Source organism: Bombina bombina, chromosome 2, assembly GCF_027579735.1.
Source record: "Bombina bombina isolate aBomBom1 chromosome 2, aBomBom1.pri, whole genome shotgun sequence".
Lineage (NCBI taxonomy): Eukaryota > Metazoa > Chordata > Amphibia > Anura > Bombinatoridae > Bombina > Bombina bombina.
This window is the reverse complement of record NC_069500.1, coordinates 794,662,164-794,950,521: the sequence shown is the minus strand read 5'-3', so window position 1 is coordinate 794,950,521 and position 288,358 is coordinate 794,662,164. Positions and strand designations below refer to the sequence as shown.

Genomic DNA, 288,358 nt, shown 5'->3' with positions numbered 1-288,358 from the left:
CAACTCTCAATACCAGCGGTGCTTACGGACGCGGCCAGCTTCAAAAACGTGCTCGTGCACGATTCCCCCATAGGAAACAATGGGGCAGTTTGAGCTGAAAAAAAACCTAACACCTGCAAAAAAGCAGCGTTCAGCTCCTAACGCAGCCCCATTGTTTCCTATGGGGAAACAGTTTCTAAGTCTGCACCTAACACCCTAACATGTACCCCGAGTCTAAACACCCCTAACCTTACACTTATTAACCCCTAATCTGCCGCCGCCGCTAACGCTGACCCCTGCATTTTATTATTAACCCCTAATCTGCCGCTCCGTACACCGCTGCAACCTACGTTATCCCTATGTAGCCCTAATCTGCTGCCCCTAACACCGCCGACCCCTATATTATATTTATTAACCCCTAATCTGCCCCCCACAACGTCGCCGCCAGCTACCTACAATAATTAACCCCTAATCTGCCGACCGCACCTCACCGCTACTATAATAAAGTTATTAACCCCTAATCCGCCTCACTCCCGCCTCAATAACCCTATAAGAAATAGTATTAACCCCTAATCTGCCCTCCCTAACATCGCCGACACCTAACTTCAATTATTAACCCCTAATCTGCCGACCGGAGCTCACCGCTACTCTAATAAATGGATTAACCCCTAAAGCTAAGTCTAACCCTAACACTAACACCCCCCTAAGTGAAATATAATTTAAATCTAACGAAATAAATTAACTCTTATTAAATAAATTATTCCTATTTAAAGCTAAATACTTACCTGTAAAATAAACCCTAATATAGCTACAATATAACTAATAATTATATTATAGCTATTTTAGGATTAATATTTATTTTACAGGCAACTTTGTATTTATTTCTCCAACATTGGTGTGTCCGGTCCACGGCGTCATCCTTACTTGTGGGATATCTCTTCCCCAACAGGAAATGGCAAAGAGTCCCAGCAAAGCTGGCCATATAGTCCCTCCTAGGCTCCGCCCACCCCAGTCATTCTCTTTGCCGTTGCACAGGCAACATCTCCACGGAGATGGTTAAGAGTTTTTTTGGTGTTGAAATGTAGTTTTTATTCTTCTATCAAGTGTTTGTTATTTTAAAATAGTGCTGGTATGTACTATTTACTCTGAAACAGAAAAGGATGAAGATTTCTGTTTGTGAGAGGAAGATGATTTTAGCAGACAGTAACTAAAATCGATTGCTGTTTCCACATAGGACTGTTGAGATGAAGTAACTTCAGTTGGGGGAAACAGTTAGCAGACTTTTCTGCTTAAGGTATGACTAGCCATATTTCTAACAAGACCATGTAATGCTGGAAGGCTGTCATTTCCCCTCATGGGGACCGGTAAGCCATTTTCTTAGTCAAACAAACAGAATAAAGGGCTTAATATGGGCTAAAAAACTGGTAGACATTTTTATGGGCTAAATCGATTGCTTTATTTGGGCATTTTATTCATATTTATGCTGACAATTCGCATTTATAAACTTGGGGAACGTTTATTAAAGGCAGGCACTATGTTAGACACCTTTTCCAGTCAGGGGGCCTTCCTAGTTGTAGACTGAGCCTCATTTTCGCGCCATTACTGCGCAGTTGTTTTTTGAGAGCAGGGCATGCAGATGCATGTGTGAGGATCTGAAATTTGCTGGAAAAGCTTCTAGAAGGCGTCAATTGGTATCGTATTCCCCTCTGGGCTTGGTTGGGTCTCAGCAAAGGCTATAGCTGGGACTGTATAGGGGTTAAATTTGTAAACGGCTCCGGTTCCGTTATTTTAAGGGTTAAAGCTCTGAAATTTGGTGTGCAATACTCTTAATGCTTTAAGACACTGTGGTGAAATTTTGGTAATTGTTGAACAATTCCTTCATACTTTTTCACATATTCAGTAATAAAGTGTTTTCTGTTTAAAATTTAAAGAGACAGTAACGGTTTTGTTTTAAAACGTTTTTTGTGCTTTGTTGACAAGTTTAAGCCTGTTTAACATGTCTGTGCCTTCAGATAAGCTATGTTCTATATGTATGAAAGCCAATGTGTCTCCCCATTTAAATTTATGTGATAATTGTGCCATAGCGTCCAAACAAAGTAAGGACAGTACTGCCACAGATAATGAAATTGCCCAAGATGATTCCTCAGATGAGGGGAGTAAACATGATACTACATCATCTCCTACTGTGTCTACACCAGTTTTGCCCACACAGGAGGCCCCTAGTACATCTAGTGCGCCAATGCTTATTACCATGCAACAATTAACGGCTGTAATGGATAACTCCATAGCAAATATTTGATCCAAAATGCCTACTTATCAGAGAAAGCGCGATTGCTCTGTTTTAAACACTGAAGAGCAGGAGGGCGCTGATGATAATTGTTCTGTCATACCCTCACACCAATCTGAAGGGGCCATGAGGGAGGTTTTGTCAGATGGAGAAATTTCAGATTCAGGAAAAATTTCTCAACAAGTTGAACCTGATGTTGTGACATTTAAATTTAAATTAGAACATCTCCGCGCACTGCTTAAGGAGGTGTTATCTACTCTGGATGATTGTGACAACTTGGTCATTCCAGAGAAATTATGCAAGATGGACAAGTTCCTAGAGGTTCCGGTGCACCCCGACGCTTTTCCTATACCCAAGCGGGTGGCGGACATAGTAAATAAGGAGTGGGAAAAGCCCGGCATACCTTTTGTTCCCCCCCCTATATTTAAGAAATTATTTCCTATGGTCGACCCCAGAAAGGACTTATGGCAGACAGTCTCTAAGGTCGAGGGGGCAGTTTCTACTCAACAAACAAACGCACTACTATTCCTATCGAAGATAGTTGTGCTTTCAAAGATCCTATGGATAAAAAATTGGAAGGTCTGCTTAAAAAGATTTTTGTACAGCAAGGTTACCTTCTACAACCCATTTCGTGCATTGTTCCTGTCACTACAGCAGCGTGGTTCTGGTTCGAGGAACTAGAAAAGTCGCTCAGTAGAGAGACTCCATATGAGGAGGTTATGGACAGAGTTCACGCACTTAAATTGGCTAACTCTTTTATTTTAGATGCCGCTTTGCAATTAGGTAGATTAGCGGCGAAAAATTCAGGGTTTGCTATCGTGGCGCGCAGAGCGATTTGGCTAAAGTCTTGGTCATCGGATGTGTCATCCAAGACAAAATTGCTTAACATCCCTTTCAAAGGTAAAACTCTATTTGGACTTTGTATTTATTTCTCCAACATTGGTGTGTCCGGTCCACGGCGTCATCCTTACTTGTGGGATATCTCTTCCCCAACAGGAAATGGCAAAGAGTCCCAGCAAAGCTGGCCATATAGTCCCTCCTAGGCTCCGCCCACCCCAGTCATTCTCTTTGCCGTTGCACAGGCAACATCTCCACGGAGATGGTTAAGAGTTTTTTTGGTGTTGAAATGTAGTTTTTATTCTTCTATCAAGTGTTTGTTATTTTAAAATAGTGCTGGTATGTACTATTTACTCTGAAACAGAAAAGGATGAAGATTTCTGTTTGTGAGAGGAAGATGATTTTAGCAGACAGTAACTAAAATCGATTGCTGTTTCCACATAGGACTGTTGAGATGAAGTAACTTCAGTTGGGGGAAACAGTTAGCAGACTTTTCTGCTTAAGGTATGACTAGCCATATTTCTAACAAGACCATGTAATGCTGGAAGGCTGTCATTTCCCCTCATGGGGACCGGTAAGCCATTTTCTTAGTCAAACAAACAGAATAAAGGGCTTAATATGGGCTAAAAAACTGGTAGACATTTTTATGGGCTAAATCGATTGCTTTATTTGGGCATTTTATTCATATTTATGCTGACAATTCGCATTTATAAACTTGGGGAACGTTTATTAAAGGCAGGCACTATGTTAGACACCTTTTCCAGTCAGGGGGCCTTCCTAGTTGTAGACTGAGCCTCATTTTCGCGCCATTACTGCGCAGTTGTTTTTTGAGAGCAGGGCATGCAGATGCATGTGTGAGGATCTGAAATTTGCTGGAAAAGCTTCTAGAAGGCGTCAATTGGTATCGTATTCCCCTCTGGGCTTGGTTGGGTCTCAGCAAAGGCTATAGCTGGGACTGTATAGGGGTTAAATTTGTAAACGGCTCCGGTTCCGTTATTTTAAGGGTTAAAGCTCTGAAATTTGGTGTGCAATACTCTTAATGCTTTAAGACACTGTGGTGAAATTTTGGTAATTGTTGAACAATTCCTTCATACTTTTTCACATATTCAGTAATAAAGTGTTTTCTGTTTAAAATTTAAAGAGACAGTAACGGTTTTGTTTTAAAACGTTTTTTGTGCTTTGTTGACAAGTTTAAGCCTGTTTAACATGTCTGTGCCTTCAGATAAGCTATGTTCTATATGTATGAAAGCCAATGTGTCTCCCCATTTAAATTTATGTGATAATTGTGCCATAGCGTCCAAACAAAGTAAGGACAGTACTGCCACAGATAATGAAATTGCCCAAGATGATTCCTCAGATGAGGGGAGTAAACATGATACTACATCATCTCCTACTGTGTCTACACCAGTTTTGCCCACACAGGAGGCCCCTAGTACATCTAGTGCGCCAATGCTTATTACCATGCAACAATTAACGGCTGTAATGGATAACTCCATAGCAAATATTTGATCCAAAATGCCTACTTATCAGAGAAAGCGCGATTGCTCTGTTTTAAACACTGAAGAGCAGGAGGGCGCTGATGATAATTGTTCTGTCATACCCTCACACCAATCTGAAGGGGCCATGAGGGAGGTTTTGTCAGATGGAGAAATTTCAGATTCAGGAAAAATTTCTCAACAAGCTGAACCTGATGTTGTGACATTTAAATTTAAATTAGAACATCTCCGCGCACTGCTTAAGGAGGTGTTATCTACTCTGGATGATTGTGACAACTTGGTCATTCCAGAGAAATTATGCAAGATGGACAAGTTCCTAGAGGTTCCGGTGCACCCCGACGCTTTTCCTATACCCAAGCGGGTGGCGGACATAGTAAATAAGGAGTGGGAAAAGCCCGGCATACCTTTTGTTCCCCCCCCTATATTTAAGAAATTATTTCCTATGGTCGACCCCAGAAAGGACTTATGGCAGACAGTCTCTAAGGTCGAGGGGGCAGTTTCTACTCAACAAACAAACGCACTACTATTCCTATCGAAGATAGTTGTGCTTTCAAAGATCCTATGGATAAAAAATTGGAAGGTCTGCTTAAAAAGATTTTTGTACAGCAAGGTTACCTTCTACAACCCATTTTGTGCATTGTTCCTGTCACTACAGCAGCGTGGTTCTGGTTCGAGGAACTAGAAAAGTCGCTCAGTAGAGAGACTCCATATGAGGAGGTTATGGACAGAGTTCACGCACTTAAATTGGCTAACTCTTTTATTTTAGATGCCGCTTTGCAATTAGGTAGATTAGCGGCGAAAAATTCAGGGTTTGCTATCGTGGCGCGCAGAGCGATTTGGCTAAAGTCTTGGTCATCGGATGTGTCATCCAAGACAAAATTGCTTAACATCCCTTTCAAAGGTAAAACTCTATTTGGACCAGAATTGAAAGAGATTATTTCAGACATCACTGGGGGAAAGGGCCACGCCCTTCCACAAGATAGGCCTTTCAAGGCCAAAAATAAGTCTAATTTTCGTTCCTTTCGCAATTTCAGGAACGGACCGGCCTCTAATTCTGCATCCTCTAAGCAAGAGGGTAATGCCTCACAACCCAAACCAGCCTGGAAACCGATGCAAGGCTGGAACAAGGGTAAGCAGGCCAAGAAGCCTGCCGCTGCTAACAAAACAGCATGAAGGAGTAGCCCCCGATCCGGGACCGGATCTAGTGGGGGGCAGACTCTCTCTCTTTGCTCAGGCTTGGGCAAGAGATGTTCAGGATCCCTGGGCGCTAGAAATATTTTCTCAAGGTTATCTCCTGGAATTCAGGGAACTACCCCCAAGGGGAAGGTTCCACATGTCTCACTTATCCTCAAACCAAATAAAGAGACAGACGTTCTTACATTGTGTAGAAGACCTGTTAAAGATGGGAGTGATACACCCAGTTCCAATAAAGGAACAAGGAATGGGATTTTATTCCAATCTGTTCGTAGTTCCCAAAAAAGAGGGAACTTTTAGACCAATTTTGGATTTGAAGATCCTAAACAAATTTCTCAGGGTACCATCGTTCAAGATGGAAACCATTCGAACGATTCTACCCACTATCCAGGAAAGTCAATTTATGACTACCGTGGATCTAAAGGATGCGTACCTACATATTCCTATCCACAAAGAACATCATCAGTTCCTAAGGTTCGCTTTTCTGGACAAGCATTACCAGTTTGTGGCCCTCCCATTCGGGTTAGCCACTGCTCCAAGGATTTTCACAAAGGTACTAGGGTCCCTTCTAGCGGTTCTAAGACAGAGGGGCATTGCAGTAGTACCTTACTTGGACGACATTCTAATACAAGCGTCGTCCCTGTCAAAAGCAAAGGCTCATACAGACATCGTTCTGGCCTTTCGCAGATCACACGGATGGAAGGTGAACATAGAAAAAAGTTCTCTGTCTCCGTCGACAAGAGTTCCCTTCTTGGGAACAATAATAGATTCCTTAGAAATGAGGATTTTTCTGACAGAGGTCAGAAAATCAAAACTTCTAAGCTCTTGTCAAGTTCTTCATTCTGTTCCTTGTCCTTCCATAGCGCAGTGCATGGAAGTAGTAGGGTTGATGGTTGCAGCAATAGACATAGTTCCTTTTGCACGAATTCATCTAAGACCATTACAACTGTGCATGCTCAAACAGTGGAATGGGGACTATACAGACTTGTCTCCAATGATTCAAGTAGATCAGAAGACCAGAGATTCACTCCGTTGGTGGCTGACCCTGGACCATCTGTCCCAGGGAATGAGCTTCCGCAGACCAGAGTGGGTCATTGTCACGACCGACGCCAGTCTAGTGGGCTGGGGCGCGGTCTGGGAATCCCTGAAAGCTCAGGGTCTATGGTCTCGGGAAGAGTCTCTTCTCCCGATAAACATTCTGGAACTGAGAGCGATATTCAATGCTCTCAGGGCTTGGCCTCAACTAGCAAAGGCCAGATTCATAAGGTTCCAATCAGACAACATGACGACCGTTGCATATATCAATCATCAGGGGGGAACAAGGAGTTCCCTGGCGATGAAAGAAGTGACCAAAATAATTCAATGGGCAGAGGATCACTGCTGCCACCTGTCTGCGATCCACATCCCAGGTGTGGAAAACTGGGAGGCGGATTTTCTGAGTCGTCAGACATTCCATCCGGGGGAGTGGGAACTCCATCCGGAGATCTTTGCCCAAATAACTCAATTATGGGGCATTCCAGACATGGATCTGATGGCGTCTCGTCAGAACTTCAAGGTTCCTTGCTACGGGTCCAGATCCAGGGATCCCAAGGCGACTCTAGTAGATGCACTAGTAGCACCTTGGACCTTCAACCTAGCTTATGTATTTCCACCGTTTCCTCTCATTCCCAAGGCTGGTAGCCAGGATCAATCAGGAGAGGGCCTCGGTGATCTTGATAGCTCCTGCGTGGCCATGCAGGACTTGGTATGCAGACCTGGTGAATATGTCATCGATTCCACCATGGAAGCTACCTTTGAGACAGGACCTTCTTGTTCAGGGTCCATTCGAACATCCAAATCTGGTCTCCCTCCAGCTGACAGCTTGGAGATTGAACGCTTGATTCTATCGAAGCGTGGGTTTACAGATTCTGTGATAGATACTCTGGTTCAGGCCAGAAAACCGGTAACTAGAAAGATTTTCCATAAAATATGGAAAAGATATATCTGTTGGTGTGAATCCAAAGGATTCCCATGGAATAAGATAAAAATTCCTAAGATTCTCTCCTTTCTACAAGAAGGTTTGGAGAAAGGATTATCTGCAAGTTCTCTAAAGGGACAGATCTCTGCTTTATCTGTCTTACTACACAAAAGACTGGCAGCTGTGCCAGATGTTCAAGCATTTGTTCAGGCTCTGGTTAGGATCAAGCCTGTTTACAGACCTTTGACTCCTCCCTGGAGTCTAAATCTAGTTCTTTCAGTTCTTCAAGGGGTTCCGTTTGAACCTTTACATTCCATAGATATTAAGTTACTATCTTGGAAAGTTTTGTTTTTGGTTGCAATCTCTTCTGCTAGAAGAGTTTCAGAGTTATCTGCTCTGCAGTGTTCTCCGCCCTATCTGGTGTTCCATGCAGATAAGGTGGTTTTGCGTACTAAGCCTGGTTTTCTTCCTAAGGTTGTTTCTAACAAAAATATTAACCAGGAGATAGTTGTACCTTCTTTATGTCCGAATCCAGTTTCAAAGAAGGAACGTTTGTTACACAATTTGGACGTAGTCCATGCTCTAAAATTCTATTTAGAGGCTACAAAAGATTTCAGACAAACATCTTCCTTGTTTGTTGTTTATTCTGGTAAAAGGAGAGGTCAAAAAGCGACTTCTACCTCTCTTTCCTTTTGGCTTAAAAGCATCATCCGATTGGCTTATGAGACTGCCGGACGGCAGCCTCCTGAAAGAATCACAGCTCACTCCACTAGGGCTGTGGCTTCCACATGGGCCTTCAAGAACGAGGCTTCTGTTGACCAGATATGTAAGGCAGCGGCTTGGTCTTCACTGCACACTTTTGCCAAATTTTACAAATTTGATACTTTTGCTTCTTCGGAGGCTATTTTTGGGAGAAAGGTTTTGCAAGCTGTGGTGCCTTCCGTTTAGGTGACCTGATTTGCTCCCTCCCTTCATCCGTGTCCTAAAGCTTTGGTATTGGTTCCCACAAGTAAGGATGACGCCGTGGACCGGACACACCAATGTTGGAGAAAACAGAATTTATGCTTACCTGATAAATTACTTTCTCCAACGGTGTGTCCGGTCCACGGCCCGCCCTGGTTTTTTTTTTTTTTTTTTTTTATTGAGGTTATTAGCAAGTACAGTAGTATATTCATGTACAACAAATAAACAAATATAAGGAGTGATACATCACAGCTTATGATACTATTATAAGTATCTAAGTAATAAGGATACAGAGCAACGTTACAGTGATAGTACATATTGGAATTGGAACCTCTTTTTAACAAATCTAAGTTCCTCCCATGCCACAAGGGGACACTCATGGACCCTGATAAGTTTGAGCACTATAAAGGAGGAATACTAATGGTATAGGTGGTCACTCATGGACCATTGATATGATAACATTGCCACTTTTGGGCTTCAACAGTTGGCAATGAATAAAACAGTATAAGGGGGACAGAAGAATAAAGTCACGGATAAATACGAAGCCACTTTCAAACTTCGACACGTGGTAATATGCAAAACAATATAAGAACAACAAAGGTATAAGGCTATAAATATAAACAACTATATAACCTGTGGAGGAAATTTGTCACCAGAGAAGATGTCAAATATGAAGAAGCGCCTCGTATCCGTAATGGGTGATCTAAAGTTCTCTGAGAGAGGGAGAGAGGATTGTGACCTAAACTGGGAAATAATAACTAAGATGAGCCTCTTAACCATCCCATCAACCATATTCATTAAGGTTCTCCTAGAGGGAGATTTTATTTATGTGAGATATCTAATTGGGTACATTTTCAGAAGAACTAAGCTGAGATAGAATGATATAGTAGAGGGGCACACATCCACTTATTAATTATCGTAGGGCCCAATACATAAAGACACAGTGACAAGTAATGAAGAAGGTGGCCTGCTCTTATTTTATATCTAGTTGGACAGCCCTGAAGTAGTTTATACATGTGGTAGGTTGGTTGAGGCTTAGGCATTGAGTACATTATGGAGAACTAAAACAGCCACTCTGGTAATTCCCCCACAGTACAGATGATGAAACATACAATCCAGCTTATCTAGAGAATATTCTAATATATACATATATGTACAGCACCTGCCAAGTGTTACTATGAAAATACATAAATTAAGGACAATTAAATGTGAACCTATTAAGGCTGATAAGGTTTTTACTGGTATTATGAGAGGATAACCAGCCGGGCAGAATGGGGTGAGAGTTAGCTGACACAATAGAATGTAGGAGACTATGAAGCATATTATGTGAGTGCCGGGTTGGTTGTTTATATCTAGTGACTCCATAGTATGCTGTTAGATGACAAGGCATCTGTCTGGCTAGTGTGGGAGAGTTATAATCTGAGCATACCTAGTAAGTCATAGGTTAGGATATTGTCAACTCCTGTAAGGCTTTAGCGAAACCATTGATCTACAAAAATATGTGATGTTCCTATGGTGAGCCTCTGAAAGTACATCATAATTAGACATAGCAATAGGAGCTGCAAAATTTATGAGGTACAAACCTAGAACACTGGAGCCAAAACAGTATAGACAGAAGGTTAAAAAAGAAATATTGAACGGCTGAGGGCCCATTTAAAAAAGACTTATAATGTTAAGTGCTGTGGCCCAATAGATAACTGTAAGAATAGGTATTAGCGTACTCTATATCGGTAGAGAGCATATACATGGTATTTCTTCCCCTTACATGCTTAATAAAAACTCAGTAGTACTTAATATCTTGGATATATGGTCCAGTACATGCCTAAATGTCAGGGAGGTATGAGTAATGAGATATCTACAACTATTGAGGATCATATGGGCTGCTCCTTGAGTTGAAAATAGAGGTTACTGCCCTGGCCACAAGCAGATATACCTCAGAGGTTCTCATAGGATGAATAGGCTACAAAAGGAGCTACTCATGTCTGATCATTCAATATATGAACCTGATATAAACATACCTTATGGTATTGGAATATGTATTTAACTTTGATACCCTAACAACTTTGTATGTCACAGTGATTGCATAATAATGATCCCCATGACATGGAACATTACAATCAAATACCCTAGTTTTAGACAGTAAGGTATACACAATCTAACACTCTAATACAGTCTCTTAATGAAATCCTTAATATAACAAGTGTCCAGCTATCTACAACAACAGATCAAGATAGTTTGCAAATTAGTATCTCGATATGTACAGTTACCACTGGTTAACAGTTCCATTTTATGTAGGCAAAATGACAACTTAGGAGATGTCCCATTTGAGGATCGAGTAGAAGAAAAAAACAATTAGACATACGTTGTAGCCGCAAAGTAGGACCTCTGGTATCAGGCTTTCTGGCCGTCATCAACAAGAGGAGAGGTTCTACAGATATTCAGATTATTTGGGCCCCTTTTAAACTTGAGCCACTATGAGCTAGGGTGGAAATAAAATTAAAAATGTGGCCCATATTCATCTGATGTACGCTGTCACAAAGATGTCACATAAAGAATGCATAAAAGGGTAGAGGGTTAACCGTGTCCTAGATCAACCTACTCCCACCTTCAGTCCTTTTGGTAGATAGATGTTGATACTGGCGGTAAAGCAGAAATGGATCTCCACCAACTGTGCTTCCAAGGTAAAAGAGGTCATATATAATGAGTTAACAGTGCTAGGCGGTATCCGCAAGACAGAGTCCACGGCTGCTGCTTGAATCTGTGAGCTAAGTCCATTAAGGGCTTTTACAGGCGGGTCAAAACAAAGTTTACCCTGTCGGCTCTCTGGAATGGTGACTTTGATCTGAAGAGGCCTTTCCTCACCCTCTGAACCAGTGACAACCACTTTATCCTCTCTCTCTGCGGCAGCTTGCTCCACCGTAATACACTCTAGCTCAGTCCCATTAATGAAGACATTCTGGTCGTTTCCGGGGACATCTGAAATGTCCATGTGCTGATGAGGGCCGCTAGCATTAACTTGATCGAAGGGGTGCATCGTCGCACGCCCTCGTTCAGGAGGCGGGTCACATACAGTTGAGGGTATAGCCGATGGTTGTATTCTCCGGGCAATCAGGTTACAATCTGCTCTCAAAGCGCTCCATTTCTCTTGAAATACTGTAGTAAGTTGATCTTCCACTTCCTGCAATCTTAGCTTAACTGCTGGCTCCATTTTAGCTAGGTCTGTGCGTAGTTGCTATGTGACGGTTTTTCTTTTGTCTTTACCTTTGGCCACAAGTGGGTCCGCAAAGCAATCACAGTGTTCTGTCCCCACAGTTCCAGTTATTGCAGTTACCAGAACTGCTTCACCCGGATAACCGGGGGGGGGGGGGGTGTCAGAGAGAGTGTAGTATGGCCGCCACCTTCCCTCTAACGGTCCAGACTTGGGCTTCAAGTGAGGCAAATCTGACCAAAATAATATCATTCGATAAAGCAATGTGTTATAGGTCATTGATTGTATCCCAATAAAGCTGATGGGTCAAACAGCCCCTGATAATCGGCGGATTATTATGATGTTAGACAGAGCTCCAAGTATTGCAGCCGTTCATGGCTGCCGCCCGGACACGCCCCCCCCCCCGCCCTGGTTTTTTAATCAGGTCTGATGAATTATTTTCTCTAACTACAGTCACCACGGTACCATATGGTTTCTCCTATATATATTTCCTCCTGTCCGTAGGTCGAATGACTGGGGTGGGCGGAGCCTAGGAGGGACTATATGGCCAGCTTTGCTGGGACTCTTTGCCATTTCCTGTTGGGGAAGAGATATCCCACAAGTAAGGATGACGCCGTGGACCGGACACACCGTTGGAGAAAGTAATTTATCAGGTAAGCATAAATTCTGTTTTTAACCAGGTACAATAGCTATTAAATAGTTAAGAACTATTTAATAGCTAAAATAGTTAAAATAATTGCAAAATTACCTGTAAAATAAATCCTAACCTAAGTTACAATTAAACCTAACACTACACTATCAATAAATTAATTAAATACAATACCTACAAATAACTACAATTAAATAAACTAACTAAAGTACAAAAAATAAAAAAGAACTAAGTTACAAAAAATAAAAAAATATTTACAAACATTAGAAAAATATTACAACAATTTTAAACTAATTACACCTACTCTAAGCCCCCTAATAAAATAACAAAGACCCCCAAAATAAAAAAAATGCCCTACCCTATTCTAAATTAAAAAAGTTCAAAGCTCTTTTACCTTACCAGCCCTGAAAAGGGCCATTTGCGGGGCATGCCCCAAATAATTCAGCTCTTTTGCCTGTAAAAAAAAACATACAATACCCCCCCCAACATTACAACCCACTACCCACATACCCCTAATCTAACCCAAACCCCCCTTAAATAAACCTAACACTAAGCCCCTGAAGATCTTCCTACCTTATCTTCACCATGCCAGGTTCACCGATCCGTCCTCCGAAGTCTTGATCCAAGCCTCCAAAGTCTTCATCCAAGCCCAAGCGGGGGCTGGCGATCCATAATCCGGCTGAAGTCTTCTATTAAGCGGCGGCTGAAGAGGTCCAGAAGAGGCTCCAAAGTCTTCATCCTATCCGGGAAGAAGAGGAGATCCGGACCGGCAACCATCTTGATCCAAGCGGCATCTTCTATCTTCATCCGATGACAAACGGCTCCATCTTGAAGACCTCCGGCGCGGATCCATCCTCTTCTTCCGACGTCCAACTGAAGAATGAAGGTTCCTTTAAGGGACGTCATCCAAGATGGCGTCCCTCGAATTCCGATTGGCTGATAGGATTCTATCAGCCAATCGGAATTAAGGTTCAATCCGATTGGCTGATTGGATCAGCCAATCAGATTGAGCTCGCATTCTATTGGCTGTTCCGATCAGCCAATAGAATGCGAGCTCAATCTGATTGGCTGATCCAATCAGCCAATCGGATTGAACTTGAATCTGATTGGCTGATTCCATCAGCCAATCAGAATTTTCCTACCTTAATTCCGATTGGCTGATAGAATCCTATCAGCCAATCGGAATTCGAGGGACGCCATCTTGGATGACGTCCCTTAAAGGAACCTTCATTCTTCAGTTGGACGTCGGAAGAAGATGATGGATCCGCGCCGGAGGTCTTCAAGATGGAGCCGTTCGTCATCGGATGAAGATAGAAGATGCCGCTTGGATCAAGATGGTTGCCGGTCCGGATCTCCTCTTCTTCCCGGATAGGATGAAGACTTTGGAGCCTCTTCTGGACCTCTTCAGCCGCCGCTTGATAGAAGACTTCAGCCGGATTATGGATCGCCAGCCCCCCGCTTGGGCTTGGATGAAGACTTTGGAGGCTTGGATCAAGACTTCGGAGGACGGATCGGTGAACCTGGCATGGTGAAGATAAGGTAGGAAGATCTTCAGGGGCTTAGTGTTAGGTTTATTTAAGGGGGGTTTGGGTTAGATTAGGGGAGGGCACAGAAATAGAGGCCCAACGCTTTGTAAAGAGCTTAAATAACAACGATATGGGCATTAGTTTTACTGCTAAAATGGACCCTATAAGTATAGAATTTCTAGATTTAGTATTAGAATGGGACAAAGAAGGCAAAATAACAACTAAAACTTTCTTTAAATCAGTTGATGCCAACAGTTATCTTAATTATAGGAGTAACCACCACAAGCCCTGGAAAGAAAACATTCCCTACAATCAGTTTTGCAGGATAAGAAGAAACTGCACAAATTTAGGTATATTTGACAGTCAAGCCGAAATTCTCAAAAATAGATTTTTGGATAAAAAATACCCAAATACCCTAGTAGAAGAAAGCTATTTGAAAGCCAGACACAAATGCAGAGAAGATTTTTTTGTGAAATATACAAACAAAAAAATTACCCCAGAGGCTGTACAAACAGGAGTTGAATTAACTAATAAAAGTAAAAGACCATTGAAGGAAGTACGTTTCATTACACAATATAATAATAATCACCATAAAATTAGAAATATTCTTAGCAAATACTGGCACATTTTAATAGGGGATCCTTTATTAAAAGAGAATATAGGTATTTCTCCCAACTGCACATTTAGAAGAGCGCCGACCCTCAAGAGTAAACTTGCACCCAGCAAAATTGTAATGAAGAAATTTTGCCCAAAAGAGACCAGTAAGAACACCATTAGAAATACAATTAGAAGTTATCCGATAGGGAAACCAGGTTTTTTTAAGTGTAGTCGCCACAATTGTGGACTTTGTGCATTCACAAATGATAAGAGAACTGAATACACATCCTTTGTAACTAAAGAAATGTTCAACATTACAAACCATTTTACTTGTGATTCCTCTTTTGTGGTATACATGTTGGAATGCAGCTGTGGGGTCCAATATGTGGGTAGGACCTCCAGACCCCTCAAAAAAAGATGGGGGGAACATAAGAGAAATATCGATAATGATATTAAAAACCATAGTGTCCCAAGACACGTTGCGGAATGCCATAGAGGAGATTCCAATACCTTCAGTATTTTTCCCTTAGAACTTATAGTCCCCAAGTGGGGTAGAAATAGATTTTTGCATTTGAGACAGAGGGAGACCTTTTGGATATGGAAACTCAAGACCCTGTATCCCGGTGGCTTAAATGCAAATATCGATATGGCTGCATTCAACTGATAACAACATTTAGTTCATAGCTAAGGGTAGAGTCGAGTTTAATATTACTATCCATTAGGTTATAATTATAGGTCATTAACTTCACACCCTTTATAATTACCTGTTAGGCTCACATTACAATATAATCAACCCACCTAGAGTCGAGTTTAATATTACTATCTATTAGGCTATAATTATAGGTCATTAAATTAGAACTTCACACCCTTCATAATTACCTGTTAGGTTCACATTACAATACAATCAACCCACCTTCCAACCCACAGGTTATAGACATGGTGTGTGATCCTGGTACGGGGAGATATATGTATGTATGTTTATATATGTATATGCATGGGTGGGTTTTGTATCCACGGATGTGTATGTATGTATGTTTATATATATATATATATATATATATGTATTTCGATTTAAGTTTGTAATTTACAAGCTCCTCTTTTTATATAATTCTTTTTATTATATGTACATGTTTTATATAATTCCTTCATTTTTATTGTTGTGTATCTCCATATATATATATATATATATATATATATATATATATATTTTATATATTGTGATCACAATGCTGGACATATTGTCAGAAATAGTGGGTACCTAGAGTTTACAGTTGCTCTAAGTGCAACACTTGCGAGGTCCACAAGGACTCTATACTTTTAGATTTATGTATCCTCGATTTGAATGTACACTGTGCAAACAGTAAGGTACTATTTGTAACTGATTGTTATATTTTATCCATGTCCCAATGATTTTATTCATCATGTAATGTTTTGTTTTTAATCGCAAATTTTAAGGATGTATCTAGTTAGCTGTATCTGAGTATGTATAATATATTATACTGATAACATCGAGCCCGTTTTTGTGGGCTATATATGCAGTGTGCATAATATGCATTATATGTGAATGTGAGTCCGGACTTATATTCAATGCCCAATTTTAAATTCCATTTCTTATTAGGGCTGGCTGCGTGTCATAAGTCCCGTTTATTTTTGTTTGTTTATTTTTGGGCATGCCAGTGGCATATTGGAATCACTGATTCGCCATAGTAAGTACACACCCTTACTTACCCGCACATTTGATTCGCCAAAATAACCAAACACCACATCGGTTTACCCAATGAGAAAAAATAGGTCCGGACACACCTCCACACATGCGCACTGAGTAGCAGAAGACGCCGACAACTCGGCAATAAAAGTTCGTGGTTTCACTGTTGTTACTATACACCTGATGAAACGGTCACCTAAGACCGAGAAACGTTGTGTTTTATTACTGAATAAAGTAATTTTTTTAATACGTTGGATCCACGAACTTTATCTTATTTAGCTGCAGCATTTTTATATACCTTTTGAAGTTTGCTGTTCACAGTACAATACGGGTCAAACTTCATATTAGAGCCGACCGGGTTTGGCTACACTTTCAGAAAGACTGCATCCTGTACGAGCAGTTTGCTACCGGCAGAGTAAGCTATCTGACATCCACCTGAACACCCCAGAGAACGGGCAATCAAGGACGGAGGTGTGAGTTAGCTGGACGACTCCTAATAGTTCCAGAAGGCGATTGTGACACTTCTCAAGTGTCTAGGAGCTTGTAAGTATCAGTTGTTCTTGTGCAGCTGTAGCCTGGTTGTATCCACTGACCGTACACTATGGTGGCGCCTTCTTTTCCTTTCCATATTTCTATAGATTAGGGGTATGTGGGTGGTGGGTTGTAATGTTGGGGGGGGGGGGGTATTGTATGTTTTTTTTTACAGGCAAAAGAGCTGAATTATTTGGGGCATGCCCCGCAAAGGGCCCTTTTCAGGGCTGGTAAGGTAAAAGAGCTTTGAACTTTTTTAATTTAGAATAGGGTAGGGCATTTTTTTATTTTGGGGGTCTTTGTTATTTTATTAGGGGGCTTAGAGTAGGTGTAATTAGTTTAAAATTGTTGTAATATCTTTCTAATGTTTGTAAATATTTTTTTATTTTTTGTAACTTAGTTCTTTTTTATTTTTTGTACTTTAGTTAGTTTATTTAATTGTAGTTATTTGTAGGTATTGTATTTAATTAATTTATTGATAGTGTAGTGTTAGGTTTAATTGTAACTTAGGTTAGGATTTATTTTACAGGTAATTTTGTAATTATTTTAACTTTTTTAGCTATTAAATAGTTCTTAACTATTTAATAGCTATTGTACCTGGTTAAAATAAATACAAAGTTGCCTGTAAAATAAATATTAATCCTAAAATAGCTACAATATAATTATTCGTTATATTGTAGTTATATTAGGGTTTATTTTACAGGTAAGTATTTAGCTTTAAATAGGAATAATTTATTTAATAAGAGTTAATTTATTTTGTTAGATTTAAATTATTTTTAAGTTAGGGGGTGTTAGTGTTAGGGTTAGACTTAGCTTTAGGGGTTAATACATTTATTATAGTAGCGGTGTGGTCCGGTCGGCAGATTAGGGGTTAATTATTGTAGGTAGGTGGAGGCGACGTTGGGGGCGGCATATTAGGGGTTAATAAATATAATATAGGGGTCGGCTGTGTTAGGGGCAGCAGATTAGGGGTACATAGGTATAATGTAGGTTGCGGCGGTGTACGGAGCGGCAGATTAGGGGTTGAAAAAATATGCAGGTGTCAGCGATAGCGGGGGCGGCAGATTAGGGGTTAATAAATATTATGTAGGTGTCGGCGGTATTAGGGGCAGCAGATTAGGGGTACATAGGGATAACGTAGGTTGCGGCCGTGTGCGGTCGGCAGATTAGGGGTTAAAAATTTTTAATAGAGTGGCGGCGATGTGGGGGGGGCCTCGGTTTAGGGGTACATAGGTAGTTTATGGGTGTTAGTGTACTTTAGAGCACAGTAGTTAAGAGCTTTATAAATCGGCGTTAGCCCAGAAAGCTCTTAACTACTGACTTTTTTTTGCGGCTGGAGTTTTGTCGTTAGATTTCTAACGCTCACTTCAGCCAAGACTCTAAATACCGGCGTTAGAAAGATCCCATTGAAAAGATAGGATACGCAATTGACGTAAGGGGATCTGCGTTATGGAAAAGTCGCGGCTGCAAAGTGAGCATTAGACCCTTTCCTGACTGACTCTAAATACCAGCAGTAGCCCAAAACCAGCGTTAGGAGCCTCTAACACTGGTTTTGACGGCTAAAGCCAAACTCTAAATCTAGCCGTCTATCTTCAAACACAGGGTACCGCAATGGGTACGGCATGTGCTCCCACCTATGCCAACCTATTTCTAGGCTGGTGGGAGCAAACCATTGTATTCACAGACGTCAATAATCAATATATCAAGAATATCCCTTTATGGATTAGATATATTGACGACATTATGTTTCTATGGGAAGGTACCTTAACAGAACTGGATACGTTTCTTGAGATACTCAATCAAAATAATCTGAACATCAGATTAATTTATGAAAAAAGCTTAACCCAAGTTGCCTTCTTAGATCTATCAATTATCAAAGAAAGTGATGGATCTGTAAGCACAGACCTTTTTAGGAAAAAAACTGCTACCAACAATGTACAATTCGCTACTAGCGCTCATGCTTCAAACACTACAAAGTCCCTCCCAGTAGGAGAATTCCTAAGGATAAGACATAATTGCTCAAATGAAAAAACGTTTAAAATCAGAGCACAGGAATTGGAAAATAGACTACTGTTCAGAGGATATAGTAAAAGATCGATAAAAAAAGCCAGAAGAAGATCCTATCAAACCCCACGAGCAGACTTATTGAAAGTTAAAAATAAGATCTCAGATAACAAAACAAGACTGATTCTAACTCATAATGATCAATCCAATGAAATTGCTGATATAATCCAAAGGCACTGGTATATACTTCAAGCAGATCAACAATTAAAGAACTACATTGGAGATAGAGCTGACATAGGGTATAGAAGAACAAGAAATCTCAAATAAATACTTAGCCCTAGTCATTACGTCAAACAAAGCCACCAACGTAAAGTCACAGAAACAGGGTCATTTCCATGTGGGAGTTGCTCTACCTGTAGTTACATGATCAAAAATAAAAAGGTCATTATTGATAGATTTGGTAACCAACATCCCATTAGATTTTACATAAGCTGCAACACGATGGGAGTCATTTATGCTCTTCAATGTACCTGTCCTCTAACCTACATAGGTATGACGACCAGAAAACTCCACACAAGAATTATGGAACATCTCCGTAATATTCGAAACGCACCCAACGATGTGATCAAAGAAAGAAAAAATACTTCTGTAGCCTCACATTTTCTGAAACATCACCAATCGAAAACCTCTGAGCTACAATGTTTTGGCATACAAAAACTATCACTAGGCCTAAGAGGGGGTGATTTGGAGAATTCATTATTAAAGATAGAAACCAGATGGATCTATCTGATGAATTGCATACACCCCAAAGGCTTAAATGAGCAGAATAATTATTCCATGTTCATTTAAACAGCCCTTACATTATTATTTCTAGGCTAAAAATTATAAAACATCTAAATTATTATTAGGTCCCAATTCAGAAGGAGAATCGGAGCATTTAATACCAATGGATTGAAATAACACAGATATAAGTGACCAAAAAAATAACATAGCAATCATCTTTATCTCTATGTTCATCTGAAGAGCCCTTACTTTATTATGTTTATTACGTATTGAAATAACACAGATATATGCGACCAAAAAACAATATTGTAATCATCTTTATTTTCAGCCAAACAAATGACATTAGAGCATTTAGGTTAACAATACAATGAAGAACAACATACACAATTTGATATAACCATAATTTTGAGTTATATCAGATATTAGATAAACATTTAATTATAGCATCATATCATTTTTTCTTTACAATTCCAATTCATTCATACTTTTGCACTTTCAGGTTTCCACTTACCCTATGTCAGATGATTCACTCAACATCTTTCACTTTCTTTCACTCCCCTTTTTTCCCATCAGCATCCTTTCCATTATTCAATTTTATTTAATATTTATCATTTGGTTCATTATTATTATTCATCCAATTTTCTTTAACCATCATTTTTGTTACTGTTATTCATAATCATATTCAATACACACATTGTATATATTCTCACTCCCCACTTTCCCCTCTTCACCAATTTTTTGCTTCTCACTCATAACATCCTGGCTCTATTGAAGCCTCATCCTATACTTTTCATTACCCTGTTTTCATACATTTGCATAACACGCAATCCTATCCCCATTTGTTTAGTATCCTCACATAAAAAATCTTTATTATATAATTTTTTTTTTTTTATTTTTTTTTTTTATTAAATATTTTTTTATTATATGCATAGGTTATCACAACTCTTTCAAACGTTACAAATATGAAGTAAACACAGAAATCACAAGAATGGTATCTCGCATTACATTGAAATGACATAGATATTGCATAATATAACCAGGTTTTCACCTCCATTCCTAACAGATCTAAAGGTCAAACTATACCTGAGTGGGAGGTGAAATGAGGAGTGAGTAGGAGCGTTTACAGGTTAGGAGAGTCGTTGTCAGTTGGTAGGTTAAGGTTTTGGCGTTTTTTCCGCCTTTTGATCTGCTTTATAAAAGCGGAATTACGCTAGTAGTCGGTTGTTATGTGGGTATTGCCTGTATAAGCAGTTGAGCGGATGCGAGGGGCCAACACGGGCCACCGCTCCAAAGGAGTGAAATCAAGATTCAGTCATCCTTGCGCTATCGTGGGCTAAAGTACCCCCTTTGAGGGGGGAGAGGATATTAGATGAGGGGGGGGGGAGGGGGGGGGAGGGGCTCATTGAGTGGAGGGGGGGGGTGGAGGGGGGGGGGGAAGGGTGGACAGACCGCCCTGGACCCGTATCAGGGGCCAGTGACACTAAGGGGCAGGGAATCCTAAGATTTAGCTCTGAGGCTCTGTAGGTAAGCTTCCCAGGGTTCCCAGACAAGACAGAAAGTTTCCGACTTGCGCCGGACTCTGTAGACAAAGTCTTCCATGGACTTGACATAATTCAGGTATTCCAATACACTCTGCCATTTTGGAGGGTGCACTTTTTTCCAGTTCCTGGCAATTGCCATTTTAACTGAGGTGAGTATGTATATAAGAAGGGTTCTCTGGTGCGGAGGCACTTTCTCTAAACCCAAGTGTAGAAGAGCCAGTCCGGGGTCCTTTATCTCTGGAAGACCCATCAAGCAACAGATCTTACTGGTCTTACCCCAGAGTGCCTTTAGGTTGGGACAAGTCCACCAGGTGTGTAGTGGGGTGCCAATGCCACCACAGTTTCTCCAACAGGAGGGGGGGGGTGATTAGGATAGAGGGTCTGCAGTCTGGTTGGGACCAGATGCCACCTAGTGAGCATTTTAAAGTAGAGCTCGTACATCGTGGTGCAATGTAAGGCAGCCTTGGTCTTGGCGATGGCCAATGTCCATTTCTTAGGGGAGTATACCGTTTGTAGCTCTGCCTCCCAGGAGAGCATGTGTCTCGTCTTAGGAATTGTGGGGGGAACCAGTAGGCATCGATAGTGTGCCGTGAGGGGTTTATAGGTCTGGAGGCCCGTTTTCCATCGAGCTTCCCAAGCCGTAAGAGGCCGTGGGGCATCTCTCAGGAACCCCCAGGCTTTTAGTAGAGATCTTAATCTTAGAAGTTCAAATTCCAATTGCCGCGGGACCTCAAAGTTTGCCACCATCTCGTCTTGCGTTAGAAGCCGATCTTCTACATAAAAGTCACCTACTGTCAAAATTCCGATCTGCCGCCACCAGTTCAGTCTCATATTGGGGAGGGTCTGAAGTATGGGGAGTACAGGTTGGATAGGAGAAGGATGGGGGGCGATCTGAGTGTGGTGTCGTAATTTATACCATAGCATTTGGCATCCTCTAACAATTGAGTTAGAGATGGTGTGTACGGTAGCAAGATGCGGGGGGAACCACAGCAAATCAGATAGATCTATATAGGCAGGCAATGATGCCTGTTCCAGGTCCCTCCATCTCGTGGGAGGGAGGTCTCGTCCCCAAGCTGAGACATGAGAGATCATTGCCGCCTCATAGTACATCTTCACGCTTGGCAATCCCAGCCCTCCCTGATCTAGGGGGGACTGTAAGATTGAGGCCGCGACTCTGGGTTTCTTGTTGTTCCAGACATATCTATTAAAAAGGGTCTGAAAATTTTTCAGAAGTTTATCTGGGACTGGGAGGGGAATACATCGCATAATGTACGTTAGCTTGGGTAGCAGCATCATTTTCAGGGCTGCAATTCTACCCATCCAGGAGAGTTCGTCATATTTCTTTGCTCTCAGGTGTTTGTCAACTGCCTTCAACAAGGTGTGGTAGTTCTCATGGAGGACCGTCTCCTTGTCATGAGACAAGAAGACCCCAAGGTGCCGGATACCTCTGGTAGACCATTTGAAGGAGTATTGCTGTCGCAAAGTTCTCTGTTCTTGATAGTCCAGATGAATCGGGAACGCCTCCGTCTTGGCTACATTTATTTTGTAGTTAGAGAGTACACCGAATCTTTCAATAAGAGCCATCAGCGGTGGGAGCGATAAGGTCGGCTCTGCAATGAAAAGTGTAAGATCATCAGCGAATAATGCCACCTTTTGTACTGAATCATGCAGTAACAGACCCTGGACCACCGCTGTGGGAAGGGTATATAGGGCCTCAACTGCCCTACAGAATGAGAGCGGGATCCCAAATGTTCTCAGAGTCTCAAACATATATTCCCATCTCACCCTGTCGAAGGCCTTTTCGGCATCTAATGACAGGGTGAGAAGGGGCAAGCCCATATCGTGTGATTCAGCGAAGATGTTCAGCAGTCTACGGGTATTGTCAGAGCCCTGTCTGCCTTGAACAAATCCGACTTGGTCTAGATGGATTATAGAAGGGAGGTGTTTCCCTTTATTATATAATTTTATTTCCAAACTCACTCATACTCATTCACTTTAGTATTCCAAGAACACACTTTCATTTCATATTTCTTTATATAATGCACTGACGTTAGATATTTTTTATCTAAAACACAGTATTTGTCACTCTCACACTCCCAGCCCGCACATATCGTCGTTATTTAATGTGAATAATCTTCTTCCATTTTTATCTTCATGTCATTTATTTTATTGTTCATTCACCTTTTCACTTATATTTCACTTCTTTTAAGCATTGTCCCATTCACTCATTGTTTGTTCTGTTTCCCGTACATTTCATACAATTTACTTTTTTGTACAGCATGGTCTGTTTTTAACAACAATAGAAATCAGCACAATCAGTACATTCGAAGTCTATCAGTAACTATACAGAATATATGTGATTAATGTAGTTGATTCACACTACATACATTTTCTATCTTCTTGATCTGTGTCAGTCTACCAATATTCTCCACTCACGCACCCCCTTCTACAGCACATTAGAATTTGCGGACCCAATACAGCCTAGATAGTAGGATGGCTCTGATTGGCAGTCGATTGAATCTGGAGGCGGAGCTAAGGTGTTAAACACCCGTGAATGCGGGCGCGCGTCACCTTCGAAAAAGCCGCTACTAGGATGGCGAAACATGTCAGGGGAGGGTGTTGAACTCCTTTCAACCCTCATTTAATTTTAAATCCAGTTTAAGAGTTTAATAACCGTTTAATCTAAGTATCATGTATAAACTTTGAAAATAACAGAACAATATAATTATGGATATTTTCAACTAAGAACCTATCGGTTCTATTGATCTTTACAATCCTAAACACTGGGTTCAGTGGTTTATAATCATAGTGAGCGGAGAACCTTTCTCACAACTTAATTATGTAAACTAGGTTTATCTCAAAGCATAATACGTCTCTAGAGGCAACCATAGACAATTCATTATTTGTGTAGTCGCTACTTTAGAATGGTGGATAGTTTAATCAATTTACTTAACACAGGTGTACAAACACTGATCTTTAACTGTGGGGCCCACACTTTGATCTATAAAAGCGTAACTGCAGCAAGTTCTATATAGCATGAACAGTGGTTCACAAAGTTTCAATCACCTGTGCAATTTAATCCAAGTGATATTTATAAGTTGCAAACACAAGTGCAACTTAGTAATAGCAATAGAACTATAGTTGAACATATTATGTCCAAGTAATTACAACCAACACTTTTTTGTAATATATTATTTGAATTCAGTTCAGTATTAATCAATATATTAACTGAATACAATATATTCAACCCTTCATATTAATATACTTTTGTTTATCAGTGCAAAACCCATAGTATTGTGGGAATCTTTTACACACTGAAATTAGTGTTTTAATAAATATATATTGCAGATACACCCGTTAACATTTGTCTGCAAATTATCGATCCACTGGATAACAATATAAAAAAAATCTTTTTATGCAAGATTGTCTAGGGAACTTGTAATTTTTTGGTCACATAACTAACATAAAGGTGCATTTTAACACACCAATATTAGAATCTTACAATGCAATACTAATCCATGAATATCTAATGCATTGCATAATAAATGGTTAGTATATGCTATAAAGCAAGATAATATGGTATTTATGAGCCACTGACAAGTGACCTCCTTAGATTTGCAAAATAATATATTCTCTCTAAAAAAAGAGCCACTGACAAGTGACTACCTCATAATTTCAAGAGATCTAAATCATGGATACATCTAAATGATATCATTATTGAGAGTGTGTAACCCATAGTATGGTGGGAGACATTCTAAAACACCAATCACTAACATATCTAGTTTATGACTCTTGATATAACTTTTAATATCTTTATAAGAGTGTATAACCCACAGTATTGTGGGATTTGTTTAAAACACAAGTCATTACCATGTCAATTGATATAACTTTTACAAGTGTTGAAAAAACGAGAATACCATCTAGACTTTACAATTAAAATAAGCGCTTGTGGTATAAATTAAAAAGATATAAGATCTATGAGTCACTGACAAAGGATTGTTCCATATCTAAAAAATAACACTTCTCTCTAATAATGAGCCACTGACAAGTGATCTCTTTTTAATTCCTTGACATTTGAAATCAGTGAAATTTCAAAACAAAATTTCAGATATCCTAAAATGAGCCACTGACTAGTGACCATTTCAATATTTCTAGACAATAAAATCGATAAAAAGACAAAAGAGTGTGTTCCAAGTCTATTATTAACAACCTACAACATCTGGTGATTATATAATTCTCTTGGTATTTGAACTATCCTAACCACATATAATCACTTATATATCTAGTGATTTACAGATTGTTTCACCATCCCCAATATATCTATTAATTGAGTGTTGTCACACACTTACAATACAGAGTATCGTATATATGCAATATCTTAACCCTTTGAGGTTCAGATTGTAATACCAGACAAGCATCCACATAACCAACCACCATATAAGAGCATCACTATAATCTGTACTTATCTAGGTGTTTGCCTAACTCTAGAGAAAGAAACTCTTCTCCACAATCCACTTCTACCCACCTGAGGATATTACCTTATATATTGTTCTTTAGGTTCTAAACTCTTTTGTAATTTTAATTGTGTGTTGTTTTTTATGTGTGTTCTACAATTTTAATCAAACCAATAAAGGTTATATTTTAAATATATCACCTTAAGTACACCTCCAGATTTTGATGTCACATTGATCTATATACAGGGAGAGTCAAGTGCTATATAAATGCTTTCTTTTCCTTTCAACCTCTGTGTTGACCAACCCTCTAAGTTATGAAGCAACTGTCTTTAGACTGCTGCTTCATAACTGCTGTTTCCGGCGAGTCTTAAGGCTCACGCGAAAACAGGGGCATCAAGCTCCATTCGGAGCTTGATAATTTGGCCCCTCTGTCTCTTTGCTGCAGCTATTCTACTATTGCTGACCTTGCTACTATTACTTATATTGATCATTGAGGCATGTGCACAGTACCTATATTCTGCCAGCTTTGCTTTGTGCTGAACTGTTTACATTAACCCTAGCGTGGCCATGCTTATTTCATGTGCGCACTTCTTGCTTTTTGCATGTTTTTGCCTACCTAATGTTTGTCTCTAGCTATTTGTAAGTAGATGCACTCTGACAACTTAGATCCCTGTTCATTACCCTGCCCAGGATATACCTGCCTGTTCTCTCTGGGTAGGTCTGTGTGCAGTTATGATGTAATTGGTCGGAGTATCATCATACTTGCCTTGCTGTCTTTTTTTTAATTTTTTTTAAACAATCGTAATCTCTTTGTTCCATATTTTTTTATTTTTTTATTTTATTTATCTTATTTATTAAAGGGACACTCAAGTCAAAATTAAACTTCAAGATTCTCATACAGCATGCAATTTTAAACAACTTTCCAATTTACTTCAATTAACAAAATGTGCATAGTCTTTTTTTTATTTATACTTTTTAAGTCACCAACTCATACTGAGCATGTGCAAGAATTCACAGCATATACGTATATGCATTTGTGATTGGCTGATGGCTGTCACATGATACAGGGGGAGTGGAAATAGATATAACTTTGCAATTTATTTAACAAAAATCTAATACTCATTTAAAGTTCAGACTAAGAGGCCTACTTATCAAGCCGTCAACTGTGCTGCATTCACCGGCACCAATACACTCACCTGACATCGCCTAACATCGCTGCCACGGACCTGAATACGTTCTCCATAGTTAACAAAAAAGCTGTCAAAAAAGCTGCGCACCAAGTACGGGGCGATGAGCAGCGGACTCTTGTTAACTGACAGTCATCGATCTCGCTGCTATTCGGCTTTTTCACAGCTTTATTTTGATACTGTCACTAAGCACCGCCACTATACTAAACTGTTTAACCCCTATCCTGCCGCTCCCGGACCCCGCCACAACTAAATAAAGTTATTAAACCCTAAACCGCCGCTCCCGGAGCCCACCGCCACTCTAATAAAGTTATTAACCCCTATTCCTCCGCTCCCAGAGCCCACCGCCACCTACATTATATTATTACTATCTAACCTGCCACCCCCTACACCGCCGCCACCTACATTATAGTTATTAACCCCTAATCTGCCACCCCCTATACCGCCGCCACCTACATTATGTTATTAACCCCTAATCTGCCACCCCCTATACCGCCGCCACCTACATTATGTTATTAACCCCTAATCTGCCACCCCCTATACCGCGGCCACCTACATTATGGTATTAACCCCTAATCTGCCACCCCCTATACCGCCACCACCTACATTATGTTATTAACCCCTAATCTGCCACCCCCTATACCACCGCCACCTACATTATGTTATTAACCCCTAATCTGCCACCCCCTATACCGCCGCCACCTACATTATGTTATTAAACCCTAAACCGCCAGCCCCCCACATCGCCATAAACTAAATTAACCCTAAACCTAACAACCCGCTAACTTTATATTAAATTATTAACTTATCCCTATCTTATAATCAATTTAAACTTACCTTTAAAATTACATTAAACTATATTAGATTAATAATTAATCTAACCTAACTTTTATACTAAAATGACAGTAAACTATATTAAACTATTAATTAACCTACCCTAACTTTTATAATAAAATTACATTAAACTATATTAAATTAATAATTAATCTAACCTAACTTTTATAATAAAATTACATTAAACTACAAATTAAATTAACTATATTACATATTTAGAAACCTAACCCTACTCAAATAATTTAAATCTACACTAAAAAATGACTAAGTTACAAAAAATAACAAACATTAAGTTACAAAAAAAAATAAACACTAAGTTACAAAAAATAAAAAAGAAATTATCAAAGATTTAAACTAATTACACCTAATCTAAGGGCCCTATGAAAATAAAAAAGCCAAAATAAAACCCCCCCTAACCTACAATAAACTACAAATAGCCCTTAAAAGGGCCTTTTGCGGGGCATTGCCCCAAAGAAATCAGCTCTTTTACCTGTAAATAAAAAATACAAACAACCCCCCAACAGTAAAACCCACCACCCACACAACCAACCCCCCAAATAAAAGCCTAACTTAAAAAACCTAAGCTCTCCATTGCCCTGAAAAAGGTAGTTGGATGGGCATTGCCCTTAAAAGGGCATTTAGCTCTATTGCACCCAAACCCTAATCTAAAAATAAAACCCACCCAATAAACTCTTAAAAAATCCTAACACTAACCCCTGAAGATCGACTTACAGTTTTGAAGATCCGACATCCATCCTCCAAGAATCCGGCAGAAGTCTTCATCCAAACGGCCGAAATCTTCTTCCAAGCCCGCAGAAGTCTTCACCCAGACGGCATCTTCTATCTTCATCCATCCGGCACGGAGAAGCTCCATCTTCCAGACATCCGACGCAGAGCATCCTCTTCCATCGACGTCTTCTTCGGAATGAATGTTCCTTTAAATGACGTCATCCAAGATGGCGTACCTTAGATTCCGTTTGGCTGATAGAATTCTATCAGCCAATCAGAATAAAGGTTGAAAAAATCCTATTGGCTGTTGCAATCAGCCAATAGGATTGAGATTTCATCCTATTGGCTGATCCAATCAGCCAATAGGATTGAGCTCGCATTCTATTGGCTGATTGGATCAGCCAATAGGATGAAAGCTCAATCCTATTGGCTGATTGCAACAGCCAATAGGATTTTTTCAACCTTAATTCCGATTGGCTGATAGAATTCTATCAGCCAATCGGAATCTAAGGGACGCCATCTTGGATGACGTCATTTAAAGGAACCTTCATTCGGGAAGAAGACGTTGTAATAAGAGGATGCTCCGCGTCGGATGTCTTGAAGATGGAGCCGCTCCGCGCCGGATGAATGAAGATAGAAGATGCCGTCTGGGTGAAGACTTCTGCGGGCTTGGATGAAGACTTAGGCCGCTTGGATGAAGACTTCTGCTGGCTTCTTGGAGGATGGATGTTGGATCTTCAAATCTGTAAGTCGATCTTCAGGGGTTAGTGCTAGGATTTTTTAAGGGTTTATTGGGTGGGTTTTATTTTTAGATTAGGGTTTGGGTGCAATAGAGCTAAATGCCCTTTTAAGGGCAATGGGGAGCTTAGGTTTTTTTTAGTTAGGCTTTTATTTGGGGGTTGGTTGTGTGGGTGGTGGGTTTTACTGTTAGTGGGATTGTTTGTATTTTTTATTTACAGGTAAAAGAGCTGATTTCTTTGGGGCAATGCCCAGCAAAAGGCCCTTTTAAGGGCCATTGGTAGTTTATTGTAAGTTAGGGGTTTTTTTTATTTTGGGGGGGGCTGTTTTATTTTCATAGGACCCTTAGATTAGGTGTAATTAGTTTAAATCTTTGATAATTTCTTTTTTATTTTTTGTAACTTAGTGTTTATTTTTTTTTGTAACTTAGTTGTTAGTTTTTTATAACTTAGTAATTTTTTAGTGTAGATTTAAATTATTTGAGTAGGGTTAGGTTTCTAAATATATAATATAGTTAATTAAATTTGTAGTTTGATGTAATTTTATTATAAAAGTTAGGTTAGATTAATTATTAATTTAATATAGTTTAATGTAATTTTATTATACTAGGTTAGATTATTTATTAATTTAATATAGTTTAATGTAATTTTATTATAATAGGTTAGATTAATTATTAATTTAATATAGTTTAATGTAATTTTATTATAATAGGTTAGATTAATTATTAATTTAACATAGTTTAATGTAATTTTATTAATATAGTTAGGGTAGGTTAATTATTAGTTTAATATAGTTTAATTTAATTTTAAAGGTAAGTTTAAATTGATTATAAGATAGGGATGAGTTAATATTTAATATAAAGTTAGCGGGTTGTTAGGTTTAGGGGTTAATAACTTTATTTAGTTGCGGTGGGCTCCGGGAGCAGCGGGATAGGGGTTAATAACTTTATGTAGGTGGCGGCGGTGTAGGGGGCGGCAGATTAGGGGTTAATAAGTATAATGTAGGTTGTGGCGGTGTCGGGAGCGGCAGATTAGGGGTTAATTACTTTTCTTTAGGTGGCGGCGGTGTCGGGACGGCAGAATAGGGGTTAATAAGTATAATGTAGGTGGCAGCGGTGTAGGGGGTGGCAGATTAGGGGTGTTTAGACTCGGCATACATGTTAGGGTGTTAGGCGTAAACGTTACTTTTATTATACCATAGAAATCAATGGGATATCGGGCAGCAGCGAACATAAGCTTTCGCTGCTTTTCAGACTCCCATTGACTCCTATGGCATCCGCCGCCTCCAGGGCGGCGGATTGAAAACCAGGTACGCTGGGCCGGAATAGTGGCGAGTGTACCTGGTAGATTTTGGTTAACTTCCAAAAGTAGTCAGATAGTGCTGAATTTGCATTTGGAACATCTGTGGTGACGTAAGTATCGATCTGTGTCGGACTGAGACCGGCGGATCGTATGTTACGTCACAAAATTCTACTTTTGCCAGTCTGTAGGGTTTGATAAATAAGGTGAATCAAGCTCGCCACAATTACGCTACGGAATTCCAGCATATTTGCGGTTGACGGCTTGATAAATAGGCCTCTAAGTGCTATTGCATTGTCTTCTTATCATGCATTTGTTGATTATGCAAATCTACTGTATTGACTGGTCCTTTAAGTTGTTTGTCAAAGTTTACAGCAACTTATGTAACAGCCATTATAATCCAACTTCATAACTTGACAGGTATCAAGAACATGAGATCATTAGGGATAAAAAAGTATGGATAAAAAAGGTGCATACAAAATTACATCAATCAATACAATGCCATTGATACCAATGTAACATATGCTTCAGTGGCATTGAGAGGTTCAATAGTTCATGCACTACTGCTTCTGAAGGTTTTGAAGATGATGCAATTTGAAGGTTCTAACAAACAATATAAATGCTGCAATAAAGAGCGAAAGAAAGAAGAACAAAAAAATGTGAGGAGAGGAAAATAAGAAATGAGAACAAAAAGGGGGAAACCGGTCAATATAGAAAAGGAGGATGGGAGGGTGGTAGGGAGGGGGATAAGGTTTATTGTGTATATGTTTATGCTTTTGCTGTCTGTTATATATAATGCACTTTTTCTGTACATGCATATGAACCAGTGTGCAGTGTTAGTATATGACTGGTCTCAGGGGTCAATTTATCATCGGTCTGTCTGACATGATCCGCTCAGCAGATCATGTCTTACAGACAACGATTGTCAGTATATGGCCGGGTTATGATACAATATATTTAATAATTATTCTTTAAAATAAACTCCCAATAAAAATGCATATACAAAACAATAACAATTAATGTAAATTCCTAAATTCTTTATATAGTTAAAATTTATAGACACATTGAATTATATTTATAGAGAACCAGATATGAATCAAAACTATACAAGTTTAAACTGTTATAATATGCTATGCAAAGATCATAAAAATTTACCTTATTCACAATAATTTCCCAAATCAGAGTTGCATTTAAATATCACAATGAGATACCAGGGTAGGGTTCACTAACTTTAACAGTGCTTAGTTAAACAATAGAACAATATCCTTTAACAGTCAATTTCTATGCCAAGTTATCTGAGATGAAATAAATTCATATTAGCTACAATTAAGGCAATTTCTAATATATATATATGTTTGCAAAGATAAATTACACACCAGAGAGATTTACTTACAATAATAGGTCTGATTTAGCAATATGCAATACAAATTACCTTTGTTTGGCAAATAAATTATTTAGCAATAGTGACTAGTTAAGACTACACAGGACTGTGAAACACAAGTTTAAAATACAAATTGTCCTTTCAAAATTACTAACTGCAATTTGACTTTAGTCTTAGAATACCTTTGTCTAAAATATTACAGATAAATAACAGTCATACATCACCAACTTGAGCCAATTGTATTTTCAGATCACCTCATATGAAGAAAAAGTTATTGCATAGATCAAGAAGTTAGTCTCAGCTTTTTGCTTAAAGTGATTGTGTCCCCAAGTATGGCAGCCTGTTATCAATCACCAGTTTCAGCAGACAAAAAACCTTTCTCCCCTTGCATTCAGCTTTTCTTATATTGTAATCATTGGTGATCTGTTTTTGGTTACGCCCATGGTGCTTGTCCTGGATTGGCCCTAACGGAGTATGTCCCTGGTCCGCCCTTAGAGTTGCAAAATTTGATTGGCTATTTGGATTTGCATGTGTTTTAATAGACAATTCATTTGGCTGTTATACCAGTCTTAATCCCCTAGGGGGCAGCAGACAACCGCAAATGCAGTCTCATCATCAAATATTTCTAACAGTCCAATTATTCAACCTTAAAATGTTTATCCAACATATTATAATCTTTTGTATTAATAAATCATATGTTTCATATGTGGTCCGCACAGTGTCATCTTCTCTGATCATTTTAAGACCAAACGTGAATATATTCCACTTATAATATATTAAAATGCGTTTAAAATCATATTTTTTATGAAACGATTTAAAAAGATTGTAATATCTTCATCATGGGTTTAATTACTTTTTTAGTCATCATCTCAATATGACACACATACCTTGAGATCAGCAAATATATGTCATATTCACACAACTATGTCTACATTGGACTACTATCCCATACAGATCAATATTTCACATCTGTATATTTCTTTTTGAGTGTATAAAACACATAGGATATTGTTTAAAATACAAATTACAGTATATGTGTACTTATTAGGTGCCTACATATGAAGGAATAGGTTATTAAAATTGGACATTTTGATTCCTTAAGATATTCTATGCTTTCAGGGGACACGTTTTTAAAACCCATGATTTACATTTCTAATTTGTCTGGAAAGTGGGATACTTTGTGTATTCAGTCAGCAGAAGATATTAAACTCTTGCATACCATTAGGCTTCAAAGGAATTCCAGTCCCTCATGGTGTTAAATTATCACATGTCTGTTGGCATATGTTGGCATATGTTGGCATATGCTTCTCTCAGATCAGAAAGTATATTGAGAATTAATTTCAAAGGGTTTCTGAGCATATTTTCCACCAAAACACAGACAATTGGCTCCATCACCACAGGGTTTCCTGTGGTCTAGGCAATGAGACAGATGTTCTCTTTGAAATAACTTACCTTTTCTGTAATTGAAACAGAGAGAGGCGGTTTGTTTACACACAGTTTCACAAATAAAATGATTTCTTGGTCTTATCATAAATCTATGTGTAGATAAATATACATACATATATATATTATTTAATAATACTCAGATATCCTGACACGATGAATGTCGACAGCATGCTCTGTCTGCATTTATCATTGCACAAGCAGTTCTTGTAAACTGCTTGTGCAATGCCGCCCCCTGCAGATTCGCGGCCAGCAGGGGGTGTCAATCAGAGCAGGCTTACCAGTTATGGAGCAGTGGTCTTAAGACTGCTGCTTCATAAATGCTGTTTCCGGCGAGCCTGAAGGCTCACGCAGAAACAGGGGCTTTAATCTCCATTCGGAGCTTGATAATTCGGCCCCATAGTCTTTTATATGTGTGTATGCTTTGTATGTGTCTTTGTGTTTGCAATGCAAGTTTCTTTGCCATTCTTTTAATACTGTGTTTTTTTTGGATATATTCCTTTTTTATACTTAATTAATATATATTTGCCTTTTGGATTTCATATATGAGTAGGGTTGCCAGGTATCCAGTATTCAACCGGACAGTTCAGTATTGCAGGCTGTCCAGTAAAATCTGTACAAAATACTGGACACTTAAAGGGACATAAACCCCAATTTTTTTTCTTTCCTGATATAGAAAGATCATGAAATTTTAAACAACTTTCTAATTTACTTCTATTGTCTAATTTGCTTCATTCGCGTGATATCCTTTGCTGAAATGCATATCTAGATAGGCTCATTAGATGCTGATTAGTAGCTGCACATAGATGCCTCTTGTGATTGGCTCACCCATGTGCATTGCTATTTCTTCAACAAAGGATATTTAAAGAATGAAGAAAATTAGATAATAGAAGTAAATTGGGATGTTGTTCAAAATTGTATTCTCTATCTGAATCATGAAAGAAATTATTCAAATAAAAAATGTGGGTTTCATGTCTCTTTAAGAGAGGGAGGGGCTTCTGTACAGCAGTAAGGCCCACATAAGAGCCCGGCCCATCGGGCATTTTCCCTGTATGCCCTATGGCAAGTCTGGGCCTGTATGTAGATAGACACATGCATGTATAGACACAAAAAAGAAACAAACATACATGCATAGACACACATATAGACACACACACATACAGACATGCACGGACAACCCCTGCTTTATACAATGAGGCCCATTTATCAAGCTCTGGATGGAGCTTGAGGGCCCATGTTTCTGGCGAGTCTTCAGACTCGCCAGAAACAGCCGTTATGAAGCAGTGGTCTAAAGACCGCTGCTGCATAATGCTGTCCATCTGCTCTGAGCACCCCCAGGGCCGGTGCTAGGTTTTTTGGCCACACAGGCGAAGATACATTTTGCCTCCCCCCACCCAATTACATTACATAGCATTCCATTGTTAGTATTTGGCAAACTGTTACAGAGTTGTTCTAACAGACCTACAGATAAATATTTTGTCTATCATTATAGAGAAAACAATTCCCCGTTTGGGTGTTTATATAAGTGGGTGCATGTGTGTGTGTCAGTGTGTGAGTAGTGTATGTATGTATGTGTGTGTGTGCATGCATGCTTGTATGTGTGTGTATGTGGCTATGTGCGTATGTCTATCTTTACATGTGTGAATGTATGAGTGTATGGGTGGGTACATGTGTAAGGGTGCATGTGTGTGAATAGTGTATGAATATGCGTGAGTGTATGCGTGTATGTTTGTAGTGTGTGAATGTTCATGTGTGTGTATGTATGTGTGTGTGGGTGCATGTGTGTTTATCAGTGTGTGAGTAGTGAATGTAGTCCATCAACCAATCGAGCTGATCCTATGACCAACACTCTGACACTCCCCCTGTAACCAAACATAAACATATGAGAAGTTCAGTATCTAATCGAGTTGATCAATCTCGTTCTTTTATAATAACGATAGAAGTGAGCTGTTGATAAATTTTGTAAGGGCTATTCTGTACTCCGGTACAGGTTGTTACGCCACCATATGTGTTAATCTTTTGATTTGGGAATGAAAAAGGCTGACAATGAACCGGCATACAGTAGACGCTTGGCGCAACTTCTTTGACAGTATACAGTGGGGATGCATTGAATTTATCTGCCTATGATATGCGATCTTGCTCGGCAGTAACTGTTCTATGCCATCTATTGATATGCCAGATGCCCGGCTCAGTATAACTATGGAACATATGTTCAAGACAATCATCCAATGAGGGCTACATTAGCGATGTAAATGTAAACAAACACGCCCACTTCAGACATCACACTGACGTCAGGGAACACTATCCCCCACTCTACCCTATCCCTAGTCACTTTTGTGATTGACATATTCAGAAGCCAATAATAAACTGACTATTGGCAATCAGGCATATCCACTCAATACCTGAGGAGGGTCTTAAAGACTCATAAATATGCCATTTTGCAGCGGCTCCACACCCCTCTGAGGAAGCGTTTTTTGTGAAACGTACGTCAGGGGTCCTCTGGGATAAGCTTTGTCTTTCCCTTTTTTAATTTGCTCACCTTCGTTGGTCTGGTAAATTGCAGCTTTATAAAAAACTTGGTAAAACTTAAACTTAAACTAGCCCTCGGATTGTAAGGGCTTAGCCTATATTTATAATTTTGCTGCAAGATACCTTTGATACTGATTTCAGATTAATTTAATTGAATAATCATAGCTCAACTTAGGTGCAGTGTTTTTAATTTTTAGCTCTTGCTAAATGTATGTGTGGTTAAATATATTTTCCTAATAAACTTTAGTGTATGAATGGATAAGAAAAACATTTTTTCTAATTAAAACATATCTAGCTTTGACTCTGAAAGGGCTCAGTTGGTGGAATTTTTCTCACAGATTTAAGTTACCTATTCCTATTTGTAAGTCTATTTACAATTACTTGTTAGTGAATGTATCTGTCTGTGCATATGTGTCTGTATATCTGTACATTGTACATGTGTCTGTGTAAATGTATGTGTGTGTGCGCATGTTTGTAGTCTGAATGTGTGTGTGTGTGTGTGTATGTGTTTAAGTAGTGTATGTATGTGTGTGTGCATATAGTAGCAATAACTACTATTTTTTTTTTTTCAAATGTGGTAATGAATACATAACTTATAAAACAACTTAGTCTGTATGGTGAAAGCCAATACAAGGTGTTAACTTCAAATTACAGGCTGCAGGCATTGTAACCAGACTATAGTGATAAAATAAAGCAGACCATAGGGTAGTGGTTAAGATATATTCAGAGATAATTTATTGAATTGTTTCTATGCTACATCTTCCACTTATAATGATATAAATTTAAGATCCACATGAGACAAGGATGGTTGTAGACCACATAATTTGGGGTTTCAATAAATTGACCACATTTAGCTATTTAGGGTACAGGTTATACTGTTAGGATATCTTAATATTTTACAAAGTTGATTTCAACAATGTAATGAAATAGCAATTATTTGTATGTATAACATTACTGTTCTTCCTCTATGCCTCTATGGAACTGGGATCAATCAGTTTAGACAGTATAAATATAACCATAAATCATGCAGCTAATATGATATGCAATGGGAAATTCTAGTCATTGATGAGCTTTATCAAGTCAGTGTTAAGGTGGTATTTAACCAGCAGTGTACTGTATTCTGTAGTAGTTAGTTCCACAAGGCAGTTCACTCCAGTCAGTCATTGAAGTATCTGCCTGCAATAAATTACTAATGGTCAAAGACAGTCTGACTCAAAGCGTTTAACTACATAAGTGATGACTCAAACGATATGGACCGGCTGCAAATGATGAGTTCCTGAATATACTTATAGATTTAGAAAAGATTAGTAGAATATGTCAAAAATCAGAGTCCAACAAGCCTTCCCACTCCTCACGTTTTAAACACTGTTACTATCTAATTAAAGAATGGCTGCCCATTTGCCCCGCCCCTGTCTCAGTTGTCAGTCACTAAGCCCGCCCGGCTGCTGCTGCCCTCAGACCCCGGCCTGCCATCCTACCTCACTGCTGTCTCAGGCTGTCTTCACTCAGTACAGGACCCGGTCTGGGTGGGCGTCAGTCACTCACATGGCCCAAGGCATCCCCGCACCGGCACAGCATGAATCAGAGACCATACCTGCAAGCCAGGACTGCAAATGCTCCATAGTGCTGTGTAGCAGTGCCGGGATGTAAGAGGGAGACTGGTGGGTAACAGAGCACCACGTGCGCATTAGATTGGGGGAGGAGGAGCGTATACCGGCGGCACTGACTGAGTTAGTTTGTATTTGTATGTAAAGGCACCTTAGAGGGAAGAAAGAAACGGTGCTGCTAGACCCTGGCAAGTGGCAGATCTCCAGGGCCCGGTAGCCACAAATGGTTTAATGTGACCTTTGGGACCCTGGAAGTTCCTTTCCGCCACTGAAAAAAAAATCACTGCTCTCCAATTTTGCGCCCCACTGCTTTGGCGCCCTAAGGCGGTTGCCTATATTGCCTATATGCAAGCGCTGGCCCTGGACACCCCCTGCTGGCGGCCGATTGGCCGTGAGTCTGCAGGGGGCGGGGTTGCACCAGCAGCTCACAAGAGCTGCTGGTGCAATGCTGAATACGGAGAGCATATTGCTCTCCGCATTCAGCGAGGTCTGTCGGACCTGATCCGCACTGTCGGATCAGGTCGAACAGACCTTTGATAAATATCCCCCATAGTGTTAACCTATAATGGATTGACTTTATCAAGGAGGTTGCATAGACTTACATATAAACATACACATTCACATCATGCATAGACACACACACATGCATAAACACGCATATGGACACACACATGCATAAACACACATATGGACATACACACACACATGCATAAACACATATATGGACATACACACACATGCATAAACACACATATGGACATACACATGCATAAACACACATATGGACATACACACACACATGCATAAACACACATATGGACATACACACACATGCATAAACACACATATGGACATACACATGCATAAACACACATATGGACATACACACACACACACATGCATAAACACACATATGGACATACACACACATGCATAAACACACATATGGACATACACATGCATAGACACACATATAGACACACACACATAGACATGCATAGACACACATATAGACACATACACATACAGACATGCATAGACACACACTGTGTGCACACACACAGAATATGAATAAATGCTAATCTAATAGAGCCATAAGTGCTAACTTTGCTGGGAGAGGCTCAGGAACATCCTATTGACCTCAGTAATCATTGAAATAAAGGGTGCCTATGCCTAAAGAGCATGCATGCTTCACTTGAGGGTGAGGTGCCCTGTACCAATTTTATTAGCTGAAACTGAGCCCTGAACCGATGCATATATCTGGCTGATGCATTGCTCATTTCAGGGTTGTTGATCTCTTTAGTACTATTTCTAAAATCTAAACTCTGCTCCCGCAAGTTAAAGTTTAAACAAATCTTCCAGTGTGGCCCTCATATAAAAAAGTTGGACAACCCCTGCTTTATACAATGGCGCCTATTTATCATTGTAAGAGAGGACCTGATACAATGTAGCATATCGTGTCTGCTGCACATCGATAAATGCAGACAGCATACGCTCACTGCATTTATCTCTGTACCAGCAGTTCTGGTGAATTGCTGGTGGAATGTCGCCCCCTACAGGCTGCTAGCAGGGAGTGTCAATCAACTCGATTGTATTTGATCGGGTTGATTTCTGTCCGCCGCCTCAGAGCAGGGGGACAGGTTATGGAGCAGCAGTCTTTAGACCGCTACTTCATAACTTCTGTTTCCGGTGAGCCTGAAGGCATATGGAGCTTGATAAATATGCCCCAATGTGTTAACCTATATTGGATTGACTTTATCAAGGAGGTTGCGGAACCTTAGGTCTATAAAATGCTGCTAGATCCCTTAATAAATTATACATTACCATATTAAATAAATAAAAAAAACTAAACACAAGTCATGTTGTAAAAAGAAAAATTGGTTTTATTATTGTAATTAGAAACCTTGTGACGGTGGATGGCACCTCCCTCAGGCAGAAGGATGAGTTAACTTCCTTCTTTTTGCTGGTATGTAGAATAGCCCTACGGAGCCCTGAGAGTGATCTCTGGGCCGTTTGTGCCCTCGATGGTTTCGCTGTTGGTGGACAAGTTGTGAGCAGCCCTTTTGTGGCATATAAGAGCGACTTGTAGCCTTACAACTTACACATAGTTGGGAATCATTTCTTAGTTTTTTGCTGTTTGGTTGATCTGCAACTGATGTTGATACATTATAATGTTCCCTCTGTGAACAGAAAATAGATAGATAAATACACATACATTTTTTATAATTAGCCATGCATATAAATAATAATAGTCCAATTTGTTTCTGCCCTGTGGGTTCTGCCCACTTTCAACTTTTGTTTGATGCCAGCAGACGCAGAGTGACTGAAATATTACAACCATGATGCTGTAATACCCTAAATACTTTTCATGCACCTCCCTCTTATTATGGTTGCTACCATTTTGGAACCTAGTTTAAACTGCTGGTATCTGAAGGAGAATTGCTGTACATGTGCAAACATTTCAGCACTTGAATGCAGTGATAGCTAAATTCCAGCATGGCAGCACCCATGACTAAAAGGTAGATAGGGACCAGCCTCAATTAATGTCCCTTTAAAACTATGCATTTTCAATGGAGACATGTTGCAGCTTGTTAAAGCAAATTCTTAAACTGTGGCTTCCAGAGAGAGCTCTATTAATGCAATACTTCACTATACGTTGCTGCAACCTCCTTCAGCTGAGTTACCATCACCGTTTAAGGCATAGTTGCCAACTGTCCCGTTTTTGCCGGGACAGTCCCGGAATTTGGGACCCAATCCCAGTGTTCTGTCAAGAACTCCAATTCCTCAAAAACTCCAATCTGACGTCACTTCCGGTGACTCTTCTATTTTCACTATCTGTTTTTGCCTGTCTTGGGGGGCGCACCGCACCGCTGATCCTCTAGCATCCACCTCAAGTAAACCTTGGGGAGTGAGGTTTACAAGGGGGGGGCGTCACCCCTTGAAACCCCCCAGGCAGAGGCAACATAGAGAGTGAAGATAGGCGATTACAGTGCCCATCTGATTGGTTGTGAATCCTGTCACTCACTGAGACACGGACCAGTCAGATACATGGAATCACCGGAAGTGACGTCAGATTAGAGTTTTCGATGTATTGGAGTTCTCAATAGAACACCGGCCATTTAAATGTCCTGAACTGTCCCTGCACCCTGGTGCCTGCAAAATATTTGTTTCTCCTGTTATTTAAAAAAAAAAAAAAAAAAACTGGTTTGCTGCAATTCCGAGTTCCACCAGCAGGTGTCACTGTCAATAAAGTGAAGCATAGCAGGAAACTGAATGGTAGCTGCTTGTTTACAGAGGTTCTTGCTGTGGGTATTAAAGGGCCACTAAAACCAAAATGTTTTTTTCATGATTCAGATAGAAAATACAAATTTAAACAACATTACAATTTACTTCTATTATTTATTTTGCTTCATTTTTTAGATATCCTTAGTTGAAGAAAAAGCAATACACATGGGTGAGCCAATCACACGAGGCTTCTATGTGCAGCAACCAATCAGCAGCTACTGAGCATATCTAGATATGCTTTTCAGCAAAGAATATCAAGAGAATAAAACAAATGAGATAATAGAAGTACATTCAAAAGATGTTTAAAATTGCATTCTCTTTCTAAATCATGAAAGTAAAAATGTGGGTTTCATGTCCCTTTAAGGCTTCTGATTCGGCTCTAACATGCTTCACACAGATTATCTTGTGGTAAGCCTGATTGAGAATGAATCAATTACTATGGATCATGTATCAATCACCATGGAAACATTGTGAGTGAATAACTCACAGCTGAGTGCTGCAAGCTGTGTGACATTTCAGTAGTTAGCTCTGTGAAAGCAGATCTGCTTAGGTTAGTCAAGTAGTTTTGTATTCATGACTTTCCTTCCTGTTTCCTTTTATTCATCTAAATTGCACAAGGTTCACAGTTTAATCAGCCAAATCTTTTATTTCAATGTCATTTATAAATGTGATATAGGGGCCCAAATATCAAGCTCTGAATGGAGATTGATGCCCCTTGTTTCCGGCGAGTTCCATAACTTGTCCGCCTGCTCTGAGGCGGCGGACAGAAATCAACCAGATACAATCGGGTTGAGTGACAGGGGGCGGTATTGCACAAGCAGTTCATCAGAACTGCTTGTGCAATGATAAATGCCGACAGTGTATGCTGTCGGCATGTACAGCAGACGTAATACGCTACATTGTATCATATCGGCTCGCACTTTGATAATTATGCCCCTTAGTGTGAATATTTCTGCAGCGCTGTCTACCTTTCTACTTAAAGCATGTCCAGTTTAAACTAAGTTTGCACTGTATTTATACTTTTATATTGTTTTGGGTTAATTTTTAAGCAAAATAAGATATATACAGATCTATTGAAATCTTAGAACTTAAAAATTCCTTTTGCAAAATAATAAATCAGGTGTAAAGAAAATGGTCAAAATCTAAACTACTTTCTGTTAATAGAGAAATTAATCATTTTATCAGCAACAACTATAATAGTGATCTACTAACTACTAACACTAAAAATATAGAAACAAACATGCCTGGCGCAGGTCTCCTACTAGCTATAGTGCATATTACCTCATTCTTTCTATACCTTTTACTTTCATATTTTAATATACATATATATATATATATATATATATATATATATATATATATATATATATATATATATATATATATATAAATATTTATATAATCTGCACCATAATAAATAGGTGGGACTCAATTATGCTAATTATGAGGGTTTGGCAAAATGGGCGGAACTTTAGGGCAGGGGGTGTGGTAAAAATTTTCATGCAGGTAATTGATAGCTGGAAAGTGTCCCTTGAATTTTTTTTTAAAAGTTGGCAACTATGTTAAGGTCTCAAAACTGGTTAACTAACAGCAATAGGTCATAAAAGTAGTTTAGTAACAAATGTATTCACCCTAATGATTTCAGATTCAATTTGCCAAATATATGCACAATTGTTCAGAAAAAAAAGTACTGTATTTGCAAGAACAAAAAATATATATAGAAGAATTCAGAAGCTTAGTACAAGATGGACAACAGAAACCTTAATTGATAAAAGTTCTTTGTATATCCGTACTATATTTTAATACCCAAATACACACACACAAACTGTGACACTTTTATTCTCAGGCATCCTACAGGTTGACAAGTATATAATAGATAAGCCCAACAGTTTGTGTTATGTGAGCAGCTGTTAAAATCGAATTTGTTAAAGTTCTATAAGGATAAATTTGTACAAGACACTTAAAGGGACAGCCAACTCAAAAAATGTTATTGTTTAAAAAGATAGATAATCCCTTTATTACCCATTCCCCAGTTTTGCACAGAAAACATGGCTATATTAATATACTTTTTACCTCTGTGATTATCTTGTATTTAGGCCTCTTCTGACAGCCGTTCACAGATAAGAAAAAGCCCAGCACTAACTGCAAACTTGTACACGCTACAGGGGTTCTGCATATACGCCAAACGTCAGCTTCAAAAGTTCAATGAAGTAGCAGCACCACCTGGTTCAATATCCAAAAATATTCATTGGGACATCACATAAACATTCAGCACAACGTTTTGGTCCCAACATGATTAAGGTCAGTTGGGACCGAAACGCTGTGCTGAATGTTTATGTGATGTCCCAATAAATATTTTTGGATATTGAACTAAGTGGTGCTGCTACTTCATTGGACTTTTGAATCTTCTGACAGCCCCCTGATCACATGAATTTTAATTTATTATCTATTGACTTGCATTTAAGCCAATTAGTGCTATGCTGTGCACAACCCACGGGCCTGAGCACAATGTTATCTATATGGCTCACATGAACTAGCACTCTCCTGTTGTGAAAACTAATAAAAAAGCATGTGATCAGGGGGCTGTCTTTAGTGGCTTAGAAACAGACAGATATTTAGAGGTTTAAAGGTTATACAGTTTATTAATATAATCATGTTGATAGTGCAAATCTAGGCAATGGGTAGTAAAGGCATTATCTATCTTTTTAAACAATAACAATTTTTGTGTTGACTGTCCCTTTAAAGGACCACTCAATACAGTAGAATTGCATCATTAACACGTGTGTAATAAAAAGACAATGCAACATTACTTACTCTGAATTTCAACTAAGCAGTAGATTTTTTTCTGACAAATTTATTTTTCCCCCATTTGCCGGCCCCCTTTATCATGTGAAAGCTATCAGCCAATCACAGACTAATATACGTAAAACATATGAACTTGTGCACATGCTCAATAGGAGCTGGTGCCTCAAAAGGTGTGTCGTTAAAAAGAATGTGCAAAATTTAATAGAAGTAAATTGTAAATTCTCTTAAAACTGCATGCTCTTTCTGAATCATGAAAGTTTCATTTTGACTTTAGTGTCCCTTTAAATAAAACTAACCTTACGTGATGGTGGTAGATCCTTAACCAAGATATGAGCTTTTCCAGCAACAGAGTTGTTTTTGGAAGTGCCAGAGCTCAGATTAACCTTTTTGCTAATATTTTGCTGGTGAGAATCCATAGATGTTATATTCTGCTTTGTCTCACCACAGCAATAATCATGGTGGTCTTGTACATCATAATTCTCTTCCCATTTGCTGTATTGCTCACTTTCATCTTTATTAAATGAGTCTTTAAGACTCTGCATACAAAACTGGAAATATTTGGTATTAGTATATTTCCTTTTCATTTCCATGAGTGTAATATATGGATGTGTGATGGCTGTCAGAGGACTTATCCTCTCCTGGGAGTCCCAGGTCAGCATCACCTTTATCAAATGAACCATGTGGTTCAGGTCTTCACATTCAGCCAGGGCCTCATTGTTGGTGTAAGGAGCCTTTGGAGCATTCAACAATGCCATCTGGTCCAAGGATTGCAGGATAAAGTTTCTCTTTTTCAGAGGTGTTCCTTTGGTTTCCATTTGGTATTGATCCATTGATTTAAGTTGCCATATGATGTCCATGTTGTTATTTCTTTCCCTAGTGAAAAAGTTTGTTGCTTTGCAACCCTTGGTCAACAAGTTGCTGTTCGGCATTCCCTGGGTATCACAGATATAAGATATTTGTTCATGCTCATTCCGACCAGGGTAAAGAGGACGTCCAAGATGTAGTTCGGACATAATGCACCCAAGGGACCACATATCCACCTTTTCAGAGAAGGGCAATCCCAGAATGACTTCAGGGGCTCTGTAGTAACGTGTTTGGATGTAAGAACCCTTGATATTCTGGACTTTATTATGTTTACTTGCAGACCCAAAATCAATTACTTTGACCCTGAATGGGAATATTCCCTGGTCAACCAACATGATATTTGTTGGCTTTAAATCTGTATGAATGATAGACAGCTCTTTTAACTTGTATAAAGCTTTTAAGACCTGAATGCTAATTGTCCTTATATGTCTTATTGGTAATGGAGAAAAACTGTTCTTTTTCTGAAATTCAAATAAGCTTTGTTCCATGTATTCAAAAGCCAAGCAGCATTTGTTGAAGACATAGAAATATTCATAAAAACGAACAATGTGGCACCTCTCTGAATCCACCTCTGTCAATGCTGTCAGCATCCTAAGTTCATTCTCAACTTCCCATCTGCGGACATTTTTCTTATGAGTTTTTATTGCCACAAGTTCACCGCTGCTCCTCTTTATGCATTTTAGCACTGTTCCAAAATTCCCTTCCCCCTGAAAGCCCAAAATGTCATAGGAATCGGTTTTTGAAGATAGACGCTGCATATCTCTGCTTTAAACTGCACAAGACAAAACGCAGAACCTCTACTAACCTCTGATACAACTGTCACTTTTAACCAACTGAGCTCTTATATTGTGATGCAACACTTGCCCATCCGTGGAATACACCTCATAACTGGTGAAGTTCCATCGTTACCAACCAGTCAGGGCTCTATTGTAGCAACAGATCTACATTAGGCACCATCTTAAAGGGACTTAAAATGAATTTTTAAATATACATATTAAATATTTACAATTAAACACTCCATTGCCAAATACTTTTATACAAAATCACATTTGAGTTTTGCAAATCAAGAGCAGTCTAGAAATACACTAAATTAAACCTTTCTGAGCATGTTTTCTTATCTACTTTGATTTTAAACAATTAGTGGCAGAGTTATATGATTTCCTGCACTCATCTAAAAAAAAAAGTAAATGGGTAATATGTAGGGTCAGGCAACCTATAGCATATGTAAGTAAAGTATCAAAGTTCCAGACACTCTAGGAAGCGTGAAAGCACAGAGATATAGCAAAAACAGGCAAAATAAAGTAAGCAAGTATATTACAGTTTTATGTTTCCTTAATTAAGGGCTAGATTACAAGTGGAGCGGTATTTTGCGCTTTCGCTATAGCACTGGTATTACCAGTTGAAAGTAAACTGTTTTTTCTCCAGCGTTAACCCAAATCACGCTTAGTCGAAATTTGAACAAATCTCAATCGTGTTTTCACATTCCCCCATAGAAGTCAATGGAGCAAAAAAACTTTATTTATCTAACGAACGGAATATGTTGTAATTATTTATAAATAAATATTTCTACGTATATATCTGATGGTTTTTAAAACATATATATATATATATATATATATATATAAAATTATATATAGGTATAGATATATACAAATATATATAGGAATATCTATTTAGAAATACATAGGACATATTCTGCAATGTACATTGGAATGTGAAATATTTACAGTAAATACAAAGGGCCGTATTTAACAAGCAGCAGATGCTGCTGTGTCCGCCCGAGGTTTCAGGTCCACCTGAAACCTAAGTTAAGTAGCAGCAGTCGTAGGTTGCGGACTGCAATCATCCCAATCCGATACGGTGGGATGATTGACACCCGCTGCAGGCGTCATTGTACAAGCATTTTGCAAGAAATGCTTGTGCAATTATAAATGCTGATAGCATATGGTGTCGGCATGTAGCGATTCCGGGCAGACATGATTCGCTGCAGCATTTTATAAATTTACCCCATAGTATCAAAAATGTATTCAAAATAAACGTTGCATAAATATGATTTTACCTGTTTTCCTCTATTTAATGGAAAAAGGCTCTAATGCACACACACACACACACACACACATATATATATATATATATACATATATATGTGTACATATTATATATATATATATATATATATATATATATATATATGTACATATATATTTATGTGTTTATATGTGTATATATAAACACATAATATATGTGTATATACAGGCTTCAAAATTTCCACTCGCCCACTAGCCATAGGCGAGTGAAAATTTAACGGTGGCGAGTGAAAGTTAGTGAGTAAATGTTGAATCAGCAATCGTTTGCTCGCCCCTTGTAATCTAGCCCTAAATATTTAATGAGGGGCGGCAGTCATTTTGAGTTTAAAGCCCATTTGAAGGCCCAGACCCCATGCAGGAAGAACACATACATTTTAATGTTTGGCTCTGTTCACTTTATTATGTTATGAAATCTTAGCGCAAAAATAAATGTATTTGTCATTGTCCGTTGATGCTTAATGCAAACACACTAGTTCTTACAACCAAGATATAGTCTTTGAATATTTCTATTTCAAAAGCAGAGTTATTTTTTGTCCTGTCTATAAGGATAAAAACTGTACTTGGTAAAATAAAAAGTAAATTTACTTTTATCACCAAATTTGCTTTGTTCTTTTGGTATTCTTTGTGGAATGCTAAACCTAGGTAGGCTCATATGCAAATGTCAAAGCCGTTTAACTGCCTCTTATTTCAGTGCATTTTGACAGTTTTTCACAGTTAGACAGTGCAATTTCATGTGTCATATAGATAACATTGTGCTCACTCCTGTGGAGTTATTTATGGGTCAGCACTGATTGGCTAAAATGCAAGAAATGAGACAAGGGGCAGTCTGCAGAAACATAGATACAAGGTAATAACAGTATATTAATATAACAGCGTTGGTTATGCAAAACAGGAATGAGTAATAAAGGGATTATCTATCTTTTTAACCCCTTAATGACCGCAGCACTTTTCCATTTTCTGTCCGTTTGGGACCAAGGCTATTTTTAAATTTTTGCGGTGTTTGTGTTTAGCTGTAATTTTCCTCTTACACATTTACTGTACCCACACATATTATATACCGTTTTTCTCGCCATTAAATGGACTTTCTAAAGATACCATTATTTTCATCATATCTTATAATTTACTATAAGAAAAATTATAAAATATGAGGAAAAAATTGAAAACAACACACTTTTTCTAACTTTGACCCCCAAAATCTGTTACACATCTACAACCACCAAAAAACACCCGTGCTAAATAGTTTCTAAATTTTGTCCTGAGTTTAGAAATACCCAATGTTTACATCTTCTTTGCTTTTTTTGTAAGTTATAGGGCCATAAATACAAGTAGCACTTTGCTATTTCCAAACCATTATTTTTCAAAATTAGCGCTAGTTACATTAGAACACTAATATCTTTCAGGAATCTCTGAATATCCATTGACATGTATATATTTTTTTTTAGTAGACATCCCAAAGTATTGATCTAGGCCCATTTTGGTATATTTCATGCCACCATTTCACCGCCAAATGCGATTAAATACAAAAAATCGTTCACTTTTTTACAAATTTTTTCACAAACTTTTGGTTTCTCACTGAAATTATTTACAAACAGCTTGTGCAATTATGGCTTAAATGGTTGTAAATTCTTCTCTGGGATCCCCTTTGTTCAGAAATAGCAGACATATATGGCTTTGGCGTTGCTTTTTAGTAATTAGAAGGCTGCTAAATGCCACTGCGCACTACACGTGTATTATCCCCAGCAGTGAAGGGGTTAATTATGGAGCATGTAGGGAGCTTCTAGGGTTAATTTTAGCTTTAGTGTAGTGTAGTAGACAACCCCAAGTATTGATCTAGGCCCATTTTGGTATATTTCATGCCACCATTTCACCGCCAAATGCGATCAAATTAAAAAAAACGTTAAATTTTTCACAATTTTAGGTTTCTCACTGAAATCATTTACAAACAGCTTGTGTAATTATGGCACAAATGGTTGTAAATGCTTCTCTGGGATCCCCTTTGTTCAGAAATAGCAGACATATATGGCTTTGGCGTTGCTTTTTGGTAATTAGAAGGCCGCCAAATGCCGCTGCATTTCACACGTGTATTATGGCTAGCAGTGAAGGGGTTAATTATGTAGCTTGTAGGGAGCTTGCAGGGTTAATTTTAGCTTTAGTGTAGAGCTCAGCCTCCCACCTGAAACATGAGACCCCCTGATCCCTCCCAAACAGCTCTCTTCCCTCCCCCACCCCCCAATTGTCCCCGCCATCTTAAGTACTGGCAGAAACTCTGCCAGTACTAAAATAAAAGCTATATTTGGGCTTTTTTTGTGTGTTTTTTTAGCATATTTACATATGCTGCTGTGTAGGATCCCCCCTTAGCCCCCAGCCTTACTGATCCCCCACCAAAGAGCTCTCTAACCCTCCCCCTCTGCCTTAATGGGCGCCATCTTGGGTACTGGCAGCTGTCTGCCAGTACCCAGTTTAGTGAAAAAATTTGCCTTTTTTTAAAAAAAAAAACCCTTTTCTGCAGTGTAGCTTCCCCCCCCCCCCAAGATCAACCCCCCACCCCTTCCACATCGCTTAGCTGTTTATTTACAGCTTTCAAAAAGTAATTTGTTTGTACTTTTTAAACTTTAATTTTCTGTAGTGTAGCGGTTCCCTCCCGCTCCCGCCCCGTGCACGCGCCCACCCTCCGCCCCCCCGTGCACGTGCGCGCTCCCGTGCGCGCTCCCGCCCCTCCCGCCCCCGATCCCGCCCCCCTCCACTCCACTGGGCACATCGATGGCCGCCCACCCGCCTCCCAGCCTTGCTCCCACCCACCAACGATACCGGCCACCGATGTCCGGTGCAGAGAGGGCCACAGAGTGGCTCTCTCTGCATCGGATGGCTAAGGGGGGTTATTGCAGGATGCCTCCATATCGAGGCATCACTGCAATAACCGGAAAGCAGCTGGAAGCGAGCAGGATCGCTTCCAGCTGCTTTCCAGACCAAGGACGTACGCCACACGTCCTCGGTCATTAAGTGTATTTTTTTTGAGGACGTGTGGCGTACGTCCTTGGTCCTTAAGGGGTTAAACAATAACAATCCTGGTGTAGACTGTCCCTTCAAGGATAACCTATAGGGGTAGCTGCAGGGCCGGATTTACATCTCAGGTGCCTGTAGGCACAAAAACCTGAAGCGCCCCCCCCACCCCCCCCACCCCCCCTAGAAAAAAGTGGAAAAAATGAGGACTTTTTTTTATTATTATTTAGGACAACTAAAAATAAATATTAGATGTAAAATTACATTTTCCCTTTTATGGAGATACACAAATACACACACCAATTGCAATATTTGTTGTAATGGAAGCTACACCAAAAATCAATATTCACTTGACTCAAATGGCCATACAATTTCTATTATGTATAACAAAAACAAATCATGTTAAACTTTTAATGCAAAATATTCTAAAGAAAACCCTATTTAAAGGGACATCAAATGTGACAGTTTGCTGGGCATTTTATTATTGCACTAGTGCTTGCAGAGAAGTGTGTTAGCCTCTTGCAAAAGAGTTAAACACATAGTCAATGTCAGTTCTGAGACAGCAATACACATCTGTGCAGACCCAGATGGGCTCATAGGACATGTTTATTGACAAGCCATTAGTGTATTGCTTTTCTGGAGATGACTTTGACTATGTGCTTAACATTTTGTTGGAGTCAAACACAGTTTTGTGTAAACAATAGCAATATTAAAACTAGCAGCATGCAAGCTCATCACCATCAACAACCTGTGCAGCCAGTGGAAGAAAATATAAAATGTAGGGAAAAAAATCTTGTAAACTCTGATATTTTTGGTACAAACACACACAGATGTTACATTTATTTTGTTCTGAAATATAAATATCATATGATGTTGCTCTCAAAGGAAAACATGGAATGTTGTAGATTATATGTAATCCAGGGGTCAACAAATGTGTTTAAAATTAGAATTTAGAAATTCAATGGGAGGGGTTTAGTTTTAATCTTTGCCCCTCTCTCCTTCATGGCTCCCTCAACTGCTGTAACATATTCCCAATGAAACACTCGACTTTGTAGGCACCTGGCAGCATAATTCTTACTAAAATAAATGCCCTCATAAAAAAAAAAAAAAAAAAAAAAAAAAATTTTTTTTTTTTTTTTTTTTTTTTTTATTATTGACAGGCAGGCGCCCCTCACTGCAAGGCGCCTGTAGGCACATGCCTACTGTGCCTAATGGGAAATCCGGCCCTGGGTAGCTGCCAGCTTTGGCTGATTTCTGAATGTATCTGACAGCATTGATTGTAAACCTTGCAGATGAATTGAATATAAAGTGAAACTTTTGTCTATGATTTTAGAACCAAATAAAAATATTAAAAAGTCTGGTTCAGAAACTATTACCCAATTTAGACCAATGATTTCACCAGATCAGTTTATACACAATTTTTTTTTTATCAAATCAATAAACCCTGATTGTTTAGTTGGGTTAATGACTGCCCCATGCATCTCTTGCCTTCTGTAGTGATAGTTTTATTTATTTATATATATATATATATATATATATATATATATATATATATATATATATATATATATATATATATATATATATATATATATACACACACACACACTGTATAATATGCAACTATTGAGAGTGGGGGCTCGTCACAGCAGATTTCAGATTGCTTAGGAGGGCAATACAAAAACTATATACACATCTACTATTGTTTATGATAAAAAAAAAAAACATAAGACTCTGCTTACATAAAAATGCAATTCAATAAAGTTGTTTCAAAGTACTAGGACTCAACCTGCAAATATATGAAACAAAAAAATATATACAGTGAAAACAATATTTTCTAAAGACTATAAATAGTAATATTTATAGGTGCATGATAGCTTTGTAAAAGCAAGGGAGGTATAACAGCAAACTAGAAATTCCCTTAAAGGGACACTAAACCACAATTTTTTTTCATGATTCAGATAGAGCATGCAATTTTAACCAACTTTCTAATTTACTCCTACTATCAATTTTTCTTCGTTCTCTTGCTATCTTTATTAAAAAAGCAGGAATTTAATGCTTAGGAGCCCGCCCATTGTAGGTTCAGCACCGTGGATTTTGCTTGCTTATTGGTGGCTACATTTAGCAAACCAATAAGCAAGTATAAACATTCCTGCTATTTAAATAAAGATAGCAAGAGAACAAAGAAAAATTGATAATATGAGTAGATTAGAAAGTTGTTTAAAATGACATGCTCTATCTGAATGAATAATTAAAGAAAGAATTGGGTTTAGTGTCCCTTTAAATACATTTTGTTGACTGGATAGCCATCACACGTGACGTTGGTAGAGGTATGATTAGTGCTGACTTCAAAGAGAACTGTATTAAAACCACTTTCAGGTGGTACTTGACCCCGACTAAAACTTCTCACTATTCGCGTGGTTCCACCAACCATTGTTATAGAGGGTGTCGAGAAGTAGGTACATACATTCATATGTGGTGGGAATGCCCTAAAGTGCGGCTGATATGGTCTGAGCTATCGTCTCTACTGAGTACTTTGCTATCAGAAAATATCAATCTCTCGATGGCGCAGGCCTTACTGAATGAACACATCCCAAGATTTAACTCTGCCATAAACACTTTTATAAGAACACTATGCACAGCCACAAGGATATGTGTAGCAAAGTATTGGAAGATGGGGGTACCAACTTGGACTGAGATAATGGAAAAGTTTAAAGTTACATACTCCATGTCGGAGCAAGCTTCCTTGATTCAAGGTTCGACAGAGAGTTTTCAGAAAATTTGGTTTTACTGGATTATGGGAGACAGAGGAGTGAGAGGAGGTATAGAGGAAACTGAACCTACTTAGAAATTAAGACAGGAGGGGTGAGGAGGGGACTGACGGGGAGAAGGGATCTAGCCTTCCCCGGCTCTGCTGAACTCTAATAATGTTGAGATATTGTTGCTGACTTTACCTTTTTTCCTTCTTGTTCACATGCTATAAGTATTATGTCAAAGATAGGCAAAATGTATAGGCTAAGACATATGCATTGGTTACAGGTTTCTGTTATGTTGATTTTTATTGTTGGATTCTCAAGTTTAAATATCTACTTTGGTGGTCATATATACTAGATAGCAAAGAGTAACTGGACCACAGAAGACAACAACTTATTGAGATTGGGCTTCCAGAGCCCCAGGAATTGCTGGACTTAATTACCGAACATGCCCTAGTGCTCCATCAGTTATATGGCAGGACAAGAGTGTATAGGAGCCAATTCAGCCAGATATTTTGTAAGCTATATTTTACTTATCAATGTTGTTGTACATTTTATGATGTTAATTATTTGAAAACTAATAAAAATTATTTCAACCTAAATACATTTTGTTTATTTATACAATGACTGCCAGGATACCAGCTCAAGCTGTGTGACTGATATCTGATATTTCCTGATACTTAAAAATGTATACCCCATTGTGCCCCAATAGGTCTTCAATTTAAAGTGGCCTTTGTTTTTTCCCCCTTCTTTCTCTCAGCCCATCTGATGCACCCTCTGAGGTAACTAAGATGATTCTACCTGAGAGAATCTTTATGTGGGTTGTCCTTGTATTTCATGGAGTAATTAAAAAATAAGTTCTTACCTCTTGAGCTGTTCTAAACCAAAACGCATAGTTTAAGTACAAAATATGCTGTTAAGCATGCAGTATTGACATTTTTTTTCTTTCTTTTTTTTTCATGTATCCATTTGGTTCTGAAGATCAAACACCAAAGTATTTTTCCTTTTTGGATAATCCATATTGGGCTAGATTACAAGTGGAGTGCTTATTTATCACTTGTTTGTGGACGTGCGATAAATAACCAGCCATTACAAGTGGCTTGTTATCAGGGCTGGCTCAAGACATTGTGCTGCCTGGGTCCGAGAATGAAATGACGCCACCTTCCCCCGACTTCTACCTATTTAAAGGGATACTAAACCCAAACTTTCATGATTCAGATAGAGCATGTAATTTTAAGCAACTTTGTATTCTACTCCTATTATCAATTTGTATTCATTCTCTTGCTATCTTTATTTTAAAGAGCAGGAATCTAAGCTAAGGAGCAGGCCTATTTTTGGTTCAGTACCCTGTATAGCGCTTGCTGATTGGTGGCTACATTTAGCCACCAATCGGCAAACTATACCCAGGTGCTGAACCAAAAATGGGCTGGCTCTTAAGCTTACATTCATGCTTTTAAAATAAAGATAGCAAGAGAACGAATAAAAATTTATATTAGAAATTAGAAAGTTGCTTAAAATTGCATGCTCTGTCTGAATCATGAAAGAAAAAAAAATGGGTTTAGTATCCTTTTAACTCTGAACACTTACACACACAGTTTTATTCTCTCTCTTTCTCACTCTCTCATATATATTTACAATCATACAAACATACTTTCTCTCTCACACAGACACAGACAGTTATATACACTCTCACTCATGGACACACAGATTTAAACTCACACATACAGACATATATTCTCCATCCCTCACATGCACACACCAAAAGACACAGTTTATACACTATCAAACACAGATATACACTTTTCCTACACACATACTGCTCGATTACGAGTTATGCGAGCTATAGGGAAATTAATGAACGCAACAAAACTTCTGTTATTTAACCCTCTATAGCGCAGCCATTATAAGTTTTCAAACAGCCGGCTTGTGCGTGCGATATGATGGTTTTAAGCTCCATACCGCACACAATCCAAGCGCTGTTTTGACGTGCTAGTGCATGCTTTCCCCATAGACATCAATGGGGAGAGCGGGTTAGAAAAAAAACTAACACCTGCGATCGCGGAATGAAAAGCTCCTTAACGCAGTCCCATTGATGTCTATGGGGAAAAATAAAGTTATGTTTAAACCTAAAACCCTAACATAAACCCAGAGTCTAAACGCCCCTAATCTGCTGCACCCGACATCGCCGACACCTACATAATGTTATTAACCCCTAATCTGCCGCTCCCGATATCGCCGCCACCTAAATAAAGCTTTTAACCCCTATTCCCCTGCACCCCAACTATAATAAATCTAATAACCCCTATTCCGCCGCTCCTCGACATCGCCGCAACTAAATAAAATTATTAACCCCTAAACCTCTGGCCTCCCACATCACTACCACTAAATAAATCTATTAATCCCTAAACCGCCAGCCCCCCACATCGCAACTACCTAAATTAAACTATATATTAGCCCCTAAACCTAACCCTAACGTAAAGCTAACCCTAAACCTAACGCCTTACACCCCCTAACTTTAACATAATTAAAATAGAGCTAAATTAAAGTTACAATTATTAACTAAATAATACCTAGTTAAAATAACTACAAACTTACCTGTGAAATAAAACCTAAGCTGCCTTACACTAAAACCTACCATTACAGAAAATAACAAACAAAATTATCCAAAATAATAAAAATGATTCCTATTCTAATACCCTTTAAAAAAAAAAAAACACCCCAAAATAAAAAAGCCTAATCTAGTATAAACTACCTTAAAAGGGCCTTTTGTAGGGCATTGCCCTAAAGTTAACAGCTCTTTTGCTACAAAACAAAACAAACACCCCCTAACACTATACAAACCCCCACCCCCCAAACCCACAAAATAAAAATAAAGTAAAACCTAGTCTACCCATTGCCCTTAAAAGGGCATTTGTATGGACATTGCCCTTAAAAGGGCATTTAGGGGGGCGGAGCCTACAGTTGTAGAGACAAGACGTGTCTTGTGGGAGCTCCTGGTTCTACTACAGAGTTTCAAGCAATATTTTATTGTTTTCCTTTACAAAATTTCTCATCCTGTGGTTAGGGGCCTGAAGATCGCTACAAGATTCAAGAAATTGGCAATCCTGGAGGAAACTCTCTGTCTGAGTTCTTCAGCTAGGCCTCAAGGCTGTTGCATTCACAAAGAGTCTGGCAGTTTCTGGAGCCGGGTCTTTTGCATATTCCCCCCCCTGGGAGACTGGGGTTACGAGTAGTACTATTTACTACACATCATCAATACAACTTTCTGGTAATATGAGGGCACAGAAAATGCCATTACTAGGCAAGACATGCAACGTATTCTTCATGAACATGGTTTGAGCCTTACTAAGATTATTAATGAAGCCTGGAACATCACGGCTGTACATCAGGTGTCAGACACAGCTTTCCCTGACAGGGGTGTGATAGCGGCGAATGCTGCAGAGAGCACTATAAGGAACGAACCGGAAAAGGCTGAGACTACTGTGGCATATACAGCACCTGAGCGCCCGCAGGAGTCTAAGTGGACAGCTGCAACGCCGGAGTTAACTGACTGCTTCCCTACCAAAGTACCCTTATTTACCAATATGGAGTTGAGTAAGGAACCCTACCTGAATACAGTGTGCTCACTAACTCCTGATCTGTTGAATTTCCTGTCTCCATCCCTATATGTCAGGCCGGAACAACCAGTACATGGAGCGGTAGCACCCGCTGTGCATTGGCCCTCAACAGCTCCTTCCGTAACTGTCTCTAGCGCAACTTACCTCCTCAATGTGACTGATCCGATCCTACCCCTGGAGAGAGTGCGGAGGAGGGCGTCCAACTTCCTTGCCTTTAGGCTGGACTTGTGGTGGGCTGGAGATCCATACAGTGCGACACGCGAGAAGAATTCAAGTCAGGATGGGACAATTGGATATGCACCTTAGTCTCACTGTAAATCTTCTCACAAGGACTGGAGTGGGCTAACTTTATTATCAAGCAGATGGACACCTGTCCAATATGAAAAGCAGGTACACAGTATCTTGGTCTGCCTAATATGACCAGTACAAAAAGAATTAGGTGTGATGAAACAACACACCTGAAGTAGCGCTGATCTCTATTAAAAACTAAAAAGCTAAAAGTGAACTATATCAAAAATTCATATTATTAGTTAATACAAAGATCAACTCAATAAATAATAACAATACAAATTAATAAACCATATCAATTCATAAAAACATACACTGTGTGCAGAATTATTAGGCAAATGAGTATTTTGACCACATCATCCTCTTTATGCATGTTGTCTTACTCCAAGCTGTATAGGCTCGAAAGCCTACTACCAATTAAGCATATTAGGTGATGTGCATCTCTGTAATGAGAAGGGGTGTGGTCTAATGACATCAACACCCTATATCAGGTGTGCATAATTATTTGGCAACTTCCTTTCCTTTGGCAAAATGGGTCAAAAGAAGGACTTGACAGGCTCAGAAAAGTCAAAAATAGTGAGATATCTTTCAGAGGGATGCAGCACTCTTAAAATTGCAAAGCTTCTGAAGCGTGATCTTCGAACAATCAAGCGTTTCATTCAAAATAGTCAACAGGGTCGCAAGAAGCGTGTGGAAAAACCAAGGCGCAAAATAACTGCCCATGAACTGAGAAAAGTCAAGCGTGCAGCTGCCAAGATGCCACTTGCCACCAGTTTGGCCATATTTCAGAGCTTATGTTAATTATCTTCCTGCGCTAAAGACCAGTATCAGTGGTTCTAAAGCTAAAACTGTTGAGGTGAAACGGAAATGTAAATGATCACTCTAGAAAGTAAGTTTTATATATAAACAGATATTCTTTTATTTGATATAGTAAAAAAATGATTAAAAATTGATTAAAAATACTCTTTGGCTCTTAAAATGGATTTATATTAAAAGCAGATGTTATAAAATTTTATCTTATTTTCAGCAAAAAATAACAAAGGCAAAAAGATAAACAGCAGATATAGTTAGTATACACAACAGATATAGTTAGTATACACAGCAGATATAGTTAGTATACACAGCAGATATAGTTAATATACACAACAGATATAGTTAGTATACACAGCAGATATAGTTAGTATACACAGTGGATTAGAGAAACATAAAATGTTAGTAGACGAAAATATGGGGCTAATAGATGATGATATGGGGTTAAAATGTGTAAGCTAGATAGAGATTGAAAAGGATATGAGCAAGGAAACACCTTATTGCATAAGATAGGCAGTTTTCTGCACTTGTACAAAGAAGCAAACTGAAATAGGCTTTAGAGAATGTTAGCAAGCCTTAGTATATGAAAATAACCATATATGAATATATGAAAATAACCATATATGAGTCAGAGCATGATTAAATTGAACTGAAAATAGAACAAAGTATATAAAAAGTTCTTTTCTGTGCACAGGTAAAGATTTTGGCATATGAAAATGTTTTGCAGATGAAAATTTTAGTGCCGTCTCTTTATAGTGGGGGTACCTTGTATGATCAGATTATAGTTCGTTAAGTTATCCAATCTTGATTTGAAATTAGGAATTTTTCCGGTGTTTTCCAGATGTAATGGTAAAACCAGGTTACCTTTAAAATGCTGATGCCGAAGAAAGCATCTGATGGTTTGTAGATGTAATGTCTTATCTGTTTCTTTTACTTAATGATAAATCCAGGTTACCATTAAGTTGTTTAAACAGCATACAGGCCTGATATAACGTAGATGTGACGCTTTATCTCGCGTCTGGAGGCAGGGTAATTCCCGTCCGGTCTTTTCCTCACTAGTCGGCTGATGGTGGTAGTCTGACGTCACAGACTACGGTGGCTCAATGTTGCCACCGTAGTCTGTGACGTCAGACTACCACCATCAGCCGACTAGTGAGGAAAAGACCGGACGGGAATTACCCTGCCTCCAGACGCGAGATAAAGCGTCACATCTACGTTATATCAGGCCTGTATGCTGTTCAAACAACTTAATGGTAACCTGGATTTATCATTAAGTAAAAGAAACAGATAAGACATTACATCTACAAACCATCAGATGCTTTCTTCGGCATCAGCATTTTAAAGGTAACCTGGTTTTACCATTACATCCGGAAAACACCGGAAAAATTCCTAATTTCAAATCAAGATTGGATAACTTAACGAACTATAATCTGATCATACAAGGTACCCCCACTATAAAGAGACGGCACTAAAATTTTCATCTGCAAAACATTTTCATATGCCAAAATCTTTACCTGTGCACAGAAAAGAACTTTTTATATACTTTGTTCTATTTTCAGTTCAATTTAATCATGCTCTGACTCATATATGGTTATTTTCATATTTTCATATATGGTTATTTTCATATACTAAGGCTTGCTAACATTCTCTAAAGCCTATTTCAGTTTGCTTCTTTGTACAAGTGCAGAAAACTGCCTATCTTATGCAATAAGGTGTTTCCTTGCTCATATCCTTTTCAATCTCTATCTAGCTTACACATTTTAACCCCATATCATCATCTATTAGCCCCATATTTTCGTCTACTAACATTTTATGTTTCTCTAATCCACTGTGTATACTAACTATATCTGCTGTGTATACTAACTATATCTGCTGTGTATACTAACTATATCTGTTGTGTATATTAACTATATCTGCTGTGTATACTAACTATATCTGTTGTGTATACTAACTATATCTGCTGTTTATCTTTTTGCCTTTGTTATTTTTTGCTGAAAATAAGATAAAATTTTATAACATCTGCTTTTAATATAAATCCATTTTAAGAGCCAAAGAGTATTTTTAATCAATTTTTAATCATTTTTTTACTATATCAAATAAAAGAATATCTGTTTATATATAAAACTTACTTTCTAGAGTGATCATTTACATTTCCGTTTCACCTCAACAGTTTTAGCTTTAGAACCACTGATACTGGTCTTTAGCGCAGGAAGATAATTAACATAGACTTTCACTTATCAATATCATCTGGGGATTTTTGATATCAACCTGTGTACTCTGAGGTGATCTTTTCAGCGCTCTCTCTCTCTCTACATATTTCAGAGCTGCAACATCACTGGAGTGCCCAAAAGCACAAGGTGTGCAATACTCAGAGACATGGCCAAGGTAAGAAAGGCTGAAAGACGACCACCACTGAACAAGACACACAAGCTGAAACGTCAAGACTGGGCCAAGAAATATCTCAAGACTGATTTTTCTAAGGTTTTATGGACTGATGAAATGAGAGTGAGTCTTGATGGGCCAGATGGATGGGCCCGTGGCTGGATTGGTAAAGGGCAGAGAGCTCCAGTCCGACTCAGACGCCAGCAAGGTGGAGGTGGAGTACTGGTTTGGGCTGGTATCATCAAAGATGAGATTGTGGGGCCTTTTCGGGTTGAGGATGGAGTCAAGCTCAACTCCCAGTCCTACTGCCAGTTTCTGGAAGACACCTTCTTCAAGCAGTGGTACAGGAAGAAGTCTGCATCCTTCAAGAAAAACATGATTTTCATGCAGGACAATGCTCCATCACACGCGTCCAAGTACTCCACAGCGTGGCTGGCAAGAAAGGGTATAAAAGAAGAAAATCTAATGACATGGCCTCCTTGTTCACCTGATCTGAACCCCATTGAGAACCTGTGGTCCATCATCAAATGTGAGATTTACAAGGAGGGAAAACAGTACACCTCTCTGAACAGTGTCTGGGAGGCTGTGGTTGCTGCTGTACGCAATGTTGATGGTGAACAGATCAAAACACTGACAGAATCCATGGATGGCAGGCTTTTGAGTGTCCTTGCAAAGAAAGGTGGCTATATTGGTCACTGATTTGTTTTTGTTTTGTTTTTGAATGTCAGAAATGTATATTTGTGAATGTTGAAATGTTATATTGGTTTCACTGGTAAAAATAAATAATTGAAATGGGTATATATTTGTATTTTGTTAAGTTGCCTAATAATTATGCACAGTAATAGTCATCTGCACACACAGATATCCCCCTAAAATAGCTATAACTAAAAACAAACTAAAAACTACTTCCAAAAATATTCAGCTTTGATATTAATGAGTTTTTTGGGTTCATTGAGAACATGGTTGTTGTTCAATAATAAAATTAATCCTCAAAAATACAACTTGCCTAATAATTCTGCACTCCCTGTAGATGATATTCAAGTCCATATATGTGGCTGATGTAAACACAAAAGAATCCGGTTGCTCCTCTAAAACAGGTGAATCCACAGACCTTGATTGAAAGCAAGTAATCTAAAAAAATAGAGGAGAGGAGCGCAGACTCAAATGTAGGGTATAAGAAAATTTAATAGCATTCACAAAGACAAGTGGCAACTCACAAAGTGCAAAGTTTAAAAAGGCATGTAGTGTATAAATAACACTTAGCAACTTATCCCCTCTTCAAGTGTGTCCAAAAGGAGTTCCAGGAAAGGACAGACGTATATCCAAATTCGCTCCAGGGAGGAAGCAAAGTGACAGCTGGATACGTTCCCAAAAATGCCAGAAACCAGGCTGGCAACAGGTACAAAGTCTGTTTATATAGTAACAAGGGTAAAAATATAATGTCTTATCAAGCAGACATAAGTGATCCTAGTGGGTTGATGATTCTGGAGAGCTGAGGTGGGGCAGTACAACAATCCACACTTCACAGAGCTGGCGTTAACTGTTTCTAACAGAACTTTACTTTAACTTTCAGAGACATATTCATATTTTTTTGGAGTGTGTATGAACGCTTAACCTGTACAGTATTTCAACATTTTTATTCTCTAGTGTGGCAGTTTACATTCTGAGGCAGACATTAATTATTCCAGACTTAGTTAGATGGATGATTTCATATATTAGTTTTCATTTGTTTTCTACTTGACTTCTAAATGACTATATATATGTACTATGGTTGTTATTTGTTTTGGAGTCTACTCTGGGTTTATATTGCAGACCTGTGTGACACTGTGTTTGAATTGTAATACCTATACCTATGTATGTTCATTGTTGCTGCAGATTGTGTGAAAAATATATTTTGTGATTACACACAGATACCAGGTTTCACCACTAGAGGGGAATAAAGTTTTACCTATAACTCTAAATGTGTACCACTACCATCTCAGCTTTATCCATTCTAGAGACACGGAGTAACCTTAACAAATACTCTATATATACCCCTTGTTTCTCTAGTATGCAATTTGTAGCAATCTTTATTAAAGGGACATGAAACCCAAATTTTTTATTTCATGATTTAGAAAGAGCATACAATTATAAACAACTTTCTAATTTACTTCTATTATCTATTTTGCTTCATTCTCTTGATATTCTTTGCTGAAAAGCATATCTAGATATGCTTAGTAGCTGCTGATTGGTAGCTGCACATAGATGCCTCCTGTGATTGGTTCACTGTGTGCATTGCTATTTCTTCATTAAAGTATATCTAAAGAATAAAGCAAATTAAGTAATAGAAGTAAATTGGAATGTTGTTTAAAATTATATTCTCTACCTTAATCATGAAAGAAAATGTTTGGGTATAGTGTCCCTTTAAGTCTGTAATGTCCTAGTCCTGTTTACCACATTATTGTTGTCCCTATCACACTCTGTTCTGCATCACCCTCTAAAATACCTTAGACCTAAGAGTGGCCTGATTTTTTATTTTATTTTCTCCCCAAAGTCCCCCAGTATCTCATCACTCTGGTTCAGGAGACCCAAATGTGGCCCCCTTATGTTTTCTGGGGGGGAAACTACTGTACCATTTTCTTTCTTTTTTTAAAAAAAACTTTATTTCTCACTTAAAGGTTGCCATGAACAAGTTAGCAGGTATTACAGATAATTCTCAGAGAATACATTCACATGAGTTTAGTATTGTTACAGGTTGGTCTTGCGTACAATGCATTATATGTAGTACAACTTTGATTTACTAGAAATACCTGACTGCAGATAGTACCTCAAATTTAAACTCCTTCAGGCAATACCTTATTTTTCAATTTATCTCTTTCTACCTCCTCTCTCTCTCCATCTCTCTCTTTTAACCACTAACTGTTATATCTCCTCTCTCTCTCCATCTCTCTCTTTTAACCACTAACTGTTATACCTCCTCTCTCTCTCCCCCAGCAGCAACCAAATTCCAAGTGTATAAATGTGAACCTTAATCTGTGTCTGCATGCGTTCTTACTTCCCTCTCAGCATATAAGAAGCTCCATTTACCCCTGAGTCTCTCTTCTAGCAAAAATTACGCATTTTTGAGGGGGGACAGTATCTGTCTTTGTGTGGGGACACTTAGTGTTTGTATATATGTTTCCCATTTCTTCATAAAGGGCCTCGTTCTACGCTGCACATCTCCCAGAGCGTCTGCTGCCTCACCCAGCAATTGTTTACTAATACACGCTTTGAGTTGCGGTATCGTGGGGGCTCTGGCATCTAACCACCCTCTAAAAATAAGTTTCCTAGCTTGGAGTATTATATTAATAGTCCATTTCCTGATACAGTCTGAAGGCAGTGTCGGGGATTCTAAAAACACTATTAGCTCTGGAGAGATCTCTAGAGTTGTATGAAAGGTGTTTTTTATCCAATAAGATACCATTCTCCAGAATCTATTTATTTTTGGGCAGTTCCACAGCATATGCATTAGGTCTGCGTCTGGTGTCCTGCATTTCTGACACTGCCCTTCTGAGTCTGGTCTCCATTTTTTATAGATTCTAGGAGGTATGTAGGCGTTCTGTAGCAATCTAGCATGTGATTCTCGGTTAGTTGTTGATAAGGTCGCCCTCCTTACCTGTTCTATACTACGTTTTACTATGTCTGGCGTGATTGCTACCTTTAGGGTGGTTGTCCACATGTCACTGATGTGTTTAGTGGATTCATTATCTGTTTGTTGAATATACAGTTTATAGGTATGGGAAATGGATGTCTCTCCCTGTTCTCTCCTGTGTAGTAGTCTGTTTACTCCTAGGGTCTGGTTCGTAAACTCCTCTTGTCTGATCAGCTCATTAACATAGTGTCTCACTTGCAAGTACGCGAAGTGGTGTTTATGTGGTAAGTTGTGCTGTGTCTGTAAGTCTCTGAACGACTTGATTGTCATATCTAAACTGTTCACTATCTGAGACACTGTAGTCAATCCCCTACTCCTCCATACAGTGTACACCCCTGTGTCTATGCCCGCCGGGAACTCTGGATTACCTCTCAATGGGAGGTACTTCGTATAATTGTGATTGAACTGGAGCCTTCTGCACATTTTCCACCAAGCCCTAAGAGGCTGAAGCATCATTGGATAGTCATTCAGTAGTCTATTAATATGGGAGGGCGGCATGTGGGGTAATGCTTGAAGTGCCCATGGGGCCACTATTTGTTCTTCTAGTGTCGGCAATGTAAAGTCTTGTTTCCCCGTCAACCAGTCTAGTACATACTTGATTTGGGCCACCCCACTATACGCTTCAAAGTGTGGGATCGCAAAACCTCCAGAGCCAACCCCCGCCATCATCCTTGTATCTTGTGTTTTTTCCCTGCCCACATAAATGAAAGACAGATTTTGTTAAGTAGACTAAGGTCTGATTTATGTATGTTTTCTGGTATCATCTGAAACAAATATAAGAGTTTTGGGAACACTATCATTTTGATGAGAGCAATTTTACCGGACAAAGAAATAGGTAATTTGTCCCATCTAGACAGCATATCTTGAATGTCTCGAAACATGGGGCGATAATTAAGATGATACCATTCCCTTGGGTTAGTTGAGAGTTTAATTCCCAAATATGTGAACGAGTGAGTGACACGCTTAAAATTGAACGGTATGTCTGAGTGTGGTGATGTCTTTTTAAGCCAGAGCAACTCGGTTTTATCCGTGTTAGCTTTATAGCCTGAGATTAAGCCAAATTGGGAAATTATTTGCATGACTTGTGGGATATTTTCTTTGGGGTTTTGTACATAGAGTATCATGTCATCTGTGAAGAGGGACAAATGACATTGAACCCTCCCTATCCTCAGTCCCTCTGTTTCTGCTCTTATTTTGATGGCTAGAGGCTCGATCGATAGATCAAAGAGCAGGGGTGACAGCGGACACCCCTGTCTAGTGCCCCGTTCCAGCTGGAAGGGGGGTCACGGAGTCCCATTAATTAGTACGGATGCTTTGGGGTTAGCATAAAGTGACTCAATCGTGTGTGCGAAGAGGCCCGTGATACCAAATTTTTCCAGTGTATGGGAGGGATGGGTCAAAGGCCTTCTCCGCGTCCACAAGCAAGGCACAGGCATCTGGAGTTTCTCCCCCTCCCTCCTTGGTCTTGTTCCAGTAGTGTGTTAAAACAAATTGGAGTTTCCTAATATTTAAAACCGAGGACTGTCCCTTCACAAAACCTGTTTGGTGTTGATGAATTAGGGTGGGCAGGGCCATCGCCAATCTATCTGCTAATATTTTTGTCAGTAATTTGTAGTCTTGATTTAACAGAGAGATGGGCCGGTATGATTGAGGGAGGAGTGGGTCTTTATTTGCCTTGGGGATTACACTGATGTTAGCCTCTGTGAAGCAATCATTTAGAGACACCTCGTCCTTCATAACTTTATTAAAAAGGGAGGTGAGCACTGGTGTTACATGTTCCCCTATTAACTTGTAAAATTCCCCGGGGAGCCCATCTGGGACCGGTGTCTTCTCAAGTGCAAGTGATGATATTGCTTTCAGTGTCTCTGTTTCTGTGATTGTGGCGTTTAATAAGTCTAGATGTTCCTCAGATATGACTGGTGTGTGTATGGATTCCCAAAACTGGTCCTGTCGGGATTTGTCCACTGCATGTCCTCTGTACAGCGCCTGGTAATATTTCGTAAAGACTGTTTGTATGTCGGGTGTTGCCGTATGTATAGTGTTCCCTTCTTTGATGGCATTTATGTGTCTGTTAGGTCTGGTAAGTTTAGTAAGTCTGGCTAAGAACTTTCCAGTCTTGTCTCCGTATCGATAAAATTTGGCCTGTGTCATTGTCTGACCCCTTACTGTGTCTTGTTCTAACGCTGTGTCCCTCATGGCTTTCGCCTCTACAAAGCACTTTTGTGTCATGGGGTTGGGGTTGCGTAAGTATTTATTCCTCGCATTCAACAGTCTTCTCAACAAAATTTCTGATCTTAACTTCCTTTGTTTCAGTTTACCTGCAGAATATGATGTTATGATCCCTCTCAACACTGCCTTGCCTGCTTCCCAGTATAGAAGAGTGTTGCTTTTATGTGCTTCATTTAGGGTCTCATATGCCCTCCATTCCCCCTCCAGTAGGTGTTTGAAATTTACATCTCCGTAAAGGTATGTTGGGAAGAACCATCTACGTGGCCCCTCTCTCTTATGTGTGAGAGAAATCTTTAGGCTAATGGGTGCGTGGTCAGAGATTGTTGAAATATCAATCTTTGTGTCGGTTATAATTGGTCCTAGGGTGTTGGATGTAAGGAACAAATCAATCCTAGAGAGCGTATGTTTAGCTGGAGTGGAACATGTGTAGCATTTGTCTTCTGGGTGTTTATCTCTCCAAATATCTGTTAAAGCCAAAGAGTGCTTAAATTTTGACACACTGAGTGAGTCTCTTTTAGTGTTGCGTTGGGTCGAGATCTGTCTGATGTCTGAGGTGGGGTCTCTAAATCTGTCAGCTGGGAATTGAGGCACTATATTATAGTCTCCACCCAGTATTATAGGAGTGTCTGCAAACCGCAGTATCTTTGTGCTAAAATCACTCCAAAATTCCTTCTTATTGGTATGGGGGCCATATACTCCTCCAAGAGTGAAGATTTTGTTTGCGGAATTCAGTCGAAGAAGGACATATCTTCCCTCTTCATCTATTTGTTGCTTGTCTATGGTGTATTCTAGGTTCTTTCTAAATAAGATTGCTACACCCCTGGCCCTTTTTTCTTGGTAGGTAGTATGGATTACTTCTCCCACCCAACCCTGCTTCAACTTTTGGTGTTCTATGTTTGATAAGTGGGTTTCTTCTAGAATCGCAATGTCTGCATGTTGGTTTTTTAAATATTTAAGTATAGCCTTTCTCTTTATGGGGGAAGTTATACCCCCCACATTCCATGATATTATTTTCTTGATGGTCATTGCTATGTAAGAAACTAGCTATTCCCCAAAGCGAATTTGTGCTATGTGTGTTTGGTCACCTGAGGTTACTTACTTTTATCTGGGTGAGAGAGAGAGTACAATCTTACCCCAATTCCTGAGATCTACTTATGATCCCCTTTCTTGACTCTGAAATGAAAAGCAACAGGTGAATACAAAATAGGTCACCGTCTTTGAAATATGTTGAGCATTCAACATAAACCTGAAAACATAAAAAACAATTTTTTTTCAATGCAGTAAATAGTTCAACAATGCAACAATAAATCTAGCAACTAAACAGTAACAAACCCAACAGCCCCCCCCCCCCATTACTTAGTAAGAGCAGGAAAGCCGTAGTGTATACCACGAAGAGTCTTGACCGACCCTCCTAATGGTCAGTATCGGCTAGGAAGCCTAAAGTGTGAGTCTTGTCAGTGTCAACAACTATTGTTTTAATTCAGGTTTCATTCTCTCTTCTTCTTCTGTCTTCTTGCACAATCCCTTGGGGTTTCTCGGTTTGATCCAGAAATGCTTGCAGATGCTTGGGCGTCTCAAACAACTTTGGGCCTTGTGTCGTTTGCAATCTCAGTTTAGCTAGGTAAAGGAGCGCCACAGATTTGCCTTGAGCAATCAGATCTCTGCAATATGGAGAAAACTCCCTCCTTCGTTTTGCTACATCTGCTGAGTAGTCCTGGAAAATGTATATTCTTTTTCCTACATAGGTAATGGAAGGCATTTGCCGGTAGGCTCTGATCAAAAGCATTTTGTCCTTAAAGTTTAAGTACCTTATCATAATCTGCCTTGGGGGTCGGTCCTGGATGTCACCTTGTTGTGGGGCCCCAATTCTATGGGCTCTTTCAACTATACACGGTACATTGTTGGAGGGGAGCTTAAGTAGTTTTGGGAGTACTGTCTCTGCAAAGTCTATGAGATCTCTTGATGGGATAACTTCTGGCACACCAAATACACGGATATTGTTCCTCCTTGATCTGTTCTCCAAATCTTCTAAATTTGGTTTGTAGCATCTTATTTTGCCTTTGGAGGTTGGTGATTGCAGAGGAGGTCTCTCTGAGTCTTTCTTCCCCTTCCACTACTTTTTGCTCTACATTAGTTAGGCGTGACGAAAAGGCTTTAAAGTCAGTGGACAATGTATCCATGCCTGTCTGCAATTGTTCAATCTTAGGCAGGAAGAGAGCTGAAAGTTGTGCCACAATTGGGTGTGTGTCTTGTTCATTTAGATCTGGAGTTTCTGGTCTCAAATGATCGGTGTCTTGAATCTCTGCCTGACTTTTATGTTGCCTATCCAGTTGTTTTTGCCTCCCCGACATTTTGTCTGTCTTTTTTTGGTATGGGAGAAAGTATTTTTACAAGAAATATATAAATTGGTGAGAGTGCGCTAGCAGCAGCAGGGGATGTGTCACTGGTATAGGCAAATATATAAAATCAATAAAGCAAATAAGTGATAAAATACAAACACATTTATATCAATAAACAGATAGGTAAAATCCTGAATTGGTTCAATTGTGCTAAACAGCAGCAGGGAATGTGTCACTGATATAGGCAAATGTTGTTTGTATATATTATGAAATCAATAAAGCAAATTTGTTATAAAATACAAACACATTTTTTCAATAAACACATAGGTAAAATCCTAATTTTATAAACACATAGGTAAAATCCTGAATTGGTTCGATTGTGCTAAACAGCAGCAGGGAATGTGTCACTGATATAGGCAAATGTTGTTTGAATATATTATGAAATCAATAAAGAAATTTGTTATAAAATACAAACACATTTATTTCAATAAATAAACACATAGGTAAAATCCTGAATTGGTTCGATTGTGCTAAACAGCAGCAGGGAATGTGTCAATGATATAGGCAAATGTTGTTTGAATATATTATGAAATCAATAAAGCAAATTTGTTATAAAATACAAACACATTTATTTCAATAAACACATAGGTAAAATCCTAATTTTATGACCGGTCTTAAATATTTAAGAACTTAAAGAGTAAAGGCAAGTATTTCAATAATTTAAAAATGCTATTGCAATTGGGGATTTACATATACAACTTGTTTGCAAGTCTAGAAATATAGTGGTGCACCACTCTTTATGTTATATGAATAGCTGATGTATCACCAATCCACCTTATTATTTTGGTACAAAAGGTTTGACTGTTTGCACACAAAACAAAGTAAAGTCACACTTTGAGAAGAAAAGTAAAACATATGTGTATATATATATGAATTGTTTCAATAAACGACTAGTCCCAATTGTATTTTCCTTTAAATATACGTTCCTTGTGCCTGTATAATTTCTTAGTTCTGTAGTTTATAAAGTGCCCAGTTTCATTTTGATGTAATAGTTTGTAGTTGGATCGTGTGTATAATTGGCAATATCGGCTTCTTTACCTCTGCATGCCTTTCGGTCTCTTCGTGGGTATGTCTCCTCCACTCACCTTCTGGCATAGGTAACGCTGCAGCCTCGCTGATAGTCGTTTGATGTCACACACCAATTTTTTCTCCTGAAAGTAGATCCGGCTTCCACTCTGCGCAGAGAGTATCTGTAGTTTTGGATGAAGAAAAATAGTGCCAATGCAATCCTTTGCAATCCTTGGTCACTATGTATTCCTTTTGTTGGGCAAAGTTAGATTCCTGTAGGCAGTAGGACCATCAACGCGTTTCACCACTTGCTGTGGCTTTCTCAAGATCGAGAAAGTATTTTTGCATGGAAATGGTTCTTTATTGACGTGTTATCTTGTAATCTAAGAAGAAATTGTGTTTGTTGTGTGACTAACAGTGAGCTAATAGAAGTCGCTTCGTGGAGGGTCGTTAATAGAAGGGGGGGGATTTATAGGCCTCTTTTCAGTGTGCCATGGTATTTAATGCGGGTCAGAAAAAGTCATTAGGTTGCTCCTGGTGTAGGTGATATTTTCAGAGAGATGTGTAAATTGCTTGCTCTGTGTTCTTCCCTGCGTTTCTTAGATCTCAGGGTATCAGTAACCAGGCCGCTGCCCTTAAGAAATAAGCTCAGGCCCCATGCGTGGTAACCAGGTTTCTAGTGTTCCTTCTCTCCTCTATTAATCAAGCAAGTGTAAAAGAGTCTCCTCTGCTTGCTAAGATTTTTGGCTCTGAGCCGTTATCTGGAGGTACTAAGGGCTAGTGGCCTGTACCGTGATCCGGTAGCAGCTAGTGTAGGCCTTATTGAAAATGGCGCCTAATCTCGCGCCCAAAATCGAGACTCCTAGTGCGGGTAAAGTTATTTGCCTCCCCCTCCTTCTTAACTTTAGTGCCCCTCTTCTACTCGCAATCTCGGCTTTTGTTTTGCCGCTGCTGCTCTAAGACAGGGTGCTGACACGATCCGCCGTCCGGCTCTGGAATCGATAGACCTCCGGTGTGGAGCTCGATGTCGGCTCCCAACTTTATTACTTCCGACAGCAACTAGTATCTGATGCCGCCTAGGATATGCGTTGTGGGGTGTTATAAAAGGGTATTTTAATCCTTATTTTTCGCTGCCAGCACGGAGCTCCTCTCAAGTGCGTCCTGCTGGTGCGCCCGCCCACCGGAAGTCTCACCATTTTATTTCTTATGATATTTTAAGGGGATACATTATAATGGGAGTGCTTAACTTCTCATACGCTATAATACGAATTTCTATTATTATTTGTTTTGATAACTTACTGTATGTTCAGTTGTTTTATGATTTCCTTTCTTTTTCTTTATGCTTTTTGAACATTGTTATTTCTTATTCTAAATAAAGCTTTTTGAAAACTTAAAAAAAAATATATATATATAATTTTTTTAATTTTTTTTTATAATGTTTTTTTATTGATGTTATGCAAATAATATAACAAAGAACAATCAAATACATACAAGGCATGTCATTATTACAATATTCTTCAGTTTTTTGTTTTTGATGAAGTAACATAACAGATTGTTTGTAAACAAGAAAAACCTCAAAAAATATTTTTACGTAGATATACATTGTGATCCAACACTAAGCACATAAAGACAATGACCATTAATATTTGGAGGGCTTTCTAGGTGTGATCATATTGATGTGAGAGGCTATATTTATGGTGTGCGAATCAGATATTGATAAATAATAATGTTTAAGTATGTACATGAAAACTTGAGTTCTAATAAGTAGGATATATAATTACTCTATCATATTGTATAGGGGGGGACCCCGAACACTAGTGAGGAGAGAGAAAAAAAAAAAAAAAAAGGGTGGTGGGTCAAGAGGACAGCGGGAGAGAGTCAGAGGGGTGGGAGATAAGGCTGAGAGGGTAAGAGGAACAGATGATCTATTTGACTCATTGATACTATTTAAGTGGGAGGGGACTTAATTCTCCTCCAGAGTTCCCATGTTTGACAATATATATATAATTAAAAAAAAAAAAAAAAAAAAAAAAAAAGGGCATTTAGCTCTTTTTTCTGCCCTTAAAGGGGCATTCACAAAATAACAAACAAATTATCAAAAATAATAAAAATTATTCCTATTCTAATACCCATTTAAAAAAAAAACCACCCCAAAATAAAAAACCTAATCTAGAATAAACTACCAATAGCCCTTAAAAGGGCCTTTTACAGGGTATTGCCCTAAGTTAAACAGCTCTTTTACCTGAAAAAAACCCCATAATTTATGTAAGAACTTACCTGATAAATTAATTTCTTTCATATTGGCAAGAGTCCATGAGCTAGTGACGTATGGGATATACAATCCTACCAGGAGGGGCAAAGTTTCCCAAACCTCAAAATGCCTATAAATACAACCCCTCACCACACCCACAATTCAGTTTAACGAATAGCCAAGTAGTGGGGTGATAAAATAAGGAGTAAAAAAGCATACAAAAAGAGGAACTGGAAAAAAAATTGTGCTTTTTATATAAAAATCATAACCACCATAAAAAAGGGTGGGCCTCATGGACTCTTGCCAATATGAAAGAAATGAATTTATCAGGTAAGTTCTTACATAAATTATGTTTTCTTTTTATGTAATTGGCAAGAGTCCATGAGCTAGTGATGTATGGGATAGAAATACCCAAGATGTGGGAGACGACAGAAGAGTCACTAGAGAGGGAGGGATAAAATAAAAACAGATATTTCCTCTGAAAAAATTAAATCCACAAAAAAATGTCTTTCTTAAAAAAAATTCACATAAATTTCAAGAAAAAACTTAAATCATAAGCAAAAGAATCAAACTGAAACAGCTGCCTGAAGAACTTTTCTACCAAAGACTGCTTCAAAAGAAAAATGGTAACAGTTAGTAAATGTATGCAAAGAAGACCAAGTTGCTGCTTTGCAAATCTGATCAACTGAAGCTTCATTCTTAAAAGCCCAAGAAGTGGCGACTGATCTAGTAGAATGAGCTGTAATTCTCTGAGGCGGAGACTGTCCCGCCTCTACATAAGCCTTGTGAATCAAAAGCTTTAACCAAGATGCCAAAGAAATGGCAGAGGCTTTCTGACCTTTCCTAGGACCAGAAAAAACAACAAATAGACTAGGTCTTCCTGAAATCTTTAGTAGCTTTGACATAATATTTCAAAGCTCTTACAACATCCAAAGAATGTAGAGATCTTTCAAGAGTATTCTTGGGATTAGGACACAAGGAAGGAACAACAATTTCCCTACTAATGTTGTTAGAATTGGTTATCAGTAGACCTAGTGCAAGTGGGTACACCTACAGCTCCCTTCAGTGGGTCTCTTAGTAGATCTAATGTAGGACAATGGATTGAGTAAATGAAGTGAGCGCCAAAAATGCAATAAAATGAATGCAATAAAATAAATAAAGGTTTAAAAGTCATGGATCCATAAGTGGCATATGGTGAAATATATATGTAAATAACATATACTTAGAATTCTGTTAAATCTGTTAAACAATATATACTTGGAATTCTATTAAATCTTGGTATATATAAAAATACATAAAAACATCAATATTCACATATAAACAGAGACAAAAAATGGCTTGTGCAAATGTGGATAGTGTAGGTATGTTGGAGTTAAAAATGTCCCAATAAAGATGTCCAATAAAACTTGTCCAATAAAACTTGTGAGAAAAGAAAGTGTCTATGTGAAAAGTTTTTGATGTCCCTGTGTGTGTTAGCAGGTAACATTTGTTGGTTGTATCCAGATATCCAAATAATGTTAAAACGATTAAACGTGACAAAAAAATTGCAGAAAAGTATTAAAAAAATGCAAATGTACAAAAATACAAAAATTGGAAAAATACGAAAATGGACCAAACTTGACAAGTGCAAAAACAATTAAAAATGGGAGTGAAAAAGGCAAATGGCCAAAGTGTTACAGTGAACTTCTATTGTCTCCTGTTAGTGGAATCCCATCTGTGGATGTTAGAAAATCCTGAGTGCTCCTGTGAAAAAAGGACAATACTGCAAAACATATACAACACATTATTAGGGTATCAGAAATTTGCTTACCAGTTGTACATCGACGCGTTTCGGCCTGATAATAGGCCTTTCACAAGACTATAAAACGGAGTAAGCAATCATAACTTATATAGGCTAAGTGATACAATCAGTAATGAGCGTTTGGGCACCAAAATTGATTTTTTATGGACCGCCCACTTCCTGTGTAGTGTATTGTGGGTATGGGCAAAGAATAAACTTCATTATATAAATGCATTGGGTCAATAGTAGTTTTGTCTTGTATAACAGCAGTATTGTACAACATTAGTATCATATATAAATGTAGGTGAGTCCCATTTACTATTTATAAGATTCCAGTATGCTTGCCGTTTTGTTTATCTATAGCCTTAACGGCCAGTTACTCATGATGTCATATCCGGTTTCGGATCTGTGACATCATTTCCGGAATGTAATTTCCGGTTTCGGTTTACCCGGATATTTTGATGTAAATAGTAGATCGGACTGAAAGTAATTTAACTGCTTACTGGAACTTGGCTATATACGGATGGTCCTGGATTAGCATCTTGACATTACTTGCGAATCAGATCAATAGTGTTTGAAAAAATGTCAAACATATAAAACCGTTATAACAATAAGGGATATAAAATAGAAAATAGAAAAAAAAGTGAGCATTCAAAAGTGGGCATTAAAATAGTATAAGCAATTTAAAATAGTGTGTGCCATATGAAGTAGGAATCTCACATAATTATTACATGAATATAGTGTAAAGTTAGATCTCACAAGAATATCTAACACAATAGGATGCACATATTACACAACATAGTCTAGTGCAAGTTAAGCAGCATTAGAATAAAAATTCAAAATAAAACTTGGTATAGATAAATCAAATAAATTAAATAAATAAATAAATATATCTAGCACATAAAATGACATCAATGCAAGGTGGAGGCAGTGTAGAACCTCTAAAGATTAATAGAGCATAGGGGGCAATTATTTAATTTGAATGTATTAAGACCTAGGAAATCGTACACTTATGTAAGTGGTACATGATAAGAGCAGTGTAAGACAGACTTAGAGACATGTCTATAGAGGAGATGTGAATAACGCATGAAACAAGAATGTTGCTCTATCTTCAGACTTTCTATAATAAGTGCACATAGCAGCACGTAGCAAATGTGTTGGACACAGAATTCTTTAGTATACAATGGTGGATATATAAAGTGGTATTGGTACAGGATGTACCCTTGAATAACAAAGAGGATTATGTAGATGGTACCATATAAGTGGTGATGCGTCCTCCAGAATATTCTTAGAGAATGGGAGCCTTTTATCCTAAATTCCACAAAAATTATGTGGACCTCCTCTTTCCTACTGGCCAAAGAAAGGCATCATGTAGGGCAAACTAAAATGAGGTTTGCTGTTAGGATGGGTCGTGATCTTGAATAGGAGTAATAATAGAGTTTTTGAATGGGAGTAGTAGTAAAATTTTATTTTATTTTATTTGGGAGTAGTAGTAGAATTTTATTTTGTCTTAGTAGCATCTATAGGCTGTTTAAATGAGCTAATAATGGGTAATAATAGTCTCCTCTATCTTGGTCCATAATGTATATGGTTAACTTGCCCTATATTGCAGGCTAGACTGTTAGGTGTCTTCTGAATTTTGATAGTCTTATATGATACAGTCCTTAATTTATCCTGGAGTCTAACTTAGATTGTGATCTCAGTAGTATTTATGATAAGGACTGCAGCTTGTTGGTGTGTAATGTTTACAATGTTTTAGAGGACCATCACAGTGCTAGCTGTATTTTATCTAGCGTCTGTGCACTGGATCCTGTGAAAGTTGGTATGTTTACATCTAGCTTGTTAGGGTCTGTCCCATTGGGACAACATGAGGGCTAGTATGAGAATACATGTGATCATATTGAAATCCCAATATGGGTATTGTGGTGGAAAGGTTTAATGCTTTTTTTTAAATACAAAAGATGTGATAAGTCCTCTTTATTGTTTAATCCTTTCAGGTACAAGCAATCTAATGTAAATATCCATTTTGATTCATTGAAGAGTAGTCTATGTTCATAATTGCCTCCTCTCCAATTTTTGTTGACTTTCTTAATTCCAAAGAATTTGAAGTCTTTGATATTCCCACCATGTATTGTTGTGAAGTGCTTATATAATGGGGTGTCGATGTTCTTCTTTTCGATGCATAATATGTGCTCCCTGATTCTATCTTTTAGGATTCTTGATGTCTGTCCCACATACTGCAAACCACACGGGAATTGAATTAGGTAGATGACACCTCTGTTGTGACACCTTATAAGGTTACAGATATTGTGTTTTTCTTTCTTATGGTGAGAAAAGAAGTGGTTAGTCTTATAACCATGTTTACAAGCCTTACAGCTTGGACAGGGGCAGAATCCTTTAATTTCTTTACCTTGAAAATTGATCATATTCGGTCTCTTCTGTTTTCCTCAGGTTATTAGTTTTCCTTTTTATAAACTTAGGGTGGGAATTAGTTTTTCTCTGATTACGTCATCTTCTTTAAGTAGTAACCAATGTTTCTTGAATATCTTTTCTATGATATGTTTATTTGCGCAATATTCAGTTATCATTGAGACGTCAATGATGTCTTCTTCAGACCGTCTAGCCAGCTTATTCTTGTATTTAATAAGCTCCTTGCGGTCAACTTTTATGACTTCTTCGATCTTTCCATCCAGGAATTCCTCTTTATATCCTCTTTCTAAGAATCAGTTTCAGAATAATGGCTTGCTCTTCCCATTTTATAGGGTTAGAACAGTTTTTCCTCACACTCAGCAGTTGGCCTTTTGGGATATTGGCTTTCCAAGTTGCTTGATGGCTGTGAATTTTGTTATTACAATCGACCTCCTTGAAGAAGGTTGATGTTTCTATTTGCCCATCTACAATTTCTATTTTCAAATCCAGAAAATTGATCTTATCAAGGCTATATTCGTAAGTGAATTCTAGATTCATCGTATTTGTGTTCAATACATCGATGTTATGTTTGAGGTCTTCAAGTGTGCCTCTCCAAATTAGAAAGATGTCGTCAATATACCTTAAATATAGGACCAGGTCTGCGCTAGCTGGGCAGGAGTCCCAAAATATTTGCTCTCATTTTCCCATATAAAGATTTGCATAGCTAGGCGAGAACCTGGTCCCCATTGCCGTCCCACATAGTTGTTGGTAAAACTTGTTATCATTACAAAAATAGTTGTGGGTTAGGATGTAATTTATGCTGTCGAGGATAAAGGTGCGTTGTGTTTCAGGTATAGATGTATCTTTCTTGAGGAAGAAGTTTACCGCTTCGATACCTCCTTCGTGTGGGATGCTAGTGTATAGCGATGTTACGTCGCATGTTGCCATTATAAATTTGTCATCCCACCCCATCTTGTCTAGGATGGTTAGAACTTGCGTAGAATCTCTTAGGTATGACGGAAGGTTAGTGACGTATTTTTGGAGGTTTTTATATACATATACAGACAGATTGCTGGATATGGATCCTATGCCCGATATGATGGGTCTTCCAGTTGGGTTACATAGAGATTTGTGTATTTTTGGAAGTTGGTAAAACACTGGGGTGATGGGGTGTGTTACTACAATGTAATTAAACTCTCTGTCATTGAGTATCCCCAGTGTCTTTGCTTTCGTTACTAAATCTTCCAATTTTCTTTTGTATTTGACCACCGGATTATTAAGTAATCTCTGATAAGTTTTAGTGTCACTTAGGATCCTTCTACATTCTCCGTCATAGTCACTCCTATTCAGGACAACTATGCCGCCTCCTTTGTTGGCTGGTTTAATAGTCAAATTGTGATTATTTTCAAGTTTTTTGATAGTTTCAAATTGGGACTTAGATAATTATGTTTCACATGTTTGAGTTTACCATAACTCAAGTTCCTAATGTCATGACATACATTAGTTTCAAAAGTTTCAATTGCACAGCCTTTACTGTTGACCAGATAGAAAGAGGATCTTGGTCTCAGATCCGTGTGTGAAAATTCATTGTCCACAGGTTGTCTGGGCTGTATATAGTTCTGTTTCTAGTAGGAATTTATCCAGGCATTTGGTGGGTGCAAAGCTCAGACCGTTATGTTAATACGGATTCTTCTTTTGCAGACAATTCAGTTGAACTAAGGTTATATATACCTTTCATGTTTTTCGTGGTGGTTACTTGATCAAGGTTTATTTCTTGTAAAGCTGGGTTTAGGGTGACGGTATGAGTATGTTGTTTTCGTCTCTTTAGTTTGATGACCCCCTCTTTTCCCTCTGTGGGTCTTCTTTTTAGAATAGGACTGCCCGGATCTTTTGAATCTGTGTTCTGCCTTTTCAGTGTGGTTCTTTCTTTTTCTTTCTCCTTGGGGGTTAGGGGGTTTAGCCCTTAAAAATGTGGTCAGCGGTGGAGGCTAGGGTCAGATCTTGGACTTTAGTAGGGTTTGTTTTATTTTTGTGTGTTTGTGATGTTGAGCCAGGGTGGTGTTGCCCCCTCTCAAGTATACATTGCTGATTGTTTTCATGTGAAATGTGGGAGAACATGTTAAGGTTGTTATGGTATTGTTCTCTCCAGTTGGATCTCTGATTTTGATTCTTATGGTGATAGTGCGTATAGTAGTTGTGTTGATGATGTTGATTCCTGTAGTCAAAGTTTCTTTTCCCATATCCTGGTGTGTCATCTATACGATCAGAGAATGAGATCCTCCTTTTTTGAATCTTTCTTATTGGGCATGTTCTTGGCTGATCACGATAACTTTGGGAGTTTTTAGAATTGTGATGGTATGGCCTGTTATAATTTCTATATGGCCTGCCTTCATAGTAGGGATAATGCGGTCTGTCATCATAATTAGAATAATTATTTTCATTATGGGCCCTCTGACCATATAGTTTATATCAAAAAGAAAGAGTACTGGATGCTCCGATAAAAATAAAACAAATTTGTTTATTGATACTTCTTTAAAATAACAGAATCATGGAGAACAAAGAGACACGTTTGCAGGCGCAGCACCAGGGCTTACGCGTTTCGGCTGTGAAGCCTTAATCATAGCATACAGGTGCTGTGCCTGACAGGTGAACTTAACACCTTAGGTTGATTCTCATTGGTTAAAAGAAAATTTAAAAGCAAAAGAAAAACAACCCGCCCGCTTGGAAGTGTCAAGAACTAAATATAGTATAAGTGAAGCAAATACACCATCTCTACTGGTATAGTCCAATAAACAATGAATGGTATAAAGATCCATATGTATACAAACATCGATACAATTATCATTATTTAGAACATAGAAACAAATAGGATGGTTAAAGGACAAAAGGACTAAATATATGTCAAAATGAGGGACAAAAGTATTAGACAACGGAACTATATATGCCAGGAGAAGATGTAATATATAAATCAACTTAAAAATAGTGTGAGATAAAGTGCAATGCCTAAACCATATGCTAAATAAATGTCAATAGAAAAATAATAATAATTATCAGAAAAATTAGGCCTGCTGGTGCAAAAATGCACGAAAGGTACATAGAAATATACGGTATAGTGTAAATGAATATATTAACGCAACTATATAGTACAGAAAAAAGTTCATAACATTAGCTATATGTGAACTAGGAGTATCATATGTATCTAGCCTTATAAAAGTTGCGATGATATGATCAGAAAAGAAAAATATTTAAGAAATAAAATATGAGGAGTAAAAAAGAGAAAAAGCAAAATGACAAGCACAAAATGCTAAATCAAAGTAGGCATTACACCTAGGGGAGATAACAAAGAACTGGAGTTATTCCCAGTAATTTATTAAATCATACCTAGAGTTAAGTCCTTTGGGTATTCTGGTGTCGAGTTTAAACATCCAGAATGCTTCTCGTTTGGCTAATAGTTTACTAAGGTTACCACCTCTGCTAGGCAGGACCACTTTTTCGATGATACACCATTTTAGTGATGTGAGGTTATTGCCATGTTTGCCATAAAAATGGAGTACCAATGGAGTAGTGGCTTTTCCTATATTGAAAGATGACAAGTGTTCCCTGAATCTGGAGTTCATATCCCTGGAGGTGAGTCCTACATACTGCAGATGACATTCGGTACAGGAAATGAGGTATATGACATTGCTAGCTGTGCAATTGAGACAGGTTTTGATGTCAAATGTCTGGCCGGTAATGTAAGACGTGAAATTATTGGTGACCTGGACAAAGTCACAAGGTTTGCAACGTCTGCTGCCACATTTGAACATCCCTGCGTGTCTCAACCACGAACTTTGATTAGTCTCGATTTTTTTGAGTTCTGTAGGTGCTAGGATACCCCCTAGTGTGTTACTTTTTCTATAGGAACATTTTAGCCCCTTCTCCACTGTAGTAACTAATTTGTCGTCAGCAGCCAGTAAGGCAAAATGTTTTTTGACTATACTGCATACTTTATTGTACTCTGTGCTAAACTGTGTAACAAAGTACACTCCTTGGGACGATTTTGATCTATCATTTTTCGGTTTGTCTTGTAAGAGTGTCTTCCTATCTATATGTTCAAGGGACTTTTTGGCCCTTGTGACATCGTGTGAAGGATACCCTCTTTCCCGAAGTCTGGCTGACAGAGAATCAGCTTCTTTGTCATAGATAACTCTGTCAGAACAATTTCTCTTCAATCTGGTAAATTGTCCCTTGGCAACAGCGTATCTCATTTGTATGGGATGGCTGCTGTTGCCATGCAACAGGGTATTGCCAGATATGGGTTTACGATACACGCTCATGGAGACACCACCATCTTGAGCGCCCGTAAGAGTGAGATCCAAAAAATTTATATGCGTCTTATGTACCTCATGAGTGAATTTTAGGTTCAAATCGTTTGTATTCAGAAATTCCAAGAAAAGTGGCACATCTGACTGTCTGCCTGACCAGACCAAGAGGAGGTCATCGATATATCTCCTGTAAAATTTGATATTTTGTTTGAAGGGATTCCCATCTCCAAAGATGTGGCACAGCTCCCACCAACCCAGGTAAAGGTTGGCGTACGAGGGAGCAAACTTAGCTCCCATGGCTGTGCCACATCTCTGGAGATAGAAATCTCCTTCAAACCTGAAAAAATTGTGTGTGAGTAGGAACTCAATTACAATGATAATAAAATTTTGAAACTCTTGGGATAGGTCACTGTAGTTTTGGAGAAAGGAGGAAATTGCTTGCAGGCCTTGTGTATGAGGTATAGACGAATACAGGGCTACTGCATCTATGGTTAACCAAGCATATTCATGGCTCCATTGAAACGTCTCCAGGATGTTAATTATATGTTTTGTATCGCGAACATATGATACTAAAGAAAGTACCATAGGTTGCAAGATCGAATCTACCCATTGTGAGAGGTGCTCCAAAAGGGAGTCAATCCCACTCACAATGGGTCTGCCTTGTACTTGTGTAATGCTTTTGTGCACTTTTGGAAAGTGATGGAAACAGGGGATCCTTGGAAATTGTACATCAAGATATTTAACAGTCTTATCATCCAGGAAACCCTGTTCCCTACCATCATCCAGAATGTGTTTCAATTGTGATTTAAAGATATTGGTGGGATCCCTGTGAAGTTTTTCATAATCGTCTGTATTATGAAGCTGACGTTTGGCCTCAGCAATATAATCACTCCTATTCATTACAACTACTGCCCCGCCTTTGTCGGCGGGGCGTATGACTATCTGATTATTGCCCTTGAGTTCAGCTAGGGCATTTTTCTGTTTAAGAGTAAGGTTTTGTCTAACTTTCTTGGTTTCTTTATGAAGCTTGATTAGATCCATCTCAACTCTCTGTTGGTAAGTTTCTAAGATTTGACCTCTACTCATGATAGGATAGAAGCTAGATTTCTCCATAAGTGTGGTACTTCTGTTGGTGAGATCTGTCTCTGTGCTAGATTCAGTTGCTAGAGTTTGAAGAGCAACTATATCACACATTTCTGCAAAATCACTGATGTTATTAGTCATAGGTGGTGTAAGTGTGGCTCGTTCAGCTGACGCAGTGTTTGTACTGAAAAAATGTTTTTTCAGGGTCAAGTTTCTTATAAGGCGATTTACATCTATAAGTGTCTGAAAAAGATTGAAACTGCTCGTGGGTGAAAAGCCTAAACCTAAAGCTAAAACAGAATGTTGTTGTGGTGTTAAATTCACAGATGAAAGGTTAATGACATTTGTAATCATTTGTATTTGCTCAGTGGTTTGTTCCCCCTCCGAGGATATCTGGCTTGACCGACTTTGGTCGGTCCTCCATTGTGTGTTTGATCTGGGGCCTGTGGAAAAACCTGTTCCAGATCATTGGAGGCTATACCGGTGTTTGGTATAACTAAAGTGGGGGGAGCATTAGGCATATTAGTTGTTATATAACGATTGTTGGTATGTTCTTGTGAGTATTGCTCTTTATGTCTCACTATGGGTGCATTGTCTAGAGCTGGTGTGTATGTCTGTTTATTTTTGAGTATGCCTATAGGGAAGGATGGCATATTTTGAGCAATGGGGATGTCGCTAGTTGTAGGAGGGGCAGCAGAAGGCGTAGCGAGTTTGTTACCCTCATCAGAGGAGCCATCATTGTCGCTACTTGAGAAAGAGACATTTCTAGAGTTAGATCTATGTCTTCTACGTCCTCTGTTGCCCCTCCGTGTACCTGAGGGAAATTGATTGCGTCTGTATTCTCCCCTTTGCTTACGATTCCAAATATATACAGAGTCACTCTGGTAATCAGAGCGATCTCTTAAAAATTTGGAATGCTTGTTTTCCATTATTAGGCTTTTGCCTCTTGCTACCATGCCCCTAAGAATAGAATCAAATTTAACAAATTGAGGGTCTGAAATACGTTTGTCCATTTCGACTTGTAAGTCCATAATCTCTTTTTTGATAGTGTCCAGTTGTTTGGATTTGTAGCTTCTTAACATCAACATCAGTCGGGAAGAGCATTCAGAAAGGACCTCGTTCCAATTTTTTACGAATTCTTTGTCGTTGGTATCCACATCAAAGGAAGGAAATTTGAAAACTCTCAATCCTCTCGGTATCATGCCTTCTTGTATATATTTATCGAAGGCCCATACGTCCCATTGCACTTTGCACTCTTTTAGGAGTAACGACTCCATTAATTCAAAAAGAGAACTGAGTGAGAGAACCTCCTTGCTGTCTGAAAAGATCTGTTCGTAATCAGACTGATGATTACTCCTGGCTGTTGCAGGCATTAATGAAAAGAAGTCTCTGTTGGTATTTGCTTGACTAGTATTAGACAGTTGGTTCTCCATGTTAATAAAGTGGTAGAGATCTCAAACAGTCCCAAGTGTGAAAAAGCTCTGCACCTGCTGTATCCTAAAGGTACCTCCAGTAGTACCTGAGAGAACACAATATATGCAAGAAGAGATAACAGACAGGTGGGTCACACTAGCTGTGTAAATATAGCAATGTTCGTTGCACAATGTAACTGCCCTCGAAACCCCATGCAGCAAATAGATACAGTCACTAATAAACACACTCTCAAATAAGCAGGTATCAGCGTTGATGAATGTATAATATCATAGGAGACAAAGGGAACGCTGGCGTGTCATATGCCAGACTCACCTCAAACTGGTGGTTCCTCAGCTCACAAGGACGAAAAGCTTTCGGCTGACTCGTGCTGAGCAGTGTGTACGTAGGTCGCTCTGTGGTTGAAGCTGGCTCCAAATTCGTGCAGACCTCCAAGGGGTAACAGCATCCAAATCGGCATTCGCCTTTATATCCACCTCCGTGTAAATATATAGGAGGGATAAGAAATCCAATGGTGTCCAGCACAGCAGGTAGATCCGCAGGTAAATCTGCAGCCGCAGATCTGCAGCCGCGGCAACTTTGAGGAAAGGTGGGGGGAGGGCAGTTGCAGGAGGAACTGTAGAGACTCCGATTCGGCAGCAAACCAGTGGGTCTGGAGCAATGAACATCAAAAAGAAAGAGTACTGGATGCTCCGATAAAAATAAAACAAATTTGTTTATTGATACTTCTTTAAAATAACAGAATCATGGAGAACAAAGAGACACGTTTGCAGGCGCAGCACCAGGGCTTACGCGTTTCGGCTGTGAAGCCTTAATCATAGCATACAGGTGCTGTGCCTGACAGGTGAACTTAACACCTTAGGTTGATTCTCATTGGTTAAAAGAAAATTTAAAAGCAAAAGAAAAACAACCCGCCCGCTTGGAAGTGTCAAGAACTAAATATAGTATAAGTGAAGCAAATACACCATCTCTACTGGTATAGTCCAATAAACAATGAATGGTATAAAGATCCATATGTATACAAACATCGATACAATTATCATTATTTAGAACATAGAAACAAATAGGATGGTTAAAGGACAAAAGGACTAAATATATGTCAAATGAGATACGCTGTTGCCAAGGGACAATTTACCAGATTGAAGAGAAATTGTTCTGACAGAGTTATCTATGACAAAGAAGCTGATTCTCTGTCAGCCAGACTTCGGGAAAGAGGGTATCCTTCACACGATGTCACAAGGGCCAAAAAGTCCCTTGAACATATAGATAGGAAGACACTCTTACAAGACAAACCGAAAAATGATAGATCAAAATCGTCCCAAGGAGTGTACTTTGTTACACAGTTTAGCACAGAGTACAATAAAGTATGCAGTATAGTCAAAAAACATTTTGCCTTACTGGCTGCTGACGACAAATTAGTTACTACAGTGGAGAAGGGGCTAAAATGTTCCTATAGAAAAAGCAACACACTAGGGGGTATCCTAGCACCTACAGAACTCAAAAAATCGAGACTAATCAAAGTTCGTGGTTGAGACACGCAGGGATGTTCAAATGTGGCAGCAGACGTTGCAAACCTTGTGACTTTGTCCAGGTCACCAATAATTTCACGTCTTACATTACCGGCCAGACATTTGACATCAAAACCTGTCTCAATTGCACAGCTAGCAATGTCATATACCTCATTTCCTGTACCGAATGTCATCTGCAGTATGTAGGACTCACCTCCAGGGATATGAACTCCAGATTCAGGGAACACTTGTCATCTTTCAATATAGGAAAAGCCACTACTCCATTGGTACTCCATTTTTATGGCAAACATGGCAATAACCTCACATCACTAAAATGGTGTATCATCGAAAAAGTGGTCCTGCCTAGCAGAGGTGGTAACCTTAGTAAACTATTAGCCAAACGAGAAGCATTCTGGATGTTTAAACTCGACACCAGAATACCCAAAGGACTTAACTCTAGGTATGATTTAATAAATTACTGGGAATAACTCCAGTTCTTTGTTATCTCCCCTAGGTGTAATGCCTACTTTGATTTAGCATTTTGTGCTTGTCATTTTGCTTTTTCTCTTTTTTACTCCTCATATTTTATTTCTTAAATATTTTTCTTTTCTGATCATATCATCGCAACTTTTATAAGGCTAGATACATATGATACTCCTAGTTCACATATAGCTAATGTTATGAACTTTTTTCTGTACTATATAGTTGCGTTAATATATTCATTTACACTATACCGTATATTTCTATGTACCTTTCGTGCATTTTTGCACCAGCAGGCCTAATTTTTCTGATAATTATTATTATTTTTCTATTGACATTTATTTAGCATATGGTTTAGGCATTGCACTTTATCTCACACTATTTTTAAGTTGATTTATATATTACATCTTCTCCTGGCATATATAGTTCCGTTGTCTAATACTTTTGTCCCTCATTTTGACATATATTTAGTCCTTTTGTCCTTTAACCATCCTATTTGTTTCTATGTTCTAAATAATGATAATTGTATCAATGTTTGTATACATATGGATCTTTATACCATTCATTGTTTATTGGACTATACCAGTAGAGATGGTGTATTTGCTTCACTTATACTATATTTAGTTCTTGACACTTCCAAGCGGGCGGGTTGTTTTTCTTTTGCTTTTAAATTTTCTTTTAACCAATGAGAATCAACCTAAGGTGTTAAGTTCACCTGTCAGGCACAGCACCTGTATGCTATGATTAAGGCTTCACAGCCGAAACGCGTAAGCCCTGGTGCTGCGCCTGCAAACGTGTCTCTTTGTTCTCCATGATTCTGTTATTTTAAAGAAGTATCAATAAACAAATTTGTTTTATTTTTATCTGAGCATCCAGTACTCTTTCTTTTTGATGTTCATTGCTCCAGACCCACTGGTTTGCTGCCGAATCGGAGTCTCTACAGTTCCTCCTGCAACTGCCCTCCCCCCACCTTTCCTCAAAGTTGCCGCGGCTGCAGATCTGCGGCTGCAGATTTACCTGCGGATCTACCTGCTGTGCTGGACACCATTGGATTTCTTATCCCTCCTATATATTTACACGGAGGTGGATATAAAGGCGAATGCCGATTTGGATGCTGTTACCCCTTGGAGGTCTGCACGAATTTGGAGCCAGCTTCAACCACAGAGCGACCTACGTACACACTGCTCAGCACGAGTCAGCCGAAAGCTTTTCGTCCTTGTGAGCTGAGGAACCACCAGTTTGAGGTGAGTCTGGCATATGACACGCCAGCGTTCCCTTTGTCTCCTATGATATTATACATTCATCAACGCTGATACCTGCTTATTTGAGAGTGTGTTTATTAGTGACTGTATCTATTTGCTGCATGGGGTTTCGAGGGCAGTTACATTGTGCAACGAACATTGCTATATTTACACAGCTAGTGTGACCCACCTGTCTGTTATCTCTTCTTGCATATATTGTGTTCTCTCAGGTACTACTGGAGGTACCTTTAGGATACAGCAGGTGCAGAGCTTTTTCACACTTGGGACTGTTTGAGATCTCTACCACTTTATTAACATGGAGAACCAACTGTCTAATACTAGTCAAGCAAATACCAACAGAGACTTCTTTTCATTAATGCCTGCAACAGCCAGGAGTAATCATCAGTCTGATTACGAACAGATCTTTTCAGACAGCAAGGAGGTTCTCTCACTCAGTTCTCTTTTTGAATTAATGGAGTCGTTACTCCTAAAAGAGTGCAAAGTGCAATGGGACGTATGGGCCTTCGATAAATATATACAAGAAGGCATGATACCGAGAGGATTGAGAGTTTTCAAATTTCCTTCCTTTGATGTGGATACCAACGACAAAGAATTCGTAAAAAATTGGAACGAGGTCCTTTCTGAATGCTCTTCCCGACTGATGTTGATGTTAAGAAGCTACAAATCCAAACAACTGGACACTATCAAAAAAGAGATTATGGACTTACAAGTCGAAATGGACAAACGTATTTCAGACCCTCAATTTGTTAAATTTGATTCTATTCTTAGGGGCATGGTAGCAAGAGGCAAAAGCCTAATAATGGAAAACAAGCATTCCAAATTTTTAAGAGATCGCTCTGATTACCAGAGTGACTCTGTATATATTTGGAATCGTAAGCAAAGGGGAGAATACAGACGCAATCAATTTCCCTCAGGTACACGGAGGGGCAACAGAGGACGTAGAAGACATAGATCTAACTCTAGAAATGTCTCTTTCTCAAGTAGCGACAATGATGGCTCCTCTGATGAGGGTAACAAACTCGCTACGCCTTCTGCTGCCCCTCCTACAACTAGCGACATCCCCATTGCTCAAAATATGCCATCCTTCCCTATAGGCATACTCAAAAATAAACAGACATACACACCAGCTCTAGACAATGCACCCATAGTGAGACATAAAGAGCAATACTCACAAGAACATACCAACAATCGTTATATAACAACTAATATGCCTAATGCTCCCCCCACTTTAGTTATACCAAACACCGGTATAGCCTCCAATGATCTGGAACAGGTTTTTCCACAGGCCCCAGATCAAACACACAATGGAGGACCGACCAAAGTCGGTCAAGCCAGATATCCTCGGAGGGGGAACAAACCACTGAGCAAATACAAATGATTACAAATGTCATTAACCTTTCATCTGTGAATTTAACACCACAACAACATTCTGTTTTAGCTTTAGGTTTAGGCTTTTCACCCACGAGCAGTTTCAATCTTTTTCAGACACTTATAGATGTAAATCGCCTTATAAGAAACTTGACCCTGAAAAAACATTTTTTCAGTACAAACACTGCGTCAGCTGAACGAGCCACACTTACACCACCTATGACTAATAACATCAGTGATTTTGCAGAAATGTGTGATATAGTTGCTCTTCAAACTCTAGCAACTGAATCTAGCACAGAGACAGATCTCACCAACAGAAGTACCACACTTATGGAGAAATCTAGCTTCTATCCTATCATGAGTAGAGGTCAAATCTTAGAAACTTACCAACAGAGAGTTGAGATGGATCTAATCAAGCTTCATAAAGAAACCAAGAAAGTTAGACAAAACCTTACTCTTAAACAGAAAAATGCCCTAGCTGAACTCAAGGGCAATAATCAGATAGTCATACGCCCCGCCGACAAAGGCGGGGCAGTAGTTGTAATGAATAGGAGTGATTATATTGCTGAGGCCAAACGTCAGCTTCATAATACAGACGATTATGAAAAACTTCACAGGGATCCCACCAATATCTTTAAATCACAATTGAAACACATTCTGGATGATGGTAGGGAACAGGGTTTCCTGGATGATAAGACTGTTAAATATCTTGATGTACAATTTCCAAGGATCCCCTGTTTCCATCACTTTCCAAAAGTGCACAAAAGCATTACACAAGTACAAGGCAGACCCATTGTGAGTGGGATTGACTCCCTTTTGGAGCACCTCTCACAATGGGTAGATTCGATCTTGCAACCTATGGTACTTTCTTTAGTATCATATGTTCGCGATACAAAACATATAATTAACATCCTGGAGACGTTTCAATGGAGCCATGAATATGCTTGGTTAACCATAGATGCAGTAGCCCTGTATTCGTCTATACCTCATACACAAGGCCTGCAAGCAATTTCCTCCTTTCTCCAAAACTACAGTGACCTATCCCAAGAGTTTCAAAATTTTATTATCATTGTAATTGAGTTCCTACTCACACACAATTTTTTCAGGTTTGAAGGAGATTTCTATCTCCAGAGATGTGCACAGCCATGGGAGCTAAGTTTGCTCCCTCGTACGCCAACCTTTACCTGGGTTGGTGGGAGCTGTGCCACATCTTTGGAGATGGGAATCCCTTCAAACAAAATATCAAATTTTACAGGAGATATATCGATGACCTCCTCTTGGTCTGGTCAGGCAGACAGTCAGATGTGCCACTTTTCTTGGAATTTCTGAATACAAACGATTTGAACCTAAAATTCACTCATGAGGTACATAAGACGCATATAAATTTTTTGGATCTCACTCTTACGGGCGCTCAAGATGGTGGTGTCTCCATGAGCGTGTATCGTAAACCCATATCTGGCAATACCCTGTTGCATGGCAACAGCAGCCATCCCATACAAATGAGATACGCTGTTGCCAAGGGACAATTTACCAGATTGAAGAGAAATTGTTCTGACAGAGTTATCTATGACAAAGAAGCTGATTCTCTGTCAGCCAGACTTCGGGAAAGAGGGTATCCTTCACACGATGTCACAAGGGCCAAAAAGTCCCTTGAACATATAGATAGGAAGACACTCTTACAAGACAAACCGAAAAATGATAGATCAAAATCGTCCCAAGGAGTGTACTTTGTTACACAGTTTAGCACAGAGTACAATAAAGTATGCAGTATAGTCAAAAAACATTTTGCCTTACTGGCTGCTGACGACAAATTAGTTACTACAGTGGAGAAGGGGCTAAAATGTTCCTATAGAAAAAGTAACACACTAGGGGGTATCCTAGCACCTACAGAACTCAAAAAAATCGAGACTAATCAAAGTTCGTGGTTGAGACACGCAGGGATGTTCAAATGTGGCAGCAGACGTTGCAAACCTTGTGACTTTGTCCAGGTCACCAATAATTTCACGTCTTACATTACCGGCCAGACATTTGACATCAAAACCTGTCTCAATTGCACAGCTAGCAATGTCATATACCTCATTTCCTGTACCGAATGTCATCTGCAGTATGTAGGACTCACCTCCAGGGATATGAACTCCAGATTCAGGGAACACTTGTCATCTTTCAATATAGGAAAAGCCACTACTCCATTGGTACTCCATTTTTATGGCAAACATGGCAATAACCTCACATCACTAAAATGGTGTATCATCGAAAAAGTGGTCCTGCCTAGCAGAGGTGGTAACCTTAGTAAACTATTAGCCAAACGAGAAGCATTCTGGATGTTTAAACTCGACACCAGAATACCCAAAGGACTTAACTCTAGGTATGATTTAATAAATTACTGGGAATAACTCCAGTTCTTTGTTATCTCCCCTAGGTGTAATGCCTACTTTGATTTAGCATTTTGTGCTTGTCATTTTGCTTTTTCTCTTTTTTACTCCTCATATTTTATTTCTTAAATATTTTTCTTTTCTGATCATATCATCGCAACTTTTATAAGGCTAGATACATATGATACTCCTAGTTCACATATAGCTAATGTTATGAACTTTTTTCTGTACTATATAGTTGCGTTAATATATTCATTTACACTATACCGTATATTTCTATGTACCTTTCGTGCATTTTTGCACCAGCAGGCCTAATTTTTCTGATAATTATTATTATTTTTCTATTGACATTTATTTAGCATATGGTTTAGGCATTGCACTTTATCTCACACTATTTTTAAGTTGATTTATATATTACATCTTCTCCTGGCATATATAGTTCCGTTGTCTAATACTTTTGTCCCTCATTTTGACATATATTTAGTCCTTTTGTCCTTTAACCATCCTATTTGTTTCTATGTTCTAAATAATGATAATTGTATCGATGTTTGTATACATATGGATCTTTATACCATTCATTGTTTATTGGACTATACCAGTAGAGATGGTGTATTTGCTTCACTTATACTATATTTAGTTCTTGACACTTCCAAGCGGGCAGGGTTGTTTTTCTTTTGCTTTTAAATTTTCTTTTAACCAATGAGAATCAACCTAAGGTGTTAAGTTCACCTGTCAGGCACAGCACCTGTATGCTATGATTAAGGCTTCACAGCCGAAACGCGTAAGCCCTGGTGCTGCGCCTGCAAACGTGTCTCTTTGTTCTCCATGATTCTGTTATTTTAAAGAAGTATCAATAAACAAATTTGTTTTATTTTTATCGGAGCATCCAGTACTCTTTCTTTTTGATGTTCATTGCTCCAGACCCACTGGTTTGCTGCCGAATCGGAGTCTCTACAGTTCCTCCTGCAACTGCCCTCCCCCCACCTTTCCTCAAAGTTGCCGCGGCTGCAGATCTGCGGCTGCAGATTTACCTGCGGATCTACCTGCTGTGCTGGACACCATTGGATTTCTTATCCCTCCTATATATTTACACGGAGGTGGATATAAAGGCGAATGCCGATTTGGATGCTGTTACCCCTTGGAGGTCTGCACGAATTTGGAGCCAGCTTCAACCACAGAGCGACCTACGTACACACTGCTCAGCACGAGTCAGCCGAAAGCTTTTCGTCCTTGTGAGCTGAGGAACCACCAGTTTGAGGTGAGTCTGGCATATGACACGCCAGCGTTCCCTTTGTCTCCTATGATATTATACATTCATCAACGCTGATACCTGCTTATTTGAGAGTGTGTTTATTAGTGACTGTATCTATTTGCTGCATGGGGTTTCGAGGGCAGTTACATTGTGCAACGAACATTGCTATATTTACACAGCTAGTGTGACCCACCTGTCTGTTATCTCTTCTTGCATATATTGTGTCATATAGTTTATAGCCATACTCTCTGTAATGTCGTGGGGCTCTCTCATGGGTATTATCCCAATCCCTATTGTAGTTAGAGGTATTATCTCTTTATGGGCCCTGATTTATTGATGTTCTCCTTTGAGGTGGATAGTAGCTATTATGCCTCCTATAATGGTTCTTGTATGTTTCATTATAATGATTGGGTTGTCTCCTATTGTGACGTACCTTTGTCCAGGCGTCAGGTTCTCCTGCTAGTGAATCTGAGTGATAAATATTAATCGATTCTTCTGCTGCTGGGGCTACAATCTAGGTTATGTAAATGTGTAGATAAATGGTTATCAGTAGACCTAGCGCAAGTGGGTACACCTATAAACAAAATGGCGAGGATACTGGAATCTTATAAATAGTAATTGGGACTCACCTACATTTATATATGATACTAATATTGTACACTACTGCTGTTACACAAGGCAAAACTACTATTGACCCACTGTTTTTTTATAATGAAGTTTATTCTTTGCCCATACCCACAATACACTACACAGGAAGTGGGCGGTCCATACAAAATCAATTTTGGCACCCAAACGCTCATTACTGATTGTATCACTTAGCTTACTCAGTTTTATAGTTTTGAGAAAGGCCTGTCATCAGGCCGAAACGCGTAGACGTACAACTGGTAAGCAAATTTGTGATACCCTAATAAGGTGTTGTATATGTTTTGCAGTATTGTCCTTTTTATCACAGGAGCACTCAGGAGTTTCTCATATCCACAGATGGGATTCAACTAACAGGAGACATTAGACGTTCACTATAACACTTTGACCATTTGCCTTTTTCACTCTCATTTTTAATTGTTTTTGCACTTGTCAAGTTTGGTTTTAAAATTTTTGTACTTTTGCATTTTTTAATACTTTTCTGCAATTTTTTGTCACGTTTCATCTTTTTATTTTTTTTTGGATATCTGGATACAACCAACAAATGTTACCTGCTAACACACACAGGGACATCAAAAACTTTTCACATAGACACTTTCTCTTCTCGAAAGTTTTATTGGACAAGTTTTATTGGACATCTTCATTTGGGACATTTTTAATCCAACATACCTACACCATCCACATTTGCACAAGCCATTTTTTTCTCTGTTTATATGTGATTATTGATGTTTTTATGTATTTTTATATATACCAAGATTTAACAGAATTCCAAATATATATTGTTTAACAGATTTAACAGAATTCTAAGTATATGTTATTTACGTATGTATTTCACCATATGCCACTCATGGATCCATGACTTTTAAACCTTTATTTATTTTATTGCATTCATTTTATTGCATTTTTTTCATTGTGTATAATAAAATACTTCTTCTATTTCACACATTCACCTCAGCCTTTGAGGCGCTCACTTCATTTACTCAATCTAATGTTGTTAGAATTCACAACCTTAGGAAAAAATTAAAACGAAGTCCGCAAAACAACCTTATGCTGATGTAAAATCAGAAAAGGAGACTCACAAGAGAGAGCAGACAATTCAGAAACTCTTATAGCTGAAGAGATAGCCAAAAGGAACAACACTTTCCAAGAAAGTAGTTTAATATCCAAAGAATGCATAGGCTCAAAAGGAGGAACCTGCAAAGCCTTCAAAACCAAATTAATACTCCAAGGAGGAGAGATTGATTTACCCTTCAAAGTACTTGCAGACAAACCTTTATCCAAACCATCCAAAAAAAACTGTAAAATTCTAGGAAATTTATGAGAAAAACACCATGAAATATAGGTTTTCCAAACCCGATAATAAATCATTCTTGAAACAGACTTACGAGCCTGTAGCATAGTTTTAATCACTGAGTCAGAGAAACCTCTATGACTAAGCAGTAAGCGTTCAATGTCCATACCTTCAAATTTAGCGATTTGAGATCCTGATGGAAAAACGGCCCTTGAGACAGAAGGTCTGGCCGTAAAGGAAGTGGCCAAGGTTGGCAACTGGACATCCGGACAAGGTCCGCATTCCAAAACCTGTGAGGCCACGCTGGTGCCATCAGAAACACATATGATTGTTCCAATATGATCTTGGAGATCACCCTTGGAAGGAGAACTAGAGGCGGAAAAATGTAAGCAGGTTGGTAAAACATAAGGAACTGCTAACGCATCCACCATCTCTGCCTGAGGATCCCTGGACCTGGAAAAGTACCTGGGAAGCTTCTTGTTTAGATGATAAGCCATCAGCGATATTTCGGGGAGACCCCACATCTGTACAATCTGACAAAATACATCTGGATGGAGAGACCACTCCCCAGGATGTAAAGACTGACAACTGAGATAATCCGCTTCCCAATTGTCTACACCTGGAATATGTATGGCAGAAATTAGACAGGAGTTGGATTCCGGCCAAAAAAGTACCCGAGATACTTCTTTCATCGCTAAAGGACTGCGAGTCCCCCCTTGATGATTGACATATGCCACAGTTGTGATATTGTCTGTCTGAAAACGAATGAATAATTCTCTATTTAACATTGGCCAAGCCTGAAAAGCCCTGAAAATAGCACGGAGTTCTAAAAACAAAATTTATGCTTACCTGATAAATTTCTTTCTTTCTTGACACGATGAGTCCACGGATCATCATTAATTACTGTTGGAAATATCACTCCTGCCCAGCAGGAGGCGGCAAAGAGCACCACAGCAAAGCTGTTAAATATCACCTCCCTTCTATCCCACCCCAATCATTCGACCGAAGTAAAGGAGAGAAAGAAAGCAACAATGTGCAGAGGTGTCTGAAGTTTATAAATTACTAACAACCTGTCTAAATAACAGGGCAGGCCGTGGACTCATCGTGTCAAGAAATAAATAAATTTATCAGGTAAGCATAAATTTTGTTTTCTTTCTAATGACATGATGAGTCCACGGATCATCATTAATTACTGTTGGGAATCAATACCCAAGCTAGAGTACACAGATGATAAGGGAGGGACAAGACAGGAAGCCTAAATGGAAGGCACCACTAGTTGAAGAACCTTTCTCCCAAAAGCGACCTCAGCCGAGGCTAAAAAGTCAAATTTATAGAAGTTTGAAAAAGAGTGAAGAGAGGACTAAGTTGCAGCCTTGCAAAACTGTTCCATAAAGGCTTCATTTTGAGTGCTCAGGAAGAGGAAACAACCCTCGTAGAAAGAGCTTTTACTCCCTCAGGAGGCTGCTGTCCAGCAGTTTCATAGGCAAAGCAAATGGTACTCTTCAGCCACAAAGAAAGAGAAGTAGCCATAGCTTTCTGTCCCTTACATTAAACAGAAGACTGAAGAAAATCCTTAGTCGCCTGTAAATAGAATTTTAGTGCACGTACCACGTCCAGATTGTGTAGAAGCCATTCCTCCTGAGAAGAAGGATTAGGACACAAGGAAGGAACAACAATCTCCTGATTAATGTTCCAGTCTGAAAATACTTTAGGGAGAAACCCTAATTTAGTACGTAAAACCACCCTATCCGATTAAAAAATAAGGTAAGGAGACTCATACTGTAATACAGAGAGCTCTGAAACTCTACGAGCAGATGAAATAGCGTCAAGAAACAAAACTTTCCAAGATAACAACTTAATATCTAAGGAATGCATCGGCTCAAACGGAGCCCCTTGAAGAACTTTAAGAACTAAATTAAGACTCCAAGGAAGAGTAACTGGTTTAAATACAGGCCTGATCCTGACTAAGGCCTGACAAAGCGATTGTACGTCTGGGAAGTCCGCCAGACGTTTATGTAACAAAATAGACAAGGCAGCTATTTGACCCTTTAGGGAACATGCCGATAATCCCTTCTCCAAACCTTCTTGGAGAAAGGACAGAATTCAAGGAATCCGAACAGTAGCCCTTGGATTAACACCAGTATAGATATTTACGCCATATCTTATGGTAAATCTTCCTAGTCACAGGTTTACGAGCCTGAATCATGGTCTCAGTGACCGATTCCGAAAATCCATGCTTGGATAAAATTAAGCGTTCAATCTTCAAGCAGTCAGCTTCAGAGAAACTAGATTTGGATGAAAGAAGGGTCCTTGAAGTAGAAGGTCCTTCCTCAAAGGAAGTCTCCAAGGTGGAAGAGATGACATGTCCACTAGGTCTGCATACCAAATCCTGCGAGGCCCCGCCGGTGTAAGGAGGATCACCGACGCCCTCTCCTGCTTGATTCAAACAATGACTCGAGGTAGAAGAGAAAACTGAGGAAATAGGTATGCAAGACTGAAGTTCCAAGGTACCGTCAGAGCATCTATCAGTACAGCCTGAGGGTTCCTTGACCTCGACCCATACCACGGAAGCTTGGCATTCTGCCAAGAAGCCATGAGATCCAATTCCGACTGACCCCATTTAATAATTAGGCTGGAAAACACTTCCGGATGGAGTTCCCACTCCCCCAGGAATGTGGATCGCCAGCAGACAGCAATTGTGGGTCTCCGCCCATTGAATGATCTTGGCTACCTCTGTCATGGCCAAGGAACTCCAAGTTCCTCCCTGAAGGGTGATGTAAGCCACTGAGGTTATATTATGCGACTGGAACCTGATGAACCGGGCCGAAGGTAACTGAGGCCAGGCCAGGAGAGCATTGAAGATTGCTCTCAATTCCAGAATGTTTATGGGTAGAACAGACTCCGACCGAGTCCATGTTCCCTGAGCTTTTAGAGAGCCCCAAACTGCTCCCCATCCCAGAAGGCTGGCATCTGTTGTCACAATCACCCAGGAAGATCTGCAAAATCAGGTTCCCTGGGAGAGATGATCCTGAGACAACCACCAAAGTAGAAATCCCTTGTCTCCTGCTCCAGCTGTAATCTCCGTTCCACTGCCTGAGCATGATTAGCTGCAGAAGTCTGAGGTGGAAACGGGCGAACGGGATGATGTCCCAAAAATCTTTGATTTCCTGACTTCTGTAAAAAAAAAAATCATTGATGAGGAGTCTATTAGGGTTCTCAAGAAAACTACCCTTATAGTTGGAATCCATCCGTGAGACCGCAGGAAAAATAACATTTCCGTGTTTGATCTTGCTTGTTGAAAGTAAGGCGTCTGAACTAGAATATCATCCAGATAAGGTGCCACTGCAATGCCCCGCAATCGGAGCACCACCAGCAGGGATCCCAGAACCTTTGAGAAAATTATGGGAGCTGTGGCAAGACCGAATGGAAGAGTCACGAACTGGAAGTGTTTGTCTAGAAATGCAAACCTTAGAAACTTGTGAAGGACCCTGTGGATGGGAACATGCAGGTATGCGTCCTTTAAATTCACTGTAGTTATAAATTGACCCTCTTGGACCAGAGGAAGAATGGAACGAATAGTTTCCATCTTGAAGGACGGCACTCTGAGAAACTTGTTTTGATTTTTGAGATCTAAAATTGGTCTGAAGGTTCCCTCCTTCTTGGGAACCATGAACAGATTGGAATAGAATCCCAGACCTCGTTCCTGCATTGGAACAGGAACAATCACTCCCAGGTCGGAGAAGTCCTGTATACAGTGTAAGAACGCCTCTCTTTTTGTCTGGTCTACAGATAATCTTGAAAGCAGAAACCTGCCCCTGGGAGGAAAGATCTTGAACTATAGTTTGTATCCCTGGGACACATGTTCACCGCCCAGGGATCTTGAAAATCTCAAACCCAAGTCTGAGTGAACAAGGAAAACCTGTCCCACACAAGATCCGGTCCGGGATCGGGGGCAGGCCCTTCATGCTGTCTTTGGCCTAACAGCAGGCTTCTTGGATTGCTTTCCTAGACTGATTGGGTCTCCAGGAAGACTTGGACTGCTCCTGCTTGGAGGAGGGAGTGGAAGGATTTCCCTTGAAATTCTGAAAGGAACGAAAATTACTCTGACGTCCTTTTTGTTTATTTTTGTCTTATCCTGAGGGAGGAAATGTCCCTTATTTCTGTAATATCAGAAATTATCTCTGTCAAACCAGGCCTAAACAAGGTCCTTCCCTTGTAAGGAATCGCCAAAAGTTTAGACTTAGATGACACATCCGCAGACCAAGATTTTAACCATAAAGCTCTGTGAGCCAATATGGCAAAGCCTGAAATCTTAGCTCCCAGCTTAATAACCTGAAGGGAATCATCTGTAATAAAGGAGTTGGCCAACTTAAAGGCCGTTTTCCTATCCTGGATTTCTTCGAGGGGAGTGTCTGTCCGAATAGAATCAGACAACACATCAAACCAGTATGCTGTCGCAGTAGTGACAGTAGCAATACAAATCGCAGGAAGCCATTGTAAACCCTGAGCAACCCCTCTAACTTCTTATCAATAGGATCCTTAAAGGAACAACTATCCTCTATGGGAATAGTAGCTTTCTTGGCTAGCGTGGAAATTACCCCTTCCACCTTGGGTACCGTCTGCCAAGACTCCTTGATAGAGTCTGCTATAGGAAACATCTTTTAAATATAGGAGATGGAGAAAAAAGGTCTCTTCCCATTCCTTAGCAATAATCTCTGTAGCCCTATCTGGTACAGGAAATACTTCCAACATGCATGGCACGTCAAAATACTTGTTTAGGATTGACTACGACAGTAGTATCGGAATTGTCCAGGGTAGCTAAAACCTCCTTAAGTAGTAAATGGAGGTGCTCTAACTTAAATATGAAGGAAACAACTTCAGCATCAGAGGAAGGAATTACACTGCCTGAATCTGAGATCTTACCCTCAGGTGATACCGAAATATCCTCTTCTTCAAACTTATGAGAGGGAAAGTTCAGAATAGATACAGTCGTGACAGAAACCATACACACTGATTTTTTACATTTCCTCTTGCGCTTTCCCTGTAGCAAGGGAATTGGGAGGAAAAGCATGGCACTGTATTATTAATAAAAAAAATTGGGACACCTGAGGAGAAAAACTGCGGCATATTTTAAATATTGTCAAAAGACTCCTAAACTATATTGGCTCAAAAAGCTAAAATGTTGTGTTCTCTCAACACATGAGAAACAGAAAAAGGACTGGTGGACTATATAATCATTTAAACAAAAAGGATATCTGTAATCTATAACAGAGTCTTGATTCCTCTTAACAGAAATAAAATAAAAACATATAAAATTTTACTAAAATTTTATACAGAAAAAAATGTTGCTGTCTCTTTAAGTTTTAAACAGTATATGTTTTATTTTTGATGAACTGCAAAAAAACGTAACTGTTTTATTTTTTAACTGAAAAAACATAATTGTTTTATTTTTTACTGCAAAATAAAGATTCAACACACTTCAAAACAGCTTCTACACTTCAGCTTAGCTCTGCTGAGTTGTCAACCTTGTTGGATTACTGGAGATAATGTACTGTATATGAAAACCGGAACCAAAACAGAGCAATTGTAAATAATGTTAAACTATCTTTAATCTGTTTTAACTAAAAACGGCAAGTAGCCAGATTTCTCTCATTCATATATTGTAATTGAGAGAAAATATGTGCGCAACAGATAATTCTACCGCCACACAAGCCATGCCCATCATGGGTGTGTCAAAATTAACGTGTCAGTTGACATTTTATGTGAAGCTCCATAATAAATAACTAACAGAGTATCACCAACATTGAGCCTATCTCCTCAAGTCCCCAGTGCCTGCAAATACTGTCGTATATAATCCCCTTAAATACATTAGGATTACTGTATCATTCCATTCCAGGAAAATAATAAAATGCCATATTTTTTCTCTAATGAATAAAGTGCCCAAACTTTTTCTGAGTCCTTTTTCTTTACTAGTCCCAGAAAAAATAAAGTCAGCACTTACCTCATAAATCTGCCAGGCAGCAAGGCAGATCACTAGATTTGAGACGTCCTCTCCCTCACATGGATCTGTGAAAAAAGAGATAAAGACTGAGTAATCTTACTCAGGCTTTCAGGATTAGGGCAGCATAAATATATGGGAGGCACAGTGAGAATTATGTCCCACAAGATCCCATTGCTCTAAAGCCACCACTGCTCTACTGAAGAGACTGACATGGACTACGGCTACACCCCAAAACAAAGCAGCACAATCTTGTACTACTTAAAAAATAATAAACTCTTGATTGAAGAATCTTTTACTAACACCTAACTTTACCACTTCCTTGCTCTAACGTAGGCAAAGAGAATGACTGGGGTGGGATAGAAGGGAGGTTATATTTAACAGCTTTGCTGTGGTGCTCTTTGCTGCCTCCTGCTGGGCAGGAGTGATATTCCCAACAGTAATTAATGATGATCCGTGGACTCATTGTGTCATTAGAAAGAAATATTGATTGGTAACTTCGCCTCTTGAGGATTCCAAACTCCTTGTGCTGTCAGAGACCCCAAGACAGCTCCCAAACCTGAGAGACTGTTGAAATCACAGTCCAGGCAGGACAAACAAAAGAGGCCCCTTGAATAATCTGATGATGGACTAACCACCAGGACAGAGAGAGTTGAATATTGGGATTTAAGTATATCAACTGTGATATCCAAGTATAATCCCTGCACCATTGATTCAGCATGCAAAGCTGCAGAGGTCTCATATGAAAACGAGCAAATGGGATCGTGTCCGATGCTGCAGTCATGAGACCTAAAACTTCCATGCACATAGCCACTGAAGGGAATGATCGAGACTGAAGGTTTCGACAGGCAGAAACCAATATCATTCATCTTTTGTCTGTTAAAGACAAAGTCATGGACACTGAATCTATCTGGAAACCTAAAAAGGTGACCCTTGTCTGAGGAATCAAGGAACTCTTTGGTAAATTGATCCTCCAACCATGTCTTCAAAGAAACAACACAAGTTAATTTGTGTAAGATTCTGCTAAATGAAAAGATTGAGCCAGTACCAAGATATCGTCCAAATAAGGAAACACTGCAATACCCTGCTCTCCGATTACAGATAGTAGAGCACTGAGAACCTTTGAAAAGATTCTTGGAGCTGTTGCTATCCCAAATGGAAGAGCAACAAACTGGTCTATTGAGGACATGTAATGACCTTGCTGAACAAAAGGCAGAATAGTCCTTATAGTCACCATCTTGAAAGTTGTGACTCTTACAAAATGAGCCTGAGCTTTCACAGCATTTGTTGGAACGTGAGAGAGAAAAAATCTTCTTACAGGAGGTCTTATTCTGAAACCTATTCGATACCCCTGGGAGACAATATTCTGAATCCAATCATTCTGAATGGAACCTGCCCAAACGTCTTGAAATAATTTCAATCTGCCCCCCACCAGTAAAACTGGATTATGAGCTGCACCTTTATGCAGTCTTGGGGGCTGGCTTTGGTTTCTTGTAAGGCTTGGATTTATTCCAACTCGAGGAAGGCTTCCAATTGGAGCTAGAGTCCTTAGGGGAAGGAGTGGTTTTCTGTTCTCTATTCTGATGAAAGGAACAAAACCAATTAGAAGCTCTAGATTTGCCTTTAGACTTTTTATCTTGAGGCAAAAAAACTCCCTTCCCCCCCAGTAATAGTGGAAATAATTGAATCCAACTAAGAACCAAACAAATCATTACCCTGGATTGAAAGAGATAGTAACCTAAATTTAGATACTATGACAGCATTCCATGATTTGAGCCATAAAGCTCGTCTAGCTAAAATAGCTAAAGACATAGATTTAACATTTATCTTGATTATATCAAAAATAGCATCACAGATAAAATAATTAGCATGTTGAAGCAAAAGAACAATGCTATGCAAATCAGAGTATTTTCCGGTTGTGCTAAGCTATCCAACAAAAATGTTGATGCAGCCGCAATATCAGCAATATAAATGGCCGGTCTGAGCATATAGCCAGAATGCAAATAAGCCTTCCTTAGATAAGATTCAATTTTCCTATCTAAAGGATCCTTAAAAGAGGTACTATCTTCCATAGGAATAGTAGTACGTTTAGCAAGAGTAGAAATAGCCCCATCAACCTTAGGACTTTTTCTCAAAACTCAAATCTAGCCACTGGCAAAGGATACAACTTTTTAAACATTGAAGAAGGAACAAAAGAAGTACCAGGCTTAGACCATTCCTTAGCAATCACATCAGAAATAGCATCAGGAACAGGAAAAACCTCAGGAGTAGTCACAGGAGGTTTATAGACAGAATTTAAACGTTTACTGGAGTTAATATCAAGAGGACCAGACTCCTCAATATCCAAAGTTATTAACACTTCTTTTAACAAAGAACGAATATACTCAATCTTAAAAAGATAAGATGATTTATCAGTGTCAATGTCTGAAATAGAATCCTCTGAACCAGAGATCCTCATCAGAGGAGGATATATCAGTATGTTGTCGGTCATTACAAATTTCATCAATATAATGAGAAGTTTTAAAAGACCTTTTACGTTTATTTGAATGCGGTATAGCAGCCATAGCCTTCTGTATCGAATCAGCAATATAATTTTTCATATCAACAGGGATATCCTGTACTTTAGATGTTGAAGGAACAACAGATACTGTACTAGCACTAATAGAAACCTTTTCTGCATTCAAAAGCTTATCATGACAACTTTTACATACTACAGCTGGAGATATAATCTCCACTAGCTTGCAACAGATACACTTAGCTTTGGTAGAACTGTGTTCAGGCAGCATGGTTCCTACAGCAGCTTCTGAGACAGGATCAGATTGAGACATCTTGTAAAATGTAAAAAAAGAAAAATAACATTAAACAGGAATATCTTATTTCCACATATAGCAGTTTCAGGAATGGGAAAAATGTGGCAAAAAAGCATAGCCCTCTGGGCATAAAGAAGGCAAGGAGCATATAGGAAGTGAGGTAAAATAAAACTAAATTTTTTGGCGCCAACAAACATCCGGAAATGAAGCAACTTGCATCATAACACAAATTCACGCTAAATAACCTAGCATAAACTAAGCACAGGAAATGACAAACTTGCGTCATGACGCAGGAAATGACGAACTTGCGTCATGACTGACGCACATTCGCGCCCCCCAAAAATTTCTCGTGCCAAGAATGACGCAATAAATAACAGCATTTTGCACCCTTGCGAGCTTAATTTGCTCACAAGTTTTCGAAGAAAAAACAAGTCAAATTGAAAAAAGACTATACCCCAGGTAAGACAATCTTCCTAAACATGATTCCCATAATGCAACTGCTGGACTGCAAAGGGAAATACACATAGACCTGACTCATGGCAAATATAAGTAAAATACATATATTTAAAACTTTAAATTAATACATAAAGCGCCAAACCATAGCTGAGAGTGTCTTAAAATAATGATACATACTTACCGAAAGACACCCATCCACATAAAGCAGATAACCAAACCAGTACTGAAAGCTATCAGCAGAGGTAATGGTATATAAGAGTACATCGTCGATCTGAAAAGGGAGGTAGGAGATGAATCCCTACGACCGAAAACAGAGAACCCTTGAAAGGATTTCCCGCGAGGAAAACCATGAAATCAAACAGGCGATACTCTCTTCACATCCCTCTGACAAACACTGTACTCTGAGAGGAATTGGGGTTCAGAATGCTTAGAAGCGATTATCATAGAAAAAATCATAAAAATCAAGCACAAACTTACTTCACCCCCTCCATAGGAGGCAAAGTTTGTAAAACTTAATTGTGGTTGTGGTGAGGGGTATTTATAGGCATTTTGAGGTTTGGGAAACTTTGCCCCTCCTGGTAGGACTGTATATCCCATACTTCACTAGCTCATGGACTCTTGCCAATTACATGAAAGAAAATATAAACACCCACTAACATTACGAGACAAGCCCACAAACCACACAGACATGCCCACAACCCACACAGACATACCCACAAACCGCACAGACATGCCCACAATCTCATCCACCCGCAGTCCCATTCTCTGCCAACATGGCCCCACCCACAAAACAGACGGGCCCCCTAAACTTTCTGAGTTCCTAATAACCAGCCACAAATGTGGAGGCGCTCAGCTCTCTGCAAATAAAGTTACTTTCAGCATGAAGTTTTTCATAGTTCATGACTGAAAGTCCCTTTTATTTATTGCAGTGGTAAGTCCTAGGCCTAGATTTAGAGTTGGGCGGTAGCCGTGAAAACCAGCGTTAGAGGCTCCTAACGCTGGTTTTTACCGCCCGCTGGTATTTGGAGTCAGTCAGGAAAGGGTCTAACGCTCACTTTCCAGCCGCGACTTTTCCATACTGCAGACCCCCTACGCCATTTGCGTATCCTATCTTTTCAATGGGATCTTTCTAACGCCGGTATTTAGAGTCTTGGCTGAAGTGAGCGTTAGAAATCTAACGACAAAACTCCAGCCGCAGAAAAAAGTCAGTAGTTAAGAGCTTTCTGGGCTAACGCCGGTTTATAAAGCTCTTAACTACTGTGCTCTAAAGTACACTAACAGCCATAAACTACCTATGTACCCCTAAACCGTGGTCCCCCCACATCGACGCCACTCTATTAAAATTTTTTAACCCCTAATCTGCCGCTCCGTACACCGCCGCCAGCTACGTTATCCCTATGTACCCCTAATCTGCTGCCCCTAACATCGCCGACCACTATGTTATATTTATTAACCCCTAATCTGCCCCCAACAACGTCGCCGCCAGCTACCTACAATAAATAACCCCTAATCTGCCGACCGCATCTCACCGCTACTATAATAAAGTTATTAACCCCTAATCCGCCTCACTCCCGCCTCAATAACCCTATAAGAAATAGTATTAACCCCTAATCTGCCCTCCCTAACATCGCCGACACCTAACTTCAATTATTAACCCCTAATCTGCTGACCGGAGCTCGCCGCTACTATAATAAATGTATTAACCCCTAAAGCTAAGTCTAAACCTAACACTAACACCCCCATAAGTTAAATATAATTTAAATCTAACGAAATAAAATAATTCTTATTAAATAAATTATTCCTATTTAAAGCTAAATACTTACCTGTAAAATAAACCCTAATATAGCTACAATATAAATTATAATTATATTGTAGCTATTTTAGGATTAATATTTATTTTACAGGCAACTTTGTAATTATATTAACCAGGTACAATAGCTATTAAATAGTTAATAACTATTTAATAGTTACCTAGTTAAAATAATTACAAAATTACCTGTAAAATAAATCCTAACCTAAGTTACAATTAAACTTAACACTACACTATCAATAAATTAATTAAATACAATACCTACAAATAAATACAATGAAATAAACTAACTAAAGTACAAAAAATAAAAAAGAACTAAGTTACAAAAAATAAAAAAATATTTAAAAACATTAGAAAAATATTACAACAATTTTAAACTAATTACACCTACTCTAAGCCCCCTAATAAAATAACAAAGCCCCCCAAAATAAAAAAATGCCCTACCCTATTCTAAATTAAAAAAGTTCAAAGCTCTTTTACCTTACCATCCCTGAAAAGGGCCCTTTGCGGGGCATGCCCCAAAGAATTCAGCTCTTTTGCCTGTAAAAAAAACCATACAACACCCCCCCAACATTACAACCCACCACCCACATACCCCTAATCTAACCCAAACCCCCTTAAATAAACCTAACACTAAGCCCCTGAAGATCTTCCTACCTTATCTTCACCATACCAGGTTCACCGATCGATCCAGAAGAGCTCCTCCAATGTCTTGATCTAAGCCCAAGCGGGGGGCTGAAGATGTCCATAATCCGACTGAAGTCTTCATCCAAGCGGGAGCTGAAGAGGTCCATGATCCGGCTGAAGTCTTCTATCAAGCGGCATCTTCAATCTTCTTTCTTCCGGATCCATGTTCATCCCGCCGACGCGGAACATCCATCTTCACCGACGACTTCCCGACGAATGACGGTTCCTTTAAGGGACGTCATCCAAGATGGCGTCCCTCGAATTCTGATTGGCTGATAGGATTCTATCAGCCAATCGGAATTAAGGTAGGAAAATTCTGATTGGCTGATGGAATCAGCCAATCAGAATCAAGTTCAATCCGATTGGCTGATCCGATCAGCCAATCAGATTGAGCTTGCATTCTATTGGCTGATCGGAACAGCCAATAGAATGCGAGCTCAATCTGATTGGCTGATCGGATCAGCCAATCGGATTGAACTTGATTCTGATTGGCTGATTCCATCAGCCAATCAGAATTTTCCTACCTTAATTCCGATTCGCTGATAGAATCCTATCAGCCAATCGGAATTCGAGGGACGCCATCTTGGATGACGTTCCTTAAAGGAACCGTCATTCGTCGGGAAGTCGTCGGTGAAGATGGATGTTCCGCGTCGGTGGGATGAACATGGATCCGGAAGAAAGAAGATTGAAGATGCCGCTTGATAGAAGACTTCAGCCGGATCATGGACCTCTTCAGCTCCCGCTTGGATGAAGACTTCAGTCGGATCATGGACATCTTCAGCCCCCTGCTTGGGCTTGGATCAAGACATCGGAGGAGCTCTTCTGGATCGATCGGTGAACCCGGCGTGGTGAAGATAAGGTAGGAAGATCTTCAGGGGCTTAGTGTTAGGTTTATTTAAGGGTTTTTTTTGTTAGATTAGGGGTATGTGGGTGGTGGGTTGTAATGTTGGGGGGGTATTGTATGTTTTTTTTTTACAGGCAAAAGAGCTGAATTCTTTGGGGCATGCCCCGCAAAGGGCCCTTTTCAGGGCTGGTAAGGTAAAAGAGCTTTGAACTTTTTTAATTTAGAATAGGGTAGGACATTTTTTTATTTTGGGGGGCTTTGTTATTTTATTAGGGGGCTTAGAGTAGGTGTAATTAGTTTAAAATTGTTGTAATATTTTTCTAATGTTTGTAAATATTTTTTTATTTTTTGTAACAGTTCTTTTTTATTTTTTGTACTTTAGTTAGTTTATTTCATTCTATTTATTTGTAGGTATTGTATTTAATTAATTTATTGATAGTGTAGTGTTAGGTTTAATTGTAACTTAGGTTAGGATTTATTTTACAGGTAATTTTGTAATTATTTTAACTAGGTAACTATTAAATAGTTATTAACTATTTAATAGCTATTGTACCTGGTTAATATAATTACAAAGTTTTTAACACACAAAGATAACAAGGGCACTATGAAGGCAATCTCCTCACTAGTTTTAATTCCTTGAGATACTATATTTGTTTTAGTATCAATGTATTGTATTTGTTATGAGGAGTGGTGCTAGCATCTGGTACTGAACTTGCAGAACAAATGGGATAGACTCCCTGGAAAGAAATGCTATGTAGCACTCTCTGCCCAGACTGAGGTAGAGACCGTTGGTCTGTTTAAAATTTAACTTTTATTTATTACTTTAAAAAGATGGGTGGACATAGACATTTAAAATCACTCTATCTCTAGTTGCTACTGGTAACACTCTATAGTCGCTGTTAGGCAATATGTGAGACCGATTATTTCTTATATTATCCTTTGTTATATATATATATATGGGAATTCATCGGTACTCACATTTGAATCACCTTTGAATAAAATAGGGATAATGGAACCCTGTAATAGGTATCTGTAAGTGTGTTATTTCCTCATTATTTGTTGAGGCTTTATTCAAAGAAATTTGTGAAATGGCAATTTTATGATTTGGTCATACCTAATACCAAAATCTTTGGCTGGTACAGTGCAGTCGAGGTATGTTATTTTTTGGCCCCACTTCTTATAATGGCTTATAATTGCGTGTGGTCTATTAGATTCCATGACACCTTATGTTTTGTTTTTATTTTGTTTAGTTATGTCAACACTGTTATTACGGGTGTCATCTTTCACATTCCTAACTCAATGGTCATTTGCTTATTGATAGCGTCTGTGTATGCGAGTTTCTTATCCTAGTAATATTATTACGGGTTTCACCTTGTGTAATGTTATTTTTACAATTCCTTGGTTAGTGGATACTTGATTATGTTACATGTATCTCACAGTATACCTTTATAATAATTATGAATTGGTATTGCAAACACACATTCATGTAGCATTCACAGTCTATTTGGCTTCTGCAGATCTTAAGATCCGTTACAAATGTATCAGCAGCGTTAGCGTTCAAGCTGCACTCGATAATACTCGGATATTGCCTCTGTTTACACTGTTAATGTTACTTGTTATTATTACAATTCCTTTGGTTAGTGGATACTTGATTACGTTACATGTATCTCACAGCATACCTTTATGATAATTATGAATTGGTATTGTAAACACACATTCATGCAGCATCCACAGTCTATTTGGCTTCTGTAGATCTTAAGATCTGTTACAAGTATATTTGCAGCGTTAGCGTTACATGTATCTCACAGCATACCTTTATGATAATTATGAATTGGTATTGTAAACACACATTCATGCAGCATTCACAGTCTATTTGGCTTCTGTAGATCTTAAGATCTGTTACAAGTATATTTGCAGCGTTAACGTTCAAGCTGCACTCGATAATACTCGAATATTGCCTCTGTTTATACTTACTTACTAGTAAGGGAAGCAAGGCCCACATTACGATATATACTAGACATAATCAGCAACGCATATAAGTATAGCCAACTTGGCATCAGTGCAAATAGAGATAAAAAACAAGTACTATCGAGTGTTGCTTGAATTCCAATGTAGATGCTGGGGATATATCTATAACGGGTTCATAGTCAGCAGCGCACACAAGTATAGCCAAACTTGATAACAGTATAAACAGAGGCAATATTCGAGTATTATCGAGTGCAGCTTGAACGTTAACGCTGCAAATATACTTGTAACAGATCTTAAGATCTACAGAAGCCAAATAGACTGTGAATGCTGCATGAATGTGTGTTTACAATACCAATTCATAATTATCATAAAGGTATGCTGTGAGATACATGTAACGCTAACGCTGCAAATATACTTGTAACAGATCTTAAGATCTACAGAAGCCAAATAGACTGTGGATGCTGCATGAATGTGTGTTTACAATACCAATTCATAATTATCATAAAGGTATGCTGTGAGATACATGTAACGTAATCAAGTATCCACTAACCAAAGGAATTGTAATAATAACAAGTAACATTAACAGTGTAAACAGAGGCAATATCTGAGTATTATCGAGTGCAGCTTGAACGCTAACGCTGCTGATACATTTGTAACGGATCTTAAGATCTGCAGAAGCCAAATAGACTGTGAATGCTACATGAATGTGTGTTTACAATACCAATTCATAATTATTATAAAGGTATACTGTGAGATACATGTAACGTAATCAAGTATCCACTAACCAAGGAATTGTAAAAATAACATTACACAAGGTGAAACCCGTAATAATATTACTAGGATAAGAAACTCGCATACACAGAAGCTATCAATAAGCAAATGACCATTGAGTTAGGAATGTGAAAGATGACACCCGTAATAACAGTGTTGACATAACTAAACAAAATAAAAACAAAACATAAGGTGTCATTGAATCTAATAGACCACACGCAATTATAAGCCATTATAAGAAGTGGGGCCAAAAAATAACATACCTCGACTGCACTGTACCAGCCAAAGATTTTGGTATTAGGTATGACCAAATCATAAAATTGCCATTTCACAAATTTCTTTGAATAAAGCCTCAACAAATAATGAGGAAATAACACACTTACAGATACCTATTACAGGGTTCCATTATCCCTATTTTATTCAAAGGTGATTCAAATGTGAGTACCGATGAATTCCCATATATATATATAACAAAGGATAATATAAGAAATAATCGGTCTCACATATTGCCTAACAGCGACTATAGAGTGTTACCAGTAGCAACTAGAGATAGAGTGATTTTAAATGTCTATGTCCACCCATCTTTTTAAAGTAATAAATAAAAGTTAAATTTTAAACAGACCAACGGTCTCTACCTCAGTCTGGGCAGAGAGTGCTACATAGCATTTCTTTCCAGGGAGTCTATCCCATTTGTTCTGCAAGATAATTACAAAGTTGCCTGTAAAATAAATATTAATCCTAAAATAGCTACAATATAATTATAATTTATATTGTAGCTATATTAGGGTTTATTTTACAGATAAGTATTTAGCTTTAAATAGGAATAATTTATTTAATAAGAGTTAATTTATTTCGTTAAATTTAAATTATATTTAACTTAGGGGGGTGTTAGGGTTAGGTTTAGACTTAGCTTTAGGGGTTAATACATTTATTATAGTAGCGGCGAGCTCCGGACGGCAGATTAGGGGTTAATAATTGAAGTTAGGTGTCGGCGATGTTAGGGAGGGCAGATTAGGGGTTAATACTATTTCTTATAGGGTTATTGAGACGGGAGTGAGGCGGATTAGGGGTTAATAACTTTATTATAGTAGCGGTGAGATGCGGTCGGCAGATTAGGGGTTAATTATTGTAGGTAGCTGGCGGCGACGTTGTGGGGGGCAGATTAGGGGTTAATAAATATAATATAGGGGTCGGCGGTGTTAGGGGCAGCAGATTAGGGGTACATAGGGATAATGTAGGTTGCGGCGGTATACGGAGTGGCAGATTAGGGGTTAATAATAAAATGCAGGGGTCAGCGATAGGGGGGCAGCAGATTAGGGGTTAATAAGTGTAAGGTTAGGGGTGTTTAGACTCGGGGTACATGTTAGGGTGTTAGGTGCAGACTTAGGAAGTGTTTCCCCATAGGAAACAATGGGGCTGCGTTAGGAGCTGAACGCTGCTTTTTTGCAGGTGTTAGGTTTTTTTTCAGCTCAAACTACCCCATTGTTTCCTATGGGGGAATCGTGCACGAGCACGTTTTTGAAGCTGGCCGCGTCCGTAAGCACCGCTGGTATCGAGAGTTGAAGTTGCGGTAAATATGCTATACGCTCCGTTTTTGGAGCCTAACGCAGCCCTTCTGTGAACTCTAAATACCAGCGGTATTTAAAAGGTGCGGCCAGAAAAAAGCATGGGTAGCTAACGCACCCCTTTGGCCGCAAAACTCTAAATCTAGGCGCTAGTGTTTTAAAAATGCTAGGATTTACCATCACTTTAAGTGCGCTCCCATAGCGTGCAGACTGAAAAGATTTGGGGTGGGCAGGCAGCCAGGGTACTTTTTTAATTTCAATGCTATTTATAGAGGTAGTTTAGATTATTGACACCTGGGGGTAGATTTAATAAGCAGCGGATGCTACTTTCTACGCTCGCTGCTTCTTAACTTATCCGCCACTACTGCAATCATCCCGTTCCAATCCGATCAGGATTATTGACACCCCCTGCTAGCAGCGAATGTGCAGGGGGCGGCATTGCACAACCATTTCACTAGAAATGCTTGTGCAATGTTAAATGCAGACAGCGTATGCTGTCGGCATTTAGCAATGTCGGGCGGACATGATTCTCTACAGCGAATCATGTCATCCTGGCATATGATGAATTGATCCCTAAAGATTTGATTTATACAAACATTTCTCCTAATGTTATCCCTTCAATAAATCATTACTTCCCAAATGTATCATTACATTTATAGTTGATAAAATAAATTATGCTGTATTTGCAATTACGCTCTACTCAGAAATCTGTAGTGTTAATTTTTTGTTTTAATAGTGTCATTTTTATTTAATATTTTTTTAATAAAATTGTTTTTTGTCAGTGACATAAAAAAGGAAGAATACAGGTAAAGCAGCAGATTAATTTAATGTAAAACTAGAGTCCTACTCAGCAGTGCTTACAATTTATAGTAAAAAAAGAAAACATTCTGCAGATTATTACACTTATAATGTAACTTGTACAATTTCACACTGATGAACTGGAGGAGGCTGAAGAATTTCCTTTGTCAAGCTCAGCAGCTAAAAAAAAGAAATACAATATACTTTAATTAACAAACTTTAGCAAAAAAAGAATAAAACCTAAATAAAACATATATATGGACATATACTACAGACCTGAGTAGAGTTAACTAGAGAGAATGAGGTGATGTATAAGATTAAAATAAAAACTATTCTTCAAAATAATATTTGTGTTTTATGAACTATGAACACAGAACTCCTTTCTATATTTGTTATATAACATAGACATATTATAAAAAGGATTACAAACAGTAAACACCTTGTAATTTCATAATTTTTCTGCAATCTTCCAACAGATTAACATATCAGCAGACTATGAACATTATTAGAATAGATTAACACCTTGTTTGTTGCAATTGTTTTTCAATGGTCAAACTCCGTCCTCCCACCACTTTCCTTATTTGGAGAAACCGATCCAGACTTGAGTATAGAGATGTCAGGGCTTACCACTGTCATTAAATTAACCAATTCTCAATTATTTGGTTTCAAGATAAGTTAAAGTGAATGTAAATTTGGATGCTGAAGTGCCTGGTTTTTAAAAATCCGATTAAAAACAGGGGCACTTTAATTCATCAAAATTTACATTTCACTTGTGTTGTGAAAATACTTACCTTTTAATCTTGACAGCCACTCCAGTGATTCCCCCGGTCGTCTCAAGCCTCTTCATACATAAGAAATGACGGACCGGTCATCCTCCAATCACGGCTTCCCCCCCCCCGGGGGAATCAGTGTCTGATTCAACGCTGTGATTGGAGGAAGCCTGATTCCTCATTTTAGACCAGGGAAGAGACTTTGCGACGGGCGGGGGAAGCGATGAAGCGATGCAGTGGCTGCAGGGGCGAAACTACAGGGGGTGCAGAGGTCGCAATTTTTTTACAATAAAAAAAAGTTGACCTGCCACTGCCTGCACTGATATCATGTGAGTGTGAAATTATGCTTCACTAGTGTCTCTGTTTTACCCATTGGTGTTTATGTGTGTGTTTGTGTGTGTGTATGTGTGTATGTATGTGATTGTGTGTGTGTTTATGCATGTATGTGTGTGTGTGTGTGTGTGTATGTTTGTAGAACCAGCAAATTACAGACCTTGTTACTACAGCATGGGGGGGGGGGGGGGTAAACAGTGTCAGTCTATACAGTACCACTATATACAGTACGGGGGGGCTGGACCATGTCACAGACTACTGTGGTCACTTTATAAAGTACTGGGGCGGGTCAGGCCAGCCATCTCACCGACAGATTACAGACTATGTCACTGACTCACTATATACAGTACTGGTGGGTTAAACAGTGTCACTATATACAGTAATAGGGGGTCAGACCATCTCACAGACTGTGGGCACAGGGTACCTCCTTTTGTAGACATGTAAACTGATTCACATTTTTTTACTGTGTTAAATGTAAAAAAAAGAAAAAAAAGATATGTATCAAATTCACTTTTTTTTGGGGTGGGTGGGGGGTAGATTCTTGCACCTGTGCCCTGTGGTTTCTAGTTATGCCTCTGAGCGGCTGTCAAGATTAAAAGGTAAGTGTTTTCACAACATGAGTGAAATGTAAATTTTGATGAATTAAAGTGCCCCTGTTTTTAATCAGATTTTTAAAAACCGGGCACTTTATCATCTAAATTTAAATTCACTTTAAAGGGATATAAAACCTTTTTTTTTTTTTGCTTTCATGATTCAGAGAGAGCATGCAATTTTAAATGACTTTCCAATTTATTTCTGTTATCTAATTAGTTTTGTACTCTTTGTATCCTTTGTTGAAAAGCATACCTAGGTAGACTCAGAAGATACTGATTGGTAGATGCACATTTTTGCCTCTTGTCATTGGCTATCAGCTAGCAAACAGTAGTGCAGTACTCCTCATTTAACAAAGAATACCAAGTGAATAAAGCAGATTAGATAATAGAAGTTAATTGGAAAGTTGTTTAAAAATGAATGATCAATCTGAATCATAGAAAAAAAAAAAATGTATTTGGCTTTCATGTTCCTTTAACACACTGTAAGTTAGGGAGATTTATGTGACACTGTTATGCTTAGAAAGCCTGACGTGCTCTTTTAGTTTTCAGGGCTGACAAATCCACAATTATTAAACTTAAAGGGCCATGATACCCAAATGTTGAAACACTTGAAAGTGATACAGCATAGCTGTAAAAAACGGACTAGAAAATATCACCTGAACATCTCTATGTAAAAAAAGAAAGATATTTTTACCTCAAAATGTCCTAAGTATTCACACTCCCATTATAAAGGACTTTAAGCACAAATCAGTATCCCTGTCCCGGACCAGGCAAGGGAGTGAGCCTCATGCACACTCGTATTAATTTCCCTATTCAGTTTAAGGAAGTTTACTATGAAATCTCATGAGATCACAGTAAATGAGTTCATGACCTCAGCACTGTTGATGCTGATGTGGCTGATTTTAGCATAACTGATTATTATGTCCATTTGAAAATCTGGAAAAGGGAGCAAAATAAAAAATGAAAGTATATTTAAAAATGGTTTTACTGTGCATAAATAAGCATTTTATATTACAATCTCTAAGGGGTAGTACATTTATTGACCAAGCATGAAGAGTTGCAAGACAAATATTGAACTTACTAGCTGTAAGTAAAAGAGTAGGCAAATATAAAACAAGTCCCTGTGCGTTCCCTCGATTCGAAACAGCATCAGAAGTGATGGTGATAAGGATAAACAGCTTCCGTTGTGTGTACAGTCCCAATGGGCTGCAAGAGACTTCTCCTGTTGCGTGTGCAAGAGGATACTCCTCTTGACAAAGTCTGACGAAACAACGAAACCTTGAGGTCATCAGGTCACGTGCTCGGATCCATCACGTACGCACACACAACAGAACATCTCTTGCAGTCCGTTGGACTGTACACACCACGTAGCTGTTTATCCTTATCACCATCACGCCTGATGCAGTTTCGGATCGGGGGAACACACAGGGACTTTTTATATTTGCCTACTCTTTACTTACAGATAGTAAGTTCAATACTTGTCTTGCGCTTTCTTGCTTGTCAATAAATTTACTACCCTTGAAAATAAATTTACTACCTTAGATCAGGATGCACTGTGTTTCTTTTCTTTTAGCCCATCTCCTTTGAGGAATTGCCAGCGTAAGTTTCCTACAACATTCAGCTGCTCCCCAGTGTTCTTCTCGCTATACTCCAAGCACGGCAAAGATAGCATCAACTTTACTTGTGCCAAACTTCAAGCATGGCAAGAAGTATCAACTTTATCTATGCCATATTCCAAAGACGGCATGAAGTGTCTTGCCTTTTTACATTAAATCATCAAAAGATTCTTTATACTTCTGAGTATTGACAGACTACACGGGGTGGTAACTTTTTACTAATTCTTCATTGACTTTGCTTATGTTCATTTTGACATATGTATATATTTGACAACAGTGTGGTACGTGACTCGACTGGGTCTGTTCTTTTTGGGACACCTTTGTGTGCCCTTTTATGCTTATTATTTATTTTTATGTTACTGTTTTATCTATCTATCTATCTAGATAGAGAGCACTGGGTATTATGTTGTGGTTATATTACAATCTCTGAGTATTTATTTTTCCTTTAACCCTGGTCACATTTACTACACAGTTGCACTACCTATCGGCTAGATTACGAGTTTTGCTGTATGAGTGAAAAAGCAGTGTTAAGGCTCATAACGCTGCTTTTTCACTACCGCTGGTATTACGAGTCTTGCAGGTTTAGAGGCACAGCACACTTTTTTGGCCTTAACTCAAATTTGTGTAAAGTTTTTTTTCAATGGGACTTCCATAGCGCCGATATTACAAGCTTTTTCTGAAAGGCCAAAAAGTGAGTGGTAAGCAGCCTATCCCGCAAGATTCGTAATGCAATCTAAAGTCAGTAGTTATGAGTTTTACACTACAAAGCTGTAGCATAAAACTCATAACTAAAATGTTAAAAAGTACGCTAACACCCATAAACTACCTATTAACCCCTAAACTGAGCCCCTGCCGCATCGCAAACACTAAAATAAAATTATTAACCCCTAATTTGCCGCTCCCGACATCGCCGCCACTATAATAAACATAGTAACCCCTAAACCGCCGCACTCCCGCATCACAAACATTAGTTAAATATTATTAACCCCTAATCTGCTGCCCCTAACATCACCACCACCTACCTACATTATTAACCCCTAATCTGCCGCCCCAACATCGCCGCCACTATACTAAATGTATTAACCCCTAAACCTAAGTCTAACCCTAACACCCCGTAACTTAAATAAAATTAAAATAAATCTAAATAAAACCTACTATTAATAACTAAATAATAACTAATTACACCTAATCTAATAGCCCTATCAAAATAAAAAAAAGCCCCCCCAAAATAAAAAAAAAAACCCTAGCCTAAACTAAACTACCATAGTTTAGTTTAGAAAGAAAGAAATAAGCTCTTTTACCCCCCCAACAGTAAAACCCACCACTCACACAACCAAACACCCCCAAAAAAATCCTAACTAAAAAAAACCTAAGCTCCCCATTGCCCTGAAAGGGGCATTTGGATGGGCATTGCCCTTAAATGGGCATTTAGCTCTTTTTCAATTGCCCAAACCCTAATCTAAAAAATAAAACCCACCCAATAAACACTTAAAAAAACCTAACACTAACCCCCGAAAAACCACTTACAGTTTTTGAAGACCAGACGTCCAACCTAAACGAAGCCTGGAGAACTCATCATCCAAGCGGCAAGAAGTCCTCAATGAAGCCGGGAGAAGTCTTCATCCTAGCTGGCAGAAGTGGTCCTCCAGACGGGCAGAAGTCTTCATCCAGACGGCATCTTCTATCTTCATCCATCCAGCGCGGAGCGGATCCATCTTCAAGACATCCGGCGCGAAGCATCCTCTTCAATCGAAGTCTTCTTCCCGAATGAAGGTTCCTTTAAGTGACGTCATCCAAGATGGCGTCCCTTGAATTCTGATTGCGAGCTCAATCCCATTGGCAGATTGGCTCAGCCAATAGGATTGAAGCTCAATCCTATTGACTGATTGCATCAGCCAATAGGATTTTTTCACCTTTAATTACAATTGGCTGATAGAATTCTATCAGCCAATCAGAATCTAAGGGACGCCATCTTGGATGACATCACTTAAAGGAACCTTCATTCGGGAAGAAGACTTCGATTAAAGAGGATGCTCCACGCCGGATGTCTTGAAGATGGACCCGCGCCGGATGGATGAAGATAGAAGATGCCGTCTGGATGAAGACTTCTGCCTGTCTGGAGGACCACTTCTGCCGGCTTGGATGAAGACTTCTCTCGGCTTCGTTTAGGATGGATGTCTGGTCTTCAAAACTGTAAGTGGATCTTCGGGGTTAGTGTTAGGTTTTTTTAAGGGTTTATTGGGTGGGTTTTATTTTTAGATTAGGGTTTGGGCAATTCAAAAAGAGCTAAATGCCCTTTTAAGGGCAATGCCCATCCAAATGCCCTTTTCAGGGCAATGGGGAACTTAGGTTTTTTTTTAGTTAGGATTTTTTATGGGTGTTTGGTTGTGTGGGTGGTGGGTTTTACTGTTGGGGGGGTGTTTGTATTATTTTTTACAGGTAAAAGAACTGATTTCTTTGGGGCAATGCCCTGCAAAATGCCATTTTAAGGGCTATTGGTAGTTTAGTTTAGGCTAGGGTTTTTTTTACTTTGGGGGGGGCTTTTTTTTATTTTGATAGGGCTATTAGATTAGGTGTAATTAGTTTAAATATCTGATAATTTCTTTTTTTTATTTGTGTAATTTAGTGTTTGTTTGTTTTTGTAATTTAGGTAATTGTATTTAATTTAGGTAATTTATTAATTGTAGTGTAAGGTTAGGTGTTAGTGTAAGACAGGTTAAGTTTTAATTTACAGGTAATTTGTATTTATTTTAGCTAGGTAGTTAGTAAATAGTTAATAACTATTTAGTAACTATTCTACCTAGTTAAAATAAATACAAACTTGCCTGTGAAATAAAAATAAACCCTAAGCTAGATACAATGTAAACTATTAGTTATATTGTAGCTAGCTTAGGGTTTATTTTATAGGTAAGTATTTAGTTTTAAATAGGAATAATGTAGGTAATGATAGTATGTTTTATTTAGATTTATTTTAATTATATTTAAGTTAGGGGGTGTTAGGGTTAGACTTAGGTTTAGGGGTTAATTCATTAGTATAGTGGCGGCGACGTTGGGGGGCGGCAGATTAGGGGTTAATAATATTTAACTAGTGTTTGTGATGCAGGAGTGCGGGCGGTTTAGGGGTTAATAGTTTATTATAGTGGCAGCGATGTCCGTAGCGGCAGATTAGGGGTTAATAAGTATAATGTAGGTGTCTGCGATGTCAGGGGCGGCAGATTAGGGGTTAATAAGTGTAAGATTAGGGGTGTTAACTCGGGTTCCATGTTAGGGTGTTAGGTGTAAACATAAATTTTGTTTCCCATAGGAATCAATGGGGCTGCGTTACCGGGCTTTACTCGGCTTTTTTGCAGGTGTTAGACTTTTTTTCAGCAGACTCTCCCCATTGATGTCTATGGGGAAATTGTCACGAGCACGTAAAACCAGCTCACCGCAGCTTTCAGCAGCGCTGGTATTGGAGTGCGGTATGGAGCACAATTTTGCTCTATGCTCACTTCTTGCCTGCTAACGCCGGGTTTTTGTAAACCTGTAATTACCAGCGCTGTAGGGAAGTGAGTGGTGACAATAACGTGCAAGTTAGCACCGCACCCCTCATAACGCAAAACACCGGAATCTAGCCGTATGTGAATAGGACCCAATTTCTCTTATCATATTGAGATAAAAACAAAATATGTAATTTCTAGACATGGGCAAAATTTTGGAATCTGCACGGCAGCTATTTTTTCACCATCACTGCATTAAAAGATACTGCACAAATTTGAAAAAAAAGTCATATTATTTTGGTAAATATTTGAACAAAAGAAAGTTAAAAAGGGATTTACAAATATGCTTATTACAAGTGGTGCGTACAATTTTGTTACATTGGTGAGTTTATTCTCTTTCCATCTTGGATTTATTGAGGATAAAGGCATTGTCAGATGCAATGTTAACAATGCTGAATAAAATAGCCATTTGGTTACTGTTTTTCTGTTGCATATACAGCAAGAATATCTACTCATTTCTTCCAGATATCTTGAATAGGAACACGTTTCAGAATGCATCCTCCCTGCTCTGGTAGATTTATTAAAACAGGTCACTTAGAAAATATTTCTGCCAGCCTCTTTATAGCATAAACTCTTTGTTGGTTCCCCAAAAGTTGTGTAAACTCCAGCTAACAGCAAGTTCTCTATGTCTTTCCAGTTTTGACCAGAAACTCTTAAGGCTAAATTTATTAAAGGGATACTAAACCCAAATTTGATGATTCAGATAGAGCATAACATTTAAAGCAACCTTCTAATTGACTTCTTTAATAAATTTGTCTTCGTTCTCTTGCTATCTTTATTTAAAAAGCAAAAATGTAAAGTTAAGGAGCCTGCCCATTTTAGGTTCTGTACCCTGGAAAGTGCTTGGTTATTGGTGGCTACATTTAGCCACCAATAAGCAAGCGTGACCCAGGTTCTGAACCAAACCTAAGCTTTACATTCTTGCTTTTTAAATAAAGTTAACAAGAGAAAGAAGAAAAATCAATAGTAGGAGTAAATTAGAAAGTTGCTTAAAATTGCCTGCTCTATCTGAATCATGAAAGAAGAAAAAAAAAATGGGTTTAGCATCTTTTTTCTCTCTCACTACTTGCAAACCTGTCCACCTGGAGGGATAGTAAATTTTGTCCTAAGACTTTCAATAGTTACTATTTTTTATCATTTTTAATTGTAGAATATGATATATGTTTGATTGTACTTTTTTTTATAACTGTTATTCTTGCACAACTTTACTTTTAAAGGCATGACATGAAACCCAAAATGTTTCTTTTATGATTCAGACAGAGCATACAATTATATAGTGTCATATAGTGCTGTAGTCCCCTTGCACACTCCTGAACTTATCTTCCTGTTTTTAAACAAAGGATACCAAGAAAACAAATAACATTTGATAAAATTGGAAAGTTGATTAAAATTACATGCTCTGAATCATGAAAGACTTTTTTTAGGTTTTATGTCTCTATAAACAGTATGGGATTGTAATGTAAAATGTATTTGTGTAGTTAAAATAATTAAATATATTTTCAATATTTATTTTGCCCCCTTTTCCAGTAATTTAACTCTGAAAATTGTTGGTTTTGTAAATTCCACAGAGTTTCTATAAAGTAATATTTTTAAGCACTTTAAAGTGATGCAGCATAGCTGTAAAAAGATGACTAGAAAATGTCACTTGGAAATCTATATGTATATGTATAAAAAGAAAAATAAATCCTCAGTAGCCAAATCATCACATTGTAAAGAAACTTTAAGCAGCCAATCACGACTAGTTCAAACATGGTGGCACCCAACTAAAGTGCTTTATAGAAACTAAACCTTTACAATAAAATTTTCAATATTTAAACAACTAATATAATTGTAAAAATACGTTATTTTAAGGCTAATCTTTGCTTTAATTACATTATCATGCCACGTATGTATTTAATAATCAATATAAATTGTTATCATAAAGTGTATAAAAAATATATACACATATATATACTATATATATATATATATATATATATATATATATATATATAGTATATATATATATATATATATATATATATATATATATATATATATATATATATATATATATATATATATATATATATATATATAAAAATATGTGAAAAAATATTTAGAAAGAGGATACACTGTCCTGATTCTTTTAGATTTTCCTTATTCTTTCAAACTTTCTCCACCATCCCTCCTCATGAAAAATAAGAGAGAGATACACAATAGTACTACAATCCTGTTAGGCTTCTTAATTGGTTGTGGCAACTTTACAAGTTGTTACTCATGTGGTTTAGAGCTTTGTGTATAAAGCTCACACATATACAGCACTGTTATGTTTGGCGCATAACCTGCCTTCCACTCGGCATCCGCTAAAAACTTTTATTATAAAAACACAAAATAGAACTCACAGTTTTTAGCACATTAATAGACATCTATGGGACATAATAGTGAATAAACCTTACTAAAGGTCATATAACCCTTTTAGTAATACTGGTCCAAAACACCTCAATGTTCAATGTCCTAGTGCAAAGATTGTGGTTGAGTTCAAATTAGTTAACCCAACACGTGTTTTGCCTCCTGCTTTGTCAAGGATGTATTTAATGTTTAACATCCATTTACATTTTCCGTAGAAAGGTGGCATTGTTGAGATAGATCTAACATCCATGGTATTTTATAACGCTTTTGAAAGGGAGCAGAATATATGTATATGTTTATGTTACCTAAGTCTATATCAGCAGAAAGTTGTATGCACGATAAAAGATATCACCAAACCATTGATAATGTTTAAAGGAACAGTCTAGTCAAATATAAAATTTCATGATTCAGATAGGGCATGTAATGTAAACAACTTTACAAATTACTTTTATCATCAAATTTGCTTTGTACTCCTGTATTTTTGTTGAAAGCCAAATCTAGGTAGTCTCATGCTAATTTCTAAGACCTTGAAGGCCGTCTCTTATCTCAGTGCATTTTAACAGTTTTTTACAGCTACACAGCACTAGTTTATGTGGTGTGCCATATAGATAACATTGTGCTCACTCCCAAAGAGGTATTTATGAGTCAGCACTGATTGGCTGAAATGCAAGTCTGTTAAAAGAGCTGAAATAAAAGGGGCAGTCTGCAGAGGCTTAAACACAAGGTAATGCCAGAGGTAAAAAGTATATTAATATAACCGTGTTGGCTATGAAATGGGGGAATAGGTAATAAAGGGATTATCTATCTTTTTAAACAATAACATTTCTGGAGTAGACTGTCCCTTTAAAAAAGCATTGTCACAAAAGTAAACATTTTGCACAGGTACTTCTATTCTATTCAAACTGGATTTGTTGTTGTACATTCAAATTAGCCTTATTTGTTTGTTCAATTTACAACATTTGTCTAATTTTTGATATGTGGTATCTGGAGACACACATCATTAAAGAGGATAGCGATTAATAAATATACCTCAGTTTATGGTTTCTGTAAACTAGTTTATCCTCTTCTACTGCCTGTTTCTGCATTTATCTCCTAAAATTCCCTTTCCATTTCATGTACATCTCTCCTTATCCTGGGGTAAAGCACTAGGTCTGGAAAAATGGTTTGCCTTGCAAATTCAAAGCAGGTGGGGATATCTGAATAGCTGATCTGAGGTGTAATATTTAGTGTTGTAGTATCTGATCTGAGGTCATATTTTTTGGTCATTCTAAATAATTTGACTGTATTGCAGAATTATAAAAAGCAAATAAAAAAGGCTAACCAAGACTATTAAATTAAAGACAATCAGCAAAATTACAAGTTGTGCGGTACGGCTATACCACTGAAAAATTGGCCATTGCGTGCGGAATATGCAGGTCTCTCGTATTACAAGTCGCAGCGGTACAGCTATACTGATCGCATTTTAGCCTTTACACAACTTTCCATTCCGCACTCAAAAAATGGCTTTTGAGTGCAGAATTTTCATTGCACCTGTATTACAGGTTGTGCGGTCTGGCTATAACGCTAGCGTTATAGCTTATACCTCTGCGATCCATTCCGCTATCTGAGACCAAATGTTACAAAGTACACTAACACCCATAAACTACCTATTAACCCTTAAATGGCCACCCCTGCATTGCAAATAATATATTAAACCTATTAACCCCTAACCTGCCAACCCCCCACATAACCAACACTAAATAAACCTAGCAACCCATAAACCGCCGACCCCCCACATCGCCAACACTAAATAAACCCATCAACCCTTAAACCTCCCCCCACATCGCTACTACTAAAATAAACCTATTAACCCCTAAACCGCCAGCCCCCCACATCGCTACTACTAAACTAAAACTATTGACCCCTAAACCACCATCCCCCACAACACAATAAACCTAATTAAACTGTTAACCTCTAAACCGCCATCCCCCACAACGCAAATAACAAATTTAATCACTAAGCCCCCTAACCTAACACCCCTTAAATTAAACCTAATTACATAAAATAAAAAAATACTAAGTTAAAATTAAAACGATTACTCCGAGAGAGGAGAGATCCCTCACGCACTCTAGAAAGGCGTCTCTCTTCTCTGGTCTTGATGATAGGTTTGACAGGAGGAATCTGCCCCATGGCGCATGAGTCTTGAACCCTATCCTGTAACCCTGGGCGATAACCTCCAGAACCCAAGGGTCCTAAACGTCTCTTATCCAAGAAAAAAGATAGTCTGCCCCCTACGCAATCCAGAGACGGATCAGGGGCCGCCCCTTCATGCCGATTTTGTCTTGGCGAGCTTTTTGCTCTGCTTGGCTTTGTTCCAAGATTGAGCTGGATTCCAAGATCCCTTGGACTCCTCGGTTTTTGCGGCAGGCTGCTGGCATTGGGACTTTTCCGAACAAAAGGGATGAAAAGTAGACCCCTTAGGCTTATTCTTCTTATCCTGCGGTAGGAAAGCACCCTTGCCTCCCGTGACCGTGTATATGATAGAGTCTAGGCATGGACCAAAAAGAACTTTCCCCTGAAATGGGAGGGAAAGCAATCTAGACTTAGAAGTCATGTCAGCAGACCACGACTTTAACCACAGAGCCCTACGGGCTAGAACAGAAAAACCTGATGTCTTGGCATTCAGGCGAATAATATGCATATTTGCATCACTGATGAATGAATAAGTTACCCTTAAGGCCTTAATCCGTTCCTGTATCTCCTCGAGGGGAGTCTCCACCTCGACCATAGCTGACAGAGCATCACACCAGTGGGTAGAAGCTCAAGCCACTGCGCTGACCACCGCTGCCGGTTGAAAAACTAACCCCGTGAGTTGAAACATCTTTCTCAACATAAATTCCAATTTTTGTACCCATGGGGCTCCTTGAACAAATAGCTATCTTTGAGCGGAATAGTAGTGCGCTTAGCGAGCGTGGATATAGTACCATCCACCTTAGGGATGGCCCCCCACAGCTCAAGCTGCGAGTCCGGAACGGGGAACAGTTTTTTTAAAAGAAGTAGAGGGGGAAAAGGACGAGCTTAGTTTCTCCCATTCATTCTTGATAATATTAGCCATCTTAACGGCGACAGGGAAGGTGTGAGGCACGACCCTGTCCTCGTAAACCCTATCTAGTTTAGGGATCGAAGGTTCCTCCGGCAGTTTCGGTTCCAGAACCTCTAATGTAGTAAGCACCTCTTTCAGCAGAAAGCGCAAATGCTCCATCTTAAACTTAAAGTCTGGCTCCTCTGCAACCGGAGGTCTAGATGTCACCAATTCCGACCCAGAAAGAGCGTCCTCCGAAGAGTCAGAGTTATCCTCATCTGCGGATAATCTGTCAGAGATATCCAACGGAGCAGATGACCCCTGGGACGGATAGCTATGTTTAACCTTTCGCTTGCGCTTAGCAATGCGTGACAAGGCATTGAAGGCCGCAGAAACCACTGTCTGTTACTGATTAGCGAAGCCTGCGGCTAAAGGGACCCTCCCGCGGGAGGTTTAGTAGTGCCCTGGGAAGCTGCATGTGTAATCGGAGATGAATGCAGGGAACGCACATCGCGGGACGGAGAACCCTCAGAGGTGGACGGCTCAGTTGTACTAAATATCTTATTCTTTTTAGATATTGCAATCTTATCAAAGCATGTGTAACATAGTTGTGCAGGCAGATCAACCGGAACCTCCTCACAATAAACACAGTTATTAGATTTGGATAAAGAGGGAGTACCCTCCAACATATCAGAGTCCTCCATAGCTTTCGCCTTTATTACAGACTAGATAGAATTAATTGGCACCTTTATGCACCAAAGGCCGGGGCACTCACCACCTCCTATGACCCGGACCACAGAGAAACCACGTTGTCTCCTGCAACCGCTGGTCAAGAAAGAGGAAGTTAAAGAGGCCACACCCGGTCACATGGAGTGCCATGCGGGACCGCCCCTGCGCTGAAGAGAAAAAAAACGCGCCAAAGAATTTTACTTATAAATGCTTACAACTCCCCTCTTAAACTCCCATACTACATATATATATATAGGAAACCCTACTTCATACTGTATTTATATAGGAAAATCCTAATATATTCACACTCGCATAGGTCTGGCCAAGCTTTCTACGCCACATCCTGGAGTAAATGTATTCACACAATATTTCTATATTATCCCTATAGTCCCCCCCCCCCAAAGACTTTAGTTGAGTTTTTATTTTATTTTTATTTTTTATTTTTTTTATTTTTAAGTCAGTGTATTTCTAAGGGAAAAAATCCCAATAATGTTGTACATACAAATCATTGCTGGTAAATTTCACAACATGTGGAAGATCCTTATAATCAACGTTTTAATGCAGCCATTGTATTAACATGTATTCAACAGTATATGTTGCATGTAATCCCAAATAGTTTTAGTGTTTGGTTTTTGTTTTGCTTAGTTTTGTTAATATTACAAAAATTTAGAGGCATGGGTGCAGCACAAGAAGACAATTGAGCAGGCTTTATGTATATCTCAATGCATAATTTTCCTTTAACTTTTTCAAAAATATGTTAATATATTGATGCTTAGAATGTAGCACTCAATTTGGAACTCTGATTGTAACTTATTCTTTGTGACTTTACCTTGTATGCATGTATGTGTATTGTCGTGTACCTGTGTCTCTTCAATAAAAAGAATTTGAAAAAAAATGCGCCAAAGAAGACCGCGTCGATATCTTCCTAAGGAAACTGACTGTTCATACTTTGACAGAGCCCCATCTCACACATGTCGCAGCAATAAACATAATAAAGAATATTATGCATAATCCCCTCCCTGTTCAATAACCCTTGTTCCGAGGATATTAACCCTTGATTTTATACAGATAAAGGAGACACACTGTGACCCTGTCTTCTTACGTTATCATATGTGTATAAAATGATCTCACCAGAATTTACGCCGTGGAACAGGAACACGGCCTTTCAAGTGTGACAGGGTAGTAGCATCGCTCCTGACATGGACTTGAGAGCAGAATGCATGCAGCGAAACTCAACGCTGATTGCTTATGGAGCTGTTAATCTGAGTCAGGATAGTTACGTAGAAAGACTCTCCCTGTATCTTTCATCCATGCTCTCACTGAGAGGCTGACAGGACTACTTAAAACTCCAGTCCCATTCCGAAGACTACTACCCTCCATAAGAGACTACTCCGAATCTTCAGACACTTCTCTGCCAACCTCCTGTGACGAAAGGCAAAGAATGACTGGGGGATGAGGGGAGTGGGGGAGGTATTTAAGCCTTTGGCTGGGGTGTCTTTGCCTCCTCCTGGTGGCCAGGTTCTTAATTCCCACAAATAATGAATGAAGCCGTGGACTCTCCTCCCATTAAGATGGAAAAGGTTTCACGCTGCGTGATAGTACAATTTTAAGGTGTAACAAGGATACAAGTAAATTATACAAATTGATTGATATTGTCCATAATTAAGTATCCAGGAATATCCAATGCAAAAGTTTCTTAAGGAGATAGTTGAAAGACACAACATGCATTTGCCAAATTGTGTTACCGATGCAAAGGCAGTTACAATGAGTACCTTTTACATTGAGTGCTTCATAGTATAATCTGTTACAGTGAGTGGTATAGGGTCGAGTGTGTGATGGGGGTAGGGATAGGCTTAAAATGTGGATGCGTGTAGAGTGGGCCTGACAGTTTGTCTGTCTTATTCTCTTCTGTTTTGGGAATTGACTATGTGTTGGTCACACATTATCCTTTTTAATTCATGAGTGTCTATAGTGCCTGATTGGGGATAATGGTACCTCTCCAGGTGCAGTAGATTTTCTACTTGATCTATCCATTCCTTCTCTATTGGGATAGTGTTCGATTTCCAATATTTTGGTATCAAAGTTTTGCACTGTTTATCATTAATATCAGCAGTGACTTGGCCATGCTGTCGAGTTTCGGTAATGACAGGTACAGGAGGATCTGCAGGTTTGGAAACATTTGGAAGTTGTTTCCCTATGACTACTGACATGTGTTTGACTATGCTTGTCTAGAATGTGTCTAATTTATTACAATGTCGGATTCCCTATTTCTCTGCATCCCCTCCAACACTTATCGCTGGCTGTTTTATAGATTGTATGTAGTCTGCTAGGAGTGAGGTACCATCTTGAGAGGTATTTATAGTTTGTCTTTAAGACTCTTGTGGAAATTGAGGATTTTTTGATGATCGTGAAGACAGTTTTCCAGTCTTTCAGTGTAATGTTGTTGCCCAATATCTTATTATTATTTTTTTTTAAAGTAATGTTAGGATTTTTTATTTTAATTTTAACTTAGTATTTTTTTATTTTATGTAATTGGGGTTCATTTAGGAGGTGTTAGGTTAGGGGCCTTAGTGATTAAATTTGTTATTTGCGTTGTGGGGGAATGGCGGTTTAGGGGTTAATAGTGTAATTAGGTTTATTGCGTTGTGGGGGGTGGTGGTTTAGGGGTTAATATGTATATTTTATTAGTAGCGATGTGGGGGGCGGTGGTTAAGGGGTTAATAGGTTTATTATAGTAGTAGCGATGTGGGGGGGCTGCGGTTTAGGGGTTAATAGGTTTATTATAATAGTAGTGATGTGGGGGGCTGGCGGTTTAGGGGTTAATAACTATAGGTGTTAGCAATGTGGGGGGGGCAGCTGTTTAGGGGTTAATTAGTTTATTTGGTGTTGGCAATATTGGGGGGCCGGTGAATTAGGGGTATTTAGACTAGGGGTTTATGTTAGGGTATTAGGTTTTTACATAACTTTCATTTCCCCATAGACATCAATTGGAATTGCGTTACGGCGATCGCCATTCCACGATCGCAGGTGTTAGTTTTTTTTCTAACACTTTATCGCCATTGATATCTATGGGGGACGTCAAGTCAGGCCTTGGGTTTTGTGCGGTATGGAGCTTAACGCACCATACCGCACAACAAAAGGAGGTTTTTCAGTAACTTGTAATGGCAGCGCTATGGAGCGTGCGATACCGCTAATTTTTTTTGCGTTATTTACGCAGTTAGTTAGTTAGTATTATATGACACTAGAAATAGACAGGAAAGTGACTTCTATATCACAATAAGGTGCCATGGGCCATACTACTTAGCTCCTTAGGCTTCTCTAATTGGACTTAATTCTGCTTCCTCAGATACAACTTGTCCTTCTGCATATACTGATCTTGCTCAGCTTTGTGGACAAGAGCACGTCACCTTGTGCATGTACTTGGTTGTCTATTTGATCCTGCATTCAACATTTATTTAGAATATTTAAGTAGACTGACATTTGTGATTTTTTTTACAAAGGTTTTTGTACTCATTGCCATTCTTACTGGCATGAGGAGCTATGAGGCATGTTTCAGAAAGTTTCTCTCATCCACAAAAAGCCCACACATTTTACTTCAGTATTTAGTAGAGAAAAATTGACGCATTTATAAAACAAAATGTCTTGATATAGGATTTCTGGATTCACTACCTGCTAATGTTCTAGCACCCTAACAGGAATGTAAGGAATTAAACTGAAAGGATTTGTATTTCATGAGTTACTAAATGAAAGCTTGTTTTGTCTTCTTATATACACAATAATTACCCAGTGGCTAAACGTTGCACTACAAGTTTGACTCAACTGAATTTCTTCCTTAATTTCTACCTTGATTCATTCATAGGGGAAAAAAATACTGTGTTGAATTTCACTTACTTGATGTGGGAGTATAGTTTGCTTCCTTTGCCCCTGAAAAGCAACAAAAAAAGAGATTCATAATGATGTGCAGATACAAATGTACTAATTGATATATCTATATCTACATTGCATGAACTCAAGACATATGTGAACCCCTTAAAGACCATCGCTAGTCTTTCTTTTGCGGGGGTGATTATTAATAGTGCGGAAAGACAGCGCTATTTTAACAAACCTGCAGGAGGGAGAGAGCGTCTAATAACGCGGTGCTATAGCAACCAGGCAAACCCTTAAAGGTAGACTTAACCAAATTTTTTTTGTTCATGATTCAGAAAGAGCATGCAATTTTAAGCAACTTTCTATTTTACTCCTTCAATTTTTCTTCATTCTCTTGCTATCTTTATTTAAAAAGCAGGAATGTGATGCATAGGAGCCAGCCCATTTTTGGTTGAGAACCTGGGTTATGCTTGCTTATTGGTGGGTAAATGTAAGCCTCCAATAAGCAAGCGCTATCTATGGTGCTGAACCTAAAATGGGCTGGCTGCTAAGATTTACATTCATGATTTTAAAATAAAGATAGCAAGAGAACGAAGAAAAATTGATAATAGGAGTAAATTAGAAAGTTGCTTAAAATAAATAAAAGAAAAAAATTTGGGTTGAGTGTCCCTTTAACAACTGCCGATGTACAGTGTACATGGCCGTCGTTAAGGGGTTAAATAATACAATAAAAGGAAATCTGATTGCAACTCTCTTTATGAAACTTTAAGAAAAATAGATATAAATATAGTGAAAAGTTCAAGGTTATTATTTTGTCAGATGTGCATGAAAACCTATAAAACACATTTTTTTCCAAATTATTAACAAATACAGGCACCCATTTCAATCTATTAGAAAAACTGAGCTAAAACACTGCAGCCCGGATTACAAGTGGAGCATAAAAATATCTCAACATTGCTCAAATGCAATCAATAGCACTTTGATTTTTCCACTATTATCACAAGTTGAAAGTAATATTTTATTGTTCAAGTGAAAGTCGGTGGCGCAATATAATCTGCATATCGGAAGGCGCAGCTGCACACAATAGACTTCTTCCCTGAAAAAACAATGACTGCTATAGTGTGGGCATTAAAGGGACATGAAATGATTCAGATAGAACATACAATTTTAAGCAACTTTCCAGTTTACTTCTGTTATTACATTTGCTTAAAGGGATAGGCTAGTCAAAATGAAACTTTTCATGATTCAGATAGAGCATTCAATTTTAAGCAACTTTTTTTGAAAAAGCAAGAATATAAGCTTAGCAGCCAGTCCCTTTTTGGTTCAGCACCCTGGGTAGAACTTGCTGATGTTGATGTTGATGCTAGTGGCTACATTAAGACACTAATCAGCAAGCGGTACCCAGGTTCTGAACCAAAAATGACCCGTCTCCTAAGCTTACATTCTTGCTTTTTCAAATAAAGATACCAAGAGACTGAAGAATAAATTATAATAGAAGTAAATTAGAAAGTTACTTAAAATTGAATGCTCTATCTGAATCATGAAAAGTTTCACTTTGACTAGACTATCCCTTTAATTCTCTTGATATCCTTTGTTATGCACTACTGGGAGCTAGCTGAACACATCTGGTGAACCAATGAAAAGCTAGATTACAAAACATTATTGAAATTTTAAATATTACATATTTTAAAAAAATAATTAAACATACTGATATATTATATGGATTATTTAGAATATTTTATAGTATGTTTAATATTTTGTAATATTTTTTATAAATTTTAAAACATATTTGATATTTAATATTTCAATAATTCCCCTTAATATTACTAAGTTTTCAACTGCGCTAACCCGCCCACGTTAAATCTAAATCGTAAGACCCAATGCACAAAACGCATATTTTACATTCCTATGTTCTTCACATAGAAAATATTTTTTATTATTAAATATATATTTCCATATATATCTGATACTGTTCATGTCAAATACATATCTCTACATATATATCTATATATCACTGCTGAGATGGCAGAGTTTAAGAAGCAGCTGTCTAACATGCAAACCTGCCCTGCAAGGGCTCCGGAGCAGCTTACGCTGGTTCGTACATGGAGCCCTTAATGTACCATTGTGCTTTCCTGTCACCTTCCATGCTTAGACAAGGTATAGATATATAATTTATAGAAGTCTGGATGGTCAAAAATATATTTTCATTATAGATTAATGTATTTTATTCTTACCATAAATCTTTCTGCACCTTCTGAACACCAGTATCAAAATACTTAGTAGAGCCAGTCCGGCAATTCCACCTATTATAATTTTGTAATATATCGCTGCTTGCTCGGGATCTAAGCAAAGGGAAACAAAGAAAAGAAGACTTGATTAGAAAATGGCTATAATGGGGTCAAGTCCAGTGGGAACGCATGGGAACGGAGTTTCTGCACTATTTTTGCAGGTGGAACTAAGTTCCCCCTGGACAGAGAACAGAAAGGGAAATACATGTGTACACACAAAGGACAATAGTCCTTGCATGTAAAAGTGTTTGTGAAACACCTTGTAGTAGGATAAGCCCAATTATTTTATTTTATACACTAATAGCATGTCTGTTTATCTATGTTGGTGTCTGTATGTTTATCAATTTATGGTCAGTAGACCAGGTTCTCTACAGAATGTTTACCTGGGCAAGATAATGTATTTGCTGTAGTTTCAACCTTACCAGTTTCATCTCAAAGTGCAAGGTGACCTGTTTTGCTTTCAATGGTACTGTGCTCTCATGCCTCCTGTTTCTCTGCCAGTGTTACTTGCTTCACATTAACTTGGTATACATGTTAATGGTAAAAGAAAATGATACTCAGATGCCCTGTGACCAAAATTTTACTTTAAATCACATAATCATTGTTTCTTAATGATATCACCCCTGCCATATAAAAATGTAACTATGGGTGTCCATCCTCAGGCCCAAAGGCAACCATTCAGCTCTTCATTGGTTTTAATTTGCTTTAATTAACCAGAGTGTATAGATTATATACATATAAATACAGTGTGTGTGTGTATAAAACAATATTAATTTTGAGGGGAGTGGAAGTTGTGGTGAGTTCCCACACTTTTTTTTGTATGACTTGACTCCTTTATAATAAACTAATTTAAATGCATCAAAAAGATACAGCAAATATGTTGACTGATAAGAGTCAAACTTTTTAAGTGACATAAGAGGTTGAAAACATCTGTCAAATAGGGCACAGCATAAAAAGGAAACACAAAGACAATGGTATAGTATATTATATACATGTCACAATGCTGTATACACTCACACATTCCAAGGTTTCTGTGTTTTTCAATCTCCACTAATGTTATAATTTTGTCAAAGATTTTTATCTGATGCTTCTGAAATAATTGAAGTAATCCTGAAGAAGGAGTTACATAGTAGCTTAGGATGAAAGAGGACAGAAGTCCATCGAGTTCAACCTATACAGATCCTACCTGATTTTCAATAAAGAAGCTCCAATATAACTTACATTAAAGGGACAGTAAACCTTAAAAATAATGTTATATAATTCTGCACATAGTGCAGAATTATATAACATTATTTAGGTGCTATAGCTGTAAATGCCTTTTTTACCTTTTAATTTGTTAAAAATATGGCGCTTTTACAGACCCGCTCTCTGCTCTCTGCTGAGCGGGTCTGTTATATTTATTCAGCGCATCGGGCCAGCTGTATAGTCACAGCCCGGCCCGACCGCACCATAAGACTAAGTGCAGCTCGCTCCTGTCCTGAGACTATACAGCTGGCCCGATGCGCTGACTAAATATAACAGACCCGCTCAGCAGAGAGCGGGTCTGTAAAAGCGCCATATTTTTAACAAATTAAAAGGTAAAAAAGGCATTTACAGCTATAGCACCTAAATAATGTTATATAATTCTGCACTATGTGCAGAATTATATAACATTATTTTTAAGGTTTACTGTCCCTTTAATACAATTAGAAAATTGACCCATATAACACAAGCTATCATATCCCTGAATTCTGTTTTTAGCCTGAAATGTATCTAAGACATTTCTTACATTTATCTAAAGTCACTACCTTTAATTGCTCTTACAGTGAAAAAAAAAACATTTAAGTTGCTGGAGATTAAATCTCCTTTCCTCTAGTTTTAAAGTGTGACCTCTTATCACAAGCAACTGCCTTGGAATAAACAGCTTCTGAAAATTCTGTATATAGTCCTCAAATATATTAAAAGTAATCATATCACATAAATGTGTTTTTTCAAGAGTAAACAGGCCCAATTTGGCTAACCTCTCCTCATAGTCTAAACACTCCATTCCCCTTATTAGTTTTGTGGCTCTTCTCTGAATTATTTTCAATTCTGCAATGTCTGCATTGTCAAACTAAAACTCATAGAAATGTTATATGAAGCTTTGTATACATCTCCAAAAATTCCTGAAGGTTTTTTTGTGGGGACAGGGAGGTGAGGATGATGTGTGGTCAGTAGCCCATTAGTGTTTGGTAAGTAGAATAATTAAAGGACAGGATGGGTCTTAAGTGTGTCCTCTGGAAATCGGGACATTTGACAAAACGGGAGAAGCAGCAGGAGAGATAGTAGGAAAAAAGATATGAGCTTTCTATCTCTGTGTTTATTAATAAATCTGTGAACCATATTATAATAGAAAATTACTGTGTGGCTATTTAAAAAAAAATACTTAAATAATATATTTGATCATTTGCAGTGTTACATGTTTCTTCTATCGATGGTTGGCTTTTTACCTGGATACTATTATTCTGGAGGATTCATAACCCCAGCTGAGATTGATTATTGATTAATTGGTCCCTGCAACTAATAAAGGAAGGTTTATAAAAAAATTCTCATGAGATAAAAAAAGAATCACAAACTGTACCTAATATACATCTCCCTGACAAGCACTGTACCGGGCCTCAACATAGACTGAAAACCCTTCCTCCGAAGATTCAAATGCGCATCTTCATTCTTCCACCACCTCCAGCTGAGGCAAAGTAAAGACTGAGGTATGTGGGAGGTGGGAGGGGTTTTATAGGGCTCTTGGGGTTGGGAAGCTTTGCCTCCTCCTAGTGGTAGAGAAGAGTAACTCCCAGGAGTAATGGCTTGTGGACTCTCACCACCTGTATGAATTAAATCTTTGAGTCTGTGAGTGCATATATCACTGTGACATGTTGTTACTCTGATACACTATAGCTCTGGCGTTGTATTTGTGCTGCATTTTTATGTTATGCCACAGCCATTTTGAGTTTTTTTGAGATTTGGCAACTTGGAGAGGTATTTTGGAAGCTGCAGCAGATGCAGCAGATTTCTAGCTGATTCTCTGTATTCTCATTATTATATGTCCCGTTATGTGTGCACAAAACACATATTTTGTGTGTGAGATAGATTACCTTGTATACCATATTATTTTCATTGTTATCACTATTTCATAGTTATATTTTTATATGAAAATATTATATAATAGGAATGCAGAAAAAAAGGAAAATTATGTCATGATTCAGATAGAGAAAATGTAAACAACTTTTCAATTGACCACTATCTAATTTACTTTGTTCCTTTGGTATTCTTTGTTAAAAAGCATACTTAGGCTCAGGAGCAGTAATGTACTAATGGGAGCTAGTTGCTGATTGGTGGCTGCATATATATATATGCCTTTTGTCATTGACTCACATGATGTGTTCAGCTAGCTCCCAGTAGTGCATTACTTCTTCTTCAACAAAGAATACCAAGAGAATGAAGCAAATGTGCTAATACAAGTACATTGAATCCTGAAAGAAACAAATTGGATTTTAACTGTGTGTGCTATCTAAATCATGAAAGTTTTATGTTGACTTCAATTTCCCTTTAATATTCAAATACAAGTTAAACCAAAATGTACAAGAGATGGATTTTCATCATAATGATGATGTAGTTAAATTGACACAATGAAGATACTTACTCCATGGGACCTTGATTTCTTCTGACAGGCTGCTATGATCCACATGGCAAGTATATATCTGATTTTCTACAGGAATCACTTCCACAGTGAGTCTGACCTGGTATGTTCCTTCTGGATCAGGTAGGACCTGTTTAGCTTCTTCTATTGGAATATCCTGGTCATTAAGTGTCCACTTAACATCTATTGGTTTAGGGTAGAATCCATAAGCAAGGCAGTGAAGCCTAACAACACCTTCTGACGTCACACCCCAAACCTTCACTTTGGGCTTTACTAAGAGACAATAGAGAGCAAATATCAGTACATTTCCATATGTTGGTTTCATTGAACAACTAGTACTAATATATAGAACCATTAAAGGGACATGAAACACAAAATGTTTCTTTCATGATTCAGAATTTGTTTCATTTTCTTGGTTGTTGTTGAAAAGAACAACCAAGAAGTAGGCTCAGGAGCTGGGAGCTTGCTGCAGATTGGTAGATGCTCATATATACCTGTTGCCATTGGCTTCCAGATGTGTTCAGCTAGCTCAATGCTGCTCATAAAAAAAGGATACCAATAGAATGAAGCAAAATTGATAAAAGAATTAAATTGGAAAGTTGTTTAAAAGTACATGCTGTATTGGAATCTTGAAAGAAAGAAATTGGGTTTCATGTCTTTAACCCCTTTGCTACTGGGGATTTCAGAGAACTTGCTCACAATACCAGAGAATTTTTAGCATTTTTGCTATCACTCCATTTAAACAGAAATATTGCCTTGTTTTTTTATTTTGTATTTACCTGTCAAAACTATATACTGTATATATATTCACGGCCAGCCTTTGGGGTGTGCAACCTGTGTGGGCTAAGGCAGGGATTTTCAGGTATCGGCAGAAGGATTAAATGTGTCCAGAGGTTCAATCTCCCCTTTGGTCCAAAGAAGTTACTTAATTGGGTCCCTTACCTCGGCCCCTCCCATTCCATGCGATCCGGTCTAGTGCCCACAATCTCCCCACACACCATGCAATCCTCCTAACAGACAGCTAAGAGTTCTTGCTGGAGTAACCCGCATAGGGTGCCTGAACACCTAAGGCCGGCCCTGTATATATATTTTTTTTAAGTAGACAACATGGTATTGATCGAGGCCAGTAATGGCAAACATTGGCACTTCAGGTGTTTCAGAACTACATATCCCACGACCCTTAAGCACTCAGAAGTCCAGTAAAGCATCATGGGGGATTCCCCATCATTGATTTAGGCCCATTTTGGTATATTTAATGCCACCATTTCACCGCCAAATGTGATCATATAAAAAAACATTAACTTTTTCCCAAACTTTTGGTTTCTCACTGAAATTAAAGGGATACTAAACCCAAATATTTTCTTTTATGATTCAGATAAAGCATGCACTTTTAAGCAACTTTCTAATTTACCACTATTATCATTTTTTCTTTATTCTCTTGGTAAACTGTTGAATTTGATAAGCGAAAACCCCATACATGTGTCATTAAGAAAGGCCAGGAGTCAGGATATCAAAGGAGCAGAATAACAGGTACACAGAAAACAGGACAAATGAAGTACAGATAATTATGGGAGAGTAGCTATCTAGAGCTAAGTCTTCAGACACAGAGCAGTTTCTGTCATAATGTGAACTCCAAGAACATCTACATAATTTCTGATGCACACGTCAACATCTATGCATCAGCCAATAGGATTTTTTACCCTTTAATTCCGATTGGCTGATAGAATTCTATCAGCCAATCGGAATTCAAGGGACGCCATCTTGGATGATGTTCCTTAAAGGGAACCTTCAGTGTACGGCTGGGAACGTATGAAGAGGATGCCCCGTGCCGGATGTCTTGAAGATGGAGCCGCTCCGCGTCGGAAGGATGAAGATAGAAGATGCCATCTGAATTAAGACTTCTGCCCACCTGGAGGACGACTTCTTGCCGCTTGGATGAAGACTTCTCCCGGATTCGTTGAGAACTTCTTGGCGCTTGAATGAAGACTTCTCCCGGCTTCGTTGAGGACTTCTTACCGCTTGGATGAAGACTTCGCTGGCTGGATGAGGATGGATGTCCGGTCTTCAAAAACTGTAAGTGGATCTTTGGGGGGTTGGTTGTGTGGGTGGTGAGTTTTACTGTTGGGGGGTTGTTTGTATTTTTTTTACAGGTAAAAGAGCGGATTTCTTTGGGGCAATGCCCTGCAAAAGGTCATTTTAAGGGCTATTGGCAGTTTATAGGTTTTTTTTATTTTGGGGGGGCTTTTTTATTTTGATAGGGCTATTAAATTAGGAGTAATTCATTTTTATTTTTGATAATTTCTTTTTTTATTTTCTGTAATTTAGTGTTTATTATTTTTTTAATTTAGATAAAGGTATTTTTTTAATTTAATTTATTTAATTTTATTGTAATATTAGGTGTTAGTGTAACTCAGGTTAGGTTTTATTTTACAGGTAAATTTGTATTTATTTTAACGAGGTAGCTAGTAAATAGTTAATAACTATTTACTAACTAGTCTACCTAGTTAAAATAAATACAAACTTAGCTGTGAAATAATACTATTAGTTACATTGTAGCTAGCTTAGGTTTTATTTTATAGTTAAGTATTTAGTTTTAAATAGGAATTACTTAGTTATTAATAGTAGGTTTTATTTAGATTTTTTATAATTATATTTAAGTTAGGGGGTGTTCTGGTTAGGTTTAGGGGTTAATAAGTTTATTATAGCGGCGAAGTGGGCGGACGGCAGATTAGGCATTAATTATATTTAAATAGTGTTTTTTATGCAGGAAGGCGGCGGTTAATAATTTTATTCTAGTGGCGACGATGTCGGGGAGCGGCAGAATAGGGGTTAATACATTTTTTAAGTGGTGGCGATGTCCGGAGTGGCAGATTAGGGGTTAATAATTTTATTTTAGTGTTTACCATGTTGGAGGGCCTCAGTTTAAGGGTTAATAGGTAGTTTATGGGTGTTAGTGTACTTTTTAACACTTTAGTTATGAGTTTTATGCTACAGCTTTGTAGCATAAAACTCATAACTACTGACTTTAGATGGCGGTACGAATCTTGACGGTATAGGCTGTACCACTCACTTTTTGGGCTCCCAGGCAAAACTCGTAATACCGAAGCTATGGAGGTCCCATTTAAAAGTGTGGTACTGACGTTGTGTGACGGCCAAAAAAGTGTGCCGTACACCTATACCTGCAAGACTCGTAATAGCAACGCTAGGGAAAAACAATCTCCTGCAATATCCAGTGCTTTCTACGGCTATTCCAATCTCTAATTCATTAATGCACCTGTGAAATTTCACTATTAAAAGGTCGTGAGGATCCTATCTCTTCATCCATAAAGAAAGAACCCCTAAACCTGCGCCACCCACTATCGAATCCATATCCAATCTACAGTCCCTTTGGGAGAGACTGGGGGAAGGCAGCTGTTGTACCTTGAGGGGAGTATTTATTCTACAATTGTTTACAGTCTGTTTTGTTATACCATTTTACAAACTGTCTGTATATTGTATATTCTATTAAGTAATTATGGGTAGTCACAAAAATCCTAGCACACACTAGAGAGGAGCTACAGTACCTGCACCGATCATCTGCATCTGTAGCACAAGAAGACAAATAAAATAATTCTACCAAGAATCTCCATCCCTAATTTTGTTGGATTTAATGGGGCAGAAACAACATACTAATAAGTAATTATGGGTAGTCAAAAAAAAATCCCAGCACAGACTGGCAAGGTAAACATGATTTGCTACAAGTATAGAGTAGATCCACTACTGGGGAGTGGGAGTAGACAATATCATGGAGGTCTTCATGTTATGGACTATAGTAGTTAAATGTAGCCCAGGCCTTTTATATAAATGTGTTATGATTAAAACTTTGCAGTAGGAGAGTTCCATGTCACCCTACTGGGCAGGCTGCATAGCAGAGTTCTGATCTTATTGATTCAGGTAAGAATGTCTAATATACCTGTGCTCTTGGCAAGAGTAGGAAACAAACAATCCAACTGTCTATGCAAAATACACATAAACATAAGTCTGTGCTAAACAATGAAAGCTGTACTCACCACAGCACATGTGAAATTCATAACATGACTATGAAGGAATACATGTACCTAAACTTGAGCATATATATTATATGACTTGATGAACAAATAGAAAATGATACAGACAGCTGTGCATCAAATAATACACTGCATGTGCTAGTGAACCCAAAATAATCATGGACTTATGCAAACTTACACATACATACACTTTTGCATATAGGCAGTGCCAGATTGGCCCACTGGGATAATACACTGTACCCATATTTCTCTGAGGCGACTGTAGAACCAGCAAATGGGATATCGCATGCGCCAACATTTTCTTTTTTCTTTCTATTAATGTCCACTTTGTGTGACATGGCAATATGCACATTATGAACGTGATTGCGGAGTAGCCTGGATCCACTCACGACTACCATATCCTCAGGCACTTGTCTGTGTGGTCACAGTTTTAGGCCAATAAGTGCCATCACGGTTGGATCAGAGTTCAGTACTAATGCACAGCATGCATACATACATTTACAATGAACAGTAGAGGATCGGAGGTCCCTTATAAATGCACTCAGACATATGTGTGTACTAAAGGAATAAAGAAGTCACTCCCAAGAAAGCATGATTAATTCTTTTACTAAAGTGCTTGAAGTATGACAAAAATATTGTTTATAAAAGAAGAAACATAAATCTACATAAACACGTCATGATTTACATTTTCTAAAAGGAATAAATCTACTGCAAGTCAACCATAAGGATCCTTTTTTAATCAGTGTCCTGAAGGATTACCCATTATCTGATACAAGTTGAAGTAACTAAATTTGCCTGCTTTGATTTTTAAGGATTCTTTTGAAATTATTATACACACATTTCCTTAAGAGGTACATGTTCTCAACAAATATTTCTCGCATAGCTGTAAAACTTGATCAGATTTTGTAGGCTCAGCTTGAACATCCAGGGACTCATCCTTTTTCCCAAAATCTGCAAAATGTTAAACAATGGGTTAATATCATATATGGTTTCATTTTAAAGACTTTTAATAGTCTTTGAAATTACCTTTCTCAGCAGACCCTTGTGCCTTATAAAAAAAGGTTGCTCTTCCTCTATTAATTTGTACAGTTTCTCAAAAAAAGTTCAATCAAAAGGATTATCTGAAATGATAAATGTTACAATGTTTGCAAATAATATTTCTCCTTATTATACATTGTAGTTCTGATTTTCTTTAAAGGGTAAATAATAACCTCATGCACCATTGTTTTGCAAATGAGTGACATGCATTTAGAAATAAGTTAGATTACTTTTCCATTAATAGAGCACCACTCTGGCACAATAGTGTTTTGTTCCGTTATTGCCAAAGTACAATAGAAGCTGAAATTCTGCCATCTCCACTCTCTTTGTTGCCTCCACCTTGGGGAATTCAAGGGGGTGAAGCGTCAATCTATTAGTTTCACTGGGGATGGATGCTGGAGGCTCCATACCAATTCTATAGCATCCACCCCAAGTGAAACACGTGGATTGATGCTTCGTCCTCCAGATTCCCCTAGAGAGTGGAGATTGGCAAATCTAAGCTTCTACAGTACTATGGCAATAACAGTCAAAATTCTATAGTGCAATTTGCTGGCAGTGGTGGTCCGATAATGGAAACGTATCTTAAATTATTTGTTAGTAGAAGGATATTAGTAGTATAGATTAGGTAGTAGGTCATAAATATTAGTAAATAGTTAGAGTTAAAGGTTAATATAGTTCATATTTAATAAGAAATCATTAATATTTATTAGCTTAGATTTGTAACTAGTTAATAAGTTCATAGGTAGCAGGATATAGTTGTTAATAGTTAATATGTTGCATACCTTAATCCTTTGTTATTTCTTTCTGCTCAGATATTTTCATCTATGTAAATATAATAACCAAAAACCCACGTTCACAAATAAAAATAAATATCTATATCTGTGAATACATTTATTTGGTAATGTTTTACATTTTACATTGCAAATAGTTAATAAAATATCAAGTTACCTGAGGAATCTGATATCAGTATAGTGAAATCTGGCATTACTGGTGCAAATGAGTCTTGAAAAATATTACCATAATCCAAAGTGTCTGAAATACAAAACATAATTATGTAAGAACTTACCTAAAAAAATCATTTCTTTCATGGTGGCGAGAGTCCACGATTTTTTACATATGGGATATACATTCCTACCAGGAGGAGGCAACGTTTCCCAAACCTCAAAGCCTATAAATACCCCACCCACCTCACTCAAAGCTCAGTTTAACATATAGGGCGCCATGTACTAAGAGGCGGGGGGACAGCTTCTTAACTCGCGAAGCTGTCCGCCCGCCTCCGCTACACACGGGCAGCGGATCTATTGATCCGCTTGCCCGTATGTACCATTACACACTCATCGGAGTGTGTAATGCCCGCCCCTTCAATCACGCGACCAATCACGCGACTGAAGGGGCTGTCAATCACCGAGAGCGAGCGTGCTCTCAGTGATTTTGCTTCGCCACCTAAGAGGTGGCGTAGGGTGTAGGAAGCAGCGGTCTAATGACCGCTGCTTTTTACATTGCGGGAAGCATGCTCGCATATGCGAACCTGCCCCGCAAAGGCTCCGGAGCAGCTTTCGCTGCTTCGTACATGGAGCCCATAGTCAAGAAGTGAGGTGTAAAAAAGGAGTAAGAAAAAGCCATAAAAAAAAGGAACAGGAAAAAGATGATGTGCTCTGTTAAAAACAACCCTTAATAGGGAGAGGACTGCGTGGACTCTCACCACCATGAAAGAAATAAATGTATCAGGTAAGTTGTTACATAAATTATGTTTTCTTTCATATAGGTGGCGAGAGTACACCATTTGTAACATATGGGATATAATACCCAAGATGTGGAAGACCACAAATAACAAAATAAAAAGGGAGGGATAAAATATAAACAGCTTTTTTCACTGAAAATAATATCTAAATTAAAGTCTTTTAATAACTAAAAAACCTGAAGAAATTTCTATAGGCAACAGAATCAATGAGTTACCACTACCTTAAGAACCTTTCTACCAAAAGCTGCTTCTGAAGAGGCAAAAACAAAATAGTAAAAAAATGTAAAAGTATGCAAAGAAGAGCAAGTGGCTGCTTTGCAGATTTGATCAACTGAAGCCTCATTATTGAAAGCCCATGTGGCAACTGATCTTGTAGAATGAGCAGTAATTCTCTGAAGCAGAGACTGACCCGCTTCCAAATAAGCTTTGTGAATCAGAAGTTTTAACCAAGAGGCTAAAGAAATAGCAGAAGCTTTCTGCCCCTTCCGTGAGCCAGTAAAAATGGCAAACAAACAAAGTCTTTCTAAAATCTTTAGTGGCAGCAACATAATATTTCAAAGCTCTGACAACATCCAAAGAGTGTAAAGTTCTTTCTGCATCATTTTTAGGATTAGGACACAAAGAGGGAACAACAATTTCCCTGTTAATGTTGTTATAATTAACAACCTTTGGCAAAAATGTTAAAGTAATCCATAAAACTGCTTTGTCTGAATGAAAAATCAAGTAAGGAGTTTCACAAGAAAGGGCGGATAATTCTGAAACTCTTCTAGCAGAAGAGATAGCTAAAAGAAACAGAACTTTCCAAGAAAGTAGTTTAATGTCTAAATAAAGCATTGTCTCAAAAGCAGGGATAGGCACAGACCAAGGCTGTGGCGGACATTTTCCAAAGTACAGACCTTAGTGAATTACACCAAGGTTCATTTCAAATTAAAAACATCAAAAAAACTCTCTTTACCGAGAGGGTAGTGGATGCATGGTGGAATAGCCATCCAGCAGAAGTGGTAGAGACAGTGAAGGAGTTTAAAAATGCATGGGATAGGCATAAGTCTATGCTAGGTATAAGATATGGCCAGGAACTAATAAAAGTATTCAGAAAATTGGGCAGAATAGATGGGCCGAATGGTTCCTATCTGCCAACACATTCTAAGTCTCTATAAGTCAGGAGAGCGGCACTTTTCTGTCAAATGGGCTGCTTGTTGGACACCCCTGGTCTAGTTCCACAAGTACAAATTAGTCATCTAATCAAACAAGTTTAAAATAACATTTATATAAAGACTGCTTGTGGTATACTAGTATAAAATGGTTTCAAAATTCTAACCTTTCTTTTTTTTTTGTTGCATTGATGTTAATTGCATGATCATCATGGTTGGTTACCTATTTGGTTAGGTAAGGTTTATCAGAGTAGGCGGCGGTCTTCTATACACAAACACCAGCACCACGCTGCCGCACAGATGAAGGAATTGGGACGGGTCACAGCTCACGGGTGGTTGACACAGGCTGCACTGCAGGCAGCTTGCTTCTTCCCTCTCTATCACTCACTTTCCCACTACTAGGCGGGGTCCCGTGGGTGCGGCCCCAACCCCGCAAAACGTGGTGCTGCCTGCATCAAGGAGGAGTCAGGACCAACATTCATCTGTCCTACTCCTCCCTCCCCACTGCAAAAAGGGTGGCGGACACTGCAAGGGCCAGTCACGGACACCAGTGCCCGTGTACGAACACCTTGCCTATCCCTGCTCAAAAGGAGGAGCCTGTAAAGACTGTAACACTAGATTGAGACTCCATGAATGAGAAATAGATTTAATGACAGGTTTTATTCTAGACAAAGCCTGAATAAAACAATAAATGTCTGAAAGATGGGCAATCTTTCAGTCAAACATAACAGAAAGAGCAGAAATCTGTCCTTTCAAAGTACTGGCAGATAAGTTCTTATCTAAACCATCTTGAAGAAACTGAAGAATTCTAGGAATTCTAAAAGTATGCCAAGAAAAAATATGAATGGAACACCAGGAAATATACGGCTAGATTACGAGTTTTTGTCGGTAATGGTGTGCGGTGCTAACGCACAGTTATTCCTTACCGTTCACCTATAGTAACGCTGGTATTACGGGTTTTTAGAAACCCGGCGTTAGCTGCAAAAAAGTGAGCGTAGAGCAGAATTTAGCTCCACAGCTCACCTCAATACCAGCGCTGCTAATGGTAGCGGTAAACTGGCAAAGCGTGCTCGTGCACGATTTCCCATAGGAATCAATGGGGCAGAGCCAGCTGAAAAACACCTAACACCTGCAAAAAGCAGCGTTCAGCTTGTAACGCAGCCCCATTGATTCCTATGGGGAAATACTTGTTATGTCTACACCTAACACCCTAACATGAACCCAGAGTCTAAACACCCCTAATCTTACACTTATTAACCCCTAAACCGAGCCCCCCCCCACATCGCAAACACTTAAATAAAATTTTTAACCCCTAATCTGCCGACCGGACATCGCCACCACTTTAATAAATATATTAACCCCTAAACCGCCACACTCCTGGCTCGCAAACACTAGTTAAATTTTATTAACCCCTAATCTGCCATCCCTAACATCGCCGACACCTACCTACAATTATTAACCCCTAATCTGCCACCCCCAATGTCGCCAACACCTACCTACAATTATTAACCCCTAATCTGCCATCCCTAACATTGCCGACACCTACCTACAATTATTAACCCCTAATCTGCCGTCCCTAACATCGCCGACACCTACCTACAATAATTAACCCCTAATCTGCCGCCCCCAATGTCGCCGCCACTGTAATAAAGTTATTAACCCCTAAATCTAAGTCTAACCCTAACACCCCCCTAACTTAAATATAATTTAAATACATCTAAATAAATATTCCTATCATTACATAAATTATTCCTTTTTTAAATGAAATACTTACCAATAAAATAAAACCTAAGCTAGCTACAATATAACTAATAGTTACATTGTAGCTAGCTTAGGATTTATTTTTATTTTACAGGCAACTTTGTATTTATTTTAACTAGCTACAATAGTTATTAAATAGTTATTAACTATTTAATAACTTCCTAGTTAAAATAAATACAAATTTACCTGTAAAATAAAACCTAACCTAAGCTACAATTACACCTAACACTACACTATAATTAAATACATTACCTAAATTAACTACAATTAATTACAACTAAATTAAATAAACTAAAGTACGAAAAAAAATCCCCACTAAATTACAGAAAATAATAAAATAATTACAATTTTTTTAAACTAATTACACCTAATCTAATCCCATAATAAAATAAGAAAGCCTCCCAAAATAAAAAAAAAAATCCCTACCCTATACTAAATTACAAATAGCCCTTTAAAGGGCTTTTTGCGGGGCATTGCCCCAAAGTAATCAGCTCTTTTACCTGTAAAAAAAAATACAATACCCCCCAACATTAAAACCCACCACCCACACACCCAACCCTACTCTAAAACCCACCCAATCCCCCCTTAATAAAACCTAACACTAACCCCCTGAAGATCACCCTACCTTGAGATGTCTTCACCCAACCGGACAGAAGGGGTCCTCCAGATGGTCCGAAGTCTTCATCCTATCCGGGCAGAAGAGGTCCTCCAGACGGCCAGAAGTCTTCATCCAGGCGGCATCTTCTATATTCATCCATCTGGCGGAGAGCGGGTCCATCTTCAAGATATCCGACGTGGAGCATCCTCTTCGTTCGATGGTGACTGGAACAATGACAGGTCATTTAAATGACTTCATCCTAGATGGCGTCCCTTCAATTCCGATTGGCTGATTGAATTCTATCAGCCAATCAGAATTAAGGTAGAAAAAATCCTATTGGCTGATCCAATCAGCCAATAGGATTGAAGTTCAATCCTATTGGCTGATTAGAACAGCCAATAGGATTGAGCTTGCATACTATTGGCTGATTGGAACAGCCAATAGAATGCAAGCTCAATCCTATTGGCTGATTGGATCAGCCAATAGGATTTTTTCTACCTTAATTCCGATTGGCTGATAGAATTCTATCAGCCAATCGGAATTGAAGGGACGCCATCTTGGACGACGTCATTTAAAGGACCCGCCATTGTTCCAGTCTCCGTCGACTGAAGAGGATGCTCCGCGTCGGATGTCTTGAAGATGGACCCGCAACGCTCCGGATGGATGAAGATAAAAGATGCCACCTGGGGGCCTCACCCTTTTGGACACCTGGAGCACACTTCACCCCACCGCACGCAACTATTCATTTTATTCTAATCCAGCCAAATCATACTCACGCATAGACTATTGGTTTATTAACCATAGTAATATGCCATTAGTTACAGATATACAGATATTTCTCCAATAACATGGTCTGACCACTCCTCAATATCGTTGACTCTGACCTGGCCCTCAGTACCAATACACCCGTTTCACTGGAGACTGGATGAGGCTATGCTACATGACCCACTAGTCGTACAACAAACCCAGCAAGCTTTGACAGAGTACTTTCAGCTAAACTGCAACTCCACGACGTACACTCCAATGACTTGGTTCGCACATAAGGCTGTTCTCAGGGGGTCGTTGCTGAAACAGAAAGCTATTAAAAAGCGTTCTTCGCTAGCACAATACAAAACACTACTACAGAAAGTACAAACTGACGAAAATTCACATAAAAGTAATCCCCAGAGACAGGATCTTTTGCAGGCGCTAGCCACATCACAATCCTAGCTAAAAAACTACTTGCATAAGGAGGCATGCGTAAAGGCTTTATATCTTAGGAAGATATACTTCCATGGAGGTAACAAATCTAGTACCCTGCTCGCTAGGGCCTTAAAGCGCAAAACATTACACAACTACATTCTCAATATAACAGCAGACGACGGCACGGAAACGTCGGACTCAAATCTGATAGCTAAATCATTCATGACCTACTATGGGAATCTTTACAATCTCCCCTGTAATGAGCGGGTAACGCAAGCAGAATTTTTAGACACTTATATTCAAAGTGCAGATTTGAGGAAGATTCAAAGAGAGGACAAAGAGAGCTTAGACGAACCGATCAAACTACATGAAATACTGAAAGTTATTAATGACCTTCCATCACATAAAAGTCCTGGACCAGACGGGTTTTCAAACAAATATTACAAAACATATAAGGATATCTTAGCGCCACATCTATTAGATTTATATAGGTATATAGATAAGGAAGGACATCCCCCCCGGAATACTTAGAAGCCCAGATTTCAGTTATTCCCAAACCAGGTAAACCCCCCACGCATCCCGGTAATTACAGGCCCATCTCTTTATTGAACACTGATTTAAAAATCTTTACAAAAATACTGGCTAATAGGTTGAACCGAATACTCCCACAGATTATCCACTCTGATCAGGCTGGCTTTGTGCCTGGTCGAGAGGCCAGGGATAACACCATCAGATCACTTCAATTAATAGATCACGCTAAACATACAAACACGGATATGGTGGTTATTTCCACAGACGCTGAGAAAGCGTTTGATCGCCTAAACTGGGATTTTTTATTTGCTACACTTAGGGAGGTGGGTCTGGGGGAGGGTATGCTTCGTAGAATTCAGAGCCTTTATCATGCACCATCAGCAAAGGTTAGAGTAAATAATATGATCTCCGATCCCTTCATTATCCACAATGGCACAAGGCAGGGTTGTCCGCTTTCCCCTATCTTATTCATAATCATCATGGAAGTCTTAGCACAGAAAATAAGAAATAATCCGCTGGTTTCTGGCATTAAAGTAGGCCCTTTAGATTGTAAACTCTCGCTATACGCAGACGATGTCCTATTCACGTTATCATCACCCCAGACATCTGTCCCTGAGGTCCTGAAAGTTCTCAAACAATTTGGTGACTTTTCCAATTTCAGGATTAATGAACAAAAGTCAGAAATCTTAAATATCTCCCTCCCACCTCAAGAATTTCAGACCCTGTTACAGTCCTGCACTCTTAAACACCAACCACAAGCGATCAAATATTTGGGGATGTATCTTGCTCCAAACATGAAAGCCCTCCTGGAGCTTAACTTCACTAATCTACTTAATACTATTTCGACAGATTTAAAGACTTGGAAGGACCGTCCCTTTTCATGGTGGGGTAGACTCCAAATTTTGAAAATGAATGTACTCCCTAGATTGCTGTACGCAATTCAAGCTGTCCCTATCACCCTACCACAGGGCCTCCTTACTCAGATACAACATGTTTTAGATTCCTTCGTTTGGGGTAGCATAAAACCCAGAGTTAAGAAGGCAACTATGTACAGGTCAGCCAGAGAGGGAGGGTTGGGTCTGCCTAGGATAGAAACCTATTATCATGCCACGGGCTTACAGAGAATCATAGAGTGGCACAGAAATAGGGACTCTAAGGCTTGGATTCCAATAGATTCACATATACTTCACTCCCCCTCTCCGGGAGCTTTATGTTGGATAGCAGGGCAGAATCGACCCCCATGGTTGAAGGCATACCCACTTTTACACCATGTGTTCGAATTATGGGACACTTTGATAAAGAGATTCCCAGGAATATCAACACTCAGATCACCCATGTCCCCAATTTCCCCGAATGCTGAGCTATTAGGGGGGGTAATGTTTGACAGGAATAACCTGAATAATTGGGAGATGGGTTACACGGTTCCCCTATTTAATTTACTCAGTGAGGGCAAACTCAAAAACAGGTTAGACCTTACAGACATCCTAGGTGGAGTTTTTGTTAGGTGGCTAAAATATAACCAAGTTCACCATTTTCTCCATACCCACCCTCTCAAACAGTCACTTACAAGAAATCTCACACCCTTTGAACAGACATGCGCTATGACAAGTTCAGCACATCACACCTTATCATGGGCTAAGAGACTCCTAGTTAATGCACAGAGCTCAAAACTTCCTGATTATATAGAAAGCTGGCATAGGGAATTGAATAAGACTAAGCAGAGTGGGTTAAAATTTTTAATAATACAAGAAAATCTTCATCCTCAGCTAGATTTTTAGAGACAAATTACAAACTCCTGACTAGATGGTACTTGACACCTACCAGACTTAAATGCATTTTCCCTGCCTCGTCAGACCTTTGTTGGAGGGGTTGTGGGGAAAGGGGGACGATGACACACATATGGTGGGCATGTCCTAAATTGTCACCTTTTTGGCAGGGCATACAGAATATCCTAAAAGTCATAATGGGGCGGGGGGATTCCTATCAGCTAGACCCGACAACGGCCCTACTGAATCTGTTACCTAAATGTAAATGTAAATTAAGAACACGACTAATTCAGTTGGCATTGAATTCTGCTAGGTCCTTAGTCGCTAGGCTCTGGAAATCTCAAATCTCCCCGACCCTAAAGGACTGGCACTCTCACATGACAGATACCTTGAGAATGGAAGAATACGGTTTCTTTAAATCGAATAGGTTAGAATTCTTCCATGATTTAAAATTCATCTGGGATGAAATCCAAAATGATCTGAGGATAGAAGGGGGAGCTTTACACAAGTTACAGGAGTGACCTAGGAGGAATGACAGGCCTAGTATTATCTTAGAGAGGTATGGCTGACGTGGTCCCACCCCTGCCTGATACTCTAATAATGACCTCTTTAGCTTAGCACTTCTCTCAAAGGTTGATAGTTAAATACAAAGTCGAGGGATACCACTAGATGTGTAGAATATATACAAAGTGATCTTAAATTAAGAAATTTCGGCATAGTTTTGTTGTTGTTTGAGTTATGTTTTGTACATTGGTGTCATTGTCAATCACCATGCATTTATATGGCGTGGGGCTACTGTTATCAAATGGACTTATCACGGACAGTCTAGCTCTACTATTTCATTTTACTATATGGGAGTTCGTTCTCCTTTCTTTTGGAGACTGATGGTTTCTCCCTCTTTTGTTTCTGTTTAAACTTTTGCATCAACAATGACATCCTTTTGTACCATGCTGCTAAATAATGTTAATAAAAATGAATAAATTAAAAAAAAAAAAAAAAAAATGCCACCTGGATGAAGACTTCTTGCCCTCTGGAGGACCTCTTCTGCCCGGATAGGATGAAGACTTCGGACCGTCTGGAGGACCACTTCTGCCCGGTTGGATGAAGACGTCTCAAGGTAGGGTGATCTTCAAGGGGCTAGTGTTAGGTTTTATTGAGGGGGGATTGGGTGGGTTTTAGAGTAGGGTTGGGTGTGTGGGTGGTGGGTTGCAATGTTGGGGGGGTATTGCATTTTTTTCTACAGATAAAAGAGCTGATTACTTTGGGGAAATGCCCTGCAAAAAGCCCTTTAAAGGGCTATTTGTAATTTAGTGTAGGGTAGGGATTTTTTTTATTTTGGGGGGCTTTTTATTTTATTAGGGGGATTAGATTAGGTGTAATTAGTTTAAACAAATTGTAATTATTTTATTATTTTCTGTAATTTAGTGTTTTTTTAGTAATTTAGTTTATTTAATTTAATTGTAATTAATTGTAGTTAATTTAGGTAATTTATTTAATTATAGTGTAGTGTTAGGTGTAATTGTAGCTTAGGTTAGGTTTTATTTTACAGGTAAATTTGTATTTATTTTAACTAGGAAGTTATTAAATAGTTAATAACTATTTAATAACTATTGTACCTAGTTAAAATAAATACAAAGTTGCCTGTAAAATAAAAATAAACCCTAATCTTGTTACAATTTAACTATTAGTTATATTGTAGCTAGCTTACGGCTAGATTTAGAGTTTTGTCGGTAACGACCCGCGTAGCTAACGCTGGCTTTTTTCTGGCCGCACCTTTAAAATAACTCTGGTATTGAGAGTCCACAGAATGGCTGCGTTAGGCTCCAAAAAAGGAGCGTAGAGCATATTTAACGCCACTGCAACTCTCGATACCAGAGTTGTTTACGGACACGGCCAGCCTCAAAAACGTGCTCATGCACGATTCCCCCATAGAAAACAATGGGGCTGTTTGAGCTGAAAAAAAACCTAACACCTGCAAAAAAGCCGCGTTCAGCTCCTAACGCAGCCCCATTGTTTGCTATGGGGAAACACTTCCTACGTCTGCACCTAACACTCTAACATGTACCCTGAGTCTAAACACCCCTAACCTTACACTTATTAACCCCTAATCTGCCGCCCTCACTATCGCTGACCCCTGCATATTATTATTAACCCCTAATCTGCCGCTCCGTAAACCGCCGCTACTTACATTATCCCTATGTACCCCTAATCTGCTGCCCTAACATCGCCGACCCCTATATTATATTTATTAACCCCTAATCTGCCCCCCACAACGTCGCCTCCACCTGCCTACACTTATTAACCCCTAATCTGCCGAGCGGACCGCACCGCTATTATAATAAAGTTATTAACCCCTAATCCGCCTCACTAACCCTATAATAAATAGTATTAACCCCTAATCTGCCCTCCCTAACATCGCCAACACCTAACTTCAAACATTAACCCCTAACTGCCGATTGGAGCTCACCGCTATTCTAATAAATGTATTAACCCCTAAAGCTAAGTCTAACCCTAACACTAACACCCCCCTAAGTTAAATATAATTTAAATCTAACGAAATTAATTAACGCTTATTAAATAAATTATTCCTATTCAAAGCTAAATACTTACCTGTAAAATAAATCCTAATATAGCTACAATATAAATTATAATTATATTATAGCTATTTTAGGATTTATATTTATTTTACAGGTAACTTTGTATTTATTTTAACCAGGTACAATAGCTATTAAATAGTTAAGAACTATTTAATAGCTAAAATAGTTAAAATAATTACAAAATTACCTGTAAAATAAATCCTAACCTAAGTTACAATTAAACCTAACACTACACTATCAATAAATTAATTAAATAAAATACCTACAATTACCTACAATTAAACCTAACACTACACTATCAATAAATAAATTAAATACAATATCTACAAATAAATACAATGAAATAAACTAACTAAAGTACAAAAAATAAAAAAGAACTAAGTTACAAAAAATAAAAAAATATTTACAAACATAAGAAAAATATTACAACAATTTTAAACTAATTACAACTACTCTAAGCCCCCTAATAAAATAACAAAGCCCCCAAAATAAAAAATGCCCTACCCTATTCTAAATTACAAAAGTTCAAAGCTCTGTTCCGATCAGCCAATAGAATGCGAGCTCAATCTGATTGGCTGATCGGATCAGCCAATCGGATTGAACTTGATTCTGATTGGCTGATTCCATCAGCCAATCAGAATTTTCCTACCTTAATTCCGATTGGCTGATAGAATCCTATCAGCCAATCGGAATTCGAGGGACGCCATCTTGGATGACGTCCCTTAAAGGAACCGTCATTCGTCGAGAAGTCGTCGTCGGAAGAAGATGGGTCCGCGGTGGAGGTCTTCAAGATGGAGCCGGTCCTCATCGGATGAAGATAGAAGATGCCGCTTGGAAGAAGATGGTTGCCGGTCCTGATCTACTCTTCTTCCCGGATAGGATGAAGACTTTGGAGCCTCTTCTGGACTTCTTCAGCCGTGGGATGATGGATGTCTAGCCCCCGCTTGGGCTGAGATGAAGATATCGGAGCCAGGACGGATCGGTCATACCTGGCATGGTGAAGACAAGGTAGGAAGAACTTCAGGGGCTTAGTATTAGGTTTATTTAAGGGGGGTTTGGGTTAGATTAGGGGTATGTGGGTGGTGGGTTGTAATGTGTTTTTTTACAGGAAAAAGAGCTGAATTTCTTGGGGCATGCCCCGCAAAGGACCCTGTTCAGGGCTGGTAAGGTAAAAGAGCTTTGAACTTTTGTAATTTAGAATAGGGTAGGGCATTTTTTATTTTGGGGGGCTTTGTTATTTTATTAGGGGGCTTAGAGTAGGTGTAATTAGTTTAAAATTGTTGTAATATTTTTCTTATGTTTGTAAATATTTTTCTATTTTTTTGTAACTTAGTTCTTTTTTATTTTTTGTACTTTAGTTAGTTTATTTCGTTGTATTTATTTGTAGATATTGTATTTAATTAATTTATTGATAGTGTAGTGTTAGGTTTAATTGTAGGTAATTGTAGGTATTTTATTTAATTTATTGATAGTGTAGTGTTAGGTTTAATTGTAACTTAGGTTAGGATTTATTTTACAGGTAATTTTGTAATTATTTTAACTAGGTAGCTATTAAATAGTTCTTAACTATTTAATAGCTATTGTACCTGGTTAAAATAAATACAAAGTTACCTGTAAAATAAATATAAATCCTAAAATAGCTATAATATAATTATAATTTATATTGTAGCTATATTAGGGTTTATTTTACAGGTAAGTATTTAGCTTTAAATAGGAATAATTTATTTAATAAGAGTTAATTAATTTTGTTAGATTTAAATTATATTTAACTTAGGGGGGTGTTAGTGTTAGGGTTAGACTTAGCTTTAGGGGTTAATACATTTATTAGAATAGCGGCGAGATTCGGTCGGCAGATTAGGGGTTAATAATTTAAGTTAGGTGTCGGCGATGTTAGGGAGGGCAGATTAGGGGTTAATAAATATAATATAGTGGTCGGCGGTGTTAGGGGCAGCAGATTAGGGGTACATAGCTATAATGTAGGTGGCGGCTCTTTGCGGTCGGCAGATTAGGGGTTAATTATTGTAGGTAGGTGGCGGCGATGTTGTGGGGGGCAAGTTAGGGGTTAATAAATATAATATAGGGGTCGGCGATGTTAGGGCAGCAGATTAGGGGTACATAGCTATAATGTAGCTGGCGGCGGCGTGCGGACGGCAGATTAGGGGTTAATAAGTGTAGGTAGCTGGCGGCGACGTTGTGGGGGGCAGATTAGTGGTTAATAAATATAATATAGGGGTCGGCGGTGTTAGGGGCAGCAGATTAGGGGTACATAAGGATAACGTAGGTGGCGGTCGGCAGATTAGGGGTTAAAAAAATGTAATCGGGTGTCGGCGATGTGGGGGGCCTCGGTTTAGGGGTACATAGGTAGTTTATGGGTGTTAGTGTACTTTAGAGCACAGTAGTTAAGAGCTTTATGAACAGTTTTAACCCAAACTGGGTTAAAACTGTACTAGGCCATATAGGCACCTTTGTGTCTTCTTGTATCTTTATCACAGAATATCCATCTCAATTCCAAGAGGTCGGTCTGCTGGGTGACTGTTATAGATCCCAGACTGCTCCCACTGCACTAATTGGAGTGCTCCCAAGATTGTGAGTTTAATATAGCACAACTTGATTGTTTATTTTGTGTGGAACAAACAATATTGGGCCATATGGCGCATCTGTCTCTTTTCTCGTTTATAGATTATCCTTATAGGATCCAGGCCGGGTCCTCTACAGATTGCTGCCTTGAACTTCTTCATTCCACCTTCTAAAGACTCTTCATTATACTCATTATTACTGTATTTTATGTTCAGAATACTGGACAAATAGTGTATTAATTGTGATAATAATTCTTATGAGTCACATTGTTCTTTTTTGTATTTATCAGCCTTAGACATACATTATACAAACCATCATATATATTACATAGCTTACTGAGTGATAAATTTATCATTGTATTCCTATTATATTTCCTAGTATATATAATATTTATCCTCTCTAGGGCGCCCCCTATCATATAGAAGGATCGTATGTTACGTCACAAATGTCAACTTTTGACAGTCTGTAGGCTTTGATAACTAGGTCGGACCAATCTCCCAACAATTATGCTGTGAAATTCCGGCGTATTTGCGGTTGACTGCTTGATAAATATCCCCCATAGTTTTAATGTTAATTTTGACAATGTCAAATACTGCATCGCAAATAAAAAGATCTGGCTCTTGTAGTAAATGTATTACATTACAGCATTCAGGGTCTGAAGAAAGTTGCTGAGCAAGATTAGAAAGCTAAAAAGTAGAGGCGGCTGCTACATCAGCAATAGTTATCTACCACCTTCTGAAGGTGTTGTACCTGCTTACCGGAGTGAGCCAGCTGGTGGGCTCTGATCTATCCAGCCCGCCTGACTTGCACTGCAATTTAGTGTGCCACCTCTGTGAGTATCATTCAGTGGAGGGGATATTGGAGTACCCTCAGTAACTGTTGTGATTTTCTACACCATTGGAGAGCCTATTTTTTTTTTTTTTCCGATTATTTCCAAAAAGCTAAAGTCCCTGGGCTGCAATATATGTAAACTAAAGCAATAAACTTTCTTTATAAAAAAAGTGCCCAAATTAGTCGGGAGTGCCTTAGTAAAAAAATTATACTTACTGTAAAGAAGCAGACACTCGTCCACAAATGCAGATAGGCTAAACCAGTGCTGAAAACATATCAGCAGAGGTACAGATATAAGAGTATGTTGAACCATAAAGGGAGGTAGGAGAGGAATCCCTGCGGGCGGTTTACAGATAGCCCATAAAAAGGTTTTAAACAGTAGAAGATGATAACCTTAGGCAAAACTCCCTTCACATCCCTCTGAAAAGCACTGTAACTCTGAGGGAAAAAATAGACTTCAATATACACTGAAGCACATCATACTTTAACCACCTCCAAAGGAGGCAAAGTTTAAACTGAGATATGAGTGAGGTGGGTGGGGTATTTATAGGCTTTGAGGTTTGGGAAACTTTGCCTCCTCCTGGTAGGCATGTATATCCCGTATGCAACAAATCATGGACTCTCGCCACCTATATGAAAGAAATTCAAATTTTGTACATCATTTTAAAATTTGAACATTTAAAAAAAGGTTCTTACCTGCTGAATGTTCATCTTCGCCTTGTGTACATTTTTCAATATTTGCGGGATGGGAATAAGACAAAGACACCACATGAAAGGGATGTGATCGGTCCATAGAACAAATATTGATCTGTTGCAAAATGTTGGAAACTGGATTTTCAGGATTTTCAGGAAATCTTTTTTATACTGTTTAAATCTGCGCATTCAAGTTGACAATATCTGTGATGTCACGCCACATGACATCCTTTGCATGTTGTTTTTTTCTCCACGATCCCATTAGGTAAAGATATTGTGATTCTATGGCGGCCACAAGCATTTCATTTTCTTCTAGGGTAAATCCTGATGCCACCATGGAAATATTTGTAAAGACTAATGGCATTTAAGGAAGTGGTTCAATGTATATATTTTTTGTTGTGCAATTAGTAAAATGTGTTATAAATTCTCATTGGCTGTTAATATGGATGATAATTGTATGCACTGAATTATGGTTGACGTGTGTTTTGTTAAAAGAATTGCGATTGGTTGAAAAGTATGACGCTGTTAAATTTGCAAATGAATTGTATTACATTATGCATATGTCAGATACCTATAGACTGATCATATACTTTATTAGTGAAAACAACAAAAGACTCCATACAAATGTTGCTTATGGATTATAAAACCACAAAATAAGAACTACAGACGATTATGAAGCACATCAAAAATCAGGGGGTAAAAATGCTTAATTAAATCATGATCGCTAGCATTATTGGGACTGTCTTGATGCATCCGTCCCAAGTAGTGGGCTATGTATTTACATAGAGGTGACTTATTTGTGCTATAAAGCAAAGGTAAAAACTCCATTCAAGATTAGCATATTGATTACATAAATGTATTTGTGTGCACGCAATGTGAATATGTTTGGAACGCACTCTAAAGAAATCTCTATAAATGAGTTGTAATATTTTGTTTTCATGTGTGCATGAGGCTATTTCTGCATTTTATTGATGTTAATTTTGTAATATTTACATCCGTAATCAAATTATTCTAAAGTATCGCCCACGTAATTTCTGTCTAAAAAGTTGTTTGTTTGCAAACTATAATGCCTCTGCCATATTTAACACGTGCATTGCGTCCCAGGAAGCACACGTATATTGAGGATGGAGATGACTATTCTTGTTCCATTCTGCACACCCTGTAGCATGTATAAGTTGTAAGTGTCCATAAAACCATGGCCGAGGTGTTAACCTTAGGTTCATTCCAGTGATCACTGTAGACTGTGCTAAAGATGTAAATCAAATGAAATTGACTATTTCCCTTTCTTGTGCTGACCCTATAATTAAAATTTGAATATGCATATGCACATGGTAGATGTTTAAATATGCAGTTGTGCTAAGTAATTTCCAACACATTATTGGTTGTCACCATTTTAAATAATTAGGGGAAAGGGAAGTGCAATCAGGAGCAGGTCTACCATTCTAAAAGGCTTCCATGCAGACCGAAGATGAGGTGAATATACAGTAGCTTGCAAGCTACCTGTGATGAGCGCCCCTAGACTCCCCCCTACATGATGGCTGCCAGTGCCATAAAAACAGCATGCCAAAACAGAGATGCGAAAATTAACCCTCGCGCTGAAGTCTTAGGAGCATATTCCTGACCCACCTGACTGAACTGACAGATTATGATATGAAATATCAGGCAAGGAGCACCCCTCCCCACCCCCCGTAGCAGTGCTCCAATGGTCACTGTAATAACTTCACAAAATGGCTGTGAATTACCTCACAGAGCAAAAATACAGTACGCCATCACAAAGCAGCAATGCACTGCTGCAACACCATACAGAAGTGCAGATTAGAACACTCCATATCCCCGCAGTGTCCACCATCATGATACCTAAGCAAAAGTGACACTTAACTTTTGTGGGTTATAGAAAACTTCTAGCCCAGCGGAGTTAACCCTTTCATAGGACAGTAAGACTACTGTTACTTCATATAATTTAAGGCTGTAGAAAACACACAGAAGAAAAAGTTAATTTATATACATGGAATGTTATCACAGACTTAAAGGGCTACTGAACCCCAAACTTTTTCTTTCATGATTCAGATAGAGCATGCAATTTTTGTTTAGGAGCAATCTAAACAAGACCAGTTGATGTAGGATGGTTTAGTAATTATAACTATAATAGATGTTTGCACTGATAAGTTATTGCTAGATCAGTTAAGTCTTTTTTCACCAGCCTTTATCACTTGCCCCGCTTGTTTTAAAAAGGAAGCAAAATCTTCTCTTGTTGGGAGGGTACGTAGATATGCGCAAGTAAGAGGCGCATTATCATCTATGTTGCTGCAGTCTAAATGAGCCTGCAGTAACATATCTTTAGTTGAAGGTGGTTCTACGCCCTCTGTAAGAGCTGCATGTAGGGTTTTGAAGTAAGAGTTCATTTTGACACCTGTGGAGTGTTTTGATTTAATGTTATATCCAATAGGAGTTTTTTGGAGGCCATTTTTTGTTAGTAGAAAAGCAGCAGGGCCTGTTCAATTTAAATATGAAGGTGTATATGAGGCAAACTTTAACAGAATATGAGAATAAGTATATTCCTGAACCTAGGGAGAAGACCTAGGGGTAGATTTATCATAGTGCGAGCGGACATGATTTGATGTAGCGTTTCATGTCCGCTGCACATCGATAAATGCCGACAGCATACACTATCTGCATTTATCATTGCACCAGCAGTTCTTGTGAACTGCTGGTGCAATGCCGTCCCCTGCAGAGTCGCAGCCAATTAACCGCTAGCAGAGGGTGTCAATCAACCTGATCATATTCGATCGGGTTGATTTCTGTCCACGGCCTTAGAGTAGGTGGACAAGTTATGGAGCAGCGGTCTTTAGACGGAGCTGTATTGGTGGTGAAAGTAAGTCAATATACAGTATTAAAGAGCAGCTGCATAAATATATTGATGCACTAAGTCAGCACAATGCAATTTAATAAAGACTTTTACCACTGTGGTGGAAATTTATAGGGTGTGGTTTAGTACTCAACACTTATTCTTCGGACTTCCTCTTTAATGTGCAATAAAAAATAACAGAGGGAGTCATTGAAAGGGAATTAAACAGGGGTCACTCCATCCTGCTCCCCATATTAGGCTCCTGTTATCATGCATCCCCTGAGGCCTTTCAGGGTGATAATGAGCATTTACAATTTAATGATGCGGCTCTTTCTCTGTTAACAAGGACTTCCCCCTTTCCATATAAGCCTCACCTCCCTGTTACCTTACTGCGCTTCCACGCTAAAGGCATCCATATTTCTCTGTAGCGATATATATGGAACATATAGATGTGTGGGTAACTGTGCAGGGTCGTCGCCTACCTGTGTGTAATGCCTCTCCTGGCCGCACCGCTATCCTACCCCCTTAGGCCAGTTCGTGCCTCCTGTCTCTCCAAGACTTCTCAAACTTCCGGCAGTGTTCTCTGGCATTCCTTTTGGCTCATTCATTTTGAGGGTTAATGCTCCGGAGATGGCAGCTTTTTTTTGGTAGATTTTTGCTAAATTCTTTGGTAAAATGAATATGGCTCAGTACGGAGCATAAAGACCTTTGGCCATTCTGCACGGCTATTAGCTCCACCAACCCTCGAGCAGTGTATGTATGCATGAAGATCTATTCAGAATTTTTTTTTCTTAAGTTGTGCACTTTCAGAAAACATGTATTTTCATGGGATCGTCTGTGGAGTATTTGGCCTTGCAATCCAGGTTATGGTAATTGTGTTTAGCAAGTAGAAAAAATGATTTTACCTTCTTGATAAGTAATTCACAACAGTGCATATATTGAACTCATGGTCATGAATGTTTATCCCAGTTTAATAATGTATGCACTGTTGTGAATGAGTTTGTACTTAACCTGCATGGAGGCACATCCCCTATGAAAACCTGTGCAGAAAAGGTGCAATCTCGTTTAAGGGTCTCTTAGAAAGATACAAAGCAAGGCAGCGGGTTCACAAATTACAGTTTAAAAGAAGTTAAAATCCTACAGTTCAGTCCAAAATGGAAAAATTCCTTCAATAAACAAAATAAATAAATATAGCTTAAAAGAATCCTTGTCGAAGATGTAAAGCAACCATATAGCGATAGAAAAACAGTGCACAGTCTGCCCATCCTAACAACCTAAAACGAGCTTTTAGATGGGTTAGCAGTAGTGCAGATGGAAACTAATTGCAAAAGTTAATTATGAAAGTCGCAAGTACGCAATCTCTTTTCGAAAATCGATTATAATAACGCCATTAACACCAGTACTGTTATTGAAAATCATGGCAGTGTGACTTACAATTAAATAATAACAATGAAATATAAAATCATGCCACTTGTAGATGTTGGTGTCCTGGTGACTTTTCCTGCATATCCCCTCATCTGTAAATTATATCACATCTACATATGTACAGTATATGACCCTATACATATGTAAGTGTATGCCCTGTTGACAGTATACATCATCTCCAATAGGGATAAATGGAGGTTTAATGAATTAATACCATGTATGTTAATAAACCTCTAGAATTTCTTCTTTGGCTATTTCAGAGTGTTTTACATATGTACATGCACATAGACCGTTTGTAAGTAGCTATGAAATAGTGTTAAGGATATTGAAAATGACTTTTCGATGACTGATCGAGTGCTTTAAACTGACAAATTTGAAGTCAAAACTGGGCTCAAAAAGTTGTTGAAAAGTGACTCAAAAACGGATTGTGATCACAGACAAGATTTCGACTCCATAGGAGAAAAACTTTTTTTTTTGAGGATCCAAAAAAGTGTGAGATACAGCCAAAAACATACTATTGTGATTGCGCCAAATAAAAAAGAGCCAAAAACACCACTTCTGACAGATTGTTATAGAGGCCAATGTTAGTATAAAGTGCATTGTCAATTAAATCCAAATAGGGACAGACATGTAACAGGGTTAGCCTTAAGTCAGCAGGTGCATTTCAAGTTCTGAGAATTAGAAAATACTACATTATCAGAGCTAAATGACATGAAAAGGGGGAAAATAAATAATAAAAATATATTGCAAAAATTGTTTCATTACGCATAACTAAACATTTATGTAAAACTCTTAAGGTGATTATTCACTTTAAAGGGACACTGAACCCATATTTTTCTTTCGTGATTCAGATAGAGCATGCCATTTTAAGCAACTTTCTAATTTACTCCTATTTTCAATTTTTCTTCGTTCTCTTTCTATCTCTATTTAAAAAAGAAGGCATCTAAGCTATTTTTTTGGTTCAGACCTGTGGACACCACTTTTTTATTGATGGATGTATTTATCCACCAATCAGCAAGGACATTCCAAGTTGTTCACCAAAAATGGGCCGGCATCTAAACTTATATTCTTTCATTTAAAATAAAGATACCAAGAGAATAAAGAAAATTTGATAATATGAGTAAATTATAAAGTTGCTTAAAATGTTATGCTCTATCTGATTCACAAAAGAAAAAATTTGGGTTCAGTGTCCCTTTAAGCACTTTTGCAGGGGTTAAACACACGTATAGGAAATGAATAGTGCAATAAGAAACTGACTTAATGCATTAAAATATTTTCTTATGACAGCTTTATGTCCCTAGATTTACATGAATACAGTCGGTGAGTCACAGGCATATAAATCTACTAAAATGCTAAAAGTTGTAACAAAGCAGAAAGGGTTAAGGAATTACAGTTATACAGAGAATACCATTGAAGCATTTGCCAGGCGTTTAGGAGCTGATAGAGTTTATTGATGTTAAAGTGATGGTAAAGATATCTGATCTGCAACATGCTAAGTGGTAAAAAATAAACTCATAAAGTAATCCGCATAATTTTCTTTTCAATAGTATTACTTACATTTTGTAATATTTTATTTTTAGTAGCCTGTCAATCCAGATCCTAAACTCTGCCCCCCTCACCAACTTTGTTCTTCATTAGAGTGACATGTAGAGCAGCACCACGTGCTCTACACCTATTACCCAATGAGCTCCATTCAATGCGCCATGGCATTAAAAATAGTGAGCTGTACAGCTAAGCTTCCCATTGGATATTCAGCGCTGCAGAATCTGTTGGCGCTCTACAAATACCTGATAATAATAATAATACTTTAGAAATCTCTCCAAAAAAAAAAGGAGTGACAAGGGAGGGCAGTGGAAGAGAGCAAGGCCTCTAGTTATCAAGCCGTCAACCTCAAATACGCTGGAATTCCGAGGCTGATTCGCTGTAGTTATCAAGCACTACAGCCCAGCAAAAGTAGAATATAGTGACGTAAGCTTTGATCCGCCGGACTCAGTCCAACACAGATCGATTCTTAAGTCACTCCAGATGTTCCGAACACAAGTTCGGCACAATCTGACTACTTTTGGTAGTTATCAAACTACTACCAGGTACGCTCGATACTATTCCGGGCCAGCGTACCTGGATTTCAATCCTCCACCCTGGAGGCGGTGGATCCCATAGGAATCAATGGGAGTCTGACCATAGCGAAAGCTCATGTTCGCTGCTGCCCGACATCCCATTGATTCCTATGGGAAGTGTGTACACCTAACACCCTAACATGTACCCCGAGTCTAAACACCCCTAATCTGCCCTCCTACACCGCCGCAAATAAATAAATGTATTACCCCCTAAACCGCCTCTCCCGGAGCCCACCGCCACACTAATAAACTTATTAACCCCTAAACCGCCGCTCCCGGAGCCCACTGCAACTATAATAAATATGTTAACCTCTAAACCGCCACTCCCGGACCCCGCCCAATCGGAATTCGAGGGATGCCATCTTGGATGACATCACTTAAAGGAATATCCATTCGTCGGGTAGGCATCGTTGGAAGAGGATGGCTCTGCGTTGGTTCGTTTGAAGAAGGCTCCGCTCCGGATGGATGAAGATTGAAGACGCCGCATGGATGAAGACTTCTATCGGATGGAAGACCTCTTCAGCGCCCCTTGGATGATGACTTTGGCCGCTGCGGATGTCCTCTTCTGTTCCATCGGTGGTCGGCTGGCTGAAGACGACTCAAGGTAGGGAGATCTTCAGGGGGTTAGTGTTAGGTTTTTTAAGGGGGGTTTGGGTGGGTTAGAGTAGGGGTATGTGGGTGGTGGGTTTTAATGTTGGGGGGGTTGTATTTTTTTTACATGCAAAAGAGCTGATTGGGGCATGCCCAGCAAAAGGCCCTTTTAAGGGCTGGTAAGGTAATAGAGCTGTTAACTTTTGTAATTTAGAATAGGGTAGGACATTTTTTTTATTTTGGGGGGCTTTTTTATTTTATATGGGGGCTTAGATTAGGTGTAATTAGATTAAAAATCTTGTAATATTTTGTATTTTTTGTAACTTAGTTTTTTTTATTTTTTGATCTTTAGTTAGTTTATTTAATTGTATTTAATTGTAGGTATTTGTAGTTAATTAATTTAATTTATTTAATGATAGTGTAGTATTAGGTTTAATTGTAACTTAGGTTAGAATTTATTTTACAGGTAATTTTGTATTTCTTTTAGCTAGGTAGTTATTAAATAGTTAATAACTATTTAATAACTATTAAACCTTGTTAAAATAAATACAAAGTTACCTGTAAAATAAATATAAATCCTAAAATAGCTACAATGTAATTATTAATTACATTGTAGCTATATTAGGGTTTATTTTATAGGTAAGTATTTAGTTTTAACTAGGAATAATTTAGTTAATAATAGTACATTTATTTAGATTTATTTAATTAATAATTAAGTTAGGGGGTGTTAGGATTAGGGTTAGACTTAGGTTTAGGGGTTAATAATTTTATTATAGGTTGCGGCGGTATAGGGGGGCAGGATAGGGGTTGATACATTTATTATAGGTGGCAACGGTGTAGGGGGGGCAGATTAGGGGTTAATACATTTAATATAGGTGGCGGCAGGGTCCGGGAGCGGCGGTTTAGGGGTTAAACAATTTATTTAGTTGCGGAGGGGTACGGGATCCGCAGGATAGGGGTTAATAAATTTATTATAGGTGGCGGTGGTATAGGGGTGCAGGATAGGGGTTAATAGGTATAATGTAGGTGGCGGCGGGGTTTGGGAGCGGCGGTTTAGGGGTTAATACATTTATTATAGTTGCGGCGGGGTATAGGAGCGGCGGTTTAGGGGTTAATACATTTATTATAGTTGCGGCGGGGTCTAGGAGCGGCGGTTTAGGGGTTAATAACTTTATTTAGTTGCGGGGGGCTCCGGGGGCGCCGGTAAAGGGGGTAGAACAGTGTAGTTTAGTGTGGGTGCTTAGTGACAGCTTATCAATAAAGCTGGGAAAAAGCCAAACAGCAGCGAGATCGGATGAGTGATAACTATCACAGTCTGCTGCTCATCGCCCCGTACTTGGTGCGCGGCTTTTTGACAGCTTTTTTGATAACTTTGTGAACGTATTCAAGTCAGCGGCGGCGATGTGAGGCGAGCTTAGGTGGGCGTATTGGGGCCGGCGATGGCAGGTAAGTAGACACGTTGATAACTAGAGGCCCAAGTATCACAAACATATATTAATTCTGAATATCAAATAAAGGCACTTCTGAAAATTTATAAAAGCAAAAATTACACTTATATTTGTGTGCACTTCATGTTAAGATAATCAAGCTAGTCAGAGTTTACCATCACTTTAAGATATCACTGGTAAATTATACTAAGAGTTAATATTTGCACTGTAAGCTGGAGATCTGCCAAAAGTCAAACAGCTCAAATATTTTGCAAAACTATTTGTTAAAGGGATATTAAACAGTAAATACATACATGACAAAATGATGTATACAAAGCAAAGATTAGCCTTAGAATAATTTAGATGTGTTTTATACCATTATATTAGTTGTTTAATTATTAAAAATATAAGTGTAATTTTGTTTTTTTCTAACCTTAGCTAATTCTTTGGGACCTAAAGATCTATAGTATATTCTTGGAACAAACCTTGCAATATAAAGTGGGTTTAAAAAGGGTGCGTTAGTTTAGTTTGTTTTGCTATTTTTAAATTCTCTAATCTTGGGATGGGATTTGCAGATGATTAGTGAGTATGCGCTCATGCATAACAAGTTTACAGTATGTACACACCAGTCTGTGCCTTGCTAGGCTCTGAGATCAATATGACTGGGATTGTGCACATGGTGCCAATATTGGTGTAAAAGAAGACTAAATAAATATTTTCCTAATGGACTTTATATTAAGTATGTTAACAAAGAATACTATGGTGACAAAATAAATGTTATAGTAGAAGTAAACTGAAAACTTTCATAAAAATGTTTGGGTTTCATATCCCTTTAAGTTAATTATCAATGAGGTGAACTGTGAGTTTACAGTCCTGCTCGCGCGTTGACCCCACTAGAAGTAAGTTTTTTATGACCGACAGGTAATGCACGTATTACAAGTTGAAATTAAAAACAGAATTTATGTTTACCTGATAAATTACTTTCTCCAACGGTGTGTCCGGTCCACGGCGTCATCCTTACTTGTGGGATATTCTCTTCCCCAACAGGAAATGGCAAAGAGCCCAGCAAAGCTGGTCACATGATCCCTCCTAGGCTCCGCCTTCCCCAGTCATTCGACCGACGTAAAGGAGGAATATTTGCATAGGAGAAATCATATGATACCGTGGTGACTGTAGTTAGAGAAATTAAATCATCAGACCTGATTAAAAAACCAGGGCGGGCCGTGGACCGGACACACCGTTGGAGAAAGTAATTTATCAGGTAAACATAAATTCTGTTTTCTCCAACATAGGTGTGTCCGGTCCACGGCGTCATCCTTACTTGTGGGAACCAATACCAAAGCTTTAGGACACGGATGATGGGAGGGAGCAAATCAGGTCACCTAGATGGAAGGCACCACGGCTTGCAAAACCTTTCTCCCAAAAATAGCCTCAGAAGAAGCAAAAGTATCAAATTTGTAAAATTTGGTAAAAGTGTGCAGTGAAGACCAAGTAGCTGCCTTACATATCTGATCAACAGAAGCCTCGTTCTTGAAGGCCCATGTGGAAGCCACAGCCCTAGTGGAATGAGCTGTGATTCTTTCAGGAGGCTGCCGTCCGGCAGTCTCATAAGCCAATCTGATGATGCTTTTAAGCCAAAAAGAGAGAGAGGTAGAAGTTGCTTTTTGACCTCTCCTTTTACCAGAATAAACAACAAACAAGGAAGATGTTTGTCTGAAATCCTTCGTAGCCTCTAAATAGAATTTTAGAGCACGAACTACATCCAAATTGTGCAACCAACGTTCCTTCTTTGAAACTGGATTCGGACACAAAGAAGGCACAACTATCTCCTGGTTAATATTTTTATTAGAAACAACTTTCGGAAGAAAACCAGGTTTAGTACGCAAAACCACCTTATCTGCATGGAACACCAGATAAGGAGGAGAACACTGCAGAGCAGATAACTCTGAAACTCTTCTAGCAGAAGAAATTGCAACCAAAAACAAAACTTTCCAAGATAATAACTTAATATCTACGGAATGTAAGGGTTCAAACGGAACCCCTTGAAGAACTGAAAGAACTAAATTGAGACTCCAAGGAGGAGTCAAAGGTTTGTAAACAGGCTTGATTCTAACCAGAGCCTGAACAAAAGCCTGAACATCTGGCACAGCCGCCAGCTTCTTGTGAAGTAAAACAGATAAAGCAGAAATCTGTCCCTTCAAAGAACTTGCAGATAATCCTTTCTCCAAACCCTCTTGTAGAAAGGATAGAATCTTAGGAATTTTTACCCTGTTCCATGGGAATCCTTTCGATTCGCACCAACAGATATATTTCTTCCATACTTTATGGTAAATTTTCCTAGTTACAGGCTTTCTAGCCTGAATAAGAGTATCAATGACAGAATCTGAGAACCCACGCTTTGATAAAATCAAGCGTTCAATCTCCAAGCAGTCAGTTGGAGTGATGCCAGATTCGGATGTTCGAACGGACCTTGAACAAGAAGGTCCCGTCTCAAAGGTAGCTTCCATGGTGGAGCCGATGACATATTCACCAGGTCTGCATACCAAGTTCTGCGTGGCCACGCAGGAGCTATCAAGATCACCGAAGCCCTCTCTTGATTGATCCTGGCTACCAGCCTGGGAATGAGAGGAAACGGTGGGAACACATAAGCTAGGTTGAAGGTCCAGGGCGCTACTAGTGCATCTACTAGAGTCGCCTTGGGATCCCTGGATCTGGACCCGTAGCAAGGAACCTTGAAGTTCTGACGAGACGCCATCAGATCCATGTCTGGAATGCCCCATAATTGAGTTATTTGGGCAAAGATTTCCGGATGGAGTTCCCACTCCCCCGGATGAAATGTCTGACGACTCAGAAAATCCGCTTCCCAATTTTCCACTCCTGGGATGTGGATTGCAGACAAGTGGCAGGAGTGAAGCTCCGCCCATTGAATTACTTTGGTCACTTCTTCCATCGCCAGGGAACTCCTTGTTCCCCCCTGATGGTTGATATATGCAACAGTCGTCATGTTGTCTGATTGAAACCTTATGAATTTGGCCTTTGCTAGTTGAGGCCAAGCCTTGAGAGCATTAAATATCGCTCTCAGTTCCAGAATGTTTATCGGGAGAAGAGATTCTTCCCGAGACCATAGACCCTGAGCCTTCAGGTGTTTCCAGACCGCGCCCCAGCCCACCAGGCTGGCGTCGGTCGTTACAATGACCCACTCTGGTCTTCTGAAGCTCATCCCTTGGGACAGGTTGTCCAGGGTCAGCCACCAACGGAGTGAATCTCTGGTCCTCTGATCTACTTGGATCGTCGGGGACAAATCTGTATAATCCCCATTCCACTGTCTGAGCATGCACAGTTGTAATGGTCTTAGATGAATTCGCGCAAAAGGAACTATGTCCATTGCCGCAACCATCAAACCTATTACTTCCATGCACTGCGCTATGGAAGGAAGAAGAACAGAATGAAGTACTTGACAAGAGCTTAGAAGTTTTGATTTTCTGGCTTCTGTCAGAAAAATTTTCATTTCCAAGGAGTCTATTATTGTTCCCAAGAAGGGAACTCTTGTTGACGGGAATAGAGAACTTTTTTCTACGTTCACTTTCCACCCGTGAGATCTGAGAAAGGCTAGGACAATGTCCGTATGAGCCTTTGCTTGTGGTAGAGACGACGCTTGAATCAGTATGTCGTCCAAGTAGGGTACTACTGCAATGCCCCTTGGCCTTAGCACCGCTAGAAGGGAGAAATTTGTTTAGGATCTTGAGATCCAAAATTGGCCTGAATGTTCCCTCTTTTTTGGGAACTATGAACAGATTGGAGTAAAACCCCATCCCTTGTTCTCCTAATGGAACAGGATGAATCACTCCCATTTTTAACAGGTCTTCTACACAATGTAAGAATGCCTGTCTTTTTATTTGGTCTGAAGACAATTGAGACCTGTGGAACCTTCCCCTTGGGGGTAGTTCCTTGAATTCCAGGAGATAACCTTGAGAAACTATTTCTAGCGCCCAAGGATCCTGAACATCTCTTGCCCAAGCCTGAGCGAAGAGAGAGAGTCTGCCCCCCACCAGATCCGGTCCCGGATCGGGGGCCAGCATCTCATGCTGTCTTGGTAGCGGTAGCGGGCTTCTTGGCCTGCTTACCTTTGTTCCAGCCTTGCATCGGTCTCCAGGCTGGCTTGGTTTGAGAAGAATTACCCTCTTGCTTAGAGGATGTAGAATTTGAGGCTGGTCCGTTTCTGCGAAAGGGTCGAAAATTTGTTTTATTTTTAGCCTTAAAAGACCTATCCTGAGGAAGGGCGTGGCCCTTTCCCCCAGTGATGTCTGAAATAATCTCTTTCAAGTCAGGGCCAAACAGCGTTTTCCCCTTGAAAGGGATGTTAAGCAATCTGTTCTTGGAGGACACATCCGCTGACCAAGACTTCAGCCAAAGCGCTCTGCGCGCCACAATAGCAAAACCTGAATTTTTCGCCGCTAATCTAGCTAATTGCAAAGTGGCGTCTAAGGTAAAAGAGTTAGCCAACTTAAGTGCTTGAACTCTGTCCATAACCTCCTCATAAGAGGATGCTTGATTGAGCGACTTTTCTAGTTCCTCGAACCAGAAACACGCTGCTGTAGTGACAGGAACAATGCATGAAATTGGTTGTAGAAGGTAACCTTGCTGAACAAACATCTTTTTAAGCAAACCCTCTAATTTTTTATCCATAGGATCTTTGAAAGCACAACTATCTTCTATAGGGATAGTGGTGCGTTTGTTTAGAGTAGAAACCGCCCCCTCGACCTTGGGGACTGTCTGCCATAAGTCCTTCCTGGGGTCGACCATAGGAAATAATTTCTTAAATATAGGGGGAGGGACAAAAGGTATGCCGGGCCTTTCCCATTCTTTATTTACAATGTCCGCCACCCGCTTGGGTATAGGAAAAGCTTCGGGGGGCACCGGGACCTCTAGGAACCTGTCCATCTTACATAATTTCTCTGGAATGACCAAATTGTCACAATCATCCAGAGTAGATAACACCTCCTTAAGCAGAGCGCGGAGATGTTCCAATTTAAATTTAAATGTAATAACGTCAGGTTCAGCTTGATGAGAATTTTTCCTGAATCTGAAATTTCTCCCTCAGACAAAACCTCCCTAGCCCCTTCAGACTGGTGTAAGGGCATGTCAGAACCATTATCATCAGCGTCCTCATGCTCTTCAGTATCTAAAACAGAGCAGTCGCGCTTTCGCTGATAAGTGGGCATTTTGGCTAAAATGTTTTTAATAGAATTATCCATTACAGCCGTTAATTGTTGCATAGTAAGGAGGATTGGCGCACTAGATTCACTAGGGACCTCCTGAGTGGGCAAGACTGGTGTAGACATAGAAGGAGATGATGCAGTACCATGCTTACTCCCCTCACTTAAGGAATCATTTTGGGCAACATTATTATCAGTGGCATCATTGTCCCTACTTTGTTTGTCACATTCATCACATATATTTAAATGGAGAGGAACCTTGGCTTCCGAACATACAGAACATCGTCTATCTGATAGTTCAGACATGTTAATAGGCATAAACTTGATAACAAAGCACAAAAAACGTTTTAAAATAAAACCGTTACTGTCTCTTTAAATTTTAAACTGAACACACTTTTTTACTGAATATACGCAAAAGTATGAAGGAAATGTTCAAAATTCACCAAAATTTCACCACAGTGTCATAAAGCCTTAAAAGTATTGCACACCAAATTTGAAAGCTTTAACTCTTAAAATAACGGAACCGGAGCCGTTTTTACATTTAACCCCTATACAGTCCCTGGTATCTGCTTTGCTGAGACCCAACCAAGCCCAGAGGGGAATACGATACCAAATGACGCCTTCAATAAGCTTTTTCAGTGGATCTGAGCTCCTCACACATGCATCTGCATGCCTTGCTTCTCAAAAACAACTGCGCATTAGTGGCGCGAAAATGAGGCTCTGCCTATGACTAGAAAAGGCCCCCAGTGAAAAAGGTGTCCAATACAGTGCCTGCCGTTTTTTTAATAAAATTCCCAAGATTAAAATAACTCTCCAAAGTTATAAACCATTAAATATGCTTATAAAGTAATCGTTTTGGCCCAGAAAAATGTCTACCAGTCTTAAAAGCCCTTGTGAAGCCCTTTTATTCTTATATTGAAAATTAAGAAAATGGCTTACCGGATCCCATAGGGAAAATGACAGCTTCCAGCATTACCAAGTCTTGTTAGAAATGTGTCATACCTCAAGCAGCCAAAGTCTGCTCACTGTTTCCCCCAACTGAAGTTAATTCCTCTCAACAGTCCTGTGTGGAAACAGCCATCGATTTTAGTAACGGTTGCTAAAATCATTTTCCTCTTACAAACAGAAATCTTCATCTCTTTTCTGTTTCAGAGTAAATAGTACATACCAGCACTATTTTAAAATAACAAACTCTTGATAGAAGAATAAAAACTACATTTAAACACCAAAAAACTCTGAGCCATCTCCGTGGAGATGTTGCCTGTGCAACGGCAAAGAGAATGACTGGGGAAGGTGGAGCCTAGGAGGGATCATGTGACCAGCTTTGCTGGGTTCTTTGCCATTTCCTGTTGGGGAAGAGAATATCCCATAAGTAAGGATGACGCCGTGGACCGGACACACCTATGTTGGAGAAAAGTTTTCGCTCATGCAATAACCCAATGCGCACAAAAAGCCGAAATTCAAATATCGCAACCATATTAACGTATTCCCCCATAGATTTCAATGGAGTGTGAAAAGTGGATAAAAAAACTAATACCCAACAAGTCGCACAAACCTGAAAATCTTTTTATTTTTTATGTGTTTTTTTCCACTTTTTAGTAGAGCGTAACAGGTAACCAGAGCACTGAAGTCGCACTAACTCGACGAGTGTATATTGTGATTGTGCTCACACGTTCGCATTTACTTTCAACTCGTATGCTCCTTCCGATGCGCCCAAAGAGCTCACACTCAACAGTTAGCGTCACTCATATTCTATCTTAATCTGTTTCTTTTTATGTTTACAATTTTCTTTTCTTTTTTTTACTAAAGGAGCACTGTTTCATATACCTTTAAACTAGAGTCTCATATTTTTTTCTTTTTTAGTAAATGACTGTTAACATAGCCTTTATTGAGTAACCATTGAGTGGATGGACAACACTTACTAACAATCACCTAGATTACGATAATCAGCCCATAGGATTGAGCTCGCATTCTATTGGCTGATTGGATCAACCAATAGGATTGAACTGTAATCCTATTGGCTGATTGCATCAGCCAATAGGATTTTTTCTACCTTAATTCCAATTGGCTGATAGAATTCTATCAGCAAAACGGAATCTAAGGGACGCCATCTTGGATGATGTCACTTAAAGGTACCTTCATTCTGTGTTAGTCGTTGGATGAAGAAGATGCTCAGCGTCGGATGTCTTGAAGATGGACCCGCTCTGCGCCGGATGGATGAAGATAGAAGATGCCGTCTGGATGAAGACTTCTGCCCATCAGGAGGACAACTTCTGCCCGGCTTGGATGAAGACTTCTGCCCATCTGGAGGACCACTTCGCTTGGCTTGGATGAAGACGTCTCATGGTAAGTCGATCTTCAGGGGGTTAGTGTTAGGTTTTTTTAAGGGTGTATTGGGTGGGTTTTATTTTTTAGATTAGGGTTTGGGCGGCAATAGAGCTAACTGCCCTTTTAAGGGCAATGCCCATCCAAATGCCCTTTTCAGGGCAATGGGGAGCTTAGGTTTTTTTAGATAGTATTTTATGTGGGGGGTTGTTTGTGTGGGTGGTGGGTTATACTGTTGGGGGGGTTGTTTGTATTTTTTTCTTACAGGTAAAAGAGCTGATTACTTTGGGGCAATGCCCCGCAAAAGGCCCTTGTTAGTTTAGTTTAGGCTAGGGTTTTTTTTTATTTTATTTTTTTTGGGGGGGGGGCTTTTTTATTTTAATAGGGCTATTAGATTAGGTGTAATTAGTTTAAATTTCTGTAATTTGTTTATTATTTTCTGTAATTTAGTGTTTTGTTTTTTTTGTACTTTAGATAATTTAATTTAATTTAGCTAATTGTATGTAATTTAATTAATTGTATTTAATTTAGTTAATGTATTTAATTATAGTGTAGTGTTAGGTGTAATTGTAACTTAGGTTAGGTTTTATTTTACAGGTACTTTTGTATTTATTTTAGCTAGGTAGTTGTTAAATAGTTAATAACTATTTAGTAACTATTCTACCTAGTTAAAATAAATACAAACTTGCCTGTAAAATAAAAATAAATCCTAAGATAGCTACAATGTAACTATTAGTTATATTGTAGCTAGCTTAGGGTTTATTTTACAGGTAAGTATTTAGTTTTAAATAGGAATAATTTAGTTAATGATAGGAATTTTTAGTTAGATTTCTTTTAATTATATTTAAGTTAGGGGGTGTTAGGGGTAGACTTAGATTTAGGGGTTAATAACTTTAATATAGTGGTGGTGACGTTGGGGGCGGCAGATTAGGGGTTAATAAATTTAGGTAGGTGGTGGTGATGTTAGGGACTGCAGATTAGGGGTTAATAATAATATTTAACTAGTGTTTGCGAGGCGGGAGTGCTGCGGTTTAGGGATTAATAGATTTATTATAGTGGCGGCGATGTTCGGTTCGGCAGATTAGGGGTTAAAATTTTTCTTTTAGTGTTTGCGATGTTGGAGGGCCTCGGTTTAGGGGTTAATATGTAGTTTATAGGTGTTAGTGTACTTTTTAGCACTTTAGTTAAGAGTTTTATGCTAAGACTTTGTAGTGTAAAACTCTTAACTACTGATTTTAAAATGCGGTACCAGTCTTGACAGGAGAGGGTCTACCACTCACTTTTTGGCAGACTCGTAATACCAGCGCTATGCAAGTCCCATTGAAAAAAGAGGATACGCAATTTACGTAAGTGGATTTGCGGCATTGCCAAGTCTGGCCAAAAAAGTGAGCGGTACACCTGTACCTGCAAGACTCGTAATACCAGCGGGCATTAAAAAGCAGCGTTAGGACCGGTTAACGCTGCTTTTTTAGCCTAACACAAAACTCGTAATCTAGCCGTTAGTATTTTTAATTTTTTTGTAACTGTATATTTTTTTTTTTAGTAGTTTTAGGTTTTTTAATTTATTTTATTGATAGTTATTTTAATTTGAGTATAATAGTAATGTTAGATAACTTGCGTTCTATAGAGACAAAAAAAGAAGAGGCGCTCTGGTGCTAATAATCCTTGGCTACAAATGGATATAAACTAAAGGTTCAGAGTAATACTCACAAAGATGTTTGCACATGCAGTGCAATAACAGGTGAGCCGAAGCTTCAGAGCCGCTCGGCTGACTCGCTAAGGGTGAAATCAGCTGTTCACTGGGTAATCACTTTACCACTTTACCCACGATTGCAAAGGGTTGGAAAATGAAATACCTATAACAAAAAATAGATACCGCCCTTGGTGCAGATTATCCCAGATACAAATTACACATACGGCAAGTGTCGAGAAGTTTGTACTCACAAGCGGAGTTGCACAAGCAGTGCAATATCAGGCGTGCCGAATCTTTAAGAGCCGTTCGGCTGACTCCCTGGGTCCTGTACAGCTGCTCCTTATTGAACCAGGATCTTGCTGGAAGTGTGGTGGGAAATAGAAGTGGCTATGCCAATAGAGATTAATCTGTGCAAGGGATCAATAGGGCAAATAAGGCAAATATTCCACAGCAAGGTAGAAGAGATAAAAGTTTTTATTAAAAACATAAAATTGCTTAGCAACGCGTTTCTCGGCTAACATGCCGTTTCATGTAGTTTTTTTTAATCTCCCAGGTAAGTTTTTATTTATTTTAAGATAGGGATCTTGTAATTTTAATTTAAAGTTAGGAGGTTGTTAGTTTTAGGGGTTAATAGTTTAATTTAGTTTTTTTGCGATGTGGGGGACTGTTGATTTAGGGGTTAATAGGTTTATTTAGTGGCAGTGATGTGGGAGGCCAGAGGTTTAGTGGTTAATATCTTTATTATAGTGTGGGCGATGTTGGGGTGTGGGGGAATAGGGGTTAATAACTTTATTATAATGTCGGTGATATGAGGAGTGGCAGATTAGGGGTTAATAGATTTATTTTGGTGGCAGCGATTTTGTGCGGCAGATTAGGGGTTAATAAGTTTATGTAGGTGTCTACATGTTGGGGGCAGCAGATTAGGGATGTTTAGACGTGGGGTTTATGTTAGGGTGTTCGGTTTAAATGTAACTTTTTTTCCCCCATCGGCATCAATGGGGTTGCGTTACTGAGCTTTTCATTCCGCGATCGCAGGTGTTAGGTTTTTTTCTAACACTCTCTCTCCATTGATATCTACGGGGAAAGCGTGCACAAGTACGTCAAAGCAGCGCTTGTATTTTGTGCAGTATGGAGCTCATCACTACCATATCGCAAGCACAGTGCGGCTTTTCCAAAACTCATAATGGCATTGCTATGGAGAGTGAAATAGCACAACTTTTGTTCATTTCGCACCCTATATAGCGCAAAACTTGTAATCTAGGTGATTGTAAATAGAGCAGTCTGGAAGAGATTTCTGCTATATTATCAACCTATCCCTGCTGAGGGTGATATGACCACATTTTCTTTAATTAAATGCACTTTGTTCACAGTTCAGGAGTTTCACTAAACTACATGGGTTCCTCATCTGTTCAGTTCCCCTCCTCCTTGTTTGCTTGACAGAAAGATCTTATTGTAACAGAAGAGGAAGATAAGAAAAATAACTGTCACTGAGAAGTAATACTGTATACTCTATTGTGTTTATTGAGCTGTGTGTGATTTTGGGTGTTGTTTAAAGGACCACTAAATACAGTAGAATTGCATAATTAAGTGCTTAATAAAAAGACAATGCAATAATACTTGCTTTGAATTTAAATATAAGCAGTAAATTTGTTTTCTGGCAATTTTATTTTTTTCTGCCATTTTCCGGCCCCCTGTATCATGTGACAGACATTAGCCAATCACAGACTAGTATAGGTATAATAATAATAATGGATACTTGTATAACACACAACCTTGGACTTAACCGACTTGTTATTATTACCCAACTGTACTCATTTTACCGACCTCAGAAGGATGAAAGGCTGAGTGGACCTTGCTGGTGCAACCCTTGGGTTGCCACAGATCTCTGCAACAGTGCATTAGCACGATGAGCTATTGGTATACCTTGTGAACTTATGCACATGCTCGCCTAGTAGTAATTGGTACCTCAGAAAGTGTGAATATAAACATACTAAACAAAATTTGATAAAGGAAGTAAATTGAAAAGTGTCTTAAACTGCATAATCCTTCTGAATCATGAAAGTTTATTTTGACTTTAGTGTCCCTTTAATGCACATTGGTTATATATTCATTTATTGGTGGTGGTTATCTTAGTGTAGAAAGTAAGGTCTAATGCAGGGGTCAGTAACTATTTCGAAGTTATACTATATAATTTATTTGTTAAGTGCTCACACATTCTGTATTGTGAAATATATTTGCTTATTAATAACAATAATAATAATAGTAATAATAATAAATGCTCAAATACTTAAATAAGTTAAGCACCAACATTAGACCCGCAGCCCAGTAGATCATCACTAGCCAGTATACCCACATCAGATCAGACACCTGGCCCTCCAGCTCTCTACAATATACCCACATCTCGAGGCATTATACCCACATCAGATCAAACCCCAGCACAGTAAGCCTTCACTAGCCTAGAGAAGCCACAGTAGACCTTCACTAGCCTAAAGAAGTGTGAAACAGAGCAGAGAGAGATACAGAGCTCAAGGTCAAATTGAGATAGCAAAGGTTATGAGAACAGGATAAAGTTATGGAGAAATATAAAAGTATAGAATACCAACAAGGAAACACGTCATTGTTCAAACACAATGGACATTGTTTGTTTTATGGCAGCTAAACCAGTATCACAGCTTTATGTGTTATATTAGTAGTCTGAAAAAACACTCATGCTGAATCTATGGTTACCTTTTCCTTCCAGAATGTCCTTCCCATAGTTGACATATTTTTGTAACCACTCAATGCATTCTGTATCAAAATAAAGCTTCCGCCTCTCTGCAAAGCTCCTGTCAAGATTCCACCTCTGGGTAGTGATCTGAGCTTCATCCATGGAGGGCACGTAGACCATGCGATCCTTATCCAAGCTCAGAAAGTCGTCGCCATCATAAGCGTGTTGTGTGTACCCTGTAGTGCTCCCATCCTCACGCAGCTCACAGCCATACATGGACTGGTAAACATGTAAGCCTAAATAACACATAATATACACAACAGTCTATTTTAAAAAAACAATACTTGTAAAAATTAAAAGCGACAATATAGTGACTGAGCAATCACCCCCAGTATGCCCATCGTGCCAAGCAGTTTAGCAGTGGTGAGGATGGAATCGGATTACAATAGGTTAATATCACACATGTCAATTAGTATTTCCCTTCCACAGTGAGCAAAGGGGTGAATTGAAAAGCCCTTTATTTTTCAGTTTTGGGTGACCTCCTGGTTTCTATCCCGATAACAGGTACTTAACACACAAAAAGGCCTTTTTCGTGATCTATACTGCTGATTGTGGATAAAGGCTTTTCAGGCATGGATTAATTTTGCATTATAATCATTTGGAAAACACACTAACTAATTCAGGCAAAAAAAAAAAAAATTCAGAGCAAATCTCCAATAGATTGTGATCAACATTATTGTGTTTATTTGAGCTTAGGTAGTAATTGCTTGTAGCAATATTTTATCATGAATCACAAATAAGAGTAAACAAAACATAAAATTCCCGCCTGTTCTATCGTATATTATGTCTCATAAAAAGTACCTTAAAGGGACATAATACTTATATGCTAAATCACTTGAAAATCATGCAGCATAACTTTAAAAAGCTGACAGGAAAATGTCACCTGTCGTAGTAATGAACAGCAGCCAATCAGCATCAGCAGTGCTGTTGTCATGAACTGTTTTACTGTGATCTCATGAGACTTTACTTAACTCTCATGAGGCATGCTCTCCCTTGCAGGTCCCGGGACAGGCATACTGATTTTCTGCTTAAAGTCCAATGGGGTGTGAATACTTAGGACATTTTGAGGTAAAATATCTTTCTTTTTTACATAGAGATGTTTAGGTGATATTTTCTAGTGAGCTTTTTACAGCTATGCTGCATCACTTTCAAGTGTTTCAACATTTGGGTATCATGTCCCTTTAAATGAAAGTAACTTTCAAAGCAAACATCCTAGATTTAGCAAGAAAGAGAGGTATACTGGTCCAATTTCTTTGTAATAGATTAAATACTGTACATTTTAAACACAGTAAAGTTTATTAATCTTAGTAAGTAAGCATTGTAAAAGAACCTATGAACTGGAGATACTTTTCTTTCCAATTACATTGATTCTAGGCCAGTTATGGCTTACTTTGGCACCTCAGATGTTTTGGAACTACATTTCCCATGATGCTTAGGCACTCTACAGTCTAGATTAGCATCATGGGACATGTAGTTTCTAAACATCAGTGGTGCCAAGGTTAGCCATTACTGTTCTAGAATATTGGCATGGAATAGAGATCACTTTAAACATTATTTCAGCACCAAATAGGCAGATCCTGCTTTGTAACTGGATTCCTTATGTTTGTACTTACTGTTCTGGAAGTAAGTAATAAATAATTATCCTGTGATTGTTTACCATTATACTAATATACTAGAATAGAATTTAAATACCTAAAATAAAGATTTTTTCAAAGAGACATGTATTTCCCGAATTTCCAACCTTAATGTGTCAGTATGGCTCTCGTATGGAACCAGAATCTTTTAACGGGATTTAAAATATCTTTTTAATTACAAGACAATTTTGCAGTCTTGCAATAAATTGCCATGCAAGTCAAGTGTGAAAACTCTATAGTTACATTAACACCTTGTTTTTCCCCCCAGTTGTTTGGAGAAACAAATATGGACTTCTTACTAGAGTAGACACAACTTGCCACTTTCATTTTGTTTTAGCAAAACTAGCATTGTTTTGCAATAACTAATTGTATAATCTCTGCTCAGGCCAGTTAGGGATAGATATGTAGCATGTGAATTCTGCAGTGTGCACTCCAGTTCTCAGAATTGGATACTTAAAGTTTTCAGAGATATATTACAAAAAAAGGAGGCAAAATAAAATATCAAAAAGCATATTGCAATGTTTTTTTTTTAGCTAAACATTTTATATTACAATTTCAAAGTGTTTCATGTTCCCTTTATAATAGTAAGACAAAAACAATTCTGCTCTTTACCTTCACTTTGGTTAAAGCGTTTCATGGCTATCTTTAGTTTACTTCTATACAAATCCTCATGACCTCGGTCAATCCTGGTCTCACTCGCCCAGTATTCAGGACCCAGGTTTTTCTTCATCCATTCTGTCCCCGGTCGAGCTTCTCTGGTGTCGCTGTGGTAGTGCATGATGATAATGTCATCAACGTACCCAAATGCAACAAACTCGAAGAACCCAGACCTCGGATCTGTAATTCCTGCATACTGATATATCAAATAATGGCTACCTGCAGATATAAAATCATTACAAATAAGATCCCATATTTCTAGCTGAATGGTTACATTTGTATAAAGTGTCTATGCAAGTCTACCAAAAATAAGAAACCCACAAAAGATTTCTGATACTAACAATAATTGCCTGGGCTTAATTAGTTTCTTTGATGTCCCAAAACAACTGATAAAACAGACAGTTTAGCATAATTTTTTCAAAAGTGTTAAAAGTGACAGTAAAGTCAAAATAAAATTTTCATGAATCAGACAGAACATGCGATTTTAACCAACTTTCCAATTTATGTCTATCATCCCATTTGCTTTGTTCTGTTGGTATCCTTTGTTGAAGAGTAAACCTAGGTGGGCATATAGGTCCTGAGGTGCGTGTACGTGTCTTTAGTACTCTAGGGTAGTAGTGTTTGCAACAATGTTTGTAGCAATGTTATACAAAGTTCCAAATATTGCTGCCATAGAGTGCTAAAGATATGTGAGTGCTGGTCCTATGAGCACAACAAGGTTTACTCTTCAACAAAGGATATACAATAAAAACAAAAACAAATTTAGTAATAGAAGTAAAATGGAAAGTTTTTTAAAATAACATGCTGTATCTAGACCATAAAAGGTTTACTTTACACTCCCTTTAAAGGGATACTCAACCTAATTTTTTTTTTTTTACTCCTATTATCGATTTTTCTTTGTTCTCTTGCTATCTTTATTTGAAAAAGCAGTAATGTAAGGTTTGGAGCCGGACCATTTTTGGTTCAGCACTTGGGTAGCGCTTGCTGATTGGTTTGCTACATTTAGCCACCAATCAGCAAGCACTACCCAGGTGCTGAACCAAAAATGGGCTGGCTCTTAAGCTTACGGTCTTACTTTTTCAAATTAAGATAGCAAGAGAACGAAGAAAAATTGATAATAGGAGTAAATTTACAAAGTTGCTTAAAATTGCATGCTCTAACTGAATTGTAAAAGAAACAAATTGGGTTTAGTGTCCCTTTAAGTTTGTATCTGAGCTATAACCTTATAATTTTGTTTTTAATGCTCTCTTATAATTTTGCCATCCTCTTTCTTATTTGCCCGCTGCCCATAAAATATCTGCCACCCAAGGATGATGGTTTGTTATTCTTCAAGTTGTTCTTCATGCAGTAGTGCATTTAAAGGGACACTAAACCCAATTTTGTTCTTTCATGATTCAGATAGAGCATGCAATTTTAAGCAACTTTCTAATTTACTCCTATCATTAATTTTTCTTCATTCTCTTGCTATCTTTATTTAAAAAGCAGGAATGTAAAGCTCTGGAGCCAGCCCATTTTAGGTTCAGCACCCTGGGTATCGCTTGCTTATTGGTGGCTACATTTAGCCACCAATAAGCAAAATGGGCTGGCTCCTAAGGTTCTTAACCAAAAATGGGCCGACTCCTAAGGTTTAAATTCCTGCTTTTTAAATAAAGATAGCAAGAGAACAAAGAAAATTGATAAAAGCAGTAAATAAGAACGTTGCTTAAAATTGCATACTTTATCTGAATCATTAAAGAAATTTTAGTTTAGTATTCCTTTGACTACTAACTTAAATAGCCATAAGCTTTAAAGAGACATGAAACTAAAAAAAAATCTTTCATGATTCAGATAGAGCAAACAATTTTATACAACTTTATAGTTTACGTCTATTATCAAATTTCCTTAGTTCTCTTTTGTTGAAAAGCAGGGATGTAAGCTCAGGAGCGTGCATGTGTCGCGAGCACTATATGGCAGCAGATCTGCAAGTATTTTATTTGCAAGAGCACTAGATGGCAGCACTATATCCTGCCATGTAGTTCTTTAAACGCCTACCTAGGGATTTCTTTAACAAAGAATACCACGGGAACAAAGCAAATTTGATAATAAAAGTGAATTGGAAACTTTTTTTAAAAGTGTATGCTCTATCTGAATCACAAAACATTTTTTTTTTAGGTTTCATATCCCTTTAACTGAGCATTGGACTGGTACAGAATTCCTAATTCACAAACTACATGAAAACAATACGGGCGCGATCAAATATACGGCGAAGGTTTTGGCACAAGCGTGGGAACCCGTGCCGCCCGTAATATCACCTTGCACATCGGGGTATTACATATACTGCGCCGTTAGATGCTAAACTGGCATAAGTAGGACAAACTGGCGATCTTCTGAAATGTGCGCAAATACACATTTTAGTCGTCGCAAGTAACTTACGCCAGTATTTTCTCCACGGAAAGTGTCAGTAAAGAGTAGTTTTATGCAAATTAGGGTAACACTCGTAAAAATGAACCGCGATTTCAAATATAAATGCGATTGTTCTTTGAGCTACAGCACACTACACTGGAGTGGAGGATTAGTCAGAGTAGAGAGAGAGGCGCAAACAGAGGAGTTAGTTCGGTCGCATTGTTGTTTGATTAAGCTTGTACACTTACACATATTTTTACATATTGCACACATTTTGCATACATACATATACAAAATACACCACACTCTTTTTTCTAACACCTCACACATTTTATTTCAATTTTACAGTGTGATAGGCTGAGTGTTTGGTTGTGATTGTGTGTGATTGAACTGGGAGTGAGTGTGAGTGTGTGTAGTGTGATTTAGTGTGAGGATGCAGGGAGAGGAGTATTGGAGAGGACAGGAGGAGCAGTGGGGTCCCCGTTAGGGAGTTACATTGCTTTTTTAGTCAGTGCAAGGGTTCCTGCGCCTGCAATTTGTGGCGAGATAAGAATGGAGTAGATTCTCTGAATTCTGCGCGCGTAAGTCCTTACGCTGTATATTCGATACCAAATTGCGCGTCTGTTCTATGTTAGTCTATGGTTAAAAAAAATACGTCCGAAGGGTGAAATATACGCGCGTAACTTGTATGCTACGCCGTATATGTAATACCAAAATCTCGTAAAATCTGGCGGCGGAGGATTTTGCGGGCGACGCTGCATATTTAATGGAGGCCTACGTTTTTTAGTTAAGATGACAAGTAAAATACTGTGTGCCATTAGGTGAAATCCTCATACAGACCCTCACATGACCAGCGCTTACTCAGTTCTCTATAAAAGGAATTGAGCCTGGAAGTCCCAGCGAGTGTCAAGCTGTCACCCATATGAAGTAGTGAGACTCTCTGACATGCATAATCTCACAGAGGATTGCAAACATCACAGGAAGACCATGCTCTGATAATCATTTTTTAAGCAAATGAAAATCATATTGCATTGTATTTAATATACTTTACCTTACATTTGCTTTTAGTTTGGCATACAGCACAAGTTAAACTCACCAGTTTACGATATGTGATTTAACCAGTGGTATTGCTGGTAATGCCACATATTGCTTATTCATTTATTGACAAATTTAATTATGGTGTCATTTTCTAAAATTGTAAATTAAGCTCGGAGGATCAGAGAAATTTGTTCTGAACTTTCTAGATGTTGTATATTTGAGTGACCAACGAAAATATGTGTCTTTAATGGATTTTTTAAAGTATGCAAAGTAAATTTTAAATTTAATCTATTTGTTCTCATTGAATTTACACTTATTTTTCAAAAGGTTTACAGTGATGCACTTTCAATATTACAGTAATATTACAGGGTTTGGTTTATTTTAGCATTTTGAGATAATGTGAAGTAAGAATTAAATCTAGATACCTTTTATTTTAAGTTTATGTGATATCAAATATGTTGTTTATCCTAAGTAAGATATTGCAATTTCTCCCACCAAAAAAACCAAACATACAGTTTATGCTATTATGAATGATCACAGACTTTATTCATAGTTCAATTCCCTTTTTTTTATTGAGGTTGTTATGAAACAATTGTTCAATACAAGTGAAAAATAATATATCAATCATTGTTATGTCAATACAACAAGGTACAAGAAAACAGGTTAGCTTTACACGGGGTTATGTGCATTCTAGAGACAAAAAAAACAGTCTGACAGCAGTAGTGCTAATGAACAAATGAGAATGAAATTTCATTTTAGGTAATATATATCCCTCTAAGATTTCTAATGGTCCCACGTGGGCCCATGTGCTCATAATTGACTCATGGGAGGGAACATAATGATATAAGCTATCCCTCATGGACCCTGTGACACTTAATGTCATTGGCTCACCCATGTCTTCAGTCAGCAACCAGTAGTGAATTGCTGCTCATTCATCAAAGCATACCAAGAGAACGAAGAAAAATTGATAATAGGAGTAAATTAGAAAGTTGCTTAAAATTGCATGCTCTATCTGAATCATGAAATAAAACATTTGGGTTTCAAATCCCTTTAAGTGCTTTTTAAGTGCTGGCCGTCTTTTCATGTATCTTGGATTTTCGGATTACTCAACCGTTCTGGTCGCACCCTGCAGCAGCCTGGGAATTGTAGTCTTCCCCTCCCACCATCCAGTTCCGGTATCCAGAGGAGTGTTAGCGGTACGTTTGTAGCAGCGGTTTCGTTTGTAAATATTAGTTTGTTTGGGTGAATTAACTAAAGAAGGTAGACTCTGTTTTGGCAGTCATGTTTTTGTTTGCTCACGTTGTGAGTCTGTTGAGTCACAAGATGCTCCCTCAATTGAGGTTGCTGTGATGAGAGTAGGAAATGACATCACCGGGTGGGGGTGGGGCTTAGGTCCATTATTGTCTATGTCGCAGTTACTAAGTGAGAGCTATGGTACCAGATGTATACTTCCATGCTCTGCAATAAAATAGTGTTGTACCCTCTTTGCTGTGTCCTGCATCTCATGACATGGTGTCAGAAGTTCTTGCCTGCGCTTCTGTTTCCTGATTGATGACGATGTTGAAGTTTACCCCACCTGAGCCTTTTGATTTCTCTCAGCCTGCAGCTTGGCCCACATGGCGTCAGCGGTTTCAGCGCTTCAGGAGGATTGCTTCCAAGCTGGACAAGGAGAGTGGTGAAGTACAAGTTAATTCTCTTTTATACTCTATGGGCAAAGATGTGGAGCCAGTGTTCAATGCTTTTACTTTCCAAGAAGGGGAAGAATTTGACTTTGACATAGTTATGAACAAACTCAGTGCCCACTTTGTGCCCAAAAGAAATGTGATTCATGAGAGGGCTTGTTTTCACAAACGTGCCCAGTGTGTGGGAGAATCTGTGGAGTCATTTGTGCGCAGCCTGTATGAACTAGCTGAAGTCTGTGAGTTTGGTGTTGCTAAAGAGGAGCAAATCAGAGACAGAATAGTCATAGGAATTGCAGATGCTGAAGTCTCACTGAAGCAACAGTTGGAGGCTGATTTAACATTAGATGGGGCTATTAGGATGGCCCACCAGAGTGAACTGGTGAAAAAGTGCTGATCTGAGGTCTGAGAGTATTGTGGATGAAGTGCAGCAGTTCAGGAGGGCTGCTAGTTAAAGGCACAGTGTGAGTGGTAGACCAAGGGCAACAGATAGGCTCAGTAGCGGATGGGCGCAGCATGCCCGCTGCACACGGTGCAACCGTACCCATGATCTAGTGTCATATGCCCTGCTAAAGACAAAAGATGTAGAAAATGTAACCGAATGGGCCATTTTGAAGTGGTGTGTAAAACTGAATATATTAAGGAGATGCAGGTGGATAGCGACCAGGAGGGTCAAGAAGTGTCCTTTGTAGGGTCTGTTGTTGAATGGCCTGGTTCAGATGGAGAGTGGAGGGTTACTCTTACTGTAATGGGAGCCAAAGTTGCATTTAAGATTGACACAGGAGCAGACATCACTGTTATGTCCCTTGACGCATTCATAAAACTGCCTCAACAGCCTCAGCTGGCGAAAGTCACAACAAAAGTCCATAGTCCTGGTGGCCGCATTGATTGTGCGGGAAATATTTTTACCAGCTACGTGTACAAGCAGAAGAAATTCACCATGTGGGTGCATGTGATTAGAGGTCAGTGTGTTAACAACCTATTGAGCAGAAAGCAGCCTGTGGTTTGGGCCTAGTCGCCAGAGTGAATGAGATCTCAGAAGATATGTTTGGTGAATTGGGCCTGCTGAATTGTAACCCAGACCGAATATCACTTAAAAGCGACGCAGTCCCATACAGCATTACCACTCCACGTAGAATTCCATTCCCGCTCATGCCTCAGGTGGAGAAGGAACTTCTGCATATGAAGAATATGGGAGTTATTGAAGAGGTTGTTGAAGCAACTGACTGGTGTGCCCCCATTGTGCCTGTTGCGAAGAAAAACGGGAAGGTACGCATCTGTGTAGACTTGAAAAGAATGAGGCAGTGAAGAGAGAAGATATGTGCTGCCGACACTTGAAGACATAGCTCCGAAATTGGCGGGGGCGAAGTTCTTCTCTACACTGGATGCTTCCAGTGGCTTCTGGCAGATACCTCTAGATCCAAAGTGCCGAAAACTGACTACCTTCATTACACTAGTAGGTAGGTTTTGCTTCTGCAGACTCCCTTTCGGGATATCCTCTGCTCCTGAAATCTTTCAAAGAGAAATTAGTTCTCTCCTAAGAGACCACAAGGGCACGGCAGTCGTCATGGACGACATCTTGGTGTATGGATCTACATTGGAAGAACATGATCAGCGATTGAGCTGTGTGCTGTAGACTATTAGAGAGTCCAGGCTGAAATTAAATAAGGAGAAATGCCATTTTAGGAAAGCTGAGTTATGTTACTTTGGGCATATCATTAATGGGGATGGCATCAAGCCGGACCCCGATAAAATCCGTGCTATTGAACAGATGAAAAGTCCTTCTGATGTACATGAGCTGAGACAAATATTGGGCCTTGTAAATTATGTGGACAGGTTCCTTCCAGATTAATCCACAATACTACACCCTATCACAGAGTTGCTAAAGAAAGATGTTGCCTGGGTCTGTGGACCTTCACAGGAAGAATCTTTTGTGCAGGTCAAGTCCCTGCTGGGGTCTGCTCCAGTGTTGGGGTTCTACGACCCTTCCAAAAAGACTGTGGTTAGTGCTGATGCGAGCAGTTATGGGTTAGGGGCCGTCCTCCTACAGTTGAATGAAAACAAACTACAGCCCATTGCCTACTGTTCCCGTACACTGATGGCTGCTGAGTCGAAATATGCCCAAATTGAGAAAGAGTGTCTGGCTGCAGTTTGGGCCTGTGAGCGCTTTCAGTGTTACCTAGTGGGTTTAGAGAAATTTAGTCTGGAGACTGACCATAAACCGCTAGTCCCTCTAATCAACTCCTGTGATATCGACAAAACACCCCTAAGATGCCAGAGACTTCTAATGAGGCTGCTCAGGTTCAACGGTCAGGCAGTGCATGTGCCGGGGAAACAACTGGTTGTGGCAGATACACTTTCCAGGCTCCCGCTGGCTGCTGCTGAAGAATCTTCAACGGAATCAGATGTGAAGGTGTATGTAGATTCAGTTCTGGCCTCCAAATCCATTTCTTCAGGGAAGCTAGAACAAATAAGAAAGGAGACATATTTAGATACAGACCTTCAAGAAGTTATTAAGTACATAAAAGAAGGTTGGCCCGAGAGTTGGGCAGCCTCGATGTCTTTAAGTTCTTACCAGTCAGAAAGGTCGCAGCTCACGGAGCTGGATGGGTTGGTGCTGTTCCAGGACCGCATTGTTATTCCTGTTAGCATGCGGCAGGAGATGTTAAGCAGGATTCATGATGGCCACTTGGGCATTAAAAAGTGCAGAGAAAGGGCAGCTATGGCAGTATGGTGGCCGGGGATAAGTTCCGACATTGCAAGCCATGTGTCAAAATGTGCCTTTTGCCGGGAACGTCGGCCTACTCAGAGAAGGGAGCCCTTGATTTCTACTCCGCTGCCTGCAGGCCTGTGGCAGAAAATAGCTGCTGATTTGTGCGAAATGCACGGGGAAAAGTACCTAGTCGTGATCGACTACTATTCCAGGTATTTGGAAATTGCACCTTTGAATGAAATCACAAGTCAAGCCGTTATCACTCGTCTCAAGAGCTTGTTCGCCCGGTGGGGCATACCAATGGAGTTGGTGAGTGATAACGGAATGCAGTTTGCTTCCACAGAGTTCAGTTCTTTTAGTAGAGAATATGATTTTGTACATTCCACGTCAAGTCCACATTACCCGCAGTCCAATGGAATGGCTAAAAGGGCAGTTCAAACAACAATGTTCATTTTGAAGCAATCTGAGCCATACCTGGCCCTCTTGTCCTATAGGGTGACTCCCATTCAAGCCACAGGTTTTAGCCCGGCACAGCTGATGCTAAGACATCAGATTCACACCACTTTACCCTCTGCGGGTGTCTTCCAGCCAATTGGCTCTATTCCTCTGGACGAGGTCCTTAGGAGGGATGAAGAGGCAAAAAGGGGCTATTGATTCTTCTACGACAGGAGCTGAATGCGGGGCAAAGTGTCAGAATTAAACTGGATGATGAGAAGAAATGGAAGACGCCTGCTGCGGTAATTGGACGCTCTCCAGAACCAAGGTCTTATGTAGTCCTTACTGATGGAGGGACAGTCACACGTCAAAATCAAAAACATCTTCAGCCTGTACCTGAGAGTTTGGAGTTGGATGCCTCTGTACCACCGCCGGTGGGATCCCCTGTTTTAAGAGCAACTTTGTTCCACAGCATCAATGATAAGGAGAAAATATTTAGTCTATAAAGCATTTATTGATCCTTTTGTTTATACAAAGCATAGGCACACAGCAGCAAACGCAACAATAATACTAAATATATTCTATTTTCACTTGATGTCAGTAGTTTATATACATCTATAAAACACGAAAGTGGTATAGGTGCAATAATGACAACTATGGTTAAAACAAATATATACAGTGCTGTACATTTACAATTTATTGAAGATTTGCTGAGGTTGATTTTGTACTGCAATTATTTTCTGTTTGGTGACACATGGTATTTACAACTTAAAGGGACAGCCATGGGGTCCAATGTTACCCCATCATACGCCAACCTCTTCATGAGTTGTTTTGAGGACAAGTTTGTCTATGAAAATACATTATTTGTACAATATGGAGCAGCCTGGTGGCGCTTCATAGATGACGTGTAGTGGGGTGACATTGTATCCCTTTTGGAGTTTGTTAACCAGCTTAACAGTGCGGTACAGGGCAGGGGCGTATTTAGGTTTTGTGCTGCCCTAGGCATTTAAGATTCTGCTGCCCCTCCCCCCCCCACACATGTTTTTAAGCCTTTGTTCACATTAATATTTATTGGGTCAAGGTGTAAATTTATTATTGTTTTATTTTATTCATAAACAAAGTAAATGTAAAGGGAAAGAAGGAAGGGAGGGAGAGAAGGAAGGGAGGGAGATAAGGAAGGGAAGGAGATAAGGGAGGGAGAGAAGGAAGGGAGAAAGAGAAGGAAGGGAAGGAGGGAAAGGAGTGAGAGGAGAGGAGGGAAGGAGTGAGAGGAGGGAGAGGAGGGAAGGAGAGGAGAGAAGGAGGGAGGGAGAAGAGAGAGGGAGGGAGGGAGAGAGGAAGGAGGGAGGGAGAGAGGAAGGAGGGAGGGAGAGAGGAAGGAGGGAGAGAGGAAGGAGGGAGGGAGAGAGGAAGGAGGGAAGGAAGGGAGGGGAAGGAAGGGAGGGGGAAGGAAGGAGGGAGAGGGAGGGGGAAGGAGGGAGGGAGGGGGAAGGAAGGAAGGAGGGAGGGAGGGGGAAGGAAGGAGGGAGGGGGAAGGAAGGAGGGAGGGAGGGGGAAGGAAGGAGGGAGAGGGAGGGGAAGGAAGGAGGGAGGGGAAGGAGGGAGAGGGAGGAGGGAGAGGGAGGGAGAGGGAGGGAGGGGAAGGAAGGAGGGAGAGGGAGGGAGGGAGGGAGGGAGGGGAAGGAAGGAGGGAGAGGGAGGGAGGGAGGGGAAGGAAGGAGAGAGAGGGAGGGAGGGAGGGAGAGAGAGAGGGAGGGAGAGCCCTACCCCTACCCCGCACGCCCGATGTCTCGGGGTCACATTTGACTCAGATCTTTCTTTCACTCCTCACATTCAGTCCTTGGCTAAAGCCTGCCGCTTCCACCTTAAAAACATCTCTAAAATTAGACACTTCCTTACACAAGACACAACTAAGATTTTAATCCACTCTCTCATTCTTTCCCGCCTTGATTACTGCAACACTGTCCTCTCTGGTCTCCCCACCTGCCGCCTAGCTCCTTTACAATCAATAATGAATGCCTCTGCCAGACTCATCTTCCTTACAATTCGCTCTTCATCTGCTGCACCTCTCTGCCAATCCCTTCACTGGCTTCCTCTTGCCCCATCTCTTGTCTGTTAGAGACAAAGTCATGGACACTGAATCTATCTGGAAACCTAAAAAGGTTACCTTTGTCGGAGGAATCAAATAACTTTTTGGTAAATTGATCCTCCAACCATGTCTTCGAAGAAACAACACTAGTTGATTCGTGTGAGATTCTGCAGAGCGTAAAGACTGAGCGAGTACCAAAATATCGTCCAAATAAGGAAATACCGCAATACCCTGCTCTCTGATTACAGAGAGTAGGGCACCTAGAACCTTTGAAAAGATTATTGGAGCTGTCGCTAGGCCAAAAGGAAGAGCAACAAATTGTTAATGCTTGTCTAGAAAAGAGAATCTCAGGAACTGATAGTGATCTGGATGAATCTGAATATGAAGATATGCATCCTGTAAGTCTATTGTGGACATATAATGCCCTTGCTGAACAAAAGGCAGAATAGTCCTTACAGTTACCATTTTTAAAGTTGGTACTCTTACATATTGATTCAAAATCTTTAGATCCAAAACTGGTCTGAATGAATTTTCTTTCTTTGGGACAATGAATAGATTTGAATAAAACTCCAAACCCTGTTCCTGAAACGTAACTGGCATGATTACCCCTGATAACCCCAGGTCTGAAACACACTTCAGGAAAGCCTGAGCCTTTACTGGGTTTGCCGGAATGCGTGAGAGAAAAAATCTTCTCACAGGCGGTCTTACTCTGAATCCTATTCTGTACCCCTGAGAGACAATACTCTGAATCCAATGATTTTGGACCGAATTAATCCAAACATCTTTGAAAATGTTTACTCTGCCCTCTACCAGCTGAGCTGGAATGAGTGCCGCACCTTCATGCAGACTTGGGGGCTGGTTTTGATCTCTTAAATGGCTTGGATTTATTCCAATTTGAAGAAGGCTTCCAATTGGAAGCAGATTCCTTGGGGGAAGGATTAGGTTTCTGTTCCTTATTTTGTTGAAAGGAACGAAAACGGTTAGAAGCTTTAGATTTACCCTTAGGTCTTTTATCCTGAGGCAAAAAAACTCCCTTCCCCCCAGTGACAGTTGAAATTATTGAATCCAACTGAGAACCAAATAATTTATTACCTTGGAAAGAAAGAGATAGCAATCTGGACTTAGAAGTCATATCAGCATTCCAAGATTTGAGCCACAAAGCTCGTCTAGCTAAAATAGCTAAAGACATAGATTTAACATCAATATTGATAATATCAAAAATGGCATCACAAATGAAATTATTAGCATGTTGAATCAACTTAACAATGCTAGACAAATCATGATCCGATACTTGTTGCGCTAATGTTTCCAACCAAAAAGTTGAAGCAGCTGCAACATCAGCCAAAGAAATTGCAGGCCTAAGAAGATGACCTGAATATAAATAAGCTTTCCTTAGATAGGATTCAAGTTTCCTATCTAAAGGATCTTTAAAAGAAATACTATCTTCCATAGGAATAGTAGGACGTTTAGCAAGAGTAGAGATAGCCCCATCAACTTTGGGGATCTTTTCCCAAAACTCCAATTTAACTGCTGGCAAAGGATACAACCTTTTAAACCTTGAAGAAAAAATAAAAGAAGTACCAGGCCTATTCCATGCCTTAGAAATCATATCAGAAATAGCATCAGGAACTGGAAAAAACCTCTGGAATAACCACAGAAGGTTTATAAACAGAATTTAAACGTCTACTAGTTTTAATATCAAGAGGACTTGTTTTCTCCATAGCTAATGTAATCAACACTTCTTTTAACAAAGAACGAATATACTCCATTTTAAATAAATAAGAGGATTTGTCAGTGTCAATATCTGAGGCAGGATCTTCTGAATCACATAGATCCTCATCAGAGAAGGATAATTCTGTATTTTGCTGGTCATTTGAAATTTCATCAACCTTATGAGAAGTTTTAAAAGACCTTTTATGTTTATTAGAAGGTGGAATGGCAGACAAAGCCTTCTGAATAGAATCAGAAATAAATTCTTTTAAATTTACAGGTATATCTTGTGCATTAGATGTTGAGAGAACAGCAAAAGGTAATGAACTACTACTGATGGATACATTCTCTGCATATAAAAGTTTATCATGACAGCTATTACAAACCACAGCTGAAGGTATAACCTCCACAATCTTACAACAAATGCACTTAGCTTTGGTAGAACTGTTATCAGGCCGCAGGGTTCCAACAGTGATTTCTGAGACAGGATCAGATTGAGACATCTTGCAAATGTAAGAGAAAAAAACAACATATAAAGCAAAATGATCAATTTCCTTATATGGCAGTTTCAGGAATGGGAAAAAATGCAAACATCATAGCCCTCTGATAGAGAAAAAAGGCAAGAGGCATATAGGAATGGGGTTTTAAATAATGAAAATATTTGGCCAAGTATGACGCACAACAAACAGAAAAAATATTTTTTGGCCCCAAAAACGTCCGGAAATGACACACTCGCGTCATAGATGAAACAACCTTGTGAAAGGACCCAGCGTCAGCTAAGACGCCGGAAATGACGAATTTGCGTCAACGAACGTAACTTTGCGCCAAAAAAATCTTGCGCCAAAAAAGGATGCAATAAACTTTAGCATTTTGTGCCCTCGCGAGCCTAATTCTGCCCGTGAATTTGAAAATAACAGTCAATTGAAAAAAGACTATACCCAAGGAAAGAAATACATTTTCCTAAAAATGCATTTCCCAGATATGAAACTGACAGTCTGCAAAAGGAAATATACTGAAACCTGAATCATGGCAAATATAAGTACAATACATATATTTAGAACTTTATATAAATACATAAAGTGCCAAACCATAGCTGAGAGTGTCTTAAGTAATGAAAACATAGTTACCAGAAGACACCAATCCACATATAGCAGATAGCCAAACCAGTACTAAAACAGTTATTAGTAGAGGTAATGGAATATGAGAGTATATCGTCGATCTGAAAAGGGAGGTAGGAGATGAATCTCTACGACCGATAACAGAGAACCTATGAAATAGATCCCCGTGAGGAAAACCATTGCATTCAATAGGTGATACTCCCTTCACATCCCTCTGACATTCCCTGTACTCTGAGAGGAATCGGGCTTCAAAATGCTGAGAAGCGCATATCAACGTAGAATCTAAGCACAAACTTACTTCACCACCTCCATAGGAGGCAAAGTTTGTAAAACTGAATTGTGGGTGTGATGAGGGGTGTATTTGTAGGCATTTTGAGGTTTGGGAAACTTTGCCTCTCCTGGTAGGATTGTATATCCCATACGTCACTAGCTCATGGACTCTTGCCAATTACATGAAAGAAATAGTGTTGTACCCTCTTTGCTGTGTCCTGCATCTCAGACAGTTGCCATTCCTGGTTCCTCACCTTCTGTGTCTATACTTGAAAAAGTAACTTTCTTCTGGATTCAACATGATCTCTTATTTTTTTTTGCAATTGGCCAGGTTCCCTTTCTTAGCTTGTCTACTGTTAGTTAAGGGTCTCATTTTTTGCTAAGAGTAGACTAAATCAAATTCTTTATGTCACGGTATATGTGAGGTTAATAAATATATATTTTAATCATATATTTCAAGATTAATAAATCTGTATCTTTGATCAGATATTTCACTGATCAGTAGAAAAATAACTCATTGCATTCAGAAGAACTAACTTCAAACAGGTTTAATTCTCCCCCACTTCTTCAATTACACAGGAAACTAATAAAAATGTCTTTAAAAGAGAAATTCCTAGCTAAAGTGGGAACAATAAAACATTTGCTTCTTAATTAGGAAGTGCAAATTTCATAGCACTCTGTACCCCATGTGGTGTATGGAGTCGAGACGTCTGAAATACCCCCTTGGAACTGATCAAAATCATAGGGAAACAGCTTTTATGCACGTAGGTGTCAGTTATCCCTAAACATCAAATACACGTCTGCACTGATAGCTAAACAGAAAATATGTTGTATTAAGACTTTTACAACTACTCGTGGATTGACCCCATGTGGGGCAGTGAAGGCCTTGGGAAACAAAAGACAAATGCTAAGGTGTGACCCTGAGAACCTACTGAACAGACAGCAAATAATCATTTATTTTTTTCTTTCTATTTGAATGCATGCCTCAGAATGTATTAAATATAGAAATTTGGGAAATTGTCTAATTCTCTATTATTACATGGATATTTGCTAAGCTTGGGAGGTAACTGTTTTAGTCAGTCAAAAATGTTTAATAACCTCTGAAGTGTTTATATTTTTTAGACATATAATCTCAGATCTGCATGAAGAAGGTTCATACATCCTGGGCTTATTAGAAACATAAAATATGGCATATTCTTGTTGGAATACAGTACAATACTGAATTAAATACATTTTACAAAGGGAACAATGCATAATCTGCTGGATTTTATATCATCTCAGATCTACATAGAAATGAGTGTGTATATATATATGTTTTGAAAACATAAAAGATCTTACTTAGCCTCTGTGTTTTTAAGAATATAAATAAATACTTGTGGACCTGGAAATAAATAATTAATGACACTTATTACTTTATTTCAGATGGAATGCCTGCGTGAGATGAAATAAGTCATATCATATTAATGTGCAATAAATGTTTATAAAGTTTTAAATACATCTTTTAAAATATAGTGAGATGAAGATATGGAAGTCACTTTGATGTGATATGACTATGAAATATACATTTTCTGTTAGGCTAAATGAAATATAAATTATTTTAATATAATGTTAGATGTATTTGATATTTCATATCAAAATGATCAGAAAATTCATTAAGATATAACTTATCCAAAACAAATATTGTGAATAGTTGTTGCAGTAAATTATGATAAATGAATAACCCTCTCATAGAAATACTGATTTAGGTTGTTCAAATGTTTAAAAATGATATTGCTGTGTCTGTTTGTATTACTGCCACCCGGTGTTGCCATGAGAGAACTACAGCCAGAAAGCCTTTTGGCTGTTGGGAATGAGATATTCCGGTTATCCAATGACAAGGGACAAGGCTCCGTGGGCGTTTCCATAACAACAATGTATACTAAACCAATTATCCAATGACAAGGGACAAGCAAAAAGGGCGTGAACAAAACAGGTTATCAATGATTATATATAATGGGAGTGTTGAATGCACAAGGGACAGTTGTCTGTAACGTGCTGAAATGAGTGATCTGATTTTGGCTGGGATATACCTGGGAAAATTTCACTTCAGCAAGGAGCTCAAAACTTAACCTTGATTTGTGCAAAAACCTTCCTTCGAATGAGATGACCTAAAGACCGCTACGAATTGGTTCAAAATTGGTGAAGTATATATTGTTCTAATTTTTAAAAACTTGAAACAAAAAGGGAACTGGTGAGAGCATAGTCAACTTGTATTTAATAGATTTAGAGAACAGTCTGCATTTTTACTAGTATTCAGCCTGTGTATGGTTAAACAAATTTTTGCTACTAAATTGTTTCATCTATGCAAATATATAATAATAATTCAGAAGTATATTGTATTTTAAATTGGTAGTCATAAGCCTAGGTATTGTTTAAATCTGTGCCTGATTGGCTAAGTAACTCATCTATGCAAGTTCTGATATTGTCAGTTAATTTTGTATTAGGATAAATTGCAGTTAAATAGCAGAATATATATATTATCCTATTGCTTAAGAGCACAGTTTAAAATTGTATTGCTTGGATGTTAAAAGATTTGTAAATAAGGCTGGTTTTTAAGATAAGCGTGTATGAACTTTGCATAGCATATTTAAATAGTTTTCAAGCGCATATAATACTATTTCATTTCCTTTTATTGCAAATATATTTCAATATGTTTATGGATATTAACTAAATAAAAGAATTCAGATATTTATATTAATTTGATTGTTTCTAGTAGATGCATGATGATAAAGGGTTTCTATTTTTAAGGAAAATTATTGTTTGTATTGCATCATAACCCTGCCATAAGCTGATATATTATTTGGATAGCACTACTAAGATTTTCATAAATATACTGACAATAATTATTTAGATCTCTATCGGCAAAATTACAAGTTGTGCGCTAAACCAGGTGCATAAATAATGTAAAAAAAGTAGCGGTATCGCAATCTCCATGGCGCTGCCATTACAAGTTACAGAAAAACCTTCTTGTATTGTGCAGTTTAGTGCGTTAAGCTCAATACCGCACAAAACCCAAGGTCTGACTTGACCTGCTTGTGCACATTTTCCCCCATAGACATCAATGGAGAGAAATTGCTATAAAAAAACTAACGCCTTTGATCGCGGAATGGCGATCGCTATAACGCATTCCCCATTGGTGTCTATGGGGAAAAGAAAGTTATGTAAAAACTTAACAACCTAACATAAACCCCTAGTCTACATACCCCTAATCTGCCGCCCCTCAACATCGCCAACACTAAATAAAGTCATTAACCCCTAAACAGCCGCCGCCACATTGCTAATACCTAAATAAACCTGTTAATCCCTAAACTGCCGTCCCCCCACATCGCTACTACTATAATAAATCTATTAACCCCTAAACCGCCGCCCCTGCATCGCTAACACCTAAATAAAGTTATTAACCCCTAAACCACCGACCCCCCACATTGCTACTACTATAATAAACCTATTAACCCCTAAAACGCCTGCACCCACATTGCTACTACAATAATAAACCTATTAACCCCTAAACCACCAGCCCCCTCATCGCTACTACTATAATAAACCTATTAACCCCTAAACCGCCGGCCCCCCACATTGATACTAATAAAATAACCCCTAAACCGCCGTCCCCCCACATCGCTACTACTATAATAAATCTATTAACCCCCACAATGCAAATAACTAATTTAATCACTATGCCCCGTAACCTAACACCCCCTAAATTAACCCCAGTTACATAAAATAAAAAATACTAAGTTAAAATTAAAATAAAAAATCCTAACATTACTTTCTCTTGTAAGGTGTATCCAGTCCATGGATCATCCATTACTTGTGGGATATTCTCATTCCCAACAGGAAGTTGCAAGAGGATACCCACAGCAGAGCTGTAATATAGCTCCTCCCCTAACTGTCATAGCCAGTCATTCTCTTGCAACTCTCAACAAGCTAGGATGTTGTAGGAGAGAGTGGTTAAATATAGTTAGTTTATTTTCTTCAATCAAAAGTTTGTTATTTTTAAATAGTATCGGAGTTGTGCTATTTTATCTCAGGCAGTAAATAGAAGAAGAATCTGCCTGAGGTTTCTATGATCTTAGCAGGTTGTAACTAAGATCCATTGCTATTCTCACATATGTCTGAGGGGATTACACAGATGAGGTAACTTCAGCGAGAGAATGGCGTGCAGTTTATTCTGCTATCAGGTATGTGCAGTTATAATTTTTTCTAGAGATGGAAAACACTAGAAAATGCTGCTGATACCGGATTAATGTAAGTTAAGCCTGAATACAGTGATTTAATAACGACTGGTATCATGCTTACTCCCAGGGGTAATACCCTTATGATATTGCAATATAAACGTTTGCTGTCATGTTTAATCGTTTTTATATATGCATTGGTGATAAAACTTTATTGGGGCCTAGTTTTTTCCACATGGCTGGCTTAAATTTTGACTAGAAACAGTTTTACTGAGGCTTTCCACTGTTATAGTATAAAAGTTACAGTTGGTGCAGTTAAAATTACAAACTGTGACATCCAGCTTCCCTCAGGAGTCCCCTGTATGCTATAGGACATCTCTAAAGGGCTCAAAGGCTTTCCAAAGTCGTTTATTGGGGAAGGTAGGACCACAGCTTGCTGTGGCAGTTGGTTGTGACTGTTAAAAAAAAAAAAAAAAAAAAAAGTCTATTTCGTTTTTTGTTTTTTTATTCGTTTTTTGAACTAAGGGGTTAATCATCCATTTGCAAGTGGATGCAATGCTCTGCTAGCCTATTACATACACTGTAAAAATTTTGTTTGATTTACTGCATTTTTTCACTGTTTTTCAAATTCTGACAAAATTTGTTCCTCTTAAAGGCACAGTACCGTTTTTTATATTTGCTTGTTAACTTGATTTAAAGTGTTTTCCAAGCTTGCTAGTCTCATTGCTAGTCTGTATAAACATGTCTGACATAGAAGAAACTCCTTGTTCATTATGTTTAAAAGCCATGGTGGAACCCCCTCTTAGAATGTGTACCAAATGTACTGATTTCATTTTATGCAATAAAGATCATATTCTGTTTTTAAAAAAATTATCACCAGAGGAATCTGACGAGGGGAAAGTTATGCCGACTAACTCTCCCCACGTGTCAGACCCTTTGACTCCCGCCCAAGGGACTCACGCTCAAATGGCGCCAAGTACATCTAGGGCGCCCATAGCGTTTACTTTACAAGACATGGCGGCAGTCATGGATAATACACTGTCAGCGGTATTAGCCAGACTACCTGAACTTAGAGGTTAGCGAGATAGCTCTGGGGTGAGACAAAATGCAGAGCATACTGACGCTTTAAGAACCATGTCTGATACTGCCTCACAATATGCAGAAGCTGAGGAAGGAGAGCTTCAGTCAGTGGGTGATGTTAATGACTCAGGAAAGATACCTGATTCTAATATTTCTACATTTAAATTTAAGCTTGAACACCTCCGCGTGTTACTTAGGGAGGTTTTAGCTGCTCTGAATGACTGTGATACCATTGCAGTGCCAGAGAAATTTTGTAGACTGGATAAATGCTTTGCAGTGCCGGTGTGTACTGATGTTTTTCCAATACCTAAAAGGTTTACAGAAATTATTAATAAGGAATGGGATAGACCAGGTGTGCCGTTCTCTTCCCCTCCTATTTTTAGAAAAATGTTTTCCAATAGACGCCACCACACGGGACTTATGGCAGACAGTCCCTAAGGTGGAGGGAGCAGTTTCTACTCTAGCAAAGCGTACTACTATCCCTGTCGAGGACAGTTGTGCTTTTTTAGAGCCAATGGATAAAAAATTAGAAGGTTACCTTAAGAAAATATTTATTCAACAAGGTTTTATCCTACAGCCCATTGCATGCATTGCCCCTGTCACTGCTGCTGCGGCGTACTGGTTTGAGTCTCTGGAAGAGGCTTTACAGGTAGAGACTCCATTGGATGACATACTTGGCAAACTTAGAGCACTTAAGCTAGCCAATTATTTTATTTCTGATGCCATTGTTCATTTGAATAAACTATCGGCTAAGAATTCTAGTTTTGCTATACAGGCGCGCAGAGCGCTATGGCTTAAATCATGGTCAGCTGATGTGACTTTAAAATCTAAGCTACTTAACATTCCCTTCAAGGGGCAGACCCTATTCGGGCCTGGTTTGAAGGAGATTATTGCTGATATCACGGGAGGAAAAGGTTGTGCCCTTCCTCAGGACAGGTCCAAATCTAGGGCCAAACAGTCTAATTTTCGTGCCTTTCGAAACTTCAAGGCAGGTGCGGCATCAACTTCCTCTAATAATAAACAAGAGGGAACTTTTGCTCAATCCAAGACGGTCTGGAGATCAAACCAGACCTGGAAAAAAGGTAAGCAGGTCAAAAAGCCTGCTGCTGCCTCTAAGACAGCATGAAGGAACGACCCCCTATCCGGTAACGGATCTAGTAGGGGGCAGACTTTCACTCTTTGCCCAGGCGTGGGCAAGAGATGTTCAGGATCCCTGGGTGTTGGAAATTATATCCCAGGGATATCTTCTGGACTTCAAAGCTTCCCCCCCAAAAGGGAGATTTCACCTTTCACAATTATCTGCAAACCAGATAAAGAGTGAGGCATTCTTAACTGTGTACGAGACCTCCTAGTTATGGGAGTGATCCATCCAGTTCCAAAGGAGGAACAGGAACAGGGTTTTTACTCAAATCTGTTTGTGGTTCCCAAAAAAGAGGGAACCTTCAGACCGATTTTGGATCTAAAGATCTTAAACAAATTCCTCAAAGTTCCGTCGTTCAAGATGGAAACTATTCGTACCATCCTACCTCTGATCCAGGAGGGTCAATATATGACTACAGTGGATCTAAAGAATGCTTATCTTCACATTCCGATACACAAAGATCATCATCGGTTTCTCAGGTTTGCCTTTCAGGACAGGCATTACCAGTTGTAGCTCTTCCCTTTGGATTAGCTACAGCCCCAAGAATCTTTACAAAGGTTCTAGGGTCGATTTTGGCGGTCCTAAGGCCGCGGGGCATAGCAGTAGCCCCTTATTTAGACGACATCCTGATACAGGCGTCAAACTTCCAAATTGCCAAGTCTCATACGGACGTAGTACTGACATTTCTGAGGTCGCATGGGTGGAAAGTGAACGAGGAAAAGTGTTCTCTATCCCCACTCACAAGAGTTTCCTTTCTAGGGACTCTGATAGATTCTGTAGAAATGAAAATTTACCTTGACGGAGTCCAGGTTATCAAAGCTTCTAAATTCCTGTCGGGTTCTTCATTCCATTCCGCGCCCTTTGGTGGCTCAGTGTATGGAAGTAATCGGCTTAATGGTAGCGGCAATGGACATAGTGCCGTTTGCACACTTACATCTCAGACCGCTGCAACTATGCAGGCTCAGTCAGTGGAGCGGGGATTACACAGATTTGGCCCCTCAACTGAATCTGGACCAAGAGACCAGGGATCCTCTTCCCTGGTGGCTATCTCGGGTCCATCTGTCCAAAGGTATGACCTTCGCAGGCCAGATTGGACTATTGTAACAACAAATGCCAGCCTTCTAGGTTGGGTTGCAGTTTGGAACTCCCTGAAGGCTCAGGGATCGTGGACTCAGGAGGAGTCTCTCCTTCCAATAAATATTCTGGAACTAAGAGCGATATTCAAGGCTCTTCAGGTTTGGCCTCAGTTAGCAACTCTGAGGTACATCAGATTTCAGTCGGTCAACATCACGACTGTAGCTTACATCAACCATCGAGGGGGAACAAGAAGTTCCCTAGAGATGTTAGAAGTTTCAAAAATAATTCACTGGGCAGAGATTCACTCTTGCCACCTATCAGCTATCCATATCCCAGGTGTAGAGCACTGGGAGGCGGATTTTCTAAGTCGTCAGACTTTTCATCCGGGAGAGTGGGAACTCCATCCGGAGGTATTTGCACAACTGATTCTCCGTTGGGGCAAACCAGAACTGGATCTCATGGCATCTCACCAGAACGTCAAGCTTCCGTGTTACGGATCCAGGTCCAGGGATCCCAAGGCGACACCGATAGATACTCTAGCAGCGCCCTGGTCTTTCAACCTGGCTTATGTGTTTCCACCGTTTCCTCTGCTCCCTCGACTGATTGCCAAGATCAAGCAGGAGAGAGCATCAGTGATTCTGATAGCACCTGCGTGGCCACGCAGGACCTGGTATGCAGATCTAGTGGACATGTCATCCTTTCCACCATGGTCTCTGCCTCTGAGACAGGACCTTCTACTTCAGGGTCCTTTCAACCATCCAAATCTAATTTCTCTGAGGCTGACTGCCTGGAGATTGAATGCTTGATTTTATCAAAGCGTGGCTTCTCCGAGTCAGTTATTGATACCTTAATACAGGCACGAAAGCCTGTCACCAGGAAAATTTACCATAAGGTATGGCGTAGATATCTTTATTGGTGTGAATCCAAGGGTTACTCATGGAGTAAGGTCAGGATTCCTAGGATTTTATCTTTTCTCCAAGAAGGTTTGGAAAAAGGATTGTCAGCTAGTTTCTTAAAGGGACAGATTTTTGCTCTGTCTATTCTTTTGCACTAGCGTCTGGCAGATGTTCCAGACGTTCAGGCATTTTGTCAGGCTTTAGTTTGAATCAAGCCTGTGTTTAAACCTGTTGCTCCACCATGGAGCTTAAACTTGGTTCTTAAGGTTCTTAAGGTTCTTCAAGGAGTTCCGTTTGAACCTCTTCATTCCATAGATATAAAAATTTTATCTTGGAAAGTTCTTTTTTTTTTTTTTTTTTTTTGGTAGCTATTTCCTCGGCTCGTAGAGTCTCTGAGCTATTTGCCTTACAATGTGATTCTCCTTATCTGATTTTTCATACGGATAAGGTAGTCCTGCGTACCAAACCTGGGTTCTTACCTAAGGTGGTATCTAACAAGAATATCAATCAAGAGATTGTGGTTCCATCCTTGTGTTACACAATCTGGACGTGGTCTGTGCTTTAAAGTTTTACTTACAAGCTACTAAAGATTTTCGTCAAACATCTGCTTTGTTTGTTGTCTACTCTGGACAGAGGAGAGGTCAAAAGGCTTTGGCAACCTCTTTTTCTTTTTGGCTAAGAAGCTTAATCCTCTTAGCCAATGAGACTGCTGGACAGCAGCCTCCTGAAAGGATTACAGCTCATTCCACTAGAGCTGTGGCTTCCACTTGGGCCTTTAAAAATGAGGCAAAAAACAGATTTGCAAGGCGGCGACTTGGTCTTCGCTTCATACTTTTTCAAAATTTTACAAATTTGATACTTTTGCTTCTTCGGAGGCTATATTTGGGAGAAAGGTTTTACAGGCAGTGGTTCCTTCCATTTAAGTTCCTGCCTTGTCCCTCCCTTCATCTGTGTACTTTAGCTTTGGTATTGGTATCCCACAAGTAAAGGATGATCCGTGGACTGGATACACCTTACAACAGAAAACACAATTTATGCTTACCTGATAAATTTATTTCTCTTGTGGTGTATCCAGTCCACGGCCCGCCCTGTCATTTTAAGGCAGGTAATTTTTAAATTTAAACTACAGTCACCACTACACCCTATGGTTCCTCCTTTCTCGGCTTGTTTTCGGTCGAATGACTGGCTATGACACTTAGGGGAGGAGCTATATTACAGCTCTGCTGTGGGTGTCCTCTTGCAACTTCCTGTTGGGAATGAGAATATCCCACAAGTTATGGATGATCCGAGGACTGGATACACCACAAGAGAAATAAATTTATCAGGTAAGCATAAATTGTGTTTTAAAAAAACACCTAAAATTCAATTTAGATAAATAAATCTAAAATTACAAAAATTAAAAAAGTCTAAAATTACAGAAAAAAATAAACCAAATTATCAAAAATAAAAAAATTAAACCTAATCTAATACACCTATAAAAATAAAAAGCCCCCCAAAATCTAGCGCTGCGGAATCTGTTGGCGCTCTACAAATAACCGATAATAATAATAATAATCTAACACTAAGCTACCAATAGCCCTTAAAATGGCCTTTTGTAGGGCATTGCCCTAAATTAAACAGCTCTTTACCTCAAAAATACAAATTAACCACTAACAGTAAACCCCCCAACCCACCAAACCCCCCAAAATAAAAAAAACTAACACTTAAAAAAACCTAAGCTACCCATTGGCCCTAAAGGGGCATTTGTATGGGCATTGCCCTTAAAAGGGCAATTAGCTCTTTTGCAGCCCATTAAATAAAAAAATCCCTAATCTAAAAAAAAATTCCACCCCAAAAAATAAAAAAAAAGTCTAGGCCCCCAAAATAGGTACTCACCATTTCTGATGTCCAGCGGTCAAGATCTTCTTCCAGGCGGCGACATCTTCAGCCAGCGCGGGGACCTCTTCTATCTTCATCCAGGGTGTAGGCGGCACGGAAGCTTTCTTTTATTTTTTTGGGGTGTTTTTTTTATAATTAGGAATTTTTTAATCTGGGTTAATAGTTTAATTAGGTTTATTGCGTTGTGGGGGATGGCGTTTTAGTGGTTAATAGGTTTATTTTATTAGTAGCGATGTTGGGGGCCAGGGGCTTAGGGGTTAATAGGTTTATTTTATTAGTAGCGTTTTAGCCTATACCGCCGCTATCCATTCCGCTATCTGAGACCAGTAGTTATGGATTTTGCGAAACAAAAATGTTTCACAAAACTCATAACTAAAATGTTACAAAGTACACTAACACCTATAAACTACCTATTAACCCCTAAACCACCACCCGCATCGCAAATACTATATTAAACCTATTAACCCCTAATCCATCCACCCCCCTTATCGCTAATACCAAAATAAAGTTATTAACCCCTAAACCGCCAGCCCCCCACATCGCTAGTACGCTAGAGTTATAGCCGGACCGCACAACTTGTAATACAGGCGCAATGAAAATCCCACACCCAAAAGTAATTTTTTGAGTGCGAAATGGAGAGTTGCTTAAAGGCTAAAATGCTAGCGGTATAGCCGTACTGCCGCCACTTGTAATACAGGAGACCTGCATAATCTGTACGCAATGACCAATTTTTCAGCGGTATAGCCGTACCGCACAACTTTTAATTTTGCTGTTTGGTATTTAGAAACTTTTCTGTTGGACTATTTAGTGTCCAGTTTGCCTATGGTTGCATCTAATTGTTGTTTATAATCTTGGTATTTTTTTTAAACCTTCAAATGGTTTCAATAATTCCCAAATTCTATCAATCTCTAAGAGAATGCTCTCCCTTTCTTTTGTCTTGTGTCTCAAAAGCGGATTCATGAGAGTCATGGAGCAAGTAGAAAGTGTACTGTTCAATTCCTCCATAAATTCCGGGATCCGCAATGCAAAAAGAGGGATACTTTTTCATTCTGAGACCTCTTGGGACTTTCTCTTCTTTAATATAAAGATCTAAGAACTCCAAATCCCACCATAAATGTCTCTTTAAGCCTTAGTTTTTCTAAACCTTAGAATACTGTAGGTAATGCATGCTCTGTAACTATAGCTCTAATGGGTGTGCTGCCTTTTAAAGCTGTTTCTAAAATACACTTTTGTTTATCAATGTTAGCTTTTGTAACCTGTGCATTTAGTTCAGCTATATGGGATGGTAGATATAAATCTAATATAACTCTCAAGAGCTAAGGGAAAAATAATAACAGGTTTCAACAAAAGAAATGCTCTTGACGAGGAAACAGTATAAGTCCAGCTAAATCAAATGCAGAGTATGTTGGTATATATATATATATATATATATATATATATATATATATATATATATATATATATATATATATAGGCTTACCATTATTTTTAGAGGTGAAACTGGGACCACCTGGCGTGGTGCCACTGGGTGTGTGGTGAGGTGCGTGGTCAATGTGTGTGTTCAAGGGGTGTGGTCAAGGGGGCGTGGTGATTGCCAGCCGGAACTAATTTTCCAGTTCGAGATAAAGACATCCCTACTTGTTAAACATGCCTTTGATATGTTCCAAGAAATAAACACAACGCATGTGCAAATGGGCAAACCTTTACAGATACACAGGTCAAACAAACCAATCCCTTCAAGACATGAAAATGAGAACAGGGAGGTAAACTAAAATAATGTGACTTAATGGGCTGCAGCACAAATACACACAATGATAATTTTTCACTTTATGAGTAAAGTGGACCTTTGTTTCACACCTAGGTACGTTAGAGTGTAGAACTTCAAAACTTTGAGCAACACTGCACAAGTTACTGAGCTAGAGTGATAACTGTCGTCTGTATTTTATTTACCGCCCCCACCCTTCTTACTAAAAGTAGTAAAAATTTACAGATGCACGGGTACAATTAAAGGAGCTACGCAATCAACACAGTAGTGGGCAGTTTGATGTACCATACTATGGAACATGGGTAGTTAAGCATGGCAAAAGCAAACTACTCTGACAGCTGCACAGTCAAGACGGGTGGGCAAGCGTAGATACCACAGTTACATTGCTAGTAACATTTGTAACCTCAGCAAGGTATCCTTACCAGCAAGTCTTGCAGCACAGTCACATCAGAGGCAGACAAAAGACAGCATGGACACACACAGCTTGATTAAATTATGTCAGTCACGTCACTGGCACGGACTGACGCAGATTGCGCACAGTTAGAATAAAAAAAAAGGATTTTGCATTGCTGGTATTTTACTCATTCCGGCACCTGCTAGGTGGCAACCCTACGACTGGGACAGAATGAACAATCGGGTAGGACACTGGGACAGCGCCCCCAAACAGGCACAATCCCAGTCAAACTGGGACTTCTGGTATATATATATATATATATTATATTATTTGTTATTATTATTTTTATAACAATTGACATTTTCTTTAATATGTTCCTAATAGTCCATTTTACACACTGGAGTTTTCCATTTCTTTTGCCTGCTAAAACGATGCCTTACACAGCAAATATGTGGCTAGATTACGAGTTGTGCCTTAAGGTAAAAAAGCAGCGTTAAAAGGTCCTAACGCTGCTTTTTTACGCCCGCTGCTATTACGAGTCTTGCAGGTATAGGGGCACCGCACACTTCTTTGGCCTTACCGCAAAACGACTTACGTAAACTTCATAAAGTCTTTTTTCTATGGGACGTCCATAGCGCCGGTATTACGAGTCTGTCCTGGGAGGCCAAAAAGTGAGCGGTACAGTCTCTACCTCCAAGATCCGTAACTCATTCTAAAGTCAGTAGTTAAGAGTTTTATGGTACAACGCCGTAGCATAAAACTCATAACTAAAGTGCTAAAAAGTACACTAACACCCATAAACTACCTATTAACCCCTAAACCGAGGCCCTCCCGCATCGTAAATACTAAAATAAATTTTTTAACCCCTAATCTGCCGCTCTGGACATCGCCGCCACTATAATAAACATATTAACCCCTAAACCGCCGCACTCCTGCATCGCAAACACTAGTTAAATAATATTAACCCCTAATCTGCTATCCCTAACATCGCCACCACCTACCTACATTTATTAACCCCTAATCTGCTGCCCCCAACGTCGCCACCACTATATTAAATGTATTAACCCCTAAATCTAAGTCTAACCCTAACCCTAAAACCCCCTAACTTAAATATAATTAAAATAAATCTAAAGGAAATTTCTATAATTAACTAAATTATTCCTATTTAAAACTAAATACTTACCTATAAAATAAACCCTAAGGCCTAGATTTAGAGTTGGGCGGTAGCCGTCAAAACCAGCGTTAGAGGCTCCTAACGCTGGTTTTTACCGCCCTCTGGTATTTGGAGTCAGTCATCAAAGGGTCTAACGCTCACTTTTCAGCCGCGACTTTTCCATACCGCAGATCCCCTTATGTCAATTGCGTATCCTATCTTTTCAATGGGATCTTTCTAACTCCGGTATTTAGAGTCGTGGCTGAAGTGAGCGTTAGAAATCTAACGACAAAACTCCAGCCGCAGAAAAAAATCAGTAGTTAAGAGCTTTCTGGGCTAACGCCGGTTTATAAAGCTCTTAACTACTGTGCTCTAAAGTACACTAACACCTATAAACTACCTATGTACCCCTAAACCGAGGTCCCCCCACATCGCCGCCACTCGATTAAATGTTTTTAACCCCTAATCTGCTGACCGCCACCTACGTTATACTTATGTACCCCTAATCTGCTGCCCCTAACACCGCCGACCCCTATATTATATTTATTAACCCCTAACCTGCCCCCCACAACGTCCCCGCCAGCTACCTACAATAATTAACCCCTAATCTGCCGCTCCGTAAACCGCCGCTACCTACATTATCCCTATGTACCCCTAATCTGCTGCCCCTAACACCGCCGACCCCTATATTATATTTATTAACCCCTAATCTGCCCCCCTCAACGTCGCCTCCACCTGCCTACACTTATTAACCCCTAATCAGCCGAGCAGACCGCACCACTACTATAATAAAGTTATTAACCCCTAATCCGCCTCACTCCCGCCTCAATAACCCTATAATAAATAGTTTTAACCCCTAATCTGCCCTCCCTAACATCGCCGACACCTAACTTCAATTATTAACCCCTAATCTGCCGACCGAATCTCGCCGCTACTGTAATAAATGGATTAACCCCTAAAGCTAAATCTAACCCTAACCCTAACACCCCCCTAAATTAAATATAATTTAAATCTAACGAAATAAATTAACTCTTATTAAATAAATTATTCCTATTTAAAGCTAAATACTTACCTGTAAAATAAACCCTAATATAGCTACAATATAAATTATAATTATATTATAGCTATTTTAGGATTTATATTTATTTTACAGGTAACTTTGTATTTATTTTAACCAGGTACAATAGCTATTAAATAGTTAAGAACTATTTAATAGCTAAAATAGTTAAAATAATTACAAAATTACCTGTAAAATAAATCCTAACCTAAGTTACAATTAAACCTAACACTACACTATCAATAAATTAATTAAATAAAATACCTACAATTACCTACAATTAAACCTAACACTACACTATCAATACATTAATTAAATACAATACCTACAAATAACTACAATTAAATAAACTAACTAAAGTACAAAAAATAAAAAAGAACTAAGTTACAAAAAATAAAAAAATATTTACAAACATTAGAAAAATATTACAACAATTTTAAACTAATTACACCTACTCTAAGCCCCCTAATGAAATTACAAAGCCCCCCAAAATAAAAAAATGCCCTACCCTATTCTAAATTACAAAAGTTCAAAGCTCTTTTACCTTACCAGCCCTGAACAGGGCCCTTTGCGGGGCATGCCCCAAGAAATTCAGCTCTTTTGCCTGTAAAAAAACACATACAATACCCCCCCCAACATTACAACCCACCACCCACATACCCTTAATCTAACCCAAACCCCCCCTTAAATAAACCTAACACTAAGCCCCTGAAGATCTTCCTACCTTATCTTCACCTCACCGGGTTTCACCGATCGGTCCTGGCTCCAAAATCTTCATCCAACCCAAGCGGGGGCTGGCGATCCATAATCCTGCGGCTGAAGAGGTCCAGCCAATAGAATCGGATCAGCCAATAGAATGCAAGCTCAATCTGATTGGCTGATCGGATCAGCCAATCGGATTGAACTTGATTCTGATTGGCTGATTCCATCAGCCAATCAGAATTTTCCTTCCTTAATTCCGATTGGCTGATAGAATCCTATCAGCCAATCGGAATTCGAGGGACGCCATCTTGGATGACGTCCCTTAAAGGAACCGTCATTCTTCAGTTGGACGTTGTCGGAAGAAGATTGATCCACGCTGGAGGTCTTCACGATGGAGCCGTTCCTCATCGGATGAAGATAGAAGATGCCGCTTGGATCAAGATGGTTGCCGGTCTGGATCGCCTCTTCTTCCCGGATAGGATGAAGACTTTGGAGCCTCTCCTGGACCTCTTCAGCCGCAGGATTATGGATCGCCAGCCCCCGCTTGGGTTGGATGAAGATTTTGGAGCCAGGACCGATCGGTGATACCCGGTGAGGTGAAGATAAGGTAGGAAGATCTTCAGGGGCTTAGTGTTAGGTTTATTTAAGGGGGGTTTGGGTTAGATTAGGGGTATGTGGGTGGTGGGTTGTAATGTTGGGGGGGGGGGGTATTGTATGTGTTTTTTTACAGGCAAAAGAGCTGAATTTCTTGGGGCATGCCCCGCAAAGGGCCCTATTCAGGGCTGGTAAGGTAAAAGAGCTTTGAACTTTTGTAATTTAGAATAGGGTAGGGCATTTTTTTTATTTTGGGGGGCTTTGTTATTTCATTAGGGGGCTTAGAGTAGGAGTAATTAGTTTAAAATTGTTGTAATATTTTTCTAATGTTTGTAAATATTTTTTTATTTTTTGTAACTTAGTTCTTTTTTATTTTTTGTACTTTAGTTAGTTTATTTAATTGTAGTTATTTGTAGGTATTGTATTTAATTAATGTATTGATAGTGTAGTGTTAGGTTTAATTGTAGGTAATTGTAAGTATTTTATTTAATTTATTTATTGATAGTGTAGTGTTAGGTTTAATTGTAACTTAGGTTAGGATTTATTTTACAGGTAATTTTGTAATTATTTTAACTATTTTAGCTATTAAATAGTTCTTAACTATTTAATAGCTATTGTACCTGGTTAAAATAAATACAAAGTTACCTGTAAAATAAATATAAATCCTAAAATAGCTATAATATAATTATAATTTATATTGTAGCTATATTAGGGTTTATTTTACAGATAAGTATTTAGCTTTAAATAGGAATAATTTATTTAATAAGAGTTAATTTATTTCGTTAGATTTAAATTATATTTAATTTAGGGGGGTGGTAGGGTTAAAGTTAGACTTAGCTTTAGGGGTTAATAAATTTATTAGAGTAGAGGTGAGCTCCTGTCGGCAGATTAGGGGTTAATACTTGAAGTTAGGTGTCGGCAATGTTAGGGAGGGCAGATTAGGGGTTAATACTATTTATTATAGGGCTATTGAGGCGGGAGTGAGGCGGATTAGGGGTTAATACATTTATTATAGTAGCGCTCAGGTCCGGTCGGCAGATTAGGGGTTAATAAGTGTAGTTAGGTGGAGGCGACGTTGGGGGCGGCAGATTAGGGGTTAATAAATATAATATAGGGGTCGGCGATGTTAGGGCAGCAGATTAGGGGTACATAGGGATAATGTAGGTGGCGGGGGGTGTACGGAGCGGCAGATTAGGGGTTAAAAATAATATGCAGGGGTCAGCGATAGCGGGGGCGGCAGATTAGGGGTTAATAAGTGTAACGTTAGGGGTGTTTAGACTCGGGGTACATGTTAGAGTGTTAGGTGCAGACGTAGGAAGTGTTTCCACATAGAAAACAATGGGGCTGCGTTAGGAGCTGAACGCGGCTTTTTTGCAGGTGTTAGGTTTTTTTTTCAGCTCAAACAGCCCCATTGTTTTCTATGGGGGAATCGTGCACGAGCACGTTTTTGAAGCTGGCCGCGTCCGTAAGCACCACTGGTATCGAGAGTTGAAGTTGCGGTAAATATGCTATACGCTCCTTTTTTGGAGCCTAACGCAGCCATTCTGTGAACTCTAAATACCAGCGGTATTTAAAAGGTGCGGCCAGAAAACAGCCAGCGTAGCTAACGCACCCCTTTGGCCGCAGAACTCTAAATGTAGGCGTAAGATAGCTACAATATAACTAATAGTTACATTGTATCTAGCTTAGGGTTTATTTTTATTTTACAGGCAAGTTTGTATTTATTTTAACTAGGTAGAATAATTACTAAATAGTTATTAACTATTTAATAACTACCTAGCTAAAATAAATACAAAAGTACCTGTAAAATAAAACCTAACCTAAGTTACACTAACACCTAACACTACACTACAATTAAATAAATGACCTAAATTAAATACAATTAAATAAATTACATACAATTAGCTAAAGTACAAAAAACAAAACACTAAATTACAGAAAATAATAAACAAATTACAAGATATTTAAACTAATTACACCTAATCTAATAGCCCTATCAAAAGAAAAAGAAAAAAAAAGAAACCGCTAGCCTAAACTAAACTATCAATAGCCCTTCTATCAGCCAATCGGAATTAAGGTAGAAAAAATCCTATTGGCTGATGCAATCAGCCAATAGGATTGAGCTCGCATTCTACTGGCTGATTGGAACAGCCAACAGAATGCAAGCTCAATCATATTAGCTGATTGGATCAGCCAATAGGATTGAACTTTAATCCTATTGGCTGATTGCATCAGCCAATAGGATTATTTCTACCTTAATTCCGATTGGCTGATAGAATTCTATCAGCCAATCGGAATCTAAGGGACGCCATCTTGGATGACGTCATTTAAAGGAACTGTCATTCAGTAAGAAGACTCCGGATGAAGAGGATGCTCCGCGTCGGATGTCTTGAAGATGGACCCGCTCCGCGTCGGATGGATGATGATAGAAGATGCCGTCTGGATGAAGACTTCTGCCCGTCTGGAGGACCACTTCGCCCGGCTTGGATGAAGACTTCTCCCGGCTTCGTTGAGGACTTCGGCCCGGTTGGATGAAGACTTCTGCCGCTTCCTTGAGGATGGATGTCTGGTCTTCAGAACAGTAAGTCGATCTTCAGGGGGTTAGTGTTAGGTTTTTTTAAGGGTGTATTGGGTGGGTTTTATTTTTAGGTTAGGGTTTGGGCCTGCAATAGAGCTAACTGCCCTTTTAAGGGCAATGCCCATCCAAATGCCCTTTTCAGGGCAATGGGGAGCTTAGATTTTTTAGTTAGTATTTTATTTGGGGGTTGGTTGTGTGGGTGGTGGGTTTTATTGTTGGGGGGGTTGTTTGTATTTTTTTTTTTACAGGTAAAAGAGCTATGCCCCGCAAAAGGCCCTTTTAAGGGCTATTGATAGTTTAGTTTAGGCTAGGTTTTTTTTTATTTTTGTGGGGGGGTTATTTTGATAGGGCTATTAGATTAGGTGTAATTAGTTTAAATATCTTGTAATTTGTTTATTATTTTCTGTAATTTAGTGGGGTTTTTTTTTGTACTTTAGCTAATTGTATGTAATTTATTTAATTGTATTTAATTTAGGTAATGTATTTAATTGTAGTGTAGTGTTAGGTGTTAGTGTAACTTAGGTTAGGTTTTATTTTACAGGTACTTTTGTATTTATTTTAGCTAGGTAGTTATTAAATAGTTAATAACTATTTAGTAACTATTCTACCAAGTTAAAATAAATACAAACTTGCCTGTAAAATAAAATAAACCCTAAGATAGCTACAATGTAACTATTAATTATATTGAAGCTAGCTTAGGGTTTATTTTACAGGTAAGTATTTAGTTTTAAATAGGAATTATTTAGGTAATAATATTAATTTTTATTTAGATTTATTGTAATTATATTTAAGTTAGGGGGTGTTAAGGTTAGGGTTAGACTTAGGTTTAGGGGTTAAGACATTTAGTATAGTGGCGGCGACGTTGGGGGCGGCAGATTAGGGGTTAATAAATGTAGGTAGGTGGAGGTGATTTTAGGGACACCTAAAATTATACTTATTAACCCCTAATCTGCCGCTCCGGACATCGCCGCCACCTACATTATACTTATTAACCCCTAATCTGCTGCCCCCAACATCGCCGACACCTACATTATTTTTATTAACCACTAATCTGCCGCCCGCAATGTCGCCGCAACCTACCTACATTTATTAACCCCTAATCTGCCGCCCCCCAACGTCGCCGCCACTATTCTAAATTTATTAACCCCTAAACCTAAGTCTAACCCTAACCCTAACTTAAATATAATTTAAATAAATCTAAATAAAATTACTATCATTAACTAAATTATTCCTATTTAAAACTAAATACTTACCTATAAAATAAACCCTAAGCTAGCTACAATATAACTAATAGTTACATTGGGGCCCATTTATCAAGCTCCGAACGGAGCTTGTGGGCCCGTGTTTCTGGCGAGTCTTCAGACTCGCCAGAAACAGCAGTTATGAAGCTTGGATGAAGATTGCATCAGCCAATAGGATTTTTTCTACCTTAATTCCAATTGGCTGATAGAATTCTATCAGCCAATCGAAATCTAAGGGACGCCATCTTGGATGACGTCACTTAAAGGAACTGTCATTCAGTAAGAAGACTCCGGATGAAGAGGATGCTCCGTGTCGGATGTCTTGAAGATGGAGCAGCTCCGCGTCGGATGGATGAAGATAGAAGATGCCGTCTGGATGAAAACTTCTGCCCGTCTGGAGGACCACTTCGCCCGGCTTGGATGAAGACTTCTCCCGGCTTCGTTGAGGACTTCGGCCCGGTTGGATGAAGACTTCTGACGCTTCCTTGAGGATGGATGTCCGGTCTTCAGAACAGTAAGTCGATTTTCAGGGGGTTAGTGTTAGGTTTTTTTAAGGGTGTATTGGGTGGGTTTTATTTTTAGGTTAGGGCTTTGGGCTGCAAAAGAGCTAACTGCCCTTTTAAGGGCAATGCCCATCCAAATGCCCTTTTCAGGGTAATGGGGAGCTTAGGTTTTCTTAGTTAGCTTTTTATTTGGGGGGTTTGTTGTGTGGGTGGTGGGTTTTACTGTTGGGGGTGTTTGTATTTTTTTTTTACAGGTAAAAGAGCTGATTACTTTGGGGCAATGCCCCGCAAAAACAAAATGTATGCTTACCTGATAAATTCTCTTTCTCTTGTGGTGTATCCAGTCCACGGGTTCATCCATTACTTGTGGGATATTCTCCTTCCCAACAGGAAGTTGCAAGAGGACACCCACAGCAGAGCTGTCTATATAGCTCCTCCCCTAACTGCCACCCCCAGTCATTCAACCGAAGACAAGCAAGAAAAAAGGAGAAACTATAGGGTGCAGTGGTGACTGTAGTTTAAAAATAAAAAACACCTGCCTTAAAATGACAGGGCGGGCCGTGGACTGGATACACCACAAGAGAAAGAAATTTATCAGGTAAGCATAAATTTTGTTTTCTCTTGTAAAGGTGTATCCAGTCCACGGGTTCATCCATTACTTGTGGGATACCAATACCAAAGCTTTAGGACACGGATTAAGGGAGGGACAAGGCAGGAACTTAAATGGAAGGCACCACTGCCTGTAAGACCTTTCTCCCAAAAATAGAAAGATCAGTGCATTTGGTACACATTCTAAAAGGGGGTTCGACAATGGCTTCTAAACATAATGAACAAGGAGTTTCCTCTATGTCAGAATGTTTAACAGACTAGTAATGAGACCAGCAATCTTGGAAAACACTTTAATAAATGTGAAAAAGCAATTAAACAAAAACGGTACTGTGCCTTTAAGAGAAAAAAAACTACCACATAAACTGCAAAACAGTGTTAAAAAGTAGTAAACTCTACGACATTTTTACAGTGTGTATAAGAGACCAAAGCAGCATTACACCCACTTGCAAATAGATGATTAACCCCTTAGGCCCCAAACCGAATTAGAAAAACGGTGTTTATTTAAAAACCAGTTAAAAAACAGTCAAACACACTGCCACAGCTCTGCTGTGGCTCCTACCTGCCCTTAAACACGATTTTTGCAGGAAAAAAACCCTCTATAGTGGTCCTAGATGCCAGAGGACTCCTTTAGGGAAGCTTGATGTCTCAGTCTGAATATCAACTGCGCATAAAGTGCGCAAAAATAGGCCCCTCCCACCATGCACTCAATGTCAGAGGGCCTTAAAAAAGTACTCCTAGGAGTAATCTAACAAGCCATGTGGAAAACTAGGCCCCAAATAAAGATTTATCACCCTCAGAGAAAAAACTTTTTTTCTGTAGGTTATGCAAACGTTTTTTACCACTAAGTAATATCAGAATTAACATGAATATTACCCTTATCTTGTAAGCATGATCCCAGTCATTGTTAAATCACTGTATCAGGCTTACCTCAAATATACCAGGCACTGTCAGCATTTTCTAGACCTTATCATCTCTCTAGAAAAAATATACTGAACATACCTCAAAGCAGATGATCTTCAAACCCTCCCCCCAACTGAAGTTTTCTTTCCATACTCTTCAGTTATGTGTGAGAACAGCAATGGACCTTAATTACAAACCGCTAAGATCATCAACCTCCAGGCAGATTCTTCTTTGCAATTTCTGCCTGAGAGTAAAACAGTACAACGCCTGGTACCGTTTAAAAATAACAAACTCTTGATTGAAGGTAAAAACTACACTAAGTCACCACATATCTCTTGATACTTCCTTTCTTGTCGAGAGTTGCAAGAGAATGACTGGGGGTGGCAGTTAGGGGAGGAGCTATATACACAGCTCTGCTGTGGGTGTCCTCTTGCAACTTCCTGTTGGGAAGGAGAATATCCCACAAGTAATGGATGAACCCGTGGACTGGATACACCTTTACAAGAGAAAGGCCCTTTTAAGGGCTATTGATAGTTTAGTTTAGGCTAGGGTTTTTTTTTATTTGGGGGGGCTTTTTTTATTTTGATAGGGCTATTAGATTAGGTGTAATTCGTTTAAAGATCTGTAATTTGTTTTTTATTTTCTATAATTTAGTGGGGGTTTTTTGTACTTTAGCTAATTGTATTTAATTTAGGTCATTTATTTAATTGTAGTGTAGTGTTAGGTGTTAGTGTAACTTAGGTTAGGTTTTATTTTACAGGTACTTTTGTATTTATTTTAGCTAGGTAGTTATTAAATAGTTAATAACTATTTAGTAACTATTCTACCAAGTTAAAATAAATACCAACTTGCCTGTAAAATAAAATAAACCCTAAGATAGCTACAATGTAACTATTAATTATATTGTAGCTAGCTTAGGGTTTATTTTACAGGTAAGTATTTAGTTTTAAATAGGAATTATTTAGGTAATAATATTAAATTTTTATTTAGATTTATTGTAAATTATATTTAAGTTAGGGGGTGTTAAGGTTAGGGTTAGACTTAGGTTTAGGGGTTAAGACATTTAGTATAGTGGTGGCGACGTTGGGGGCGGCAGATTAGGGGTTAATAAATGTAGGTAGGTGGCGGCGATTTTAGGGACACCTAAAATTATACTTATTAACCCTTAATCTGCCGCTCCGGACATCGCCGCCACCTACATTATACTTATTAACCCCTAATCTGCTGCCCCCAACATCGCCGACACCTACATTATTTTTATTAACCACTAATCTGCCGCCCCCAATGTCGCCGCAACCTACCTACATTTATTAACCCCTAATCTGCCGCCCCCAACGTCGCCGCCACTATTCTAAATTTATTAACCCATAAACCTAAGTATAACCCTAACCCTAACCCCCCTAACTTAAATATAATTTAAATAAATCTAAATAAAATTACTATCATTAACTAAATTATTCCTATTTAAAACTAAATACTTACCTATAAAATAAACCCTAAACTAGCTACAATATAACTAATAGTTACATTGGGGCCCATTTATCAAGCTCCGAACGGAGCTTGTGGGCCCGTGTTTCTGGCGAGTCTTCAGACTCGCCAGAAACAGCAGTTATGAAGCTTGGATGAAGATTGCATCAGCCAATAGGATTTTTTCTACCTTAATTCCCAATTGGCTGATAGAATTCTATCAGCCAATCGAAATCTAAGGGACGCCATCTTGGATGACGTCACTTAAAGGAACTGTCATTCAGTAAGAAGACTCCGGATGAAGAGGATGCTCCGCGTCGGATGTCTTGAAGATGGAGCAGCTCCGCGTCGGATGGATGAAGATAGAAGATGCCGTCTGGATGAAAACTTCTGCCCGTCTGGAGGACCACTTCGCCTGGCTTGGATGAAGACTTCTCCCGACTTCGTTGAGGACTTCGGCCCGGTTGGATGAAGACTTCTGACGCTTCCTTGAGGATGGATGTCGGTCTTCAGAACAGTAAGTCGATTTTCAGGGGGTTAGTGTTAGGTTTTTTTAAGGGTGTATTGGGTGGGTTTTATTTTTAGGCTAGGGCTTTGGGCTGCAAAAGAGCTAACTGCCCTTTTAAGGGCAATGCCCATCCAAATGCCCTTTTCAGGGTAATGGGGAGCTTAGGTTTTTTAGTTAGCTTTTTATTTGGGGGGTTTGTTGTGTGGGTGGTGGGTTTTACTGTTGGCGGTGTTTGTATTTTTTTTTTACAGGTAAAAGAGCTGATTACTTTGGGGCAATGCCCCGCAAAAACAAAATTTATGCTTACCTGATAAATTTCTTTCTCTTGTGGTGTATCCAGTCCACGGGTTCATCCATTACTTGTGGGATATTCTCCTTCCCAACAGGAAGTTGCAAGAGGACACCCACAGCAGAGCTGTCTATATAGCTCCTCCCCTAACTGCCACCCCCAGTCATTCAACCGAAGACAAGCAAGAAAAAAGGAGAAACTATAGGGTGCAGTGGTGACTGTAGTTTAAAAATAAAAAACACCTGCCTTAAAATGACAGGGCGGGCCGTGGGACTGGATACACCACAAGAGAAAGAAATTTATCAGGTAAGCATAAATTTTGTTTTCTCTTGTAAAGGTGTATCCAGTCCACGGGTTCATCCATTACTTGTGGGATACCAATACCAAAGCTTTAGGACACGGATTAAGGGAGGGACAAGGCAGGAACTTAAACGGAAGGCACCACCTGCCTGTAAGACCTTTCTCCCAAAATAGAAAGGTCAGTGCATTTGGTACACATTCTAAAAGGGGGTTCGACAATGGCTTCTAAACATAATGAACAAGGAGTTTCCTCTATGTCAGACATGTTTAACAGACTAGTAATGAGACCAGCAATCTTGGAAAACACTTTAATAAATGTGAAAAAGCAATTAAACAAAAACGGTACTGTGCCTTTAAGAGAAAAAAACTACCACATAAACTGCAAAACAGTGTTAAAAAGTAGTAAACTCTACGACATTTTTACAGTGTGTATAAGAGACCAAAGCAGCATTACACCCACTTGCAAATAGATGATTAACCCCTTAGGCCCCAAACCGAATTAGAAAAACGGTTTTAAAACCGTTTAAAAAACAGTCAAACACACTGCCACAGCTCTGCTGTGGCTCCTACCTGCCCTTAAACACGATTTTTGCAGGAAAAAAACCCTCTATAGTGGTCCTAGATGCCAGAGGACTCCTTTAGGGAAGCTTGATGTCTCAGTCTGAATATCAACTGCGCATTAAAGTGCGCAAAAATAGGCCCCTCCCACCATGCACTCAATGTCAGAGGGCCTTAAAAAAGTACTCCTAGGAGTAATCTAACAAGCCATGTGGAAAACTAGGCCCCAAATAAAGATTTATCACCCTCAGAGAAAAAACTTTTTTTCTGTAGGTTATCCAAACGTTTTTACACTAAGTAATATGAGAATTAACATGAATATTACCCTTATCTTGTAAGCATGATCCCAGTCATTGTTAAATCACTGTATCAGGCTTACCTCAAATATACCAGGCACTGTCAGCATTTTCTAGACCTTATCATCTCTCTAGAAAAAATATACTGAACATACCTCAAAGCAGATGATCTTCAAACCCTCCCCCCAACTGAAGTTTTCTTTCCATACTCTTCAGTTATGTGTGAGAACAGCAATGGACCTTAGTTACAAACCGCTAAGATCATCAACCTCCAGGCAGATTCTTCTTGCAATTTCTGCCTGAGAGTAAAACAGTACAACGCCGGTACCGTTTAAAAAATAACAAACTCTTGATTGAAGGTAAAAAACTACACTAAGTCACCACATATCTCTTGATACGTCCTTTCTTGTCGAGAGTTGCAAGAGAATGACTGGGGGTGGCAGTTAGGGGAGGAGCTATATACACAGCTCTGCTGTGGGTGTCCTCTTGCAACTTCTGTTGGGAAGGAGAATATCCCACAAGTAATGGATGAACCCGTGGACTGGATACACCTTTACAAGAGAAAGGCCCTTTTAAGGGCTATTGATAGTTTAGTTTAGGCTAGGGTTTTTTTTTATTTGGGGGGGGGGCTTTTTTTATTTTGATAGGGCTATTAGATTAGGTGTAATTCGTTTAAAGATCTGTAATTTGTTTTTTATTTTCTGTAATTTAGTGGGGGGGTTTTGTACTTTAGCTAATTGTATTTAATTTAGGTTATTTATTTAATTGTAGTGTAGTGTTAGGTGTTAGTGTAACTTAGGTCAGGTTTTATATTACAGATACTTTTGTATTTATTTTAGCTAGGTAGTAAGTAAATAGTTAATAACTATTTAATAACTATTCTACCTAGTTAAAATAAATACAAACTTGCCTGTAAAATAAATAAAATTGTTTGCAGGTGTTGCAAGCTAACAGACCTGCACCACGGTCTGGAGAAATATTAAAAAAAAAATAGTATAGCAGCACCACCAGTTAATTAAAAATATTACTTTGTTGCCCAATAAAGTAATATTTTTAAATTAACTGGTGGTGCTGCTATACTATTTTCTTTACAATGTAAACTATTAGTTTTATTGTAGCTAGCTTAGGGTTTATTTTATAGGTAAGTATTTAGTTTTAAATAGGAATTATTTAGGTAATAATATTAATATTTATTTAGATTTATTGTAAATTATATTTAAGTTAGGGGGTGTTAGGGTTAGACTTAGGTTTTGGGGTTAATACATTTAGTATAGTGGCAGCGACGTTGGGGCGGCGCAGATTAGGGATTAATAAATGTAGGTAGGTGGTTAGCGATATTAGGGACGGCAGAAGATTAGGGGTTAATAATATTTAAATAGTGTTTGCGAGGTGGGAGTGCGGCGGTTTAGGGGTTAATATGTTTATTATAGTGGCGGCGACGTTGGGGGCGGCAGATTAGGGGTTAATAAATGTAGGTAGGTTGCAGCGATGTTGGGGGAGGGAGATTAGGGGTTAATAAATATAATGTAGGTGTAGGCGATGTTGGGGGCAGCAGATTAGGAGTTAATAAGTAAATAATGTAGGTGGCGGCGATGTCCGGAGCGGTAGATTAGGCGTTAATAAATATAATGTAGGTGGCGACGATGTTGGGGACGGCAGATTAGGGGTTAATAAGTGTAAGATTAGGGGTGTTTAGACTCGGGGTTCATGTTAGGATGTTAGGTGTAAACATAACTTTTATTTTCCCATAGGAATCAATGGGGCTGCGTTACTGAGTTTTACGCTGCTTTTTTGCAGGTGTTAGATTTTTCTCAGCCAGTTCTCTCCGTTGATTCCTATGGGGAAATCGTGCACGAGCACGTACAACCAGCTCACTGCTGACTTAAGCAGCGCTGGTATTGAAGTGCGGTAAGGAGCTCAATTTTGCTCAACGCTCACTTCTTGTCTTTTAACGCCGGGTTTGTAAAAACCCGTAATAACAGCGCTGCATGTAAGTGAGCGGTGAGTAAAAACTGCTCGTTAGCACTGCACAGCCTCTAACGCAAAACTTGTAATCTGGCCGTATGTAAACAAGATGCAGAAGCTGTAATCATCCTCCCAGTAGGTGTGGGAGGTAAAGGTATTAAATGTTCATTTTCAATTGTGTACTCTAATTATTGACCTTTGAGCACCCAAGGATAAGGTAGGGATGACTTTGCATATAGAGATAGATATAAAAAGGTCTGCTCTCCCTGTAAACTCAGTCTATTTAAATAGGTTGTGATTTCAGTTGGGGGAAGAAGCTTTTCTTTACTAGAATAATCCTAAAGGAGCAGTTCCCAAAATATTTAATACTCTGTAGCTGGTTCAGCAAGTCAACGGAAACAAATTTTAAAGTACATAATTCCTTTAATACGGACATACTTGCTAACCATTATAAAAAGGATTAATGCTAGTGCACACAATACCTATAGATGTAATTTAATCTTGTTTAAATGCCTTGTTGTTTTCCTTGCAGAAAGCATACTAAATTTAATCTCTCTTTCTCTCTAACCCTCTGTGTATGATTGTGTCTCTCTCTCTTTCTCTCTCTCTAACCCTCTGTGTGTGATTGTGTCTCTTTATCTCTCTCTCTAACCCTCTGTGTATGATTGTGTCTCTCTCTCTTTTGCTAACCCTCTGTGTGTGATTGTGTCTCTCTCTCTCTCTAACCCTCTGCGTGTGATTGTGTCTCTCTCTCTAACCCTCTGTGTGTGATTGTGTCTCTCTCTCTTTCTCTCTCTCTCTAACCCTCTGTGTGTGATTGTGTCACTCTCTCTCTAACCCTCTGTATGTGATTGTGTATCTCTCTCTTTCTCTCTCTAACCCTGTGTGTGATTGTGTCTCTCTCTCTTTCTCTCTCTCTCTAACCCTCTGTGTGTGATTGTGTCTCTCTCTCTTTCTCTCTCTCTAACCCTCTGTGTATGATTGTGTCTCTCTCTCTAACCCTCTGTGTGTGATTGTGTCTCTCTCTCTTTCTCTCTCTCTCTAACCCCTCTGTGTGTGATTGTGTCTCTCTTTCTCTCTCTCTCTCTAACCCTCTGTGTGTGATTGTGTCTCTCTCTCTTTCTCTCTCTCTCTAACCCTCTGTGTGTGATTGTGTCTCTCTCTCTTTATCTCTCTCTAACCCTCTGTGTATGATTGTGTCTCTCTCTCTCTAACCCTCTGTGTGTGATTGTGTCTCTCTTTCTCTCTCTAACCCTCTGTGTGTGATTGTGTCTCTCTCTCTCTAACCCTCTGTGTGTGATTGTGTCTCTCTCTCTCTCTTTCTCTCTCTAACCCTCTGTGTGTGATTGTGTCTCTCTCTCTTTCTCTCTCTAACCCTCTGTGTGTGATTGTGTGTCTCTCTCTCTCTCTCTAACCCTCTGTATGTGATTGTGTCTCTCTCTCTTTCTCTCTCTCTCTAACCCTCTGTGTGTGATTGTGTCTCTCTCTCTTTCTCTCTAACCCTCTGTGTGTGATTGTGTCGCTCTCTCTTTCTCTCTCTCTAACCCTCTGTGTGTGATTGTGTCTCCTTCTCTCTAACCCTCTGTGTCTCTCTCCCCCCCGTCTCTCTCTCCCTCTCCCCCCAAGTGCTTTTCTGTGTTTCTGTCTACCTTTTATTTATTTAATTAATAAATTGGTAGTGCCATCTGATGGTGTGGCTTTATTTAAAGGGGTGGGGTCAAGCGCCCCACCATCTTTAAATTTCACCAGCCGCCACTGGATCAAGACATTTTTATATTTACTGAATAATGAAATAATCTATAAGCATAATTTGCAGCATTAAAGTAAAAAGTATGTTTTAAACATATTTTAATGGGCCTGGATTTCTAGATCTCATAATCGGAGCAAGCATTTTGTTATTTGGCAAGAGTTTCTGTTACAATCCTTTAGACTAAAATCAGATGTTTACTAAGTTGACCAGTTTTCCAAGACACCATTTAAAGGGAAATGAAACCCATATGTTTTCTTTCATGATTTAGAAAGAGCATGCAATTTTAAATAACTTTCCAATTTACATCTAATATCTAATTTTCTTCATTCTTTTGATATCCTTTGTTGAAAATCATATCTAAATATGCTCAGTAGCTGCTGATTGGTGGCTGCACATAGATACCTCATGTGATTGGCTCACCCATGTGCATTGCTATTTCTTCAACAAAGGATATCTAAAGAATGAAGGCGTATCCTAGCCACTGCCTCACCAGCCTCTGACATCACTGCACATCACTGATACAGATACACACACACACTACATAGCATACACTTACACATGCAGATGCATACACTTCATAGCTTACATTTATACATGCAGACACACACACTACATAGCATACACTTATACATGCAGACACACACACACTACATAGCCTACACTTATACATACAGATACACACACACTACACAGCTTACACTTATACATGCAGATACACACACACTTATAGATACAGATTGACACACACTACACATCTTACACTTATACATGCAGATACACACACATACACACTTATAGATACAGATAGACACACACTACATCATATATGGGTATCTGTAACTCATTGTATGAGGTCCTGGGGTTGGCAAGCACATTAGCTGGCAGTCTGAGGCTGCCACTGTTCGCTACCCTGGTGTTAGCACTGCTCATCATATAAAACTGAAGGCATGCTAGTATTATCACAAGGGGTTAGACGTCATCACTACCAGGGGTTAGAGGTCACCATTACCTGAGGTCAGAGCCTTCTTACTCCTACTTAACCCACACACCATTCATTTTCCACAAGGAATCTAACAGGTATATAACCCTGGGAGAGAAAAGCCAGCTGCTTCTGAGTATGGGCCCAATAGAATTAAAAAAAATTTAAAAAAAATTTAAATGCATGGGGTAATGTGGGACAGATGGCTAGCAACCCCGGACAGTGGGAGAGACCCCTAAAATCGGGACTGTCCCCCGACAATCGGGACAGTTGGGAGGTATGTTTCAGGGATGGTGCTCTTTCACATGTATGAAGTCCTGTTGTCATTCTGTAGTGATCATAATGTGATAGGAAAGGTATTGCTACTATTTGAGGGATAGGACACCAATGTCTAGTGCACACACATGCATCCACTTTAAAACAAAAAGATGAGTAAATCAAGAAAGGTTTACAGTAAATGTACTAAATTTAATTTGAAACTGCAAGTTTATTACCGTAATAAAGGTTAACGACCCAGGTGAATGGCCAATAAAATACCTCATGATTAAAACCAGCTCACTAATTAGAGTGAAATTCATATGTAGTATTTCAATGTATTATTTGTCTTACTGGAAACTGCAAGTGCTGGGATACAATAGCAAACAGGAAGCGTTATAAGGAAACTTCTGCATGAATAATTGAGGTATGCACTATTAAAATCAGTCAAGAGGTTTGCTTTTTTAACTGCTACTTCCTGGTATAATCACTACTCAAGATAATTATTTTAACTTTTGCTTTCTGGGACTTATTTGTACGGTCTTATATAAACTGTATGCCTTCAATAAAAAGAATTAAAAACATATAATGGTGGGTGATAAGCCTTGTTACCTTACAATAAATACCTAGAGATTTTAATACAAAATGTTTAGTTGTGTATAGTAAAACAATTGTGCATTTTCATTTGGAATGCACACTGCAGGCTTGCTAAGGCAAACCCTGATACACAACCTTTTTAAAGTGTGCTTCAGCGTTTAACAACTGCAAAACAATGCAGTTTATACTAAAATAAAGATTATGGGTAGCTTTGTCTTCTGCAAAAGCAAGCCCAGATTGAAAACTCCATATTGTGGGTGGGGTTTTGTATAAAAAAAAACCATTGCAGCAAAGAAGATGTTAATGATACAGAAGCAGGCGGTGGAGATCAAAATTAATTGGGAATCCAAGTTTTGATCCATATTGTGGGTGGGGCTTTGTATAAAAAAAAACATTGCAGCAAAGAAGATGAAAATGATACAGAAGCAGGTGGTGGAGATCAAAATTAATTGGGAATCCAAGTATAGAGTCCAGAGCAATAGTATATGACAAGCCACTCAACATACAACATAGTAAAAAACAATATATATTAGAATTAGATATAGGCATTCGTACACACTGTTCCATAACGAATCAGTAACAAGGCAGTCGCATTCTGCTCTTTTCAGAGCCACAATTATTCTTCTGAAAGTGCAACACACTGAGATGTGGACTTGCACAAAGTATACTTAGCCTTTGTGGAACGGTGTAATGGTTGAAGGGGGAGGACCTGATTCCTTCCTGTGGTTTGCAGGGCAGATAAAACATGTCATAAGCCTTAGGTTAGGAAAGTCAATTATGTTATTTAAAAAAGAAAAAACTCTTTGGGGCCGAATTATCAAGCTCCGAATGGAGCTTGATGACCCTGTTTCTGTGCGAGCCTTCAGGCATGCCGGAAACAGAAGTTATGAAGCAGTGGTCTAAAGACCGCTGCTATATAACTTGTCCGACTGCTCTGAGGCAGCGGACAGAAATCAACCCGATCGAATACAATCGGGTTGATTGACACCCCCTGTTAGCGGCCAATCTGCAGGTGGTGGCATTGCACAAGCAGTTCACAAGAACTGCTTGTGCAATGATAAATGCTGACAGCGTATGCTGTCTGCATTTATCGATGTGCGGCGGACATGATACACTACATCGTATCATGTCCGCTCCGCACTATGATCAATTGGCCCCTTTGTATCATATGCAGGGTGTGAGAGAAGATACTCTCTAACTGTTATAACTATATAAGAGCTAGAAGAAAAGGAAGTGTGAATTTTAGAATAGAGGTGACTATCAGTAAGAAGTGAAGTGACCTTTTTACATTGCCTTAAAGGGACAGTCTACACCTTAGTCATCTTAAAGTCTTACTTTAGATTAAGCTGCAAACATCCTCCTGCACCCTTTCTATATCATGCGCCAGTAACAGTAAAAAAATATTTTAAAATTACTACTATTTTTGGTCACTTTGAAATGGCAGTCAAGCTCCACCCACTGATAACATCACGATCTGGACTGCATTAAAGGCTTCACTAGTTACAAAAGACTCACTAATTGAGTTCAACAGACTGCCAATGCTATTCAGCAGAGCGCCTAGATGCACCCCAGATTGTGTTGTCATCAGTGGGAGGAGCTTAGCAGCCATTTCAAAGTGACCAGAAACAATATTCATCTTAAAATAACTTTTTTACTGTTCCTGCTGCAAGATATAGAAACTGGTGCAGGAGCTATTTGCAGCTTAATCTAAAGTAAGACTTTAAGGTGACTAAGTTGTAAATGTACCAAATAAATATCCTTTGATTTGTTTTATTTAATACCTATACAGAGAGTTAAATATTTCTACTAGATCACTAATCTAGACTAATAAGCAATTAGACTTTTTCCTCTATAGCAACTTTTTCTCTCCAGACTAGAAACTTACTTTTCAGCTGACTAGTAAACTATAGGATAAAAGTAACTCGTCCTAAACTAGGGGTGGTCAGATCTGAGTAAAAAAAGGGGATATTTCATTGCTGACACTGAACATACTCAAAATGAAAAGGATGAATTATTAGACAAATTTTTGGTTGCAACATTTCAAACTATTTATTATATATTAAATGATGAATGAAAGTAATAGCTGCCACTATTATCAGTGTTATTAGTTAACATAACATTATGCTGATTAAGCAAAAAGACAATCTATTTATGGCCCTTTTTTATTTTATAATTTGAACCCTAAGACAGTTGGTAACATAAATATATTCACAACAGATATCATTTCACAATAAATTACATACACCTAGATTACGAGTTTTGCGGTACAGCTATTACCGCTGAAAAATTGGCCATTGCAGTGGAATGGCCAGTGACGCATATTACGAGTCGAGTCGGTATTGGCTGTAACGCAAGCATTTTAGCCTTAACGCAACCCTCCATTCCACACTCAAAAAATAACGTTTGATGTGCGAGATTTTCCATATCACGGTATTACAGGTTGTGCGGTCCGGCTAAAATGCTTGTGTTATAGCCTATACCGACACGACCCGTTCCACAATCTGAGACCAGTAGTTATGGATTTTGCAAAACAAAAATGTTTCACAAAAACTCATAACTAAAATGTTACAAGGTACACCAACACCCATAAACTACCTATTAACCTCTAAACCGCCACCCCTCCCGCATCACAAAACACTATATTAAACCTATTAACACCTAATCTGCCGCCCCACATCGCAGACACTTTATAAACCTATTAACCCCGGCCCCCACATCGTAACTTATAAACTAAACCTATTAACCCCTAATCCGCAGTTCCCCGACACTAATAAAGCTATTAACCCCTAAACCGCCAGCCCCCAACATCAAAACTAATAACTAAACCTATTAACCCTTAACCTAACATAACTATTCTAATAAAATAAAATAAAAACTACCAATTAAAAAACTTAAAGGACCAGTAAACACAGTAGATTTGCATAATCAACAATATCAAGATAGCAACACAATCCAATAGCACTTAGTCTGAACTTCAAATGAGTAGTAGATTTTTTTCTAACAATTTTAAAAGTTATGTCTATTTCCACTCCCCCTGTACTATGTGACAGCCATCAGCCAATCACAAATGCATACACGTACCATGTGACAGCAATCAGCCAATCACAAATGCATACACATTTATTCTTGCACATGCTCAGTAGGAGGTGGAGACTCAAAAAGTTTAAATATAAAACTGTGCACTTTTTTTAATGGAAGTAAATTGGAAAGTTGTTTAAAATTCCATGCTCTATCTGAATAATGAAAGTTTATTTTGACGTGAGTGTCCTTTAAATTACACGATTAACAAAAAACAACACTATGAATTTTTTTTAGATTAAAACAATGAAAATTCCGAATATGAATATAGAAGAAAGGATCAGAAAATTCCGGAAAATGATTTATTCATTTCAAAAAATTTCGGGATTTGAGTTATGGTTTCGATTCGGAATTTAGATTCATTCTAACCTCCGAATTTGCCAAAATTTGTCCGAAAACTAAATTTGGCCGAAACGAATTGCATGTGTCTCTTCCCCAGCTGACAGCTGCAAATATTGCATGCCATATAGTGCAGCAATGGACAACAAAATAATGCAAACCCAGCATTGCACATACATAATAAAGAATTATGGACTAGATTACGCGTGGCGCAAGGGAAAAGGGCTTTATTGCGGCTGTTTGCAGCATGTTGTTTTTCACCCTTTTTACAAATTGAAAGTAAACTCGAACACTTGAGCACAATTTAAGTTAATGCGCCTTGGGTCAGTGCAAACCTCAGAGCTCTGGTTAACTGTTTTGCGAAAACAAAAAGTGTCACAAAACACATCAAAAATACATTACAAAGTACAGCTTACACTAATAATAACACCATCTAATAAAAATTATTTTAAAAAAGTATTGCCCAAAAATATGAGGTCTCAGGTTTTAGAAAAAAAAGGCAGGCAATGGGCTTTAACATTGAGACACATATATATACATGTCTAAAGATGAATACGTATGTGCGTGGGTTATATATATATATTTATATATATATACATATATATATGTATGTGTGCTGTGTGTGTGTGTGTGTGTTTATATGTGTGTACATATGTATGTGTGTGTGTGTGTGTATATATATATATATAATATATATATATATATATATTATATATTATAATATATTATATATAAAATATTTGTATTTATGAATACATTGAACATATCCTTCTATGTGAAGAACAATGTAATGTGAAATATTCATATTTCATGTCGGGGTTAGTGCACACGTGAATAGGGATCAGGTTTACGCGGGGTAGTAGGATTTTTCGTTTTTTTTGCTCCATTGATTTCTTGTGGAGGAATACGTTATACCGCGCATGATTATTGTAAGTTCAGCTTTGCATGCAAGCGAAAACTGTTTACTTTCAACTTGTAAGGGCGATCGTAAACTTGATGCGCACAAAAAGCTTACTTCTAGTGCAGTTAATGCCGAGCGGAGCAATAAATATTGCTCCACTTCTAATCTGGCACTAAATAAGTAAACACTCATAATAAATAAAAGATATTTTGGTGTCCCTTCAAAAGGGGACAATGTGTTAAAAAAACAGGTAAAATCCCATTAAAAATGGACATCTGTTCACCCTAGCCTATACAAATGCTGTATTATACTCCTGGGTAGAGATGGCAATAACACATATAACAAAAACATAATTAAAAAAAAATCAGATACATAACTAAAACTGCAAAACAAATAGAAACTGCCATCACATTCCTCAATATCAAAACTGTTTTTCTTACCAGAATGAGCACAGATGCCACTGTAACATTAAGCATATGAGGCTATAGGTTATCCTCCCAATAAGCAGTGCCATGGTGATTGCCTTTCAGCGAATAATGCCCAAGGCTTAAACCTGCAAAGAGGGGGGGGGGAAAATCAATGCCGGTACGACTTCCAGAGCTCTGTCTTAAGCTGACTGCGTTGTTGTTAAAAGCTCTTGTTAAAGTGAAAGTGGAAAGAAAATCACAATGGAGAGAGGGAATAGTTACAAAGGCAGAAACTAAAGATACTGCTATAATAAATTCTTAACTAGTGGATTTATTAAAGGTGGCATCAAGTCATGTTTATTTATGCATCATAAATCAATTACTGCATTGCTAACTATCTGCATATAAAAGAATTGTGATTTTGTAAAACTAACAACTACAGCCCAGAGACACACACATTAAAAAGCCTCTGGTGTGTTGTTTACTAGATTTGTGCATGAGAAAATTGTGTTTTTGTAGATGAAAATATGTTTATTCAGCTATTTACTATGGGAAACATTTTCCAGGCTGTAGAGGATAAGCTGGACAGCACATGATTACCCAAATGTTGAAGGCACATGAAAGTGATACAGTATAGCTGTAAAAAGCTGACTAGAAAATATCACTGAACATCTCTATGTAAAAAAGGAAGATATTTTACCTCAACATGTCCTAAGTATTCACATCCCATTGTAAAGCCCTTTTAAATGGACATTAAACCCAAATTGTAAACTACATGATTGTAAACCTTCATATATAATAATTTTCTAATGAAAACTGCAGCTTTTTTGTCAAATGAGTATATTGTTTTATGCTAACCAATCAAAAACTAATATTCAGTTACTCTGTTTGCACATTTGCAAACTGGTGTAGCCTGACACATTGTTATTCCCTTAAAGGCACAGTCTACTCCAGAATTGTTATTGTTTAAAAAGACAGACAATCCCTTTATTACCCATTTCCCCTTGTTTTGCATAACCAACACGTTTATATAATATACTTATTACCTCTGTGATTAAATTGTATCTAAGCCTTTGTAGACTGCCCCCATATTTCAATTCTTTTGACAAGACTTGCATTTAGCCATCAGTGCCATTTTATTTGTAACTTCATGGGCGTGGTCACAATGTTATCTGCATGGCACACATAACTAACACCATCTAGCTGTGAAAAACTGCCAAATGCATTTTAAATAAGGGGGCGCCTTTAAGGGCTTAGAAATTAGCATATGGGCCTACCTAGGTTTAGATTTAACCAAAGAATACCAAGAGAACAAAGCATATTTGATGATACAAGTGAATTGGAAAGTTGTTTAAAATTGCATTCCCTATCTGAATCATGAAAGTTTAATTTTGACTAGACTGTCCCTTTAAGGGAGGTTTAGCACTAATTCAATTTTGTTACTATTGCAAAGAGATTATTTTCCTATCCTGATTGTTGATGCAAAACTGATAATCCACCTTTCAAAGCATGTGACACTATAGAAGATTAGGGAGGGAGTGTAAATTAAACCCAATCTCACATAAATTGCCTAAAAAAGTATCAACCACCAGCCGCTCTGGGGAAAAAAGTGAAACAAGCACAATTTTTAGATGTATTTTACACCAAAAGGCTGCAAAATAATAATTTATAAATTATTGCAATAATGTTTTAACTTGCAATAATGAAACATTTTATGCATTGTTTGACACGTCAAGTTTAAGCAGCCAGTCAGGATGCTTGTCCTAGGACTTGCAAGGGAGTGTGCATCTAACATGTGCAGGCACAGTCATGTTATTGTCCCTTTTCGGTATTAAGTAATTTCTAAGAAAAGGCAAAGCATTACCATCAGCACTGCTGATGCTGATTGGCATTGTTTATTTGTTTTTTTCAACTTGCAGCTATTATTATTATTATTATTTATTATAATTATTATCAGGTATTTGTAAGAGCGCCAACAGATTCTGCAGCGCTGTAAACATAGTCAATATACAGGATAGCTTTTGCAGGGATCAAGTGGGTAGAGGGCCCTGCCGAGAGTTTCATCTGTTGTAGTCGGCTCTTATGAAGGCGATTCTGCAAACAGCTGGGCTCATAGGCTTACATTCTAAGGGTTCAAGGGAAAGCAATGGAGTTAGGAAAGGTTAGTGTTGGTTGTAAGCATCCCTTGAATAGAAGAGTTTTTAGGGGAGCGCTTGAAGCTGTTAAAACTAGGGGAGAGTCTTGTGGAGCGAGGCAGGGAGTTCCACAAGAATGGGGTCCAGTCTGGAGAAGTCCTGTAGGCGGGAATGTGAGGAAGTACAAGAGAGGAGAGAGGAGGAGATCCTGAGCTGATCAAAGGGGACGGGAGGAAGAGGTATCTGGAGGATCAAGTTCTGAAATGTATGGGGGGAGCAGTGCAGTTGAGAGCTTTGTATTCCGAGTTGAGGATTTTTGTGTTTAATCCTAGATGCAAGAGGAAGCCAGTGAAGGTATTGGAAGAGAGGCGCAGCAGATGAAGATCGACGAGTAAGGAAGATGAGCCTGGCAGATGCATTCATAATGGATTGTAAAGGAGCTATGCAGCAGCTAGGTAGACCAGAGAGGACGGAGTTGCCAGTAGTCGAGGCGGGAAAAGATGAGAGAGTGGATTAAAATCTTAGTTGTATCTTGTGTAAGGAAATGTCTAATTTTAGCGATGTTTTTAAGGTGGACGCGACAGGCTTTAGCCAAGGACTGAATGTGAGGAGTGAAGGAAAGATCTGAGTCAAGTGTGACCCCAAGACATGGGGCAATGCGGGGTAGGGAGTAATGATGGAATTATCAACAGTTATAGAAATTTTGGGGGTGGAGACATTGGAAGAAGGGGAAAAAATAAGGAGTTCAGTTTTGGAGAGATTTAGCTTAAGGTAGTGAGAGGACATCCAAGATGAGATATGAGAAAGACAGTTAGTGACACGGGTTAGTAAGGAAGGAGGTAGGTCTGGTGCAGAGAGGTAGATTTGGGTGTCATCGGCATACACATGATATTGAAACCCATGGGACTTTATTAAGGAACCTAATGATGACGTGTAGATTGAAAAGAGAAGGGGACCGGAGGACAGAGCCTTGAGGTACCCCAACAGAAAGTGGTAACGGGGCCAGAGGATGCTCCGGAGAAGGCTACACTAAATGAAACAGTTAGTTAGATAGGAAGAGAACCACAAAAGAGCTGGTGTCGCAGATGCCGAAGGATTGGAGTGGTTTGGAGCAGAAGAGGGTTGGTCAACAGTGTCAAAGGCTGCAGACAGGTCAAGGAGGATAAGCAGAGAGGCGGCCTTTGGATTTTGCTGTAAGTAGTTCGTTGTTAACCTTGACAATACTGTCTCTGTAGAGTGATGGGATGAAATCCATATTGCAGTGGGTCAAGAAGAGAGTTTAGTGTAAGGAAATGGGATAGACGTGCGATATACTAGCTTTTTCTAGGAGCTTTGAGGCAAGATGGAGTAGGGAAATCGGGCGGTAGTTGGATGGGGAGGTTGGATTGAGGGAAGGTTGGCAGCTTGATAAAAGCTAAAGTATAACTGTTTATACAGCACTTACTCTGGTGAGCTGAAGAAATGTTGAGGTAAAACATTTTCCTTTTTTACATAGAGATGCTCAGGTGATATTTTCTTGTTTGCTTTTTACAGTTATGCTGCATCACTTTCAAGTGATTTAGCATATGAGTATTATATCCCTTTAAAGGGACAGTTAACACCTTAAGATTTTTTAATTAAAAAAAAAATGTAATTGTGCATAACAACTTTGCAGTATATACAGAAAGAGAAGCTTTTAACTAGGAACAAACAACAGCTCAGTAGCTTGTTCTTGTCACAACACACCTGATCGATTTCATGATGTCATCTTCTGGCGATGCTTGTTTTCTTTCCGTCACGACTTTTTTGAGGACGCAGTCGCATCTTGCGTCATATTTCCCTATTATGCATTTACGCATCATTTCCGGCCCCTCTTTGACTTTATAAGGCAACTTTACCTTAAAATAGGTGCCCGAGTATAGTTCTGTTACAAGTGTAGGGTGCTCTTTTGGCTTAAGAATCTTCTGGACTGTGTTTGACATTTGCCTTTTCTCTACCCCTGGTACCTGCGCAAAGAATAGACTAATACCAGGCTCTGATCTCGGATTTTATTGACCTTGGGCTTGCTTTTCTACTCATACATCACAAAGATAAGACTGATACCTGGTTCTGATCCTTGGAACTGTATACTGACCTTGGCCTGTTTCTTGTTTCTGGAGTTTCTACAATACCTTGTCTTTTGCTGAGGATTCTTCATGTCAGCTTACCAGGTACTTCTCTGTGACTATTATCTGCTCTGTGCCACATCTACATCTGGAACTAGTCACAGCCAGGAGTTGTCCAGAGTCCCCGGTGAGCTATACCGATTCCTAGCTCAGGTACTAGGTAATTCTGACTAGGACACTAACTCCAAGTAATATGACAGTTCTTTGGTGAGTTACCACCTAGTACAAGATTTATCAAACAATTTCTCCTGTTTTTTTTTTCCACCTAAAATGCACACAAGATTTCATCCTCTTATTAATCAACCTTTAATGCACCTAAAAAGTTTGTAGATCAACAGTTAATTCATACCTAGCACAAGTTAAATTAGATCTCTTAAGTCACATTTTCAATAGTTTGACTGGCATATTCGACTGATAATGTATTTATTATTTTTTGCACCTAACGCATTATTTACATTATCATTCATCTACGTACAAGGAAGGTCTCCGTAGATACTGTAGAGAACCGCAGTTGAAATAATTTATCTATGAGTTTGTGTTGTGTGAGCATCATGGGAATACTTCTGATTTTGGCTGGTATTTCTATTTCTTGGCGAGTGGAAAGGCATGTGATGGAAGAGGATTTGCCAACATAAGCATTGATATACTATCGGCATGAATAACCTATATGACCTATGTATCATATATATGATCTATGTGTAGCAGATTGTTTATATAAGGGAAAACCATTTTATTAGCCTTATTTTTTAGGCAACAAGTGAATAAATAATTTTATCTACCCTAAACCACGATCTAACTCTGCCATAATCAAGTGATTTAATCACATTTTTCTTTACTTCCGCCTCACTTTCTTACAACCGGATACTTTCAGGCAGTTTCCAGTCCACTATGAAATGAAAAAGGGTGTTTTTTTTTTGTTTTTTTTACTTATATTACATAAAAAGAGAAAGAAAAGAAAAAATTAACAACACATGTATAAACATACATGTACATATATGTATCCTGACAGAATAATCTAATTCTTATACTTCACTTTAACATATCTGGGGCACCTACTACCATTATTGTCCTATAACATTTGGATTAAATATTAGTTTCCCATAGATTTACCATAGTTGTATAATACTCCATCTTTCCATTTTTCATATAATAAAATTCTTCTAGGTTTAGATTATAAATTTACCTCATCAATCCAATCTAGTATAGTGGGTGAATTATTTTTTCCCATAAATTCATAATCAACTTAAACAATTGTGTTAAACAAATTGTAGGATTTTTCTTCTTACTTACTGAATGGTTAAAAAATTACATAATAAAAATCATATTTTTTATCTTTATTTGGAATCTTCTTACTTATCTTCACTACCTCTTGCCAGAAGCCCTCAATTATGGGACAATCCACAACTTCTCCAACATAACCTTTTAGTGTGTGGATATAATTATTTTATTTATTTGGTGTCAAATACCAACCTTGTTAATATTTTTTTAATTCATTACAATTATATTAGCTGATACAGAGATTCTGATAATACCTTGAAATATATTCATCCAGCTCTTAGGATCTAAATTAGCTTTAATGTCCTTTTCCCATCTTTCGACATATGCTGGTATTTAATTTTTATATGTTACCAGAAGGTTATATATTTTTGATAAATTATGTTTTTTACTATAAATACAGAGCTCTTCATACCTAGTTATCTTTCGTAGGAAAATTATCTTGCTGCGTATTTGAATATATATAATGATTTAGCTGTGTATATTTAAACCAATCCAATAGTATTTCACATTTTCCCTCTTTTAATTGCTCTCTAGTCATTAATTTTCCATCTTTAAGTCTTTCATATATTCTAATATTTCCTACTCAGTTGGTGCTTAATTGACCTCCCAAAGATGTACTATTCTCCACTAAAGATGATAAGGACCCCTTTGAACTAGGATAGGATCAGGAGGGAAGAAAATGATGTAATTCCTGATTTCACATCTCATATTGTAGTTGCAACATAGCATTCAGAGAATGTGAAACCGAATGTGCATGAATACTATAAAATAACATATAGTTTAAGAGAAAGAAAGAAGGGACCCAATTTAGCAAAAACTTAACAGTAAGCAGGGTCAATAAGGGGCTCTAAGTGTCTTGCTTATACCTTAGGGGGGCTAATACAGTATCGCAACTACTAAACAGCAGAGTAAATTTCAACAGTAATAATAATACTAAACCCATATGCGTCACATCAAAGTAAGGAATATAATTACATAGCTCTTAGGAAAGGACTACAGACCTTTGAAGAGGGGTTATCAGCAGGGTAATGGTTTAGCTATTCTAGCATAGCCTCTAGCCCTATTGGTTGACAAATCTAAGACATATATGGTAAATACCAATCCCAAAAATATTAAAGTTCTAAGAGGTAAGTAGTATGAGTCTGAGTATACAACAGCTTTCTTAACCCAAAGTAGTTGCGCCACCTCGGCCACCTGGTGGCACTTGACTATAGTCTAGATAGCAAATAGAATTAGAGTAAGCATTATATGAGAAACAAATAGAATGTAATAACTTAAAGAAAGTGGAGCCAGCTTACTACCTTTCATATGTGACACCTCATCCTTATTGACTACTAAATCTACAAAATAGTTGCAGCTGCTAAGCCTTTGTATTAAAGTTGTATAGATGACACAATACATGTAATAACAATACCGCCTTAATACTATATATAGGGTATGGTACCCATAGACTAAAGAAGTGATATTATACCCTACTAGTGTAAAGGTGTATGTGAACTGAAAATATCCAGGTGTCCTCATAGTGTAAGCTAGTATAATATATGGTCCCTAAATTTATCTAGTCCAGGAGGTATAGCTGTGTGGTCTAGTATGAGCCCAGGTTATATAACTCTATGCAAGGAATAGAAAACCACTTGAGCATAAGAACTGTACCTCATCGTCAAGGGGCAAAATGAACACCATAAGAAATCAATTGTTCCAGCATATACTCAGATATAGAATACTAAACCAGAACGTTTTTTGACAGTGGTTAAGACATGGTTTTGTACATATTTCACTGGCTCTTGTTGGTAATAATTAGGCTACTTTAGGGATTCATGTACTGTAGGTTCTCCACATGATAATACACCAGTAGCTCACGGAATTGCCTGCAGTTGATTAGGTTAAGAAAGAGCATACAATACTAGACATACAGTATAAAACATAAAAATAGCCATAAAAGCAAACATTTGTTAGTGTAGTGTATAACTATAAAGCAGCAGGGTTGCCTAGCTCATGTGTGGGGGATAAGAATATGTTAAACAGTCTGCTCCAAATACAGTCTGCAAATTGGCTATCCAACCATTTTTCAAGTCATCAGTTAATGTTAATGCCAAGCTGGGTAACAGAAAATAATAATCGTAACAAAATATTTGGGAATGTGCAGACTTCAAGTCCCATTTAAAAAGAAAGAAACAAAGCTACTGAAACTTAGTCAATCCCTGACTTTTGGTTCATAAGTGCCAAATGAAGTATCTGCCTCGAGTCGTGGATCTGGTATATGTTCTCTCCGTAGGCAGCCACAAACTGATAGCACAGGTTAGCCCTGAGGCTGTCAGCCCGATTCGTATCATGAGGTGCAAAAGCCACTACGGCACAGGCTTCCGCATCCTTGTTATCAGGACTTCCTCTGCCATATTTATCCATAGCAGCAAAAAGCGTCTTGCTTGAGCTTTGTTTTCTGTGTCGGTCACTAATTCAAAAATCACTTTCCAGCTTTGCCATAGTCACTGTTTTCTTTCTTGGATCGGGCCAACCGGCCCGGGCAGAAAAATGCTCCGTTATGTCATATGCCGGTTGTCTGTTTAAGTTCAACCCTTCGCAGTTGTTTACAGCCGAGCTCCTTGATCCTTGTCTCCTCAGACCCCATGACTGCTACATCCAACGCTACCAAAGGGACACAAGTGTTTCCCATACATACTGCTTCCCCAGTGTTGTCGCTGCCACCGACCTCCATGATCACATTAGTCTGCTGATCATGCTCATTGGCATTACCCCACGCTGCAAGTAAATGTCGCTCCAGTCTAGACATATGCACCTACAGGATGTCCCTGATCTCTGCCAACACATTAACCTCAGTGGGTCCCATCTTATAAGTATTCATCTTGTATTTAAGTATTTTAAATGTAGATTCGTATTCTATTACAGGATATCTTAACCCCAGAGTTTGGGGGGGTGTAATTGTGCAGCAGCCCCAGACCTATGCTTCACTTCCTGTACAGGCCTTTATTGTTGAGATCCTCATGCAGCACAAGCTTAGCAGTGGCAAAATGGCTTCTAGGCCTGAGGGGACATGTGTCACACAGCTGTCTCAGAGAGCATAGGTAAATACGTGGTCAGGATATCCACTCTTAGCATCTGTCGGATCTCAGTTGAACAGATGAGCACACAGGTACAAAATAGTGTAAATTTTCTGCCATAAAACCATAAAAAATCTATCAGGTATCAGGAGCTTCATGTAGACACGTCTTACCGCAGTGAGATCAGGTTCCCACCTCCAGACAGTGATTCTTTTATTATCGGATATATGTGAATTTCCTTTTCCCCTATGTATAGTATTAATCCAACATTGATTACTTACATTTTTGTTGGCTATTAATTGATTTTCTATATTTACCCAGAGTTTTGAGCTATCACATGTATGCCAATCTGCAGGAATAAAGCTTGGCGGTATTTTTCCAGGTTTGGAACTCCTACTCCACCTCTATTCCTAGGACTACATATTATATTTCTGTCCACTCTTGGGTCTATCTTTCCCCAAATGTATCTCAAGATAATCCTCTGAAGATTTGGAAATATAATCTTTTTGTAATAAAATTGGTAAGGTTTGTAATAAGTATAATATCTTGGCAAGATATCCATTTGTATTATGTTGATTCTGCCCAGCCATGATATTCTTTTGTTATACCAAATTAAAAGATCTTTTTGTATATTGTTTTTAAGTTGTAAAAAATTAATTTTATACAGATCGTCCTGAATTGGGGTAAGAAACAATCCTAAATATTTTAACTTAGCTACTCTATTAAAGTGGCATATTTTTATTAACTCATTCATCTCGTCTTCTTGCATGTTTATATTAAAAATTTCAGATTTTTCCATGTTAACTTTGAAATTGGATACATGTCCATATAACTCAAGTTTCTCTATTATTAAAACAATTGATTTTATAGGGTTGGATACTGTAAATAATATATCGCCTGCATAAAGTGATATCTTGTATTCCATCTGTTTATTTTTATGCCCCTTATTTGCTCATTTTGACGGATATGGATTGCGAATATCTCTATATACATTACCAACAAAATCGGTGTCAGGGGGCAGCCCTGCCTAGTACCATTAGTTAATCCAAATGACCCTGAGAGTGTTCCATTTACCTTAACTTTTGCCGAAATGTTTTTATAAAGAGCCATGATTCTATTAACCATAGCTGACCCTACTCAAAAAAGTTTCTATGGTTTTTCAACATATTTCCAATCAACATGGTCAAAAGGCCTTCTCTGCGTCAATAGATAGCATTACTGATGGAATCTCATTAACTTCTGCATATCTCATTAATTGTAAGGCCTTGACTGTGTTGTCTCTTGCCTCTCTATTCGTTACAAATCCCACCCGATCTAAATTGATGATATTAGGTAATATATCTTTCATTCTACTGGCAAGGATCTTAGCATATATTTTCAGGTCAATATTAAGAAGTGATATTGGTCTATATTGTGTAACTAGCTCATTTGATTTTCCCTCTTTTGGTAATATTAACAATCTGAGCTTCCAATATGCTTTTAAAAAACCCTTCTCTTCTATCTATTGCTAATAATAATTTATGCAAATAGGTGATTAGCTAATTTCTAAATATTTTGTAGTATTTACTTATAGATCCATCTGGTCCTGGTGACTTACCATTTTTAAGATCTAATATGGCTTTCTCAATTTCTATATAGCTAATTTGGGTTTTCTAGATCCATCTTCTATTCTGCCTTTATCTTTCTTTCCGGTAGGGGAGAAAAATAGTCTTACATGTTTTCCTCCTGTTTCCCACCGTCTAGTTGTTTATTCTTATGTAAGTTATATAACTTATCATAATATATCCTAAATTGTTCCGTAATTTCTTCACTTGAGTTATACTTCTTTTTCCCCCTCCCCTATTATAGAGTATATGTTGTTTTCATATATTTTTTTAATTGCTCTTGCTAACAACTTCCCAGTCTTATCTCTTTCTGTATAATACAGTATTTTTGTTTTCACGATTATCACTTGTTCTGTATTTACCTTAGATAGCAATTTCTTTATTTCTAATCTGTATTCTTGTACTTTTCCTAAAATTAGTTTATTTTCTGGTTCTTTTTATGCCACTCTTCACTTATTTGTAAATATTCAAGTAACTCTTCCATTTTTTTCCTCTGGGGTATCATTTAACTCAAAATATTCTTTTATATGTTTCTTTATTTGAACTATTACTTCTTTACTACCTAACAAGAATTCATCCAGTTGCCAGCTGAATGACTCCATTGTATGAGCTAGCCATTTTAAATTTTTAATATATGGGCGCGTGATCCGACCAAGTTATAGGTAATATTTTTACTTCCTTTACTAGAGATAAGCCCTTAGTATCTATACAGAAATAATCCATCCTGGAATAGACCATGAGGCCTATTTATCATATGTCTGTCGGACCTGATCCGACAGTGCGGATCAGGTCTGACAGACATCGCTGAATGCGGAGAGCAATACGCTCTCCATATTCAGCATTGCACCACAGCTCATGTGAGCTGCTGGTGCAACGCCGCCCCCTGTAGACTCGCGGCCAATCAGCCGACAGCAGGGGGGTGTCAATCAACCCGATCATACTCGATCGGGTTGAATTCCGGCGATGTCTGTCCGCCTGCTCAGAGCAGGCGGACAGGGATATGGAGCAGCGGTCTTTAGACCGCTGCTTCATAACTGGTGTTTTCTGGCGAGTCTGCGGGCTCGCCAGAAACACAGGTCGTCAAGCTCCATTCGGAGCTTGATAGATAGGCCCCCATATGTGGTATAGAAAAAAAAAAAAATCTTACATTGGGATTTAGTATTCTGAATATTTCATACATAGCAAGATTCTTTAAGTTTTTGTTAACCTGTTTAATGTTTTTTTGAGGTAGTGAAGATTTTTTTCGATGAGCAATCAATAAGTGGGTCTAATGGCGTATTGAAATCTCTTCCAAGCATTGTTATTCCTTTACGCATGTCCCATTATTTACCTGAGGACTTTTTTTTAAAAAGTTTCCCTGTTATTTATTTGGAGCATAAATATTTAAGAGTATCACTGCTTTCCCAAAGAATAACCCTGTAAGCCCTTTATATCTACCTTCAGGGTCATCTATTCTATATATCAATTTAAATACTATATTTTTATTAAATATTATCCGACTCCTTTTGTCTTATTTTTTTTTTAGGTGCGAAATATGCTGTATTATACTTATTATTAACCATCTTGGGTTCTGAACCTTTCTGAAAATGTGTTCCATGAAAAAATATATCTCCTCCCTTTCATCCTCTCAAAGTCTCTAAAGACCCTGGACCTCTTACATGGATTATTTAACCCTTTAATATTTAATGAAATTATGTTAACATCTCTAGACATTTAAAAATATTTACCATGTTATTTATTAACCTTAGGTAGGAGCCCCTTCTCTTAATATATAATATGCAAAAACCAACACTTTTGTTTACAGGATACTTACAAACAAGAAAAAAAATAATATTAAAAACAGCCCATTCCTTTGGGTTGTAAAAATAGTAAATAGGGGTACACCCCCGATCCTCAGGAATTTTTTTTTTTTTACACATGTATATATTTATATTCAGTCACCTATCCACCATAGGCCTAGAAGAGTGGAATAAACAGGGAAAAGAAAAAGAAAAAAAAACCCTGAACAAATCAATAATCTGGCGGTGTGGATATTCACACCTCATCATTAAAAAGTGGTACACAAAAAAAATGTGATATAGAGGGCATACCCGCCTCTTGATGCAAGATATGTAAACAATGTGATATGGAGGCATTACCCGCCTCTTGATGCAAGATATGTAAAAAATGTGAGATACACAGGTCTGAGAGGCTCTACTGGCCTCATGTCTATGTGATATTTGGTGACTGTACTCCAATGTTCTCGTCTCTCATTTGTATTGTTGCCATGTCCTTAATTTTTCCTTAAATGATTGAAAATCTTCATAATTTCTATACTGTATATGGCTGTTGTCCCATTTAAATTGACCATAAGGCTAAAGGGAAGCCCCACCTATATCTTATTTTCTCTTTTTGAAGAAAGCATGTTATATATATTTATTTCTCTCCTTTTCTGTACTGTCGCATAACTTATAACTGAGAAAATCTGCAGAATATTACTCTTGAAGTTTATTTTCTTAGAAGTGTCTTGCCCCTTTTAATATTGCTTATTTGTCCTCATATTATAGAAGTTTATAATCACATCTTTCAAATTATTTTTTATTTACTGCTAATCTGTATACGTTCTCAATATCTACTTCTGTTTTATAAGAGTCCCTTAAAAAAATTGAAAGAGCTCTTGCAGTTATATTCTTAGTTCTTCTTGATGCATAACTTACGTATACCTTTTATTCTCAAAATGTTTACTTCTGGCATTGTCATCCATATCTGTTACTTTATTTTGTATAGATATTATCAGATTTTTTTTGATTTGTCCATTTTACTACCTATTTCTTCATTTCTATTCTCCAGCAGATTTACTCTCCCACCGATTTCCATTATGTCTTTTTTAATAGTGGATATTTCATTTATTATGCAATCTTTTATGATTTTATATCCCCCTTGGTGGATAGGGACTTCCAGTTCTGCTTTTGTAATACATATAATTGATTCTCTTCTGTCCGCCATAGGCTTTTCACTACAAATACTTTCTGTATTAGTATTTCCTGTATTCTCCTCATCTGGGATGTTTTTTAATTGGAAGAAGGTATTTACTTTTATATTAGGGGATCTAGTATTTTTATTAAGTTTATCCCCTTTCTGCATTTTTTTTTGCAGCCATTTTTTCCCCTCTCTTTTCCCTTTCCTTTTCTCTCCCCTCCTTCCTATCTTTGCCCACTCTTTAATCCCTTAGGATCTCTATTATGAGTTATGGGGTTAAGCTTAAAGGGACATTAAACACTAAATACATGCTAGATAGAATGATGCATTCAAAGAAAAGATTAGTCCATGACTAACATGTAGATGTATTTTTTAAAGTTTCCTTAGTTGTTTAAAAAGTGACAAAATAAGTGTAAAGTTTTAGTGTCTATAAAACACTGGGAGCTGCCATGTTGTAACTTGTGTTACCTTCTCTGCTGTGGCCAATTAGGGTCAGTTATAAATAGGTCACTAGAGTGTGCAGCCAATGGTTGGTGCTGGATTTAACAGTGTTCTGCACTTCCATTTCTAACAGGAACTGAAAAGCTCATAATTTCAGAATGGAATTACAGGCAAAGAGGACAAAATAAATAATGAAAGTATATTGCAGAGTTGTTTTATTATATACAATTTATCATTTATATTACCATCTCAAAGTGTTTAATGTCCCTTTAATGCACTTTAAGACAAGTTGCAGTATACCTTTAATCCACCACTTGAGTCTTTTACACTCTAATAGCTGTAAAATTTCAACTATTTTAACCCCAAAGTCACAGTATTTTTTTTTTATCACACTTTTTATAACCTCATGTCCTTAATACGTAGTATCCCTATGTCCGTAATACAAATATTAATATAAGGTACCTCGGTTTAACAGCGTTCAGCCTACCAAGCATTCCTCTGATTTTATTACAAAGACAGAGACTTATATTTTGCATAAGCATTTTCCTTTACTGCTCAACAGCTATTCAAAGTTACAATAAACAGTTTAAACATTTAACATAGAGAGAACAGAAATGAAAACAATGACCAATGATAAACAACCCTGTATGGTATGATTCAAAGCAGACCAATTGGAAAAGTTAATCTTGTTATAAACTGACCACACAGAATCCAAACTGCCTCTTTTCTCTTTGCTGCTCTCAAGATAAAATATATTTCTTTGTGAGCTCATCAAGAGTTATTTGATTGCATAATAAATTAGTATTGTTTGTTTTTTATTTATTGCTTATTTTACATTTGTTTTATTATTTATCTTTCTTTTCTTCTTTTTCTTACTTTTATTTTTTGCTACTTTCGTTTTTACTATCATTTTGTATATTTTATATTTTCTTTATTCCTTCTTTGTATTCAGTGTGAATTGAAGTCTGCTTATTTTTGTTTTTTCCTTGATCTTATAACATACAATAGGCTTGTCTTTACTTTGATCGATATTGTTATCCTACCGTTGCTGCTCAGCTGTTCTCTTCTGATAGCTCTTCCTGTTAGCCGACATATTACGTCGGGTCTCGTGACCTCGCCCCCATCTTGTGACGTGGTTGTGTTTCTTTTCCTCAGCTGACGCAGCTCCTTCCCGCCCACATTTTTCCTCAGTCGGCAGTCGATACCAACGTTTCCCTTAGTGCTTATATTGAAACTGTTATTGTGTGCTTGTATTTATTACAATTACAGGGGTTTATTTACTCATACTTTTTACTCATTTAATTTAATTTGCTGTGGTAATTTTTCTCAGATTTCTCTGGAAAGATTCTATTTGGCAGTTGTCCTCCCCTTTGGTCTATCTTCCGCTCCTTGGGTTTTTACCAACATTTTAACACCAGTTGTAAGCATGGTTGAGACTCAGGGGAATTTGTTTGATCATTTATTTAGACGACATTCTCCTTATGAGTCAAGACCCTTCTCTCAATCTTCATTTAAAAATGACTGTAGATATTTTAAAGAATTTAGGTTTTCTAGTCAATTACAAGAAGCCAGTTCTTTTACCCGTCTCAGAAATTAGTCTCTCTTGGTTTTCTAATAGACACCACTGTTTCTACTTTGAGTTTACCTTTAGAGAAAATAAAATTAGAGATTTATCATCTTTTAAAGAAAACATTCTTCCCTATCAGGACTCTGGCCAGAATTGTGGGTCTTCTATCTTCCTCAATTCAAGCAATCTTTCCAGCTCCTTTACATTGCAGAGCTTTACAGAGATTAAAAATATATTATTTAAGGAAGGGTTTTTTCTTATTCTCACAAAATCTCTTTATCAGAAGAAGCCAGACTCGAATTGATCTGGTGGCTTTCCAATATAGAAGCCTGGAACGGCAAAGCTATATTTGGGAAAGCTCAAGATATTATAATAGAATCGGATGCAAGCAATTTGGGTTGGGGTGCCAGATGTGTTTCTCAAATAACTGGAGGCAAATGGTCTATTTCGGAATGCAATTTACACATCAATTGCCTGGAATTAATGGCAGGCTCTTTTGCAATCAAGAGTTTTGTCAAACAGAATTCTCCTATTTCAATTCTCTTAAGGATGGACAATATTTCAGCTGTTCGTTATCTGAATCTTTGGGTGGCACTCATTCCAAACAATTATCAGATATCACAAAGGATTTCATTCATCAATGTCTTCAGAACAACATTTCTATTCGAGCAGAATATATCCCGGGTCTTTCCAACACCACAGAGGATTGGGGTTCTCGTTATATTTTAGACTCCAGCAATTGGAAATTACACCCAGATCTTTTTCAAAAAATAATTTTTATTAGAGGTCCTTTCTCGATAGATTTATTTGCGTCCATCTCAATTATCAGATTCTTTTTTCAGTTGGCGTCCGGATCCGGAAGCCTTTAGCGATAGATGCTTTTCTCCAGTCTTGGCCACTTCAAGGAGCTTATGCCTTCCCACCTTTCTCGAAGATTCCCCGAATCTTGAATGTTGTCAGGAGGAGCAAGATTTCGCTGCTCCTGATATCCCCATTTTGGCCAACTCAGTCATGGTACCCGTCCCTGTTAGAAATGTCCTTTTAGCTTCCAATCCTGTTTTCCATGGTCCCTCATCTTCTGTCAGAACCAAACGGAGATTTTCACGACCTAGTTCTTCAAGGTTCTCTTTGACTTATTGCATGGACAATTTCAGGGGATCCTGGGCTTCCGAAGGTCTTTCTTCACCAGCTAGAACATTATTACAAGATTCTTGGGCACCAGGAACTAAGAAATGTTACTTATCCTCCTGGTCTAAATGGTCTTGCTGGTTCAGTCAAAGACATTTGGATCTTTTTTCAGATTTAAAATTTTCTCTCTTCTCTTTTTGATAAAGGTTTGGCCTATAGGTCTATTAATGTTTATAGATCAGCTATTTCAGCAGGTCATGAATTAATTAATCATTTTCCTATTGGTCAACATATTTCTGTTTCCAGACTTATGAAATCTATAAAAATTAAGAGACCTCCTTCGGCTAAATATTCTTCTTTTTGGGATGTTAATTTATTATTTTCTCTTTCAGTCTTGGCCTTCTAATGAATTACTTTCCCTTAAACAACTTACTTGTAAACTTGCTTCCCTTCTTTGTCTATTATCTTGCAGAAGGGTTTCTTATGTCAAGGCCATAGATTTCTCTTCTAAAATGTTTTCACCTCAAGGTGTAATTTTTTATATTTCTAGAACTAAATCTATGTCTTCCTCTATATTTTATCCTTATTTTTCTCATCATCCTCTTTTATGTGTAGTGCTTTGCCTCAAAGAATATGAGAAACGTACGTCCTCTTTTTAAAACTCCTCTTCTAATCAACTTTTGATATCCTTTTCTCCTCCTCATTTTCCTGTTTCATCTACTTCTATTAGTAGATGGATCAAATGGGTTATGAATGAAGCAGGAATAGATAAATCTTTCACTTCTCATTCTATCAGAGGAGCTGCTGCTTCTAAAGCTTTTTGTAAATCAGCATCGCTTCAAGAAATTCTAAATGCTGCAGATTGGTCTTCAGACAATTTTATTTTAAACCTATTAATTCTTTACCTCAATTTTTACTAGATTAATAATTGTATTTGTTAGCTTTAAACTTGCAAAATATAAGTCTCTGTCCTTGTATAAAATTCTGATTATCCTAGCTTTGTGAAGGTATAATCTAGATTTTATAAAAGAGACAGAGATGATTATTTTTCCTCCCTATTCCCATACCCTTGTTTTATGTTTTATACTTATTGTTATTTCTATATATTTTCAGCTCCACGTCCCTCTTCATCTGGATTCTGAAATTCGGATTTCTTCAAAGGATTTTCTTCAATTTCAAGATTTATATGAGGTTTTACCTTCCAGTTCTTCAGGATTTCTTCCTTTGTGTCAAGTTTCGTCTGATGGACTATGTTTCCATTTTTTTTCTTTATTTTTTCTGTTTTCTGATTATTTTCTTCATTTCTGTTTATGGATTTATCCCAGAAGACTCCAATTTTTTCTTATCCAGCACCAAAGATCAAAGAGGCAGTTGGGATTCTGTGTGGTCAGTTTATAACAAGATGAACCTTTCCAATTGGTCTGCTTTGAATCATACCATACAGGGTTTTTTATCATTGATCATTGTTTTCATTTCTGTTCTCTCTATGTTAAATGTTTAAACTGTTTATTGAAACTTTGAGTAGCTGTTGAGCAGTAAAGGAAAAGGCTTATGCAAAATAATCGTCTCTGTCTCTTTAATAAAATCTAGATTATACCTTCACAAAGCTAGGATAATCAGAATTGTATTAATTTTCGTCCAGCTTCCCCGGCTGACACCTTGCCAAATGACTGGGCTTTCCTGATTTTATGCCGGACTGGTGGAGCCTCTTTTTATCCCAGCCGTAGCTGCTCTCTCCTCCTGACTATTCATTTCACCTTTCTGTTGTTCCGGGAGAATCACACACCTGTTCAGCAAGACTCGGCTCCCTCTATGATGCCAGCGTCTCCTCCTGTGTCTATCTCAGCGAGTCAGGCTGCTTCTCCTAGTCACGTTAGTGCTCACGAAGTGGAATGTGTGGTGTCCGACAGCTGCTCTTGCCGACCAGATCGTGGGTCAATATTGTACAGATATTTTAATCTATACCTTGTTTACTGGACTTTGGATGAATTTTCAGCCTCATTTGGTTTTCTTTTACCTTCCCTGAGCATCGGGGTTTGTAAGGAGCATTCTCAACAAGCTCCCATACCACATGCACAGCTAGCTCCTCCCCCCCCCTAACAGCTAAGGGTGCATTTTTATATCATTAAAAGGGAGCAAATATGAATTTGATTGAAGAAATGGATCTTTGCTTTGTCTGAGCTCTCCTGTGGAAAGGCGCAATTTTTTTTATATATATAAAATTTGAGCGCACAAGTGCACTTCGACATAGGCAAGCTCAGGCGAACGGAAAGGAGAATGACAAGGTGCATTCAATAACACTTTAATAAATCGAGCGCCTAGGAGCAGCCGCTTTTAGCCCATATTTTTCACAGAGGAGAACTTTGCCAGAAGTATATCATTCTGATCCTACCTAGCAAGGTCAGTCCAGCCCCGAAATACCAAGCAATCCTCTTCTGAACAAGGAACATGGCAACCCCAGACAATCGGGCCTTCTGTGCACCTGCTGACTTTTTAAGACTAACTCTGCTATGTATCTACCTAATTGGCTAACAGATAACAACTGCAAAGCAATGCATTGTATATTAACATTATGAAAGTTGCTAGCCTTGTTGTCTGCAGACTAAAGCACAGATTAGCTCCTCGAAATAAGGCAAATGATGAGGGGAGCTTGGCTATTAAAAAATAGTTGCAGTAAAAAGAATATCAATTTAAAAAAAATGCTTAATACTTGACTGATATTTTATTCTATAGCAATACAACAGGGCAAGGGTGTTTACTGTCCCTTTAAATGAAGTAGTAGCCAGTGATGCTGCTATAAACCAGCAGCTGCACAAAAATATATATATTTTTTTTATAATCAAAGTTTTTTATTAAGGTATTTAGCAATATAACATACAAAGCATGACATCATAGATATTTCCTCCACAATATGAAGACAAGCATTTGGTGAAATTAAAAGAAAAAGTAAAAGAGTAACCTCAAGGTTTAAATGTCACATTGCAAAAATACAACTCCTGAAACTTACCCCGACCTAAATATAGTAGCTCAAACAAGTGGGGTCGTATATCATGTGGAGGCCCATGATAGCTATTCTTAGGGCTAATATGGCAGACCATACTTCTGATGTAGCAAAATTTTTGTGGTATTGCCGAACTTGCAATGATACCTTACAATTTTTATTTATATGAGTTACTGTAATACCTCTTTATCATGAGATAATGCCTAGTATAATGATACTTTAAATTGTACTATATTACATAATAACAAACTACCTTAACAGAAGAGGTTCTAACATTTAACAGATTGCAAAACTAATTTCCTTATTTGACATAAAGGTAACTCTTGTACCTAATGAGATATATAGTAAGATGAGGAGAGTTAGTATGCGTAGCGGGTTAATACCACTAGAGAATTCACCAAATTAGGTGAATATGTGGGGGGGAGTTGTATATAATATTAGAGACTATACAAGAATATACATAGTGCATACTTTGATTATGGCTATATGGTAGTTAGATACATTATGAGGGGATTAGTAGACTTAGAACTCCTTACTTTTAAAAGTGCTAGTTGTGAAGTTTTGAGTAGTTATACCCCCTAGACTACCCCCACCAACATGGGAATATAATAAATGAACCACTCTCTCTGCAAGGGGAGGGTGCTTGAGACATGCATCTAAAGAACATAAGGCATATATAAAGTATAATTTTTGCAAGTGAAAGTATATATGCATTACAGTTCCTTGTATATATTAGTATTACGTAGCTTTCCCATCACAAAGATATATCCAGAGGGTTCCCAGTGGCTCAAATAATAAAAGTATGCAGCAACATAAGGACATATTCTAAAATCGCATGAGTTTCTGTAGCACCTAATTAAACTGATAAAAGATCAACAAGCACACCCTTACTGCTACTAACATGCTAATCTGTCACATTGAATAACAAAAACACACAGTACTATATATATTGTACTAAGACCAATAAGAGTAAAGTAAGTCCTCTAGCTTGCACTAATTTAGTACTATATATTAAAAAGAAGCTTCTCCATTATCTTCTCTGCAAAACTCGTGTGGCATGGTGTATGGCAACTTAGATTCTGAACTCTGAGATATTTCCAGTAGAAATTGCAATAAAAGGAATTACATAACATGGACTAGAAATGAGAGAAAGATATCACATATAGTATATAAAAAAATATAGTTTCCTCGAACAACTGGGAGTATATGTTTAACTGTTGAGATACAGTAAGGGGACGAATCATGCAAAGCCTCAGGTCAATAACATTCCTATCTAGTTTTTGATATCCTATCTGAAACCATTTAGAATTAGGTAGGTAGTCCCTTTGTTTCAGATCCTTAGACCGCCATTCATGAGTTCTACCATGTATATGTCAGAGTCCTAGAATGTCACCAACAACCCCATAATAATAGACCCTTTCACCCTAAACCAGATCTTATTGTTAATATAGAGGTTCGCTGAGCAATCTGGGGGGAACACATCTTTCACATCCCTTGGAAATAGCGGCAGGACCCCAAAGGATCTCATCCTCCCGAGAGTGGCAAAGCCTTCAATTAGTACACTGTAGATACCATCATCATCTGGTGGCATAAACAGACTGAGCTGTCTGTTCAGTTGGTCCGGCTGCTGTATATCTCCCAGCACAAGAGCCTCTTCTGTACTCACTAGCGCTTTTACTATGCGTGCAGTGTGAGATAACTTGGCTAGATCTACCTCCTCCTCCGTTTGAGCCGTGACAGATTCAGACCTCCTGCCTTGAGTGTGCTGATAATTCTGGATGTCCTCCGCCCGGAAACCATACCGGGGCCCCACAGCATCTCCCCAGGTCGCAAGAACATCCCTGCTGAGATCGTGCACATCTTGGGAGAGTAAGACGGCTCCATCATGTAGTGCGTCGATGCAGGACGTAAGATGTTGATCTAGGCGAGTAGACAACTGCTCTAATATTAAAGCAATGGATGCCATCTATATAGATGATCACAGTATAATCTTGTGTGCTAGAGCTGATCTCCGTCTTCCCCAGGGGCTGCGGCGTCTTCTATTGCAATGGTGGTTTTCGCGCTCTTTATTCCTTCAGCACCCGATCTAGAAATTAATCTCAAGCTAGCATGACACCATCTCCATATATCGCTTCCTCAGTAAACACAGCCTGCCCTTCTGCGGATTCCCAGGAGCCCATGGGGGATGGTTTAGATCTGCAGCGTTCAGGATTTGCCGTCTTAGGCCTGCCTCTCCTTTATAATATAATCTAGCTTTAGTAAGATGGCAAGAGGGTCATAGCTGGTGAACAACTCACTGATCCTGCATCAAGTAAAGTCCCAGTAGCTTTTATAAGACAATCTGCATCCTTGATGGCTAATTGTAGCTTCTAAATCATATCAAACGGAGGAGCTCTATAGAGATGCGTCCATTTCTCTTTGCTAATTGGCTCCGCCCCCCCACAAAAATATTTTTTTATAATGGGGTCAGTATTAGCTGACACAGGAATCAATAAGCTAACAAGGACATTTCTGGATCATTATTGAAGTGTAAATTTGAAGTTTTTTTCCACATGCAGGAAATCCTTTTCTGCCTTTAAAAGCGACAGAAAACTCCAACATTTTCTTTCATAATTTGGATATAACATACGATTTTAAACAACTTTCCAATTTACTTCTATTATCTAATTCACTTGTTATTCTTTGCTGAATGAACATCATAGCACTACTGGCAGGAAGCTGAACACATCTAGTTGAACAAAGCACATTTGAAAATAGAAGTGAATTTAAAAGTATCTTAAAATTACATGCTATCTGAATCATGCAAGTTTAATTTTTACTTTGTTATCCCTTTAAAAGAACAGTAAACACCTTGAGATTTTTACATAACATAATTAGCTATGTATAATAAACTGATATATATTTTCATGATGTATTTTGCCCACTTTTCATGTAATTTAGCTCTGAAAATAAATCCATTTCTAATTCTCTGAACTTGGAATGCAATGCACCCTGCTGACTTATCCTGCTACATATTAGTTCCTAATTGGATTTATCAGATAACAGCTTCAAACTATGCATTTTATACTAACTTTATGACAGTAGCTAATAGAAGTGTGCATTTGGATCCTTTGTGAGGATCCAAATGCAGAAGTAGGTGGGCTGCTCGTGCCGTTCGGATCTTTTTGTAGCCAGATTGATTCTAGTGAAATCAGACTGCTGCGCCTACCATGCTGCTTCGCAGGTGCTATCTTTAGTGTATCTTCAGCATGGACACTTGTCTGTTACCGGATTATCTCCCTGTGTCCAGAGAGGTGCTCTAACACAATGTCAACAGTAAATACAATAAGCTTCTGCCCTCACTCTGGTCCAGCATGTGCATCAAACAAATTAATCTGTAAACAGCCAGACTTGAAATAAAATCCTTCCTTTTTCATGTGAATATAAAACCACAAAAAAAAAAAATCAAACAGCAAAACAAAATCATCAGCTTAGGTCATGGAGCATTCCTGCATACGCGTTTCACGGACACATTGCACTTGATCAAAATTATCAGGAAGCTTTCTAGTCCAAGGGACTCCTTGGGTAGAGCAAAGCCAACTGCAACCAGCTTTCAGACATGGACCTACTTTCACTGACACACACATTGTTGGCCAGTTGCCTAAAGGGACAATCTAGTCAAAATTAAACTTTCATGATTCAGGTAGGGCATGCAATTAAACAACTTTCCAGTTTACTTATATCATCAAATTTGCTTTGTTCTCTTAGTATTCTTAGTTGAAAGCTAAGCCTAGGTCGGCTCATATGCTAATTTCTAAACCTTTGAAGGCTGTCTCTTATCTCAGTGTATTTTGACAGTTTTCCACAGCTAGACAGTGCGAGTTCATGTGAGTCATAAATAATTCCACAGGAGTGAGCACAATGATATGAGGCAGCACTGATTGGCTAAAATGTAAAAAAAAAAAAACTAAAAAAGGGGAGCAGTCTGCAGATGCTTAGATACGAGGTAATAAGTGTTTTAATATAACTGTATTGGTTATGCAAAACTGGGGAATGGGTGATAAAGGGATTATCTATCTTTTTAAGCAATACAAATTCTGGTGTATTAGGTGAGCAGTGCAGCTGCAATTACATCCATTCAGCCTGTTGCTCTATTGATGACGCACATCAGTCCTGATTAGACCCTCCTGAAAGGACGCATTCCTCCATCAGGCTGGTTCTCTAACAGAGTCAGGAAGCCTATGGACACCAGCTCTCTTTTCATCAGTAGCCAAAGTATTAGAAGGTAGCTGGCACCGTACTCTGCATGCACACAGGCTGCTAGTAGCAATCACAAGGATCTATATATTAAGTAAATCTGGGGGGTTTTAAGACCAGAAACTTTGCTATATTTAGTATCCAGACATTAGCATCTGCTCTTTGGAGGCCGATATCCCACCTATGAAAGATATACCTGTATATTGCCTGAAAACTGGAATTGGTTTGAGGGGGATGTAGCAGTTTCCACAACCCCTGAAGTTTATGAAGATTCACTCCAAACTCCATAAATACAGTGCTCAAGCATATATTATTTCCAATCTACCTCTTTGCACCTTAAAGCTTATACAACACCGCCATCTAGTGAGTAACAATTATATTGCATAATCTCTTAACTGGGAACATTTTACTCTGTTGAACTGCAGGATTAAAGTGATGGTAAATCCTAGCATTTGTGAAACGTTAGGATTTACCATCGGAACAAATAAAGGGGACTTTCATTTATGAAGAATACAATGCTTCATTCTGAAAGTTCCTTAATTTGTTTGCAACGTTCGCTGCACTGAGCTGCTAAGGCAGCCCACGACAAAACGCTTTTAGGCTGAGAGGTGACGTTTCCACCTCTTAGCCAATAGCCATGCAGGAAATCCTGCTTGATTTACCATCACTTTAAAGGGATACTAAACCCAATTTGGGTTGCGCTTGCCGATTGGTGGCTAAATATACCCACCAATCAACAAGCGCAACCCACGGCCCTGAACCAAAAAATGGCCAGCTCCTTAGCTTAGATTCCTGCTTTTTCAAATAAAGATAATAAGAGAACAAAGAAAATTTGATAATTGGAGTAAATTAGAAAGTTGCTTAAAATTGCATGCTTTATATGAATCATGAAAGAAAAAAATTGGGTTTAGTATACCTTTAACACTTTTGGGATCAGATTGTCTTGTCTTTTTCTTATTACCCTCCAATGACCTTCAGGGTCAGCTTTAAATTTATACATATCTATTTTTTTATTTAAAGTTCACTTATTTAAATCCTAATCACTTTCAGTGAATGGAACCCCTGAGATTTAATGGATATTAAATATACTCACTCTGCTCCTTGGCAGTAGGTACAGAAGAAAAAGGTTGGACATTTAAAAAAGAAAAAAAGAAAAATAAGTGTAAGATCATATGTGGTCATAAGATAAAGTAAGTCTTCATGTGCAAACAAAGCTTCAGGTAAGTCAAGATTTTGAGGAATCTTCAGTGTTTCTGCTGCATAGGGTGATACCCCAGATCCAGATGGTGCCCTCCTAAATTGAGTTTGTTTTCTGAAAACTCAAGCAACACATTGATGAAATTGGGTGTTACATATAAAAACAGGCCTGGAAGACCAGTGAGTACAAATCCAAAACTAGTAGCTCATCTAGAGCAGGGGTCAGCAACCTTTGGCCCCCAGATGTGTTGGAACTACATTTCCCATGATGCTCAGACAGCCTAAAGTGTCTCAGCATCATGGGAAATGTAGTTCTAAAACATCTGAGGGACCAAGGTTGATGACTTCTGATCTAGAGAACCTTAAAATTGGTCCAGGTATTCAAATTTAAATATATGTAATCTTCCTATAAAGATATTTAAGAATCTTTATTGTCTAAGATTAAAACTTGATCAGGCTTGCTTGACTGTGCCAAGACAGATTAAAAGTAGAGGCCTAGAATTATAGTGGTTGAACACCACTACCACCACATTAAGGAGAAGAACTTGCCAAGAAAGAGTAGGACATGGTTTTGAAGCAATGCTCTATCCATTTATGCAAACCTTTACCACATCCACCTCAATAAATTATAGGAAACTAAAGTAAGTTGTTTTCTCTCTACAAAAGGTTCAGGTTAAATACATATGCATTTTCCCAGTGTGCCTGTCAATTATAATATGATCATCCACTATTGCTCCACAGTCTAAGATGGGGAAGAAAAAGCTATGTCTTTTAGAATAAACAAACAATATGAACGATAGAAAAAAAATAGTGAACCCAGGCACTCCCAATTCCCATAGGGGGCGCTTCTTATTGATACCAAAATATAAACTCAAACATTATACACAAACTTCAACATAAAGTCCATACAAATATGGAACAGTCAGCTCTCATTCAAAGGATGGTCGAATCCTGGTGCTTGACAATCTGGAGAAAGAAAAACAGAGGCTCCACAATGGCCTAGTACCACCCAGACGATGTAAATAAATCAAATTGGAAAACTACTCACAAGAGTAATGCACTCAGTGATGCTATTAAGGCAGGGTGGAATTTCACAGCAGACCAGCTCACTGTTTCCCACCGACAGTCATAAGAGACCAGGAACACTTTAGAAGGTAGTCTCTTTATCTGTATAAGAATATAGTGCAAACAACCATAGCCCAATACCGTATATACAGGGACAGCACAAAAGAAAATAAGCGATTGCACTTACAAGATTTGGAGCACCTCCAGGTGCAGTAAAAGCAGGCTGGGATATCACAGCCTCCCAGCTGACTGCACTCCACAGCTGACCGGACACCAAGGGAAACAATGAAGTGATATCCAGGAAAATCCAAGAATGGTATTATGATAGACTCCAACATAAAACAGCAAATGTATAATAAAAACAGTGACTTTATTAAAAGCGATGCGTTTCTCAGCCTCTACAGGGGCTGTTTCCTTAGGCTATACAAAAAATTTAATGATATACACTTGCTATATAAAGGGGTGAAACTCTGATAATATTAGGCTATTCAAATAAAGCACCTGTGTGTCATCAATTGGTAATTAGTAAGAATGGTAACCGAAAATAAACAGACCTTCCCAGCAATGACCTCACACACATGGGGTTGATAGATTATACATAGAATTTGTCTACAATCAGTATAAATATAAAACATGAACAAACGTACATAATTCAGAATACACTCTTAACAGGGATAAACAACCATAAACGTTTTGACCATATAGATAGCGATCTTGTGCTTATATTCAATAAAAAAAGTGTCAAATTCCAAAATGCAAGAGATACATGCATGGATCATACCACACAGTTACCCTGTCTAGTATTCTAAACAAATGCAGGCATCTTTGATGAAGCACATGTGCTCGTGCGCGAAACGCGTCAGTAGGTGCTTCCATGACCTACTGTTAACAGCTTGAATAAACCATCCTTGCACTGGCACCTTGGTTCCGGTTTTTGTCTCTTTGTTTGCTTTATTTGAATAGCCTAATTCTATCAGAGTTTCACCCCTTTATATAGCAAGTGTATATCATTAAATTTTTTGTATAGCCTGAGGAAACAGCCCATGTAGAGGCTGAGAAACGTGCTGCTTTTAATAAAGTCACTGTTTTTATTATACATTTGCTGTTTTATGTTGGAGTCTATCATAATACCATTCTTGGATTTTTCCTGGATATCACTTCATTGTTTCCCTTGGTGTCCGGTCAGCTGTGGAGTGCAGTCAGCTGGGAGGCTGTGATATCCCAGCCTGCTTTTACTGCACCTGGAGGTGCTCCAAATCTTGTAAGTGCAATCACTTATTTTCGTTTGTGCTGTCCCTGTATATACGGTATTGGGCTATGGTTGTTTGCTCTATATTCTTATACAGATAAAGAGACTACCTTCTAAAGTGTTCCTGGTCCCTTATGACTGTCAGTGGGAAACAGAGAGCTGGTCTGCTGTGAAGTTCCAGCCTGCCTTAATAGCATCACTGGATGCATTACTCTTGTGAGTAGTTTTCCAATTTGATTTATTTACATCATGTGTCTGGCTGGTACTAGGCCATTGTGGAGCCTATGTTTTTCTTTCTCCAAACAAACAAACAAACAATCTGTAATGCCTCAAAACCTAAGTTATGGACTAATTTAGATCGGGAGAAATACATGAGTGGCAGCAGGTAGACCTCCTGCTGGCTCGGATACATTGAAGTACCTTTTCTGGAAGCTCTGCGCTTTCATAGGTTAATTTCTTCACCTGGAGATATTGTAGCTCACAAAAACCAATTATCTATATTATGGCCTACTTTTAAAATAATTACTTAAAGGGACAGGAAACCCTATTTTTTTCCCTTTCATTATTCAGATAGAGCATACAATTTTAAACAACTTTCCAATATACTTCTATTATCTAATGTGCTTCATTATTTAGGTATTCTCTGTTGAAAAGCATAGCTAGGTAGCCACCAATCAGCAAATAGCACCCAGGTGCTGAGCCTACCTAGCTATGCTTTTCAACAAAGGATACCTAAATAACAAAGCAAATTAGATAATAGAAGTAAATTGGCAAGTTGTTTAAAATGTTATTCTCTATTTGACTCATGAAAGAAAAAAATGTGGGTTTCCTGTTCCTTTAAAGGACCACTAAACGCAATAGAATTGCAGAATTAACAAGTGCATTATAAAAAGACAATGCAATAACATTTACTCAATTTAAAATAAGCTGATTTTATTCTGGTAAATTTATTTTTTTTTCTTCCATTTTCTGACCCCCTGTATCATGTGGGACATCAACCAATCACAGAATAGGGTACCCTATGAGCTTTGCCCCAAAAAATTAGAAATTAACAACAAAATATAAGCAATTTCTATATCTTGGCCCATACCCTGGGTAATACTTACCAGTGAGACCCCCTCTCCTGAGGGGCATGGACAGAGTTATCCACTCCCCTCATTTACTATATAAGCTTGAGTAGGACACCACCCCTTCCTTCTCCTAGAAATGTCCAGCCAATAACAGGTGAACCAAGCAAGGGAGGGAGCCGGGTTAGTATTACCCAGGGTATGGGCCAAGATATAGAAATTGTTTAAATTTTGTTGTTAATTTCCAATAATGTTGGCCCCCCCCTGGTAATACTTACCAGTGAGAGAATACAAAGCAGCAATATAAGAAAGGGTGGGAAAGAAATAAAAACCATTGATATAAAATCCATAAAGATGAAACTGAAGGTAAAAAGATGGTTTATTTTTAGAAAAATAAGTCCGTAAATGCATAGCAGGCTAAACAGTTAAAGCATAGCCAAGGTAAAAACAGACGGAAAATACATCAAGAGGCTAAACATTTAAAGCCCAGCCAGAGTAGAATACAATTCTGACTCCCTGCTTGAAGAAGAAGGTACTTTTTGTATAAAACAAAGTCTAACTATTAAAAACATAAAACAAAAAGAGATAAATGCAAAATGATATATTCTAACCCATCAATGTAAATAATAAACTTAAAAACTAAAAAGATTTCAAGTACCAACAGGAGAAAATCAATCAGGGTGCTCCCTAGATAATTAAAGGCAGGTGATTAAAAAGGGGTATGGGTTGAAAATTAGACCAAGGAAAAAACCTACAGCATTAAAACAGGGAAACAAAAAAAAGGTAAGAATATTATCAGACTTAACAAAAGCCTTGAAAAAAGAAAACAAAGTTTCCATCAAAAAAGTAGATGAAATACATTTTACATGTTTGTAATTGTGCTTAAAAGATTATATTACCACACAATTAATAGTATAAAGCTTGCAGATAAGATAATCCTGTTTATATTATCACAAAATGAATAGTATACAGCGTGCAGTAAATTAGTCCTGCTTATATTATCACAAAATGAATAGTATACAGCGTGCAGTAAATTAGTCCTGCTTATATTATCACAAAATGAATAGTATACAGCGTGCAGTAAATTAGTCCTGCTTATATTATCACAAAATGAATAGTATACAGCGTGCAGTAAATTAGTCCTGCTTATATTATCACATAATGAATAGTATACAGCGTGCAGTAAATTAGTCCTGCTTATATTATCACAAAATGAATAGTATACAGCGTGCAGTAAATTAGTCCTGCTTATATTATCACACAATGATTAATATGCAGCGTGCAGTAAATTAGTCCTGCTTATATTATCACATAATGAATAGTATACAGCGTGCAGTAAATTAGTCCTGCTTATATTATCACAAAATGAATAGTATACAGCGTGCAGTAAATTAGTCCTGCTTATATTATCACAAAATGAATAGTATACAGCGTGCAGTAAATTAGTCCTGCTTATATTATCACAAAATGAATAGTATACAGCGTGCAGTAAATTAGTCCTGCTTATATTATCACAAAATAAATAGTATACAGCGTGCAGTAAATTAGTCCTGCTTATATTATCACAAAATGAATAGTATACAGCGTGCAGTAAATTAGTCCTGCTTATATTATCACAAAATGAATAGAATACAGCGTGCAGTAAATTAGTCCTGCTTATATTATCACATAATGAATAGTATACAGCGTGCAGTAAATTAGTCCTGCTTATATTATCACACAATGATTAATATGCAGCGTGCAGTAAATTAGTCCTGCTTATATTATCACATAATGAATAGTATACAGCGTGCAGTAAATTAGTCCTGCTTATATTATCACACAATGATTAATATGCAGCGTGCAGTAAATTAGTCCTGCTTATATTATCACAAAATGAATAGTATACAGCGTGCAGTAAATTAGTCCTGCTTATATTATCACAAAATGAATAGTATACAGCGTGCAGTAAATTAGTCCTGCTTATATTATCACAAAATGAATAGTATACAGCGTGCAGTAAATTAGTCCTGCTTATATTATCACATAATGAATAGTATACAGCGTGCAGTAAATTAGTCCTGCTTATATTATCACAAAATGAATAGTATACAGCGTGCAGTAAATTAGTCCTGCTTATATTATCACAAAATGAATAGTATACAGCGTGCAGTAAATTAGTCCTGCTTATATTATCACACAATGATTAATATGCAGCTTGCAGTTAAAGGGACACTGAACCCAAATTTCTTTATTTCGTGATTCAGATAGAGCATGCAATTTTAAGCAACTTTCTAATGTACTCCTATTATCATTTTTTTCCGTTCTCTTGCTATCTATATTTGAAAAAGAAGGCATCTAAGCTTTTTTGGTTCAGACCCTGGACAGCACTTTTTATTGGTGGATCAATTTATCTACCAATCAGCAAGAACAAACCAGGTTGTTCACCAAAAATGGGCCGGCATCTTAACTTACATTCTTGCATTTCAAATAAAGATACCAAGAGAATAATTAAAATTTGATAATAGGAGTAAATTAGAAAGTTGCTTAAAATGTCATGCTCTATCTGAATCATGAAAGAAAAAAAACTTTGGGTTCAGTGTCCCTTTAAGATAGTCCTGCTTATATTATCACACAATGGATAGTATACAGCTTGCAGTAAATTAGTCCTGCTTATATTATCACACAATGAATAGTATACAGCTTGCAGTAAATTAGTCCTGCTTATATTATCACACAATGAATAGTATACAGCCTGTAGATAGATAGCTCTGCTACAATGAAATAAGACTCCCTGATGGAGATAAATTCCTTTTAAATTCTACTCAATACTTTTATCCATTACATCTTTAAAAAGATCCAGCATCATAGAAATGGAAAATATATTATATTTTGATAATCTAGAGATTGCAGCATCAACCTTAGGTGTAGCAGCAAATTGGTTATGCAAAGGGTTTTTCCAGGGGGAAAATTCTTACATATTTTTAGACCTTGCAAAAAAAATATTTGATTATATAGACTTTAAAGTGTCAGAAATAGGGGAATACTGGTCTGGTGCAAAACTTGAACTAAACCAATCAGATAAAAACCTGAGATAGTTCATTCTCAATTCCCAGAGAACTTAAAATCCCTTTAATGAATTCAAGTTTTGTTGCAGTGTCAAATATTATAGGAAAATCAAATCTAGTGTTTCCCCATCAGAGGCAGAAACAGGTGATTCAGAAAAGCTTCCACCATAAATCTGCCCAATAAACACTTAACAGAGTTTCTTGTCCTGCCAGCAGGGATAATCACAAAGGGAACAGGTGGGCATAGGATGGGCTGTATTACTATGAAAACATTTTTTTAAGTATAACCAGCCATAATAAAAAATATGTAACAGAAATAAATAAATGTATTATACCTTGTAGTTGCCCCCGATTTCTTCTGGGCTGTAACAGGCTGAGTCTCAAGCTGACCTGGATCATTCTCATCTTCCATGATGAAATGCAATAAGAACGAGCAAGACACCAGAATGCCAGATCCCTAAAATGATGTGTGTAAGACCGGTATCTTCGTAGGGAGAAGGAACGCTGTGCCAAGGCTTTAAGAGTTTATGCGCGCACAAAAAAAAAACAAAAAAAAAAAACAGCCCTCAGATGCGCCCCCCGTGACGTCCTTACCAATGATGTCACGGAAACATGGCGGCCCTCACAAGGAAACCGTACGGAACGGTTATTCCTACCGCCTATTCAAGTGACCGCAGCCACAGCATGAATGGCGCCGACAACTGCAGGACACCAGTTCACATACAGGCAGCTAAAGTAAGTCAATTTAAAATGACACATCCATTGTCTGTTTCCAGGCCAGATGGAGAAAAAAATGGATGGGGACTCCTAGCCCTGTCCACCTAACTGGCTGGACAGAACTAGGAGGAAGGGGTGGTGTCCTACTCAAGCTTATATAGTAAATGAGGGGAGTGGATAACTCTGTCCATGCCCCTCAGGAGAGGGGGTCTCACTGGTAAGTATTACCAGGGGGGCCAAGATAGTGAGCATATAAAAAGACTGTACAAAATGTGATAATAGAAGTAAATTGGAAAGGGTCTTAAAACTGCATGATCTATCTGAATCATAAAAGTTTATTTGGACTTAAAGGGCCATAATACCCAAATGTTTAAACACTTGAAAGTGATGCAGCATAGCTGTAAAAAGCTGATTAGAAAATATCACTTGAACATCTCTATGTAAAAAAGAAAGATATTTTACCTCAAAAGTTCCTCAGTAGCCACCTCCCATTGTAAAGGATTTCTAAGCAGCATTTTAGTGTGTCTGTCCTGGGACATCTGAAGGGATGAGCATCGTGCACTGTCATCTTATTTCACCAATCAGGTAAAGGAAGTTTACAATGAAATCTCATGAGAGTCAAGTCAAATCTCATGAGATCACAGTAAAAGTTCATGACCTCAGCACAGCTGATTGGCTGCTGTTCATGTCTTCATTTTTTTTTTAATTTTTTTACCTGCAGCTGAGTATAACTTTTTACACAGAACTTACTCTGCTGAGCTGAGGAAATTGTGAGGTAAAATATCTTCCTTTTTTCACATAGAGATGCTCAGGTGATATTTTCCTGACAGCTTTTTACAGTTATACTGCATCAGTTTCAAGTGATTTAGCATATGAGTATTATGTCCCTTTAAGTGTCTTTTCAAGTTTTAACTTTAACTGTGCAATACTATCAAAGTTTTAACTATTCTTGTGTAATGGCAAACTGGTTATTCTTACATCCCGAGAGTCAGTGTGGAACAGGTGCCAAATCCACATCTGGTACGAGGTTGGGACTACCAAACGATGCAACTGGCTCTATGCTGAGCTAAAATTTCCTTTTATTTCTGGTCACCATAGTGTACTTTCAATCAAATGCTGTAGATCCAATTCAACTGAAATTTACTTCTAGCTACTATTTAAACTGTCATTCCTAATAAATTTATTTTATGAAAAGACAAAAAACCCTACAACATACACAGACTAATTTTGCTTTAAAAGGATAGTCTAGTCAAAATAATAAAAAAAAAAAAACTTTCATGATTCAGATAACGCATGCGAGCTTAAGTAACTTTCTAATTTACTCCGATTTTCAATTTTTCGTCATTCTCTTGGTATCTTTAATGTCGTAATGTAAGCTTACAAGCCATTTTTGGTTCAGCACCTGGGTAGCGCTTGACGATTGGTGGCTATATGTAGCTACCAATCAGCAAGCACTACACAGGTGTTGAACCAAAAATGGGCTGGCTCCTAAGCTTAGATTCTTGCTTTTTCAAATAAAAGATAAAAAGATCATTTAGAAAAAATTGATAATAGGAGTAAATTAGAAAGTTGCTTAAGATCGCATGCTCTATCTGAATCACGAAAGTTTACTTTTGACTATACTATTCCTCTAAAATACCCCTGTAAACTGTATTTGTCCCACACGTCAAATTCTGTAAGCTGGCCTGCTGCAAAATGCTTGACTTGGCTACATACAATGCAGTGCTTGTTTAGAGCAGTGCATAAACTCATTTTCAGTTGGGACTAGTTGGCAAAAATCAAGAAAATTAAGATAAACATAATACTCAGCGCTGACAAAGTGACAGTTATAAATGTTTTTATAACATTTATTTTGTATGCAGATCTTTTGCAACCAGTACTTTAAAAGGGTCAGTAAACACCTTGTACTTACAAGGCACTTCTGTTCTCTTGCTATAGAATAACATATCCATTAAGTCTAAACATTTTAACAATAAATTAACACCATCTTTGCTTTCAATAGTTAAACTCCAGCCACCATTTGCCTCATTCGGAGGAACCAATCTGAGCTTTAGTGTGCAGACAAGACTAGCTACAGTCATAACATTAGCATAGAATGCATTGTTTTGCAGTTTATCTGATAAATCCAATTAGAGAAATATGAGTGCAGGGGGTCTGCCAGCCAAGAAAACATTAAATCTGAAATTTTTTTAACTCAAGTTCCACGCATTCTTAAAGGGACTTGAAACCCAAATTTTTTATCATGATTTAGAAAGAGAATGCAATTTTAACCCTTTGAGTGCTAATGACAGCTCTGAGCCGTCACAGAGTTTCCCACACTGGTGCTAATGACGGCTCAGAGCCGTCACTAGCACTCTCACACCTTGAGGGAGATCTGGGGGCTCCCACCCCGGCGATCAGGCCTGCATAGTGACAGGCATCGCCGGGGCTTCACGTTATGCGTGATGACGTCACCACGCAACTTTATTTAACATTAACAATGTTAAATATAGGAGCAGGGGGCATGCTGCTTAGAAGCCTGTATCTCAGGCACCTAAGCAGCTACAGACCCCCAAGACCCACTGTTGGAAAGGTAATCACCTGACCTTTCCAGCAGTATAAGTCATGGGTATCTGAAATAATAAAAAAATATTTTTAGAAATATAAAATAAAAAAAACCTTTAAAAAACCTTAGCACCCAGGTGGGAAAGTGCTTAGCACTCAAAGGGTTAAACAACTTTCCAATTTATTTATATGATCTAATTTGCTTCATTCCCTTGATATCCTTTGTTGAAAAGCATATATAGATAGGCTCAGTAGCTGCACATAGATGCCATGTGTGATACGCTCACTCATGTGCATTGCGTTTTTTTCAACAAAGGATATCCAAAGAATGAAGCAAATTAGATAATATAAGTACATTGAAATGTTCTTTAAAATTGTATTGGCTATCTGAATCATGAAAGAAAAATGTTGGGTTTCATGTCCCTTTAACTTAGTCATTACTGTGGCTTTAATTTTGACATGCTGTATGTGTCTCCATATATTTACCTATTCCTTTATTTTAATTTTATTTTTCAATCCTAAAGATTCAGATATTAATGTTGCAAGCTATATTTGACCGTCCAATTTGTTTGGAATGTGGACAACTGATGTAATATACAACCCTTTTTATTGTAATTTTTCTCTTTATTGTGTATATTTTCATACTATAATAAATAAATAAATAAAAAAGTCAATGTTGAGCTGCGCTTATTTTTCAAATTTTGGATAAGAGAATTCCGCATAGAAGAAAAGTAATGTATTAAATATACCTACTTTATGCTTCAGTTAATCGAAAAAAAAATAAAGAACTTTTTTTCAATAGGAGAGAAAATGTGAAATGAATGGCTGACATCTTCCTGGTTATCACCTTTCAAAACATCTTTCCAATACATTGCCACTCAATAAAAAGATAAGAGATCATTCTTTACAAAATCCACTTTATTTACATAATGACCCCAAAACTAATGTTGTAACAAATTATAAAACACTATTTGAGCAAGATTAACATGTGTGATATTGTCTAGCGGGGGAAAAAAAAAAAAAAAAAAAAAAAAAAAAAAAAAAAAAAAAGTACTTGAAAATCATATCCATATAAATAAAATGTCGTTATTTTGTCCAGCTGACTTTAGGTATGTCATAATGTTCAGTGAGCGTATCCAAATGCCGATTAAAATCCTAGAAGGGGGGGGGGGGGGGGGGGAAGAGGAACAAAAAAGATAATTTATTAAACCCAACCCAAACAATATACATACATATACCAACATGTATAAACAATATATATATATATACATATATATATATATATATATATATATACATATATATACACATATATATATATATATACATATATATATACACACATATATATATATACACATATATATATATATACACACATATATATATATACACATACATAATATATACATATATATATATATATATATATATATATATATATATATATATATATATATATATATATATATATATATATATATATATATATATATATATACACATACACCACATTTTAAAATATGTGCAACAAAGATAAGATAAATACTGTTTTCTTTCCTTTCAGAAAAAGCTATTTAAAATTAAACTAAAAAGGAAGTAAATTGAAGGTATTTACTGCTCACTAGCTGACAAAGACCTAGAAACTTGTCTTTATTTATTACGGGAACATCTATTTAAAAAAAACAAAGCACTGTGATAAATTTTGAAACAATTTCTTTTTAGGTGGAATAAATATCTTGTCCCTTAAAACATATTTAATCAAATGTTAACAGTTCATTTCTGTAAGAATTGTATGAGAACATTTATATATTACATTTCTACACACTAAAATCATAATTTAGCTTTCTTAATTCAGATAGATAACTCAGATGTTTAACAACTTTCTCATTTACTTCAATTATCAAACTTGCTTAATTTTCTTGGCATCCTTTGTTAAAGGAGCAGCAATGCACTACTGGGAGCTAGCTGAATTCATTGGGTCAGCCAATGACAAAAGGCATATACGTCCGGCTACCTTCTAGCAGTGCATTACTACTCTACATAAGTATGCTTTTCAACCAAAAGATACCAAAATAATTAAACAAAATGTGATAATAGAAGTAAATTGGAAAGTTGTTTTAAAAAAAATGTCATGATACTTTTGACTTTATTGTCCTTTTAACAAACCACTCACCTCCACCCTTTGCTTGTGAGTTTTGGTAGCTTTCTTCAGAATTCGTTCCATTTGCTAAAAGTAAAAATAAATTAATTGATAAATAAGCCAAACATCTCACTGTTCAGATGTAAAAAATAAAATTTACATATTTGAATTTTTTTTTAAGTTTTCTTAGACATCTTAATTGGGACATCTCAAGTGATGTTTATGTCTAAGCATTTTTTTATTATTTGAATAATCAATCAATCTGCAATATAGTCAACTCAACAGCAAACAGACGGTGCAGACAAAGCCTTCCTGATAAATATCTGCAACAGACTTAAAATGCTTTAACCCCTTAACGACCAGCAACGTACCCTCAAAATTGCAAGATTGCGCTATTTCTGCATGCCCGAGTGGGGCACTGCAGAAATAGATTTGCAGAGTTACCGATGCAGAGAGGGCCACTCTGTGGCCCTCTCTGCACCGGACATCGGTGGTGCCGATCGTTGGTGGGTGGGAGCAATAGCAGGGAGGCAGGTGGGCGGCCCATCGCCGGTGCGACAACAGATCCTGTCCGTGATCGTGCACGGAGGCGGGGCTCGGAAGCGTGTGCGTGGTGATCGGCACAGTCTTGTCTACTTCAGTTTAATCTGCCGAAGGAGGGAGAAAAAATGTTTTGGAAATGGATCCGGGAGGTGGAGAAGGTATTGAGGAGGGGGAGAGAAAAGCTACACTGCAGAAAATAGTTTTTGTGCAAAGTGCAAATTTGTTAGTAAACTGGGTACTGGCAGACAGCTGCCAGTACCTAAGATGGCGACCAATAGGTGAAGGGGGAGGGGTCATGGAGGTTGGGGGTTAATGGGGGATCCTACACTTCAAATAAAATATATTAGAAGAAAAAGAATTAAAAAAAAAAAACCCACACCTTTATTTTTATACTGGCAGACTTATTGCGAGTACTTAAGAGGGCGGTGACAATTGTGAGGTGGGGGAGGGAAGAGAGCTGTTTGAGAGGTGTCAGCGAGGGATCAGGGGGTGGGATGTGTCAGATAGGAGGCTAATCTCTACACTAAAGCTAAAATTAATCCTACAAGCTACCTAATCAACCCCTTCACTGCTGGGCAAAATACAAGTGTGGTGCGCAGCGGCAATTAGCGGCCTTCTAATTACCAAAAATCAATGCCAAAGCCATATATGTCTGCTATTTCTGAACAGAGGGGATTCCAGAGAAGCATTTACAACCATTTGTGCCATAATTGCTCAAGCTGTTTGTAAATAATTTCAGTGAGAAACATAAAGTTTGTGAAAAAGTGAACAATTTTTTTTTTATTTGATCGCATTTGGCGGTAATATGGTGGCATGAAATATACCAAAATGGGCCTAGATCAATACTTTGGGTTGTCTACTACACTAAAGCTAAAATTAACCCTACAAGCTCCCTAATTAACCCCTTCACTGCTGAGCATAATACACGTGTGGTACACAGCTGCATTTAGCGGCCTTCTAATTGCCAAAAAGCGACGCCAAAGCCATATATTTCTGAACAAAGGGGTTTCCAGAGAAGCATTTACAACCATTTGTAGCATAATTGCACAAGCTGTTTGACAGATATCAGTGTTATAATGTAACTATTGCTAATTTTGAAAAAAAGTGGTTTGGGAATAGCAAAGTGCTACTTGTATTTATTGCCCTATAACTTGCAAAAAAAGCAAAGAACATGTAAACATTGGGTATTTCTAAACTCAGGACAAAATTTAGAAACTATTTAGCATGGGTGTTTTTTGGTGATTGTAGATATACAACAGATTTTGGGGGTCAAAGTTAGAAAAAGTGTGGGTTTTTTTCCATTTTTTCATCATATTTTATATATTTTTTTTATAGTAAATTATAATATATGATGAAAATAATGGTATCTTTAGAAAGTCTATTTAAGGGCGAGAAAAACGACATAATATGTGTGGGTACAGTAAATGAGTAAGAGGAAAATTACAGCTAAACACAAACATCGCAGAAATTTAAAAATAGTCCTGGTCCTTAAGGGAAAGACATTGAAAAATGGCCTTATCCTTAAGGGGTTAAAAAAAAAAAAAAAGTAGGAGAGTATAAATTTTAATTATTTAAAAAAAATATAAATTACCTTCCTATATCATGGTACATAAACACAGATTGCATTGTATGGGGTAAATGTATGGCATATGTTGTGTAGCTTTTAATAATTTTAAGTTGGAAACTAAACCAACCTCAGTCAGTTGAGGCAGGAAAGTCAAAACAGTCCTGGAGTTCTATAAACTGACCCAGACATCATTTGATTTTATTATTATTTGTTTAAATACTGACTATATAAGTGTTTAGTTTCTATAAAGTACTTTTGCTTTCATAAAGTAATGGATACTGTGATGTTGAAACCTAGGTGTGGACAATTTGCAGGAAATATAAAACAGACAACAAAAATGTGTAAACAAGGCAGTGTGGAATATAGGATTATTATAGTAACTACCTAACAGGGTTTACACACAGCCTTGTTTGCAGACCCTCTTTTATTAGCCGTTTTATATCTGCCGCTAATTGCCCTCAGCAGACAAGATTGATAACGGGAAAAACTAGGTTACAACACGGTGGCACCCATTACTTTATAGAAACTCAGTAGAATTGGCAAAAAACTAATTTTCAAATTACAGGAAAATGGGGCAAAATCAATAAAGCATTTTACAGTTATTTTACTACACATAATTAAACATTTTATATTACAATCTCAGTTTATGCAAAGCAGAACAAAACATAAGTAAGCAGCCCAGAGGCAGAACTTTTTTTCACTTTCTGCAATGAGTTTTTTTTAGTGAAAATTTTTCTGCAGGTTATTTTTAAATAAAAATCAATGTTAAATTAGGCAGTTACATTAAAGCACCAGTTCAAATGCAATGTGTTTGTTGAATGAAGAATAATTATATTTTTAAAGTTTTATAATATATTTCAGCAGTTAAAAAATGGATTGCAAATTAGCTTCAGACAAAAAAATAAAATGTAAAAAGTCTCTTGAATAAATTTGTTTCATTTTCTCTTGGTCCAACATAGAAATGTAATATTAAAAAAGCATTACTCATAAGAATGGCTTATATTCAGAAAAAAACAGCAGAGTGTGAAAGGCTAGGGGCTGGGATTGAAAACAATCTGAGAGCCAGTCAACGATCAATGGGCTGCTGATTTGCAAATCTACTGCATATTTAAATGTTCACTTTAAACAGCACTTTGCTGTGGATGCGCTTTGGTAAGGAAAACTTACACAGTGCAGCCAGAGCACAGCACTGTTTGAAGAGATCAGCCTGATGTGAAGCAGTGCTGCAAAGTTAAAGGGACACTGAACCCATTTTTTTTCTTTTGTGATTCAGATAGAGCATGCAATTTTAAACAACTTTCTAATTTACTCCTATTATCAATTTTTCTTCGTTCTCTTGCTTTTTTTATTTGAAAAAGTAGGCATCTAAGATATTTTTTGGTTCAGAACTATGGAAAGCACTTGTTTATTGGTAGGTGAATTTACTCACCAATCAGCGAGAACAACAGTGTGTTCACCAAAAATGGGCCGGCATCTAAACTTACACTTCAAATAAAGATAGCAAGAGAATGAAGAAAAATTGATAATAGGAGTAAATTAGAAAGTTGTTTACAATTGCATGCTCTATCTGAATCACAATAAAAAAAAAATTGGGTTCAGTATCCCTTTAAAGTACTAACAGTTCCTGCATGTGTCCTGTTCTTTCTGCAGACGTTGCATTTTCTGCGATGACATCTCAGATCACTGTATGTTCTGCCTTGGGGGTAAGCAGTTTTGAAACAATGATGTAAGCGATACATTTCATTTTGATTCTAGTGACAATACCAAATTACATCAAGTCACAGACTATGTATACAGAATAAAAACCTTGAAACATAGTAAAATATATGATATATTGTGTATAAGGGGGCTGCTATCAAACAATTCTAAAAATGTATTCAGTTTTGACTTTTGTTTTCAGTTTTTTAAGTGACAGTAAGGTCAAGAGTACATTTTCATAGCTTTGACGGAGCTTGCAGTTTGTAAAGGTATTTTCAATATCCTATATTGAAATTATCTTTCTTCGTTTGATATCCTTTGTAGAAGAGTAAACCCAAGTATGCTGATAGGAGCGCACACATTTTTTTACCTCTCTGGCAGCAGTGTTTGCAACTATGTGTAACATTGCTACAAATAATGATGTCAGAGTGCAAAACACACATCTACACTCCTGAGTTCCTATGAGCCTAACTAGCTTTACTCTTTAACAAAAAGGATACCAAAAGAATTAAGCAAATTTGGTAATAGAAGTAAATTGGAAAGTTGTTTTAAATTGCTAGCTCTGTCTTAATCATGAAGGGTTAATTTTGTCTTTATTGTCCGTTTAAATATAAATAATGTACACACAGATTTTAAACTGTCAGTATCATGTTAAATAACGGAAACAAGTTGAAATCATCGTCTTACTCTCTTTTCCTGCATCTTTTCAAAAGCTAGTTGTGCAGGGGTCCTTTTGTCCAATCCTGGCTTCTTTTTCTCCTCTTCATTTTTCGTGCTGGTCATAATTTGTTGCATCATTTTATCTTTCTCTTTGTCTTTTTTCTTCTTTCTGCAAAGCAAATTGAGATCAGAGGACATGCTTGGATAAAAATAAAATGTTCTGGAAATCTGTATAATTTATCTCAGACAAAACTAATGATGTGTACAAAAAAAGATTTAGAATAAAGATTAAGTGTAAAGGATTACAAAGTTTGAAAAAAACATGCATATATTCTATAAAATTATAAAACACAAAAGGGATAATTCTCCTAAAAATCAAAACACATCGAATGATGCACAATTGATATTTCCTGCTTTACTACTCAAATGTCAATCAAAAAATGTTGGTTTTGTAAACAGGGACTATAAAATGTAATCTTGCTACAATACAGGCAAACAAAATCTTTGACACTCGGGTCAAATTAAACTTTCATGATTCAGACACAGCATGTAATTTTAAACAACTTTCCAATTTACTTCCATAAAAAAAGCAGTATTTTATATTTACACTTTTTGAGCCACCAGCTCCTACTGAGCATGTGCAAGAATTCACAGACTATACATATATGCATTTGTGATTGGCTGATTGCAATCACATGGTACAGGGGGAGTGGAAATAAACATAACTGGAATTTGTTAGAAAAAAAAAATCTACTACTCATTTGAAGTTCAGACTAAGTGCTAGTGCATTGTCTTTTTATCATGTATTTGTTGATTATGCAAATCTACTGTATTTACTGGTCCTTTAATTAAAGGGCCATGATACCCAAATGTTGAAACACTTGAAAGTGATGCAGCATAGCTGTAAAAAGTTGACTACAAAATATCACCTGAACATCTCTATGTAAAAAAGAAAGATATTAAACCTCAAAATATTCTAAGAATTCAAACCCCCATTGCAAAGGACTTTAAGCAGCAAATCAGTATGTCTGTCCTGGGACAGGCAAGGGAGTGAGCTTTGTGCACACATCTTATTTCCCTATTCAATTTAAAGGGACATGAAACCCAAAAATTTTCTTTCATGATTCAGATTGAGAATACAATTTTAAACAACTTTCCAATTTACTGCAATTATTTAATTTGGTTCCTTTTCTTGTTATCCTTTGCTGAAAGGTTTATCTAGGAAAGCTCAGGAGCAGCAAAGAACTTAGGTTCTAGCTACTGATTGGTTGCTGCATATTTATATTGCTTGTCATTGGCTCACCCATGTGTTCAGTAAGCAACCAGTAGTGCATTGCTGCTCATTCAAGAAAGCATAGCAAGAGAACAAAGAAAATTTGATAATAGGAGTAAATTAGAACATTTCTTAAAATTGCATGCTCCATCTGAATGATGAAAGAAAAAATGTGGGTTTCATATCCCTTTAAGGAAGTTTACTATGAAATCTCATGAGAGTTAAGTGAAATCTCATGAGATCAAATTAAAAGCGTTCATGACCTCAGCACTGCTGATGCTGATTGGCTGCTGTTCATTTCTTCATTTATTTTTTACCTGCAGCTGGACAGCAGCTTAGTGTTACTTTTTACACAGCACTTACTCTGCTGAGCTAAAGAAATAGTGAGGTAAAATATCTTCTTTTTTTACATAGAGATGCTCAGGCGATACTTTCCTGTCAGCTTTTTACAGTTATACTGCATCAGTTTCAAGTGATTTAGCATATGAGTATTATGTCCCTTTAATCAGCAGCAGCACTGCATAAGAAAGCAAAAACAGGTGAAGCAGCCACACTCCATAGCCGCATATTGAAGGTTTGGGACACCATTATGAGTACCATGTTTTATTTTTATTTTTTACATACAAGAGGGACCCTAAACTTAAAGGGATATAAAACCCAAAATTTTTATTTTGTGATTCAGACAAGAACATACAATTTTATAAAAAGTTTCCAATGTACTTCTTTTATTAAATTTTCTTTGTTCCCATGACATTCTGTGTTGGATACCTAGGTAGGCTTCAGGAGCACTACATGGCAGGAAATGGTGCTGTCATCAAGTGTTTTTGCAAATGGATAACATTCTTGCAAAACTGCTGCCATATAGTGCTCCAGAAATTGGCCAGCAACTAAGTTTGAGTCCTGACATCCCTGCTATTCAACAAAAGGTACCAAAAGAACAAAGAAAATGTGATAATAGAAGTAAATTAGAAACTTGTTTAAAATCATATGCTCTATCAGAATCATGAAATAAAAATGTGGGGTTTCATATCCCTTTAAAGATAGACTTTGCGAAAGATTTTTTTTATGTTGTCATGCATTACTAGCCAGTTCCAAGTTGAAATGAAAACCTTGCATATAACTGTTGCATAAAACACTTTACTGTGCAATGAACTTCACATCTAGAGCAGGGTTAAATGGAAAAAACTTGCCAGGAATGAGTTTTGCAAAGTGATATGCGCTACACACAGCTATACCTGCACACCTGTGTTCACCACTGTATGCTACAGGTGCTCTTCAACAAAAAGACCATAAAGGCTGTGACACACTGCAAGCGGAGCGCAGCGTGTAGATGCGGCTGTGCGCGCTCAGTGTGTCCTGCCTTTTCATCTCTGCTGCATCAGGTCGCGTAGCTGAGCACTCAGCCTTTAGAAAGCTCCAGGGACAGCCCTGATCGTTGGTGCAAGTATTAAGGCTGTGACACACTGCAAGCGGAGCGCAGCGTGTAGATGCGGCTGTGCGCGCTCAGTGTGCCCTGCCTTTTCATCTCTGCTGCGTCAGGTCGCGTAGCTGAGCACTCAGAGATGAAATATTTGAACTTAAAGGCTGTGACACACTGCAAGCGATGCAGCGTGAGGCGATGCAGCTGCTTTGCACCGCGTCGCATCGCTTCTGAAGTTCAATAATTTCATCTCTGAGTGCTCAGCTACGCGACCTGACGCAGCAGAGTGCTCAGAGATGAAAAGGCAGGACACACTGATAGCGCACAGCTGCATCTACACGCTGCGCACCGCTCCGCTTGCAGTGTGTCACAGCCTTAAGAAGCGGTGCGAAGCAGCTGCTTCGCCTCACGCCGCTTCGCTTGCAGTATGTTACAGCCTTTAGAAAGCTCCAGGGACAGCCCTGATGGTTGGTGCAAGTATTAAGGTAGTGACACACTGCAAGCGATGCGGCGCTAGGCGAAGCAGCTGCTTCGCACCGCATCGCTTCTGAAGTTCAATTATTTCATCTCTGAGCGCTCAGCTACGCGACCTGACGCAGCAGAGTGCTCAGAGATAAAAAGGCAGGACACACTGAGCGCGCACAGCTGCATCTACACGCTGCGCTCCGCTTGCAGTGTGTCACACCCTTTATGTTGCTCCACAACCAGCTAGCTCTCCCATCTGAACCGGTCTACCTCTACCATGTTACCTTATCCTGCTCTACAGACTTCATGTCTGCATATACCATATATATTGCATCTAAGGCATCCATAGCGTTTGGAGCTCTTTGAACACAAGGTAAGCACAGAGGTATAAAGTGTATTAATAGAACAGTGTTGGTTATGCAAAACTGGGTAATGAGTACAGTATAATACTAATTCTAAAGTAGCCTCCTGTCCCTTTAACAGCATAGGTTTTCAGTAGCTGGAAAAATCAGAGTTTAGCATTCTAAGTTATTTTGTCGGCCAACCATATTGCATTATTTTACTTCAAAAATTGTTAAACACACACAGTTTTAAAGGGAGCGATAGTATGCATCCACACGCAAAGCACACAGCTTTAAATGGATGCTCTGTCTTAAAGGGACAGGGGCACGTGCACACACACACACACTGGACTCACAGCCTTTAAAAGGACAACTTACACCATAAGCACACAGCGTTAAAGGAACAGCTCACACCATGCAGTCTTTAAGGGACAGGCACAGCTCACATCATGCACACCTAGCGCAACCTTAAAGGGCAGCTCGGCACCTGCTCACACAGTCTTAGAGGGGCAGGCACACACAACCTTTAGTGAGTTTACACACACAGTTTTAAAGTTAACGATAGTATGCATCCCCACATGATGCATGCAGCCTTAAAGGGAGGCTCTGTCTTAACAGGACAGTGGCACGTGCACGCACACAAACACATCCTTTTATAGGCTGTGCATGTGCCCATGTCCCTTTAAGACATAGCGTCCCTTTAAGGTGGTGTGCTTTGCGTGTGGATGCATACTATCATTCCCTTTAAAACTGTGTGTGTTTAACCACTAAAGGTTGTGTGTGCCTGTCCCTTAAAGACCGCGTGCGCAGGTGCCGAGCTGCCCTTTAAGGTTGCGCAGCGTGAACATTCCGGTGATCTGTACCTTTTAGGCTGTGTGCATGTGGTGCAAGTTGTCCTTTTAAAGGCTGTGAGTGCTCTGTGTGTTTGTGTACGTGCCACTGTCCCGTTAAGACAGAGCATCCCTTTAAGGCTGCATACTATCGCTCTCTTTAAAACTGCGTGTAAACTCACTAAAGGTTGTGTGAGCTTGCCCCTTTAAGACTGTGTGAGCAGGTGTCGAGCTGCCCTTTAAGGTTGCGCTAGGTGTGAGCTGTACCTGTCCCTTAAAGACTGTGCATGGTGTGAGCTGTTCCTTTAACGCTCTGTGCTTATGGTGCAAGTTGTCTTTTAAAGGCTGTGAGTGCGGTGTGTGCACGTGCCCCTGTTCCTTTAAGACAGAGCATCCCTTTAAAGCTGTGTGCTTTGCATGTGGATGTATACTATCGCTCCCTTTAAAACTATGTGTGTTTAACCACTAAAGGTTGTGTGTGCCTGTCCCTTAAAGACTGTGTGTGCAGGGGCCGAGCTGGCCTTTAAGGTGGTGTGGCGTGACCATTACAGTGATCTGTCCTTTTAAGGCTGTGTGTGCAGGTGTCAAGCTGCCCTTTAAGGTTGCCTTTCATGAACATTACTGCGATCTGTCCCTTTAAGACTGTGTGCGTGTGGTGCCAGTTAACCCTTTCACGGCTGTGTGGGGTTTTGTCTGTCCCTTTAAGACTGTGTGATTAGCCAGTGAGCTGCCCTTTATGGCAGTGCTGTGTGAGCATTATTTTCTCAGCAGTTTGTACAGTAGTTACTGAGAGGGCTGCTTTAAAGGGACACTGAACCAAATTTATTTATTTTGTGTTTCAGATAGAGCATGAAATTTTAAGCATCTTTCTAATTTACTCCTATTATCAAATTTTCTTAATTCTCTTGGTATCTTTATTTGAAATGCAAGAATGTACGTTTAGATGCTGGCCCATTTTTGGTGAACAACCTGTGTTGTTCTTGCTTTTTGGTAGATACATTCATCCACCAATAAAAAAGTGCTGTCCAGAGTTCTGAACCTAAAAAAAAAAAAAGCTTAGATGCCTTCTTTTTCAAATAAAAATAGCAAGAGAACTAAGAAAAATTGATAATAGGAGTAAATTAGAAAGTTGCTTAAAATGGCATGCTCTATCTGAATCACAAAAGAAAAAAATGGGTTCAGTGTCCCTTTAAGTGCCTGTGTACAGTAAACAGTTACAAATGTATAAAACCTGTAGGCTCAGTAGGCTGAGGGTTTGATGAATGTATCCATGTAGGTGAGCAGAGCTGGCGAAAGTCTATGGGGAGAACAGGGACTTTACACCCCAAAATATGGCTCCCCTTTTTGTTCCTGGAGACACAAACACTGCAGCATTGTTGGTAGCCCTCCTCTGAACCCCCACACCATTTTTTGAAGTAAAATAATGCGATATGGCCAAAAAATAATGTAGAACGCTAAACTCAGATTAAGCCAATTCGCAAAAAAATACACGTGACTCTCAAAATGTAAACAAATATATTTCCTGTGATGCTTGGCACTGGGTACGAGGGCTCTAGAAAATGTAACCCGAATCCTAGCCTAGGGGTAACTATCGAAAACAGACACTTGTTTTTAAAACTTTTTGATTATGTATTGTGGTGTGTCTGTTTATTCCTAGCAGTGTCATTTGATATAGTATTTCCACGGTATATGTGTAAGAGCTTCAATGAATTAATTTATAAAATCTGACCCACTGAGAGAAATAATTGAGATATATACATCTGCACTCATCTCACTAAACCACCCAATGGTCTTACTTCTTCCCCAGTCCCAGGTCCGCACTGCCCTTCAATTTCAAGGTTCCTTTCTGAACCGTCTCGTACTCCGACATCTTGGAACCCAACAAAACAAACAGCTGGAAGTCTCTGCGCAAGCGTCCTCTTTGCTAAAGTTTTGCGCATGCGCAACGTTTAGGAAATTCGTCACATTGAGTAAGGCGGTCACACCTAGAAGGCACATAAATGCTTAACTTCCGGTTCTTACGTACGCGTCGCTCGCTGTCATAGTGTAAAAAAGATGTGTGATATGGATAGGAAGTCAGTGGGGCTATGTGAGAAATTGAAGAAGGCGGGTAAATTACGAAAAGATAAACCATGTTGCGTGGATATCATGTAACGCAGCCTGTATTCTGAAGGACGTTTAGCCAACTGTGCTAAGAAACAAGCTGGCAGGTGACCACTAGAATTACCCATAATTACACTGGTCTCGGTCCTTCAAGCAGTCCCTCTTAACCACATGCCCATATCATCTCCAAATCGGACTGATAGAAACATGGATTTTAAGGCAATAAGAACTCAAAAGATCAGGCGTCCACATATTCCCCACTAAGATTTAAAGGGACATCCGATTGAAAACTTGCAAGGTGTTTATTGTCAATTCAATGTGGGAAACGATACCTAACAATCATTTATAAATCCAAATTTTATCGTAAAATCTTTGCAGCTCCCGAATAGGACTCCACTACACATATCAGACATCCCAACTCTCCCTGAAGTTCAGGGAGTCTCCTCATTGTAATAGTGGCTCTCTGATGCCCGCATATAAAATGCAATCTCCCTGAAACTACAAGTACCATGATCCAACGTGGCCAAAATCAGGAAACAGTGTTTCTTTGGCCGCGTTCGGAAATCGCTCAGCGCCGGTGTTCTGTGAAGGGACCGAACTTTGTAAAAGAGCGAACCATGTCACTTCCTGTGACGTTTCATCAGCTGTTGCACTTATTTTGCACCAAATGCGCATGCATGCCAGCGTCATCACATACCTGGCCGCATACGTCACGGTGAAACTAGACTTGTTAAATTCTGAAACCTTGTTATAGCGCATGCGTGGGCTGTTCTATCACGAATGGGGGTGGTTTATGGAACGATGTTTATTCAACACTGTATGTGAATTATGGTGTGAAACCGAAATAAATGTATACTTATTTAAAAATATTTATTTATACATAACCTCAAACATGGAACGATGTTTATTCGTCCCTGCATGACAAACAGCCACTCGGCTATCGCCACTGCATGTCGTATTTTACAGTAATCATAAAGTGAAGTGCTTTGAATGCACGCCTTCTTGTTTGTATGCGTTTGAGCTTACATATAAATAAATATTTTTAAATAAGTATACATTTATTTCGGTTTCACACCATAATTCACATACAGTGTTTTTATTTATATGTAAGCTCAAACGCATACAAACAAGAAGGCGTGCATTCAAAGCACTTCACTTTATGATTACTGTAAAATACGACATGCAGTGGCGATAGCCGAGTGGCTGTTTGTCATGCAGGGACGAATAAACATCGTTCCATGTTTGAGGTTATGTATAAATAAATATTTTTAAATAAGTATACATTTATTTCGGTTTCACACCATAATTCACATACAGTGTTGAATAAACATCGTTCCATAAACCACCCCCATTCGTGATAGAACAGCCCACGCATGCGCTATAACAAGGTTTCAGAATTTCACAAGTCTAGTTTCACTGTGACGTATGCGGCCAGGTATGTGATGACGCTGGCACGCATGCACATTAACTCCAAAATGTGAGCAACAGCTGATGAAACGTCACAGGAAGTGACGTGGTTCGCTCTTTTAAAAAGTTTGGTCCCTTAATAGAACACCGGGCACATCTGCTCCAGTGATGACGTGATACTAGGAGACGTCACAAGTAAGGGAGCTTAGAAAAAAACGTTTGCATGCCCAAAGGGATCTGCTGCACAATAATGGAGTACCCATATATAATTCATATGTGAGACGCTTCTATTTGCATGCAATATTTCTAATACCTTTTAAGTATACTCCATTATTGTGTACTCCATTATTGTGCAGTAGATCCCTTTGCTCATGCAAACGTTTATTATAAGCTCCCTTACTTGTGAAAGTATTATTATATTTACACTTATTTTTATATATATATATTATTGTAAACATGGCAGCCTCCACGAGCAACATGTGTGTGTATGTATAGATATATATATATAGATACACACGTGTTGCTCGTGGCGGCTGCCATGTTTACAAGCATCTGAGCTTGCTCTGAAAAGTCCCAGCTTTGACTTGCGTCATCAGAGCGTTGAGCGAACGCCCAGTGCCTCACTTTCAAGTCTTCACAAAACGCTCCAAGCAAGCTCTGAGTTTGCTTGAAGCCCTTGCCGAACGCATCCTTTAAGGAATGCCTCTAGTTGCGGTGACATCATCGAGCAGGTAGGCGTCACAGCAAGTCTGTCTTTACTTTCAGCCACCCTCCCTCTTACTGTTTGGAGGTGGCGATGAGGCTCTTATGGGAGGAGGAGAATCAGCAGCAGGCAGCATAGGCTGAGTGAGAACTGAGAAAGAGGGCAAAGAAAGTGCGCCTCTGTGAGAGAGGAGATAGAAACCCCTGCTATCAGGTCCTTATCAAACTGACTCTACTGTGAATACAAAACATAATTACAAATAGCCTCTCAAAATCACACAAACACCCAGACACAAAATCCGAAAGTCGTACAGGAACAACTATACTGAGTACTTCACAAGCTGGGATGCTATGGAACCCTGAAAGCATGCACCAGTAACATGCAGCGAGTAACCGGTGAAGCCACCTCCCTGAAATTAGTTTTTGCAGGTTGGGGTGTCTGATATATTAAAACGTATCTGTTAATAAACAGTAGCAGGGCACTCTTTTTAAAAACGTGTATCAACCCCTTAGTGACCAGACCGTTTTTTCAATTTTCTTACCGTTAAGGACAGGGCTGTTTTTACATTTCTATGGTGTTTGTGTTTAGCTGTAATTTTCCTCTTACTCGTTTACTGTACCCACACATTTTATATACAGTTTTTCTCGCCATTAAATGGACTTTCTAAAGATACCATTATTTTCATATCACATAATTTATTATATAAAAAAAATATCAAATATGATGAAAAAATTGAAAAAAACACACTTTTTCTAACTTTGACCCCCAAAATCTGCTACACATCTACAACCACCAAAAAACACCCATGCTAAATAGTTTCTAAATCTTGTCCTGAGTTTAGAAATACCAAATGTTTACATGTTCTTATTGTTTGCAATTTATAAGGCAATAAGTACAAGTAGCACTTTGCTATTTCCAAACCATTTTTTTTCAAAATAAGCAAAAGTTACATTGTAACACTGATATCTGTCAGGAATCCCTGAATAATCATTCACATGTATATATGTTTTAAAAGAAGACAACCTAAGATGTTAAACTTGGGGTATTTTGACTCTTTTCATGCAACTATTTTACCACCAATCTGTGCCAATGTTTGACACAAATAGCAATTTGAGAATACATGTACTGAGAACTTTAAAGGTTACTGCCAAAGAACACCCCAATATGTGTTCAGCAACATCTCTTGAGTACAGTGATACCACCCATATATAGGTGTGTAGGGTTCTCTGGGGGCTAAAAGGCCTTATTTTTAGGGGGCACATTCCAGTTTTCCAACTTGAAATTTTAACATCTGGTCATCATGCACCTATGTCCTATTTGGGACATTTTTGAAGCTGGCCAAAGTAATTTACCCCCATCAAACCATATATTTTTTGAAAAGTAGACACCCTAGGTTATTTGAAATGCTGGTATTTTAACACTTTCCATGCACTAATTCAACCACCAGTCTTTGTCAAACCTTTGGGTAGTCACTTTTTTGTGTTATTTTTAGCACACATACTTTAGGCATGGATTCTTAGTTCCTGTTATATGTTACTGCCAAAGAACACCCCAATATCTGTTCAGCAACATCTCCTGACTACAGTGATACCACCCATGTATAGGTGTGTCAGGTTCTCTGGGGGCTAAAGGGCCTTATTTTTAGAGGGTGCATTCCAGTTTTTCAACTTGGAATTTTCGCATCTGGTTATCATGCACTCATGTCCTATTTGGGACATTTTTGAAGCCAGCCAATGTAATTTACCCCCATCAAACCATATATTTTTGAAAAGTACCTTAGGGTATTTGAAATGCTGGTATTTTAACACTTTCCACGCACTAATTCAACCACCAGTCTTTGTCAAACTTTTGGGTAGTCATTTTTTTGTGTTATTTTTCACACACATACTTTAGGCATGGATTATCAGTTCCTGTTATCTGTTACTGTTGGGAATGCATGTACTTAGAACTTTAGGGTTACTGCCAAAGAACACCCCAATATGTGTTCAGCAAGATCTCCTGAGTACAGTGATACTACCTATGCATAGGTTTGTTGGGTTGTTTGGGGGGATGCAATGCCAAACTTCTGACATGTGTTTGTGATTTTTTTCAAATTTGACATATCTTTTTTGCCTATCTTCTTTATGGGAGCCTTTTTACATATCCCAATTTATTTGCTTGCCATGAGCGTGCATATATTTGATAAGTTGAAAAGTTGACATCCCAAGGTATTGTATATGGAGTGTTTTGATGCCTTTGATGCAACTGTTTTAGCCAAAAAAATGAGAAAGTGTAATGGTGGTAAGTTTTCAATTTTCATTTTTACACAAACATTGCTCTTTGAGTATGATTAAGGAGAGCCTGTTATAAGTTATTGCAAGAAAACACTCCAGGTTGTTTTCTGCAAAGCCCCCTGAGTACACCTATGCCCCCCATGCATAGGTTTGACAGGGGTTTTAGTAAAATCCAGCACCAATTTTAGAACTTATAAAAAATAGAGCAGTGAAATGTAAAAGTCTGGCACAGTAAAAGTAAAAAACAAAAAAGCAAACTCAGTAACAGTAAACGTAACCAACCCCCCCCCCCCCCAAAAACAAACAAACGGCAAATGTAAAAAAAGTGTGTGATACCGCTTTAAGCAGTCCCCAATGCAGAATCCAGGCTGTCCAGGGAAATCAGTACAGTAAAAGGTGGTGTCCTTTCAATGCTCCCTCTTGGTACAGAGGGGGGATTTTAAAAATAAAGTGGGTAGCCCCAACTCTGCTCAAAAATTGAATTGAAAAAAAATTGAACAACAAAAAAGCATTGTGGTTGCAATCTGCATTAAGTAAATTGCAACCTATTTGTTCCAGGCCCTTGTCTTCCGCATAATTAGGTAGGGCTGCAGCAGCTGATCTGCCAGATCAACCCCACCCATATGCCGTTATAAGCCTTGATGCACACTGGCTTCCTTGTGCTCTCAGCTCTGCCACGTATAGAGACCTCCACAGTCCTCTTTGTGTGGATGGTGGTAAGAAGGTACACATCCTTCTTGTCTCTGTACTTAACTGCCAGCAGCTCCTCTTGGCGCAGAAGTGAGGTCTCCCCCCTTCGTAGCCGGGTGCGTGCAAGTTGTCCTGGGAAACCTGCGCAGCTCTTTCTTATTGTACCGCAAGCTAATGTATCAAAACAATACAGTAGCTTGAACAAAGGAACACTTGTATAAAAATTGTCTAGATACAAGTGGTACCCTTTGTTCTTCAGGGGGAATATCAAGTCCCAGACAATCTTGCCACTGGTTCCCATATGTTCTGGGCAACCTGGAGGGTCAAGGTGGATATCCTTTCCCTCGTACACCCGGAACGCCTGAGTATACACAGTTTCGCTCTCACAGAGCTTATACACCTTTACACCATACCTGGAGCGCCTGGAAGGAATATACTGCTTGAATCCCAGCCCTCCCTTATACTTCATCAGGGATTCATCCACGCATATATTCCTTCCAGGTGTATAAGCGTCACAAACCTGGCAGCAAAGTGGGTAATCAGGAGGCATATTTTTTACAACCTGACTGGTGATGCTCCCTAGGGGGGCACAGGCCGTTGCTGAAATGCATGAAATGTAGAAACATTTCATACCTCTTTCTCGACATACACTGGGAGTAGAGCAGATGAGGGCTTCCAGCGCTCATATTCCCGGAGGACGTGCTAGGTACGTCCTCGGTTGTTAAGGGACGTTTTTTGTAGGACGTATCTAGCACGTCCTTGGTCCTTAAGGGGTTAAAAGAAGTTTGTGGAAATGTACTACCATATAATGAACATGAAATTATAAGACATTCCTTTTGTGTTGCTATAGAATAATATATTATCTGAGTCTTATTAACGTTTTTAAAACAAATAAACATTCTTTTACTGCAATTATTTTTCAATAGTCAGACACCGTTTTCCTTATTTCGAGGAGTCTATCTGGGCTTTAGTCTCCAAACAAGAGTATTTGAAATGCTGGTATTTTAACACTTTCCATGCACTAATTCAACCACCAGTCTTTGTCAAACTTTTGGGTAGTCATTTTTTTGTGTTATTTTTCACACACATTGTACTTTAGGCATGGATTATCAGATCCTGTTATGTGTTACTGTTGAAAACACATGTACTGAGAACTTTAAGGGTTACTGCCAGAGAGCACCCATTCAGCAAAATCTCCTGAGTACAGTGATACCACCTATGCATAGGTTTGTTGGGCTGTTTGGGGGATGCAATGCAAAACTTCTGACATGTGTTTGTGATTTTTTTCAAATTTGACATATCTTTTTTGCCTATCTTCTTTTTGGGAGTATTTTTACATATCCCAATTTATTTGCTTCCATGAACGTGCATATATTTGAAAAGTTGACACCCCAAAGTATTGTATATGGAGTGCTTTGATGCCTTTGATGCAACTGTTTTAGCCAAAAAAATTAGAAAGTGTATGGTGGTAATTTTTTCAATTTTACACACACATTGCTCTTTGACTATGATTTAGGAGAACATGTTATAAGTTATTGCAAGAAAACACTCCAGGTTGTTTTCTGCAAGGCCCCCTGAGTACAACCATGCCCCCCATGCATAGGTTTGACAGGGGTTTTGGTAACATCCAGCACCAATCTTAGAACTTATAAAAAATAGAGCAGTGAAATGTAAAAGTCTGGCACAGTAAAAGTAAAAAACAAAAAAAACGAACTCAGTAAACGTAACCAAACCCCCCCCCCCCCCCCAAAAAAAGGCAAATGTAAAAAAAAAAAAACAGACCAGAGTGTGATACCGCTTGAAGCAGTCCCCAATGCAGATCCAGGCTGTCCAGGGCAATCAGGACAGTTAAAGGTGGTGTCCTTTCAATGCTCCCTCTTGGTACAGGCTCTGAATATTTTTTGAGGATTCTGCTTTGCCGTAGTAGGGGGGATTGTAAAAATAAAGTGGGTAGCCCCAACTCTGCTCAAAAATTCAGTTTCATTCCAGGGTTTGCTTTTTTGGACAACAAAAAAGCATTGTGGGTTGCAATTTGCATTAAGTTAATTGCAACCTTTTTGTTCCAGGCCCTTTCTTCCGCATAATTAGGTAGGGCAGCAGCAGCTGATCTGCCAGATCAACCCCACCCATATGCCGGTTATAAGCCTTGATGCACACTGGTTTCCTTGTGCTCTCAGCTCTGCCACGTACAGAGACCTCCACAGTCCTCTCTGTGTGGATGGTGGTAAGAAGGTACACACCCTTCTTGTCTCTGTACTTAAGTGCCAACAGCTCCTCTTGCCGCAGAAGTGAGGTCTCCCCCCTTCGTAGCCGGGTGCATGCAAGTTGTCCTGGGAAACCTGCGCAGCTCTTTCTTATTGTACCGCAAGCTACTGTATCAAAACAATACAGTAGCTTGAACAAAGGAACACTTGTATAAAAATTGTCTAGATACAAGTGGTACCCTTTGTTCATCAGGGGGAATATCAAGTCCCAGACAATCTTGCCACTGGTTACCATATGTTCTGGGCAACTTGGAGGGTCAAGGTGGATATCCTTTCCCTCGTACACCCGGAAGGCCTGAGTATACCCAGTTTCGCTCTCACAGAGCTTATACACCTTTACACCATACCTGGAGCGCTTGGAAGGGATATACTGCTTGAATCCCAGCCCTCCCTTATACTTCATCAGGGATTCATCCACGCATATATTCCTTCCGTCGTTAAGGGACTTTTTTGTAGGATGTACCTAGCACGTCCTTGGTCCTTAAGGGGAAATGTACTACCACATAATGAACATGAAATTACAAGACATTCCTTTTGTGTTGCTATAGAATAATATATTATCAGAGTCTTATTAAGGTTTTTAAAACAAATAAACATTCTTTTACTGCAATTATTTTTCAATAGCCAGACACCGTTTTTTTATTTCGAGTCTATCTGGGCTTTAGTCTCCACACAAGACTAGCCACTGTCATAAAGTTAGTATAAAGCAAATTGTTTTGCAGTTGTTATCAGTAAAAGCCAAATAGGGACAGATATATAGCAGGGTTAGCCTTGATAAGTCTTCAGGGTACATTTCAAGGTCTGAGAATTAGAAATTGCTCAGTTTTCAGAGCTAAATTACATGAAAATGGGACAAAATAAATAATGAAAATATATTTAAAAGTTTTTTTCATAACTAAACATTTTATATAAAAATCTCAAGGTGTTTACTGTCCCTTTAAGTTCTGGAAATCTTTATGCATACATTGAGAAAACAAAACATAGCTAGCCATGATATATAGGAGGGAGGAGAAAGATACAGGGGCAAGCCAAAGAGGAGACAAGAAAAAACCCACACAATTTAATTAATTTGGAATAATATTTAAAAGGACAGTCTACACCAGAAGTTTTATTGCTTTAAAAGATAGATAATCTCTTTATTACCCATTCCCCAGTTTAGCATAACCAACAGTTATATATTAATATACTTTTTACCTCTGTGATTACCTTGTATCTAAGCATCGTCTGACAGCCCCCTGATCACATGACTTTGTATTTATTATCTGTTGACTTGCATTTTAGCCAATTAGTGCAGTGTCTGCCACAAGCCATGGGCGTGATCACAATGTTATCTATATGGCCTACATGAGCTTGCTCTCCCCTGTTGTGAAAGCTAATACAAAAGCATGTGATAAGAGGCTGTCTTTAATGGCTTAGAAACAGGCATAAATTTAGAGATTTAAACGTTATAAAGTATATTATTATAACTCAGCTAGATTACGAGTTTGGCGTTATGAGTGAAAAAGCATTGTTATGGCCCATAACGATGCTTTTTCACTAACGTCACTATTACAAGTCTTGTCAGAATAGCTGTGCCGCACACTTTTTTGGCCGTCACGCAACATCAGTACCGCACTTTAAGAAAAGTCCTTTGTCAATGGGACTTCCATAGCACAGGAATTACAAGTTTTGCTGTGAGGCCAAAAAGTGAGCAGTACAGCCTAAAATGACAAAATCCGTACCACCATCTAAAGTCAGTAGTTATGAGTTTTATGCTACAAAGCTGTAACATAAAACTCATAACTAAACTCTGACAAAGTACACTAACACCCATAAACTACCTATTAACCCATAAACCGCCACCCCCGCATCGCAAACACTATTTAAATATTATTAACCCCTAATCTGCCGTCCGCCCACAGCGCCGCTATAATAAACCTATTAACCCCTAACGTAACCCTAACCCTAACATCCCCTACCTTGAATATAATTAAAATAAATCTAAATAAAACTTACAATTATTAGCTAAATAATTCCTATTTAAAACTAAATACTTACCTATAAAATAAAACCTAAGCTAACTACAATATAACTAATAGTTACATTGTATCTAGCTTAGGTTTTATTTTTATTTCACAGGTAAGTTTGTATTTATTTTAACTAGGTAGACTAGTTAGTAAATAGTTATTAACTATTTACTAACTACCTAGCTAAAATAAATAAAAAACGGCTAGATTACGAGTTTTGCGGTATGAGTGAAAAAGCAGCGTTATGGCTCTTTTTCACTACCGCTGGTATTACGAGTCTTGCAGGTTTAGCTGCACCGCACACTTTTTTGGCCGTAAAGCAACGTAACTTCCGGTATTACGAGTTTGCCTGGGAGGCCAAAAAGTGAGCGGTACAGCCTATATCGTCAAGATCCATACCGTAAACTGAAAGTCAGTAGTTATGGGTTTTATGCTACAACGCCGTAACATAAAACTCATAACTAAAATGCTAAAAAGTACACTAACACCCATAAACTACCTATTAACCCCTAAACCGAGGCCCTCCCGCATCACAAACACTAAAATAAAATTATTAACCCCTAATCTGCCGCTCCGGACATCGCCGCCACTATAATAAACATATTAACCCCTAAACCGCCGCACTCCCCCATCGTAATCACTAGTTAAATATTAACCCCTAATCTGCTGTCCCTAACATCCCTGCCACTATACTAAAGTTATTCACCCCTAAACCTAACCCTAAGTCTAACCCTAACACCCCTAACTTTAATATAATTAAAATAAATCTAAATGGAGACTTCCGGTGGGCGGGCGCTGTGAGTGGAAGCAGGGGAAAGGAGCTCCGGACCCTTAACCCCTACTTTGGATTAAAATCACTCGAAAAGGCCCATAACTAGCCGAATTCCTTGGCAGGGAATAAATACCCCTGTCTGGAGCAATAAAGGTAAGGAGTCTGACACCTGACTCCCCCGCTGTGGAGCGTAACCAGAGAGAGAGATAGAGGAGAGCGGCTGCAATAAGGGCGGCTGAAAGATAACACTCGATAACAGCTCCGGAATTGTACCGGAGGGCTGCTTCAGGACCCGGAGTCACATACGAAATACCCCAAGCAGAAGGAAAGAGGAAAGCCCGGGCGAGAGGGTGAGTTGGTGCTTTGGCGGTAAAACGCCATCTTGACACAGTTGAGGGGAAGGTGAAGTGACGCACACAACACTACACAGTGCTAACTCCCGCAGAGGCATATACCATAGGAAGACTCAGAAGTTAAACGCTGGGCACAGAATAATTAAAAAAAAAAGTCCCAGGTTGTAACAGGATGGGGGAGTAATAAACGCTATTGCTGCATCTCAAGAGACAGGCCAGGGTTTGCACTTTGTTGGGACTTTATTACTTTATCACTGCAGCAAACAGCCTCACCCACTGGTGTTAACCAACAAGGAGGTTATCAACACAATTCCAAATAAAAACACAGACAAAGGATTACAAGCAAACTCATCTGCCACATGTCAAGCACAATAGTCAAATGCTAATTTGCTGAGCAATATAACTGGGGAGGTGGAAGACAGGGCCTGCAAAGAAATATCACAGAAAACGGCAGGACAGTCCTAGCCAGATATTCTGCATATACCACAGCTAAGGGATTACAAGATCAGGATTAATTCTCTATTTACTTTTTTCTCTGTGGGAGCTGAGAATACAGAGACGCAGCACACAGGCTGCATTAGACAAAATCACATTCGCAGTTGAGAGCGACATCTCGCCAGATTCCATCTAGAGAGCCACCTTCAAAGACACCACTGACACTCTCATTCATTTATCTGTTATAAAAGGCTGTGACAACGCACCCCACCACAATGCAGGGCTAATCTGAATGGGCTCACACCCCCCCGCTCACCCTTCATTTTTGTTCACTAAATATTGCAAGATCCTCTAAAAGACCTGAGGCACCCAGACCTGTTTTTAGTGGTCCAGTATCCCCATAAACTATATTAACACCATATATATGTACAGTTGAAGCAACAACTGTGGAACTCTCAACGCTGTATGCACAAGTATTACGACTCATACTCCAAAAAAACGGACACAATGACAAACAGGCTAAAGAACGCTGATAAAGGAAAGCACCAGGTGGAGAGTCAACAAGCTCAAGGACCTGCAGAAGATGCAGGAACCACCAGTCTCTTGGATGCCCACCCAATTGTCTCCCAAATCTCAGCGTTGTTCCTACCAAAGATAGATCAACTCCAAACAGGTATGGACTCTCTTACAGCCGAAGTTAAATCTTTTAATGGCAGGTTGACACGGGTGGAGCAGCAGATGGCAGAAGGGGAGACCCGTCACAGAGAAACTGAATCCCATGTTCATACCTTGCAACAACAGAACGAACGGCTGTGGGCAAAGATTGACGACCTGGAAAATAGGTTGCGACGGAACAACCTAAGGATAGTGGGCATCCCTGAGTCACTCCCGGGCTCTCAACTGGTGGAGTTTGCAGAAAACACCTTGCCGGGACTCCTTAATATCTCCAAAGAGTGCCTTCCTTGCACAGTGGAAAGGGCGCATAGAGTGGGAGACCAGAGCAAACACAAGGAAAAAAACCAACCACCACGCCAAGTCATGGGGAAATATCTCAACTTCAAGGACAAAATCTCCATTCTACAAGCTTATAGGAAAGCTCCCACTCTCGAATACAATGGAAAAAGAATATACCTGTTCCAAGACTACTCTGCGGCAGTAGCTGCCAGGAGGCGAGAGTTTTCACCATACTGCAAGCAACTGTTAGAACAGGGCAGAACAGCAGCCCTGTTGTTTCCGGCAAGATTGAGACTACAAACCACGAGAGGACCACTGTTCTTTGACTCGCCCAACTTGCTTAAACTTCACCTGCAAAAAGAGGGGGAGAGAGAGCAAGAGGCAAATGAAGATGACTCTGATGCTTAGGACTGGGTTCATTGCCTGATCGGTAGAAGATAAATATTAAAAGACAAGCAACATTATTGCAATGAAGAAATGTATCCTTGCAAAGTGAGGGGGGGGACCCCTTCCTATTGTTGGACAGGAACGTTAGTCCATTGTTGAACTGTTGTTATTGTTACGAGGGGAGGTTATTGATCTTTTGGTTCTTGTTGTATGCACTGTTTACTCCATTTGTATCACTTAATTTTGTGTACTAACTATCTATATTAGGAAAGGAGCTGACCTGGCCTGCCTCTGGGTGCCACCCTGGAGGGAAAGGAGGGAATACCGATAATAAGCAAAGTAACTGTGAGTACCACATCTCTACATATACTCTGAAATCCATCTGCACCATTATACACACATAGGTTCCACCCACGAAGACAGAACACTCTAAATAATTATACACGAACATATAAAATGAAACTGACCACATGGAATGTAGGCGGGATTACATCCCCAATTAAGAGGAAGGCAATACTCAGACATTTGAACACCTCAAAGACAGACATAGCAATACTTGAAGAAACTCACCTCTCACAGAAAGAACACCAAAAACTCAGACAGGGCTGGGTGGGGGAGGTGCTACACACAACCTACGAAAAAAAAAAGGGCCAGGGGAGTGGCGATCCTCTTCCGCAAAGGTCTAAATTACACTATCTCACAATCTCTAGTCGATACAGAGGGAAGATTTGTGATGGTAAATTTGACAATAGGGGAACTTCGCATGATTCTCTGTGGGGTGTATGGCCCACATACCGAAAAGAAAACATTTCTCACTCAGCTACAGACTAAGCTCATACAGTTTGCGGACCTCCCAATGGTAGTGGGGGGGGACTTCAATATTGCCCCACACACGCCAGCAGATAGGTTCCGTAACCCAAACTCCACATCACAACACCGAATAGAATACAAAGGATCTAAGAGGGAAACACGTATCTTACTAAACTTTAAAGGTTCCTTGTCACTGTCAGACGTCTGGAGAGATAGAAATCCAGAAGCGCGAGACTATACTTGCCTACACCCGGCAAAAACTACCCTATCACGCATAGACTATTTTCTGATCACCAACTCCTTTTGTTCCCGCATAACGGATACTAGAATTGACCCTATAACAATCTCGGATCATGCCCCAGTCTCCCTACAAATAGACACTGACATCTCACACAAACGAGGACATAGATGGAGGTTCCCGACACATCTGTACCATGACCTTAACTTGCGCAGGCACCTAATAGGAGAATGGTTGGTGTATAAAGACCTTAATGCCGAACATGTGAGTAATACTTCACTTTTCTGGGAAACGGCAAAAGCAGTCCTGAGGGGGGTGGTGACAGCATATGCAGCCAAAGTCAGGAAAAAATGTAGAGCAAGAGGGGAACTCCTTCTGCGGCAATTACTTAATGCCAGAAACAAATACTTGCGAAATCCCACAACACAGAATAGACTCAAATATAGAAAGACCAAAGACCTTAGAGACACCTACCTCATCCAAACCACGATTGCCGCTCAGAACCGCTCACAGGCCAAATTTTATAGATATGGAAACCGCACTGGGAAACTATTAGCAAGACTCACTAAATTAGATAGGAAACCTAACAATATCATAGCCATTAAGGACAAAGACAACATACTCACCCAAGACTCAGAAATACAACAAGCATTCACCTCATATTACTCAAACTTATATGACTCACAAGACATTGACCCAGGAAAGAAAGAACAATTCTGGAGAGACTTAATACTGCCACAGTTAAGCGAGGACCACATACAAAAACTCAATGCCCCAATCCAACCATTAGAAATCACCAAGGCCATTGACTCACTCCCTCTAGAGAAAACCCCAGGGCCAGATGGCCTGCCAGGGGAATTCTATAAAATGCTCAGTACAGAAACCGCAGACACCCTCGCCCTATTATTTAATGCAATTCTAGAAGGGAAAGCAAACTTATCCAACAGATTTGCAGAGGCAAACATTACAGTCCTTCCCAAACCTGACAGAGACCCACTGTTAACAGCATCCTACAGGCTAATCTCCCTGTTAAACTCTGACTACAAATTATTCACCAAAATCTTGGCCAACAGATTAGCGGAAGTCCTCCCCCTCCTAATTCAGGAAGATCAAACTGGGTTTGTAAAAGGGAGGTCAGCAGTAAAAAACATGAGAAAATTACAACTGGTATTAACACACTTTTGGGAGCAGGAGGGAGGAGACAGGGAGAAGAGTGCGGGAGAGGCATGTTTGATCCTAGTAGACGCGGAAAAAGCTTTCGATAAGATACTATGGGACCATTTATTTACCACCCTTAAAAAATTCGGACTGAAGGGATCCTACATGAGAGCTATCGAGACCATTTACAGCACCCCCCAAGCGGCGATCCTGATAAATGGGTCACCTTCAAAAGTATTCCCCCTTAGAAGGGGAACAAGGCAGGGGTGCCCGCTCTCACCACTTCTGTTTGACCTTGCGCTAGAACCCCTGGCGATTAAGATTAGGAAGGAAGCGGAGGGATTGACCATAGGCAGGGAAACCATACACTTGTCGCTCTTTGCTGACGACATGGTGCTGTACACAGCAGACCCCAGAAAGAACATACCTAAATTATTGACGATTATTGCTGAGTTTAGCGACATATCAGGATACCGGATAAACAAAGACAAAACAGAGCTGTTATGGCTACTGAATAGGGACCCTAGTACACCGTTGGAAGACAACTTTAAAGTAATCTCAAACACATTTAAATATCTAGGCATTAAATTAACAAAGGATCCCACTCAATGGTATGCAATAAATTTCAAACCACTATTGCAGAACCTAAAACAAATGCTCCTGAATTGGACCTCATTGCCACTGACCCTGACAGGAAGGATAGGGCTGATAAAGATGACCCTGTTCCCCAAACTTCTCTACACCCTACAGATGCTGCCAGAGCTACTTCATAAGCAAGATCTCAAGGCACTAAATAGGGACATATTAAATTTCATTTGGAGGGGGAAAAAACATAGAATCAGTTACCAAAAGCTAACATGTCAACCAGAGCAGGGGGGGCTAGGACTCCCCAACATAGAATATTACAACTGGGCAGCCCTTTCAAAATATGTGATGGATTGGCTGGTGGATGGGGGAAACTTTACCAACAAGTCGCTGGAGACAGCATTTATTAAACCATGGTCGCTTAAAATGCTCCCACACATGAACAGAGCACAGGTAGATCCCATTCTCAGGGGGGCTGGCCTCTTCAGCAACCCAATGAAGGCTTGGTGGAAGTTGTGTGGAACTCTTGGAGTCCCACATAACAGTACGGTTTATTTGCCCCTGGGGGGCAACCCAGACTTCCCCGCAGGATTTTCCACTAAGCCATTTAAACAATGGGAGAAATGGGGGGTAACAACCCTAAAACATGTCTTATCAGATAACGGGTCCACAGTTAGGCCATTCATAGAACTGCAGAAAGACTATGGCATACCAAGCTCTCACCACTTTGCTTACCTACAGGTAAAACACTACGTGCAAGGTCTCCTGAAAGCCGGTAATATGATGAAAATAGACTGTGACATTTATAAACTCTTGAAGTTGACAAAGGGAGGAGTGACCTCCATCTCACACACCTACAACACGCTCCAATCAAAAGTACATAAAGCCAATATCGAACACTTACAAACTGCCTGGGGGACCATGGTGGGACATGACATTACAGACAAATGTGTGGTGCAAAGCTTTGTGGAGGTGAGGGAGGCATCGCTCTCAAATGACATAAGAGAATCTCATACCAAACTAGTCCACAATGCATACATAACTCCCAAATTGTTCCACAAGTGGAAGAGAGATACATCAGGACTGTGCCCGA

At 38.7% G+C, this 288,358-nt stretch overlaps 3 protein-coding genes and 1 long non-coding RNA gene across 4 annotated transcripts; all 4 read right to left on the bottom strand.

The window, feature by feature from the left end:
- Positions 1–43,828: 43,828 nt before the first annotated feature.
- Positions 43,829–45,169, bottom strand: LOC128647270 (homeodomain-interacting protein kinase 4-like). The gene has a single exon (XM_053700063.1). It carries the CDS (start codon positions 45,167–45,169, stop codon positions 43,829–43,831), a length of 1,341 nt encoding a protein of 446 aa, XP_053556038.1.
- A 64,634-nt stretch (positions 45,170–109,803) lies between these two features.
- LOC128647269 (zinc-alpha-2-glycoprotein) lies at positions 109,804–246,031 on the bottom strand. Its single transcript, XM_053700062.1, has 7 exons — positions 245,638–246,031; positions 175,801–176,064; positions 173,515–173,790; positions 132,640–132,909; positions 128,928–129,035; positions 126,718–126,750; positions 109,804–109,974 (listed from the first exon to the last, which is right to left on the bottom strand). Exons 1-7 carry the CDS (start codon positions 246,029–246,031, stop codon positions 109,922–109,924), a joined length of 1,398 nt encoding a protein of 465 aa, XP_053556037.1. The 3' UTR covers positions 109,804–109,921.
- LOC128649618 (uncharacterized) lies at positions 137,269–137,830 on the bottom strand. The gene is made up of 2 exons (XR_008400683.1): positions 137,709–137,830; positions 137,269–137,633 (listed from the first exon to the last, which is right to left on the bottom strand). It is a non-coding gene; the product is annotated as an uncharacterized LOC128649618 (long non-coding RNA).
- Positions 246,032–260,087: 14,056 nt separating the features above from the next.
- On the bottom strand, positions 260,088–272,057 carry FAM32A (family with sequence similarity 32 member A). Its single transcript, XM_053700708.1, has 4 exons — positions 271,924–272,057; positions 265,826–265,967; positions 261,364–261,417; positions 260,088–260,342 (listed from the first exon to the last, which is right to left on the bottom strand). The coding sequence occupies exons 1-4, from the start codon at positions 271,995–271,997 to the stop codon at positions 260,274–260,276; spliced, it is 339 nt and encodes a 112-aa protein (XP_053556683.1). The 5' UTR covers positions 271,998–272,057; the 3' UTR covers positions 260,088–260,273.
- Positions 272,058–288,358: the final 16,301 nt, after the last annotated feature.

Excerpts from the sequence above, each read along its gene's own strand:
- FAM32A (XM_053700708.1), bottom strand. The coding sequence starts at position 271,997 with ATGTCGGAGTACGAGACGGTTCAGAAAGGAACCTTGAAATTGAAGGGC. Across the intron at positions 265,968-271,923 it reads GACCTGGGACTGGGGAAGAA|AAAGAAGAAAAAAGACAAAG; the intron begins GTAAGACCATTG and ends TTTGCTTTGCAG. Across the intron at positions 261,418-265,825 it reads AAAAGATGCAGGAAAAGAGA|CAAATGGAACGAATTCTGAA; the intron begins GTAAGACGATGA and ends TTTTACTTTTAG.
- LOC128647270 (XM_053700063.1), bottom strand. The coding sequence starts at position 45,169 with ATGCAGCGTCTATCTTCAAAAACCGATTCCTATGACATTTTGGGCTTT.
- LOC128647269 (XM_053700062.1), bottom strand. The coding sequence starts at position 246,031 with ATGGCATCCATTGCTTTAATATTAGAGCAGTTGTCTACTCGCCTAGAT. Across the intron at positions 176,065-245,637 it reads TATGCCACCAGATGATGATG|GTAGCCATTATTTGATATAT; the intron begins GTATCTACAGTG and ends TTATATCTGCAG. Across the intron at positions 126,751-128,927 it reads AAGGTGCAGAAAGATTTATG|GGGCAAAGGAAGCAAACTAT; the intron begins GTAAGAATAAAA and ends GTTGCTTTTCAG.